At 37.4% G+C, this 288,358-nt stretch overlaps 1 protein-coding gene across 1 annotated transcript; it reads left to right on the top strand.

The window, feature by feature from the left end:
- The first annotated feature begins 168,632 nt into the window (after positions 1 to 168,632).
- Positions 168,633 to 286,891, top strand: SEMA3C (semaphorin 3C). Its single transcript, XM_054631286.2, has 18 exons — positions 168,633 to 169,030; positions 172,155 to 172,295; positions 235,075 to 235,235; positions 237,621 to 237,683; positions 239,014 to 239,133; positions 242,913 to 243,003; positions 246,796 to 246,915; positions 248,719 to 248,861; positions 250,849 to 250,963; positions 253,090 to 253,159; positions 255,910 to 256,054; positions 260,743 to 260,965; positions 271,325 to 271,413; positions 273,527 to 273,568; positions 274,839 to 274,996; positions 278,266 to 278,333; positions 281,186 to 281,316; positions 283,173 to 286,891. The coding sequence occupies exons 2-18, from the start codon at positions 172,193 to 172,195 to the stop codon at positions 283,584 to 283,586; spliced, it is 2,256 nt and encodes a 751-aa protein (XP_054487261.1). The 5' UTR covers positions 168,633 to 169,030; positions 172,155 to 172,192; the 3' UTR covers positions 283,587 to 286,891.
- Positions 286,892 to 288,358: the final 1,467 nt, after the last annotated feature.

The raw sequence follows: 288,358 nt of genomic DNA, 5'->3' as shown, positions 1-288,358 counted from the left end.
CAGTGTGCTACTTTATAAACCACATCTTCTTCCAATCTGGACTTTTTGGGGTGACTTTTTTGTTTCTCAAAATATTATTTTAGTTCTGTGAATTCTTCACTGACAATGAAATAGTATCTACTCCAGCTTATTTTAGAATTCCTTCAGTTTATAAACCCCAGAAACTGTGTGTGGTTTATTCGCATTTTATAATCAAATATCGCTGAGACAGTTTGTGCTTTCTCAAGGCAGACCTGATCTGAAATTCCTTTCTCATACTCTCCCATCTATGCTGTGAATGTCAGCCACCACATGACACAACACATGAGCATCTTATAGTCTAATATGTGAACATAAAAATATGAGAACATTTCCGTTCCACAATCCAATTTGTTTGGGTGTATCTGTGTATGCACGAGGCTGCCCCACGTCAAGGACTGAATGATGCGTATGGACGTGAGGGTGGTTTCAAAACTGCACAGACATAAGGATACTAAACATGTTCATGACCACACTGGGACTGACTCTGAAAATTCTTTCAGTATTGAGCCTAGGCATTCAGATAATTAAAGACTCATTTAGGTTGGAGAAGACCCCAGAGATCATAGAGTCCAATTTTTGACCAATCACCACCTTGTCAATCAGATAATAGCTCTGTGTCATGTTTAGTTGTTTCTTGAACATCCCCAGGGATGGTGACTCCACCATTTCCCTGGGCAGCCTGTTCCACACAAATATATACTGATGTGACTGCTTATTGTGGCAAAATGTAAGGCCAAAACAGGGAACTCAAAGAAGGGAGAGGAAAGAAAGGTCATGTCCTAATTTTCCAAAGTAGCATTTTGGCACTCATCAGGCTGTACTTGAGGGAGGATTAAGAAATTTGAATTGAGAAAGATAATAATATGGAAAAGATAACTTCTAAAATAAGAGGGGGAGTAAAAAAGTGAGGATGGGAAATGCTATAGGAATACATTTAAATAAATATTCTGAATAGGAGAATAAAGTATTTAACTCTTTCTGTAACTAAAGGAACAAATAAGAATTTGCCTAATTTCTTAACTCCAAATGTGCATGTAAAGATAGACACTGGAAAAAAGAGTGTAGGAAAGTCTTCATGAACATGGCAGCTACCACAATACTTTCTATGGTAGAATATTCTTTTTTGGCTAGGAAACAATTTTACATAAGTATGTAATTGCTGAATGTTCATCGCTACTGCCACGCCCACCCCCTTCAGGAAGCACAACTTGATGTGGAAAAGCCACTTTGGGACATCAGCTGCAGTCACCTGCAGGAAGGAGTCACACACTGGTACTATCAGTATACCTGTGATTCTGTTCCCTGGGAATTCTTTCTTTTTTCTTTATGGAACCTCCTACATGCTCCTCTCCTAAATCCTTACTAACCTGGATTTGTGGCTTTTGGAACGGGTCAGTGGAAATGCTTCCAATTAGTTGCAGCTGCATGATGTGCTGCAATGATATTTGGAGATGACAAAGTAGGACATGCAAGACACATGGTCATGATTACACCAAAAGCCTTCCCCCAGAACTGTGGAAAAATTTCTTCCATTTCTCAATTTCCTATTAAGCTGACAACATTCTTCCACTCCCAATAAATGGTGTGCTGTTAGCTGGGCCCCAGTCACCCTGTGCATTCACCCAAAGCTGACTCCTTTGACAAGTATTCCTAAATGTTATGAGAGTCCATGATTGAAGTGGAATATGTAATATAGAGGGAGCTATTATTATGGGGTTTCTATTCTACATGCAGAAGTTACGCAGTATGGAGAAAAAATAAAGCAACACCCAAAACTAATAATTCTATAATCCATCACAATGAAAGATAAATTAAGGAAACCTTGCAATTACTGTATTTCAGATCTCAAGCCAGTTTGAGTTTGTGTACATCAACAGAGTTCAAAGAGAAGCTTTCATTTACTTGCAATAATTCAAGCTGCCAGATGATAGATATTAGACCAACTAATTTTTGGACATGATACACAAGTTTGTATTTTCCCCAGGTGTTTTTTGGCTCAATTTTTTTCTGACTTTAGTGTCACACATGTCTACTTTCACGACTTTAGAAAAACAAAAAAAGGAAGATAAAGTCATTACTTTTATTGACTCTTCCACCTGTTTTTTTTTTCTTTCTCTCCCCTTGACAAAATGATGTACATCTTTATTTCTTTTCTTCAAGAGCCACAGATTATTTTCCTTGTAACCTCATAACCAGTGAACAATTGAACTCACCCTTTAAAATCAGCTTTTCAATCGTGTAATTTACTTGCCTTTCAATACTTTAATTTACTTCCCTTCATTCCAGGCAGAATCCGTACCAAGGCAGGGAACTAGAAGAGAAATTACTGACAATGGCAGACACAAAATCACAAAAGCACAGAAGGGGTGAGGTTGGAAGGGACTTTTGGGGGGTCCAACGGTTCAGCCTTTTCAAGCCAGGGCCAGGTAGACCAGGTTATCCAGGACCATGCCCAGATGACTTTTGAATAGCAGTCCTGTCTGATTATAAATATAACTGGGTTGTGGAGGACTGAAGTAAAACACTATTTTTAACAGCCAGGAAGTAGGAAAAGGTAACAAGAAACAAAATCCTAGAAAGTGGTTGCTACCTTGTTGAAGGTTTTGAGGTTTCCAAATAAATGTGTGAAAAAAACTGTCTTAAAAGTTACAGGGTTAACATTGAAGTACTTACAGACTGGAGGAGATATTTCAGAGGCAGATAGATTTGTGTTGAATTAGGGGTGGCCCTTCTTTCAGAACTCATTTACAGCTTAGCCTTCATCAAAGTCTGTACATAGATATGTTTGTATATGCAGCTATAAAGAACTCCAAATTTCCTGTTTAGTTTCAGTTTGCAAACAGTAGCAGGAAGTTTGACCACAGTCAATAATCAACTCAAGGCAGTGTTTCATATTACTTGCCATAAAAAAAGTTAACATACAGTAGCTATGACAAATGTAAATAGATATGTTCCATATTGTGAAGAGGTTGTGTGAGTGTGGATGTGAAATTACAAATGTATGTCATCTTCTCCTTCTGGGACTGCACTTGGCTAGAGCAACCACGTTTTGCATACAATATTCCATTAAGTCTTTATGTCCCTGTAAATTATCAAATAATAGATATTAGTTTTACTACTATTTTTCTACAATATTCTTCTGCAGTATATCCTTCTTGGTTTGAGGAAATTAAAAGTTAAATTTGTTTCTCAAGGGAAGAAATTCTTATTACCAGGGTATACCAGGCTATGCATGGCTCTCATGAGGATATTCAGCTGCTCTTTTGTTGAAAAGGTTATATGCCTATAATTTTTAGTGATTTGACGGAAGGAAGAAAGGGTTCCATCCCAATTGAAAATTTTATTCAATCAGATTTTAATGAATTTCTAGGAACCAAGAGCTGGAGAATATAATTTTCAGCAAACAATAACTTACATCCTTGCTAGCCATCTTTCTGAATCACAAGTACCACTTTAACAGAAGGAATTGATTCTTGCAGGCTCCCAGTGCATCTCAGAGGGAGAAAAATTTCTAACAAGTGCTGTAGACTGGACATGCCCTAGTTAGCATTCTAATTCAGAATACTTAGGCAGTCAACTGCTGAGCAGCAGCTTTCCCAGTAAGATGAAGTTCTGCCTTTATGTGGAAATTAAATAATCAAAGAAATACAAGATCTCTAGCTTGGTACAATCAAATAAATACAAGATCTCCAACTTGGTACTTGACAGGTCCTAGAAATCTGGGTCGCACCATCTGAAATCCTGTAACCACCTCAAATGACTTCAACAAAGTGCCCACGACATGCCAAGATGGTAGCTATGCCAAATATTCTACAACTTTAGATAAAAAACTCAGAACTTGTCAACTTCAGAATCATAGACTATCCTGAGATGGAAGGCAATTAAATTAATCCCACCCCAAATATCAAGAGTCTGGCTGCTTTTATTTTCCATGCTGGTATTCCAAAGAATCCTGATCACTGTACTGGTGTTTATAGTATATAAGACCAACTGAAATTGGAGACTTGGCAACTAGCTAACATTCAAGAAAAAAATATTATTTTTAGACTTTCAAAACAGTTTCAATATGACTTCTTTATTAAAACTTCTTTCATACAGGATTGATCAATTTATAGTGTTGCTGTCCTGGTTTGGGACAGATTCTGGGAGGAAAACAATTGCTATATTTGCTTAGATTAAAAAAAGCTAGTATTAAAGTTGGAAGAATTTGTTTTTATAAACATATGTTGCTTTTATAAATATTCATTCTTATTGACTGGGGAAAACTTTATTGAATTCATAAGTCTTTCTTGTCTATATACAAAGTGTTATATAGGTTTTATTGAACACTTTCATTTTGGTGGTGTTCCCTCCTTCCTAAATCCTCATGAATGCTGTAAAGGGCTGTACCTCAGCACTTAACTCTCCTAATGGTCTCTGTCTTATCAAAAGAAAAGATAAATAGAATCTTCTTATCTATGGGAAGAAAAGTACCCTAGAGTCTTATCAAATTTAGCAGTTTCCCCATCCCCGTTGTTCTGCAGCTTCTCTTCTCCTTAACAGGGATTTCATTCACTACAATTCCATCTCCAAGCTAATGAACCACTCAGAATATTTTTGCTTGCACTCACATGATCCAAGCCCATAACCAACAGCCATTTTTGCAGCTCCAACCAGCCTTCTTATATCTAGTCTAAATTTACCATTTTTTAGTTTGAAACCATTAGACATTGTCCTATCATGAAAGGCCCTGATAAAATCTTTCCCCATCTTTCTTATGGGCCCCCCTTAGGTACACTAAGATCAAAATAAGGTCTCTCTTAAAAAATAAGGTCTCTCTTTCTTCTTCAAGCTGATCAATATGAAGTCTTTCTGTCTTTCCTTATTGGAAAGATGTCCATACCAACAATCATTTTTGTGTCCCTCCTCTGGAGCCACTCTGACAGGTTCAGGCCTTTGCTGTGCTGGGACCAAGAGATGGATGGATGCAGCACTGAGCAGAGGGAAGAATCCCCTCTCTTGTCTTGCTGGCCACACTTGGGTGCAGCCCAGGACAAGACTGGCTTTCTGGTGCACATTTCTGGGCCATGTCCAGCCTCCCATCCACCAGCACCCACAAGTCCTTCTCTCACAGCTGCTCTCAATCTGTTTATCCCCCAGGCCATGCTGACCCCAGGGGTGACCCCAAGCCAGGTGCAGGACTTTGTACTTGGCCTTGTTGAAACTCATGAGGTTTCCAAGCTCCTGAAGCTTGTCCAGGTCCCTCTGGGAGGCCTCCCATCCCTTAGACATGTTGACCACACAGCTCAGCTAAGTGTTGTCTGCAACCTTGCTGTGGCTACACTTGATCCCACTGTCTGTCTCATTGATGAAGCCATTAAACAGCAGCCATCCTGGTATGGATCCTGACTCCATTTGGTAGGAACTCTGTCACCAATCTCCATCAAAACACTGAGCTGTTGACCACCTCCTGGATGTGACCATCCAGATGGAGCAGTTCATGAAGTGAGATGAAAATGATGGTCCCATACCTATGTACTGCAATGCATAAACATTAAAAGGAGCCTTCACAATTCTGCTTCTCACTGCTCACATCAGCTAAACTCTCTCTGTTTGAATGGAAATATATTTAATTCTTCCAATATGAAGTTGGAGAGCTCTACATGTTTCTTTTTGTCTAGTTCTATTTGATAAATCTAAAGAACAGATAATTTACACCACCAGCAAAATTCATATCCCTTTCTATAAAGTTACTAGTCAGGGCTGCTTTTGTATGGTTTTCTGATTTCCAAAAATCATCAGTGCTTATCACCCTACAGGCATTCTGGCTTTCCACTCCTTTTCCTTTTGTGCCTAACTTGTCAGGATGTTATAGACTGGGGAGATGGGGACAGGGCACTTTGGAAAGGTTGTGTTTAAGGTATTGCAGAGTTTTGGAAGGTGTAGACACCCTGGAAACATAAGTCAGCTGGACTGGAGGGATTTGTGTTCTGGAAACAGATCAGTGGCTAGAGAAACATCCAGTCCTTGAACTCAAGATGTTTTCTCAACATGCAGAATCAGTGTGTAAATCCAAACACAGCTGCCTGGTGAGTGACCAGAAAGAGAGAACTTTAATTTTCCCTATGATAGCATTTCACAGGGATGATATCTTCATTAGTCAAAAAGAGACATTGTTGTGACAAGCAATTTTCAAAGTTTTCTTTTTCAGGAAATTTTAAAGGAATATCATTATGGTTTGCTCCAAATAGATATTTTGGCAAATAGAAAAAAAAAATACAGTAATAGTCTATTTTCCAAAGAGTATAGTTTCCTTCCTTCCTTCCTTCCTTCCTTCCTTCCTTCCTTCCTTCCTTCCTTCCTTCCTTCCTTCCTTCCTTCCTTTGTAAAATCAAAAACTTATGTAATAACTTATTATTGACTTAATATTAAAAAAAATTGCAGATACCAAATGTAGTATTGTAAATAATTGAAATATTAGAAAGTGTGATCGTTCTTAGCAAGCTTTAGTTATTTTGCGAATTAAGGCAAACAAAGCTAAATAGGCTAAATTATATAAAGCATCATTTTATGAGAAATACTACTTTAATAAGAACTTTTCTTCTAAAAACATGGTGTCAGTTTAAGGATATCAAGACCTTGCACAGATTAACATTCCTGAAGTACAACAGTTCCTCTTTTAGTTGTCTTTTATTCTCAGAAGAGTACAAAACTTATTCTGAACCACAGAGGAATAGTCATAAATTATGAAAGAAAAAGAAAAAGCACAGACCAGAAAAAAATATATAAAGATCTATAAAACAGTTTGTTTCTTTCTATATTTATTCCAGAGAAAGTGTAAAGTCATATACAACTTTCAGGCAAAATTTGGCTGAAATTATTATAGTATGGTGTTGGGTACACTTAAGGAATGTGGCATACCTCTGACAGTAATTAATAAGTAAATAAAAATAACCAAAACCAACAAATGTAAATCAAGTCCTGTTTTTTGCTGCTTTCTAAATTATTTTCCTTCATGCAACCAGGACCCAAAAATTAGGAACAGGCTTAGCCTTGCAGGTAAAATGTATCATTGCTCCAAATGCTTCAGATGGGATAATCTACTGACAGCATCTTTAAACCCCTCCCTTTCCCTAAGCCTTAGGAACAGAACTGAGCTTCAGTCTTGCAAGATCCACGCCATAAATTTTGTCTGTGTTCCCAGTTTTCCCTGCTGCTGGTGAAAGGCCAGGCCTTGCTGCTGGGTGAGCTCATCCATCTGGGAGTGAAGGGTCAGCTCCTGGGTCAAACGCGCTCCTCCGGGTGTGACCAACAGCAACAGCTGGACCTGGGAATTAGGCTAAGAGCTTTTCCTCTGGACTGACAGTAGTAATTGGCCTTTGCTAACAGCAAAAAATATTCACACTGCAGCCCAGCACGCATTAAGGAAATCTAGAGTCCACCATGTGTTGAAGAAACTCTCCCTGCAAAGCCAAGCATTTAAGCACATAATGGGTAAATTAATTTTAAAACAATTGAACATTTAAAAGACAGGTAAAGTTTTTTGGCACTTTCAAATGTTTCATAGAAACATTAAATTTTTAGGACAGGAAGAGAATATATTCCCCTACCTGCGCCTGAAGTTTTTCCTCATAAAGTATCATTAAATTTACATCTAAACCTGTGAAGTGCTGTGCCTCCTGATAATAAATATGATGGAATTAATTGCCAGAAACCACTAGAAATTTTCAAAGCTTGGAGCAGTCACAAACCTCATTCTATTATGAGCTTCCAAATCTTTTGAACACCAGACCTTGTGTGATCCCCAGGTGACCATTTGATAGTGCAAAGAGCATTTACAAACCAAAATTACACAATGATTTGAAGATGGGCCCTGTCCTTTATATCCAGACCACAGCTGTGCCTCCTGTAACCCATGCAGATCTTATATACAATAATTGCATTATAAAAATGCAATATTTCTATATATATTGTTAGTTTTTGTCAGCACAAATAATCCCACCATTTCTGCATACAGCTCAGAAGTAAACAGGTATTTTCATAGAAGTATCACTGCATGCATTACATATCAAAAATACAAAAAATTCTGTACTTATAATTCAGAAATACAAAGTTGATCCTGCTAAATTTCATAAATTAATTATAATGTTAAAGAGATTCCATTTAAAATTCCCTGCAATCACAGTTTTAGATGGATTGCAATTTATTTCAAGATTAATTTTCATTAATTAATTCAGAATTAATTTTGACAATCTTGTATCAAAATTAAAACATCCTTTGCTTTCCTAATTAACCCAATGGTAGGGTCTCAGAAATGCTCACAAAATGGAAAAGATAGTAACTTTCATGGTAAAAATTATTATCCTTAGTGATATAGCATTAAAATATCAGCTAAACCTGAATTTAGGGTAAATATCACCCTAAAGAATTCCTTGTATCTCATTTTTCAAAAAAATGTAGCAGGTAATTTTCATGAAGCAAATAATTTTAAATAACATTTGGGATTATACTCATTGACTCACTGACCCAAGATGTCCACATCTCATTAAAATCTGAACTTGGTTCTTGCTTTCTCTAGTTGCTGTATAGAAATCAGCAGTTTCAGGGTACAATTAATTTACTTAACTCTAACTCAACAGTAGCAATTAAATATCATTCTAGAATTGCTACAGGACACCACACTCAGATTCCTGCCTTTGGTCAGACAATTTCCTGTGATACCTATATAAGAAGTTTCCAGAAACACAGCAAGTGTATGATTCAGGATCCTGGTTTATGGTGCAAAGTGAACTCCTATAAGGTGCAGCCTAAGCCAGACAGGGCAAGGATATATTTATTTATGCTTTACAATTAAGGAAGAATTTTTAAACTTCAAAGCTTTTATTAAAATTGATGGGAAGTAAGCTGTTTTCCCCACCTTTATCCATGGAATATTCCCCCGTTATCCAAATATATTCCTCTTGTTCTTACTCTTTGGGACCTTTGTATTTTACTCCATGCAAACAGATAATAATCAAAATGATGACCTCAATTTTTTTTTCCTATCTCCCTGCCTGCTCATGACTTTCTGTACAATTCAGGATCCCACCCCGAGATCCAGGCAATTTTTAGTTTTAAAAAGAAACAGGTGATATTTTCATAGCTGAGCTGTATTAGAATTCAAAATAACCATGCTACATAAACGAAAGACTTCTGATTTTTGATGTTATTTAATACACAAGAAAAAATCTTTGGATTAATATTTTTATGACTAGCTCCAGAGGTGCTGACTGTTATCAGCTGGATGTCAGGTCAGGAGCTTTAATTTCTGGCTATCTCCCAACTTTATTCTCTACTCTCAATCTGTTTCTAATGACTTGTTCTTTTTGGTTGTATGTTTTAAATTGATACATGTATTTAAAAGAACAACCATTTGGAATAGTGTAGTCAATATAGTCAATAAAACTCAAATTTATTTTCAAGTATGCATGGCAATATGAGTTTAAATTAGAAAAATAAAAATAAAAGTTTGAGGGCTCATAAATCATAATGTTTGCCACATAATGTATGGACAGGATGTTTTTCTCCTGGAAACTCTCCACCAAGGGATATTAACATAAAGTCTAATATATGTTCTTCTGCTTTTTTAAAAAAGTTGTAACAACACAATAAAACAGAAATAAGTTTACAAGAAAGACTTGAGGGGTTGGAGTGTGTCCAAAGAACAACAAAAAGTTGGTAAAGGCTCTGGAGCACAAGTTTACAGAGAGGGACTTGGGATTGTTTAGCCTGGAGCAAAGGAGGCTCAGGGGATCCCCAGTTGCTCTCATCAGATACCTGACAGGAGGTTCTAGCCACGGGAGGGGTCAGGCTTTCCTCCCAGCTAACAGGACATAGGACAAATGTAAATGGCCCCTGGTTTCACCAGGGAAGGTTTAGGTTGGATATTAGGATAAAATTTCTTCATCTCAAAGGGTACCCAGGACTGGAACAGGCTGCACAATCCAGTGCTGGACCCAGAAGTGCTGGATTAACAGTTGGCTCAATGACCTTAAATATCTTTTCCAAACTAAATGACTCTATGATTCTATGAAATTGTGGATTTTTTTTCCTTTATTTTTTTCTCTTTTTACTCCTTTATTTTGAAATACAGTTTGTTTCACTGTTTTTCAAGAAAGTGAACATAACAATTTCTCTAATTTTTCTGTAAATACCAGTCATAGATTTATTTTTTGATATCTTACCGATGTAAAGGAATAGTTTGATTTTTAGTACAAAATTGAGGCACACGTGAAATGCACATTTAATTCCAGAGTTCTAAAAGGAAATATTTAGAAAGTAACTTTCTAGTTTTTAGCAGGAAATATTTTTAATGGGTATTTAACAGTCTATCTATCCAAGAGGTGGGGTTTTTTTCATTTTATAAAATCCTTCAGTTAAATTGACATGGAAAAATGTGAACTTTTGAATAATACTGGACAGAACAAAAAATTAAATCTTTCAGATTGAAACAAGCAATTTCTTTGTCATACAAAAATATAAAGAACAGACAAGCCTACTTTTTTATTTGGCTGGGTAGCATATAGCAGGAAGGCACAAGACACAGTGCAAGAGCTGGTGAATGTGCAGTTATTGAGATACAACAATTTCAAGTAACTCCTTCTACTTCCTTCCCACACAGTAGGTTTATCTATTCTTGCCTTAACTTTACACATCAATGGTGACTCTATTTGCTATGCAATTTTTCTCCTCTTCCCTTGAATAAATTTGTGAAGAAAGCAAGGAAATACAGCAGGAGAGAGATGTTATACACCATGGATGAAATGGTGCAAACTGCTCACTGTTTGTAGGAAGGCACACTGCAGAATGAATAAGGAGAGTTCTTGATAATGCCAGGGTGTGGTGCTGGTCAGTGTTGAAACAGCAGTGTTCAAACTGCAGCCTTACACCAAGTACAGCTGATTTACTTCTTTGAACTTGGGTGTTTTGCTGTGCTGCCATCTGCTCTCAGGGAGGACAGCAGGAGGATTTTATCCTTCTTTTTAGCTTTTAAGGAACATAACACATCAGGGCTTCCTGATTTTTTTCATTTTATTGAAGTTAAAACATCAACAAAATACACTTATGGAAAATAGTGTACAGCCCTCAGAGAAAGTTTATAAACAATATTTTAGTTTACATTCTCAGCCTGCCATTTACTTTGAGGATTTCCTTTCTTTTTTTCTTGTTTTTCTTTCCTCATAATTGTCACAGAATCATAATCCCTTTCATGGGTCTATATCTATTAGAAAATGATAAATAGATCACTGTTATCTCAAGGATAAGAATGATTTTCAATAAGTCTTGAACAGTTGGACAGCTCCGCTGGAAATAAAGTTGGTCTAAATCTATGCCAGATGTATTCATCCTGATATCAACTGCACAGGACCTCAGAAAACAGTCCTTGGGAGGGGCTGCAGGGTTCACCAGGGCTGCTCTGGGGAGTGCACTGTGTTACTGTAATTGTTTGCCATGGGCTCTGCACAGAGATCATAAATCAGCCCACAAGAACATGGTGAAAGGAGATCTGTGATTCCTTGCTTGAGAGCGATAACCCTATTCCCCTAGTCCTGTCATTTCACCACCAACTGTTTTTTTTTCTTTGTCTTTATTAGGACTGGGTTTACCCAGAAATGTGTTCAAGATGCTGACATGCATAATGATGATAGAATAAATCTTGGGTTCTGTAAGAGATTCTCATTATTATTTTGCTGGTCTAGGAGAAATCACATGCAAAAACTACTTTAAAGTACTTCAGGGAAAAAGATCTTAAAATAGCTATGTGAGTATTACAAACTAAGGAGCACAAACAACTTACGCTCCTTCCAGCGAAACTAAGAAATCTACTTTTAAAAATGAGCCACTAAAAGCCTATAGTTAGGTAACTTTTAATGAAAAAAGTTTAATCTTTCAGTCTTCTGAGTACTCTGAAACTTGAAGCGACGTGCATTGACTCATCCTTCAGTGTATGCTTTGTGATAAAGCTTTGTACCAACCAGGGAGGAATAAAAGGTGATGAATGCAATTTTAATTACTTGAATAGAACTGGAGGGCTAGTAGCAGGTATTGATTTGTATTTGGCACACTTATGACATACAGGGTTTTAGAACTTATGTAGTAAAGGTTTTTTGGGTAAAACCTATCAGGAAAAATGTCCGCCTATGTGCCAACAATGTTGTGTCATAAAAACCAAGTTTTTCTTTCCCTGTAAATATTTGCTTCTCTTTTCTTTCAATTATTATAACTGGTATCTGGATTCAGTAGCATTAAATATTTTCTCCAAAGTATTAATGTGCAACTAATTCACCTTGCTAAAGGACTATATACAAGGTAAATCAAAAGACATCTTTTCTCAATTTGCAACTCAACCAACATTTGAGTTTTCTCCTAATCCTGCAGGTGAATTTAAGTTCTGTTGATAGTGTTCATTCCAGTGACTTTTGGGTTAATGTTTTACACATGCAAAAATGATGCAACCTCAAATGCATTAAATTTCATTTAAACTCACCATGGAGATCAAGCAACACTTATTTTTCAAAGTGATATGTTCAAAAAATATGGTAACTTCTTAAATCTAGGATAGATGTGCTTCACATCTTTTTTGCTTGTTTTACTGTAGCATAATCTTTATATGTATCATGAAATCTGCAATCTTTCCAATTTAACAATTCAAAACAAAATATTGCCTGACTGATCAACATTCATTCAACAATAAAAAGGAAAAGAGTAATGTGTGTGAATTGTAATTAGCCACATGTGTTAACAATAAAAGTCCTAAATAAGGTGTTATTGGCTATATGTGTTCTTTGTAGTATGAAAACCTGTCCACATCTAAAGCTGTGCAGGTTTGAGGCTGCTGTGCATGTCTGGTCCTAAGAGTAATGATTGAAATATATTTTAAAGTAAATATTTACTCTCCTACAGGATGACAAGCAACAGGAAGTGATCCTGTCCCTCAGCTCAGCACTGGTGACACACATCTGGAGTATTCCATCCAGTCCTGGGTACCCCAGTACATGAGAAACAAACATGCTGGAGAAAGTCCAATAATGGCCAAAAGATGAGGGACAGGAGCATCTCTCCTCAGAGGAAAGCCTGAGAGAACTGGGACCATACAGCCCAGAGACAAGAAGGGTCAGGGGGAGGGAGGATGCAAAGATGGAGCCAGGCTCTTTCCAGTGTTGCCCTGGGACAGGACCAGAGTCAATAGGCACAAAGGGAAAACACAGGAGGTTTGTCATTCTAGGACATGAAATAAAACAATGTGGATACTGGACTTCCCAAGGTAAAAAAGAGAGCCTTTAATTTCTGACTCCAACATTTATAGATTTTTAAAAGTGACTGGATTGGAGGATGACAGTGCTACCTTTTTAATGACATTGGACAAACTAACAACTAACTAGTCTATTAAATTTCTCTTCTTCTATAAAAGAATGCAAAACAATAAGTTATTTACATAAAGTACGTAAGAAAATTTGTTACAATATTGTAAACATCAGAAGGCTTAAAAAAACTTAAAAGAACAAAGCAACAGAGGTTCTTTCTGAGCATCAGAGAACATCACCTTTGTGCTGTGAGGGTGATAGTACTGGCACAGATTGCACAGGCAGGTTGTGCAGCCTCCATGCTTAGAGGGTTTCCAAAGTTGCTTGCTCACAGTCCTGGGCAACCTGCTTTAGGGGTCCCTGATTAGGCAGGGAGACTGAAGCAAATGAACCCCAGAGGTGCCTTTCAAGCCCAACAACTCTGTGATTTTGTGATTCTGTAGGACCCTCATTAGGTAAATATTGCCTGAAACCTGAGATGACCTGAAGATGACAGCAATGCCCACTCAGCTTTTCTGTGGGATACAGAGGTAAAAGATAAACACTTGAAAAGCAGTAATGATGACACAGTATTCCATAGTGTTCTATAGTTCTATTTGCTTGAACAATTTTCTAGCCCTGAAATTTTCTAGCCCTGAATTTTTCTTTCCAGGTGTCTGATGTATCTGACCATGGTACAGAGGAAAGGGAAATCACCAGCCCAGAAACTCCACAAGCTGAACCCCTACCAGAAACTCTCTCCTGTTGAAGAGAGACATGCCAGATTCCCAGAATTGTCTGCTTAGGCCCATTACCCAGGAGAATTATTCAACTACATTTTTGCTGCTGTACTGGTGTAATTCTCCCATGTTTCAACATAAATATTGCCATGATACAGTAATTTCTCTCCTCTAGTGTAATTATTTCTTTAAGTGCAATGTAATTATTAGGAAAAAAAATTTGGACAGAGTGTCCACCTGGGGAGTTATCCTTTAATGGTTGTAGGAACATAATTACATCACTTCATATTACAACAGAAATATGACTTAATTACATTAAGTGCCTAAAGATATGTCATATATACTTCTTTCTTTCTGATCCCATCCATTTAATGACTAAAATGAATATGTTTACTGATGAAATAGTTGCTCCAACACACCCCTGAAGGCAAGGGTAACTCAGGTTCTTTTTAATAGATCCCTTGGGATGGATTAGAGTGAAAAAAGTCTGAATTACTGCTGTTTAAATCTTATATATATATATATATGTGTATGTGTGTGTGTATACATACAAACATATATATATATATATATATATATATATATATATATATATATATGGGGTTTATTTTAGAACAATTCAGTTGCAATGGTATGTAGCCATTTTGGTAGCACAGCAATACAAAAGCATAAAAATAACACCCAAAGGAAATTTTTAAGGAAAAGAAAGAAAGGCGAAAAAGGGAGAAGAGTAGAAAGATATCACTAACTATGGATCCAGGGACAAGACTTGATTGTTGTTGCAACTTAGATATCTGTTGTTGTAGTGATAGTTGCTGTCTCAATCATTGGGGGTGCGGAAGCCCATGAAACACAGCATTCAAAGGGTTAATATAAATTTAGGTTTACATGGAGAGACCAGGAACCTCCCCTGGGTGGGAGCTTTACACTGCCTGATGCAACACTGTGCATTTGTTGCAGCACTGTGGATCATGGGCCATTCTCTGGTGGAAGGCTCCAGAAATGGGTCGGGGCATTTTGGGGGACTGATGCTTGTGGCACCTTCCAAGACACAAAAGCTGCCTCTCACATCAGCATAACTGAACCAGCTAAGCCCTGGCTCTGTTGATCCCTGTCAGAAGGGATGAACACCTTCTAGACCTGTGTGTGAAAGCTCTGTTTCCTGTGTCACTAATAGATCTCCAAGCTCTATTGTACTGAGCAGCTGTTTCATTCAATTTCTTAGTACAGGCCTCCAGTCACATTTGAGATGCCCAGGAATATCCTGACTGAATCAGCCATTGCTCCAGAAGGATTTGTTTCATCCATAGGTCCTTGCATATACATTTTGATCATATCTACCAGCTCCTTGCATATACATTTGGATAATCTTGGGTGCTTCAGATTCTATAGGTTTATTTATTGGTGACTTAATCAGACCACAGGTTCTTCACTGTAAGACTCACTTAGATAGCTGGGTAATATATAGAAACCAAAGGATCTTAGTCTTGTGCCAAATCCAAGGTCTTTATGTCAAGTATTGAGCTACTATTTTATTGGACACTCAGCACTGCACTAGGGATGCTCGCAACACAAGTTCAGGAAACATTTTTGTTCAGACAACTTCAAAGCTTCTAGAAGTAAAGGGATTATTTCAGAGTTGATTTTCTGTATTTAATAGCCTGTAAAGTGTAAGAGAGATGTAGAATGTCTATAATCCTTATACTCATCTGTTCACAACAGGCTGCTGGGGATAGCATCAATAGGCTTCTGCCATTCTTGAGAAGGGGAAAGTACAAAGCACAATTAATAAGCTTTAGTGGTATGCTACTGCATGTGGTGCTTTAGTTAGCTATGTAAGAAAGAGAAATTTTCTAATAGAAATATTTTTTCCTGGGAGCTGAGCATCTCCCTGGGTCTGTACATAGGAAAATCTCACAGTAATTTTTAGTAATCCGTTAACAACCAGCTTTCTCACATCAGCCTCTTAATTCTTTTTTACATACGTATCCCAGTGAAAAGCTTAGAAAAATTCTCAGTTTTGATAGAAAGCTGTCACTTAAAAAAAAAAACCCTACAGGTTATTCTTCGCAGTAATATTCCATTCAAACTGTTGTTTTAAATTTCAATACCCCTTGAGAACTTACATAGCATGTAGAGTGTCTTGTCTTCAGGTAGGCAGTGTGCTGGCTGAAAAAAATTCCTATTACCTGTCATTCATGTTTTCCTATTTTTTTATGATATTGAACTTAAAAACCTCAGAATTAAGAAATCAATATTCAGAAATCCAGTTATATCTATAGTTTTAAACCATAATTCAGTGATTCTCAGGCATTGTCTCCCAGTTTATTAAAAAGCCAGTAAAAAACTTGAATAGTTTTCTGTTTGAGGATTATTATCTGAAGTCTTTCAGATTAGACAAAAAGCATAATGTATCTGTGTGCATTACAATATTGTTTGAACTTGACATCACAAATACAACTACAAATTTGATTTCTTTTGAGGCCTGGTGTTTTGCTTCTCTGACAAAAGAGCAAGAAATCATTGTATCAAGAGTTCCAGAGCAACATCTGAAAGAAAAATAAATAGATTTTTTCCGACAAATCTGCCACCTTTATATTCTATGTTTTTTGCAAAACTTGCCTACTAGAGATTTTTACACAAAGGGCATATACATATATGTGATCCATATACCCCTGTGTACCACTGATCAAACACTCAGCTAAAAAATAGTATCCTAGATTATGGCTAAGAATTAATAGATTAGCAAAACATTTGTAATGAAATTTAGGAGGATCCCATGGCTCTGTCATCAACAACTGAGCAAAATGTGAATGGAGAGAGTTTTACAAGGATTGTTGAGACTTCAATTTAGTTTTATGTTTTCACAGAAGATTTAAAAAATCCACTTTCATTCATCCAAAAAGGGCACTTCCTCCTTTAAAGATACATGTAGACAGCAGGTATTTGGAACAGTTAGGTTAGCAATGCTATTTTTGCAAGGTGAAAAATGGACAGAGCTATGGAGGTAATTTTACTCATATCTAGTTGATGGCTTTGCTGCCTTCTAACAAGTGACACAACAGAGGGAACACTACAGTCCACTGTCCATATTTCAAAATTCATACAAGCTTTTCATTACTTCATTCATCTACACATGCTGGGTTTTTTTTAAAAATAAAGATCAAATCAAACATATGGTACTTCATCCAGAAAGTCTGTGTGTTCCTCTGCCACGTGCAATGGAATAAATTCATAGCACTTATTGTTCCTAAGTGTCACATGACTAATCCATCATGCACATGCCAATAAAAGCTTAATTTCAAATATTCTAATGGTTTCAGGAAACACAAATAACTTTTGGGTTTTATGGGAACATTCACTATTCACTACTGACTAGAAATGATACAGAAAATTCCGTTTATTAGAATAAATGTTTCCCAGGTTCAGGAATAACAACATAATGAAGCTAAGACTGAATGATGCCTCCTTCTTTCTTTATAATGCTCCATTCACACTTATTTTATGTTTCAGAAAAATACAGGTTTTACAGATATCATCAGGTGCCTTTGTGTATATTTTCAGAAATCTTGGAGAAATTAATAGTAACAGCATAAAAGCTCAAATAATGCAGCAAAACTCTCTTAGAATGCTTCAGAAAATTTAAATAAAAGAGAAAGTGAGTAATGTGAAGTCCACCTTATCCTGTAATTGAAATGTACAGCAAATATTTCAACTATTTTGCAGACATGGACAGGTAAAGCTTCTGCTAACTAATAATTAACATTTATCTTAGAAGGAATTTCATGACCTTTCTTCAAACTAGGCACCGAAACTTTGGGAGGAGGAGGAGGTAAATAGAAACTGAACATACCTTTAATGAAGTTTAACAAAGGAATTATTGTTGATGAGGTTTTGGACCTTTTCTTTCTTTAATTACATTGGCATAGTTCAAAGCAAATTGAACACAGAACACATTTCTGCTTGGTTTTGTGGACTTTCGAGTTAGTCTAACATAAGAAATGTTTAAATAAGTGCAGATACTCCACTGTTAAACCAACAGCAGTCACAGTGGAACTTCGACATTCTTAATTTCAATATACAACTGGAGATAATTTTCATAGCCTATTTGAGCAGAAAGTGTTTTTTTTTCTTTTTCTCATGGTAGCTTTTATTCTTCTTTCTTTTTACTGTTGTTGTATTTTGTTGGATTTTTGTTTTGACTTTGGTGATTTTATAAATCTTTGAACTCATATTAAAAGAAGATGTAACTTTAATTGGATATGGAATTTGTTTGATTGGAAGCCATAGAACAGTCCTAGAAAACAGCACTGGTTCTTACAACTAATTGCAGATTTTTTTAATTTCATTTGGGAAAACAAGTCACATGTATCTCAGGGACAGAGATTCTGAATGTATATACTTAGAAATAATATTAAGGACAATAACAAAAAAAAAAAGAAAATTAAGGCATTTAAAAATAAGCAGTCACTTTTATGGATTATGTTAGCAGACCTTTCAAATAGATGATGAAGGCAAAACTCCAGAATTCACTGAAAAAGCGAAAAAATCCAATTATTGGTTTCTTTATTTCAAGAATGTTTATAGCCTCATTTCTGTTTTTAATGAATCAAAACTGAAGATGAAAAACTTGGATATGGTACAGAACTTTTGACTTTAAAGGGAGGATTTATTGATTCAGTCTTGATCTGAAACCAATGAAAATGATTCCAATTATATGTCCTCATTTTAACTAAAGTGTTTGTATAGTTCATCATCATTTGAACACTGGTTTAGCTGTTATTTTTCTTCTTATTTTCCTCATCACATTTTTAGGTCAAAGGTTGCATTTTTTAATTTTAAAGGATTTTTCTGAAAGGCAATAGCAAACAAACATATTTCACAGACAACACAAACATATTCACAGAATACCTGATGCCAGGTGTAGAAAAAGTTCTGTAAACATTTTTTCAAGTCTCTTTTCTTTCCTAAAGCTCCTCTCACTGAACGGACAACTGAAAGCCAGTTACTCACTGAGGTGGTAACCTGGAATAAAAGACTCAGGATCTAGATCTGGCTGTGAAATATAATTATCCAAGAGCAGGGAACCTGCTGTTTGCATGTGTGCTTAGCCATTAAAAAGTTATTAGGCTCATATTGGCTGTCAGTCGATAGCACAAGGCTCTCGGTGTGCTGGGGTATTGTGTTAGCAACCAACAGAGCTTCCATTATCAATAGCCTAAAAAAAGAGAAAGGGATGGTGCAGGAAACACAGCTCCTGTGTCAGAGAGCAGGCAAGGACTGGGAACCCCCAATTTACAAACATCAACATAAAAAAGCTTCATGTCTAGTTAGGTTTTTATAGACATAGATCTAGTGAAGCTGAACTTGGGTCACATTGCCTGAAACGCACTCTTGCTCTGCAGATGCATTACCTCACCTGTCTGCTCCTCGCAGATTATTCTTTGGATTTCTCTCTAACTTCTTCAGCCAAATGAAATGTTAACAAAACCCTCTTCTTCCCAAAGAAAACAACTGCACCCAAATTTGTCAGACATGAGGAATTCTGGGTAAGGTACTAATCTTTCAAGTACTCCTGTATTTAATTAGGTTTATAAAAAATATTTCTGAGCTTATTGTAATGACTTGCACATACAAGGGCAAATGTATGCGTGAGAAGTTACAGAGTTGGGAACAGATTTATTTCAGTACATATTGTTTATTTCCCTAAAAAATTTACAGTATACTAATGGAAATAATTAGCACTTGTAAAATTAGAAATGCACATATTATATAAAGCTGAGTTCAGGATAAAGAACTGACAGAACCAACAACCAACAAAGAAAAAAACCAAACAAATAAGGAACCAAACAAAAACAATTACTGTAAATTAAGTATTCTCAAGGGAGAAAATTATCTTGCCACCTACATAATACAGGCATACTAACAATCTCTGAGAAAAAATGTCTGGGAAAAAATCTGAAATCGAAATAAAATAAAAGTATGCATTAGAAAACAGAAATTAGAAAATAATATAATAAATATTTTGCTTTCTGCACTTAGAGAAAGCCCACATTAAAGGCAGTGGAAATTTATAATGTCTCACTTCTGATTTTTCTTATACAGGCATCCCCATTCCTTTTCAGAGCAATATATTCAGTATTTTTTAGATGGCATGAAATAAAATAACTCATATGCACTTTATTGTACATGAAGTGTGCAGTTATGATCTCTGAGCAGTTGAGATCTTCCAAGTATTTTTTGTGTGTGTGGGATACTGATTGTTTCTCAACCTGCTTCAGACTCTTCCTGAAACAAGAGAGAATGAAGAGCATGACTCAGACAAAATATCAGGTATTCATTCTCTATGAATGAATCTCCAAAAATTTGTTGAAAAAGGGACACCATTATACAAACTACAATAATTAAATACAATCATTAGATGGTACCACATTTGTAAGATGAGTAATAGGTTGTTAGAGGGAAATTAGTGGCATATTTTAGAAACGAATATAAGAAAATGATGTTCTTACTATTTGGCCAGAATTAAAAATAAAATATTTTCAATAAATTGAATTGCAGAAATTTATTTCGCTATAGTATTTTCTAAAATGCCAGTTGAATGCCAATGTAGAAGTACTTTCAAACTGAATAAAACTGGGTCAAAAAGAAAGCAAAAAGACTTTACATCCAAAGTTTATTTTCCAGAAGTACAGCTCGGAGGCCAAAGCTATTCATTCATCTCTTGTTACACGTGTCACACAGTTCTTTTGTTTGTTAACTTTTTCTGCCAGACTTATCCACTTCCTCAACATACTGCTAAATATTGAATTAAGGCATAGCTGAAGCCTTGCCTATCAGGTAATTTCCCAGGGGGAAAGCCACCACAGACTTTTCTCCAGGGCACAAGGAATTGAAAGGCGTTCCGCAGCGTGAGTTACCAAGTGACCTGTAACAACACATGTGTTGTTCCCATATGTTTATGGAATACTTTGTCCAGCTGCCTCAATGTGCACATTATGCTGGGAGACAGCTGGCCAGCCTTCTGAGAGGGAAGCCAAAGCACATAGCTGCTCTCTCCTGACCCCTTACATATATACTGCTACCCTGGAAAACACACCTTGGCACTCAGCTTGTCATTAAGTGAACTCCTGGATGGATAGGCTTTTCCTCCCGTGCAGAAGGGAAAAACTGAGGGAGTTCTTGTGTTAAAGTACCACTGGCTGCATGGCAAATTGGGCAGGAACACATTTGTTGTTTACAGCAGGATGAAGTATTCCCACTGTGAATGTCAGCAAAGATTTGAGTAACTAAGATTTGCCTTGTGATACAATTTAGAAATCTGCTCTAAAACTTGTGAACTGGAACTTCTAAATTCTGTTTCTACCTCTACCACCCTTTTAAGCTTTACAATGGGCCCAGTCAGGTAATTTGAGTGACCCTCATTTGAAACAGCAAATAAAGTGTGAAAATTGATGTTACTCACCTTGTGGAATGTTGTGCACTTCAACTTTTCCTGAACTTTAAGTAAGTAATGATCACTCCAGAATATTAATTCTAAGCATGTCGTTGTTGTTGAGGGGTAAAGGGTATAGCTATCCCCCTTTTCAGAACAAAATTATTAGAGGTTTTCCTGAATTCACCATCAGTTTGCAATTGATTAAGTCAGTGTGTAATTGTTTTTATTCCATGTTGAACCAGGTCCTCTCAGCTTCTAATCCTCCATGTGCCTTCAGTGTCACTGCCTCTCACACACATGACTATTTCATTTATGCTGTCCCATTTGCTTAAACATGGCATTTTTTGACCCATTTATTGTGCCCATTGATAGCAATATTGAGTACATTTTGCATTGGCTTCACTTTATATCTTTCGATTTTTGTGATATGAAGTATCTTGCCTAAGTAATGTACAATACATACACCAAGAAACGTATTTACATGCCTCTATGAATGCTCTGGAGAGAATATAAAGGATACTGCCAGAGATTCAAATTTCAAGGGTCATAACATAGCATATTCGGTGTTACTGCCCAGTAATTTACTCCAGATAGGCAGGAAGATATTAGACAGTTATACATTGCTTACCTGCTTATAAAGCTCATATACACAGCTCATGAAATAATACTTGGATAAAATAAACAATTATACAAATTAATAAATAACAATTACAAACAAGGAATGCCTATAGCAGACTCAAAACACCACCGACTTTCCTGTGTATATATTTATTTGTGTTGCTGTTTATGATAGTTCTCTTTCAAGTTAAGTAGTCTTTGAAAACAAAATACAAAGTGGTCTTTGCAAAATATTGAAGCAGCTCAGTGAAAAATAATTAAATAAGGTGAAGCATCTCAGGATTTTTCTGAGGGTGCAACACAGTATTTAATATTCAGCCACATGCTGCAATTTCAAGTGTATGATTACCTTTCCACCCTTTCATTGTACTACTGACTTGTTTCATGGAAAGATGCACAATATTCTAATTATTGTCAAGTACAAAGTTTACTGACATCAGTGAGAGCCTCCCAACTGTTTTCTACTGCTGCTGGATCAGGCCCATCTGTGACTGGATTAATTTCCAAGTTGTAAAAAAAACCAAAAACCAACCTTTCTTTTCATAGATATTACTAGAGTTACATCTTGAGACTGGTAACAGTCTCCAGGGGATCTCCCACAGGAGCTGGAGTGTATTATCTATCCCCTGTAGGCTGCAGGTGCTGCCCACTTTAAAAAAAATCTGATCAATATCCCGTCTGTTTCTACAACATGAAAATCCAGATGCTCGTAACATTTTAAAACTCACTTGTAGCAGTCTTCCCTTTTCTTTGAAGTTTGTTTCTAAGTCTTTGTGAGGTTATATTTCTAAATTAGGTTACCAGAAGATGAAAATTAAAATGGATCAGAGTGGAGAAACAGAATAGCAGTTCTGATCTAATGAACATATGTCTCTAAAAAAACCTAAGTGCTATATTAAACATCTAGTAAATATAAATTTTTTATTTTACATTTTAACCATAATTTAATTACAACTCCTAGCTATGGATCTTTAAAACAGAAACATGTTGGAATATGGTTATTCAGTCAGGCTATACTGTAGGTAGCAGAGAAATTGATAACATATGATGGAGCATAAAATGGTAAATTATGATTTTGAAATATTTCCTTAGTCTATTGTGATGTTTTAGTAACACATGCACACATTGGCAGAAACTTGATAATTACAGTTACATAACTAAAATTCTGAAGTAAATCTCAGCTTCAATATCAGGGAGGTGAAAGAAGGGGCCAGTGGGGCATCCTGAGACATGATTTTTTATATATATTGTTTTATTGTGGGAGACTGGTTGTTATCACAGTGATCATAGACAGAATTGAAAACATTTTTACACTGGAATAGCAGATGGATCTAAATCACATAACTGCAGGTTATGCCTGGGTGGTGGCCAACATGAACTGAGCAATCGTTTCTATTATTGGTATGACAAAAAATGAGAACAAAAAGGGTCCAGAAGGCTGAAAATTTTGTTTTAGAGATTTCTACAGATAGAGAACAGGAGAGGTTGTTTGTTAGTCTCTCATAAGTTGAAAGTTACTGCAGAAGCCTCAGACTGTTGGCTATATTTTTACTAAGGAATTAACTGAAGAAATAAAACCTGTTAGCCAAGCTAAAATAGGGGTCAGGGCAGGTCCTGTCATTGGGAGCAATGAGAGGAGTGATAACAGGAGCAGAGCAACTTAAATTGGGTGTCCTATCTGGAAAGATTTGACAATCCCAAAGTGTGAGTGAGCTATTATCATCAGAAGGGGAAGGAACCAGCTGTCTCAGCAGCTGCCTCAGCAGAAGACTCCAAAATGGCATCAGCTATGCATGAGAAATAGGTATTATATACAACTCACTTGTGGCTTTGTTAGGGCTATTTTTTTTAAGCTGCTGATATGGAATACACATAATTTATTACATTTCTAAAATGTATTATATCTTTCAGGACAATGAGCTATGACTGAGGAGTGGCATTTTTTGTTTCTCACTCAGATCAATGATTTATAGGAATTATCAGTAAAGATAAAACTCAGAATAAATCCACTCCAAAAGCTTACCTTTACCTTGGACCAATTGCTGCAAGGGGAAGGGGCATAACAAGTTTCATTTGACACTATGTTTTATGTATGTATATAGTTATAGATTAGCATAATTGCTGCTCTCAAGTAGTCATTTTCTTTGCTTTTCTTATATTTTATTTTCCTTGTTTTTTAAGGGTTAAAAAAATTAAGTCTATGAAATTACATTGCTCAAAGCAATTTTCCACATACTTGACCACTCTTGTGATATTCTCCAAGCTAGTTGTTGTTGAACCAGACTCTTGTTCTTGTGGCTGACCCTGAGTGACACATTTTGGTGTAGATCCATCCATTCATATAGAGGCAATAGGCTTGTCTCTCTGCAGTCTTGACCTCTGATTTTCTTTGATTTTCTAACATTACAACTTGTTTGCTTTTCAACCCTATCTCACACTAGGCAGAAGGCCACAGAAATAAAATTACGGTCTACCTGTTGAGTGACAGTGTGGTATGGTGTGGTGTAAATAGATTCAGACACCATAGATAGTGGGTAAAGCAACACTAAAGACATAAAGACATTATGGCCCTAAGGGTCTTATGTCTTTAGTGTTGCTAGTATCTGAATTCACTGTAAAAAGTAAAATCCAGATCACAGGAAGTATTACAGCTGTCTTAAAATAGGAGATACCCTTTAAAATTACTCCTTACTGCAATACTGCATCAGAGGTATGATGAGATGAGGCAGATGATCTATGCCTGAATGTATTATTTTTCAGATGAAACACAAACCTAAAAAGTAGATTGAAAAAGGTGTTTCCTAAGACAGACTATATGCAGTAAATTGAGCTTCATTTTCTCTATGAAGATTGTTCACAAGCCTGTTATAACTTTCTCAAAAGTAAAAAGGAATGCCTTCCATTCTCATTTTAACATACTGAATAATATTGTCAGATTTTTCCAAGATATTTCTTAAAAAAACCCAAAATATCTTGAATCATTAAAAAAATCCCTCCAGAAAAACAAACTAAACCTAAACCAATCCAATAATTTTTTATTTTTGGAGAAGAAATGTATTTTATGAATGGATTCTGGTAATCTTCAGTGTAAAGGTAGTGCTTAATTGCAATGGAAGATGATTTCTGAGAAATAAACATCTTAGTTCTAGCAATTGTATTCAAAGATATTAGATGATTCAAGGCACACCTCTGCTAAGAAGTGCTATTTCTTATGAAAATCTGCCTTATATATTTTTTCCTAGTTAGTGACAACCAGGGCTCCACTACTTGCCTAGGAAAAAATTTACATAGTCCAGAACATGTTCAGCAATTTCACTTTTTTTTTTTTTACATTTTTCAGGTCATACTTTTAATCCTTGAATCCAACTCATCAACTTGGCCCCTACTCTTAGTGTTTCATTACCATATCCACCTGCCAGTCACGTTCTACCTCTGTCTTTTACCTGTCTCTTTTTTTCTGTATTGGGTGCAACTGTTCAGCATATGTTATCAGGGTCACTCACATAATTTTGCTTAATGCTCTTAAGCAAAACAAAAACCAAACAAACGAAAATGAACAAACAAGCAAACAAAGAAAACACAACAGAAAAAAAAAGATAAAGAAAAGGATGTCCTAGCATTCAATCTGGCAAATTAGGGAATTAAATTACTGCAGTGCTGCTACGCTTGGCTATTTTATAATCTCACTAGTTCCATCAATTTGGCATGTACTATGTGTGTTATCAAGAAAACATCATTTTTACGTTATAGTGTTAACTTAATTTTCCTCACATCTAACAGTTACACTTACTGCATTAAAGGAATTAAGCCAAGTATGGATTACAAAAGCTAAAACTACAGTTGCACCTAAAATTAGTACTCAGATATTAGAAGGTCCTGTCTTGATGAGTGATTGGAGAATTGCTTCCTGCAGTGTAATTTAACAAAGGGTTGCTTGAGCTCAAACTGGAAAAGTGTAATATTTCAATGGCCTGGAAGATAACATTTAATATTCATAGTGTTAAAACTCAATATGGTTCTCTAATTCAATACAGATGCTTGCAACAAGTCACTCAGTGTCTGAGTAACACAATTAACATTTTGCTTGTTTGCTAAAAATCTTAATAATTGCTTCACTTATTCATCCTGGGCTGATGAATACTGAAGTAATTCCTGGTTTAAACTTGAACTTTCAGTCATCAGTCATTTTTATTAACAACCAAGTGTATCACGAATATGCCTTTCATTTTGTGTACCAGAGTGAGAAGTTAAGCCATAGAATTCTCAGTAAGAATTTTCATTTCTTTAAATATGCATCAACTAATGAAGTGTCACATACAATACTTTTTTAGCATATGACACAATGAGTGAAAAAAACCACTTAAGTCTATCACTTAGAAAATCAGAAAGATTCAGACCCTCAGATTCCATCTGTATTGTGATCTACATGGAATAGAAGCACCAGAAATATACACTTTGCACTTTTAGTGGCACATAGTGAAAGGGGCTGATATTCTCATTTTGAGACATGATTCTGCTTCTCCTCCCCAGAGGTACAGCCATTGGATGGGACAAGCCTTAGGTGTGGTTCCAGATATTAAGATTTTTCCAAACTGGTTTCCTGGAGGAGAAAACAAGATCTAGACCCCCCTCCACCCAAGGGGGTCACCCATTGTACTAAGGCTCACATAAGGTACTTCCTTCTTCAGGTGTCTGGAAAGAGATACCTCTGAGAAAAAAAAGACCTCAGAGTAATTCTGAATTATGAAAGAAGGATCTGACTACAAAGGTTTTTTTCAGACACTCTGCATCTTAAAGAGGATAGCCCAAATCTGTTACCATGTTGGAGTGTTTTCTGCAATTTTCTAATTATAACAGAGTCAGTATTCTGCTGAAATCTCCTTACTGAGAACTTTAAACTCAAAATCAGATATTAAAAAAAAAAGAGATATGAGCATTGATTCACTCTACACAACCAGCAGACAGAACAGAGATCCACACTGAATAAATTTTATGTCCAGATTAATCCTACTGAGATGAGATATTTTTCTGAACATCTAAGATAGGCTACCTGAATTTGAGTTTTATTTTTAATTAAACATTTGTTTTCAATGCATCTTACTAATGTCCTTAGAAAATCAATGTGTAAATTTGTGTACTACATAAAATTAGGATTTTAATCTCATTTCAAAGGCCTTCCATATAAATGGAGTCCAAATATGCATGTTTTTAATGTATTATGGGAATATAGGAGAAGATACTAAGTTCCTGCCAGCAATAGTGCACGTTACAGTAGAAGAGAGAAGTGAAGATAAATTTCCTTTAACAAGCCTGTGGATACAGAAATAATAAGGAATATTACCCCATCTGAATTACCCAAACAGTTTTAAATTGCTCGATTTAAAGTTTGTGCAGAAGCCAAGTTTAACATCTTATGTACTCCTGCAAGCAGTGCAATGTGGTTTTTTTAATGATCAAAGGTGCTTGATTTCAATTTGATGACCTAAAGTATGTCATGCCCCAACATCGTTGTAGGTCAGAGATGCAACATGAGTTCACAAAGGCTTCAACTACTAAATTGCTCATGCTATTTCCTCATCGTTTAGATCTTCTTTCCAGAAATACACCAGTCTAAGACACATTAAACTCGAGATTATATGACTTTGATAAATGAAATAAGAATTCACACTACCTAGAGTGTGAATAGAGTGGTGCATTCAGACACCAACCACAAATAGAAAAAATACATATTTGTATATGTGTGTATATATATGTATTTATGTATTCCTACATATGTATGCTTATGTAACAGGAGCTTGTCTCCACCATACAACTATTCTCACATCTGATTCTTTCAGATCAGGTGCTTCTGTTTTATTATAAAGCTATGACTTGCATTTCTGTAACTGTGCAGGATAAGGAAACCAAACTTAGGATTACAGGAAGCTTTATCAAAACTGTTATTGCTTATGTTTGAATGGTAGCCTGGCATTTTTCTTTTAAAGTCAGGTATCATACAGGATTCATTGGACTTAGAGGTTTTGACAATATAGTTAATTGTTTCCCGTAAGGTGTCAGTAAAAGTACTTTTGTTATAATTGAATCTGAATGCATATTTAGCAACTTTTAGTTGATAAAGGTCTAATGGGTCATGTAATACCAGTTCTTTTCTATTGGGGCTCTCGTTGTGGCATCTATTCCCTAGCATTAGTATAACTTGATATCAAAACAATATAATTGGCAGTAGATTTGCAGTTTGCATATGAGACTACAAAAGACCGAAAATAATATTTTGTTTTCCTTTAGAGAATGTTGTTTCATACAGTGACATTGAAAACAATCTAGATAGATTTTAACATAAATTAGAATGATTTCTTTTATATTTAATCTGAAGTGTCCAGTAGAGACATGGTACTTTCCTGATCCCTGGCAATTCAGCAGCAGCAGTTGGCCTGCAGGCAATTGAAGTAGAATGTGTGTGGAGAGTTAACAAGCCACAGGGGACCTGGAACATGAGCAAAGGCATAACCAGCACAACAAGCCCATGTTTTCTTACAGCCAGCTTGCTCTTGTAAGGTCATAGGCTGTAAAGCTGTGGTTAGAGAGAGAAATTAGTCATGAAAACAGCATAACCCAGTGGGGATTCATAATACATGAATCAAGCCCAATTTTTGTTTGCTTAAAAGAAGCTGGCTTTAAAAAAAAACAAAAACAAACAAAACCCTTCTTAGTAGTATCCTAGTGGCATAAGCCCATGTTTGAGAGGGTTTCTATCAAGTGCACCATGTCAAATAATTTCAAGACATGACAGTCCAAAAGTAAGAATAAAAAGGAGGAATTCTGTGCTAGGGACACACCAATTCAGCCAGGAAAGCAACCACACTTAGTAGGAGAAACTATGCAGGCTTCCTTGGAAAGCCACAAACCTTTCTGAATGCAAATTTTTTCATGGGTGGTGTCCACTGCAAAAGGAAATGCAGAATTCTACAGAATTTAACAGTTGTCAAAGAGTGATCAGAACATAAAACCAGTAACAGTTTGGGATGTCTGTGTAAGTGTGCTGCTAATGGGGTGTGATGAGGTACCTGCCCCATGATGATTCACTGCCATTAACACCTAAAACAAACATGACTAAAACAAGAGGCTACAAGTGCTCATATTTTAAGATGAGAAATGAGGACTTGGGAAGCAAACCCAAGCAGCACAAAGCAGCAATCTGACACCAGTTCTAGTAATGTCTCAAGGATATTCCTGGGATGGAAATATGAAGATAATAAATGCAGCAATAGAGGAACTGCCACTGCCATCAATGCATATCTAGGAAACAATATCTGGAATGAATATAGCAGTGTAAAGCCTGATAAGCAGATTGTGCATTTAAAATTCAGGTATTACAAGACAGCAGAAAAAATGTCTGGAGAGTTCATTTGGTAGAATTCCAAAGCAGTAGATTTCCTTCATCTTTGCTCTCTGTAGCACTGTTGCATGTTCAAGTAACTTTTGTGTTGCACAGCTCTTAAACTGAACCACAATCACAGTTTTATTGAAAAATATATACTTCAGCCCAAAGGAAAACATCTGTAACTGTTGAAAGAACAGTTTAGTGTAATGAAAAGGTGGATTGAATGCAACACCACAAATAAATGAAGATTAGTCAGCAAAAGAAGAGAATTCAGCTGGTATCCCCACCCTGAGAACATGTCAAAGGTATGAAAGGGGACTGACATTAAATATATTAATGAACTATTTTCTAATAGAAAAATAATTAAATATTGGAATAGTTTACCTAGAAAAGTTGCTGAACTTCTATTACTGAAGTATCTAAGGCTGGACTAGAGAAATTCTCTTTGGAACAGCCTTGCTAAAGTCAGACTAGATGACATACCAAGATATCTACTAGGTGTTTTCTATTTGTATTAAATACAGACCTGGATAAACTGTAACTCTGCACAGGACATGTTAAGTCTGTGTTGAAGATACAGTATGGATACATGCCAACTAATTATTTTATTTTCTTGGGTCACAGTTAAGAGCCATGGCATTGCAATGGGCAAATCAGAAGATCTTTAGCTCAGAGGATCTTTAGCTGCTCCAGAAAAAGTAGGTGTTGGGCTGAGAATCTCTCTTTGTGATCAGCAAAGCTTCAAGTATCAGCACCAAAGAATAGATTACACCACAGAGAACAACAGTACCTGGCAACCAAGGTTTTCTTTGTCATTCTCAGTGGAGCTACTCAACACCAAGAAATAGAAATCAGGAGGGCCATGAGCACACACAACCATTTTGTAACCTAGAAATAAGAATGCCTTCTTGTATTATTATAAATCATTGACTATGAAATTACCTACAAAAAGTTTAGAAATCATAATATCCTCTAATAAAAGATGATTAAAAGACCAAAACAATAAAATCCTTTTTCTTTCCTTGGCTGCAAACTCATCTAAAAACCACAGTATAAAATGCTTTTCCTACAAGTTTCTGCTAACTCTTGTTATTTTTATACAACTAATGTTATGAAGATGATTGTGATAACTCCAAACATTTTTTAAGAATATTAAATTATTAGTATATATTCACAATATTAGGAATGTACTAATAAATTAAATTTAAAGGTTTTTCTTCTAAGGATGATACAACTGTTGTTTCCTTTATAAAGTTCGATTTCTAAAGTTTTAGATTTCTAGAAAATATCTTAAAGGAATGGGAAAAGCATAGAATTCAATGATTAAAGTTCTTCTTGACAGCATGAAACAAAGAAAAGGAGAATAAGTAATTTCAGAAAAAAATTGGACAAAACATAATGCAACTGAATAGCTGAGACTTTTTTTGTTGTTTACAAGCTTTATATAACACTATATTAAACTAATAGAAAAAGGCACTTAAAATTCTATTCTTGTTACCATAAAAACAGAAGTCCAGTGGAATGTTTCCCATTATGTACTCTGAGTTTCTCATATTATTGCAAATATTCACCATCTACCTTTACAGTAGTGCTGGAGGTTCCCCCATTGTTTTTTTTTTTCTTCTGCAAATAGGACCAATAATACCAAATTCCTTCATTAATTCTAGGAAACATTGTAACTGTAAGTCAATTACCTTGTGCTTAGCTGTATTGATTCATTATTTTACTGTCACAGAAGCTGTAGTGGTTAAATATTATTAATTTTGATCTCCCTTAAAATGAAGGCCACTTGGGTATATCTAAGTTCATGATGTAAATTGAATAACTATAGCAAATGATCTTAAATGCTTCAGATAAAGTACATTAGACTTGCAGAAATTTATTCATCAGTATTCATAATTCAGGGGAGTAGACAGTAGAAAGCTAATGAAGAGTTTCTTACCTTAATGTTGCATGGATTTACTAAAAGCCTAACAGAGATTGAATATTCCTAACTTCCAGCAATTTATTCAAGGACTTTTAGTATTCCTATTAAGCACCACATTATGACAAATATCAAAAGGATATCAATATTTTCAAGTGCTTCAACAGAGGAGATATTATGAGAAATAAAGCTATTTTGAAATGGAGTAAACAGAGCTTGAATTCAGAAGGACTGAAGAAAGGAGTTAGCAGTAGCAAACTTAGAGAAGAGGCAATGGCAATATCACAGTCTCCAATTTTCTGAAAAAGCATTCTGTAGAATAAAGGAGAGATTTCAGTAAATCTTCAGTGTATTTCTATGACTGTAATTCATTTTTCAGGGCTATACATAAGAGTGTCCCTATTTCCATTATTGACCTCTGTTTTAAAGGAAGCATAACAAAATAAACCAAACTGTGGGGTTCTGCACAAAACTGTCATATAAAAGCTAATAAAAAAGGAATTAATTTTATTTTTTTGATATTAGATTTCCACAATAATTCAAGATTAATGGGTTAATTATTTTATTTAGGTTTATTACTAGTTGTTAGTGCATTCTAGTTTCCAGTAGGGAATCATCTTGAAATAAATTTGATAGTAGGATAACTTGAGCATCCATAGTTTGGAAGTCAGCCCTTACAGGAATGCTGATATGAAGAACTTAAAACTAAATAAACTCCAAACAGTTCAGCCAGCAATTTTTATTACAAATGGCATATTTGCCAATGCAAAGATGTGTTAAGCATCCATTTATTTATCAGTGCATAACCCCACAGAAAAGACATAGCAATGAAATTACTAAGCATTAAGAGCAGGCTGTGACTGTATTGATTACTTTTGGATCAGCAGCCTGAACTCAAGTAGTGCAATAAGGCTAAGAACAAGAATATAAGATTATTAGGTTCACTGGATGAAAGATATATTATTCAAAAGAATAATCTTGTTGATTTATCATCTTTTACAGAAAAAAAAAAAGATATCATGTACTACAGACAGATTAAAATAACTTTCACAGAGGATACATCATCTCACAGAGTGACTATTCCCCTATTACAGTCCCCAAATTTATGGCTTGTACTCTACTACTGAAATTTAGACTGTTTCCACATTATTAAGATTCTTCTGTCTTGTTTTTATAGTTCTAGTTCTTTTTGCAGCTAATGCTGGGATTTTAGCATCATCTAACCCATGCCTCTCCACTTTAGAGACAAGGATGTCGTGGGACAGTGTCACATGCTTTATGTAAGTCCAGGTAGATGATGCCTGTTGCTCTTCAGGGAGGAAATCCTTGGATAGTGATCAGCTTTCTTGGGTCCCTTTTTTTCTCTGGGGCTTTATAAGATGGTAATCTACCAAGCAGATCCCTAGAGAGGCCCAAATCTGCTCTCCTGAAGTCCAGGGCAGTGAGATTGCCGTGCACCCTCCTCTCTGCCCTAAGGATGTTAAACTCCACCTTTCCTTGGTCACTGCAGCCAAAGCTGTCCTTAACCTTCCATTTTCCACCAAACCCTCCTTGCTGATAAGAACAAACTCTGGCATGACTCCTCTACTGGCTGGGGTCTCTATCAGTTGGAGAATGAAGTTATCATCAATATCTTCCAGGAACCTCCTTGATTGCTTATTCCCTGCTGTGTTTTCCCTCCAACAGATATCAGGATGTTTGAAGGTCCCCCACAAGGACCAGGCTTGTGAATGTGAGTCTGCTCCTACCTGTCTACAGAGGGACTCATCAGCTTGGTCCTCCTGGTGCAACACCTCAGCAGACCCCCACTATAATGGCACCCTGTCCCTGCCCTCTCTTTAATTCTGACCCAAAAACTGTCAGGAAACAGGAAACAGGTAAGGGTTTAGTGGAAATTATGCTGCTGCTGGCATCAGTGCGACAATGAACATGAATTTGTTAAAAAAATTCTTTGAGTGGGATCTAGAGACAGGCACAAAATGACACAACTTTCAAAACTGAGCAGTCAGATTGACTAGCCATGACAGAAATACAATACAATGGAACAAGTTGTTCAACATTTCTTTTAAAGTAAAGGTAACATTTTTCTTCACAGAAGGACACATACAGGTGTGAACTTAAAATGTAAATTAATTGAAAAAACCCTGAAAAACTAGTAACTGAAGGGGATAAGGCAGATACCAAAGCTCACTTTGATATAAAATTATATTTTTCATGGAGCATTGCAAATAATTATCACCCAACTCTCCTTCAGAGATTTAGGGCAGCTTTCACATACTGTTGTGATGGTGGAGGAAAACATTAGTTTATCATTGTAACAGAGTGATGACAGAAGTACATTCCAGCCCACTCTGAATTGCTAATAGAATTACACACTGAGTCAAAGCATGGGGAGTGATTTTTTCCTTATGTAACATTGTTGATATTAAACACAGAATCCTATAAGAAACATGCAAAGAATTGTTGATGCTGCAGTGCAAAACAAGAGATAGCAAGTATCCTATCATAAAAACAGGATTATAATTCCATTAGAGTTTTAAAAAAAGTGGATACAATAAGAGTATTTAAGAGAAAAATATATAAGAATATAAACATGTAGAGCTTAGACAAGCCATAATAAATAGATACAATATTTGCTTTTATGTATTTCATAAACAATGTGTAAAATAGGTTCAAATAGTCCAAAAAAGATTGAAAAATTGCATTAAGTCATGATGACTGTATGTTTAATATTAAGTTAAGACTAATATGCCCCTAGAAAGAGATCTTCAAATATTATCACTAAATATTATTCACCACTCCCTTAATTTTAGAACACAGACACTGGGAGAAGCACAAAGAATACAAGTGAACTGGTCAGACTGAGGAGCTTTGAACTCATTGAACGCCTCAGATGTGCCTGGGATCAGGCCCAGTGAGGGAACCATGTTCAGAGCTGCTCTGGGATGGCCAGACAGGGCTGTGGGATAAAATGGGGTCAGAGCAGGCTGGCTGGCAGCACCAGGGTGACGTGGCCAAGGCCATAGCTCAGCTGAGGCCCAAGAGCCCCAGCTGGAAACAGCCACTGTGGGATTCACATTCTCAACCTGAGAGAAGCAGTGAGAGAAGCAGAGAAGAGAATGATCAAAACAATTCTTATCTCATTTGCTGCTCCTCTGTTCGTGCACAAGTGGAATGCATTATGGAAGATTGTTTACCTGAAGGGATTTGGTAATTGGACTCTGGTGTGAGTGGTCAAGAAAACAGAACAATCTCTGCAAGCTGTGCCCTGATGGTTGGTCAGGAGAGTCACAACATTTTATTCAGCTGAGTTCTTGTTCAGTTTCAGTTTAGATGTAGTGTAATATCGTATAGAATAATATAGTATAATAAAGTAATTAATTAGCCTTCTGAATCAATGGAGTGAGATGCATCATTCTTCCCAGGTGTTGGGGTCACCTTGCTTTTCCAATAGCCACCCCTGAGTGGGGCTTGTAGCCATGTCAGAGCTTCTCTTCCATGTGCCCCTTCTCTGCTACAACATCCCAGTAGCCACAGGGCCTGGGATGGCCCTGAGGGGATCCAGGGCAGGAGGGGACCTTCTCCATTCATGTCTTTCTTCACATCGTTACTCCACAAGGGTCCATGGCTTTGCTGGAGACATTGCTAACCAAAGGCTTGGTCTTGATGTCCCAGATGTTCTCTACATAAGGCAAGGACAAAGAAAGGTATTTAGGCCTGGATGTCCAACTTCCTTTGGATCTTGCTCTCTCTCACATGGAGAAGGGCAAGGTTCTTATGCCCCTCACAGAAAGAACAACTCTGACTTTTAAAGTGGGTTGTTAAAGCACTCTGCTACAGATGAAAACTTCTGCTCTAGTCTTCATCTCAGTGCAAACTTATATTTCTGTATAGGGAACGGTCTTAGGATTAAACATTTACTTAGTTATTAGTTTAATAGTTCAAATCCATGCTGGACCACACTGGGAGAAGAGTCCTATCATTGTGGGATTGTAATTGCTCTCTCTTGTGTACACCTATTTTTCTTCCCTCCCAGTTCTTCCATTTACAAAGAAATTTTTTAACAGACACAGTATCCCCAAGGCTTTCCATATACTCTGTGATCACACACCTAGGCTATTCCCATGGACTGGAGAGATTAGTGGGAAAAACTTCCATAACTGATGCTTTTCTTCCCCATCTTCTCACAGAAAAAAAAAAAAAAAAAGACATTTTTGCTTTTATTGCCATGATCCTGGGAACCCTGTATTTGATCTTAGCTGGAACACAAAGGCTGAACATCCACAATAATCTTCCAATATGCTCTGGTTGCAACAATGCAACACTTCTGTGATTTATAGTTTTGAACTATTCTTAATCAAGACTACTCTATGTAGTAGGCCTTAAATGGGACCCTAGTGAAACCTCTGTAGAATTCAGTCTTGTGCACCATCTGTGAGTGAAGGAGAAGCAGGACATAAATGCATTACCTACCCAGTCAGGTTAGTGTTTGACCCAGAGGGAAGAGCTTGGGGATATTTTCAGTGGTCTCTGAAACGTCAGTTCCCATATTTTTGACTTAAATTTAGGCAAAATATTAATATCTTTTGCCTGAGACTCCTTTGGTAAAATGAAACCTAAGCTTCAAGAATTTTGAATTATATATAATTATAATACTGCTTTGGAAAATGTGAAAATATAAAGCCTGACATACATCTATCACATTTTGTATAACCAAGCTCACTGACTTTTGTATTAGTACAAAATGAGACAAGGCAGATGATATATGGCAAGATGTCTTTTTTATTTTTTCATTTGTATACTTTAGATATTTTCTGAGTTAATTAATCTGTGCAACAGAAACTCAGAATCCTCTTCTAGTTCAGTATTTTAGGTACCTGTGAAGAAAAGAAAATTGATAAATACAGCTTTTCTAAGCCAGCAGAAAAGATCTCATTTCTGTGAAAAAATAGATTAAAATAAATTTAAAAAATCTTTCTTCACTTTCCAACTGATGTACCATAAGCAGCTTGTATTTATCCAAAAGTAAAAATAAAAATTTATGACATTTTTTACTTTCAAGGTTATCAGCCTTCTTTAAAGTGCAATCAAGTCATAATATACATTAAGTGCTATGTTAATATTATTAAAAGAAATAAATGCAGCATAAACACACTCTGCAGTAGAATTCTACCAGTGTACATCAAAGGATATCTTAAAGTTTTAAGGCTGTAGAGTATCTAAGTTGCAAAACCAAGTTAGCACACTTTCTCCACATGTTGCATTCCTCTGATATTCTGGCTGAGTTTCTGTTTCTAAAATGCCTTCCAGATGCCATCATTGCTATTGCAGATCCAATCCAAGTTTAGAATACCTAAACTGGACAAAAAAAAAAAAAAGCTGTAGAATCAATTCTTCAGAAACTGCAGTAATCACTTGGGAGCAAGGTTTAAAACTGTTTTGTGTTTAAACTTACTGAAATATAAAATCCAAGAAGCAAAAGACCTGCTTTATAATGATTTAACCCTGCTTTATGATGATTTGATATGTGTTTATACTATTTTATGATTATATATTCCCCCTCACCGAAAAGCAGAGATTTTATAATTTGGATTTATTCAAACAATAGCAGTAAATAAAGTTTAAAAGCATATTTCCTTACAATGGAAATTAAATAAGAAATCAGAGATTAGTATTTGTTTCCCTAGATGATAAAATAAATGCAATACTGTTCAGACACAATGTTGTTTTCAGTCCTGTAAACTGCATTTACCACTGAGCTTTACCAACATGTCAGGTTGATAATGCAGCCACATATCACAGTGGTGTTGTCAGATGACTATAAGAATGATGCTGACTCTTGGAAACAGATTAATAACCCCAGATTTATTTATTCTCAGATGAACTAAAAGCAAAGAAATCAATATGTTATAATACCAACTTAGCAAAGGAACAATGGAAACACTCAATGTATATTATACTGTGAAATTATGCCACAATATTTGTATATATTTATTAAGGATATATGTTTTGTACAAAATAGTAATATTTTTTGTGAATAGGCATTGCTCAAAACTTGTCTTTTACATAATAATGCAGAATAAAATGTATTTGAAAATATGCTCTATTGTACTGATAAGGCAAATTTCTGTAGCAAAGTGCTATGTAAAAGAAGGAGAACTGTATCATACAATTTATTGTAGAGTTAAATTTTAAGGCATAGGAATGTTTGGATAAAATAGCCCCTCTATTTCATTATAGCAATATGACATAGTTATTCTTCCTATTTGTGATCATAATGGTTACATGGGATGTTACATCCTCTTTTATTGAGCAGATAGGAAATAACTGCTTTCTGTCCTCACAGTAAAAGCCTGCAGACCACACAAATTCAAGTCACACAGTATAAACAACCAGGATTTGCATGGAAATCTTAATATTTGAGCTGCTGTAAGTAAAGCAATGGATCAGATGGCGCCACTTAGTATTTTACATCAGGCCAGGCAAACAAAGGCAGATACATGGTTTCAGTGTTCTTTTTTGTCAAAGGAAGATTAGAGCTACAAGAGCAGCAGAAAAACCAGCCTGATGATACCCATTGGTTTGTTTAATCAAAAGCACTTGACATGTTTAGTATAGAAAGGGGGAGAAGCCTGCCCTTCAGCTGCAGTTTGATCCACCTAAGCATGAACAATCATCCATCTGGGACAATGCCCTCCTTGCCTCACTCATGTCTATGGTAGCACTCCATAAGGCACTCTGTGACCTGGTGACCCAGCTGTGGCCTGCCAGTACCTGAGGGGAGCCTGCAAAAACGTGGTGAGGAACATTTTACAAAAGCATGTAGTGAGAGGACAAGGGGGGATGGCTTTAAACTGAAAGAAAGTAGATTTAGATGAGATGTTAGAAGAAATCCTTTGTGGTGAGCTTGGCGAGGCGCTGGAAGAGGTTGCCCAGAAAGGTTGTGGCTGTGCTGTCCCTGGATGTGCTCAAGTCCAGGCTGGATGGAGCTCTGAGGAACCTGGTTTAGTTTAAGGTGTTCCTGCCCATGGCAGGGGGATTGGAACTAAATGGCCTTGAAGATTTCTTCCAACCCAAATCTTTCTATTATTCTGTTAAATACATGCATATATATTTAATTATTAAATATATTAAAATCCATAGATGAAATGTACACAGTTTTGACAATTTCTTCACATCTTATTTTTAACAAGACAAAGAATATAAGGAAATTTATCTAATCAACACAACTAATATTATTTTTATGTAGCTACCCATGTTTTTCTCTTCATATTGTGCATATAAATCTCTACAGCAGCACTTCTGTTGGGCAAATGCAAGGGGAGATCTCCTACAATCGAAGTGCAGCTGATTTTATTGCACACAGTAGAGGCAGTGTCCACGTAGACACGTGAGCCTGATGTGACTGAAGGACTGACACTGCCAGTTTGAAGCACAGACCTTCTTGAACAGTTTAACACATTGTCAGTGTGGATCAGTGCTTCAAAGGATTCAAGGCTCTTACACTGTCTTTGCTTTCATGAGTTCCCTGCTCTAAGCAAACAGCTTTTTCATTGAGCCCTGTAATTTTGTTTTTTAAAGGGCTTGAGTGTTCATTTTGAAAGACAATGTTTCATCACAGAAATGTGCTTAAATTTAGATGAGATAAAACATTTTCAAAAAGATAGTATTTATTTTAATATGAAAATTTGTGTTTTAAAGTTATGTCCTACAGCTCATGTTCATCCATCTAGATTCAGGGTTACAGTGTCTGCTTTTAGAATGTTTTTATTATAATAGGAACCCATTTCATACAATATTTCTAAAAGTCTTGTATGGAAGCTGTATCTTATGTTATCTATCACTTAAAAGGATAAAGTTAAATCTTTATTGTCTCAGCTAAGTATTAGCAATAGACTACACCTGTGATTCTCATATTTTGTACAATTGGTTATAAATTTTTAATAAACACTATCAAGAGAAAATATTTTCTTGGAAAAAAGATAGAAAAAAATAAAAACTGTTAAAGTTGTACAGGCATGAGAACAGTCTTTTAGCTATTTTCACTGTATCTGCTGAAAAGGTAGTGACTCCTACCAAGGTTTAAGATGAGGAAGAAGAGTTTAATCAAAAATTAAAAGATACATCCTGACTTTGTCATTTACACTTCCCTGTTAGACAGGGGAAAGGATGCAAATATAACCCTGAATAAAGCTGCAAGACAGATTTACATACTTTGGTCAGGCCCAAGTGTTTTCCAGGACAGTACAGGAGGAAGGACTTGCTGCAGCTACTGCACCCCAGCCAGAATGACATGTATCTTTTTGGTAACTTTTCTCTGTGAAACACCAAGAGAAAACCTTGCAGAGTGAATGTGAAATCTAGGTACAAATCATGCATTACCTTTTCCATCTCTAGCTCTCTCTAGACCTAGCAATGGTGTTATTTTGATGTTTAGGACTAAGGAAAATGTAGTATTTCTTTGGTTTAGCCTTGCATTTGCTGTGGGTGAGTTCTGAATAACCAGCAAACTGATTTTTTTCCTTTGGCTGGGGTCAATCTGAAATCTGGGTGTTTTAGCTAATTCCAGAATTGAAGGGACCCCTCAACACAAGCTTATGGACTAGTTTAAGGCCTAATTGTTTACAGGAGATTTTGTGATTTTTTTCTTTGACTTTTATTAGCCTTAACCTTCACAATGTATAAAAGGCAGCTGATATTTCATCAGGCACTATATGTCAGTATAATAAGTAGTATATTCAACCAGAAAAAGGTCTTTAAAAACCCAGACCCACTGCACCAAGACAAAACAAAACAAAGAACTTTTTCATAATGGATTAGGAAAATAAGCAGTCTTTAAGAAGATGATGATATTATACTAAAGTTCATAAAGGGGAACAAAAGAGTTTGCAGCAAGAAAACTTGCGTGCACTTTACTTCTCTAATGAAATGATTTTCAGGTTATAAAATGTGAAGAAAAAAACCAATAAAGCCAAACAACAAAAAAACAAAAAGCAAGGCGCGTGACTTTCATCATTCTCCTTTCTGCAGAAGCTGCTTTTTATTGTCAGATTTAATAGAAAACTTGTGTTTCACCCAGCACTAAGCTCTACTAAACAGCTTTCTATCCTTAGCTCACCCTTCAAAATCTGACCTCCTTGGACTAGGTTTCTCATACAGGCCTCTTGTCATCTTGTCATAATATGAAGCTTATATTTCCTGGCATAGAATAAGAAAATTCAAAATACTTCATTTTCCACATTAAATGAGTCATTTGTTAACACTTGAAAGCAGTATCTGGAATTCTTTTACCATTTTGAATTTGCCAGCACTTGCTAACTTTATTATCTTTTGAAGGTAAATATTACTCCTCTTTGCATTTCTTAAACTTCTAGTGGAAAACTTTGAATTGGCTTGCTTACATTTCTGTTGTTACTGGTCAGCACTGAAATGCAAAGCTTGAATTTCATGGGTGCTGAGCTCCAACAGTCTTCCAACATGTCAGCAGATGCTGAAGTCTGTCTGGTTTTGAAAAATATCTTGAAAACAGCCTACCAAATGATTGTGTCTAACTGTAGGCACCTATCTTCAAAGTGCAACCAAGGACAATTGCAATTCCACTCTTATGTTATATATAAAGAAAATAGGAGAGGCAGGGAAAATTAAGATATCAATTGCATGCCCAGGTGCATGAAAATTAGGAAAGTAAAAAGACTGAGATATAAACTGCAACCAAACAAGTGTCTCTGTGGAAGTGACTCATGTACAAAGCCTGGGTTGAGTGAATAGTGACAGTGAAGGGCTTGCTGACAACTTTCTGTGATCTAATTATTCCATGATGTTCTTATGTGCATGTTATATAATGTGGTTAGAATGGCAGGGGGAAGAGAAAGTAGATTTTATTTTTTTTTTAATTGACAATTTTTTCAGGTAATGGTGCTTCTGCCCATAAATCAACTTATTCTATTCTTATGGTGTGTCCACAATGTAATATCATGATACAAGCTACCTTTATTATGCATCTACAGTAACTGCATTCTGAAAATGGTTAAACCCTACTTGAAGCTCTCCTTTTCAATAGGGTTTGGGATCTGACCAGAGGTTGCATGTTGGGATGCTGCCACCTCACATTTTTTCTCTTCTGTTCCATACACACACACAGCCACATGAGCAGTGTCTCTTACAGAGTTACAGAGGGAAGATGTGCACTGTATCTGTTCAGAATAATGACAGAGGAGCAAGTTCAAACCAGCAAACATCAAACCTAAATTTGTGAGCTTATCTGTATGCTGAATATAGTAACAAGTAAGTATTATTTCTTGAGCCCAGTGAAAGCTACTAAGTAAGTATTAAAACTCTTGAGGTCTCTTCACTCCATTATTAATGAATCTAAAAAATGACCAAGCCTTTATTTGGTAATTGAAGCTTTCATTTTTTCTATGTGAGACAGAACAAAATAATATTAATATCTTTCCATATATTCAGTGATTTATAGAAGCTTTATTAACTGAGCTGAATAAAATTAAGGGAATCATTACAAATAGTGATGACTATTAAAGATGATAATGAAAACTAACTAATTTATGGTTATTCTCCAGAGTGACTGAATCTAATTACTTCTACTTTTTAGCTTTTAATGTAACAATAAGAGTATTTTTTCCATATCAAAACCTGAATGGTAGTTCAGGGACCCTTTATAAAAGAGTTTGGGTTAGGGTCACTGCAACACCTTCCTTTCAGCTGTGAGAGAACTGTTATTCTGGGGAAAGGGGGATCTTCTTATGGTTTTGAGAAAATACATCTCTGGAAACTGCTGGTGAGAAAAGCAAAATGTGGGAATGAATGCAGAAAAATTCTAAATGGGTGTTTGTGCTCTTCGATTCAAGGACCAATAAAACTAATATAAAGTTTTCACTTTAATTCCCACATAACACATGAAAGGCAAATGAATCATAGTGATCTCCCTTCACCTTAGAAACTTCTGTGGAAAAAAATTAAGAACACACTTGAACTTTGCCCTTCTTTAATGCTTTAAATTTCAATGCAACACAAGATAGTAATTTCAGAGTTAAATACAGATATTAAAATTTAGAGGAGAAACTTTAATATGAAGGTCCCAGTAAATCTATGCTAAATTAGCTTATCAGCTGAACTTTTTGCTGAGTATTTTTAAAGGTGTATTTAAAAAGTGAATTATATCCTGCTTGCTATAAAATCACGTGTACTGTCCTCTTGTATTTATACCTTCTGCTAATGGATGCTCTAGTATAAAACTGCTAGTGCAGTTTTATAAATGGCAATAGCTCTGAAAACAATCAGCCTGGAAGTAGTTCATGAAAAGCTGGAAGTGTGGCAACATTCTCAGCAAGCTGGAGAACAGAAAACCACAAGCAGTAAATGCATTCTTTCTACTTCACTAGATTCTACTTCCTCTCTGTTAGAGTTCTGGATTCATGACAAAGCTAATGTAAAAAGGGAAAAGTAAAAAAAAACCAATAAAACAGTTGCCATTCAAAGGACCAATAATACACACTGAAGACATTTGTCAAAATGTATAGGCACCGACAATCTAATTCTTTTTCTTTTTTAACTTCTTTTTTGTTCTGAAATATGGGATGAATCAAGGATATAACTCAGAGAAAAATAGAATTCTTGGTATTATTTGTGAGACACATACATCACTTACCGTAGTAAGGCACTGGAGCATGATTTGTTAGATATTTGGAAAAAAATGGTGGATAGTCAGATTGATAGACAAGTTTTCTCTTCTCTTCTCTTCTCTTCTCTTCTCTTCTCTTCTCTTCTCTTCTCTTCTCTTCTCTTCTCTTCTCTTCTCTTCTCTTCTTTCTCCTCTCCTCTTTCCTATTCCCTTTCCCACTCCCTTTCCTTTTTTTTTCTTTTCAATTTTATCTAAAAGGAATGCAAGCAAAATAAAGACATACTTGAGGTTATTCTTTGGACTGATCTTGTTAAGATATTAATTTTGCACTGTCCAATTTAGTAGAATTACAGGCAATGACATTACTGGGTTTAAGATCAACTTCTAGTCACATCAGCATTTTTTTTCCTTGATCATATCTTCCTTTGGCTGGAAAAGGTGTTTGAGAAATAGAGATTGAGTAAAAAAAAAAAAAAAAAAAGAAAGAAAAATAGACAGCAAAAAACACCCCTTTGTCATCTTAGAATACCATTGAAATAAAATTGATTTTATTTAATGGACCACAACTTCTTTTCTCCTTATCTCTGTTCTGCAGTTGAGGAAGAGAAAATAGTGCAGCAATGCAAAAGATCAACAATATTGAGGGAAATAGAAGCTTGCTGTCATGTGGCCAGAATAATAACTGGTTGATTTCATAAGCATTTATGATTTTACACAAACACATTTTAGAAATGTTCTTGGTCACATAATGAGGTGTTCTATAAAAATAGCCTTAGTGTGTCACAATCTTTGAGAAGAAGGATTTAGCAAGGACAGAGGGCAGGTCATAGGTGTGCTGTATAATTCTGTTCGTTTCAGACTATTCTAAAGCTCTGTATTTAAAAGAAGGTAATGCTCAATTTATTTGTGAGTTGGAACAATTTTCTTAGCCCAACAAGCCAGGAAGCAGTTTACCCTTTGCTGCAAACAAGGTGCTATAAGAAATGATTTCTCAGGCAAGAGATCAAACACTGTGCTGCCCTAAGTACGCTACAGATCATAGCTCTGGCAGACCAAGGTTACTTTAGATAAACATCCCAGCCTAAAATGAGATTTTTTTCCTGTCTTACAAGTGTTTTATTTACTGCTGGAACAGTTGTTATTGGAAAAAAGTGTGGCTGAGGCCAGATCATTAATCATTAAAGACAGCTCTTTTACAATCAAAGTTATAGCACAGTTTATTTAAGGAAAAAAAAAAAAAAGAAAGCAGCGTGTTCAAATCAAGTCCATTTCTGGGCAGGCTTATTCTATTTATACCACTTTGGCATTGCCAGAAGCATCAGGACTGGGACCAAACTCAGACCAGCTCTATTGTGCAGTTCTTTGCCATTCTCCTTAAGTGCCTTCTGTGAAAGGTAAAGGGAAAGCAAAGGGCAAAACTCAGGAGCTTTTCTGTCATGTACCCATCCACAGCTTTGTTCATGCTGCAAACACCTTCACCTGCAGCATCCTGGGTCTGCTCTCACTTTTATTGCATGCATGACACACCTGTGAGCTGTCACCAGGCTAGGAGCAAACTCCAGACGAAGTGGAAACTACAGATCTGAAGAGGCTTATCCCACCAAGGTCATATCATTGTGAAGATGAATAACCAACCTGATCAATACGCCCATAATTTACTGATCACCAGGAATATAAGAACTGGAAAGATGATACCAAGCCAGTTTGGGGAGGAAAGGAAGAGGGAATTCCTCATCTAAGCATCCAGGGTCAAGAAGGTCTTTGGTTTGGTGCTTGTCACATTTGTTCATATGCTCAGAGTAGAAAAAGAAATGTCAGAGTTTCAAGATGTGGGAAAATCCTTGTGACATATCTCTGTGGTTGTGAGACTTTTTGCCAGAGCATCAGCTTAGGACCATGTCAAGAAAAATTACAATCAGCTCTGAGAATGTTTCCTCAAATCAGTCAGAAACCTACCCAGGCTTGATCACTTCCCAGAGCTATCAAAGAACCTTTTAGAGTGTTGTCACCAATGTAAGCCAAGGAAAAAATATGGAGCATCAATCTGGTTGGTTTGGCATCATCTTATCTTGAGACAATTAAAAAAAAAGAGATTCCAAGGCTGAATTGGACTGAAGTTTTGAGCATTGGCTACATAAGAGGAGACAAGGGAAGATATAATCTCAAATTTAAGTCTAGCACTCTTACCCTCACTCAAGGGTTTTGCATAGGTTCATTGTATGGTCATATGACAGAGCCACTGACATGAGTCTTGAGGCAAAGGAACATTTCCAGCTTTTCAGGATCCTGATGAGAATGAGGTTGACATGTGAGAACTTCAAAACATGGAAAATTTGTGGCAACTTTCACAAAAAAGAGGATTTTGTGTGAAAGCAGGAGGAACAGCTGGAGCAACATGCCAAGGAACTGTACCAATTCATCCAGCTTGCTTAAATGTTTGTGCTAAGAGAATAAGAAGCTAAAAAAACTTGTCAAACGGACAAATTTTAGGAAGCAGCAATTCAGCTGTCAGCATAAGTGGAAAATTCAAGTGCACTAACCAGTTCATTTTCTAGTTGATCTGTCATGGCAGAGACCAAGGATCAAGGATAACATTAAGTAAAATTTTAAGTTATCTGGAGGTTATATGTACAGTTTTAAAATTACCCTTTGCTATCCAAGTTAAAGATGCACTTTTACTACCTCAGCAGATTAATTGCATTAAATATAAAGCCAGAAAAAAAGTTAGCTTGAGCTCATAGGTTATCATACAGGTTTCTAATGCAAGTATGATTTTGCTGACAAACATCTAATTTGCTGCTCTCTAATACTTATTTTTACATTTTTCAAATCTGTGTATTTATGAATTTGCTGAAGTATATTTCCTCATCTACTTTATAGGTCCCTTTATATTCTCAGTGCCAGATTTTGGCTATTATACCTTTAATGATGTCACAGAAATAACCGGTTTAGCATTACTGCTAGGGAGTGGAACTGGAAAAATAATTTGATTTCAAGAGAACATTTGATTAACTAACATGGATACAGCATATACAACATTGATATTGATTCATTTTTTCTTTATAAAAAACTACTAACTAAATCTCAGTCTTTCCTAGATGATAGTTCTCTTTTGCTGGATCTATATTGCTTTGTGCTGGCTGAAAACGTATTTATTTAATGCATATTTTTTGTGAAGACATATTTTTGGACTCAGTCTCTCCAAGATGGAATATAAGTCTGCCGTTCTTTTGGTCTATGTTCGTTCACCATTCCAAGTCAGTAGTTAAAAAATCTTCCAATATAGATCTCAGGGCACTGGAACATAAAAGCCTTGTAAATTCATTGAGATTTGGCTCTAAGGGAGGAAATGTAAATATAGCTAACATTTGGAAAACTTGGTGGTTAGCCTATATAAATCATGTGCAAAAGTTGAAGATCCCAAACTTTTCTGAGCATGAGGAGCAGTGGGAGCATGGAGAACCTTCAGTATCTCTGAATAAGGCTGAGCAACCAAGGTTCTACCACTCCTTAATAACCTTAGAGAAGTTTATGCTCTTATAAATCCATAACTTTAACTATTCTGAAAGACATGGACTTAAATACAGCTGTGCAATATTGCTTTCTTTGTAAGTTTGTTTATTCACCCATGAAAATAATTCACCTAAGGATTCATCTCACAGGAAGAAGTGGCACTTGCACTGTTTCAAACATACTTATGGGAATGAGCTGTAGATTTACCCACTTCTTGAAATTTCTATCTCTACTAGTTGGAAAGCATTTTGATTAAGCCTTGCTGAGTACTGAATAATGTCAGTGTACACAAAAGTTCTGCTAAGCCCTTTTCCCTTTATTTTTCTGATCCAAAAATTATAAAAATAAGTAATTAACTCTGCTGGTTTGACTCTCTTTAGATTTGATTCTAGTAAAACTTAAACAATGGTAATTAACCATATTTTGCACATGTGGTGAGCATACATAGCAGATTTACTGCTGTGAAACATTCATCTAATAAGTGAAGTAAAGCAATCACGGATACACTTTTAATAAAATAATTTTTTTAAAGAAAGACAAAGACAAATCCTAGTTTACAAATTTCCAGAGATGCTTTGGATGCCATTAGAATCAGAGATTATAAAGATAACAGTATCTCCATACATGTCAGCACAAAGGATCTATTTTAAGTCTGCAAGCTGTTACAAGAATTGTATTTATTTCTCTTGCCATAAAGACTTTGGGACTGAAATTCATAGCTTCTTCATCTAAATTTTTTTGAATATTTTCCTACAATTAACACTCCTGCAAAAACATAGCTAGCAGCAGGAAAAAAGCTCCCACAATTAATGAATGTTAAGAAATACTTAGTTAAATTCTCAGGATTTACTCAAAGGATTGAGAACAAATGTGTATTTTAAGAGAATATCAGACAAACTGTAACATCAAACACTCTGGAGATTAATATGCAATAATTCCTTGATGACCAGAGCCTTACTGTCTGTGACACAGATGGAATTAAAGGCATAGACACATCTGGATTAGTTTAATCTTTTCTCGGTTATAAGAGGGAATAAAGAAGACAACTAAGTAAGTTCATTTTTGTTGTTAATGAACATCTGGGGTTCCTGACCATTCTAACTGTAAATAATATCTGATCCAAAATAGTTCACATTCTGCATATTAAAATAATATATCCAAAGATCTAAGAGAATAACTGAGGGGCAATAGCAATAAAACACAGTGACACTAAGAAAGAATTCACTGTTAAACAAGAAATGAGCCTAGCTTCCTGACCCATTCAAGATGAATGTAGTCAAAGAGCATTTATGATAACAGTGACACTGACAAGACTGGTTAAAAATTGTTCACCCAGGGGATTTGTACTGTTTCTTAGTAGAAATCTGAGGTTTTAATAATTTTCCCTATAAATACAAAAGTTTATTTTCTTTCTTTTTCTTTTTGATCTTCAGAGAAAAGCTAAACTTTTCTACTGAAAAAAATGTCAATTAGCTGAATTGTATGAATATTTGGAAGATTAACAAATTTATGATCCTGAATGATTGGGATGATCAGTGATTTGCTGCTAGGATGTTTTTAAATGTAAAACTATTTAGAACTGGTTCTCTTCATGTTTTCTGCCATATATCTCCATACAAACAGTATCTTGGCCAAATTCTACACACCAGTGCAGAGCTCCAAGATTCCCTCTCCCTACTAAGTGTTTATCTTCTTCATTTAGGATTGTTGAAGTTTTGGTATCTTCTTTATTTCCCTGAAATATCTTCTTGAACACAGGCATAAACTTACTGCTGTTAGTTTTGAACTTGTCATGTTCTATCTTCCTTGACAACAGTTCAAAGAATATTTAAGATTTTCCAGTTTGTGGCATATGCATGCCTTGTTTGTGGCTAAGACAGCCTCCACACACATTTTGCCACCATTTGGTAGGAAATCTTCAGTGAAGGAAAATATTATGACCTAGGTACAGTGGTTTAATTTAAAAATTTGTGTTGAAAGAAAGCTTTTGGCTTGGGATCTTTGGGGTTCTTTTTTAGTTGTTTCTGAGTTGTTGGTTTTTTTTCAGGGGAGATTAGCAGAAAAAAGGGCTTATGAATGTTTTTTACTTCACAGGACATAAATAAAGGAAAAATATGGAAATAGGCACAAGCCGCAGCAAGAGAAATTCTGGCTAGATACTAGGAAAATTTCACAATGAAGCTGCTCAAACATGGGAACAGGTTGCCCAAAGCATCTGTGAAAATTTATATCCTTGTGGAAATAACAGAACTCAAACTCCATTTGGATAGAACCCTGAGTCAGCTGAGCTGACTCTAAAGCTGGCACCACTTTGAGTGGGAGAAGTTGGTTTGGACAAGATGACCCACAGAAATAAGATCCAAGATTTATTTCCTTTTGGGTATCATCCTAATTTTCTTACAGTTGCCAAGGGGAGGGAAGTTGCCAGTGCCCAGCAGTGTAGAATCTGCCCCTTTTCCACTAATGCCTTCCCCTCTGATCCCCAGGGAGAACACGAGTCCAAGCGTGATCCCAGCCATGCCCAGCCAAGGGTGTGTGCGTGGGCATTGCAGGGCAGGGAGCCCAGCCCAGCCCCACCAGCCTGGGCACCACAGCCACCAGGGCTGGAAGGACCTGTGAGCAATGGGCCACAGCAGCATGGAGCAGAAAATCCATGGGGTTTGGGGTTTTTTGGAAGTTTGTTCATGTTTTTGTTGTATCAAGCTTGGCGAAGGGGAATACCAACTGCGTGTGGCACCAATTGTGATAACGTCCATCATTTTTTCTTTCTTTGTCTTTGCCTTTATGGCCAAGCAGAGATGAGTTGTGGGGATGAGCACATTTTTGTGTGTAAATCGCTCTCTCTTTCATATACTTTTTCTATTAATATTGTTGCTGTTACTGTTCTTTGCTCATCCCATGGCTGATTGTTTTCAGGGAACTATCTCAACCAATAACCTCTGCCTTTGTCCCTGTCTCAAAAAAGGGGGTGGCAGGAGAGGAGTTTGTAGTTTAATTCTCAGCTGGTTTTAAACAAAAAAAAAATTAAGATTCAGTTCAATTTATCTTTAAGGCCAAGCTGGATGGACCTCTTAGCCGTCTTAGCAGTGAAAAATGTCCCTGACCATGGCAAAGAGGTTGGAACTATGTGATATTTAAAACCTCTTCCAACATGGGCAATTCTATGACTCTATGATCTTTAACGTGTCATTAATCAAATCCTTTTACTACAAGTGTCATTATAACAATATTTTTTAATGTGCTAAAACAATTAAAGTGCTTTCTTATGATTTTTTCTTTTAGCTCTCACGTCCTCTATAGAACACTGCAATAAGGTTTGAACATGAGCTAACTATAGCAAAGTTCAGACTAAGTAATTTTTGTTAAATGAATAACTGAACTTACAAACTATATCAATAGACATGGACCCTTTTTTTGAGGGTAAGTTTTAAAAAGAATGGGACAAGCACTTTTATATTATATTATTTTACTGTTCAGCTTTTTAAAAATTGCTGATATCATGTTCTCATACAGATGGAAAACTCACAAATATAACATGATACAATTACGACAAAAAAGTATGTCATAAACACATATGAAATAGAAATAAAAATTCTTGTACAAGTAATTTGATTATTAATTTTTGATGGAATTCAAAAATTTATATTTAAAATTTGAAATATTATTTTAGCTGAAATATCTCACTGAAGTTACTGGCAATGAATTCTTTACTGTCAGTACCTAAGGTTTAATAAAAAACTTATTTTCTTTTTTTTAATCTTTTGCAGAGTGTGAAGAAGAATAATAAATTCAATTACATAGCCTCTGAAATTTAGAGTTTCTACAAAAGGTCATGTTATTCTCCGTTATAAATTAATAAACTCTCCTACTTTCCTGTCCACCATATAGTTACATAAATGAATGTGAATAAAAGTCTCTCTAATGACTGTTATAATTCCCACAACCATGTCACCTACTTCTGGACTCAGTAATTTCACTTTTTTTGTTTCTTTATGTGGCCTTCCCCCTCTCCCTGTAAAAGGTTTTGATCTATTAAGTTATATTTCTTCTCTTTTCTGAAGCCTGTTTTTAAAAGGATTTATTTATTCCATACTCTGCTCAAACCATATGTTTATTTAACATGTGTTGTGCAATTACTCTGCAAAGACAATCCCAAATCCCTCTCTGTACCCTTGATAACTGCCTGGTATTTAGTGCTCCCTCTCCTATTGTATTTCAGTAAACCTAACATATTTGCAGCTGGTTTCCCTGTCTGTATCCTTTATGCAGATGAGAAACATCAAAAGACTTGGAGTCGTAACACCTGTTGGATTTCCTTCTGCATTTATTTGGAGATTGGAACGTTTCTGTTTGACATGTAATCTGCTTTCTGTTTCAAAATAGTTTCTTTTCCATTGACTCATATGCTCCTGAATAATTCCTTGCCCATATCTATTTTCTGGATCAGAAAGCACTGCCCACAACAAAGATACAGAAAGGACGCATATTAAAACTTCTGATAGGAGGTATGACAGGTTTACAGCCTTCAGAGCAATGTGCAAAAGAAGTCATAATAATAGTAATTACTGTGCCTGTCTCCAATTTTATCTACATTTGCACTAAGCCAAAACCAGGACAATTATCACTGTAATTATCATCTATGTTGTGATTATTGTTATTATGACAGTCAATAACAGTCCTGTCCTTCCCCATTGTACAGCTCATTAAGGCTTATGTAGACCATCAAGTTCGACTTATTTTCTTTTGATAACAAAATATTCCATTCCTTGACAGATATTTTATAAATAAATTTTATGTAAATAATTTATACATAATTTTTATATAAATCTGAGTTGCAAGACAGTATGCCTCAGTCTACAGTTTTAGATAGAAGAGGGATCATGAAATCTTAAAGATCACTTTTTCTATCAAACCCATGCTATTTAACTGTTGCATTGCCTTGAGCTTGACCTCTCTCATAAAGACAATGGATGTCACATTATATAATTGCTTCTATTCTATTTAGATTGTGATCCAGTATATGCTTTGGCAAAATGCTTGGTTGTCTTAAAATCTTTCACAGTTTGTGAAGCAATGCAAAGTACCTCTTCTGGTTGAGGCACCTTTTAGGTGTGAACTATTTCAAGAAAATGTATAAATGCTAATAAATTTTATATTATACTTTCACTTGGTTATATTAGCTCTGAAGAATACAAGAAAGCAAATAAATATAAAAGGACAGAAGCCTCCAGAGTACATTATATTGCATCTAACATCAAATAACGCCAACTTAGTAATTTGTTGTCTTAAAACAATCTTATTGAGTGCATATATGTGCACATGATTCAACAAAATTTGGGCCTAAGTATTCACAAGGCAGCAAAGAATTTCATCCACTCTAATCTGCCTCAGCTTCTCTTATCCTTGTTCACATTATATTAGGAATTAATTTCAGATGCAATGAGCTGTTTACTCTGACAAACTCAGTGCCACAGAGGCTTAATCTAAAAATACATCTGAGTTTATAGTGCCTATTAATAGGATGCAAGTGTGATATGCAATGTAAAACATTTAGATTCTTCCTAATGCAACACAGATTATAAACGACATTGCTGGTACACCTTGGATGTCCATCAGGATAAGAAAATATTTTTAAAAGTCCATGGGTATTTGACCTCAATGAGGTTGCATGGGGAATAATTCAGAACAGTACAGGCCCCAGGGGTTTTATGAGGCATGGGTTTCTATAAATTTCTATTTTTTATATAATTCCACTCTTTGTTGACTACATGAAATAAAAATTAGTTTCAGAAAAGCCAATTCTTGTTTTCAAACGCAGATCTACAGCCAGAAATAAAACATTAGACTGCTTTTTTTTGTGCTCATTTACCACAATTGATTTGTCCTGTATAAAATGGAGTCTAAAACAGATTTTAGAAATTACGAAGGATATGAAGACTTAAAACAGTTTTTCATTAAATTATTCAACTTAATTAAGCAATTACAAAGGCATTTTTCCATTAAATAACACATTTTGGAAAAATATGAAAATATTTTCATATTTTTTATTTTATGAATGACATTTATTTATAGAAATTTGATTGTTATTTTTTGTTTATTTCAAATCAGCCTAGTTAAAATACTACAAAAGATGTAGAACTGAAAGAAGATGCTTTCTATTCCAGCAAAAATGATCTTGACTAGCAGGGTTTTACACTGAAACCACTATAGTTATGTTGATCTGCATCAGCCAAGGATCTCAGTCTTATAAACAGTTTGAGTCTTGCTTTTACTAATAGTATATATGTTCAGTTTCAAAAGGGATACTCACATTTGATGTGGAACACATGTGGAAATATTTGTGATATAAAAATAGCAATAGACAGAATCACTTTAGAATGTGATATAAATGGTCAGATTCTGGAAATATGTTGGGATTCTTTGCACCTAATAAACAGACAATAGACACTCCATGCTGCCACATTGGCCATTTTGTTCTCTTAAACTGGAAAACAAGCAGCTGCTAGTTTTTCTGATGAAGCTGAAAAAGAATATATCTGGTGCTATTGAAAAAGTGTAATAAAGGAAAGAATTGCCACATATGAAACGATGGCATTGCTGGAGTGTTGTGAGATTCTGTGATTAAATAAACTGGCGTTTGAAGAATTATGTGCCAGCCTATGTAGAGTAACTGGAAATTTGGGTTCTTGATACTGATCTTATTGTTAATATCATATGTTGTTTATAAACTAATGAAAAGCTTTAGAATAAACTTAGGTTAGCATTAATTAGCTTTTTTTTTTTTTTTCCCTGTAAAAGAATATTCCTGGGGCACATTCTTCTGACAGATTGGCCTGGACTTTTGCTTTCTGGCTTTCTAGCTTTTACGGAATTTTACTATTTGTCCTTTCCTAAATCCTGCCTTCATTCTGCTTTTGATTTTAAAGGATGAATAAAATACTTCACCTTTAGTTGATAGACCTCCACTTCAATATATTAATTCTTTCTGCACTATTACACTGTGAACTGTTTTTTTTCCGGAGGGTGTCTTGCTAGCAGTTTGTGGAGAATTCTGTTCTGGATGAGATTGGGAAGATCTCTGTAGAATGACATCACAGGAATAGAGACATTGGAAAAAAGGTGGCCAGTTCCCTTCTCTGTTCAACCACAAGAACAGGACATCAAGTCCTGCTTCACATATTCCACACAATTTAGATAGCACTTGAATACTGGAGATTTTTTTTTTACAATGTGGCTATGCCTACATTAGAAAGTAAATCAACAGAGTGGTTTTACAGAGTGCAGTTAGTGCTGGTGGTGCAGTGTCCACACCACAAGTATTTCAAGGGATATTTCCCAAATCCCTCTTGTCTTTTCTCAGAACCTCAATATGATGATTAGAGCACATTATCATCTCTCAGGAATTTCTCTTCTGGATTCATTTTCTCTTTAAGGAATCCAGTTTTCATGCTTTGGGGCCATCCTCTGCTGCCAGCCACGGCATGATAATTGAGGCAGCTAGAATATTTCTTTCAAAAATACTGGTACTGATTAGAATGAGAATGTTAGATACGCCTTTCATTTTCTTTTCTGCACTAAACTATTGGAGTCTTGGTAGCATCACAATTGGCATGATGCTGTACAGTGTAGAGTAAGTCATATGGGACAATTCTGAAACATAAAAGTATTGATGCTGGACCATTAAAATGAATAATGAATACAGTTTGGAGTAGAAGTATGTGTGCAGCAATTTTTTTTCTTTTTTACTTACTAAGATGTGATGACTTTCTTGATTTGCTTGTAAAAAATAAAGAGTTCAACTTTGAATGAGTTCTTTACTTGTCTCTTCATACCATCAACATCTATTGGTCAGCACAGTAGGAACAGAAGAATAGCTGATGGAATTTTCTGTTCCAAAGGACATATGCAACTCCTTAAGAAGTATATTTAGGCCTACACTGTATTATTTAGACACAACCCATATGTAGGGTGTGGTATGGATCTGGACAAGATCACAATTTCTTGGCACCTAAAGTACTTGGTTTACATTGGCCCTATACAGTTTCCAGATTTCTTGGAAATTCTCCTGGAGTTCATACTGATCTAGATGAGGAAGAACATATGGAGATATTAATCCTTGTGCTCATGCAAGCTTCATGACTGAAAACAGCCAAATGCCTGCTTCCTCAGGGAAGAGCTGGTATATTTTGGTGCTTACTGGAAACCCAGTTCTTATTCTTTCATCACAAACCATGTTGCTGGTCCTTTACAAACCTACTGTGCAAGCACTTCTGTTCAGTGTTCATTCTGTCAGGGAACCATTAGGGAATAGCCCTGTCCATTCAGCAGCCCAGCAAGGTCATCCTCACCCAGGAGGTGCCTCCAATGAAAACCAGCAAAGTGGATAATACTGTAAGGCCTTAAAACATTTTGGGTATTGATTTTCAGAGAATTTTATTGCTCTTGTATCTTCTATTGATGTAGTTTTTAACATGCAGTAAGTACATTGAGCAAAATATCTTTATGTGATCTCTATGTGCTCTATGTTTCACACTGTTTAAGGTTTTTAGCCTCTACTCTCAGCATGATAGTGGAAATGTTCATAATACTTGGGCCATAGCATGTGCCCATCCTTTACAAATTCTGTACTGGCCTACAACTGGGGAGGAGAGGGTACAGGCACAGAAAACTCCTGACAAATTATTTAGGAATTCCTAAATTTAACTTCAACATTTTCTGTCACCAATGAGGCCCTAAACACAGCAATGAATAAGCCAGATTCTTCTCTCATTTACACTTCTAATTAGGAGTAACTCCTCTAAGACTGAAACTGATTACTTGAGTTGAGCCCTGTGGTCAACAACCAGCATGCCCTGTATAAATCCAGTATGTTTCTATCTAAATTTTTGGTCAATATTTTCACTCAGGTTTGCTCGTCATATATTATAATTGAATATTATAATTGATTATAATTCAATTATAATTATAATTGAATATTACCCTCTTGCAGTTTATGACAAAAAAACTTTAAATCCTACTCTATTTCCAGTAAATAATATTGCATTTTTGAGTGCTGCTGATTTACTGGTTCTCTGATTTTGGTCTTGAGAAAGCCACACAAAAGTGTGCAACTGATATTGCCTTGGAAATGAAAGGGAAGAGCCATCCCATTCCAGCTGAGGGGAGACTGATTTGTGTGAAGATCTGTATCTACCTTCAAAAGATAAACACTGAAAATTGCAGCATCCTCACTAATGCAGGGTCATTGTTAACAATTTGAGCAATGATTGTTGCTAAGTAAATTTAACATAGAACTCAGTGAAACAAGATTATTCATAAAGTACTTACAGTAGGTTTACTTGTGCTCAGAGTTTTCCAGAACAAACAGTGAAGTTTGTTATTACAAGACTATAAATTACCCAAATCATCTTTCCTTACGAGAAATGCGAGCTAGCTGCCATGCCTAAGACACATTTTTCAGCCAACAGCACCTTTTTTTTTCCAGGAATTATGTATTGACTAATGTGCTAAATTGCTGAAACTTTAATTGATTAGTCTTTTTTTTTTCAAATGTCACAGCCTTCCAATCAGCTGTGACTTCACATCAACAAAATCAGTTCTTGTCATTCACATACTCCTGGCAAATAAAAGGAGTTTTAGAGAGAAAACCTATCACATACATCAGCTTGTTACCCTTTTTTTTAATGCATCCTCCTTACTACATGAGTTTTTCAATTAATTTTTAAGTAAATCAACATATCCATATTAATACAGCTTTAGAAAATACATGGAGTTTGAAGGCAGAGGTTACCTACAGATCAAGACTAAAATATCTCAACTAATAATTTTGTATATAATCTATAACTGCAGTCTGAGCTATCTATTAGAAAGATCCCATTTCTTTCCCAGAAAATATCGAGTTTCAATTCTATATGGAGAATCTTCAAAGACACAGAATATGTACTGTCAATGGGAAATTGTCTTTCTTTTTCAAAAATACTATCCTTACTTTTAGTTCACAATAGACTTTTTAATAAAAAATTAACTTTTAAAAAAAAAGGAAATACAAACATAATTTTCTGGAATGCAAACAACAAACTCAACCAATACAAAAACCTCTAATTCGTTGTATAATAGAGATTTGCATGCTTAATTTCCTTCTTCTGTGACAAAATAAAAGCATACTATACTGTCACAGGCCAGAACAGAATTAAATACACTAGATTCACATTTTAACCTCTGCTCAATGCTTGAGTTCACAGTTACTGTGCAGATTGGACCTGTGACCTTTCCTTCTTTCCCTGAGCACATCCCTCTTGGGTTTCTGGCTGTTAGGTATTGCTTAGCTTAATACAGATTCACACAATTCTTTGCTAAATCTAGGTCATGGTACCAAGGATCATTTTCTGAACAGATCCATCTTAACTTCAAACCCTTCAGTCTGCTCCCTTTGGCCAGCTAGCTTCCTTCAAGTTAAATACCATGTACTTAGAACAAAACCCTGAATCAAAAATCCTTACATGGACTGTGCAAATTTTCAGACTGTAAGATATCCACCTGTCTTCCAAGCTGGAATCCAGCAAACCAGTTGCCTACAAGCTCTTCCAGGTTGTGCAGCTCTTTGACCTGGTGCATCAGCCTTTGATAAAACAATGTTTTCAGCTACATAGAAAAAGAGGTAAGGTCTAATTTGGTGCTTTATCTTCTAGGAGTGTGCTTGACAAGCATTGGTAGGCAGTGTTATAAATTTCTTCCGGATGTATCACATCTGTAAAATACATATTTCTCAAAAATCATTATAAATTAATCTGAAATCACACAGCTAACAAGACCTCATATCATCACATCACTGCCTTGGAACACCTCATGTGCTGTGTCCATAAAACTATGCTTAGTGATACTTGGAATATTCCTTTGGGAGAGCTCCCGTCTGTTTGACACCAAAGTTCCTGTTGTGGCCTTCATAAAAAACTGATTTATGTGATCACATTTTTTGAAAAGATGACCTTTCTAGAAATCCTAGACTCATATAAAAATCTGTTGATACTTCAGCTGTCTATAGCAGAGATCTTTAGAAATTTAGAAGCTCTTTAGAAATTATAGTCTTAAGACCACTTTCAACATGCAAATCTTTTTGCTTTCTAAGAGAAATTTAAGATCTTTCTCTTGAACATGAAGCAGTTCCACTACACCTAAGTTTTGGGCAGCTGCCATAGCCTGAAATTCTGATCTTATTCAGTGGCTCACAAAAGCAACTGATTTTGTAAAATGTGAAGAAAATAATTCCCATTTTAAAAGAAAAAAAAAACCACCAGAACTGTTTTAACTATGTAAAGAATTAAATAACAGGGTGTACATACAGGTTGTACTGTAACAGTCATAGAAACACAAAGGGATAGAAGACATAATTTCCAATATATACATATGAAATTGACCTATAATTGTTGCAATAAAAGGCATCTGTATAGGCTGGAAGGAGATCATGATGTTTTCTGACAGATTAATCTAGCCAGAAACAACCAGGTTCTAAACCAGGGAACAGACCAGTCTGAGAATAGCTGCAGAAATGATGTAAGATACTTTTTAGAGGCTGAATTCAATGGACATAGCAATCTTCAATATCTAAAGTTTCTTCTTAATTCTTGGAGGCTGAGAAATAAACACTTATAGAAGATGCACTGAGTTTTTCAGACAAAAGAAAACTAATGTAACTTGCCATTTTTACCTGACATTGACATATATGTACAATGAATCATAATGGAAGTAATGGCCTGTTTTATTTAAAAAAGGACTATGTAACTTGCCATAAATATTCTTTAGCCAATTTGAGCATTACAAGTTGGGATTTGGCTGGTTTGTGAGCACTTCATATTTAGACTGTCCTATTCAGACTTGCCAAAATACATGTTTACTTGCTGGAAATGTGTTTTACTCTCTGTCAAAATATAGAGCTCTTATAGAGGTAAGAAAGCACTTTCCTTTGTGTCAGAAGTCTCTTGAACATTTTTAAAACTCCTGGGCCCTATTTCCCTCTTGCAAACAATGGAGTAAAACAGGCACAGCTCCATGGCAACGGGTGGAGGGCAGCAGCTCCATCTGGAGATGTGGAAATGGATGTGATTGCAACAGCAATGCAAAACTGCTGGATTTAACTTATGTCCAAAAGAAAATGCTGCCAATAACTTCTCAAAATTGATGACTCTCCATTACCATTTCTCCTCTGTCTATTTATTCACTTCTACCCCTCTCCCTGGAAAGGCTTGAGAGAGCACAAAGTGGTCAGATAACCCAAAGGCCAACAGTTCCTGTTCTATGGACTCATAGAATGAAATACAGACAGAGAAATAAAACAAAATCCATCTCTGCAATCATCTGAAACCCATTCCATTATGGTTTTATTGTATCTAATGATTTGTTAATGATATATCTGACATGACAAAAAACACCTATCTATAATTTGAGAGTCACTGTGTGGGATTAGAGAGCAGCCTAAGGGGCAATGTCAGGCAGGACCGAGTGTCTTCAAGGTCCACATTTGAAAACCTCCAAAACTTTTGAGCTCCTAATCAAATGCAGATTATAAAAGCCACCTTAATATCTGGAAATCCATGGACTGCCAGAGATCTGAACAGGTTTCAAAACTGCAAAGACATGTATATGAGACTTTGGTACTTTCATACAGGCTCTGTTAACAAACATACAATGGCATATACAGCATTTTCTGTCTAAATGCAGTCATTGCATTGCTACACTTCTTTGGCTGTTTTTAAAGATACCTTGTACAGCTTCCACAAAATTTATTGTAGATGGTTTCTATATGAGTATATTTTAGGAATTTTGAAAGCGTAGCTTATGGTCCTTTTTGCTGATTGAGTACCTTGAATTAATTATAAGAAAGTTGATAAATGCTTGAGAATCAAAATGGAACTAGAAAAGTAGCATCTCACTTCACACTTTGGATTCTGACATATCCAAATTCATGAAGCTGAAAATATCTCAGATTCCACTGGGTGTCTCCTTCTTTCAAAGGATTTGCATCCGTAAATTACAATCTTATTAATAAAATAAATAAATTAAAGGATCTAATGGTCCTTGTTTCCCCCATTTCCATCTTTTTCTTAATCCATAAATTGATGTAGTATTCTTATTTAATCATTTTAGACTTCAAAAGGGAACTGCTCTTATTCTGTACTTAAAATGTTTAAATAAGAAATTTGGTCCTGTAGGAACAGTGTACTCAAAGAAATAATTAGTGATTTACCTCTTTCAGTACTGCACATTTTTTGAGGAGTAAAAGGGTTTTAAATTGAAAGCTGACTATATCTCTGAAGTGGCTGTTCATTAGCTGATTAAGGTAACACTTTAGATTTTATAAGATAAACCATTTGGCACGGCACAAGGTTCAATGACTTTCTTAAATCAGTGGGGAAAGTTCAGTATGTGAGAAAACACAGGTTTAAAATGCTGTCTTGAAAAATTCATCATCATTAATGCTTGAGAAAGATGGGCATCTGGAAAGATATCCCTACAGAAATTATGTGGAAATTGCTTTTATGTAAGTTTGAGCGCTTTCTTCACCTTATTTATGCTGCTCCCATTGAGAGATGGGAGTAATGGTGGTGTTCAATCCATCTAGCAGCATATTCTCCTGTAATAGGATCACTGCAGTTTCCTTTAGTGCTTCTGAGCATTCACTGTAGTTTCCTTTAGTGCTTCTGAGCATTCACTGCAGTTTCCTTTAGTGCTTCTGAGCATTCTCTACTTCCTGACTAGCACATTAAAGGAGCTAGAAATATAATTTAATCCAGGTATGGATTAAACTGTTCATCCAGTTCTTAGCTGACAATTTGGGCTCAACTGCAACTTGAAGCAAATTTGAATATATTTACCCGATAGTTAGTTAATCAGCTGAATTACAGCATATTATTTTCAAAAAATGCATAGACTAGTTCAGAACAGCGAATTCCAGGTAGTACAAGTTTCACCTCTGTATGCTATGGCTGAGATTGTAATAGGCCAAAGCAAAATAAGCATTAATAGGCATATGAAGAATATTCCACCCATTCTTGACAAATATTTTAATGATATATGACATCTTGTTAATTGTTAGGTGGCAGGGGTTTCATTAGTATGACAGCCACATGTAGGTCAGAAGGACAGAAACTGTACATGAGCAAGCAATGAATGATTGCAGCCCAGACAAACAAAACATCCTGGGTTGCACCCACAGCAGAGGGGGCAGCAGGGTGAGGGAGGTGACTCTGTCCCTCTGCTCTGCTGAGACCCCTCCTGCAGTGCTGCATCCAGCAGCTCTTGGGTCTGCAGGACCAGAAAAGCATGGACACCTTAGGCCAGGTCCAGAGGAGGGCCACAGGAATGACCAGAGGTCTGGAGAGAGGCTGAGAGAGTTGGGATTGCTTACCCTGGAGAAGAGAAGGCTGGGGAGATCTTTTTGTTGCCTTTCAATACTTATACGGGGCTTACAAGAAAAGTGAGGACAAACTCTTTAGCAGGGTCTGTTGGTTTAGCACAAGGGGTGATGCTTTTAAACTAAGAGGGTATTGATTTAGACTAAATATAAGGAAAAAGTTTGTTACAATGAGGTGGTGAAACACTGGAACAGGTTGCCCAGAGAGGTGCCAGGAACCATTCAGGGTCATTTTGGATGGGGCTCTGAGCAATCTGGTCTAGTGACAAATGGCCCTATCCAAGGGGGTTGGAACAAGATGGTCTTTTAGGTGATCTTTAGATTCTCTTCCAACATGAAGCATTCCAGGATTCTATGACAAGACTGAAAGGCAATTCTGCATGCATATACATACAAAATCAATGTGCTGCACTGCTTGCTGTGCATATTTTTATTCTGCAATGCCCATTGACAATGCTTATTTCAAACCATAATTGCTCACTGTCCACCTGCAAAGGACCATGACTCAGTGCCAGGTGACATCTCATGCAGTGTTTATACTTGCATGCTGTTCATCTTGAAAAGTTATTTTTCATCCTCAGCACCTGCATTCACAGATGTCTAGCCAGTAAATAATTTTTGCTCATCCTGCACAGGACAACTTGAAAAATATGTTATTGTAAGCAAGTTCCGGAACAAGTATCATACTTTTCTGAAAGTGGATTTTCCAGTCATCCCAGGGAATTGAGGTACAAAAAATCTACCAGCCTGGATTTCATGAGAGGACAAAGAATGTTTCTGAGGCACATACTATAATTCTACTTTCTGTTTCCCTGCAGATACCTTTACAGATAAATAAAAACACATGCTACAGCTACATGATACTCTTGGTTCACTAAATAAATCTAGTTTAGGTTTACTTATCTTATAAAATATAGGATTAGTCTAGGAAATACAGGGTCTTTCCACATAGTGTATGGACATCTAAAATGTAAAGAATGCTTTACACCATGCATTTACAAGTAGCCTCTTGGGATAGAAGATTGGTCTACACACCAATGGCACGCTGATGATTTTAATTCACCTTATATTGTTGATTCCATATCCTCTTTAAAACAGGTTCCAACCACTGAGCTGAAAAATGGATCAAAAGAACTCAGGAAAATAAAAGAAAACCCTAAATGTTTGGTTTTTTGTTTTTTTTGGTTTTTTTGTTTGTTTGTTTGTTTAAATGATTCTTTGCTCCAGGAAAGGGGAAAAAAGATAAAAAAATTTTCAAAGAAAAACAGTAAAAATGAAAGTAGACCATATCCTTTTATTCACAAAATTAGTGGGACTGTGATTGCCTTTTTTTCTGTTTCCCAAGCAGCCCATTGCAGACAGTATGGAAAAGTCGAATTGAAAGAAGACATTTCACAGACATTTTGCAGACACTATGAAAATGCAATGAATCCTTCCTGACAATGTTGTATTGCATACTTGGACAGCTATTGACAGTTAGATTCAGATCCTTGTCCTGAATCCAGCAGAGTAATACTCCATTTGCATACCAGAAATTATTGGGTGTCAATAGCAATAAGCATGTCCTTCTTTAATGCATACATTAAATTAACTGCTTTCATATTTTAAGCCAGGATCTGAACTAGGGCTGATTTCTTTGCTCAGTGTTTAGGATATTCATGTGTAAAGTAGCATCTTGCCTTTTTCTGAGATAGCCTTTCATATGAAGGCTGAAGGTTTTTTCCTGTATAGTGGAAGATAAATGAATAAAACTTCCCTTAAACTAAGGAAAGAGTATTCATCTCCAATATTATAGTTAAAGGACATAGTGCTTCAATACAACAATACTGGATCTCTTATTGAGGAATAGGTGACAACTAACCCTTTGCTCCTCTTGAACAAAAAAAAAAGTAAAAAATAGTCCAAATGTGGATTTTTAAATTTTTTACTTCATGTATGGTTTAACCATATGCCTGGCATGTAAACTACTGAAAATAAAGTGATCCCTGTCCTGCTATAAAGTCAAAACCCCAGCATGCTGCTACTCAGAAAACTGCTCTGTAAAATCTGCATTATGAGGCTCTGTATTTATTGCCTCAGGAACTGCAGATAAAGTTTTTTTAGTTATTTCCTAAGTGTCAGTCCTGGAAGCCATGAGAGCTGCTTTGATTTCTTTCTGACTTGTACAATAGCAAAAGTATTAAAGACCTTGTCAAACCAAGTCTACTGGGAGCACCTTTCTCTCTTCAGTTTCTGCCTCTACTTTAAAGCAGGAAAGTATAAAACCAAGGGCAGAATATGGTGCTGCAGCTGAAAATTTGCTCAAATCTTCAGACTGTAAAACAAAAGATGACTCATTTTTCCCGTAGATATTCACTCTTCCATGTTTCAATGATGACCAAAAACTCACTTTTGTCACTTATATGTTCAGATCTAAATTATTATGAACAGGTATATTAGGTTTTATAATAAATGTATATTAGGTTTTATAAGAAATATTTTCTGATGCTTTACTATGAAGATTCACACTTCAAATACTACCTGAAAAAATTTATCTGTAAGCCTAGTGACTGGGAGAAGTAGAATGCCATCAAAAATATTTTTAATATTTCATAGGTCATAAATGCATCACACATTTGCATCATTTGTGTATACTGTGATTTCATATGGATCTTTCTCCCTAATCTTCAAAGGTCTTCTAAGGGTCAACAGATGGTCAAAAGCATAATCTTAATCACCAGTAGTGTTAAATAGAACTTAGAGTCTGCACAAGAACCCAGACACAAACCATGATGAGCATCTCATATAGAGAATAACGTGAAGGCACCAAGGGGTCTGATGTGGTCTGGAACAATTAAACAGATCTGAGGAATGTTGTGTGTCAAAGGAATAAATAAATCCCTTGCTCAAGAAGAAAGGGATCTGATTGTTTACCCACATCAAATGCAATGGAGTTCTCAATTTTTGCCCCTTTTTCATTGCACAAATGCATAATTTTCTGGAAAAAAAGTACCCCAAAAAACCAGAGAAACAATTTAATATTATATTCTTTATTGGGATTAATCCTGAAAAGGCATATTAGATCAAGTAAATTTGTACAGGTACAGCACAAATATTAAATGTCCTCCCTTCCATATCTCACAACAAAAAAATTCAAGCTCAGAACAAGAACACAAAAACCAGCTAAGAAAAACAGACAGGACAAGTGTACAAGGGGAATATTGAAGTGAATGAGTAAAAATTGCCAGTAAGGGAGGGATTTTGTATCTGACCAGATCCAGAAGGATTAGGAGACTGAACAAGATGGCTGGATTGGAGAAGCTCAAGGTATTGAATCTGAGGTGGAAAAAACTCCCAACCTGTAAACATGGGTAAAATTTGCTTTTACAGGTATATCTTACATAAATACCATACTTGCAATGAGTAGTCAGAAACAGTCAGGCTTGAGGTTTAGTCTGAGTGAAATGATCTGGCATAGGTGGCTAATCTGAAATTAGTTATCACCACTTCTCTTAGAGGTGATGCCTTGCTGCTTTCAGGTCAAGTGAACAGTGATTTCCCTTTTCCTTGTCAGTAGACCTTGCTCTGGTAGAATGTTGATTCACAAAAATGCCTAAGAAGCCTCATGTCATCCTACTTCTTTCTTTATATATTTTAGATCAATTGAATAGAATGTATTATTTACCCACAATACATCAAAATATGCACTGAAGTTGGAAAGCAGTTTGAGCTCTTTGGAGAGAATGTGAATTCACTAATGTTTTAATAAAAGCACCTGCTAAAGCACTCTAAGAAAAATGTGTTTTCATTCTTTCTCCTCTCTGTACTGTCCAGTTTCCCAAAGTTATTACATTTGTTATCTACATTATCAACAGTTGTTAAAACAGACACATAGGAATGGAATTTATCATGCTCCCAATTCCCTACAAGAATTAAACAATGCGTAATACTTTGCTTTTTTCCAGGGTCTTTGTCATTCTGATATCAACGTTAAACCATCTGAATTAATAGATATGCAAGCTAAAATGAATTTCTATGATAAACACATCATCTATCAGAGTTTAAAATTTGTGTTAGGAACCCTTACATGTTCACGACAAACAATTCTTTCATGTGTGTTGGAAGACAAAAGTGTAATTGTTTTATTTAAGGGATCTTGTGCTTTGTCAAGGGCGTCAGTGAAGAATACTAGACACAGAAGATATTGGTATGATATTATTTATGAAGATATTATTTATTATGTCTTCCATCTATTTTTATACAAGTATTAACTCAGTAATCATAAACAATCTTATAATTCTGTTCTCATTTATTCCAGCTCTGTGAAAATCTGTTTCCATGGAATTTAGTAAAACGAATTAATTATATTGACATAAAGTCCTAGAAACATGGCAAACCATCTCACTGTTTCCTGAGATCTGATACACTTAGACATCCCCACTACTCCAATTCCATAGCAAACAAAACTTAGTTGATTTCTTTGGCATTTTTTATCATCCTTGACATTGTGACTCCATAAAAGGAAGAAATGTATCCTGTATGGACTTTTAAAAAAGAAAAAAACACTGGAATTTTATAATCTTAGTTTCTTGAAAGCTAAGATTCTCAGCCACTGGGTTACTACTTTTTAGTACTAAAGTATATTTATTAAGGTAATGTATTTCCTATTATCGTTTTTCATCTTACCAGGACCAAGTAAACCTTTAACCATACAGAAATTTTAGTTAGCTAAAGAGGTTTACTTTAGTATATGCCTCTTTCAATGTTTAACCATTTTGAACTAAATATATTACCTTGAATTTTAATGAGCTATATGTCCTATTATGTCTTTCTCCAGAAAGGAGTCACTTAGAACTGCAGGATGCAATTTTAGTGAAACTTTAATAAATTAACCATGGTTGCATTTTGTGTTGTTATCCACTAAAGAAAAGTTAATATGAACTTTATAAAATAAACTTTCCTTGTCTTTGTGCAGTTTTGGGGTTTACACAAACCTTTATTTGCTGGACTTAGTGAACATTTGTGGTATAATCTTATGCATTGATTGTTTATGCTTATAGGCTTTCCAAATTGCAAAGTAAAACCCATTAACTTGAGCTAGAGCTAGTAATGAGCATAATTTAGATTAAACACACCTTATTTCAGACCTCAGGTGAAAGATAAATATGCACAGTCAGCTCCTGTTGCACAGCTGATGAGTGGTAACTCATTAAGATTAAATTACTGTTGACTGTGTGGCAAAACCTGAGGGAATTCTTTCAAGCAGTACCTGGCACTAACCCTTTTATATCTCTTTAATTTCATAAATAGTTTGACAGAAACTAAAAGGGTTACTCAACCTTGAGCATACGGAAAATTATAAAAAAAAATCAGGAGTGGAAATGTAGTAGGACTATTTTTTTTTACAAAGGGAATATATTTAGAAATTCACAAAATAGATCTGATTTTTTCCCCCTTCCAGACAGTTCTCCATGAAACATGCACTTGTTACAATATGTAACATCATGCCATGGAGCTCAATGATCTACTGCCTATTTAGAAACAACAGAACAGACCATTAATATTTTGAGTGGTAATCTTTGAAGAAATTACCTTATAAAGCCAAATCTTTATAACTTCAGAATAAAGTCTCTTGCAATCCACTTTAAATATCCTGTGGAATCTGTAACATGACTGGTACATTTAGCTGTCCCTGACCCAGAACTCAGCTTGACACTTGTAAGACTGACAGATTTTTCTGGTGATTTTAAAGGCTCTCATTCGTGGTACAGCATGAGGGGTTTTGGGGGGGCTGATTGTTCAAGAACTCCATGTTGTACCTGTACAAATTTACTTGATCTAATATGCCTTTTCTTTGCAGGATAAATCTCAATTGTTAAAAGGACAAAAGAATATCATATTAAGTTGTTTCTCTATGTTTTTTGTGGGTTTTTTTTTCCAGAAAATTATACAGTTCTGCAATGAAAAAGGGGCAAAAATTGAGAATTCCATTTGAATTTGGTGTGGGTAAACATCAGAACCCTCTCTTCTTGAACAAGGGATTCATTTATTCCTTTGTGCTTTTTTTTTTTTTTTCACCCTTGGCCTCATTCCTATCTTGGTCCTCCCGTAACATTCCCACAAGTTTTAGGGCTCAATTTATCTCCAGTTTAGACACTTGTGTACAGCATATTTCAGTCATGTATGTTTGGGGTTTTTCTCTTTCCTTTTTTAAGAGGGGTACTGGCAACAAGTGGCTTCTAAACTTCATTCAGTCAGATCCCATTCTGCCCTTACATTCTTTGTGCCTTTCCTGGCACAATTCATGCCAGACAGAAACTGTAGGGACAGAAAAACTCAGCAGGTCCTGCTGGGAATGTGAGATGGGTAAGAAGATACTGGTATGTCTGCCAGATTTATGGCTGGGGTTCACTTCAGGGAAATTATTGTATCTCAGCCAGGATAGTGCATCAAGACTTCTAACATGCTGTGGCTGCATAAATATTCCCCATGAAGCCAAATCCCAGTGTCTTCCAGTGGGTAAATCCTGTCACCTCATCACATGCAATGTCAGGAACAAAGATTATTGTAATAAAGTTTCATCTCAAGACTGAAAGTTCTCAGCATAAAACAAAAAAATTTCAGCAAAAATTTTATAAAATCAAAGTTGCATTATTGGACTGAGAAATTTTGGACATATCATAAATATATTCCTTGTTACCAAAAATGAGATCTAACCTATTTCTTACTTCCTTAATAATAAGGAATATTTTACTCTGGAGAAAGCACAAGCCAAAATTTGTCTAGGATGCTTTTCTTGAGTAAACATCCATTTGATGTTTACTCAAAGTCTTCTCTAACCAAGATATATTCATATGATAGAACACTTTAGATAAAATAAATAAGATCAATAAAGACATGGTTTGTTTTCCCAATTATTTCAAAATTAGTGATGTTTATTTTGTACTTTAGTGTAGAGCTATTTGCTGTAAATTCACATTAAGAACAAAATCCTTTCAATTATAAAAAATAGTCTAACTGAATGTAAAATACACTGGTTTTCAGTGTAGGTGTTTCAGAGAGAAGTTGATATATATTTTTGTGTAGAGTTTTTTTCCTACAGAACTCAAAAATTTAATATTTTGGTGACTACTCTGCAAAGTTATATTAGCAATGCAGACAGAGACACATCAAATATATGATTTCCTGACTATAGGCGTTTAGAGTCTAGGTTATGGACTTATAATGTGCTCATTTACTTCTGAACTTATTACTATAAGCTACTTTTCTAGTCAGGAGCACAGTGGGCTGTTTGTGCAAATAATCTGAATACTACCATTGCTTGCTTCACTGAAACTACATAAAGTTATTTATTATAGAGAGAGATTGTAGGGAAACTAAGACTCAAAAAGGACATTTACATTTTTTTAAGTTGCAAATGTCTGTATTTTATACATAAACTTCTGTAGTCTAGAGGGAAATGATTTTATACTGTGTTTCTAATGTACCAGTGTTAGTGTGAAATCTATTAGAGATATTATATCTTAGAAAGGAATTAAATCTGAATTTTAAAAGCAAATTAATGTAGCAGTTTATTTCAAATGAATTTGTTTTTGAAAACTTGATTGAAACGCTGCATGGTCTAAATGCATGCATGTATGAGAGAATAAATATATATATATAAAGATGAAAATGTGAAAGTATGAAGGAAACAGTCAGCCTATATATATGCAGATGTGAAGGAATTGTATCTCTATAAATATGAACCAGTCTATATATATAGAGTACATCTCTTCTTCATAACCACTGACCTTTGGCAAGTCTGTTTATATTGCCCGTTTGGTTTAGTCTGTATGAGCTGTGCAGCAACTGTTTTAAAATATAACTAAATTTCCAGAATATAACTAAAATATACAACTAAATCCAGAATAATTACATTCCAAGTGTTTTTTGAAAACAAGTATGATTTACAGAGCTCTGATGATTCTTTTGGAAAAAATGTATCTGTTAAATTTCAATGAATACTTGTTTAAAATCAGACATTGGATTTTCATATACATAACTGCCAAGCTCCATATTAGACATTTTCAGGCTGTAACTGATTATTTTATTTTTTACAGATGGAGGGTACTGCTTATTTTCCCATGACCAATATTTGTTTAAATGATATAGACAGTTCAAGCAGGACAATAACTACTACATTAAATGTTGATCATTTACAGAAATTATTTTTTTCACAAGTATAGTAGAAATTCTAGTTAATATATTCAGCATCTCTAATTAGTTCTACCACAGGTGGTATAAATACACTGAAAATAGGTTGTTAGACCTGTCCTGGTTTCTGTCCAATGCTGCTCTGCACTAAGCTACACTCTGGGCAGATATAAAAAATCAGACAGTTAAAATTTACAAATATCTAAAATTGGACAGAAAGGTACATTTGATATCATAAGTATTGAAATTCAACCGATAACACAGAGGGATCAAATGTGGGTTTGTTGTTCTTTACCATTCTAATAACTTCCTTAATAAAACAGACAATGATTACTTGAAATGAAACTTCTGTTGTCACTTTATCAAAAGAAAATACCAGATTAATTCCATTTTCTTTAGCTTCCTGTAAAATTTCTTACAGCTGCTGCTCTCACATAATGGGAAACACTTTTCTAACCTTGATGTCCTTTTCCAGTCTTTCTATACATTTTATTTCTCTAAGTGTATGAAGAGATAGAAAAATGATATAGGAAAAAACCCAACAGCACATGTAAAATTGCACATTGTTGAATAGGATATTTGTGTTATTGCATTTGAACTAATGTATTAAGTAGATTTCTGAGAGAGAGAATGGTTTTCTGCCTGCTTGTATTACCTGATTAGTGAAATGCACTTCAATACAATTTATAAAGAGTAATACATGGAATTTATGTTAATTAATTATGTTAATTCAATAATTGTGTTGGCAAACAAATTGTTACTGATTCCTATGCTTTAATTTTTCCATTGAAATTTCTTCATCAAGTAATTCTTTGATTATATTTTTTCTCCATTAAGCCTGATATTCTTCAAAATAAAGACAAACATAATGTAAAAGATAAAGAGATTTCACCTTATAATTGCTTATAATCAATAATTTATTAATAAAGTATTTCAGATATAATTCAAAACAAGTGTAAGGGAAAGAAATAAAAAATCTGGTAAGATGATTAAGTAAGGTTTAAAGCTGTAATCAACTAGGAAGGCAGTAAGGTAAGTAAACTAGGCAAAGTCACTCAAAGATTTAGGTGTGGAAAAAGTTTGCAATTTCACTAAAGCAAACATGCACAAAACATCTGGAGTTAACACCACAAGGAGGGTGGACAGATTGGAGAGGAGGGCTCCAGGCATAACTCCATGAATCATCTCAAGGAGGATATTAGGAGTGAAGAAGGAATGTTACACATGAGAGATCAGGAAGCGCATCGGAACGATTCATTACAGAGGAATAAAAACCAGTGACAAGTGTTACTTTAATGGTAAATGAGAGCCAGAAAACAAACAGAACACTTCAAAGACAGGATTGGTCAATTTTGAAATAGTTTTGGTAAGATCTACTAATAACTTTTTGGTCTCTACATCCAATGAGAACGCTGCTCTATGATGTGGGAGTTAAAGCAAGCTGGTTGATAGAAATGAGGATGGAAAAGTGATATTAAATAATAATAAAAAAAAAAAAATCCAACAACTTAAAAGACTGTGGCTAATGGCCCCAACAAAGAAGGAGAGCACCCACACAGCTACTTAATCTCTTCACCTCCTGTAGTGGATTGACCTTGGATGGATGCCAGGCACCCAACAAAACCTCTCTAACTCCCCTCCACAAGTGGACAGAGGGGAGAAAATATAACCGAGAGTTCATGGGTTGAGATAAGGACCAGGAGAGATCACTTTCCAAATACCACCATGGGCAAAACAGACTCAAGGTGGGGATATTAAATGAATTTATTACTAACAAAACCAGAGCAGGATAATGAGAAGTAAAATAAATCTTAAAAGCACCGTCTTCCCACCCCTCCCTCCTTTCCAAGATCTGCCTCTTCTCCAGCAGCAGCACTGGGGAACAGGGAATGGGTGTTCCAGTCAGCTCATCATGAGTTGTTTCTGCTCAAGGAGGGGAGTCCCTCCCTTGTTCCAGCCTGGGGTCCCTCCCACTGGAGACAGTATGTCCCAACACCAAAATTGTGCCTTTTATACATTTTATATATGGAGGGTGTATATAGATACACACCAATGAGACAAAACAAAAAAAAAAGCACTATTGTTTTCTATTGCTTTAAATTTTGGTTTCCAATAAATTGAATTCGACACACACTGGAAAGAAAAATTCCAACAGCTCTTGCACAATATCTTCAGCAAAGTCTTGCCTGCAAGAAAAATTTAACTATTACTATTCTTCAGATCCTTTTATAGTTTTGGCCTACAGAAGTTTTCTTACACCTAAAATGTCCAGGGGTGAATAGGTCAATCCTCCAAACTCAATGGGCACATTCAACATCTAAGGAGAAAAAGTCTATTAAAAATTCTTGAAGAAATTGGAGTATTCATAGAGGTGAGTTGTTAGACAAGAGGGAATTCTATTACATGCTCTCAAGTTCTGCAAACATTAGAGGACAATCTAATGGCTCCTCTTTTACGAGGAGGTTGCTGAGGTAACCTGCTCAAGATAGATTTAATGTTTACTTTTGGTAGACATCAAGCCATGAGGCCTGTAAAAAGAATTATGATGTTTTAGCCATTTTAGTATCAACACAGTTGGTGTATCTATTACCTTGGCTTCTTTGATGGAAGCTTGAGGGCTTCTGTTACGAACTTCCTCATATTTCAAACACTGGCTGAGCACACACCAACTGTGGATTTTCCCCATCTGTGTATTTTCATTTGCAAGAGAAAGAGAACTCTGTTTTCTGGTTCACATACTGAAGAAACAAGATTTAACTAATGGAAAATGCTGCTAAATGGAAACATGGAGGAAGTAGGGTTGTTTTGGGAAATGTGTAGATTTAATTATAATCTCCCTCAGAAACTCTGAGTAGAACTATGAAATTATCAGGTCGCCCTTTTTTGTGTCATATCAACATTTCTAACATGATCTCACAAATGCTTTGAAGTGTGTAGGTCTCTGTAGAGCGCTTGGTTTCAAGAAAGGGCTTTGCTAAAGGATTCAAAACTAGTCATATAAAATAATTGTGTTTTTAGTTCAAGATAACTTATGCTAGAAGAAATACTTGTTTCCAAATATGAATTTAGAAATATAGTTTTACAACTCAATTATTATATTTAACCATTTATTTCATGGGGGAAGATTCAAGAAGAAAGCACTTGCTTGAAAGAAATTCCCTTGAGTCACTCAGATGCCTCCTGCTGAAATACTTCACCTACATTTAAGGAGAGAATTTGGCATGAAAATGTGAAAAGTGAGAACTGTATGGAAAATTACCATCTTTTAGACAGTCAATGCCCCAGATGTCATCAGATATCAAGCCAAGTAAGCAGGGAGAATCTGAGGTCCTCAACAGGACCTATCAGTAGGACTTGCATACAATAAAGTAGGAGCGTAGTTTGGAAGCTCACATAATAATACATAGTTAAAAAAAAGTTTCTTTTTGGTCTGTTAAAATACATTCTTTTTCCTTGCTAATAAGAAAAAATAAGTTAAAAATGTATATTACTATTTAAATCCTCAAGTTTATTATACATGCATTTATCTTTCTAAATCCACCCTCCTTTTTACTGGTATTTTAGGAAACTTACTAAATGGAAGAGATAATTATCTTTGCTTCATTCTGTTTGAGTTTCAAGAAAACACTGCACAAAATTAATTTACTTGATAGAAACAAAAGTCTAAACTCAGAGGATGTAATGCAGGATGTCAACAAGTCAGGGAAGTTGTTTTGTTCTTGCCATCAATCATCTGGTCAACCTCTATATGACCAAAACACAACGTTTTATTTACCTGCTTTCTCACTCCCTACTATATAATGTCTTTAATTACAGCTTTCCATTTCATTGTAAAAAAGGCATATAAACTCTTTTTAGAGATTGGATATATGATATTGTAATGTCCTTTTCAGTATCCTTGAAAATCAAAATCCTCCTTGGCTAATATCGTTATGCTGCTTTTGTTTGAATCTTTCTGTTCTTTCCCTTTCCCCTTATGCAACCAACATATACAGCAAGGGGGCAATCAATCTTAGGTACTTAACTAGGTGACCTAAGGCCTGTTCATTTTCTAATCATTGTCTCTGGTCCAGTAAAACAGTTAAAACCATCATTAACTGCATAAAATAATTAGGATAAAATTTTCAAAATAGAATAGAATAGAACTTGGGATATCATGTTCTACAGTCTTCTTGTTCACTTCATGAATGAAGTGAATGAATAAAAATTGAGTTTTAAATTAAGAGTAATAACAGTCATTGACGTTTCTGTTTAGAGTTACTTCACATTGAATCCATGAAATTTTATACTTTGAAATGTCTTTAGTGGATTAAACACCAACCAGAATAAATTAATATTGTGCTGCAGTAAGAGTACAATTTTTTGCATGCTTTCCATCAGCTAGCTCTTTTGACTTCACAAAATAATAAATAAAAAAAATAGTGAAGGCAAAGAAATGAAGCCAAGGACTGGTATTATTGTGGAGTGAATTCTGTCACTTTTGGTAATACAAAGTAACATTTTTCTTAAATAACTAAATTAAAATTGTGCACAGCTACACAGCTGTCCCTCCACATAAGAAAAGACTGATGACTCTTCACTGCTGGTTTCAGTCACCAGTCTGATCCTTGAGACATGGTTGGGATCACACAATGGAGGGAGAGTTTCCCTCTGTGACTAACATTTATAATCTGGCCCAGTCCCACTGTGACTAAGCAAATGCAGTTTCTGTGTGTTAATGAGGCCTAAAATGCCCTGGGATCAGTGTTCAGGAAGATTTTGCAGGAAGCAAGCAAACAGCTAATCCCAAATCATTCTCAGTGAATTGCTCAAAAGGAGCTCAGTGACTCAGTCCCTCACCCTTTCTGTTCAAATGCTTATGGCTGATTTGGATCACTTCCTCCTCCTTTGACTTATGCTATTGCTGCTGTTTACTTGCTGGTGTCGCCACAGGTCTCTCTCCTGCCATTTTTCCTTGGCATAAAGCAGTACTTTGAGTGTGGAACAAAAAGACATTGTCACTTTCATTTTGGGGCTTTGTTGGTTTGAGTGGAACCTCCCAACTCTGTCACAGGAATGGCCCTTCTTTCTGGCCACTGCCAGATGCATCTGTGAACATCAGGAGAATAAATTGCGTAGGAGGAAAATCAGGAAAGAAGTCAGAAAACCAGTCTGATACTATAGAAGTGGTAGGAATATTTTAATGAAAATAAAATAGAACTTATTGGTCCTGATTGAGTCAGCACAGACACATGCAAAATGCATATTTTATTCTCATTTAAATCTTTGAAGTAAAGCTTAAATAATATTCAAATAATCCTTCTTCCCTGTAGGGGTTCTCTGAATGGATAAAAACTTTCTACTACATGAGACAAAGTACTGAAAACTGAAATAACACCTCACAGCATCCTGCATCAAGACTAGCTAAACAAACTGCATTCCTGTTATAAATATTAATGATGGAAAATAGAAGTTGCTTTTCCCTCAGTCTCTTGTAACAGATGCAGTAATTTTAAGTGTGGCTTGTTAAAGGAAATATTTCCTAGTTGTTCTTTTATTTACAGGAGTTTCTCAGCCATTATAAATAATAAACAAAAAAAGGCAAACAGGCTGAAAATTGATCTGCACTTGCAGGTTATGAGTGCAGCTTTTATGAATTTTATTTTTCACATACTTTGAAAACTGCTATTAGGGCAAACAGCTGTCAGAGCTGAAAATGCTGCATTTTGCAATTATACTTCTATACATGAAGATAATAAAGCTGTTTTGTCAAGAACTGATGAAAAAAGAATCAGTTGTGTAATCTTTCAAATAAAATCTTTTCAAACAAAACCTGCTGAAACAAAATTTAATGTGTTTCAATTCAATCTCTATGCCTTGTCTTGAATTCATCATCAGTAGTCTGAGTGAATTCAGGTATGGACAAGTAAACTGAGTCACAAGTGGCATGCCTGATTCACAGAGATAAAGGGATTTTATGGAGCTAGAAAATACTTTCCAGACCTAGTGCTGGTGGTATTAATATTGTTTGCCTTAACAGGTCAGATTTGGAGTGCCAATCTCATGGTCAGTGCTTTTGTGATCCTTGTTAGTAATTAAAGTGTAATTTTTTCCTTTTTAGTGTTCTCCAGTTGCTTCACTCCACATGAATTCTTATGATATTTAGATTTGTTCAGATTATTTCTTCACATAACCCACTAATTTGTTTGCAGAAATACTCAGGATAATTAGAAGAAAAATGGACCTATCGAGATTTGGTTGTACAACCTTAAGGTGCAGTGCCCTTAAAACAGATACTAGTATATTCTTCATCTGCATGATTTGTTTGCATTTGCAAGGGAAAAGGTTAAATATTTTTCCTCTATGAATAGATAAGTAGTCTGCAAGCATTTAATAATCCTTCTGGCTAACTGGCTCAGATAACTGAAGTCCATTAAAGCTGTTGCCAACAGTTCCATGCACAGTCAACTTTTGTTGATCGGAGCAGATGAATCATTAATAAACTAAGGAATCCAGAAAAAAAATGAAAGTACAACCAGCTGGTATCAGATTCCTGGCTGATCTGCAGTGTCTGCAGGGTCTGTGGGCTTTTTTTGCTGGTATAATTCACTTGCAGTGTAAGATGTTGCAAGAAGGAGGAGAATCACCAGTACCTTGGTGTCTCTGACCCAGTGTGATGAAAGTCTGCACAATGTACAGCAAGTTATACTGGATACTCACACCACTTTATATAAATCAAATGATGTGGTTAACCTTTCAAAAGTCCAGTTTTATATAACAGCACAGGTAATATATGCTTCTTACCACCTTAAAACGTACAAGTATCGTCTGCAATGTGTAACATATGTCCTCAAAGATCTGAAGTTTCCTGATTTTTAGGGTGTATCACATTATATTTCTTCCATGCAAACTCCAGCTGCTGCTAAAGCAACCCTTTATAGCATGTCCTGGAGACTTGGCCAGAGTCTGTTTCTACTTGGAGCTGAAATAAACAAGGTTTCCTTTCTCTGAACAAAATGATCTTTTCTAAGTGTTTTTCTGCCAAATTCTGAGTCTTGGTCCCAGTCCAGTGTGATGGAGATCAAGGGAGGAAGGTTTCCTCTGTCAATAGAGGTTCCTGCTGTTTTGTCAACTCACCAAAGAAAGGTAGAATTGGTACAAAATCAAAGTCTATAACAATCATGTCTGTGAAAAATACTGTGTTTCCTGCTACTTACTGTGTACTCTGGTCTGTGGCAGCAGGGATAGATGTTTGTCCTTAGGAGATGGAACCAAACTACTATAATAGTGCTTGTCCCTTCTATTTTTAATTTCTGCTTAGATTCATATCTTGTTCCAAAGCTTATTCAGGAGGATATTACATGTCATTTTCTCCAAAAATACCAAAATATTAATGCTGTATTCACTTTTGATCACCATCATTTCATAAGTACTACCTGGTTTTTAGATTAAGCTTGCCACTGTCCTTCTCTCTCTTCTGCAGTAAAGTTGCTTGTTAGCAAATCCACCAAGAAATGAGTAAGCAACAGTCTTGAGTTAAGGTCCCTGCCTGAACTATGGGAGATAGAAGAAGGAAAGGGAAATCTAGCCTATTTACAGTGTGCTTTTGTCACTAACACACTGGCCCAAGTTCCATTATTCTTGCTACAAATTTATTATATGATAAAATAAAGTAGAAAATTACAAATGTCCTGGCTTTACAGTGATAGAACTGTGCTTCCCCAGATAATACTATTTCATCTTCATGCTCATTATTGCCCAAGCTATTCCATTCTGTTCTAGTTTCTGGAAGTAGATTTTATTTCTATTCAAGGTGAAGCTTTAAAGAAAAGTAAGATAATGTCCACAGCCATGATCCAAGAACAATAGCCACTGTTTGAAAAATAATTTTAGGCACAGCAAAAGACATTTGCTTGAATCTGACTATTTTGTTTGAAAAATAATCCTGAATCTTGAATTAAAAAGAATCCTGGATAATAAAGAAGGCTATGGCTATTTAAGGAATATATTTTTCACATTTACCCGACTCTTGAGTCCAAATGATGTCAGTGATAAAAAAACCACTAACTATCAGCATTTTATGATCCCAGTCTGCCCCATTTTCCTTTCATAGTACATGTTCTGCTGGTTTAAAGTAAATGTAAAGTTGTTATTTATGAAAATGAGCAAAGGAAAATCTAGGTTAAATATCAAGAGGCATTTTAGCAGTTAGAAGACCATGCCCTTCCCTGCCTTACAGAGTACTTTTTAGCACAGCAGGCCTATAAATAATCCAATATGTAAAGGAAAAGAGAAAAATCATTTCTGGGGATATTCCTTATGCTAGGGATGTGTATTTGGGCAAGTGCTGCCCACTCAACACACTATCATTTATGGCTGAAAGATATCAAGCATCTGGATGTGTTTTGAAGATTATGGTTTCTATCCCCTGTTCCATATGCACACTGTTCCTCAGTGCCACACAGCAGATATTGCTGGATGATACCAAATCTGAAATTTAAACCATTCTTCTTAAAAATTTAAGGAAAATCCATGTGTCAGTCTTTGCACTTCATAAAAATCTCCAGCTCTCAGAACTTGGTAGTGCAACATCCAGCTTCACTTCAGAGCTCTTGGTGAAGATGGTAAGACCCTAAGGGGGAAAACTAAGTTCCATAAACTGAGATCTGAAATAGTTTCATTTCTGATCTGAGAATGTCCAGGGCAAGGAGTTGGAAAATCCACATTGTTGAGTGTGACATTCCTGATTGAGGGCTTCAGGAATCTGTTCTTCTACATTCAGGATTATCACTTGGCACTGCTCTCCAAAGGAAGACTCTCCCTTTAGAAGTATGGCTTACAAGAAATGTGCCATTTTCTAAATGCTATGTGTTACATATGCCACTGACACCATCTAAAATGAGAGATTAATACCATCCACAAGCTAAAGGACTTCAGATACAAAGAACTGACTCACCTTGAAATTAAACCACATTGAGCACAACACCTACAATAACTCCAGTTCCAGAACAGAAAAAAAAAAAGTGTGTGGAATGACAAAAAAAAATAACTTAAGATCTCATTTATGTTCTCCTGGAATCATCATTATAGGACTTTTAGTAAAAGATGTTGTGTAGTTTATGAGAAAATCCACAAATTCTCTATGTTTATTTCAAGGATTTTGTTCAACCAGAGCATTGCACAGTCAGAGGTATATTTCTATATGAGATCTTTTCAGTAATTTTTTATGAAGTCCATGTCTTTTTCCTTGGAAATACCCAAACTGCCCAAAATGTATTGATTCAAATAGAACAATTTTATATTATATTTACAGTGTACTTTAGCAAAACTTTATAATTTTGGTGCTTCTGTTTCTAAAGCAATTTCATTACATAAGAAGATCCTTATTTGAGAATGGATCGGAACTTTGAAATACCCTGATTGTCAAAATAAAAGCAAGTAATGGAAATTCTTACAAACAAAGTGTACCTCAGCAGCCAAAAACTGCAGCTGAATATTTGTTAGAACAAATTCTTCTCATGCAAAAGGACAGCAAGCCCATATGATATCGATCATATTCCTGTTTCTTTCAAGAAAAAGAGGAAACAAACAGAACAGTCTTTGATTGTTCACATAGTTATGAAATGTTTCGTAATAGAATATTTTAAAATTATCTAGATTTAAAATAAATGGCTTTAATGGTCTGATAATGAGCCTAGAAATTGTAAATAACAAATGACAACATATGGCAGGTAGAAGTGGACTGAAATGGAGAGATTAACTTCTGTACAAGCAAGGAAAAGAGTTATTTGGAGAGACCCTTCCATGGGTCAATTTTTGGTTCCTGATTTACCTGGCCTCCGACAGGGGTTAAAACCACAAGTGTTGTGCATGACCAGCCCCATCAGGAAACAATCTCCTGTTGAAAGAGATGTTTCTGTCCCCACCCTGGGGCCATCAGAGCACATCAGAGCACTGAGTTGTGCTGAATACTTGTGCTGAATCACCACATAACTGCAAAAGGATCTAGCAAGTTCTAGGAAACCCAATGCTCTGTTAACATTATTAGAGTGGTATGTCACTAGATTTTTTCTTACCAATATAGGCTTGGAACAGATTTCAGTGTTTAGAGAGTCTGACATATAACAAGAGAAAGAGAAAAAGTGCCATGTTACCAAGGATGCCAAGAGAAGAAAGAAGAATGTAAAGTGAGAGCAGAAAGTAAGGTACAAAGCTAAGTTTATAGTATGGTTGCCTGCCTACTGCATGCTGTTATTTTTATTCTTAAGTACTTTGACAGTACATAAACATTTATATGTACTTTGACTTACTTCAGCAAGGAAACTGTGAACTGAAGTGTCACAACTGCAGGCCTGGCATTGTGCTTCCTGCCATGGCAAACAAAACTGTGGGGAGAGAATTTCTAAGGTCATTGGAACACCAGAAACAACCCTAAGCCATGAAAAAGTCTAATTTCGTGTTCTTGCACTGATAATAAAAATCCAAAATATTTTGTTAACTTTCTTTTCTCATTTTAAGGAGCACCTGTGATTTGCCAGTGCAATAATAAGTCCTAAAGAAGCCAAATGTTTTAAATAACTATCCAGTCTGGTGTCATTTCTTGGATGTGACTATGGGAAGGGGTTAACTGATTGAGAAGCAATCAAAAAATAATTTCTGAAAATTTTCCTTTGGAAGCAATATGGATTCAAATGTAAATTATCCTGACCACAGACAGTCCTGATTTACCAGAGTAATCACAGTGCTTATTTTTTCAACATATCCTAGAGATGGAAAGAGTTATTTCACTCCAAGGGAGTTCAGTGGAATTTAACTTCAGGTCAGTAAATCAGCCGAAAGAACTATAACGAAACAGAATTCCCTGTCCCTACTTTTAAACATTCCCTTTATTTTTGCAAAGTACTTAATGCATGGAAATGGTTAACTTGGAGGCCCATATTTGACTGTTTAATGCCTTTTTTCTAGGATTCCTCTATGTCACTGATTTCATACACTCAGGAATAGTCTGCTGTGGCTTTATGCAGGAGTCAAAAGGAGTAGAAGAGAAAATTCTGAGACTCAAATAATTGTCTCAAAATTTGAATATTGGAAACATGTCATTCTGGGATACTATTTTCCCTTTTACAGAAATTCATGGGGAAAAATTAAAAGAGAGATTCGGACTGTACATTTAAGGAATAAAAATAGACGCAATAATTTATTTCCCTAGTAATGTGTAATTTCAGCTAGGGTGGTTATATTTGCAAATTTTTATTTGTTTTGGGCTTAGTGTCTGCTTTTGCCAGCAATGGTTCTTCACCTTCCCCCTTTTCTTTCCCACTGAACTGTCCATTACACAGTTTGTCCAACCAAGTTCTACTTCAAATACTCATTTTGGTGATATTCTGATAAAAAATGGCTCTGGATTTGTTTTCTAAAAAATTCCATTTTTTAATTTGATTTGTCATGGGGATAGGTTAGAAAAATACCCATTAAGATGAAGGGTATTTATACTCCCTGAACTGGAATGGATGCAGCTCAGATTTGTCCAGATTGCTATAATCAGAACATAGTCCAAATTCCATTGCTATCTCCAGCACTTTTGGCAGAACAAAGACCAAATCAGAGACAAAAAAACAGGAAACACATCAAACACATAAATGTTTTTCTTTTTCTGAATGTGTTCGTTTAACCACAGATACCTAATCATTGCAGCATAACTGGCTAAATGTAATATTTACATAACAGAAATGACACGAGTCACATTTTTTGGGATGCATTTATGCAGGAAAATGCATGGCCCCTCTATGAGCAATTCCAAGTTGCTATTGCTGAAAGTACCATCCACTGAGCATATTTTCTTTGGGCAAAACAGCAAAACGTATTGCATAAAATAATTCTGAATAAAAAATTTTAGATGTTACAAATTTTATAGCAAGTCTTGAGATGAGTGTGTTAGTCCACCAGACCTAATAATTTCCTAATGTACTTTTTGTCTCACACTTACCTGCAGGAAACAGCCATACCCTTCTTTTGAAAAGCATTTCACAATGCTTGTTTCTTCCAAACATGAATTAAAAACGCCACAAATTTTCTTGCTCTTTAAAGCCAAAACTTCCCTTGAGGATTTTACAACACTAACAGAAAAACTATAAATTGTGGTTGAGCACCTTCAATAACTTCTCCTTTTTCCTTTCTTGATTTTTCCAGTGGCATATCAAACCTTGGTGGAAGCTGCCTGGATGTTGATGGCAGCTTTGCAAAGGGCAAGGGAAATTTTTGTTCTGCAGTGGGGACTGAAGCAGACCACAGATTTCCAGTAAGTCTCCTAAACAGAATACAGATTTTTTAGCTTTTTGGTCACTACTACTAACTTGAAACTGATTCTAACAAATAACCCATATTCAATTAATAAATATCTGAAACAGTCAGTCCTCAGTTTCAATATTTTTTCCATATATAATCTGAAATATTGAGAACACGTTTAGAATTTAATACAGTTATTGTGATTCTGTGCCAACTATTATCTCATGCATATAACTTGAATGTAAAGTTATGGAATAACCCAAGCCAAGAGAAAGGTAGATTTCTTTACCCACAAAATCTCTACAAATTATAACTTTGTGTCATGCTATAAATAGATATATTTTTGGTTTTATACTTAATATAAAATAAGTGTAATAATATTTATATTAAAGCAGTACAAAAATGCAGGAAACACTGCCATCATGTGAGTACACACATACAAACAAAGCATTTAGCATGAGATTGATCAATAACCTTTTTCTGCCTCCAATATTAAAGAAAAAAATCTACTAAGCAGCTCAGAGTGCTTTGATAATATGCACAATGCACTTGCATTTTGGGAGGTAAATAAGAAAAATGCAGATTGAAATATAGTAAAATTGAAATTAAGTAAAACAGGTTTTTTGGTTGTTTTTTTTGTTTTTTTTTTTTTTTTTTTGTTTGTTTTGTTGTTTTTTTTTTTTTTAATAAGAGAAACCTGGGCCCATTTCAGGTCCATGGTAATTTTCATTTTGACTTGACTTTACTGGAGCCAAGATTTTATCCAATACCTTTAAAAGGAAACTGAAGAATGTAGCCTGGCTTTCAGCACTATGGATTGTCATCCAAGGAAGGTGGCAGCAGCAGCAGCAGCACCATTTTGTTGAGGACTATTCTAAGGAATGCCAACAATCTAGACATGCACAAAATGTCACAGCTGTTGCATCTGTCTTTATCCAAATATATTTTCACAATGCAGAATGCACACTGCATTGTGCAAATTGCCATCAAAATAGCAGTTGGAAAAAGCACTGCAACTCATTTATAACGCATTTCATTAAGTACAGATCTCACTAACATTTATTTTTGTTTCTGTATCAAACTAGGATAAAAAACTGCAGATTAGAAAGCTGGAGAAAAGAACATTCACTTGCTGGAATGTTTTCTTTGTACAGCAAATGCAGTAGAGATTGTAAAAAACAAATTTATTTGCTCCACTCTTTTTAATGCATTTAATTACTTTAAACTTTTTATGTACTTGCTTTAAATTGTAAATCAGGTCCTTCAATGTGAAAATCAACAGCTTTTCTGAAAACACATCCTTAAAAGTTTGAACAGAAGGGTCAAAAGCCATACTGATGTCCCAAAAGACAGTTTAACCTGAACTGGTGAGGTTTTTTCCTAATTATACAACAGTGACTGAAATGCTGCTTTTACTATGTATCATGTTTTTTCCTTTGTCAGCTGGAAATCACTTTCATGTTCCATACAATTCTGTCACTGGTCCTAAAGTTGCAGATTGTCCAAACTTTGCTTCTGAAAAGAAATTACTTCCCTTGTTTGAATATGAATAGCAGCTATGCAGTATTTTCAGTTATGAAGAATCCTAACTTTTTCTTAGTGCAGAGCTTTTTCTTCACTTCACCTCTTACAAAGTCACTTTTCACAACATTTACAATTCAACACAGGAGGTTGGGTGGCCTGATAAAAGGGATTTGTCGCCATTGAATATTGGAGAAAGGATAACAACCAGTAGTATTGGAAATTGGAACGTGTGATTTAATTCTCTCTCTTTTTATTTTTCCATTTTATTCAAGGATTATTGTCATGAGAAACCTCCTGATTACTGTGTTTTCTTATGAAAAATAAGTGATAGTAGGCATCTCTAACCTTCCTGTCACAGTTCGAGGTTGGAGATCCTGTTTCTATTTCCAGAGTATTCATTTGCCAAGGATAATCTCTCCTAGTCCAAACCTGCTTTGGTACAAGAAATTTTTCTTTTCTCTTATGTACAGAGCTGGTCTACATCTTTTTTATTCTGTTTCAGCATTGAGGTTACAAAAAATGTATTCAATTTTTTGGGGAAAAAGCTATACTCTTTAGGAGAGCATGTGATTCAGCTCAAATTCATGCTGAAGGCCATAATCATTGCAGCATTTTTATTTCTCTTTTATTTTCTTTAAAGAAAATATCTTAATTTTCATTGCAAAATGTCATTCAAAGATCTCAGCATGCCAAGGAAGCATATAATCTCATTAAACCTTGCAGATGAAACTGCCATTTCAAATATTTCTTTAGGACTGAAGTGGAGGAGGACAATGTGTCCCTGGGTGCCTGTGGGGCAGAGAAGGCCTGAAACACATTGTTACAATGGTGCAGATGGCCATCCAATGGCCATACCACTTCCACAAGGAAAATTCTTCTGAAACTCATTCTGAAGGAGCTCAGTGAGCCTCTGAGAGAGACTGATGCAAAACAGGGTGAGACTGGGTCTGGGACATGAGGAAGTCTGCAGATCCCGCAAAGAGAAGAAATAGAGATTTAGAACAAAACATGGGGTCCAGGGAGAAAAATACATTACCAAGCAGAAAACAGGGTTATAGCATGACCTGCCAAAGATTTAATGCAACACAGAATTTCTTCAACACCTTTCTTAATTTACTGAAAGTTGAGGTTCAGGTGATTGATCACATTTCCCTGTGGTTTCTTGTTTGAACTTTGGCTGTCACATCAGGTAGTCAGAAGTTTCCCACAGCCTGCATCACATGTGAGCCCAAAGCTCTCTCAGGTGCCTCAAGAGCAGCAGGTGTCAGTGTGTGGGCACCTGAGCAAGGTCTTCAAGGTCAGGTGCAGGTCCACCCCCAGACATATGAAGATGTCCTTGTTACATGTGAGCTGGATGGGCTCTGTCTGCCCACCATGGAGGCCAGACCTGACTGAACTGACAAAGGGTTTGGCTCTCCTGCCTGGGCCTGGGCAGTGACATTTTGCTCATTCTCACCACCCACCCCAGCTGCACAGGAAGGGTGCACAGGAGCCCTACACAGCCCTGGCCTCGGCAGCAGCAACACAAGATCAGGCACAGCAAGCCTGGCTTGGAGCATCTCTGCTGGCAGTAAACATCTGTGTGCTGGCAACTGAGTCATCCCATGGAGATCCCCACTGTCTCTAATCAGAGCAGAGATGCCTAATTTGCATGCAAATGTCTATACGTTGGCATTTAAATGTAGGCATTTTTCTTTGCATAGTGAGCCCTGACCTTGGTGTTTCCTCTTCATTATTTCTTTGCACTGCAATTGGAGCCACCACTGAGCTTGTTGTTAGCCAAAGTGCAGCCACGTCCCACCTCTCTTTATTCTCCTAAATGACTGTGTCCCTCTTGCATTGTGCTACCATCATTTCAGCTCCTCTTTAGAGGTAAAAACAACGAATTCCCCTCTTGCTGAAAACTGGATCTGACAGCAGCTCTGACACCGTGTGCACAGGTGCCTGCTCGGTGTAGGAAGACAATGCATCACGTCAGAGTGGTCATAACATCACAACAGGAAAAGCCAGCCCGATGCTGATCCTGTGTGTTTGTTCTTTTGCACTGAGTACAGTGCCACACTCCTTCAAAAACAATCAGTACCTTAATGTGAGCATCAGTGGGCAAATGAATGCACAGAAATTTTGAAGAACTTTACCTCCCATTTGATTCATTCTGCTCTGAACTCCTTACAGTTAGATTTGGAAATGTAAGCTACAAAACAATCTTCAAAATCCTCAGATCTTCAGAAGCTGCACACTGTCATTGTTGTTTGATTTTTTTATATAATATTCATTAACATTTTCCATATAGAGCTTTTTCTACCTTTTGATATAAGGAAAACTGACTTGTGTTTTTTATAATAGAATCATAATATTTGTGTGAAGAGGTAAATTGCTACGAAGAACTGACACTAATTATTTTTAAATAGACTAAGTTAAAAGATTTTTAAATGTTTCTGTTTTGGTGAAGGGAGGACTGAAGCGACCACTGATTCTTTTTTTTTTTTTTTTTCTTTTTTTTCCCTAGTTATCTCTTCTATTCATTACTCTTTGTTCAAAAAAAAAAAACAAAACCATCAAGGAGAATAAGCAATACCATGTGGCTTGGCTTGTCCTTTGCTGATGTCAAGCCAAATACTGAACTGTAGCAGCCTAAATAAATAATTTGAAAACACACAATCAGTTCTGAAGAACAAAACTCTTTGATACACCGTCAATTGTTTGAGGGTTCCATTTACAGTAAGAGTGAAGATGCAGGAGTCTAGACTGGAACAGGGCATTGCATTCTGCTGAACACGCCCTGTGGCACAGTGTTTGCTTGTTCCAGGTTATCCTCTCAGATAGGACTTCTCCCAAAAGACACATATCAGAGGGTTCTGGCTCTGTCTAGCAGAGGAAAAGAGTGCAGCAGTATGGACATGAACTATGCAAATTTGGTGCCTGAGGGACAAATGACACCTGGGCTATTTAATGTTTAAATACAGATGAAGTTTAATGGGAAATCAAAGAGGATAGCTAAGCAGCAAATAATAAAACTTTTACAAATAAACCCTCACATAATCAGTATTTGGGTCAACTGCAAGAATTATTTGAGGGAAACTCATGCTCAGACTGAATGATGCATTTATCAGACAAAATGTTCTTCTTTGTAATTTAGCCAATATGAAGTGTGGTTCTTAGCTTCATCAGGAATTAGACTTGTTTATCTGAAGATAAAAATTTGTGAATGTTCCAAAGAACTTAGTGAGGGAGAATTATACTGCAGAAATATTAAACACTATATACTTCCATCATTATGACCAAAACATGTTGTGTACAGTGGTAAAATTTACATTCAAAAAGTGATTCTAGGGTTTAAAATTTATTTCCCCTATAAAACACAATATAAATTCAGAAATTTTAATTACAGTAAGTTCTAGATAATTTGAGCATGATTTATTGAGCCATCTTCATAGATGCAGAATGCTTCAAGGGCTAAAGGAAATAAGAAATGTGTTTAAAACCCAAAACTCTTCAGTGTATTTAAAATATTCATGGGTGGCAGATGCACTTTGGGCTGTAATGATCCTAACAGCTGGTTACAACAGCTTCCTACAAAATAGAGCCTTTTTTTTTTTTAGATGAGTTTTCTTTCTCTTTCAGTTAAATACAAAGTTTTCCAGATTGCCGCCTAAACTTTAGATAAGTTGAGTAGATGCCAGTGGATTTTAAAAACAAACAAAAAAGGTATACATTTGATTCCTGCCTACTTCTTGACTGTTTATCATGATAGCTGTGGTTAATTTTCATTGAAAGACAACCATTTTTAAAGGAAAAGTCAATGTTATAAATTTTTTTTGAGTAGTTGCATATTGAACCAGAACATTTTTTGCCCTTTTCCCAAAACCATGGTAGTGAGTGAAAAGAGTAAAATTATCAGCTGCCATAATATCTCTTTTAAAAGGCACTCTTAGTAAGATAAGTAAATAAATCAAGGAAATAAATGTCTTGGGATATTGTGAAGTTTAAAAGAATAGCCATTCCAGGAGGTATTAGACAGACTCATCCAGGAGCCAGGGCTCTGGGGACTATAAAACATATAAAAATTTCCTTTGAGGAAGTGACCAAGCCAAGAGCTGTCAGAGGAAGTGCCAGCCTGTGCTTTCACTGTCCTTTTATGCTTTCCATGAACACTGATAGCAGCACTGTTAAACATAAGATACTGGAGGAGGTGGACTTTTCCCTGAACAGAATAAAGTTGATTTATACCAGTGAAGATGCTCATCATTTGCTCTTTTCCCACCATCTGTTATAGGTTAAAATGCATGTACAGATTCATTTTGAGCAGTGGGGAAATATATACAAAATATGGTACAGCAGACTCATAATTCCATTTGTATTACTATGTCTCTGATTTTATACATATAGGAATTTTGTAAATGAAAATTTAAAATTAAATATTAAATTTGCATGAAAAAACCCCTTATTTAGGAAAAAAAAAATAATGAGTTAGAAACAGAAACAACTAAATAGGTCAAATATTTGTTTAAGATAGGGATAATGTTGAAATTTACATCTACCTGACCACCACTGGAAACTCCATAACACAGGAAAAACAAAAGATTGAAAGAAAAGTTGCAAAAATAAATAGACTTGAATACCATTAATAATTTAATTTTTTAATTCCTCAAAATGAGGAAGCCAGCAATAGATTCTATGTAGCCAATCACATAAGTAAAGCAACTGGGAATCACAGTGGAGGAATTAGTTAAAACAGAACATTTCATAGTGAGAGATTTTGCAGAGCATCTGCCTAAAATTTAACTGACCACAGAGTATGGGGTATATAAACAAAATCAAGAAGAAAATTCCAGACACAGAGCTTAGCAATTACCCAAGATTTCTATGGCCACCCTAAAGGATTAAATAGTTGAAATGTTAATAGTAATGTGCAATCCCTTGTAAAAATTTGCTGTGATATATGATGACAGGAAGTGGCAAAAACTTCCAGAAAGCCTTCAGGCAATTCTGAAGGATACAGTCCTCCAAGTCTGATACTTTGTCTCAGCAAATTACTAGAAACTGCAATAAAGAAAATAATCTATTGGTACCTTTATATATAGCCTGTTTAAAAAGTGTCAGTAGTGCTTTTACAAAAAGATTTAATGTCTCTAAAACCCTACAGAATACTTTAAAATAACCAACAAAACAATGGGAACAAAGGTATGCTGCTGATAGAGTTTTGCTTGGATTTCCAAAGGCTCTTGGCAAAGCCTCTCAGCATTTGCATCTAAGGAGCAAAGCACAAAAAGAATGTCCTTGCTTACTAAATCATGTGCTAAAAGGATGGTAAACACAAGGCTGAAATATATGGCCAGACCTTGCAAGAGAGGGACACTGGCACAGTTCTGCAGGGAGCTGTACTGAGATTGGCAGGATTATCCTACAAATAACTGACCTGGGGGGGATCAGTAAGGTAAGAAAGTTTGCAAAGGCTGTTAAAATAATCACATAAATAGAGATGGGCAGTGGCTGTAAAGCCTTGCAAAAGGACTTTATGAGACTGAGCTGTAAAGTAATAAAACAGGAGAGGGAATTCAAATTGGATAAACATAAAACAATGCACTCGAAAAAGAAATCCAACATAACATGTAAGAGGATGGGCTCTGAGTTGATCATTGCAACACCAGTTTTAAGAAGTTGGAGTTATGGTAGAGTCATCAAAATGGAAGTTCAAAGCTCAGTCAAAAATGAGTCAAAATAACAAGCAATTAAGAATTACTGGGAAGGAAATAGAGAACACAACAGAAAACACTGTGTACGTTTATCTTGAAAACTGTGTATCTAATCTACATATCTGCAAAATTATATCAATAAAAGTGGAAAAAGTGCACAGAAGGGATACAAAGGTGTTCACTGGACTGAAATGGTGACTAAGATCCTGTTTGTCTCAAAAAATGATGACTTGGATGTACAGCAGAAGCCTACACAATCATGAGTGTATAGGCATCATAATCAAGAAGATTAGGGACATATGGTTCATTTTCTTCCAGGATAAAAATAAGACAATACAGGTGAAGTAAGGACAGCTCAATTGTAAAACAAAAAAGGCAACATTTAATGCAAAAAAGAGTGGATGTGTACAACACCTTTCTGAAAGATGGTGTGCATGCCAAAAATTTACAAAATTACTTGGAAAGTTCATGGGGAAGAAAAAATCACAGGGAATAACTAAACTTCATGTATCTTAGCAAAGTCACTGCGCTGAAAATTGCTAGGAGCTGGGAGAGAGTGTGCAGAAGTTTCCTTGTTCTTACTGTTATCTTGGTTGGTTTCAGTTTGTGTCCCTTGTTGCAGACCAAATACTGGTTAGGTGAATAATTCTTCTAATCTGATACCATAATTCTCATGTTTCTTTGTTCACCCATATTTGCAAAAGGGAATAATATGGACCAAAATCATGAAGACAATGAGATACTTTCATCAGCAATGGATATTCATATGGCAGCACTGAAAGATGTTCTTTTGGTAGGAGCTGCCTCATCTCCCACAGAATGGTCTGCAGATGAATGAACAGAAATTTATGACTTCTGCAGTTTCCTGACATGTTTTTTAACCATGTCTTCTTAGAAGCAAATTCTCCAACTGTCACTGTTGGTATCACAAATTTCACTGCAAGTCTGTTTAAAGTGTGTTTTGCATGCACTAATCAATGTAAAACAAAGGGTATCTTTCCTGCTTCTTGTATATAGAACTTCATTGGCTTAATTGTATTCTAATCCCATTAGCCAACATTATCATTTTTGCTCTCTCATAAACAATTTCACAGAGGAGAACATAAAAAGAAAATTAATTGACTCAAACCTCAAAATGTTCCATTGGCTTGGTTGGTTCTCTTAATTTTTCTTTTCCTTCACTTTAGGCAGTTCAGGCACACAAAATGCAGCATAGCAAACAATGGATCAGACACAAAACACAGCCAGTGCTATGAGAAATTCAGAAAGGTCAGGCATCTAAGGTCTTGAAAACTCCACTATTTAATAGTATAATTTAAATGTCTTTTGTTTCCATAGTTCTATTTTACAGGGTCATTTGCTTTTTGTCCCTAATAGTGAGGAGATGTAGTAAAAAAAAAAGCAGATTCAAAGGCAGGTAAATACATTTCTTATTTTTTCCACTATATATTTTAATAAAAGAACAGAAACATTAATTCTATTCTGGTCATCACTCATTCAGAATGCTACCATACTTGTTTTTCAAAATGAGATGTTTATGTGCATGTACACATATAGGTGTCTGTTTCAAAAACTATATATGAGGCCACTTTCACCATTTTTAATACCTCTGCAGAACTAAATGGCAAATGTAGGAAAAGGTAGAATCAATAATTTATTGTTAAGAAGGCATTACATTTGTTCTTTTCCATCACTTTTCTGGATGCAAAGAACTACAAGAGACAGTCTTACCAATGCCTTTTTAGTGGCCAGAAATGTGTTTTTCTTGGCTATTTTGATGTAAATAAAGCTATACCTAGAACCAAAGTTAACTCTAAATCCGATCAGAATTAACTATTTATTTATTCATTTTTAATTGTGGCAATTGTACTTCTTGTGTAAGAATTTGTGGCTGTTTGACTCTTTTCTGGAACTGTTTGACTCTTTTTTTCAGTGCCTTCCCTGACCAAATGTTAAATGTCAGGAAGCAGCTATGAAAGCTGTGGACATAGATCTGTGTCTCTGCAGTGTGAACCATCATGTCACATGAATGAGGACAGAAATATCAGCAATCTAGGCATCTGTTTACATCTTGTTACTTTCCTTGCCTCATCCATGAGTTACAAACCAGACTGTGGTATCAACTCACTGAACAGCATTTTTAAACAGCACTGTCTAACTTATCCTACTTCCATGAGTGCAGCAAAAAAGTCTGGAGTCATGTTTCTTTTTCTTAATTTCATGATCCTTATGGGTTGCTTCCAACTTGGGATATCCTATGATTCTATGCCTCTACAGCAATATTTTTCTTTTGAAAAAATAATTTGAGACTGTATAGGTTTCAAAAATACATAGAAAACACATAGAAGTTTGACATGGAACTCACAGGGGAAGATTCTGCAGTCTGTAGCATGCAAGAGATGATATTGCAACTGCAAACACAGCACAAATAAAGCAGTCTCACTCTCCTGTTCTTCCTGCAATCACCTCTAGGCTCTGAGCTGCAGCTGAAATGTAGCAGGAGTTGAGAATACATCTTTTATGATGGTAACAAATGATTATCTGATTTATGCTGTATCAGGTCCTCTTAGCAGGGCTGCCTTTAAAAAAAAATCAGAATTAGATATAGCTGCCAGCAAGGTAGTCAACGTGTACAATTGTAAAGATCTACATGAATAGAACATTTCCAACAGTGTGCAAAGTACACATAAGTTCTACACATGATAACCTTTTCTCCATTCTGCATTCACACATATCTGAATGCAACAGGTTGAGGAAAATAATTACTAAACTCCATTAAAAATTCTTTATAAATGGTAGGACAGTTATTCTACGAATTAACTCTTCTGTAGCAAATGAGTAGGGAGACAGACTAGCTAGTTGATGGAGACCAGAGAGAGAGAGCACAGAAAGCAGATGCATGCCAGAAAGGAAACCACCCTTTCTAAAGTAGGGAAATTGCCTTCAGGACACTCAGCTTTTGACTGAAGCAGGTGTACTTTGAAAATACTGAAATGCTCTGCTTTTTTCTTTTTAAATGTCTCACTGCTGCATTTTCCTTATTTTAATGATAATGCTGCACACAAATTGCACCAAATTGCACCATTTATATCCACCTCTGCTGTCACTAGTATGTGCCTCATGCATAGCCTGTGTCAGTTCTCTGACTATTGATTGGCATAGGTTACCCTGAAAAACCTCACAAGCAGCTGAAAGCACAGTCTGTGGCTCCTTCCCTGATTTTGAACTCTGTTACTAGCCACTTTTCCAACTTGCAGCTATGTAAATCTCAAGCATACACCAGTAATTTCTTTTGAAACTGTGTTCTCTGTGAAGTGGATTAGGCTAATTCAGCAAACAGGGAGCAGTGAGTCTATAGTATAGAAACAGGAAGGTTTCTGGACCAAACTACCCATGCCTTGTGCTTTTCTGTGATTGGAGCTTGTCTTTCACTCTTGCTCAGCATGTTGGTTTTTCTCCCTCCTTCAGCTCCCTCTCCCTGAAGCATTCACCTTTTCAAGAGTGACTCTTTTTCCTGATCCACTTATCTTAATTCTCTAGACATAATGTGTGTCGTGCAGAATCATGGATAATTTCATTTTACAAAGTGTTTATAATTGCATCTTTCCTTCTTTTGTATCATTTTTCTGTTTATACCTTAAAACATCAATGATTTTGTAAAGGGGTTTTGGGTTGGTTTTTGGTTTGGTTTTTTTTTTGTGTGTGTGTGCAATGATTATGTTTACTTTTTATTCACACTTGTGGTCATTATAGAATATGAGATAAAGAAATAAATTATGTCTGTAATACTTACTTGTATGCCCTCAGACAGCTTTGCTTTCTGTCTTCTCCAGCGCCTTTACCAATCCCAGCTTTAATACAAGCAGGCTTCCCTGAAGTGCCATAAAGAGACTGGCTTTTTAAAGCTGGATAGATAAAACACATAAATCATAAATGCTTCTGAGACTTCTCTGCAGACATTCACCCAAGGAGCATAGAGTTTTGCATGGGGAAGTAATTGGAATGGAGAGCTGGCCAGGTCAAGTCGAGAGATCCCTTCCCAGCCTCTGATGACATCATCACATTAATATAAGGGACCTTGGAGAGATCCTGGCTTGAGTCTAAAGTCTGGGGGTCTTGTAAGGTTTTGGGGGAGAAGAGAATGATGAAGTCATCAGAAAAGCTCTCATTTCAAAATTTTAGCTGGAAATCTGTTTCGAATCCTGCTATGCATGATGTTAGATCCCTTAAAACACAACAGCAACAAAAAAATTCACTGGAGAAATTTTCCAGCCTTATTGGCAGGACAAGACATACCTACAGCTTGTCAGCTTTGAGCAAATTGGTTACCCTAGATTTCAGAAACAGAGGAATGGCAAACCTGTTCACAGCCCTGACTCTCTCCTGACACCATCTGAACCCTTTCCCATCCCAGAGAAAGAGGAGAGATTTGCCTCTGTTGCTGAATGAGTTTCTAAGCATCCTTCTCTGTCTCCATCAGCAGCACGGTGTGTGCTGTGCCCCTGCAGCTGGCCAGGAGCTCTGCTCTGGCAACAGCACATTCATGTCCTGCAGCATCCTGAGAGAGGAGACTGATCCTAGCCTAGGGAGAAATGTAGAGTATAGGAACACACTTATATTTCCATATGTCTGCTGACAGCAAGACTTTTTGTTTCATTCTTGTGTGAAATCATCGCATTCATAAGCATGAAAATGAAATGCCAATATGTTTATAATTTTTAACTCTCTTCATGCTATTAGGCAATGTCTAGACACAGAAAAAAACACAGCACAGACCCTCTCTCTTACAGTGGCTAGTTCTGAAAGTTCAGTAATAGCTTTAACAAAATACAAAACCTAATGGCTTTTTTGAGGGCAGCACTATTAAATTTCCACTAGCTGATGGCAAGTGAAGTTGTGCTACTGCAGCTTCTAAAGGCATTAATTTCTGAATCAATTTTAGTGATTTTCAGTCAGCAAGTTTAAAATTAGACACATAAATATATTGTTACAAATGCCATGTGTTTAGATCTGTAGGAGTGTTAAAAAAGAAGAGCAGCTGAGTGAAGCAATTACAAAGGATCTTCTAAATTGAGAGAGGGGGAAGAGATGGGATAATAAAAAGGCATTTGAAATTTAATATTAGAGGGGAAATATATCTATGTCTATATATGTGCATGTATGTATAGATATAGATATGGATAGACATAGATGATATAGATATAGACAGATATAGATGGCTCACATATTAATAATGCACACATAACAGTGCTGGAAAAACAGAGCCTGAACTGAAAATGAGTCTCTGATAAATAACTACTCTCTTTTGCTGCTATGAGCTTGAGAAATTTGGCATTCAAAGATGATGTTGAATGAGGAAGCAAATCCAGTGTATACATCAACACATATTGGCTTAGAAGTTACTAATATTTGACTAGAGATGAGTCCACTGAAAAAAAATCTTGATTTTTTTTGAGGAAAACTCTTTGAGGAACTCTTTGAGGAAAAGGAAAATCTTTAACAGAACAAGAGCATTATGAAATTAGTCAGACTTTTTTTAATAGAAGGGTGCTTCCATCTGCAACTGCAACATTTGTATCTATGTTATAGATCTCATGGTTTTAGATTTAACCCAAAGTAATGCAACAGTTATAAAAAAAAAAACAAAACCAAAAAGGGAAATAGAGGAGGCGTTTTTTGCTTTTCCTTCTGCAAAATTCAGTATCTGATTAAACATCTGATGTATATACATGAGTGAAAGTATGTCAGAGAATGAACAAATGCTACATCCAAAATTTAAAATGCTTGCTCTTTTTTTCCCAAAAGCATCAAGATTTTTGAAAAAGTCTTGGATCAGGGGCTCCTTAAGGCCATCTGCTTTCCTGTAGCAGAGCCCAGAGGCTGCTGTAGTCCTACCAGCCCTGTTCTCTGAGGGATCATGCATCAGCTGGGAGATGAAAAACAGGCTCATGTACACTCTCATTTGTCCCAATATAAAGAATGAGGAACTGGCTGCCTAGAATATCTTCATAGAGAAAAGAACATGGAGAATTTTTGTTTGTAGATCTGACCATGGTAAATAAATACTCTGGAAGAAGACGGGAGCAGAAGACAACATATGACACTGAGGTTTAGACAAGACAGACTGCACAGTGTTCATTGGAATATCACAAGATAGCCATAAATATTTACTTTCAAAAATCATTAAACAATAAATAACAAACTAATTAATAAATAATAGAATGATGAAGCATTCATAGCCTACACCTTATTCAATACATCTCTTGCTTTGCATTTGCTGATATTTGCAAAGATTTAGGATAAAACTGGTAAAATGTAAAATCATCTACAAATGGTTTTGAAAACACATTTGATTCACATACCATTGACCACTGGAAAGTTTTTTAGAAAGAGAAAATCTCATAGACTAGGGATGGCAGTGGTGTTCATCATTTCTTCAAACTAAAGATGATTCTGAAACATTTACTTCTACTCATTATTGTTCCCCAGAAATGTCCCTTTGAGCAATTAGATTTCTTTAGCCTTCCCTGAGCACAATATTATATGTAGCCATGTATAATGCAGCACTGTTTGCCTAACCTCTCCTGGTCTGCTTCTGTTGCATTTTCATTGGAAAGCTTCCAAAAATCTCTGCTAAAAACTGCACAACGAGATCAAGAGAACACTTGAGCTTTGTTGGACTACTGGTTGGGAGGCATGCATGAATTGCATTCCCCGTATAAAAACATGTTAAATATGAAACTCAATAAAACAGAATTCATGATGACAGTACACAGTCACTCACCTGAAATCTCAAAGGTTACAAAATCACAGGAGCAGAGAAGCTGCCAATGCCCCAAGTACAAAAGAAAGCACAGAGTGTTGTCAATGAGTAATTCTTGGTTCACATTTTTCTGAAGAACATTAAAGATAGATAGAAAGATAGAAAGATAGAAAGATAGAAAGATAGATAGAAAGATAGAAAGATAGAAAGATAGAAAGATAGAAATTGTGCATGGACAAACATCAAATAAATAAAAGTTAATGTTTTAGAAAAATAGGGAAATTTAAAATTGATTACTTAAATGTATGCTATAGATCCAGATGGATCATTCAATCAAATGCCAGAGAACAAGACATTAAAATAAAAGTTGGGCTAGAATTATTGAATGTAATAAATTTCATCTCTCATCAAGCTCAATCTGTTATTAAAAATAAAAGATGATGGGTTATTAATCATTAATGTAATGTTCAGCCACTCTGAAAATATCCAAATTTACCATTCCGTGGACAGTCACTGCAGTTCTTAGGCATTCTTGACAAATTACAAAGTATCCACCAGAAAAGAATTCTCCTGATCTAATTCAGATGTCTTAAAGTTAAGCATCTATTCTAGTCTTGTTCAGGATCAAAGGTCCCTCAGTACTCTGAAACAGACTTCCTAAAAAGGCTGACAAGCATCTAAGATTATCCATATAAATAATTATCTGGAGCTACTCTTGGAGATGGCATGGTTAATTTAGCTGGGACAGCTAACTTAAATACATCCAGAATAAAGGAATGAATGAAACCCAGCTGAATATTTGACCTCCCTGTCTCTACTGAGTCAGTGAATGCAGGGTGTCCTCATCTTTCATCAGAGTGCAATAAATAGGGTACTTCAGAGGCCAGTGCTGCAAGTTTGCCATTATCTATTGTAATCTCTAGCTCACAGAATCAGTTCCTGTTTTCTCATATAATCACAATTGAAATATAAATACAGGATTGATTCCTCACCAGGGGTATAGTTTCCTAATATGATGAGGCAAGCAAACAAACCCATCATATTCTTGAGAGCTTAGAAAAGGAACAAACAAGCTATAGAGTTTTTTACATTTGCCTTTGAAACAATGGAAAAAAGTTGGAAATCTGTCCAAAAGACCAATATAGTAGTCTAGACAGGAAATATTTAGGGCATGAACCAATATTTTGGCCCTTGATAAAGTAAAAATCTGAATTGTTGCTTTACTAAGCTTATTTAATGTGAATGATTTGGCAACTGTACCAGTAAGAGTAGCAATATTTAGCCTAATGTGAAATCGCAGATTCTTAAAGATGAAACATGAATTAAGTGTGAAGAAATGAGTTTGAGAAACTGTCTTTGACATTGCTGGAGCCAGGATTTCCCCTGTGAGTGGAAGCAATACCACATTCTTACAGAAGCATTATACATCTGCTTACACTCATTTTACGCAGGTGTGAACTGATTAGGGTTGGATTCATAAGCATTTTCTAGGAAAAAATGTACACTCAGCATTGCAGAATTGCTTTGTAAATTTGGATTCATCTTGTTAAGAAATAAATTGTTGTTTCATTACTCTAAAATAAATCTCTTTGAAGCAGTTTTCTGACTGAGCTTCTTAGAAGTTTGAGATGCTTTTAAGAGCTAGAAGTTGAAACAAAACATTTGTTCTTCACAAAACAGAATGTCTTAACATATTTTAAATTAATCTTCCATTCTTCTGCTTTGTTAGAAATCTCAAACCACCTGGGTTTTTTCCAGAAGAAAAAGTTTATAGAGTTTGAAATTGACTGTGAATCTCCTAAACAATTTTTTTCCCAAGAGTTATACCAGTCATAAAGTATCAGAAATATCTGGCTTATAATAAAGACCTAAAATTTCCTCAACTTTTTTTTCTTTATTTTTATTTTATGAACTGAATGAAGTTGCAGATAGAAATGTATAGATGTTTTTTTCTATCCATGGAACTGGAACAGAATGTGCAGAAAGTACCAAAAGAAACTTTTGAAAGTAGTTTAACTTAATACCATGAGCACTATTATATATTACTTATTTAGCATTTAATGTTTCTTACTTACATAGGATCAAAATACATTTTCTTAGGAAAGGTCACAGTGAAAGCAGTTTCTAAACAGAGGTTTTGTAGTTAAAGATTAATTGGATATTGGCCAGAAAGTTCTAAGAAAACACTCCTGTGCACGTGCATACATCTGTGCAAATAACAGCCTTGCAACAGCTCCTGAAAGGCCTTGCTTGACTAAAGGCCCAGAAATTGGGTCTGGTTTCCAAGGTGGCAGATGTGTAACAGTGGCACAGATGAGCTGTCCCTGGGCTGAGGGACAGGATACCCCTGGAGACTGCTGAGGCAGCAGCCCCCGTCACATCAGAGAGGAGAGGAGGACTCCCAGCATCTCCCTCCCTTAAGCCCAATACTTTCTATTAATAGTGGAATATTTCTCTTAAAACCATGGCAGATAAGAGCAGCTCCATATTCATTGACACTCGATCTCACAGTAAAAGGGCAGCAATTCGATCTCGCTGTGGCGCGAGCGTGTGGTCGAGTTTCAGCTGTGGCATGTGAGGTGTGCCAGAAGCCACCATATGGTGCTGGGGCTGCTTCTGTGGAGCTGCAGGAGAGCAGATGATACTTGAGCTGATCCTGAGTCTGCCAGGACAACATTACCCTATCAAAATATTTTGAACAAATTTGAGGCAACGCTATAAACTTGTACCAGTTCTGCACTTGGTGGTGTGGGGCTTCAGCTCCTTCAGTTGATTACTGGAAGCTGCAAAACCATCTTAATATTCTTTGAGGGGCTATTTAGCTATTTGGAAAAGCAATCTCTCTGATGCTGAGTTTCATGTGTAAAAACACAGAATATGATATTTTCATTGTAGAACTGGAAAATGAGAGAATACTCTTGATTTAGCTAAGCTACATTTTCAAAAAAAGAAAAAAATCAAATGAGGACTTCCCACTAGTTATATATCCAAAGTTAGAAATTCACATTTGAAACCTAGACTTCATTTCTTAAATGGCATGACCTTCAAAACTGCATCAGATCTCCCAGAGCTTTGGGAGGAATTTAGATTTGTTCTTGGGTTTATCTCCTTGTAGAGAGTCTAGGGAAAAAAACTAAATTTTCTTTGCCTGCTGTTTCTTCTTTTTGCTTTTATGCCTAAATAAGGACCACAAAATGATAATGTGGAAGCATGGAACTACACCTGCAGCCCATGGATACAATCTCCTCCCCTGGGATTTCCAGACCAAAGAGAAATTTTGATTTCTTTTGTCTGACCCCTCAAACCCATTGATCTTTGTTTAATTTCAAAACATTTCAATCAGTGCTCAATGGAGAATGAGAAATCATGTTGGATTTCAGATCTGGCATTCCTGAGAAGCTCAGGGACAGATCACACCCAAGTAGAACAGGAAATTAGGGTAGGTGAAGTATCTTTAGAACACATCTCTTTTAAAACAGCCCAAGTCATTAAAGGTTGTTTTATATTGTTTTCTAAACATACCCACTAATTTCCTTCACTCAGTTCTTTTGGTGTTTGGCTGTTTTATAAGAAAGCCCTTTTTAAGAGATGGAAACATCCATATAATCAATTTCTGAAAGGGACATAGCTGCCAAACCTGTTAGCTGCTGCTCATTTGTTTCCACCTCTTCCTCATCTCCATCTTGTTTATTTAAATACTTAAATGAGCTTGATTTTAGGATCTACATATTTCCATGTGTGGCAGCAAGACAGAATTACTTCTCAGGTCATGCACTAAGGAGTCTGAACCAGTGAGTATGGTAGTTAATGTCTCTGAAATCTAATCCCACTTTTGTTCTGTCAAGTCTTGCATGGCTGACAGCAACTCAGCAGTGACGAAAGGTCAACGTCGAAGTCAAAGGCTTAAAAATTCCAAGTCTCATTTTTCTGGAAGCCATGGAAGTCTTCTTTCTTTCCCAATATTTAAAAATCAGAAGGCCTACGAAAGAAACCTGCTTTACAAAAGATCCATATTTGTTCCCCTGTAAAAATACAATTCTGGATTAAGACTGAAATAAATAAAAGGGCTCAAGAGATAAGTTAAAACTGACAGCCAAAAATTTTGTCACATTGTGGGCAGACACGCTGCCTTCTAGGATAATGCTCAATGGAATTCAGTCAGTGTTCAGCTGTCTATCCATAGTTTGAGGTAAAGTCCTTGGCTGCGGGTAATGTACACATTGTACTGCACTTCTGGTGGCCTCTGTGCTTATTTTGCTCTAGAGAAATAAATGTGCTGTATCTTGCCTGTTCTGTACTGCATTGACAGGAAATTACAGCACTCAGTTGTTGGATCCATTTTGTCAGTGAGTGTCTTTTGAGGTGGAGTGGAAGCTTCTTTCATTCCCCTCTTTTTTGCCCTTTTGCTTGAGGAAAATTCGTAAGGTCAGAAAAATCTGAAAAAGAATATCCTAGGACAGCTATGTGCAAGAAACAGATGTAAGACACCCATACCTATGCACAGAATTCCCCTCCCTAAAAAACCTAGGGCAATATTAGCTGTTTCAGGAGCAAACCCAAATCTAGACAATGTCCTAGTTTGCACCAGCAGGTATTCAGGGAATTTTGGTAGGGTTTGGACTTCGTTCTTTAATGCTGATGATTTGAATAAACTCTATTTATCTCTATTTATTGGAGATCCACAGAGTTGAGAAGACAGAAAAAGGGATGCACATGTGTGAGAGTCTGTCCGAATTTTCCCTCATCTGCCTCACGATACCATTGGGGGACCACTGAAGAGAAGATCCCCCCTGTCTAGAATCTCTGGCTCTGAAGGAGAAAGTCACATGCCAAAGGCCCTGAGACCTGAAAGCACAGTGTTAAGCTATTTGTTTTCACAGGTGCTGTTTGCTGTATGCTAAGAAGGGGGCACCGTGCCCTGTTTGCAGCAATAGCTTTTGGAAGCTGTCCCACCTCTCGGCCTGGCTGGACTTCTCCTGAGTTTTGGGTGGTCTCCCACAGAAGCCCCTCACCTGTTTTACAGCAATCGTGACAGACAGACTGAGATGGAAGAAGCCTCTCCATCAAGGACTGAGACATGAAACCCCCATGTGAAAAGGTCCCTCTCCTCCTTCCAAGGACTGGGGCTGAAACCCCCAGCTTGGGGGAGGTTTGTGGGGGGAGGCAAGCTGACCAAAACGAGATGTTTGCCTGCAGGTTGTGACCACTGGAGCAAGAAAACAATGGCTCTCATTTACTGCTGAGAACATGGACTACTTGTTACATCCATTCCCTATTGTATCTGTTTCCCCCCCTCACAATTTTCAATAATAAAAACCTCTGAGTTAGCTAGAGATTTTGAGATCTCCCCAGCGTAACAGGAGGATCCTTAACTGGACTGGACCAAAGGACTTTGTCTCTATGTTGGTAGCTATATCCCCCTCTCTCTCTCTTCTCTCTCTTTGTCTATCTTTTTCTCTCCCTTAATCCCTCTATTCTATTTTGCTGTGGTCATTCAATAAAGGTGCAATTGTTTTGATTATTACTGCAAACCCCCTTGTACCGTGTCGGTTCTTTTGCACCCTGAGATCACCTCCTACGAACCATCACAACATCCCTCCACTAGAACAGATTGTGATGACATGTTCCCTCTGCTGATTACCCTGGAAGCTGTGTACACACCCAAGGACAGGCACTGCACAGTGGTTGTTCCTGTAAGGTCCTTCATAACAGGTTTATTTTCTCTGCAGTATATGGAAGTTGGTTTGATTCCCGAGATCTCTTACAAAAGGCTTTGTCTGTGCGTTCAGGCTTTTGGCAGAACTACTATACTATAACTAACTGGAAATAAACAAATAGATGGCCTTGTATTTTCCTGCTACCCACAGAATAATTATTGCACAGAATACTCAGACAAAATACATCCTTTGCCATTTTATTTTCATTTCTATTTCTTTCACACCATATTTTTGAACCGTGATGAAGACAAATAATAGAATTTTGCAAAGTGTAACAGCTGCACAGGAATCATGACAATGTCACGGTGCATTTCAGTCACTTGTTCAGAAAAAATATTAATGTTTTTTCCCTCCTCTTGTGGATGCTTAATTTGGAAGTTATTTAATTTAATTATTATAAATGATCCTGTTAAATAAAGAACATCACCATGGTCCAAACAAATCATGACGGTATTATAGCTTCTTAATTAGAACAAATCACCGGTCTCAATTCAAAATGAATGTGAGTATCAAGAATCACAAAAGCTTTTATTCCTCACTCATCTTTACATTTTGGAACACATCTGGTCTAGTTTAAATGCATTTTCAGTGCTAAAAAGGGTGGAATCTTGTCAGTAAGGTCTTCAAGTTCCCAGCCTGTCTTTTGCTATCAGGCTCTGAGCAAGTCATGATCCTGTAATGAACTTCATGTGAGAAAGGTGCTGCAGAGATGCTGCTGAAGGAATCATCTGCAAGGGGCAGATATGCACAGGGGGGCACCAAGATATTGCCAAAACAAGAACATGCCAAGATATTGCCAAAACAAGAACATGCTGTGTCCACTCCTCTCCTGTGCAATGAGACCCTGCAGCTCCTGACCCCCGTGCAAGGTCAAGAGTTGGACTCCATGATCCTGATGGGTCCCTCCAACTCAGCATATTCCATGATTCTGCCACTTACTCCATGATTCTCTTCCATAGCTTGCTAGATTGGGCCTCAGGTGCTACAAGGCCATGTACAAAGCAATTTGCTTTCAACCAGTTTAGTGGAGAGCCTTATGGATTGCCAGGAGTACACCTGAAGAAGATAGGATTTTAATTTCTTTTTAACAGAGGACTGAGGCATGAGACTAAATTAAGCCTCAGGAAGACTCTTTTAACAGGTAAGAGTTTAAGGTGGTGAAGAGATGCAACACAATTGCATCAACAGGGATTTCCAGGCATCTGACAGGCGTGGATAATGAAGTGTTTTCTGGAAAGGGCAAGACTAATGTGGAGTGAAGAAAAGGTAAAACAACATGACATAGAGTGAGATGTGTTTTCTAAGGAGAATTAGACAATTACTCTACAAGTAAATACATTTATACCTCCTATGAAAAGGAAAAAATGTAAAAAAAAAACTGAGGTAAAAGAGGCAGAGGTGTTCTACCTGAGAATGAATAGCAGCACAGGGTACATTTTCAGGAGAAGCAAAACCTAGCAAAAAAAGAATAAACCAAAGTCATGTAGTGGAACCTGATTAAATGCAAAATAAAGACAAAAGAAATCAAAATCAAACCTGCCACTTTTTTGGATGGGAAACTATCTGACACAAGGCTTGTGTGTAGGAACAGAAAGGCTTGAAAGTTTGAGGATAGAGAGATCAGTAGATAAATATGTTCCTACACAGACAGAGAGACAAGTAGGCAGATGGAAGGCCTCTGTTCTTTTATTTTCAATCACTAGCAATACTACTTGAATGGAGAGCTTGTGGAGTCACTTTTTTCATGGGAAACTATATGCATGTGAAATGGAACAGATTAATTTAAATAAAAAGACATGCAAGATGTTTATTTAACTAAAATAGATGAAATGTGTCATTTTATTCCTTCTGCTGGTACTGAAACATATGGACTTTCCTGAATAAAATCTCCCTTGGGGTAATCAAGGTCAGCTATAAGTCCTCATATAAATACACAAATGTTTACCACAAATCATTTCCCTCAAATATTTCAAACTAAATGATTCTTCCACTAGAAACACCCATTCATCTATCCCTGGTTTGATCTTAAACTTCAGTAGTGAAGACTTTATGGATGAAAGCAAGGTTTGATTAGTTAAATAGGAAGGAGGTACTATATCTATATCATATTCTGAGTAACCAGAGAAAAAATATTCTGTAAAATATAAACAACAGGCAGGAAATATGCAGGACCACACACATGAATAAAATTAACAGGATAATCCTTAATACTCTCCATGATATACTGTTGTTCTAGGCCACACAGCTTGATCACTTGACCTTTATAGGTGGCTCTGGTCATCCAAAATAGCCAGCACTAACTACCTAGAGAGCTCAGTGCAAGCAAGGAGGGAGGGTGAAAACGAAGCTACACAAAGAATGCTGGTCCTGAATTGCTGCATTACTCATTTGGGGTTTGCATGTGCTCTTGCAGCCAAACTTAAATTGAGAGTCAAAGTAAAAAGCTCTATCCACTTCAGCATGGAGATTGCTTTGTGTCTTTCAGTGTTTCATTACTTTAACAAACAGGTGAAAATTGGGAAGACATCAGATATTGAGAAAAAGGAAAAAAAAACCAAAAACAAATCCAAAATTAAGAAAGGGTCTTATATTTTCCTGTATATGAAATTCCAGTGAAAAATAGACTTTAAAAATGTATTACAATTAACAAAAGTGCTATGTATCTACTGCATCTATAATTGTTATACTGATAATCAAAGTTTCTCTTTCCCAGAGGATAAGGAGGCTTTTTGGAAGATTTGACAAGTACAGGACATTCAGTAGACCTCATTTGACTAAGCAAAGATTATTCATATATTTACAGCTCTATTTACATTTCATAGCTCTACAGTGTCTATAAATTCCAAATACTCAGTGACAAAGCAAAAAATTGTATGCACTACCTTCTTTATCCAAACAATTTATATCAGTACTTTTTAGTCAATTGAGGATAATATATATCAGATTTTATGACACTTTTTTTCCTTGTAGACTGACATACTCTGGAGGTTATAATTTGATCCTGAATTGGTAAATGTAAGCCCTATTAAAATATTTAAATAATTCTTTTCTTACTGGAATGCCTGAATCTTATTTTAAACAGTTTCCTTTCTGATATATTCCAGAAAAAAAAAATATCTCCTTTTAAATTACAGGCTCAGTCTCTACCATGAATAGGTTCATTTACCTTGAACACTCAGCAAGCTCATGGCTGAGGAAGGAACCAATCACTTTCTGTGCTTTGCTTCTCCACATGGAGGCTGGAAAGGCCACACTGATCATTTGCTAACTCTTAGTTAAAAATGGATGAGCCTTTGGCCAGAGCTTTCAGGTCCAAGGTGCTTGTAGCATGAGGGGCAGCTGAGTAGGCAGTTGTACTTGGATGATGGAGTGTGTGCAGCCAAGCCTCCTCCATCCCCCCAAAGTCAGGCTCTGGAAACCTTTTGTAGCAGCTGATCCTAATCTGAAACACTCTCATATTCAGTGGCATTGCATGGGAATGTAATATTCAAAGATACTGAGCCCTACATTCACCTTTACAGCCTCTGCATGCTGCAGCACAGACATTATCCTGGCAAACACCTGAAGAACAGGCAGAAAACTGTAGGATAGGCATGCCTGAAGGCAGTACATCATACCCATTGGAGAAGGTAGACCAGGCTGCACTAAATAAGGAGAGATGGCAGAAAAGTCCATGCACTGGTCTGGAAACTGCAGGAGTTTCTTTGCCCTTTGTTGACCCTCCACACTGCTCTTTTTCCTGGTAAGTAATGATACCTTCTTTAACAAATGCCACAGACAATTGCCAAAACATCAAGCAGATCAATAGACTGTAACTCTCTGTATCTTGCACAGATATGCTCTCAACCATTTGCAATACATTTCTTGAATTGCGTCACAGATAATAATCAGCTGTTAACCAGTCATAAACAACATGTGAAAATAATATAAAGCATGGGGGATTTTTAATAATAAACATAATATAAAACAGAGCAAGGTCAAAATGCAACTGTACAGATATGTTGTTTTTCCCATTCAGTGTACAGAGGTTTTTCTGAAGTTGTCCCAATGCCAACCATCCTAAAATGAGCCACTACCAGCAGCACTGTTTAAGCACCAGTGGTTTAGAGGGTTGCTTTGATCCCATCAGTCTCTGTTATTTTGCTGTCCTAAAATTATCCCTCATCCTGAGCTTTGTTTGAAGTAATTGGTTGAGGCTTATTGATTCCTTGGTAGAAACACTTTAACTTAGACACTGCTAATCCCAGCATATCAGTTGTCAGACCCACTGAGATAAAACTCACACATTGTAGTGAACTGTGGGTTGAGTGCAGGCTTTGCTGTGGAGCAGTGGTTCAGAGTCAGTGCTGCCATGTTTGTGGTGAGCCACAAAGCTGAGCTCTGTTACTCTTCCCTTCTTTTCAGTGTGTGGTTCCACATGCAGGACACATTGGGCTTGGTCTGTGTGAGGAAGACTGGCAATGTGGAAAGAAGGAACAAACCCATCTTTACCCATGGTTTAGGATGCATTCTGAAAGCATTCCTAGGCTTAACAGAGTCTAATCCAAAGGGGTACAGATATTATCAAGTAAAAAAGAAGGAGCATTTAAGAAGCAGTTAGAATCCTTAAATCCAGTGCTTTACAATCCCTGCCCTCAGTCATTTAGGTCGAGTTATGGGGACTTTTGACCCATAAAAGGGTGAGGTTCCCAGAGTAGGGGCACAGCACAGAGTCCCTGCTGCCTTTGCAGCCCTGGAGCTCAGATTGCCTCTGAGGCAGCAGTGGAGTCTCACACACAGACAGTCCCAGCCTGTCCTCAGACTTCCTGGAAGTACAGCTCTACTTCATGGCAAGATTCATCACTTCTCCGTCACTCAAGTGTTAAATAAATTATTGGTCTAACAAACCAAGGTTATTGGAAGAGAATCCCAGAATCATTGAGGTTGGAAAAGACCTGTAAGATCAATAAGTCCAACATTTAATCCAGCACTGACAAGTCCACCACCAGACCATGTTTCTAAGCACCACATCTAGAGGGTTTTTGAACACTTCAGAAGGGTGAATCCACCACTTCCCTGAGTTCCAGGGCCTGACCACCCTTCCAGTGAAGACATTTTTCCTGATAGCTGATCTAAATCACCTTGGAGCAACTTGAGGCCTTTTCCTCTTTTCTCATGATGAGATATGAGAGGTCAGGAAGTAAAACAGGGATTTATGCAGCTCCCTCCAGCAAAGCCTGTGCCAAAGTCAGGCTCTGTATTCAGTTCCTATGTGTGTACAGCTCCCAGCTGTATCCATCAAGAGTCAAATCACAAGTGCTGCCCAAATGATGGCCTTTTGACTGGGAAAGTAGATAACTGGGAAAGATGCATGTTGTGCCTGAGCTGCTCCCAAAAGTCAGAATTGCATCTGTCCTCTGGAGGCTGCACAGAATAGAGGGGTGCAGCTTAGGAGTGATGCCAGCGTGCCCCAGGACCAAATGCTCCCAAGCATCACTGGCAGCACTGCAGGGGAAGCTGTGCAGTTTGGAACAGCAGCCCATGAAGGCATGCCCAGAGGCTGACAGTATTTGGAACCACAGCTCTTAGGGACAGCCCACAGTTTTGGGCCTGAAGTGTGGAAGAAAAAGTTTCTTTAAAAAAAAGTTTCCTTGAAGCGAAATCTCATTCCGGTTCTGGAAAGCTGTGAATTCTCTAGGGAAGTTACAACTGTTTTGAGGAAGCAGGCAGGAAAAAAAAAAAAGACACTAACAATAAAAAATTATGAAGTAAGAAAAAAGCAGATTATCAGTAGTGAAGAAATCCTTATGAAAGGTCATTTATTAGCAAGAGAGGAAAGAACTGAGATCAGAATCATGGTCTTAACAAGATCCAGTCCAGGGTGGTACTTTTTAATGGAAAACTTCTGACAGATCACAAGGGGAAACAGCCTGAAAACTCAGCTTTCCAAAGGCCCTCATGTGATTTTGATTTTAGAGTATGAAAAGTGCTGAACCCAAATGGCAGGACATCTGCTCTGTAAAATCTATGTAAGTGTTTTCAATCTCCACTCATCTCTCATTTGCCATGAATTTCTTCATAGTTTGTAACATTTCTTCTAATTTCTTCACCTCTATTCTCATATATTCATGTAAATGCAAAGTTCTAAAAAACGTTTCTTTTACTAGTGGTGTTAATTATTTACTAGATAATTGCAAATTTTCCACCATCTCATATCCAGGTCAGCAGTGTTATGAAAAAATGTCTACTGTTACCTTACACACAACATACTTCACATTTCTGTGACAAAATTTGCTATGTCCTTAAATAACATCCAGCATAACAATATCTGCTGACTTCTGACCAGGCAGTTAAATTTTCATTTTTTATTGCAGATCCAAAAGTGATGAAATGAAGGAGGCTTTCACATTAATCTCAGCATCCAACTTGTGTCTGAGCCCAGTCATATGCATCTGCACTCGTTATATGCTGCTGGTTTTGATGCTGTGGATGAAATATGCATATGCCAAAATTTGTAACAAAATTGTAAAGCATGCTGCCCGTATGTCCCAGATGCATGTAGAAGTTACTGAATGCATTTTTTTATCAGCAACTTTCTGGTGGGCTCAGCAGTTTTTATTCCATTGCATGGTTGTAGTTGTGACTTTAATGAAAGAAACCCAGTATTAACCTTCACCTTTAGTATCTTCTGATGAGTTAACACTGAGTAATTGCAGCAGTCCCTGGGCAGATGTGAGACTTCTACCAACAGGTGGTTTTGCTCTGCAGACCCCTGGCACTGGTAGAGACCCTCTCTTCTATTCCTGTCCTCTTTCTCCCTGCCACTTACAGACCCTGCTTTAGTTACTTTGGGACCAGATACCTACAGAACTGACAATTAAAAAAGGTGTCACTTAACAAGACAAGCAACCAGTGTGTGTCTGTGAAGCCAACAGATATTATTTGACTATTTGCAGTGGTATAAATCAGTGACATGCCACTGGGTGAGTGGAGAAAGTGGGAATGTAGGAAGCAGCAGAAGAATCCAACCCAGTGCATCAGTGGCTGTGTTTGTGTAACAGCCAATGACTGCCAGCTATTAGGGACTGTAAATTTTCTGAGACAATCTAATTAAGGCCAAGCCTGAATAAAGTCCATGAAAAAACAAAACAAAACAAAAAAACTCCATTCACTGCCTTTCAACCCTCCCCCAACTCCCCCAAACTGGGGGAGGGGAAAGGAATGAAAAAGAACTGAGTGCTGTGACTGATTCTGAGCAATATCTTTCCAGAAGAGCAAAAGCAGCTTTTAGAGCAGACATTGTGATTTTTTTGGGGAAAAAATTGCAAGAGCATGTCTGCCTTGTAGTGAAATACACATAACACCTTGATAGGAAGGAACAAGCCAGGACTTGCTTTGTATCTCAGGGAATTGCTGTAAAAGAAATGAAAAATGGCACTTCTGACACAGGGTGCTTGCAAACACCCATCAGAAATTGCACAGTAGCAATGATGGGATGGTGTAGCTCAGACAAATTTTTTTTTGTGCAGTTTCAGTTCATGTTTTTTATATGTTGTCAACTTACTTTTCCTATGTATAATAATATATTTTTGCTGCCTAAAAATTTCAAACAGAAAAGTAAAGAAAACACAAGGCTGTATTTATCAGATTTCTTGCATCAACCACAATCAAAGTGTTTGGCCCAATTTATTCTAAACCATCAACATATAAGAAAGCATCTGTTTACCAGCTGGCTTGGTAGCTGCCCAAACTAATCAGAATGACCTCAGCTGGAACAGGCTGACCTCCATCAAGTTGAAGAATCAATTTCTCCTGTGCATACATATTCTGCAGTGGTTTTGAACTATAGCCTAGAAACTGATCTTCTGCCTTCTGCACCATATCAGTTCCATACATTGTTTAGGAATGTTGCTACTTTTCTTACTTTTTAAACCTACATTTTTAGGCATAAAATAAATGGTCAATTTTCTTATTAGGAAAGTAATGTTCCTATAATATGTTCTTCTGTGAAGGGGAAAAAATAGCATCTAACTTTATCCTTTGGTTACTATTGCCACAGTATAGAGATCTTTTAACTATAGTAGTAAATGTGATATTAGGCAAGGGAGAGAGAAGCTTTCACAGCATCTGCCTTGGGATTTATAACAGAAGTGTTTTATTCTGTCAAACTGTTCTTTCAGTAGGAGTAGAGGTTCACATTCCAGGTGTGTGTTATTTCCTCCTTGACACAGAAAAGAATGGAAATAAAAACAGGACAGTGCTCACCTTTGTACCAACATATAAATCCTTACTTACACAGTGATAATAAATGGGAAAACAGTGACTAGTAAATTTAGAGTTTTAAATATGTCTAAGACTCCAACACCAGCTCCTATTCAGGCACCTTTTGCATAGTGGCTGCTTCTAAATGTTGATCCAATTACTCACAGTTGTGAAAACTTTTAGTCTTAAGGACAAGTTAGCACAGGGTTCTTTATCCTGAAAACATTGACCAACTATATTATTAGATTCTGGGGACTGATTCAGTTATGAGTAACCTCATAGCTCCCCTCTCTCTCACCACTGCACATTTGATTGAGTGTTTTGCAATGGTAAATGACCTCAAAAGTTACAGTCACAATTTCCATCCATATATACGAAACATACAGGGAGTTAGAAAATTTCAGATTTGCCTTTCAGTTCCTTTAAACACTCATTTCAGTAGAAAGAAATTGCAAACCTGATTACAAAAAAAAAAAAAAAAAAAACAACCTGCAATAGAATATTTTCAACCCAGTTTTGACAGGAAACTCCTAATATACAAAATGAAAAAGAGGGAAGAGGTCCAGATTGTGCTTGTTTCAGTAACCACCATCATGTGCTTATATTGCTGAAATAAGTAAGGCCATCATATACAAGCCACTTGGGTTTGGTTTTGTTCTGTTTTTTTTTAATTTTCATTTTGAGTTTTGCAGTTTTGGTGTTTTTTTCATGGAAGAATTGAAAGAAAGGGGGGGGGGGAAAGAAAGAGGAAGGAAGACGAGAGAATGAAGAGAAAATCAAGGGAAGGAGAAAGAGAAAAATAAGGAAAGGGAAGGCAAAATACATTTCAAGGAATATGTCTTGTTTCAAGCAATGCCTACTTTTATTAACTGGAAACACACTACAACAGTTAAAAGGATCCTGCAACAATGGAGATTCAAAAAAGATAACCAGCTCAAAATGCTGAAAATGAAAACCAGAAGAAAGTTCAATATTAAAACCTTTGTTGGCTTTAGCTGGACATGAAGTGATCTCTTACATTTGTTCTTGCAGCTAATCCTGACTCCCTAAAGATTCCTTAGGCTTTGCTGGATAGAGGTTCAGCCACTCAGTGACTTAATGCTGAATCCTGCTCTATGTAGTCATGGTTAGAAAATCTCCACTGGTGGAAATTGCTTCTAAACAAGGGCAACTCCTTTTTTATTTATTGTTTAAATCTAATCATATGGTTTCCTGCCTTGCACATCTGGTCTTAGATAGATCTGGAAATGTTAGCTTTTTGCATTGTTAACCCCACCCTGTAATGTTGTAAGGACTTGATCCAAATCCCAGTCAGCATCTTTTCTACTGACTGCAGTGGAACTGGATCAGTCCCCCACTGAATTGCTGCCTCCAGTGAATTGGAGGTTAAGAAAAAATTTTAGGAAAAAAAATCTGTTTTCTTGTGCTGGTAAGAAACCAGGCATCCTTAATCAAAAAACTAGCATTTCTTTTGTGTCACAGAAGTCTTCATTTGTCCCTTGGTGTTCATTAACTTATCTGTGTCTCCTGAGGCTCTCAGTTGCTGCTAAAATATGATTAACTTAGGATATAAACAACAGACTTGATGCTTTTATTATGTGTCATTCTGTGTTTGACTTGTTTGTCTCATACACAGATTTATCTTATCGATGTATTCCCCTTTAAAAGACTCCTGAACTCCACCATAGTTGAGTTTAGAGAAAGAAAAAAAAATAATCATGTTTCCTGATGCTCCCAGCTGTATAACATGACCATAATAATACATTATTAGTTCAGGATACATTTAGATTGAAAACCTAAGTCAGTTATGTTCACTCAGAAGAAGAGGGAGAGCTGTAGTGAGTGCCACAGTCATTTGCTCCCCTATCATGACACCACCTTTTAAAATTAGGGAGTAGTCTGCTTTTAGGAACAAGCTGATCAGTGTGAGCAGCATCCCACTGGATAAGGACCCAGGTTTGGTTGGTTTCTGGGTAGTTTCTGCTCCTAGGGCAAATATTCAATGTTGAGGAAAGGAACAGGGAGAGAAAGTGCTACATCCCTCTAGAATTTTTCCCATGAAAGAATGGATACATGCAATGTGCCTGAATGAATGAATATCAGCATAGAGTTAAAGCCAACAAGCATGAGGTTAGCACTGCCCCCAAGTCACCTGAAAAGAAAAAAAAAAAAAACAGAAAAAAATGAAAAAAAAACAAAGTCTATTTTTTTTTGGTGCAATAATTTGATCCTGTTCTAAAGTAAAATTCTATGTATTTACATTGAAGAGACCACATATGTCCCATTTGTAAACCATTCAGCATGGTAGTATCTGGTACTATGGAACAAAAATTATTTTCATGTTTACCTGGGCTAGGGTTCAGAAAAACAAAAACTTTGTCCTTGAGGCTCTTTCTATCAGTTCCAAAAGCTCTGTGGCCACACGCCACAAAGAACTGACACAATATAAACCCATTCTGCTGGTTCAGATTAGTTCAAAACATTTTGAAGCATTAACCAGGGAGCAGTCTGCTGGACCAGGGAGCATCTGTTCTCAGACAGCCAGCAGTACAAAGTGCTAGCTAATGCAGATCTAGCTGGTTTGGTTTGCACATCTTCTGAGTTACATTCCAGTGTGGAGTGCACTGGAATTGCCCCACAGTGCAATCAGGGATTGTGGGGTTGCAGGGGTGAACAGGCTGCTCACCATCATGGCACAGCTATCTTTGAACAGTTTTGCTTCTCCAGCACCACCAGCAAGTTATTTCCTTTTTTTACTTGCCAGTAAACATTCCATGCTGACAAAGTGTATCAGAAGTGTCACAGGCTGTTCACAAAGGCCTTTGACCAAAGAGATACAGTGAGGCAAATAAAAGCCAATTCTGAGTTATGTGACTTCATGAATTTGCTTATTTTCACCTTTAAGACTGTCTATACTTGACCTTGATAAATGAACTGTACATATTTTAAATAATTAATACAATTTTTGATCCCAGTCCATACTATAAAATATTTAGTTACCATCATTTGCCACACACTCATTTACCCTCCTGTTATCTCTGGCTGGAACTAAGAGTTACGATTTTCTTCTACATAAAGAAGATTAGAAATATGGAATATTTTCCAAAACTCACTCAAATCATTGAACATCTTCCTACTGACATCAGTGAGCCTATAGACTCTGGGAACAAGAGAGCAGAGCAGAGGACACACCATCTTCCACACACAGACTTCAAATAGAAAATGCAAGCTCAACCAGCTGTCTGTGAGGGTGAAATGAGTTTAGTTGCATGAGATTTATTTGTTTGTTTCCCTGAAATTTTCTTTTTTCTAAAAAAATTTAGCTTGAATCTTCTTCTCAGGTGCCAAGAAAGAACACTCAGCTGTTTTTATAATGGTACTCAAGACTTCACAGAAACTACTGACTCACATTCATACCAGTAAAATGTTTTTAAATATTGCACCAGGGACTAAGAAGGAAAAATGTGTTGTAGTTCTGGTGATTCAAGCAAAGATTTCATAGCTACACATCATTAACACTATAAAATGATCTCTTTCATTTCTTTTTTCATTTATATTTCTCTCATATCTCCTTTGTCAGATCTCTGGAGATTTTTCTTTCTATTCCCTGTACTCTTAAAGCTGGAAAAGAATAATTATGCAATCACTTATTCACCTGAATGCAAGTTTTAGCTCTTAAAGAAGTGAAAAAGCTAAGTGAGTTTTTTTTTTTTTTCTCATGCTTATCTCAGTCTATTCTATGGCAAATTTCTCACACATATTTCAAAAAAAATAATCCTTTGTTAAAATGATGACTATGTGAAGGAAAACTAAGCAATTTTGAAGAAACACAGTAAGATTCTAAGAAATGCATAAATATGTTGATTATTATATGGTTTGTTTAGGATGCCAAAATTTTATTTCAGTTTTCAGGTCTTGGTATTTTAGTGGATTTCCTTTATTCTTACTATTCATACATATATTTCTATCATAAAGTAGTGCTTTATAAGGGAAAGCAATACAGAAAATATTACAGCAGCGTTCAAATACAGAGTGATATACAGAAGACACTGTTTCTAAAATAACAATAGTCATCATTTGTTAATTCAGGAAGACCTTTGTTCTCATGTGATGCTACTATTTTGGGACAAGCTGATACTGCTCTGGGATCCACCATGTGGTGCCCCGTGGCTTCTGCCCTACTGACTGGATTTGCTTGGGCATCCATGGAACACACTACATGTGTCCACAGCAGAAATTACAAGTTATATTTGCAGGCAACGTGAGGTTCTTCAAAATGTTTCATCTAGGAAAAAAAAAAAAGCCAAAGCGCCATGTAAGCAATTGCCCTTAATCTCTATCAAGATTAAAAAAATAGTTTTGCATGTTATTTTTCATGTTTATGTCACACAGATTCCTATTTCCTTGACTGTTTTCATATTCTGTTACAGTTTTCCCTCTACCATTTCCTTTGTGTTCTTCTACAAGGAAATTCATGCAAACTGAATAATTCCAATTGATTCCTTTAGGCTCACAGCTCTACTGGTGATGTCTTAACCTGTCTTCTGTTGAATGCCTAAGACAATTTGTATTACACCACTGCCTTTGCAAAGCAAATATTTTTGCTACTGGTATGTTAGCTACTATTTTATTCTCTTTGAATTAAGAGAATAAAATTCTCATTTTCATTGAGCATTTAAGCATTGATCTTAAGGCAGCAATCCCCTCTGTTTGTGGAAGGTGCACTGAACAGGAGTTACAGGATAGTCCTTTAACAAATTCATCCAGTATGGATGTATCTGGTCAAGAGTAATTTCCAAAAGCCTGAGATATAATCACTTTTAAACTTTGGGAACTGAGCACTTCCTTCTAAAAGACTATTGGAGCTCTTGCTCACCTAGTTGGAATTTGCCTCTTGTCCATTTTAGGTAAGTAGAAATCCACTTAACAATCTCTGTTTATTGTTTCATGCTGGCTTTGGAGGCTGAATCAATGCAAATCCCTTTCTTTCCCACCTCAAGATGCTTTTTCCAATTTTCATATCACACCCTTCCAGCTGATCCAACCAATGCAACTGTTTGTATGGCTGTGCTGCAAATTGGATTACTCAAATGATCCAGTTTAAAAACAACTTTAGCCTGAATTGTATTAAGCTTTTTTGTTACTGAAGCCAAACTCTTCTGAATAGAAGTCTTTTGTGAGCAATGGCTTGACCTTTATGCTTTCCATGTGAAGTCCAGCATGTGTCTGAAAGACTTTTCTGGTTAAAGAAATACATTAACAACTTACATTTTCAATACTCCAGACTTTAATTTCTTCAGATTCTTGGACGGAAGAACAAATACTTTGTGGAAGAATAATTTAGTTCACATTGCTCTTAATAACCACATCAGAGTCAGCAGAATCATGATAAATAAATATCCATCCACATCCCTTCTTGAAAGGGTTGCTCACTTTCTGCAAGCCCTCCATAAATCATAATCAGAAAAAGGCCCATTAGTGAGTAGATTGCAAAACAAATATGCAGGGTAGGATGCCTTTAAATGCATGCCAGAGTGATCATGTCCTCTGGGGGGCAAGCAGTGCTGAGGCTTCAGTAACAGCACAGGGGCAGTGGGGCTGGTAACCAGCCTGGCTGAGGCTGCACAGGCCAGCCTAGGACACCAGAAACATCACAATCATGGAGATGCTTTTGACCTGGCTTTTGAAAAGATTAAAGCTGAAAAATCAGTGCTAGGATTCTTTAAGCCCTTCTCCTGTGGCTGACAAATGGAGAGCAAAGGGTCGTGATCGCTGTGTTCCTCGAGTCTGCAATCTGCTGCCTGGCTCCTGCCTTATGACTGATTCTGTGCATGTTACATGCAGCACCTGCTGCTCTCTGCAGTGCTTTGGGGAAAGCCAGGAAAACTGAACACACATTTTTTCCTCGTGACTTCATATTAACTAAAAGCCTGTGACATACAAAATTTGATGTTGTTACAAGCTCTGCTTCTGAGTAATAACCTCTCCCTCTCTCAAGGGGAGATAAAAGTTTGAGCTCAAAACCAGGGCTTCAACTACATCCTAATCTGATTTTTTTGTCACTGACCTATGCAAAAAATGATGCTCGTTTGCAACGTATCAGAATTGTCACATTAATGCATGGGCTATTTTATTTTTTTTATAACAGCAATTATAAGTTGCCCAACACTTATGTTAGGATCTAGAAATAGTGTCTGGAAATACTCCTTGGAAGAGCAAACATTTTGACAATCCTTAAGTGTCTTGCAGATAATAAGTATATTAAATTTTTATTTTGTTTATACTGACAAAAATTGATAGTAACAGGAAATAGATAATGTAATAAACTATCCCTTTGTTACATAGACAAGAAAGAATATTATAATTTTATTATCTGGCCTTTCAGAGACAAGACTAATACCGTTTGCAATCAGAAACATGTCTCATCAGCATCTTTATGGTCAGATTAGAAAGGCTGTGATGCCCAATTTGCAAGACCACAAATGAGCATGGATAAGGGTTCTAGTGCAAAAGAACAGCTACAGCAGTAAAGCCTGAGGAAAAAAGAAAAAACAAAAAACCCATACTTTGGATTTACCAAGGTTGTGTGGACTTTCATTTTTTTCCTGTTTTCTCACACATACATAAAAACCAGTTTTCATTAGCAGTGGTTAAACCAACAATCATGAGGATAAACTGCTACGATCTCATGGATGAAGAGACAAAAGATTTCATTCCACTTCTGTCCCTTGCATGGCTGATCCTGTTGATTTCTGCAGCACCTTATGTAGAGTTTTGTATACATATTCCCAAACCTTGGAGTTAGGAGTTACAAATGAGCGGATGAATATGATGGGGAAGAAAGACAGATTTAATCATCACATCTCTACAAGTTCAACATGAGAACTGGATGTAAGATCATGCAATAAATCCACTAAGTTGGGAACTAGGAAAAAATGGATTTGCCTTTTTGACAAAGATGCCACTGACCCAGCTGTGGGCTGAGTCCATGAGAAGTTTTGCTGTCATGGCTGGCTCGGGGACACAGTGACAGCTAGCCCTGTCTATCTAACAGCAGCAGCCCTTCCCCAGCCCTCCTTTGGGGCAGGAGCTGGAGCTCTTCCCCTCCAGGGTCTCAGAGATGTTGTAGCTGCTGGGGGTTTGCAGGTTGGCCACTTCTGCTGCAGCAGGTACCCTGCACTCAGCACCACTGAAATGAGCCTCTGCCCCAGGGTCTGCACTGGAACACTGTCTCCTCTTCCAGCAGAATCAGTAAAAAGTCTTGGAATTAACAGCATGGTCCACCTCATAAAATGCAGTCCTTGACACCAAGAGATTACAACCAAATGCATAAACATGCAAGAAAGGGCACAACAAATATTCAGGCATAACTATGCAGCTCCTCAGGGTAACAATTCAGTGGCCAGGATGTCCTGCCTATCAGCTTTTCCCTCTCTAATTCTGCACAGCATTTCTAATTGTACTCCACTACATCTCTGTGTGCACCACAGTCACCATTAAAAAGTCAGCATTTCTCAGCAATGCCACCCAAGAGTATCTGATGCATCATATTCCTTTCATAATTGCTGAATGGCTGTACTAAAGTTGTTGTGGTTTTTTCTTTATGGCAGCTACTATAATTTCTGTTCTACCCTTGATGTGTTTTAAAAGGCCTAGCAAAGACAGATATTTTACATGTTTAGCATATTTCTAATTTACCAAACTAATATTAAATTTCATTCATATGAGACATAAATGAATTATTGTATCCAAGAGACTAATAAAATCTCTTCATTTGTTTTCTAAATTACAGCAATTGCTCCAAAATAAGTTTTAATGGAAACAGATGACACTAGATTAAAACACATTTCTATGCATGCAGATACCCAGCACCTTCCTTTGGAGTGCTGCTCCTCACTGAACTGGCCATGATGCAGATTCTCTGTGCCCTCCACAAAAATGCTTGTCTCTTGCAGAATTCAGTGTGCAGTTTTATGCCCAGGCAGTTTCACTGAAAACAGAGTTCTTCTAACACAGAGTTAATGATTTGGAGTGAATTATGAGACTGAAAACTACATTCAAAGATTATGTCCTCTGAAAGATACTGTCATCTGTTTCCATTAAAACTTATTTTGGAGCAAATTCTGGTGGGGAATTAAAGTACAAGGACAGTTTTCAATAAATTCTGTATTTTAACAATAAATTTGGACTTCAAAATATTTAGCGAAACAAAGTCTGGTTAGAAAAATTTTTCTTTCTAGACTCCCCTGTCTTCATCTGGTTTTACAGTTCATAGAATAAATAACCAACCTTTTTTCAAAAAGTTTTAAATATATGGGCTTTGGGTTTAGTTTGTAAAAATGAGTTACTTTAAGGAAACAGAAGCTGAAATCTGCAAGACTTTCTTTGTTCACCTCTGTGTATTATGAAAGACTGAGCCCTTAATGTGGTGTGAACACCGGGAGAAGAAAGAAGCCCCATGAAAGGTCTGCAAAATCTACATAGAAATCCCTCCACGTGCATGAAAAGGCCTCACAAATTGATGCAGATGCCTCAGCACTAAATGATTAACTGCAGAATCACATTCAAAAATAAATTACAGGCAATAGATACAGGCCCAAAAAGGCCTGCTCCACAGGGAAATAATTTTCTCTGTTCATTGTCACTTCATATTAGCCATCCATCACTTGGTCACCAGCTTCAGCTATTCACTTGCTGCCAAGTCTATTTTCAAGTTTCCACATTCCTTCTGTGTCATTGCATCTTTCCTTTCTCCAGGAACGCTCTGGCACTGCCTCTGCTACCTCTCCTGCTCCAGGGTTAAATATAAAATGTGTTTGGGGTCTAGAGGGAGTGTGGTGCTTTCTTGGGGCTTTTTCAAGCCATATTTTTTGTCTTTCGTGCTTGCACAGCTGCCCTATTACTTCACTCAAGGAAAGCTGGTGTCTCAAACAAGAGTGTGAAGTATCTGTGCATCCCCTGTGACCTTTGGGGGGGATGACACTAACTATTGTCACCTTCTGAGGTGCTAATTAATCCCTTCATATTGACTCAAAGTAGGATACAAGTGCTCTTTCTTTCTTTTCTTTTTTTTTCTTTTTTTTTTTTTTTTTTTTCCATGAGAAGGGAATATTTTCTGTCTCATGGTTTCCGAGAATTTCTGGCCAAAATGCTATTCCAGCTTACTGTCATGTATCTGGAATTTTTCCACCATGTTGAAACAAAATGTAACTTTTTCCTCTGCTCTCTTCAGGAAGCTCCTTTGAAAAACCCTGTGCAATACTATTGCACTGGTTGGGGCACCATTAAATGGTTGGGACAGCATTTTCTATGAGAGCAATTTCTGTTGTGCTACCTGCAGTAGAAGCACAAAATAAAGGAAATATCAAGATATTTCCTATATCAAGATATCAATATTTTTAAAGGAAATGTCAAGAACTGAAGTTACATCTACCGCCTTGGCCATACCCATTTCACAAAGTTTTTCAAGATTTTTCTTCTTGTGAAATTGGAGAATAAACAGCACCCTTCCTTTTCACTGAGTGCTTCCATGACTATTTCTGTGCTCTTTCTTCTGCTTTCTCACTATTTGGTATCCTCAGAAAATAAGTGTAGCCCTGCTCAAAAATACTCCTTTTTCCATGCAGGGAAAAAAATTAATTTTAAGCTTTTCCTTGTTTTCCAAGATATTCTTACACAGATCTTCAAACACATTTTTTCCCTCTCTTCTACAGCAGTTGGGTGGAGATGTTTTTCTAATTTTTTTTTTAATCACATTGCAATTTATTTCTGAGCCCACTTTCTGCTGCCTTTTTAAAATATATATATTTGTCAATTGTGTTGTTACATTTTGTTATTATTGCATTTGGGGGAAAAGGAACAAGATTCAAGTACATCCTTCAGTGAAATTTTAGCAATGATGGTGTTTTCATTAGTGTTTTCACTGACAGCAGTTACATAAAATTTTGACTGTAAGATGCAGTCCTGGCTGAGTGTTTCTCAGCAGCATCAGTAAAAATGCACAACTGTCCCACAGGATTTTGTTTCAATCCCTTTGGTATTACTACTAACACTGTGGATTGATGAAATTGGTGCCTCAGGTTTTAGCTTTTATATTTTTCGGATTCTGCACTGCTTTAGTGTCTACACTGCTTTAGTCTGAGCTTCATATTAGGGGATGGTGAGCTCTCTTCACAGAGTAGGGAGACAAAACAATTCCTGCTCTAGCTGGGGACCAGGGACAAATGATCCAAATCTCTGGCCCAAGAGCATAAACAGCAGTGAACTGAAGAGAGAAAATCAAGAAGAATGGGACTTCATAATGTAAGGCTATAATTGGACAATTAGCTCCAATATGCAAATGGACCAGAACTTATAAAAGTGAGAGACCCTGTGACTGGTTGTCCATTCTGTGACCATTTTGGGTTCACCTGGGGTGTGGCCCTGGCTGGGCTCTTGTGCTGTATCCATTGAGGCCTTCTAATAAATCCCTACTTTTTCTTTAGCCCCATCTAGTCTCAGTTCTAGGTCAGCCCATTCAAGACCTCAAAATGTCCCAGAGAAGGGCTTGGCTGCAGCAAAAGCAGCCAAGGTGGAGCTTTCTGTGCACCTGGCTAAGCTCAGTGCTTGTCTTTGCCTCTTCCCTTCCTGCCGGAGCTGAAGGGCCACAACCAAACCTCCTGCGATCACACAGCCATGGACAGACACCATCCCAGGTCAGCTGCAGGGCTCAGGACAAAGGTGCTGAAAGGAAAACAGCTTGCTGTGAATTTACCCCAAATTTTCCTTACACCTGGGATATTCACAGACAGCCTCTTCACCCAGAAACCGGGGAATGATAAAGCCTTGCTTTTCCCACCCCGACCTGTCTGAGTTCTCTCTGCTCTGCTTTCTGCTTGCCTGAAGAAAAAAATTCTCTGCCTGAGAAATAGACAGCTATTAGAACATGGATCCATAAAAACAAGCAAATAAAGAAAAAGGACACTACTTCCTGTAACTGTGCTGTTGATTTTTTTTCCTGTGCCTACAAACAATTTGCCTTAATTTCCCTGTTACCAGCTCTCATACTTACCCTTTTGCTCTACAACTTGTCTCAATTTAGGCCGCAGCTGTCTCTAGTGTGTGGGCTAAACTCTAAACTAATAGATTTTAGTAAAAAACTCACTCTGTTTTCACCAGTAAATAATCAAAAGCAACCAAACAAGAAATCATGGCTTGGGCTCATTCTCTCAGTTGTCCTTGCTACCATTGTCTGGTTCTTGGCTTCGCTTTTCTGTCCTGTTTGTCTTTCTTGATTCCCCACTTGTTTCCAGACTTTTTTTTTTGTCTTCTTCACTCATCACCTTTTCCCACTACCTGTCACTACTGTTATGTTCCAAGCATTGCAACCATTTATTTCAATTTCTAACCCTAATAAAACCCATCAATTCAAATCAATCTGGATGCTTTTAAACAATTGCATCCCCATAGTGACAGATAACATTAAAACATTAATTAAGTCATTAAGCTATGCTAGAAATACTATCCAAGGAAATTAAACTGTTATGGTATCTACCTCCCTAAATATCAAAGCTGCAATTCATTTTTTTTTCTGTGTGCTTTTTGGTTAAGTTGTTGGTCATGTTGATGGTTTTTTGTTTTTTTTTTTATGAAGAGATTATTAAATATAAAGTACTCATTTGTTTGTCATGCTCTGCTACTTGAGTCATTGTACAAAGGCACTTCAGCTGTTTGATACCTTCCATCCATCATTTGGACAGTGAGAAATAACCCCTCAAGCCCTAAAGTGGTTGCTCCACGCAACTGGAATTCACAATGCAGGGAATGCTCATTGCATCAACTGGCCCTGATCTGGTTTACAATATGTCAACACTTTGTGCTGTGTTTATCAAGTGCATGTCAGAAGCAATTGAGGTTCAACAAAAGGGAAGAGGAATATGCAGGTTTTTACAGCTGATTTATTAAACCATACGATCCAGGAGGAAAAAAATATTAAAAAAAATTTAAAATCAGTCCAAACAGCTGAGTTTTACATGAGCTGACTTGACCCTAACTGGCCTTAGAGGGGAGGAAAAAAATTTTTATCTGTATCCCCTTCTCCCTAACTGCACTAAGTGCAACCATGCTCCTCAATCACACTGAGGTAAATGTGAGGCTTAGTGTAGAGTTTTAGTAATCCTCTGTAGTTTGAATAAAAGTAATTTTTGTTCTGACAGCCAAATTAAGAAATTTCTGATTCAAGCAGCAAGTTCTCAAGGTCCATTCTTTCAAATGTAAAAAAACACAAACATCAGGATAGGCTGAATTTGAAATCTGTGGCCTAAATAATTTCAGACCTGATCTTACAGCACTTATTTTAATGCCCAAATATAAAGTCAATTATGAGAAAAGCCATGATGAGTGTAAGCTTGAAAGAAATGGAGGAGTGACACAAAATTAATTTCAGAATTTAATGTCTAGCTTTAATTTTTGTCATAATTTTCTTTCTAAATTTCTTTGTGTATGTAACCTGAATGCCTCTATTATCCTGCTTTGATATCTATTTCTCTGTACAGATGAAGGAGCCACATAAAGTGATTTAAATGTGTCCTTTCCTTATTTTTGCCATGCTGTTTTGAAATTCATGATGCAACCCAGGAATTCATGTTGACATTTCACAATTATTCTTTATTGTTTTCTAACAAACTGTGAAAACAATTTTTTCTCTGTATTTCTGGTACAAATTCTGGAAATTATGTATGCAAATATGATTTTGCAAGACAATTTGTATTAGAACTATTTTTGAGGCATTATGGAGAAAAATAACAGGGCAGAGGAGAGTATTTTTTTGAAACATGGACCACTGAAACAGCACAGAGAAGGAAGAGTAAGGCAACAGTGAAAGCAGATAGCATGCAGTCTGCAGGCCAAAATCATGATTTGTTAGCCTATAACTCAGGAAGAACACAAAGAAAGGAACTCTGGTTTATGACTAGCCACCAAGAGGTAACTGAGTATGTGCTTATGCAATAAATTCTGTATTAATTCTCTGTAGGTAGAAGACTTTTTTCCTCCTTTATTTTCCCCTCCAGCAGGAAAATTGGATAAGAACAAGCATATTAATATTGGTGATCCCATTACTTCTTCTGTGTGTATATAAAGCTGCTGTTCTGATCTTCACAGTTGTATTTATTGTTTAATAGAAGAGGATCCATATGCAGAGAAATAACACTTTCTCATATGTACATCACTGGCAAACCTCATCCACCTAAAGCTGTTTCCAATGTAAATAAGTAAAATATTATATTAGAGATGCATTTGGGTTTAGTTTCTTTAAAAAGCACCTGAAGATTAAGCTTCAAACCATGGTGTTTGTTTTCTATGTGATAGTTTATTACAAACAATGTTTTGAAATACTTTTGCTATGCAAAAAAAACACCCTGGAGATGAGAGGTCCTATAGGATCTGCCACAGCAGAAAAGATAATGAAATTAATCTCACCTGCAGGCTAAGGAGTGGAAAGTTAAAACACAACATTTTTTTTGAAAAGTGGGTTAAGATATCAAAATTAGATTGTAACAGTATACAAGTGTATCATATGAATTAGTTCCACTACCTGGGAAAATGTCCAAAGGCTTCTTATCAGGGAAGCAAATACTTTCCTGAACCAACCCACACTTCAGGGAAAATGTTACTCAAACAGAGATTATCTGCCTGAACACCATCCCCAGAGCTCCTTGAATCCTCTCTGAAAAAAGGTTTTTTCCTGTGGCATTTGTTCATCTCTGAAAAATCAATATTGCAACCAGATCATATACTAAAAAGAGTAAAAATAATGGCTTTTACCTAATTCTATTCCAGCCAAAACCACATAATCTATTTTCTGATGAAATCAGAGCAATTTAGGCAGCTGGGGAGCAAGAACCAATAATCACCTTAACCACACCTCCCTGAAATGAAGCATTAGAAAAGCACCAAAAGAAGCTCCAGGAAAAATATCTTTTTTATCTGCAAAAAGAAATAAATAATAAAATAACAATGAAATAATTAAATTTTCACTGGAGACAGAGCAAAAATGTCAATTCCTTAATGTTAACAATATACTATTTGAATGCTTACATTTGATATAGCAATGACAATAGCCATTCTATGTTTAAGATCATTCAAGACATTTTTCTTGTATCCAAACTTTTTGAAACCATCCATTACATCAGAATGACATCTTCAGTTCCATTTCTTAGAAAAATCTTTCAATTTTTCCTCACTGTAAAAAACAGAAAAATATAATAATAAAGCTTAAAAAAACAATGGAAGCATTTCAGATGGGTATTTTGGGCTTTATGTTGTCTGGTTGGGACTTTTTTGTTGTTGCTGTTGCTTTTAGCATGCATTTATTGATTAATGGGCCAATTTTGTGATTTTAGAGGAGGAAGATGTTTTCCATCAGCGTGGAATTGGGTCAGTCTGAATCTCCCTGCAGGATTATGGTCCAGGGTTTGTCTGTGGAGAGAAGGCACAGCAGAGAGAGGCAGAGGGAAACTCCTACTCCTCATTAACCCCCTACTCAGGCACTTCCTGAATCTGGGGTAAAGCTGTCATATTTTGGAGTAATTTACTACACTCAGATGACCATTACAAGGAAACCTATTAACAGATCTCTTTTCCAGGACTATGAGATGGAGCCTTCTTGAATCCCTTGCCCTCACTCACAATCCAGTTTTCTGGGCATGATAATAAGCTAATAGAATTAATTTAGATTATGATCATTTGTCTAAATAAAAGTTTTTTTCTGGCCAGTAAGCAACCAAAAGAATTAACAATCACATTTTTCATTATTTTTGCTTTTCACTACAGTTACATTTTATATGAAATCTGTTGATAATTCATGTTTAGGGATCTGGGAGACATACTGAATGGTGTTAACAAAAATTATTTTTAAATAAGAATTTTCATTCTTTCAGGCAAATTCAGTGTGATCATAGAAAAACAAACAAACCAATGCAGCAGGCAACCAAAATACTGCTGCTGAAGCTGTTTTATTTGTTTTTAATTTGGGCTCTGTTGCCTTGAGAATTTTTTTTACAATATTCTTGACTACATTTTTAATATTGTAAAAGAATAATATTAAATATTTGGATTTCAAATGCCTATATAATATTGTGCCGTTTTTTTCCCAGAAGGAAGCACAAATCCATGGGCCAGGAGTATTACAGCAGAATCATTCAGGTGCCACAGAACCAAAATATGTGAGTCACTCCAAATACTCTCCCAGCATTGCCCCTAAATATTAATGGGTCCTGCCTGAGGAATCAGAGCCAGCCAGACACGATGCCCTCCTCATTTTAGGAAATACCCCAGTGCTGAAATTCAGCTTGAGCAGCTCCTGGCCCCTGCTTGCATGGGCTTGAGTCAGAACAGAGATCAAACTGCTGCCATGCCATGGCTGCCTCACATCCTTCTACTCACAGAGCAAATTTAAGCACCTTTTTCCAGGTCACAGGCAGAAATACAGACTTGTGCTTGAAGAGTGTGTCAGTCAACCTGCTGCAAAATCAAGCAAGAGGGGTTTGACCTTAGTTCATTTAGGTGTTCTGTGTTGAATTTTATCAGGCTGTTCTCCCTGTCCAGTGCTCATTTCAAGAGCATATTTTGCTTTCTACAGGGTGTATTACATTCTAGCTATTACAGCTGTTCAATATTTTCTTACAGGTCACTATAATGGAAGAAAATATTTTCACTAAAAATACATCTTTGCCTTTCAAAAACATTTTAAGCAAGCAAAACAATGTGGTAGTTGAAGGATAAAAATACTTTTCATTTATATTTCAATTTCCTTCCTTCCTTCCTTCCTTCCTTCCTTCCTTCCTTCCTTCCTTCCTTCCTTCCTTCCTTCCTTCCTTCCTTCCTTCCTTCCCTTTAATAAGAATTTATTTTTATTTTGTTAAAACCTAACTATGATTACAGTCCTGTAATTTTTGCTTTCCCTAATCAATTAACCTTTGAAGTCCCAATGGAGAGACTATTAGTGGTCCTTTCCCTACTGAACTCCCTACTTGCTTCTGCCTCCTGTGCACCTGTGATGCCATAAATTAGTCCCAGATGGCCTGCTAGGACATAATCACTGCCATTTGTCATGAAGTTGATAACTGTATCACTTTCTCTTGCTCTGCAGAATCTGCTTCTTGACAGGTCAAAGCTTCTACCTCTGTGAGTTTGATTAGAAAAAGAAAGAGAAAGGTTCAAAGGCCAAGCCCTGCCAGGACTCCAAGCTCTTGAAGAGGAGTAACAAATCTCATATTAAGATGCCCAGAATCTAATGTGTGCAGGGTGTGGAAACGTTGATGTCATAACAGTGAATCCTGTGAGATTTCCAATCTACCTCTGTTCTCTAGTTCCCAGAGCAAGGTAAAACACAAAAATGAATATTTTTTAAATCCCATAGCCATAATGAGGAGTCTGTTGCTACATTCCCCCTTCTGGCAGGTTTGATTTTTTTTTCTCTTTTCCCTGAAATACTGGCCTAGGATCATGTCAAGAGAAAAGGATTTCCTTGTTTTTGTAATAACCTATTAACTATAGCATTTCCCCAAGAAGTCAATAAGATAGGTGGTGTGTTCTCTTTTTTCTTCTCTTACTAACACACAGGAACCTCTCTTAGCTCTTCCAGGAGGCCTTATTTAATTTTCAGGGAAGGGCCACAAGCAGCCACCCAGCCCTTATGGTGCTGATGGGTGCTGCCATGTGGGAAACAGCTCAAGACAAAAATTGCTGAAGAGGCAGCCTGGTAGCACAGCTGGTGATGGGCTTGTGACCCTGGCAGATCCAGCCCTTGGCACCCTTTTCTTTCCCTGGCTGATCCCTCTGCTGTTAATGGCCTGGGGAGCAGGAAAGGAAGGAAATGAAACCTGAGAGTAGATCCTAAAAAAGTCTTAGTGTGAAACAAGCTTTGTCTGTCTGTCCTGAGACACTGTGGGTTCTGTGCAGACTTTCACACAAGCTTCCTGGCTACAGCAATTCTTTGTTCTTAGACCTACTTGTTTCTTTTCCATAGCAAACCTAATTTTTATATCAGCCTAAATGTAAGATCAATTTTAAAACTAGATAAATTCTTTAGTCTTGTAGTTTGCTTTTAGAACTTCCTTAGTAAAAGAAACATTTTGTAAACAGCAATTATCTAAGGGTGTTCTGCCCACTTCAATAATTTTCATTGAAGAAGTAGCAAATGATCAGGTTTTCAAAGTATGCTTTAATAACAATCAGATGAAGCTTGGAACCCAAAACCAGAGACAAGTTTTTCAGGAATGTGACAGTTGACTTTTGGATGCTCACCTTGGAATATTTCCTGGGGAAAAATGTCTGAAAATCATAAAACCTTAAAATCTGAGCCTTTATTCCCTGATTTTCAGACTTTAATCTTAAATCATGCTTCTGGTATCACTTTTGCCTCTCAATCTTGAATCTCAAACATTTTAGAAAAAAAGAGTAAGTTTCATCTTATGAGATCGGTCAAATATGCTGCACGCAAATAAACCAGTACTTGACCTAGAACTGGCACAAAACTGACATAAAAAGATTTTGGGGCTTGATGATATCACACTTTGTCCTTTCAAAGTTTATAATAATGTAAAACAATAGATAGCAGCTGGTGCTTGTTTATAGGGCAGCCTGTCCTTGGGTGGTTCTGTGTGTTGTGTAGCTGAAGAACAGTCACTTCATTATTCACCTACAGTAACCTCTACTGAAATATTTTTGGGCTTTTTTCAGATAAATTTGCATTGATTATAAATGTTTTACTTTGCTACAGTTATACTTTGTACAAATAAACCATTTCCCTAAACTAAAGGAAGGAAGCCAGATTCCTACACACTGCATGTGTCCAAACCACCAAAATCATTATGTTTCCTATTTCCATGTTCTACTGAGTATCTGAATGCTCAATTAAAAAAAAAAAAAAAAAGAAAGGAAAAACAACAAAAAAACCCAAAAAACCCAAAACAAAACAAAATAAAAAAACCAAAAAAAACCCAAAACAAAATAAAAACCCAAAAAGTCCCAAAATAAACACAAAACCCCCCAAAAAACCTAACAAACACTACCCCAAACAAACAAACAAACAAAAAACTCTGTCAGCTCCACTGCTATACACACTGTAACGTGGTAAATAGAGACCTTCCTGAGAAAATAGAAGATATCCATGGAAGTATTCTCAGACAAATTTGTGACTATTGTGAATAGTCACAAATAATGTGACTTTTTTGAAGTTTGACTTACATAATAAAGAGGATTTTCATCTTAGCCCTTTCCCTTTCCTTCTTCTCTCCATCTTTTACTATACAAAGGTATTAGAAAATAATGAAAATGTTAGATTGTCAATAGAACTGAAAGAATTTTAATCATATTTTACAGCAATTAACATCAGCTTAACCAAATTCACACAATTTTAAAATAGTCTTATTGCAATTGACATGGAATTATTAAGATTAGAAAAGACATTTAAGATCATTTAGTCCAACAGTTAATCCAGCACTACCAAGTCACCACTTAATCCTATGTCCTTAAGTGCCACATCTTCACATCTTTTAAATATCTCCAGGGCAGGGGACTTGACCACTTTCCTGGGCAAGTTCCTATGCTTGACAAACCTTTTGGTGAAGAATTTTTTCCTAATATCCAATCTAACCCTCCCCTGGTGCAACTTAAAGCTATTTCCTCTTGTTGATTTCTTGTTACTTGGGAGACAGAGCCCTACCTTACTATAACTTCCGTTCAGGTATTTGTAGAGAGCCACATTTTGTTGGTAATAAATAAAAATTCTGTTGCAGCACAGTGACACAGTATCAGCCCAGTGTTGTACTCCTCTTTAATTCTACCTTCGTTTTGTAGAAAAATTGTAGAAAATGCAGAAAAATTCTTGCCTGTTAATTATGGTAGGTTTTTTTCCTTAGGAGTTTACTGGCTTGTTCTGAGAGCTGCAGCTTCAAACAAAATAGAGATGATTTATTTTGGTGAGATTCAAAGTAGGTGAATTTAGTTGTCATATTTTTGGTCAACATAAACCAAAGCAGAACAGAGAGAAATCTGAGTGTATTTAATCACAGAGTGCTGTCGTGCTGCTGAGGAAAGTCATAAACAGTTGACTCCAAGCTGGGAACACCAGGCCAAACATTTGGATCTGGAACAGGACTCTACGTTCCACCAATGTGCTGCAACAGGGAGAGCGTTAACACAGGGAGTTCAGTACATGTAAAAATGTTTCAAAAATGAAAGAGGTCAGGACAGGGGGGTTGGAATGGGCCTGGAGGATGTTGTGCATCCAGAAGAGAAAAAAATATTATGTTTCCTAATGCAGGACAAAACTAAATGAAATTATTTGCTATATTATCCGTTAAGAAAAGAAGAAGGTCAAAGAATTCCCGAGGAACTTTTTTTTTTTTCTCAGTCATACTCAAAATAAGTAATTTTGAGTGACAGACAACTGAATCCACTACAATTAGCATATTTCTTCCTTGCTGGCAACAAGATCAAACTGAGGACTGTACAAGCACTGTATGCCCATCATGTTACTAAAACTTTTGCTAAGCACAGGAAGGAAACGATACTGCTTTGATGTCACTTTTGGCTTCCAGTCTCAGGATTTGGACAAAAAAGACTGAAATAATATTTTAACCTGCTTATAGGGATTCAAACCCATCTCTCCCAGCAGAGTGCCCTAATCACTCTGTGGTTTAGGGAAGGAAGCACACTCCACATGCCTACTGCTGAAATTGCTCCAGGATTCACTGGTGGAGGGAGAGGAACTAGGAGAGGCAGATGGAAAACAGATTGTATTCCTGCGGTAAGGCATTAACCTTGGAGAAACACAGTCCCTCTGCTAATGTTTGTGCTATCAGGGTGTGGGTGGAATGCATGTCTCCTTCCAGGCTGCAGTCCCAACAGCTGGGCTCCCAGCCCAGGTCAGCTCAGTACCATAACTAGGAGAGTTTTGTGCGGAGTTAAACTACCGAGTTCCGCACCTTAAACACTGAGTCTCGCTTTCTCTCAAACCCTCTGGCTTTGGCAAGGTTTTGACCTTTCACTTTCAGCAGGTAAGATGAAGTCTGTTCTAAACATCACCTTCTCCATATGAGCTGTCAGAGGATTTGTGCTGAGCAGACAGACAAGCCTGGATCTGGGTCTTCTGGGGATGAAGTGCAAGTGCAGCTGCAGTCCTGCACTAAATAATTTCTGCTTAAGAGCAAGTTCTGGGTCATCATCCTGATATCTCCAACTCTCCCCATGCTGTGACTGGAGGGTCAGTGAGTTTAAGTCAGGATTTTGGCTTGTTTGGGGGCCAGGCTGACACCCTTCAGGGCACCATGCTACCTTCCCCAGAGATGCCTGTATCTGCACCCTAAGCCTTGTGCTTTAATCCATCACTTATGCAGCACTTATGCATAATTCCTGATTAAACATTTCCTGTGCCATGAATTTAATTTTTCTTAGCCTTAAGATCTTCATTAATTCATTTGTACTGCTAAATTTCACCTTCTTTCTAGCTCTAAAACATGACTTTCCTTCTCTTTTGCCGCTTCTGCAGCTATTCTGGTCTTTGGCCAATTCTTAGTCATATATGTTCAAATTAATGCAGGTGGCTTTAAATCTATTTAAATTAGTAAATGAATGAAATGTAAATCAAAATCAACAGACACTTCCCCTTAGCATACCGTGTGTTTTCTGTTATCAGACTGTTTAAATTATAGAATGTCTGGTCTATGTCTTCTTCTATTTCTTCAGCAGCACTTAGTAGAAGTAAACAGGGGCATTCAGCAAAATCTAATCCAAACAGAGCACTCCTTGATTTACTCCAAAATACATATTAGAATAAAGACAAGTCTATATTTTCTTAAATCTCTGTTTTGACTAGTAAGCAATGACTCTACAGGCCAAATTCCCCTTCCTTCAATTAGAGTTGCATATTGTTTTTTCATTCAAACGACCACACACAAATTGCTCTGGTCTAGTGCCCAGATAGTACACAGATTTCTTCTAGCAATTCATTTAAGAAATCTGATTTCTGTATTTTATATCTTGCTTGTTATTTGAGAAATTAGCTGTGCCTTTTTTCTATGCAAAATGGGTTTTTTTCCAAGGGCATAATGTTGTTCTAAACTTCTACATTAAAAAAAAATTAAAATTTCTTTTGCTTTTGTTCCCCCTAAGTGCTATTTAATATAATCCAATCCTTTCAACAATTTAGATTAGGTTTTTTGATTGTTTGATTATTTTTCACCAATCTCTGTCCTCTTCTGAGACCAAACCTCTGGATAGATGAAAATCATTACTTATCAGCTTTAGCAGAAACAAAATCCATAAAATTAATGTCAAATCAGGTATATTTTGTGATAATTTCAAATGTGCTCAGTCAGAAAACTGCCTGTTAAATACCTGACAGTACATGCAAAATCTCATTTATTTTAACTTCAGCCAATCTGTTCTGTTTGAATTGAAAAGTCAAATAGTTTTACTTTGGAAAAATGGCACCACTTCATAGGAAATATGCAAGTCAATGTACACTAGTGTAAGACTTGAGTTTCTTTGTTAACATCTGCATATGCTCTAGGACACAACACTTTTAATCCCCAGCACTATTTCTGTTTTACCCCTACTTATGTGCATGATGCTGACTGACACCTCATGACTTTTAGCCATACCATTTCCATTCCCTTCTTAATTTGATTACTCCATAGTTAACCATAGCTAGTTCAGCAGACAACACAGAATCTCCATTCTACTTTAGTGCACATGGTAATTTATCCATCCAAATAAATGACAGAAATAATCCTCACAATTTAGAAGTATGTGTTAGTATTACATGTCTTCCTGCTATAATTTGATTTACATTTTGTTTGTTCAGAGAAATCCTGTATCTCTCACATATAACTCTAAAAACTGGGGATGTTGCCGAGGGTTTGCAGAGTAAACAATTCTTTATCTACACATTGTTTTTCCCTGCTGTACCCACCCTGTAATTTAGCTATATCCCAAAGATGCTGCAATCATTTAAAGAATATGTGTCTCGGCTTTCATTCAAAAACTTTTTGAGCTTGAAAACCATACATCTGTAAATCTGAGTCAGAAGCATTTCAACCTATTTTACTGAGGCCAAAGGGAAGACAGAAGAGTGACAATTATCTAATGTTACCTTTCTTGACCCCAGCAGTTTGTGGGAGTTTTCCCACTGAGTTCATGGAGTCGAAATTTTGACCTGGGTTAGTTCCAATCTTTGAGGAGCAGAGGGTGAGCAGCACCTGCAATCTCTTTTATATGATTATTAGGACATGGGGAAAACAAGTATTCCTTCCCAAAATAAAAGCCCATCTCTGGATCTTTTTTGAGGCACCCTTGTGACTCAGATGAAAAAAGAAATCTGAATTACTCCAATGAGAATGAAAGGAACTGGATTCTGAAAAGGTGATGTAAGTCTAGTGTGTTTACTTCATTTCATCTCATGCAAAACTCAACCACAGTGAGAAAGGTCTGTCAGCATCCCACAAATTATGACTGCCCAAAACAAAATGAGGCAGAGTACTTTTTCTCCAAGATTTTCTGTATCTTTCTTCCTGAAAAAATTGCCATGATGTAGGCAACACAATGATGTAATTGTGCCAGTAAAGCCCATTGAAATTCATGGCTGTGGTTTCAGTTCATGCCCACAGGGTATGAGCACATACTGCTATGAGCAAGAAAAAATTTTAGAGGATCAATTGCAAAATAAAATTCCACTGAATTTCTAAAAATACTCCTCCCTTGCCCTTTTTCTCTTTCTGTACAAGGCAAATGTAATGGCTTTCTTATCTTTCCCTTCTGCTCCACAGGTACCAGCTGCCTTTATATTCCACTGAATTAAATAATTAAATAATTCCCAGAACAGTCATTCTGAACCTTTTTTTCTGCCAGTAATGAAATCTTCTCTCATAAAAAAACCACCTCTGGCTGTACACCTTGCTCTGATTTGTAGCATGATTTCCATGTATTCAAAGGCAACATTTTGCACAAGTATTAGCACTTGACTTTATGTTTGTAAATTAGGTAGGTGTTAAGTCTGCAAATATTTCTCCTGGTGTAAGTATTTTATTACTTCTCTCTTTTCGTCTCTCCAAGAAAACTCCAATAAAAATTATTTTATATCATTGCTGTATTCCAGCTACTGGAATTGTTTTCACCTTGTTTTACTGTGATATTGACGTTCACCCAAATACTCACATAGCGGCAATGTAGTAAGTAAATTTATTTTAAAAAGTGAGAAATCTGATTTCATTCCAACCTGAGGGAATTCAGAACCATCCTTATATTTTCTGAAAAGTGTTCTAACAGACATGCTGTTAAGAATATTTGAGCTTTGGTGCTAATAGAAAATGAAGAGGTATGTAGAAATTTTAAGAAGAAAACTTCTGACTCATTGAAGCTGGGGCTCTACACAGCCAGTGATGCAGAACATAGGGATCCAGAAGAATCACAGCATCCTGGCAATTGCCCTGCAGGAAAATAAATATGTGGACCCTTACCTGGTCATCAAATTATTTCTATTCTTTTCTCATAGCTTTTTAAGGTAAAATGCACTTAACATGTAAGACCTGATGTTTGAGCTAAAAAGGGAAGGGGAAATTTTAAAAAAATTCTGTTCTTAGTTTATCATGTTGGGTAGCTGAGGATGATGCCTTCAGAGATTCCTTTGTCTTATCCACATTGATTATTCCTAATTTCCTTGCTGGTTTACAACCTAGGTGCCTAGTTTCAGGAATTGTAGCTATTAGTTTTATTATTTGAGTAGTTACTCTAGACCATGATCTCAATATTTAGTACAGAAATTATTTCAAAAGCAGATCTTCCAACATTGTGTGATATTTTATATCTACAGCTCTGGTAAATAGCAAGTGATTTCTATTGCCTGGCATTACTTTTAAAATAAAACAGCCTTTTCATCTTGCAGGGGATGAAGACAGATTGCCCCTCTCTAGTTCTTTTAAATGATGCATATGCCTCATTTTAATAATATGTTTATATCTCAGTGACTTTTAATGAAGAGTGGCATTGAAACCTTTGTGGACTGAGTTTTTCCAGGCCAGAGGTTGAAGATGGACAATAAGGATTTGCTGTTTTGAAGCTGTTGTAAATGGGACAGTCTCTAGATTTGCCAAGCCTCATATATTGAATAAAAATGTTACATGTACTTGTTCATGTGATATGTGCCAGGTACCAGAGGCATTAGGTCAGATATAAACACAGGAGTCAAACAGCAAGGCTTTGTCCAGAAATAAATTCAACTGTCTGGCCCTCTTTTGGACAGAACACATTCCCTTAATAAAATACTCAGTAGATTTTGCAATTAGTCCACAAGAAAATGAACAGCAAGAGAATTAAGCCTTCTGCAAAAAGTTATGCTTCTGATGCAAATTGCAGTTTAACTAGCAATTCATGCAGACATGCACCACACATAATAATTAATTTAAAAATTAATGGAATTTCTGAAAAACTTCTTTGGAAAAAGACATTATCACTGAGAGTTAAGTTCAAAGGAGTCTAATAGAACTGACTATGCATGAGGACCAAATTTTGGCAGTAATTATATTTACTTGCCAATTTCTACAAATATTCTCCAGTTTAATTACAGCAGGAATAATGTTAATAACAGTAATAATGACAACATCACCCACAGAACAACAACAACATTAATTATAATAACAATTACAATATTCATTTTCATAATGATAGTAATAATATAATTACTGTCTCAAATTCATAAAATAAATCTCAGCTGCCTAAAATGACAACCTAATTTCTATAAAAGTATCTGACCTTTTATAATTTCTACCTTTGGTCTGCATTATCCAGTGCAGGAAGAAAATATTGTCAAATAATGAAAAAAAAGTTATTTTTTAAGAATTTCCAAGCTGGATTGAGGAACAGTCCTAGACAGTTTAAGAAAGCTTATTCTTACTATATTTGCAGTTCAGCTTTTAAATGAAAGTGATCTAAATAAACATCAACATAAGCCACCAAAACCTTTGATTTTGTGACATCTCAGGTTGAGAATCACAGTGAAATCATAAATGTGTTAGCATTGGAATGTTATTATCAAAAGTTTACTGGTGCTGACAAAAAAAAAAAGAACATTGGGGACCATCCAAACCAGTATAGTTATAATGCTTGAACTAAAAAAGTCATCATTCTGAAGCCAAAATATGACAATCAAAACAATATGTTTTAGTTCTAATGCACTCTGGCAAATACTGAACACATAAGAATTTAGCATCATCAATTTAGCACTATCAAGTTCAAGCACCAAACAGTTCAAATCAGTGGAATATACTATCTGTATGTAATTCTGAAGTCAACTATGCTGATGAACAATGTTCAGTTTTTAATAATGTGGGTGGATCTGTTTAAAAGTTAAGTCAAATAATCAAAAATTTATATTATATGTCAGCTTATTTCAAAAAGGCAGTTTGTTCTGCTATATACAAGAACAAATTTGAAGAATATGTACCACAATAACAATCATTTACTGGATCCTTTCTCTTTTATTATTTTTGACTACTTTATTCTAACTAGAATATTTGTTTAGAACAGCTGTTCTTGTCTTCCATCTCAGTCTGAAAGCAGAAGTTTAAATAATTCAACCAGTCCATTCTTTGTGAGGCTCCAAAAGTGGAGTTCACTGCAACTTTTCAAGATTTGAAACATTTGCATCTCTCTAAGCTTTAAAACCTAAACAACAGTTACAAATAAACTGTGAGAAACAGACCAAGGGCACCAAATCCAATCTACCATTTCCACTTAGAACCAAACCATATAATCTCTTTAAAAATTTCACCCATCATGATCCCAAAAATGCTTCGAGTACTATTTTTCCTATGTGCTGGACGCACAAAAAATATTTACATGAATAGAAACACATTGCTTTTTAAAAATTCATTTGCAGTTTACAGACATTCATTTTTGCATCAAGATTATCCTTGTATTAGAGTAACTTTTACTTACTTAGAGTAATCCAGTTGGTTTTGATTTACACATGTATAAAAATAAATATGCATAAATTTGTGTGTGAACGTGTATCCTCACACAGATACCCATGCACACGTGTGTGCACATCCACACCCACCATTCACACACACCCATCCCTGCAGGTGTTCAAGGCCAGGCTGGATGGGGCTCTGAGCCACCTGGTCTGGGGATTGGTGTCTCTGTCCATGGAATGGGGTTGGAACAAGATAATCCTCAAGGTCCCTTCCAACCCAAACCATTCTGTGAGTCTATGATATACAAGCGTGCACATATATACACATGTCTATTTATACACACATATATATTTTAAACTATTTTTACATATAAAGTGACTATATAGAATGACTTAGGTTGGAAAAGACCTCTAAGATCATTGAGTCCAAGATATTGTTTTATACAACAGTATTGGCACTTTGTGCACAAGCATGTGTATATGGTTTATCTTGATGGTCTTAGAGGTTTTTCCCAACATAAGTGTTTCTGTGACTCTGTAATGTATAAATACTCTGCTGTTGATCAGGAAAATGTGTTTTCTGTGAAGGAGAAAACAAAAGACGTGCATAGATTTGCTTTCTTCCATTAGCACACATTACATACAAACAAATCTTTTCACAAATACAAACTCTGGCTTGAGCTCTGAATCTCACTGAAGTTTTTAGGATGGAGATGTAACATTGTTTTCTAAGGACACTTTAAAAAAAAAAAAACAAATACATTAATTTTCCAATTTATTTAAATTCCCCTTTGTAGTGTTTATCATTGTTAGATACCTGTACTCTGACCTAGAAAAATGTACCTTCTAGAGGTACAGTTTGAATGAAACAGAGAAGCTCCAGCAACAAACTTGAAATTTCAAATTCAAACACCCCAGGTTACAAAAACACTTCCAACAATATTGGCAAGAGTTTAGCTCTCCCTTACACTGTCAAAGACATGGTGTGCATGTCCATTCCCTGGCACCTTTAAAAGGGGTCTATAGCCAACTTGGTCCATATTCCAGCCATGTGAACCAACCACCTTCCTATGCCTTGAACTTTTACAGCTCAACAGTTGCAGGGAGTATTTGAGAGTATTTTACCTTCATCTCGTCTCACTTGGAGGGTCCAACCCTGTTATTTTCCCACTTCTAAACCAAAAAAACCCCACAACATGTATTGTTTGTATTGGTACTCCAGAGTTGTTTCTCAAGCTGGCAATGAAACTCTGCTCCAAAGGTGTCTGCATGGTTTACAATAATCCAGTAGGGATGTGAATGACAGAATTCTGCCAATAAGAATTCTCACTGTGAAGCTGCAGTGTCCTTACACAGGAAGGCTGGAAGAGAGCTGCTGTTTCACTAAAACATCCCATAAAATCTTGAAAACATTGAACCCTTGAAGTCTGTTCCAGTGAGGAGGTTCTCCAGCCTGAGGTCATGACTGAGAGTTTCAAATAAGTTTTCCATATCATACTGGTATGGATGAAAACATTGTTACTCTTTTTACATTGCAGAAAATATTTATTACTTCACATCCTGGCACTCATTTGGAGAAATTTGTCTTTCTAATGGTTCTGTTGTTTCCTTTGCTCTGAGCATAACACAGGACTGCATTGGTCTCCTCCTTCACTGCCAAGTCCATAGGCAGCTCCTACAATATTGCACAGAGCAGTGTACAAAGTATTTGTACTGTAAAATGACCCTTTTCTTCCTGAAACAATTGATTTTGTTTTACTCCTCTTTACCTTCTTAATCCCTGGTACATAAATACACATTTGAGGTCTGGAAATACCATATCTGTCTCAAACTCTAATTGCTCAGACAGAATTTGGAAGATCTTTCAGCTGGCATTCAGTCTATAGGTTTCCCAAATGCTTTCACATTCAGCTCAGCATGAATACACTTCTTCTTTAGCATATTTTCATATGTCTTTCATTAGTTTTATTGGAAGACAAAAATCTAAGAATTTGGAATTGAGACTCAGCAAAAAAAAAAAAAAAAGAAAAAAAAAGTGGAGCCTGTATTACATTGGTTTTATATCCAAAATTCTCTGTATTTGAATCTAAACTGAAAATTATGATCTACCACAGCTTTTAGTTATAATAGTAAAATTAGTTTATCCACTCAAAAGAACTCCTATACATAAGGGTAAAAAGAAAAGTTAGGTTTGGTCTCTTGAACTGTTTGTGTAAATCAGATATTTTTTAATTATACTCAGATCAAGGAAACTGAAGATCTAGAACTCAGACTTCCACCTTATATTATTTATTCCAGCACTAAAACATTTTTAAAAAACTCTTGTAGTCCAGGAGATTATGGAGAGTCAAGTCACAAATGGTATTCCTAATCTTTAACGGTTTCAGAGATTTAAGAAGCCCCAGAAGGAAAATATTTTATAGTAGACTCTTCAAGATGAGAATGACACATGGCTTAGTTCAGATTCAATACCACAGTCCTGGGATACTGCTCATCACACTCCAGGGTTTTCAGGAGACAACCTCACATTCCTATTCTTTGTTTTTGTACCAAGCAAAAATATTTCAGACTACTCTGATGTAGGATATTCAAGGTATGGACTAAAATTTGGAACTGAATTTGAAATATATGGAAATCATTGATGTAAAGGAGTCCCCAAATAGTCACTGGAAATCTCTCAGCATAATTAACAGATTAATGTGAATTTAATAATTTAAATTGACATTCATCTTCTTACTAGGCCAATCTAAACCAAAATGAAATATTTAAAAAATAAATATTTTAAAAAATCCCATTTTCCTTATTTTCACGTATTTTTCATTGGTAAAAAAAAAATCAGTATGTTTACCTTTTCTAAATCTTGGAAATTACATGATATAGTCCTCTCTTGGGAAATTGCTAAGAAGTTTTTGCAGGCACAAAAGGCCCAGTGAGTTCTTAAAGTACTAAAAGCCATCCTAGCTTTGAGATAAAAATCCTAGCTTTTCTGAAAAATTAAAACACTTTGAAGTTTTTACTCCTATTAATCATACAGAAAACAACCTGTACCTACTACAAGGAAACACTGTTAATATTTTTTTTCTTTCAAAGAAGGAAAACACATCCAGAAATTAAATCCTTTCCATTTTGGTGTTGCACTTCCCTTCTTGCATTCTCCCTTTTATTAAAATTAATGAAGGTTTGCATTCTTGTGAATTCTAATAACATTTGTTGAGATGTGTATTGTGTCAGTCCTGAACTGACTCCCTGTCTGCACCCCAGCTCTTTCAGAGTGGTGAAGCATCTTGGAGAAAAAAAATAAGAGTCCATTTACCAACTTATTCCCCTTCCTTGCCTATTTCCAAACCAAACCCACAAAAATTTGTAAGAGCTTGGAATTTTTTTAAATTTCATTTGAAACATGTGTAATTTTGCTTGCTTTTTTCCTCTGAAAGACCCATAAGAAAACAATTGGAAAAAGAGCCTGAAGAGAGATATAGTATTTTTTTAGGCTCAGCTGTAAGCAGCAAAGAGCTAAAGATCTCCCAGGTGTGTTGGAAGGCAAGGTCAGGGACAAGGACAGTGACATCCATCTCACATATCTGTGCAGGTATGTAGTAGTTTTCTACACTTGGTAGAGTCACTCTTTCTGTACAGCCAATACCAATAAACAAGGTGGGTGCAGCCCAGATTAGCTTTCTCCTTTATGAAGAGATTAAGTGTTTCCTAAGTTTCTACTCTTCCAAGACCATAAACAGACCTTGGTTAACTATCTCAGGTGTCAGTTAGGAGGCCACAGCTGTTAAGATAAATCCCATTCAGGCTATCTTCATTTCTTTGAACATATGTATTGGTTTCTGTGTCCCTACAGTGAGGCTGAACTTATTAATGACAGCTTCAAAATCCCCACATTGCTCTGCAATGTGTAATATGTATAAACAATTTCCAGTAAAGCTGTATAGTTTAAATCAGCTTCAGTTTGGCTATTCTGTCTTTAAAGGATGGAACTGATTCACAATGATATATTTTCATTGACCTTAGTGAGGTGAGGATGCCACCCACAGCTCTCCTGAGTGATTTTTTAATATATTCCAATTGAGCAACATCTTGCAAGTGTAATAAAGAAAACTTATCAGTAAGTTGCAGCCAACTGTGAGCAAGCGACAAAGTCAAACATTCCAGTTTTTAGGGGGGTTAAATCTAAAGACACCAATGTTTTTATTTCTTCTCTCCCTCAATAAGGGCTTTCCTTTCAGATGAATTATGCAATTGTTGCTTTTTTTCTGTCAACTGACGAGTCAATCCTCTCCCTCCTTTAAAATTAAGTCTGAAACAGGATTACTTTTGTTTGTTTAAAGCAGGGTGGGGATATGGGTGGGGTGGGGGTGTGGGTGTGGCGGAGTTTGGGCTGAAATAAATATTTCCCTTGGATCTCTGTTGCATTTACCAGGTTGTCTCAGACTGATTTTTTCTCCTGAGTGTTGAGCTACATTTCCTACCTTCCAGAAAAGTGTCACAAATGCTAGATCATGAGTATTCTGTCACTCAGTATTATGAATGTCTTCTCTGACACATTTTGTCTTGAAAAAATTATGAAATATTTAGAAAGAGAAACCATTCTGAGGGAATACAGTAATTCTTAAGCTAACAACCAATTCCCCTTGGTTTTGCATTCTGTTCATAATAAAACAGTTTAAAAATGAGAGTCAGGGGAAGAATCAGCTCAAGCTAGCAAAAAGCATAAAGGATAAGGGATTATTCTGAAAGGCTGAAAATCCCTGTTCAAATATCTGTAGGATACTGGAAATACCTGGGAGTCATGAATGAATGGCTTGTATAAAAGACAAAGCATGAAATGCACTGCCTTCAGCACCCCATTTCCAAAGCTGGCCCTGGTTTTATCCAGAAGAAAAATATTTGATAAACTCAGGGTCTGAATAGCTTTGGGACTAATGGCATTACATTTTTCAAGAAATAAAGTATTTACAGATGCACAGATGCATGTTCACACTTCTACATACTGTTTCCAGCTTTTGTTTGACATTCAGTTGCTGAAATGTGCTACTTAGGCAGATGCTTGACATCCAAAGCTTCCCTTGAGACCTCTATTTCATAGTACATCAGATTTTGGCTGGGCCAAGTGAGATTTCTGAGATCCAGTACTTGTGAAGTTTAGCGTTCTCTTTCTAAATACAGGTAGCCAGAATGGAGTGACCTGAATTAAAAGTCTTTTCTACAACCCCATCTTAAATATATTACTGCTGTACTTAACTGTTCTGGAAGCTTCTGCCAGGCAGTGTTCTTTGGTTCCCCATGCCAAGTGATGCAGTGTGGCTTGTGAACAGGCTAATACTTTCCCAAAGCACACAGGTGAAACCACACTGCACAGCACTTGAGGCACACTCATCTTCCTGGCTCCACACGTTCTGCCTGCTCTCCCAACACACATTTACACTACCTGTGGGTTTTCCAGTGAAGGGTGAGTGAAATGACATTAGAGCTGTGCTGCTGAAAATGTGCAGGGTTGGAGGCTTGGTGGGGTAGTATGAAATGACAATGTGGCATAAAGGGAGCTGAATCTGGTGCAGCTTCATCTCTGTGGTTTACTGGAGCAGCCCTGGAGCATGTTCTCTTCATAAGAAAGCAGAAAAATTGACAGCCTTTCAGACTTTCCTAACTTTTTTGTTCCAAATAATAAATTTGATGAAATTACTTTGGATTTGTCTGGTACTGTGGGTCAAGTTAGCTCATTCTTAACTTTATTTAGGATAATAGATGGATGACACACAATCTTGGAGTTTTTCAAAACAACTATATGATTTCAAAAATCTTATACAAATTCACATTCTTCACTATATATTACCCCTACACATCTTTGAAGATGATATTATCTGACTGTTATTTGGCACTCTTAGGTGCTCCTGGTATCATTACAGTACAATTGGTACTTTCTGACATCTATTTCTTACAGGATTATAAGCCTCAGAAGGAGGTGAGCTTGGTTATAGCATCAGGTACCACAGTGTAGTCCACAGCCCTGCACAGCTGTTGACATCTGTACTAAGTACCTAAACTGCTGCACATACCCAGGAGAGGCATCCTGAACAATCTAAAGGACCTTGAATAAATTTGTCCATTTCAAATTATTACCAGTTAAAGACAAAATCAATGTCAAATGAAATGAAACACAGACAATTCTTGCACTGAGTGAATAAGTAGATATAGTCCTTAACTTCTCTTATAGCTATTTTAGAATAGCTAAACCACTACTGCTTGAAGTTAAAATAGCAAGGAAATTAAAGTGTGCAAAAAGGCTTCCCTTCATTTCCATTTTTGCCTCCACCCTGCCCCCATCTTGTGCAAGAGTGGAATAAAGATGTAGACCCAGATTGGAAGAATATCCATCCACACCCTGTGGAGATTTTGATCTGGCCCGACCCCACCCTTTCCCAATCTCTTGAACTAGGAAGATGCAGGAGTTTGCCATTGCAGCTCAGTGATAACTGCAGAGGCTGAGCAGGTCTGGTGCAGAGCTGTGCTAGCACAGCTCTCTGACAGATTGGAGCTGGCTCCCATCCACCTACCCTGGAGTACAGACAAAACAAGTTCACATCTATCTGCACGTGTTCATAAAAGCCAACGCACAGCTGCACAGCCCAAAAGAGGAAGGGAGTGGCTCAGGCTGGAGGCTCACCCTGCTTCCTACACATTCACTGCCTAAAAAAGGAAAGGCAGCTCAATATTCCGGAGGAGAAAAAAAAATAAAAAGCTCTGGCTTGACTTGTTTGATGACACAACAGACAGAAAGTTGTGCAAGAAGTTTGCCTTTCAGAGGGGCATGGAGCTGCACTTCCCTGGGCAGAGAGCCAGGGCTAAATACCCCGAGGCTAATCCTTCAGGGTATGATTCCTACATCAGTCTTTGAGCCTCCATTAGGTCAGCCAGCTGTGAAAAGAAGGAGAAAATGCTTGGTGAGAAGGGGAAAGAAAAGCAAAGCATTGTGCACATGTATTTGTCTCCATATTTCTCCCAAATGAACACTACAATTTTATTTCTTTCAGGTAGGAAGGAAAATCTGTTAACAATTTAGTTTCATGTGTCTTGTCTTTGTGAATTCTATTTCATTCCCTGTAATGGTAGAATTTGCAATAAACAGATTTTATATGTAATTTTAATGAATTTCAGGTCACCTTCTTGGTCTCAGCTTTAAATTTGCCAGCCAATTTAAACTAAACTCAAAGAAAAACAATATTATTGCTATTACTAAAAGAAACACAAACAAAATTGCATCTGTGGAACAAATATATACAAATTTATTCCTTCTTGGCTTGTTTAAAAGCTATTTGAGCTTTAAAAAGTGTTAATGGAGTGAAGTTTTTATTAAGATCAGCTGCAGAAGGACAGAAAAAGACTGAAAGAGTCTAATGTTCATGAGAATGAGACTACAATTCTGTGAAAGACTGGATCAGTGGACAAGGGAAGAGCAAATTATGTGCTCTACTTAAACTTTTGTAAGGCCTTTGATAAGGTCCCCCACAGCATTCTTACGTCCAAATGGGCAAGATATGGGCTTGATTAATGGAATATCAGATTGATAAGGAATTGGGTGCAGGAACAAATTCAAAGAGCTGCAGTCAATGGCTCCATGTCCAAATGGAGATCAGTAACCAGTTGTGTTCCTTAGGGGTCAATACTGTGTCCAAAATTGTTCAGTATGTTAATCAGTGATCTACAGAGTGGGACCAAGCGCACCCTCACCAAGTTTGCAGATGACACCAAGCTGAGTGTGCAGTGGATACTCTGTCATGTGAAACCTCAACAGGCTCAAAAAGGGGGCCCGTGCAAAATTCATGAACTTCAACAAAGCCATGTACAAGGTGCTGCACCTGGTTCAGGGCAATGCCCCATGACAACTTTGCTGGGAGATGGATTTGAGGGTATTGATGGGTGAAAAAGTTGGACATGAGTCAGCAGTGGGCACTTGCAGCCCAGAGAGCTAACCACATCCTGGTCTGCATTACAAAAAGATGCCCAGCAGGTCACAGGAGGTGATTCCTCCTGTCTATTCTGTTCTTCTGAGGTCCCACCTGAAATAGTGTTCAGTTTTGGGGTCCCCAGTACAAGCAACACATTAATCTCTTAGAGCAGATCCAGATGAGAGCCAAAAAAATATCAGAGGACTGAAGCACCTCTGTGTTGAAGATAGGTTGAGAGATTTGGGGTTGTTCAGACTGGAGAAGGCTCTGGGGACACCTTAGAGCAGCCTTTAATATTATGAGGGCTCATAAGAAAGATGAAGAAAGACTTTTAACCAAGGTCTCTAGAGGCAGAATGAGGCAAAAAGGTATTTAAACTAAAGAGGGTATATTGAGGCTGGGCATAAAGAAGAAATGTTTTACTGTGAGGGTGGTGAGAAACAGGAATAGTTGGCCAGAGAAGCTAAGGGCATGTGTTAAGAACCCATCCCTGAAGTGTTTAAGGGCAGGTTGGGTGGGGTTTTGAGCAGCCTGATCTAGTGAAAGGTGTCCCTGCCCACGGCAGGGGAGTTGGAGCAAGATTACCTGTAAGGTCTCTACAACCCAAACCAGCCTATGATTCTGGTAAAAATGCAGCTCATTAACTTAAAAAGGCAGCTTTGTTCATCAGTGAAGATTTTGCTCAAGGAGCAGGCAATTAAAGTCAGTGCAATATCTGAGTACAAAAAATTTACTGCAAGAATTGGTCATTTTTGTCTCTATGTCCTTGAATCAATTAAAAAGGTTGTTGTAGGTTCAAAAGTTAGTCACTTGATTTCTTCACAAGATGATAAATTTGTTTAATATTGTGACTTGATGTCAAATAACAAGGGTTATATATTCTCATCAAGTTGAAGAGGTTTGAAGTCGTAATAATTTACAAATAACCTTTCCAAATTTTCTAGAAATTATATCAAGATTTATCACTTATAGTTCCAAGCAAAATGGAATTCCTTCCACTGCTGGAGATAATTTATTATCCACCGAGGTCTGCAAATACTGAGGAAAAATCTTTAAAAAAAATGTGCTTGTACTTTTTGAGGTTTAAAACCTCAAGAATTACCAGAAGTAGGGTAAAAAGCAAAAATAACCAATGGAATTTAAAATGTTTGACTTTCTTTACCCATACTATCTAAGATTTTTCTCTCCTAGTTTGTGTGAATGATTATTTTTAATTTCTTTATTTTATTTTTGTCTTTAAATAAAAAAGATTTTGGACTCTTTTTTATAAGTGTCTTGTCTTACTGATCTCACCAGCTTTGCAAGAATGCATCATTGGATCCATATATACACTACTCATTGTATAAAGGAACATTTATAAAAGAGAAATCAACGCTATTTCTCTTTTGCCACTCCTGGAAAAATAAGCTTAAATATCCACCAAAAGCATAGCATATACCTGAAAGACTTCTTTGTCAGAACACTGACTGTTTCTAAAGGCAAGTTCTTAAGAAAAAGAAATTTGCAACTTAACATTGTTCAGAAGGGTAAAAACAGATGTAGAAAAAAAAAGTAAAAAGTAATTTTGAAAGACACAGATTACACAAAGAGTTGTCTGTTATTTCTTGCTGTGTCTGTGATTGTTGAGGCAGTTTTTGCTTCTTGTTTTTGGTCAAGATTTCAATCAGCTATTTTTTTATCTTATATATCATACACCAGTTATAATAAGCTCCAGATCTCTGACTTGGCAATAGTTTTCTAAACAAAACAACATAAACAAAGACAATACCATTGCAAGATACTCAATAAGTCTGGTGTGATTTAGATCCAGCTACTCTACTGCTGTATGGAAAGCACCCACGATGTTTTCTACTCTGAATTCTTTGTAATCAGAAAACCTTGCCTGAACACTTCTGTAACATGTACTTTTACACTTACTTGAACATGCACTTTTACATTAGCTGTTCTCTGCAACAAATTCTAACAACAATTCTGCATGATGATGGTCAAAGGCTTTGACTGAGGCCACCTTGTATTTAGCTTTAATTATACAGAAAATTAGCATATTGTTGATTAATCCCTGTTAAGCTAATACGGAGAACAGAAGAGTTTTGTAGAGTGTTTACACTACTGCTAAAGGTAAAAAACCAGCCAGGATTGAAATGAATCATCAGGTCAAAAAGAAAAGACCTGGCCTTTTGTTTTTATGCTCAACCACAAGGGTTTTTTTTTTCTGCCAGTATGCATTACAGCTTACAGACATCTCAGTGCTGTTTTTTTTTACTCTTGTAGCTCTCTCTTCTTGAGTAATAACACACAAAGAAAACCAGATTGGTTTATGGATTAATCTTATGAGACACTGAGCTTGCTACAGAAGATGTTGGGAAGAGGACACAGCTTTTCTAGTGTTTATCAATGTGAGCTGAGGGAGGACATTAGATATTAAAATACCTGTGAAAAAATGAGGGTTCTGGGCACGTCAGTAAAGATATGGAGAATAGTTAGTATTTGATCCTAAAATTGTATTATGAAAGGTCATGTAACAAAAAATCAGTTGTAGTATAAGGCTTGTTTTCCCTTGCCTTGTTTTAGTTTCCTTTTCTATAGCGCATCGGTGCCACTAGGAAGCTCAAAGCAACCTAGCAACAGTCAGTACACAATGTATGTGTGGCAGAAGCAACACATTCCAGTTGTTATGATTTCTGGGATGAGGCCATGAGAAAGAAAATATGCCCAGATCACTGCTGAGTGAGTATGAAGTGGCTATTCACATCTTGGAATGTCAAAAGAGCCAGAATAACCTCTGCAGTCTTGTCAGCTGCTTTATAAGGTAAAAAATTCCACATCAGCACCTCTTCTGTGCCCTTAATCACCCTACCATTATCTCCTACTAAAGAAGCAGCACAGTAATTCAAGCAAACTTTTATACTTTAGCATATATTTGCATATGATGAATTAGAAATTGTAAAGATTAAGGATTAGCTTTGACTGAAGCTATGGAAGCTATGAAGCTGCAGATACTGTGAAGCACAGCATTCCTCCGCAGGAGAAGAAGCCCTTGGACAGGCTTTGGAAGTGCAGTGATATTTGGAGTTTCTGAGCACATCCCTAACTAGCAGAACTGTAAAGAGGAGAGAGGAGAAAGTCCCTGCCTCTCTTTCAAAGAAGATTTTCTGTTTGGCAACCTGCTCAGAGGCAGATACAGCAGTGTGAAGTAGCTGGAGGGGGATGTGAGCAGAGAGGCAGGAAGACTCAACCTTTTGGTCACCTACACAATACATGACCACGAGGTGTAGGTGCAATTCCCCAGATGTCTGAGAACTTCTTCACTTGGTCCTCTGAAAAATGTCCAGATGACCTCTTCTGCTTACACCTTGATGAGGTTAAGGTGACTTAACAAGTTAGCTTTTGGTCTTGCTCTGCTGGAAGTGTCATATGGGGAATCATTCTCACCACCCCACCTTAATATTTACCTGGAAAGGGTGAGGCAAAAAGGCAATTAGAGTCAAAGAGAGAAAGAAGATATTTCATTGCATTGCCCCAGACTTGTTAGCAGGATTAGTAGTCAGTAATAACCCAAGAAAAGCACATGGAAGAAAAATACAGACATATGAAGAATAAATTAAAGAATAGCATCCCAAGAGATATTAGATTCAAATACCCTGTGCAATAGAATATAAATATACAGAGATTAAATACTTACAGTAGTAAGGATCAAACACCAAGGTTTATAACACACTTTTGGCAGAGGAATGTGAAAACAAATCAATGCCTGGTGGCCTACAGATGCCTAGGATGATCCTATCTTCCAATGAAATCAGGATAAGTCAGAAACCTCTGAAAATCCCATTAAGTGCTTTGGTAGTAACTCTGTGTGTATACATAGCATCTTAAAATCTCTCAGCTAAATCATCAATCAAAAACCACAAGAGAGCAGACTAAAAATTATTACAGTTCTCACCACAGTTTCTATTTCATCCAGGAAAAATAAAAAATCAGAAATATGAAAAATAAAACTCATTTTATGAGTTTGTCATGATACAAAGAATTTCATATCTGTGTTTTAGAAAAAAAAAGTACTAGTATACAAAATGGATATACAAAAGCATTGCAGTACTTTAAATATTTTTATGAGTCTGTTTAAGGTTCATTAAACTTAGCTTACATGACAAAGTTCAACAGAAACTTATTTTGACCCTAATTATGATTAGAAAAAGAGCATGGCCTTTTTTCTTTTATGAGTGGCAAATATCAGTGTAGATGTCACTGGTCTTTCCTATCTGTGTCATGGCCAGCCTCCCCACACAGTTACTGGATACACTGTTTGATGCTGGGCTCAGTCATTCACCCTTCAAAATTCCCAGCCCCAAATAAAAGCACACCACTTGCATCATAGGATCAGTGACTCATGCCATAAAATCAGCTTCCTCTTTATTTGGACATTGAACAACTGGCTTGACCCAAGATGTAACAACTGTTGCAAAAGAAAAAAAAAAAAACCCAGCCATTTCCCTTAAGCAAAAAGGGAGCTGGTAATAACAGACGTCAGCTTAAGTGGGTTAACAGGGTCACAGAACCATTTACATTTTGTTTGGTGTGTGAGTTTTTGAAGTTCTGTGTAGCTTTTAAAGAAATGCAATTATTGTAGTAGCAAAGGAGGACGCATAATCCCATCAACATTTACACAAACAATGGGTCTGTTAGCTAAGAGAGTTCAAAAATCTCACCCCTTTATGTTGGAAACTGAATTCCTGACTACAAATAAATTTGCTGTCAAAAGCACAGGAAGCAAGCAATTTAGAATATGTTGCAGATGTAACAATCAATACTCATTTTAACCTGACTAGACACCAATGCTTCAGTATTCAAACTGATTTTGAATTGCTGTTTGAATTACTGATTTTGAATTACTTATTTTGAAATTCAATTTTATTTTAACTTGTGAAGGTTGTCATTGATGCCAAATCAAATATCCCAGCTATTTCTCCCATTCCTCTCCCCAGACTTAGGTAATGCCCTGCATGTTTTGTCTCTGCTCTTCAGCGTATCCATAAATATTCAGGAGACAAATTTCTCTTTTCCTGTTACCATTATGATTTTCCTTTGCTCTACACCTGCACAATCCCATTACCTTCACACACATCCTCAGACACAGCTGTGCAATGTTACTGAGGATAATGACCATGACATGCCAACTTATATAAAAAAGCATCTTGTTTATGAAAAGGCAGGAATGTAAATCACACTCCTTTGGAAAGCAAAAAGAAACCCAAAAAATCCCTGAAATCATCATCTCAAAGAGATAAGAACATAAAAATCTAAGAAAATAAAAATTATAGGGCTGGACCACCACTTCCATGAAGACAGGCTGAGAGAGTTGAGCTCGTTCAGCCTGGAGAAGGCTCCAGGGAGACCTTGGAGCATCTTCCAGTATCTAAAGGGGGCCACAAGAGAGCTGGAGAGGGCATGTGGTGACAGGACAAGGGGGAATGAATGGCTTCAAACTGCAAGAGAGCAGGTTCAGATTAGACCTAAGGAAGAAATTCTTCACTGTGAGAGTGGGAAGACACTTGAACAGGTTGCCCAGAGAAGTTGTAGATGCCCCATAGGCCAGGTTGGACAGGACTTTAAACAGACTGTTCTAGGGGCAGCTGTCCCTGCTCATTGCAGAGGTTTGGAACTAAATCTTTAAGGTCCTGTGTAACCCAACCATTTTATGAATACATGATTCTAGGAATGTCAAGTATTATATAGTTTATTCATATCAAGCCAATGCATGCAAACTATGCTCAGAAGCATACAATGCTGCAGAAGGATAGTATCAAGAGATAAAGTTTTGTCCTCTATAAAAAGGAAATAAGCACAGGTTACAGGTTTGGCAGAGTTAATAACCTATTTCTGGAATAGAAATGGGACTCGGTGAAAATTAAATCCTTAGCAAAATAAAACAGGAACTACTAATAACCTTTAAGTTATTGCTGTAATTTTTCATAGTGAATCAACCACAACCTCCAAGCAGAAATGGGCTTTTAGCAATTGAAAGACACCTTGCTGCCAAACATTTCAAAGAATTCACAAGGTTGAGCATAGAGGCGTATGATAAAACATCTTGAAATATTTTTACATCTCTACCAGACAGATAGGAAGTGAGTGTGTAGATCTATAATTTTTCCACCCAAGGGCTGCCTGGTACAGAGAGCTGTCTTTGTCAACAGAAAAATTCCAACTTGAAAGTTCAAACCTGTATCAGTGCTTGCTGCCAGCACTCAAAAGTGAGAAATTCAAGAGTCAGAGACAGCAGTGGAGTAAGGGGGTATTGTAAAACTACTCCTTTTTGTTCACCCCAGCATTCCCAGCACTGGAGCCCAGACTGCCATGGAAACCTGTGCTGAGGCAGGCAGGGGAAAGCTGCTGGTCTGCTCTCACAGCCAGGGGACAGATCCCCTTCCCCTGCACCATCAGAAATCCACATACATCCCTCTGTGATACAATTCTTAGGCCTGTACCTGGGCTTGCTGAGAAATTTTGGCCTGCAAGATCTCAGATGCTATTTTCATAGTCACAAGGTTGCAGAGGTGGCTTGTACAAAAGGATACATTTTTTTTTTATGACTGTGGCCATCTCCTAATATTTTATTATATCATGGCAGTGTTTTATCCAGAAGATATATTTTAAATATTCAGGTGTTATGTGAAATATCTGTTTCCACAGTCCCAACAAATCTCAAAGGCTTCAAAAATCACACCCAGACTTCATTAGGAGTAAACTGACATCATCCCACTGAACTTGCTAACTGTACTATCCACAGTCAAGATACTCAGAGCTGCCAATATGGGACATACAACCCATAATCTGCAAATCTTATACATCCTCTCATGAGCATAGAAAAAATCAGCCACTACATGGCAGTGGAAGTGATTTAATCATTTTCCCCATACAATTATGGGAAAGTTCAATAAATGACCTTCATTTTGATGTGAGGATTCCTACTTCTTTATAATAGATCTTTGTTCTGACATTCCCTTACCAAAAGCTCATACAGTTTATGAGCTGTATGAAAAAAAAGTCCTTATTCTTTCATACTCAAAATACACAATGTCTATTGTCACAGTCTATGATTCTAAGTCATTCAGTGGAACCTCTTTATCTGTCTGTATATTAGACATATGAGAAAAAAAAATCCCTGTATGTTTTGATCCCTTACACAAAGTCAGTGCATTACACTTAAAAGTTATCTAGGAGATCTCAGTTCTGTAGTTGTGCTTTCATTCTCAGGATTTCTTTTGTGTTGGAATACAGCCACATACATGGCATGGAACATAAATTTTTCTAACTTAGCACACTATTTTTCTGGGAGGAGGTTTGAAAAATATTGTATCCATACCAGACCAGAGGGAAAATGTTAGCACCACTATACACAGTACTTTCAATTGGAATTTGGAATTTGCCCAGGACCATAGGGCTAATTTCTCTGTTCTTGCTAATCACCAATTTGGCTAAGTGCTAAGCCCTGCAATTTTGCAAGTCTTCAGATGTTGCAGAAGTGTTTTCACTTCTCAAGATCAGACCTTAAATAAATTATATGGTACTTAATAATAGCACATGATCAACTTTATGTCTCATCCAGCTTTGTGGATCATCATCAAACTACCAGAAGAGAGTATCATCAATTTAATTACTAAGTTTGAAGAAGGCTTACTTATTAATCCTCATTTTCAGAGCTCCCATATGTCTGCTTGCTCTGTGAGTTAATATCCCCAGGCATGTCATGCTAGCTTCTATAACTAAATCAGTCCTCTTAAAACAAAATCAAATGGTAGAAAAGTGATCCCTTTCCAAATGAAAAACTTTCTGGTCACACAAGTGAAGACACAATATCTTATCCCCACTTTAGGACTGTTATTTTTCTCTAAATTCCAGATAAATAGGAAATCCATATTCTTTCATGGCAGCAGCATCATGGCAGCATCACTGCAGGGATGTACTTCTAGGACAAATCATTTTCATCACATGTGAAATCAGCCACACTGCTCTGAAAGTCCATCTGTCCAGTAATGTCTCCAGAAATGTCCACCTGCGGTAATATCAGGAAAAAGAGAATCAGACCAAGCTGCTATGATATTTCACCCATAATATTCTGTTTGCCTCAATTTACTTTCAGATTTATTTATAAGTGCTCCTTCAATCTATCTGTTAATCCATATAAATGTTTTCCAAACAAAGAATCTTTTGGCAAAGAACTACACAGTCATAAAACCTGTTGCCTGAAGAATTGCTGCTTTCTGTTTGTTTTGAAATTCTCTACTCTGAGATGGTACTAGACAGGGACCATCTGATGAAGCTTGTACTGGAGAAAACATGGATAGATCCCTATCTGACTTCTCTATGGTGCTAATTATTTTGCTGATCTTTATCATAGTCATAAACTTTCTTGTCTGTAGGTTGAGGAGGTCCAACCTGCTCAGCTGTTGCTTTTGTGAAAGCTGCTTTACATCTTCATTCAACCTTATTGCCTTACTCCTTTTTCTTTTTTTTGGGGGGACACCAAGGTAAACATTATGAAACAAGGAATCATGCACTAGCTTAATCATGATATTTTTAGTTTATTTATTTTCCTAAAAACTCCTCATTTTTATTTACCCTCTTGACCACTGACAGACTGTGAGCTCTTCTTTCCACAGAACTTTTATATCAGTGAGGTTAAAAGAATTATAGAAGTAGTTCAGTGTATTTTCAACCTGTGAGACTACTAGAAATCACAATATGCTAAGCCATCCTAATAATAACTGTATAACTTTATAACAGAGATTTCATTGCTGAATTTATCTGTCGTGCTTCAGAGATGGGAGAGAGACATTCAGCTGACACAGGAGTTATCACCTACAGCAGCTCAGGTATTGGAGTACTCATATCTGGCTCTATTCAGGTGTGGCCCTATGAAGAGGATAAGGTAGCATTAGACTTCCCTATAAATACTGTCTGGTAAAAGACACTTTGCTATGACGCATTTGTACAGTTATATGGAATCCCCATTTACAACTGCCCTGGCTGTATTTTCTAAGAAAAGTACCAAGAACTGGCTTCAACCTCTTTGCCTCAAGACATCTGAGGAAAACAACAGTGCTCTCAGCAGTTTGAAATTCTGGAATGTTCATTGTCTGTTGGAGCAAAAGATCAGCCAAAAACTGGGAGAGAGGCTTAGGAACTCAATCTAAAAGCTTCCACATTAACAAGACAGGGGATGTCTTGATGTGACTAATTTCATGGGTGTTGCAGGACTGTGCTGGTAGCTCCTATGTGCTACAAATACTGTTTTGTTTTTTAGCTGAAAAACTTTTTACAGAAACTTTTGATACCTGAATTAAGAACTCCATTGAGCCAAACTGTAGCCACATTGCCAGAATCTCCCATTCTATGCTCATGTATCTTTTTCCTAGACAATGAAGGCATACATTTATGTCATTTCTCAGAGATGTTTTCCTTTCTTATATGAATTAGAATTGAGGAGAAAGAGTAGACACTTGCTGTAAGGGAGAATGGAGATGATCCTGCACTATCTGAATATTTTACTACCCTGCTTTTAGTTTCTTATAGATATAGCTCCTCCAAAGCTCCAAAAAGAGCCTTTGGCAGGAATTACTGTTCCCATGCACAGGGTGCGCAATGTTATCACTCCTCATTAGATTCTATTGATTCACTTTGGTTTAAAAGGAACTGAGGATGGATACTGATCACTTTAAAAGAGATCAGTGACATTCTACTTTCATAGCTAATAGTGTAACTATTATAGTCAATAGTGTAAAGACTTTTATTCAGGGGCTGAGAATATAGTCCTGAGAAAATGAAATATGAACAGGCAAAAATGTAGACTTTTTTCCAAAGGAGGAAGAACTTCTGAGTACTGTAAAAATAAAATAGCTGCATAGAGCAATTTACATTGGCTTATTAAAGTCAGCATTTAAATTGAGGGTGAATGCTTTTAAAGTACCGTAAGAAAGAGCAGGAATGCCGGTTGGATAACTAATTTTAGCTGGAAAACCAGAATAAGGTGTAGTTTGAAGAGAAGATCAAAGAGAGAGACTTACAGAAATTGTATGGTGTACTGGCTACCAGCACAGGATGTTGCCATCAAGGCACCCAATGTCAAAGACACAGTGCAATTACTTAAAAACACAAATGGATCCAGCATGTTCCTTCTTGGCATTCAGAGCTGTCTCTAACCCTGTAACTCAGGCTGGAAGTGAACTCCTATTAGCAGGAAAAGTAGAGAGAGAAAATCCATAGCAAGCTTTGCAAATCTGAATGTCTTTATCTTCATTAGTGAAACTTGTCAGCCTAGTAAATTTATTCCAGTGCATAAATGATTGAGCAAACCTTACAGTAAACAAAGTGGGAAGAGAAGCACACAATATTGCAGAAAAAGTGGTTGACTGCTTAAGAGAGATAGCTTTGTTCCCCTGTCACATAAAATGTCAGTGGAAAGGTCTCTTGCATCAAGGAATAATTGTTTTTTCCACAATAACTTTTAGATCAGTATGATCAGAGAACAAAAGGCCTGGAGGATTCACCCTGCCAAGCTACTCTAATGGCACAGAGTAGGACACAGGCCTTGGGATTTTTATTTAATCACTATGTGCAGAGCCCTAACACCAGGACTACAATTTTAATCTCACAACATATTGAAACAAAACCAGATTTTGATTCTTTATAAGGTTTATGATTGAATTGACTGCACTTACAGATATTACTGATAAATAAACATCAGAGAATGAGTCATACAATCTTCAAGCAATGATACTATACTGATCAGCATATACATAATAATAAGAATACAGGCTGCAGCTTTACTTACTTTTTTTCTGAAATTACAATAAGCCTTGGGATCCTGGTCCAGCAGTCATTCAAGCTGGCACATGTAGCACCAGCAAATTTTGTCTGTGATAGTTTGTACCAAAAGACATTTGCCTGGTTAGATTGCTGTCAGCATTATCATCCATTTGCTGTTTATCCCAGATCTGTTTGCAAACACTGCTGAAAAAGTCAGCCAGGTTTAAAACAACATGTATTCTTGTAATGAAATAAAATAAATCATCATGGTAAGTATTTTTTTCATGTCTAATTGGCATGCCCTCAAGGGCTTTAAGATCTTGCTAGTGCAGTTAAATAACTAAAGGTTTGGTCTTTAACAACTCTTTTTCTGCTCTGGGAAACAGTTAAGTGTTGTGACCCCTCCACTGATTTCAGGAAGATTGCTGGAGTTATTAATCACAAGTCAAATTTTTATTATGGCATCTGTCATTAGATAATGACAGTATCTGCAGGAAGGACCAAATTTTCTGCAATGGTTGTAAATCATTTTAATACAAACTTGAAGAAAATTCAAGTGGCCCTTGGTAAACTGGAGCATCCTTAGGATGCCAGTGCTGTAGGTGATGCAGTTACTCATGAGTATTTTGGCCAAAGGGAGGCATGCAATTTCTGAAGTTTCAGGTACACATATTATCCTGCCATATTTCCCTGTTTCAGGTTCCACATACCCTCCTTTTCATTTCCTAATTTTCTCTGCCTTGGAAGAGTTCTTGTACAGTAGGACATATGAGCATTTGTTTTTTTCCAAAGGCTCAAAAAATGCCACGTTCACTTCCAAACCTATGTCTCTTCTCAGACAGCAGTGCAGTGCAGTGCTGCCAAATCCAAACTTGTGGGCTAGTTTCCTTGTTTAACAAAGGTAACCTGAAACTCTGTAAATCTTGTATAAAGCTAACATCTGCATTTATTCAGCTGAAAATTATATGCACAAGGTTAGCTCCTAGCTGGTGTAAACAAGGACAGCTTCTCTGAAGCTGCTGAGGATTGCATCCACTTACACAATCTAAACATATGGTATAGATTCATCAGTTCACCTCCCTAACACAAAGTTGGCCAGATTGCCAGTGAGGTATTCATTCATGGAGTACTCATACATAGTCTTGTGCTATGAACAGCAGCCCTCAATTTTAAATTCAAAGACATATTTAAAAATTACTCTCAGAAAATTTAACTATCTGCTGCAGCTGCTTTTTTGTGTAGATTGTGCAACTCTGTTGGCTCTTTCTCTCCTGCTTCATGCCCACTGAGTCTTGGATTCCGAAATCCCCCACTGCTGTTTGTATATGAAAGAGAAAATCTTGTTTTCCCTTGCCCCACACACTGTCTGTCCTAAGCTTTGCCTCACAGACAGTGGCCATGACCAGAACTGATCAAAGTTTGACACCTAGATCCTGGCTTAAAGGCAAGGAAGAGCAAACAGGACTAGAAAATAGGACAGACAAAGGGGATTAAATGGCAGACTTGATCAAATAGCAGGATCAATGCAGCAGGCTCCCTACATAAAAGGGAGTTGCAAAAACAGGGGCAGATAATTCTTCCTGGAGCACAGTGGAAGGACAAGGGGACATCAAGAAAAGGATGGACACAAAACTGCAATAAGGAAAACTCCAGCTGAGACAAGAGGAAAAATCTTTGCTACAAGGGTGCCTATGAGCACCTCTCTGAGCAGGCTGCCAGGGGACTGAACACCAGACCTTGGAGATTTTCAAGAGCTGATGGGATAAGGTGTAAATGATCCTACTTTGAGGCTGGATTGAACTCTGGAGTTAGTCTCATGTTTAAAAGGGATGGAATGAGATTAAATCCTTGCAAACCTAAATCACGCTGCAACTCTGCACTTTGGTTAAATTCACTTTTTATGTGACAAAAGTTGTCAACAAGATAATTCCAATGACTGCAGGTGAGTAGTATTGTACTAACATGAATAAAATTTACAAAGCAACCCAAGAACTCCTTTATCACAGATTATATTATGCATTATATATTATCAGATAGTATGATACAATTATATAATATATAGTATAATTTTTTAATTTAAGCAATCCCCAGCAGATACAAATATTTACATGATGCCCTGATAAAACCTAAAACTTAGGCAAACATGAAGAAAGAAAAAACACTTTCAGCTGTTTCCTATAGAGTACAAGTTTACTAATGTAGAACAACAGCTTTGATAGCTTTGGAGATTTTGTTTCACCCTCAGAGACAAATTTCTAAAGAAAATGTTTACCTTAAAGAAAAGGGGCATGAAACAGTATTGAAAGAATTGAACATTTTAGTGTCTGGGATTCTCTGTATATTTTAAATACCAAAGGATTTGAAATTCTTTTGATTACAGATTAAAAAATGAAAGTTTTATTGGTCATTTGATCTCGATGTGCTTCTTAGATCTGCAAATGCTAATAAAACATACTTTAATTCTAATTCTCTGGAGCTTGTGATGATAACTAGATATTGTGTTCGTGATTTTTTTCAGAAAGTGAACTTTAACTCTGAATTCCTTTTGATGCTGTTATTTACAGTTTATTTTTTACTAATAACAGCTAAGATGATATAGCCTCTAAAGGGAATCTAAGTGATAAAAAAAACCCCCAAACCCAAATTTGTTTGATTCCCTCATACTAAAACATCCCATATAAAAATGGCTTTTGTTTAGACTGTGTGCAGGTGGGGGGAGCTGCTCACTGAAAGCAGATGATCTGTATACAAATTCTCTGTTTCTGTGCCATAAGAATTACTAACTCCATTTATGGAAATCACATGTATCTCATGTATTACAATTGTATAAAAGGAACATAAAAACGCCCTTAAAAGTTAAATCACTCTCTTTTGATTGCGACTTACATCACCCTGCACCTGTGTAAACCACCAAACAAGGTGTGAAGTAGTCAGCAGAGATTTCAAAATACCTCCTCATTAACAAAGATGCTTTAAAAGATTGTTGTCCAAAAGTAGTTTCTATGATAAGAATATAAAATCAGCATCTTTAAATATTTACAAAGTGACATGTATTTTAAAACCACCTAGGAAATCAACATCCTCCCTAAGATGCAAATAGCCTGACAAACTATTCAGAATGAAAAATGTATTCAACAACTTGAGCATAATTTTCTTTTCAAGCACCTTTTTTGAATAGACTTGATTTTTGACAATGGCTTCATTATTCAAAAATATTTTAACCAGTCATCACCCAAAGATGAAGATAAGCATGAATGAGGCTGTTTGACATGGCTCACAAATATCTATTTGCACTTTAAAAGATTTGGGGATTTTTGAATATCAGAATTGTTCTTTGAATGCTTGCAGATAGAGCTTGAAATATGATAGAAAATACTCTTGATAAATATTCTTTTTTTTTCCTGCAGTGACCCCTTTCAAGTTTAGCCAGGTTGCTAACTTCATGCCTTCTCTGGATTTGAAAAGATGTCTCACACAAATACAGCAAATGTGGGACACTGTCTCTGACAAAGTAGATTTGTATGACATCAAAAACACAGATATGCTCTGGTGGATGTTGCTGATGGCTTCTTAAAAGCTTTTCAGTTTTCCTTGAGTCATAAAGGATTACCTTTCAAAAAACACCTAAAATAAATATGGCATTAGGTGTAAAAGGCATTGAGAGACAGATCCTTTCTGTAAAGATTCTCACTCAGATAAAGAAGCTGGAGAAAATATGTGGTAAACATGTAGTGAGGGAGTTTCCTTATCTCCTTTTCTGTGGGAGGTAAAGCCAAGGCACATAGGGAGGGAGGTGAAGTTGTGACACACAGGAATTAACCATCAGGATCACAGAAGAAACTTAAGAGTGGTACATTTGTATCAGGTTTTTGCAGGGGTGTGAGTTGGGGAAAAGCTTGTTTATTTGTTTGTTTGCTTGCTTTTAGTCTAAAACCACAACAGCGAATAGAAGATATAGAAGATAGTTCTTTATAGTCTCTTTTTTTTTTTCTTCACCAGACCTAAACTGAATAAAACTAGTTCCATCAGCCAGGTAGAAACAGGAGAATGAGACACCTGGGTACAAGTCTGAAGCCTGCAGAAGGCTGCAGCTTGTGTTTAGATCAATGACACAGAAGAGACTGAAGGAAAGTGTATCTGCTGGCCTATGGAAGCCTCTCTTAGAGTGATGAAAAATATTTTCTTCTAAGAAAGTAGTAACAGCTCTTTCATACATGAAAGTTTCATACTTGGAAACTGCCTGTTTCCAAGACAATTTTAATAAAATGCCTAAAAGGACATTTCACAAAGCAGTTGTGGGTTTAAAGGTAGTAGGAAAAAACCTTGAAATGTGTACTGGAAAAAACACTGCAACCTGCAGCTATTTTAATTTCTCTATCAGAAACGTTGTGCATCCGTTCCCAGGATGCACAATGTTTCTGATAGAGAAATTAAAACTACAGAATACATTTTATTACAATTATTACCATTAAAAGATAATGTAAACCTGCTAGCAGTATAAAGGAGATTATCTGGCAGAAGTCTCCCTGCTCCCAAGCAGGTACAAACAATAGTGGACACTCATCTCCAGCTGAGTGAGTTCCATTTGCCATTTATTGCTTTTGACCTTCAGGTATGTAGGTAACAATGAGAATTACAGCAGCATCAACAAAGATCAGAAAAAAAATACAGGAAGAATTTTGGAGGAGCAGCTGCTGGTATGTATGACAAATAAAAATCATACAGTTTTGTTCAGGCATGTATGTAAATCCACACAAGCAGCTCCACTAGTCATTCCACAGTGGAGAAATGACAACACTCCCAAAATCAGCCAGTCATGGAGCTGTATGATTTCAACCTGTTCCAAATAAAGACACCAGCTCGAATGCTGGAATTTATCTGGGCTCTAGTCCATCATTCCAAGTATTTGTTATCTGATGAATTTTACAAAATTCCTGTCATTTTCCCTAAAGCAGAAGGGAGAAAAAAGTTAAAAAATCTGAGGTTGCAGATGCAGAATTTAATTGATATGACTTTCATCTCTAACAGCAGGGATTCCATTATTTACACTGAGATATTACTGCCTTCAGGAGTGTATTGAGTTCTTAAAAAAATATGCAGGCGTTAACACAAATTATTTGTAAGTTCATACCTTAGTGAATTTACTGGCTTGATCAGAATAATATTTTTCAAGCCAGCTGCAGTTCTGGCTTTTCAACTCTTAAAGTAATGTCCATACAGTGATGAAGTGGATTGAAATTCAAAGCACATAAATCTTTCCCTTACAGGATTCTTCTGATAGTAATTAATTGGTCTTCATAAAACTGCACAGATGACAAAATGACCAAATTCAGTTCTACATTTCAACTACCAGTTTCTGCAAATAACAGATTACTCCTGGATCTCTGCACATTTCTGGTATAAACCAATGGAAAAAAAAAAAGAACTGACAAGCTGGAGAATACCCAAAACATATCTGAAAGCAATTTGTATTCTGCTTGTCACATTGTTTTTCCTTATAGCTGTCAGTAAAAGGGATTTAAAGGTAGTGATCATGTGATATAGTACATTATTCCAGGAAACAGGACAATGAAACACATCCTTTGTGATGCTAAATAATATTAAATCAGAAAATTCTGTTCTGAGAGACTCAGAATTGAAAGGGTGCATTGGTGATTGTGTGGATGAGGATGACACAAGAAAATCCTTGTCTAGAGACGCTTTCAATACCTGACAGAAGAGGCACAGGGGGAGATGTTGACAATCCCTGCACAGGATACCCAGTGTGTGCAGTCCTGAGTCCATCTCTGTTCGAGAGCACAAATGCAGCTTGCATGATAACACTCTTTCAGGGCTCTGAAAACTCCACTTAGTGTGTATTTTTTGTTTGTTTCTTGTTACAGAATGAAGATTTTCTATTTTTCTGGGAAACAATCCAACACTCATCAACATTAGCAGAAGCCATTACATTATATTTTAGGATCTAACTTCTACTCTGAATTTTTTGGTGGGGAGTGGAGAAAAGACAATTCTTTTCCATCCCAAAGGTTTCTCAGGTCCATATTTGATAGGGCACATCTCTGTATTCCTCCCATTCTCACAACTTACATCACTTATAAAAAATGTTAGAGGCTCAGGATTAAGTACTTTTCCTTTTTTTTTTACTAACAGCAGGAACTTAAGGATTTGTGTCCTTAGTCTTACACATGTTCTAACTCTTCAACTTCCATTTTCCTGGAGGGCATGAACAAATGCTTATTGCTAACCCTGCCTTGGCACACTTCCTGAATTGTGTCCATAGGTAGAAACACAAACTTTTGGCTTTCTTGTCTTAGGTGGTAATTTCCAGACTCTAAAAGCAGTACTTTGCCTCTTCTTTGGTCTCCTCTTGCATCTTCAGACTATCTAGGAAAAGAACACAGGACAGTGAACTATCCCTGTCCCAGTAACTTCTTTAAAGTATTCCTAATTAAAGAAGTATTCATATTTATTTTACTTTATTGGTTCACGAGTGTGGATAATTACTTTTTCCTAAAACGTATGTGTGTATATTGAGATGCATTTTCTAGTCTAAGTGCATGAATAATGCCCTCTTATGGCAAAATTTAGAGATTTCCAAAAATTTATTTAGTCTAAGATCATTTACAGGCTAAATTGATGTCCAGAAAACAAACAAACAAACAAACAAACAAACAAACCAAACAACAACAAAAAAAAACCAAAACAACACTTACCCTGGAAAGAAAAAAACTATATAACAAAACTTATGCTGTGCATGATATTACAGTCATAATGTGTTACACTAACTTTTCCATCTTTATGCTTCCTCTCGTTCTCTAATATTTGAGAGGAAAAACCTGTCTTAAAAGCAGTTTTTAAATAATTAGGATAAGGAACCCATTTTTGGAATATTTTAATGAGTGATCTTTGGCAACTGCTAAATTAAATTGAAAGTACATAAAGAGCAAGCATGTATTATATACATATTTATTGCTATTGGCAACAAAGGATTTAACTGATTTCTGGAAGTGTTTGTAATATAAGTAAATTGCAAGGAATGAATCGGCAAGAGTGCATTGCAGTATTACTGAAAATGTTTATCTCAAATTTCACAATACTTTGGAAATACATTAAGATAAATTTGAAGTAGTACAAGTGTTTTAAATTTTAGCAATGGCAAAATGCCATATAATAAAGTTTTTAATAAATCTTTTGTATCAATACAGTGCTTGTCTTTTGACTTTTTTTTACTCCTAATTGACTTTGAATAATGGTTAATAAATAAATTGAATTTAATTTAAAAAGGTGTTATTTTGGAGAAGATATTGTGTACTGGCTGCCATCCAGACTATATATTTTAATTTTTTTTTAGTCTTTTTGGCTTAAAACAAACTACTGCTAATAGATTCAAATAAAGATTCAATTAACAGATGTTCTGGAGACATTCCTACAAAAAATATAAATATTTAGTGGAATGTTTATGTGCTCAAGAAAAAAAAAAATGTAAGCATAGGCATAGGCTCACTTTAAATTGTAGTTCTCTCAATAAAAAGCCAAGAACCAATTTAAAGCAATGGAAACTTTTCAGTATGATAGCAAATTCTGAGTCTTGGTTCATAATGTGAGATGTGATACTGTATTTTGGGTGCATCAAGTGTTTCTATCAATCATGTGCTAACTTTGAGTAGGCAACTAATAAAACAATAGCAATAAAGTGTATTTCCAATCCATAACAGCCAATAAATACATAGGTCAGAGTCTTTGACTGCTTCTAAGTACTTTTTTAACTAATAAAATTTGATTCTAAGCGGATGATTTAATGTTATTTTAAATTAACCCATATCCTGGTTGTCCTGAGGCCCAAAAGCCATGCAAAGAACTCAGCAGACTCCCTTAAACCCCACTGAACACACATTGCCTTCATCAGCTTCTACCATCCAGCCAAGAGTTTGCTCAGGCTTTTTATGCAACACATTCTAATGAAAAGTGTTCATACCATGGGGTAGCTTCAAGAAAGGTTTTGGTGACTGAAGTATCACAAATTAATATACTGCAAAAAGCGTTTTTTAGAGTCTCTGAAAACATCTATTGCACTGACAGTGAAAAAAGGAAAACAGAGCTCCTATCCCCATGGAATCAGGTGCATTTGGAGGCATCTGTGACAAAGGTTTCTACCTTAGCACAGGCCATACCTCCTGAGACTTCACACAGTCAAGAACACAGCACAGAACACAATCAAAAGCACAGCTTCAATTTTATCTTCTTTAGGAGCTTAGTAGTGCAGTGGTATCTGTGTAACAAAGGACAAAAATGTCAGCATTGCACCTAAAACACCAGCACAACCCCAGCTGTACCACGCTGATTCCAGAGCCAAACCTTGCCTCACAGCAGACAACATGACAGCCTGTTTGAGAAATGGGGATCAGACTGCTGGAAGCAAGAATGCATTCCTTAGTGCTGTGGTAAAGAATTACAGCTTGAATTCTATAGCATCTCAATGTTTTCCACTTTGGGGAAGTTAAAGTGTATATTGGATTTACATTAGAATAGCCAATGCTTCTTCGGTTTCCTCAAGAAAATGGAAGAATGGTCATACTGGGTTACTTGAGAGAGCTGGTTTAAAATCCCAGCTCCACTGAGAGCTAGGGCATAAGGCAAAAGGATCAGGCTTGATTTGTAGGAGAGGAGATCCCTCTGAGGCCAAACCCATCCCTCAGTATTCTTTGGTCCCATAGGCACAGACCCCTGACATCTCCAGGGGACAGTAGGCATTATTCAGATTGCTTCAGTCAATGCTCTGCTTGGCATGTATGCTTCACATTACAAACTTTTAAAGTAGTTTTGCTCTTCTTTCACCTGGAGACACAAGTTCTTTTATGTCTTCTGCATGGCAAAAACTTCCTTAGGGAGAGTAAATGGGACAGTGTCCAAGAGGGCATGCTTAGGGAAGGACTAGGCATACCCAGAATAGTCCTTCTGCTCCTCTTCTAAAGGAACAGCCTGCAGAATGCAAACAATATGTAGTCAGCAATTAGATGGTGAATAACATCAGTAAAGCTTAGTCTGTGCTTACAGAGAAAAAAACAAATCGATGACTGTAAGGTATGCAGTCATTATTCTTGATTTGAAGATGAAGGATGGTGGGAAACAGGACTGTGCTGGTATATTATCTGGGACCAGACTGGTTTTCTATAATCAGGCTTGTAGGAGTGTAAAAAATCATAAGCCTCCTTTTATTTTTTTATTTATTAAAAAAAAAAGCAGTAATTCATACAAGGCTCTACAAACACTGAAGTAGCTGAATCAATGACAAAAAGATACCTTAACAAAACTTCCTTCCAACAGAGTGAGAGGACTCCCTTGAGTGCTGTGAGCCCTGTAGATGCAGCAATAGATCAAGTAGCAGGCTGTAGAGTGGCATGTGCTGGAAATGGCCATGACACTCAGGGCTATGTCACTGCCCCTTCTATCCTGCAGTAATCCCTTGCCTTCCCTCCCCTCCTATTTCTCTGTATCTGTTTGGATAAAAAGCTCCATAGCTGCTGCTGCTTTATTTCCCTGTGTGTTTATAGAACTCCTTGCACCATATGACCTTCATTCCAAGTACTTCCAATGCACATATTACAAACTGTTGCCTCCTCTACGCATTTGTGCTTTTTTCTGTTTGCAGCTTGCTTGGCCTGAAACCATCCTTGGTGCATCAACAATTCTTTCCTTTCTTTCAGTCAAGTCTTCATTATACATATTCTTACTCATCAACTTGCAAAATAATGATTACTTGTTTGATTTCTTAAAAACTCAAACGCAGCTTTGTGCAAGAGCAGTGACTTTGGTTCTATTACTGACCTCACTTAGTCATAGTGGCTAAAAAGTGGAAAATCTGACTACAACACAGTCTTTCTCCTACAAACAGCAATAATGTGGTTGCCATACTAAAAAGAGGAAGCATGAAAGCCTGGTAGCATACCAGGAACATGCTCACATCTTTTGTACAGGCACAGAAGGACTTATTTGATTATGACCTTGCCCAAATCACAGTCTCTTCAAAGGCAGAGTTACTATGAAGTATTGGCTCACTGACTTCCAGGGAAGCCACTCAGAGAAGGGTTTATTAAATGAGACAACTGGACTTCTATCAAGCTGAGAGCACAATGCTTTCCTCTGTTCCCATCCAGGTAGTAGTACTTCATTACGTGGTAACACCAACCCTCATCCTAAGCACCTAATTTTTCTTAAGCTCTGAAAAGACAAATTATCTCCTTTAAATGGACTTTCAGAGAACCTTAAGCATTAAGAAGCAAACTGATCAATTCAGTTTGACAGGCCATAGTTAGCTATATGCCAGCAGTTTTATAAGGCTGTGACCTTGGTGAAGAAGTTTCACTCTTCATGACCAGTCTGACACTGACCCACCTGAACAAGGCCAATGACAAGGTGGGGCACACTGTGTCCAAGGACCTTATGCCACCTCTGATCTGCCACACAGTGCTATCACCAGGAGCTGTATCCTTATTACCTCTTGAATCCTTGAACTATTGGTTGTGAAAAAGAATGTAAATTGCTGCTTGTATGAGCACACCATCAAAACAAACACCTAATAGATTTCCCACAACAAAGTGCTGATATATTTCACACTTTCCCTAGTTCTTGTAACTGTAAGAAAGAGAATAAACAAGGATGAATTAATTGGGTTACCTAATGACCCTGCATTTCTTTAAGGTGATTTGACACTCATAAATGAGGGCAGAGAAAATAGATGTTAATAGCATCTTCTCTCATCACTTGGAACCTGACATTTACTGTATACAGCATTCCTTTGATTTTTAAGGAAGGAATTAATTCCATTTGATGGTCACTTTATTATGCCTTTACTACATTTTTCTTTATAATAGCTGGCACTTGATCTTGTCTTGATCTGTGCTTGTGCTCAAAGCAGAATTGAATTATTAAGCCTATTGATCTTCATATTGGCTAGTTGTTGCCAATCCAGTGAAATGATCTGATTCTATTCCACTGTTCTGCCTTTAACCATCCAACTGCTTCTCAGAATGTTCCTATCTTTCTCCTCTTTATACTTCTTAGCTTCCTGCCTTCTTTTAAACCTGCGTTCCTTCCTGTCCTGATGCCTCCTACAATATGTTCACTTCTTCAGGAGCTTAAAATTTAAGAGAGGGGAAACAAAACAAACCAAACCAAATCAAAACAAAACAAAAAGGCCAGCCCCCAAGCCCATATATTAAGTAAAAACCCAAATCCACTCTTGCCTTTCTTATTACTGGCTACAGTTCATGTTTAGGTCTAAAGCTAGGCCTGGGTCCATCAAGATGACTTGTTTGGGTAAGAAGCAAACACCATGCACAGATACAACAAAATCAGCTCTATTTGTTTTGGCCAGGGGGATTTGCTTGCTCAGATCACGTTGCAAGAGTCAGAACTGCTCCAACTCCGAAGCCGAGCGAGGGCCTGACTCTGTCCTCACGTGTGTGATGTGACCCAGAATAACTGCCCTTGGTTATAAATCTCACATGCAAGAAATCAGAACCAGAAGCAAACTGTACAACAGATCATACTCTTTGAGTAATACAGGAATGATTAAAAATCAGTTGCAAAGCACAGCCCAACTTACTTGTCCTCATCCCCATGTTAGGCTGTAAAATACACAGCCTGGAAATCAAGTGTCTTGCATACTTTTCATTGAACTCACAGGGCTGATTCATGCCAGTTAATGCTGAAACCCCACCTCATAATTGGGAGAAGTAATTTCCATTCCATGAGTTTTGCTTGAAGCTAATGCATGCTATTACAAAACACCTAAAGTAAAACTTTAACCATTTTTCTTAGCCCAGCTGTGAAGTTCAAACTGCTTTTTAAAGTTAATTATCATGCTCTGACCTGCACATATGCACATGTTAAATACAAATAAATCAATATGGCAAGCTTGTTCTTGTTTCAATTTGCTTTTTAAAATTAGCATTCTCTGGCTTTGCCTATCAGATATGAGTGTGATGGTATCTCACAGATTAAAGTTTTGCATTTGTTTCTTTGTAGTTCATTTGCTATTTTATAAGCCCAAAGTCCATGAGGGAGTGTTGGAAAGCCCCATAATTTTCCTCAGTGTTCCATTTTACCTCGTTATCTCCAATGTAGCTAGCACATGTGAAGAAGAAGTGCAGCTAGCCAGATGGCCCTGCAGTGTCCATACATACACAAAACCCCTGACAAACACAAGTGACTTTAACTAATGCCGATGTTGATTCATGCTTGAGCATATTTTTTTTGTTCTCTTTTTTTCTTTATTTTGAGGAGTTTGTGTTTGTGCTCTTACCTAGAAAATCAGTACTATAAAGGAAAAAAAGCAGACTTTTTCTGTTAAAGGAAAAATATTTGGGGAGGATAGAATCATCATAAATTCTAGTGTTGGTATTTCACGGTAACATTCTTTTTTTCCTCTGACTGGTATCACCACCTATTACACATCTCCCCAAAATCTCCTAGAAGAGAAAGATTTTCGTATTTGTTCTGTGGTTTTCAGTGCATTTTCCTTTGAATCACCCTGTGTAGATCACAGCAAGAGGCAGAACACTGGGTTGACTGATTCACTTCTGTTGCTTGGCACGACAATCTCTAATTGCACTTAGTTATGGGGATTTTCCAAAGCACAAAAGTGACTTCTCCTTTTGCCAGGGTGCTGCTGTCAGACTGAGGCATTTGAACATCACCACAATTCAAGGATGAGCAGCATCATGTTCACAACCACACTGCCTGCCCATGGAGAGAACTGAGGGCTTAGTTTAAACCACTCTCTGGGACAGCAAGTGTTCACACATTTCTGTGTAGTTTATTTGTGTTAAGGAGGAGAACTGGAAGAGCACCAATGTTTTAAAGACTCATGATCTCAAAGAGTTTGGTTCATCTAAAAGCATCAGTGAATTAATCTTCAAGGCATGATCTGAAGTGGATCAAGCTTTCAAAAATTCTGGATCCATTAATTTTCTGGCATCAGCTGCAAATCTGATTTTTCATTTCAGAGGAGAGACCATCCCATACTCTTGTATCGTCTGGGATGTCAGTAAGTGTCATACAATATTGAAATTTCTTGCTTGAAGGAAGCATTAACTTTGCTAGCCTGGCACTGAAGTCTGGGGATACACTGTGTTTCAATTACCTGTGACCCTCACTCCTGCAAAAGAGCCTTTACACAAATAACCAACAGAGACACAGGCCACAAAGATATCCACATGTATAGACAAAATTTGTTTAGTTAGGGTGCTGTGTTCAGGCTACTCCCCAATCTCTGGCTATAATACCACCACTATTAATGACTGCTTTGGTTTGTATGGCCAGAGTGTGTAACAGTTGGAAACAAACTCTGACTTGGGCATGTGCACATTCATTGTGGGTACTTGTTTACTGGTTAACATATTTCGGGCAGTGGGAGATGTCTCCAAGTGCACCACGAGATGCGCTCCCTCAAAGTCCTGCTGTGACAGTACGCTGCTGAGTGACCCACACTGCCTCGACTGGATCAGAGACCATCTCTCTCTGCAAAAGTGAAAATCTTGATCCAAAAGTTTGCACCCAGGAGGTCAGAGCAGCACAGAATATGCTGGCAAGACAGTTTAGGAAAACCTAAGCCAAGTCCCAAGTGATGTTGCTCGGAAAATCTTCGGCTTTAACAGAGTTGACACCTTGGATAACATTTTCAGCGCTGGCCCGTTGTCATAGGGGCACAAATCTCACCAAACGGGAAAGACTGTTCAGCATATTTTGGGGAAAAAACTGAGCTTGAGCAAATCGAGCTTCCAATCTCGCAAAAAAAAAAAAAGCTTCTGAAAGCTGAGGTAAAACACCTGGATCAATCAGAGGGCTGAATCTAACCACTGTTCTGACGCTTCTCTTACTCTTCTTCGCTTTTAAAGTTTTAAATATAGGAAATAGTTCGAGGGGAGTGTAAGAGCCCCATGCGAGGGGTCTGTCTGTTACCCTGTTCCCCGTCACGGCCGCCCGCTCTCATTCCCTCTGCACAGTGACCCCTATCGGCCCCCGGCCTCTCCCGCACCCATCCGCCCGCGCCGGGGCCCGGCTCCCCTCCCGGCCCGGGGCCGCTCTGCCCCGGCCCCGCCACCTCCCCCCGGCCCTGCCCCGGCCCCAGCAGCGCTCCAGCAGCCCCGGCACGGCCCGCCCGGCGGGGCACAAACTTTCCCGGCGAGTTTCGCTCCCGCTCCGGGCGCGATGTGCCGGGGGCTGCGGCGGCCGAGCCCCGCGGGGCCGAGCGCGGGCGCTGCGCCCCTCAGGCCGCCCTGCGCGCCCCTTGTGCCCCTCAGCCCGCCATGCGCGCCTCTCTGCGCTCCCTGCGCGCCCCTTGCGCCCCTCTGCGCTCCCCTCTGCGCTCTCTGCGCGCCCCTTGTGCCCCTCAGCCCGCCATGCGCGCCCCTCTGCGCTCCCCTCAGGCCGCCCTGCGCGCCTCTCTGCGCTCCCTGCGCGCTGCCCGCGGCGCTGCCTGGGGTGGGCGGACGGGCCGGGCGGCTGCCGGCGGCGCGCAGGGCGGGGTGTGGCCTCGCCATTATTTATGAGCTCCAGCCCCTATTTGCTCAGCTAATGATGCACCGGCGGCCGCCGAGCCTCGCCTCGCCGGAGCGGCGGCCAGGGCAGGGCAGCGCCTGTAACTGGAAACCAGCGCCGGCACCGCGCGGCCGCTCCATTCACTCCTAGGTGCGTGGCTGCGCGCAGAGGAGAAGCGCTCCTTGAGCCTCAGGAGTCACTGCCAGGATTATTGCACAGAGGAGCCGGGAATATCTTTACAACCACCACGAGGAGAGACTTTTCTCTTTTTTCCCTTTTTTTTTTTTTATTTTATTTATTTTTTTTCTCTGCCGTGAGCCAGGTTTGGAATTAAAATGTTCTGGTAGCAGGAGTGAAGTCTATAAACTGATAGAAACCAGATAGAAGTCAGTATTACTGCTGCTTCCAATAGCCGGGTAAGCATAACTTAAAGTTCTCTTTCTTTTCTGTAATAGATGTGAAATGTCTCTGATGGTTGGAATTTGCTGCTGTTCACAGACAGTTAAACCAATGTTTTCCAGATTGGCATAGTCCGTGTTTGGCAGGGTTTTTGGTCTTTTTTTTTTCCTTCTTCATTTCTTTTCTTTCCTCTGCCAAATGATTTTCCTTACAGGATTTAGGGGTAGGACCCGGGCTGTAGCAGATGACACCTGCACAGCACTTCCTAGCAAAGCGATACTTTCCAGAAGCCTTGCAACATGCTGCCAGCGACCTCCGTGGCAGGGAAACTTCACTACTTCACTTTCGTAGCGGTTTGTCTGTTTGTTTACAGTTAAGACTAGAATGTAAGAACAGAAATGCAATTAGACACTGCTTTTTGTCTGTCCTGTAGGATTCTTTTAAAGTACTTGCAAGGCTTTAGGTCTGCGTGTTGTCAGCAGAGATCATGTGCACTGGACGTGCTGAATATAGTATCATGACTTACTGAGATAAATTCAGAGCTGGGATATAAGCCCAAAGCAAGAGTCAAACCTGCAATGAGCTGTCAGTTACCAGCTCTGTAAATCTCTGGAATTAAACCTATTTCCATTAGGTAACTCACATGTCAGACACCCTGAGGTACCTTTTTGTCACTATATGCATTTATTATTTATGTGCCTAACAGCTGGGTAGGAGCCATGCTGCTCAGCACTTGAATCTTATATTTGCCTGTCACTTCTGTGTTAACGGTGAAGATCTGCAATTTGAGCAATGAATGTAGCAATGTTTCACTCCTCTAACTGATTACACTAGAATTGGCAGGAGGCACGAGAGTGGGAGGGAAAGAGAGCTGAAAGGGTTTTTATTCTATTATTGTTTCCTACAGTATTATTTAAAGGAAGAAGGAAAGCCGCACACTTGTTCCTCTTTGACTTTTTATCTGTATTGCAAAGAAAGCATAGTGTTACTACTGTAAAATACTTATCCCATTGCATCTGTTAAATCACATGTTCTGTATGATTGGCTATTTATTTTGGCATGACGAAGAAATTTTATTGGGATTTAATGCCATTTCTCTCTTAGAAGAGGAGTAAGTTAAAGGATATCCCATGGGCAAGTCATAGGGTTTTAAATTTAAAGCCCACAAAGCAACATTAGTACTAGAGTTCGTGCAGCCTGTTTAAAAATTATTCTTGGCAAAACCTCTGCAACTATCATTTTATTAGTTAACAGACCCTTAGAGATAATTTGGAACTGGGCCAGAATGGATATGTTTTTCCTACAGACCCGATCTGTAGCTGGCAAATTTCTGACAAGGTTGTTTTTGTCAATTAGCAGAGTTGTAGAATTGCTTGATCTCCGTGCATTTCTCAGTACTCAGAGCAGATAATGAAGGAGAGTTTAGAGTGTGGGCTGCAGAGCTCTGCGCTTTCATGCACGCTGTCCTTCCCACCCCCAGCTTGGTGTGAAGTCCTCAAGCAAAGAGAAGCCTTTCCAAGCGATTTACAGTGAGTGGATGGGGAATGACAGGGGTGGTAACGAGATACGGGGCTTTTACCGCTAAACCAGTGGTGTGGATCCAGCCCAAGCTAGTGCTGACCTAAAGTCATCCCTGCCTGACAGCTCATTCCTGCCGTGCTGGGGTGGTCACAGCCGGTCCTTTAAGGACAGGTGTGAACCTCAGAGGGACAGGATGAACGAGGCTGTAGAAATATTGGCTGTAGAAATAGTGGCTTCCACTGGAGGGACTGGAGTGCTGGAGCAGAGCTGAGGTGAAGAATGGCAAGCTGACTGTAGGCAAGAAGGTAACAAGTCTCTTAATAAAAATAAATGTACAGCCTTTAAGGATATCTTCTAGCTTTAGGGGCTGTGACTTTCAAAGTGCTTCCTGTTGCCATAAAATCAAATATATCACCTGAGTGATTAACTAATAAGTGGTGTCTAGTAGAAGAGTTATTTACATCAAAAAGATATATATATATATATATATATATATATATATATATATAAAGTAGTGAAGTAAAATGGGCCTAAAATGATGGTGTTATGTATTCTCACTTTTGCAGCTGAGCTGACAAAGTTGTTACAATAGGCGAAATGAAATTTGCACTTCACAGTTCTTGGAGAGATGCAGTTTAGTAGCAATGTGATACAGATATGCACTGTTCAGCTTCTAATAGTGGCTGGGCTTTTTGGATTTGGTCTAAAGTCCTTTAGAAAAGCCACTTTCCTCCAGTAATTCCAGTGATCTCAAATACTTCCTGAACTAAGAAAAGATACAGAGTTCTGGAGTGTTTTCTGAGTCTCTGAGATGCTCAGGCTTCTCAGCAGATAACTCCTATAAATGAAGGTTCAGCAAATGTGCAGGAGAAGTAGCAGGTATATCAAGTGTGGTATCATTGTCCAGCTCTAGGATTCTTAGTGCCCTGTAAAAGTCAATGAGAGCAGGTGTGTATCCTGGAAGGAGCTAGCCCAAAAAGCAAACGTTGACTAACAGTTTCAAGAGTGTTAAAATACTTTTGGTTTCACAGTTTTGAAATTAATGACATGCACAGCCAGAGTTTCTTTAAATAAAAACTTGAGGGTGATTAGAGAGCTCAGCTTACTAAAACTTAAAGCTCATTTCCAAGTACCTTTGATTTCAGATGTTTAAAGAAAAGAAAAAAAAAAACAAACAACCAATAACCCAAACCTACCACCCTCCCCTTAACATGAGAGAGAGATGTCTAAAAATATCAGCCAGATTTTTATTCGTGAAACTTTATCTCCTGTCCTTGCTTTGCTCTGCCTTGACATTTAGTATAATTATATTTCCAGCAGGTGGAATTGTCTTCATTTTAAATAAACTCGGTCTAGTGCTGTAGTCTGTCCTAGCCAAAAGTTGGGCTCTCTTGGTTCTTACTAACAGGCAGAGAGTTCCTCTTGTGCCAGCACAGAAGACTTGCTGGGGAAAACCACTTTCAGATGCACAAAGGAAAAACAGGAGTGCTGTACCTCCTTCACATCAGTAATTATGGCTTCAGCTGGAAGAGGCCTCCAACACAATCTTTCCTTACTTTTGTTTTTGCTCCACAAGATTTGAGAGTATGAGAAGAGTAATGTGATATATCTCTCTTTCAGGTTTCATTTCTTGGATATTAAGTTGCAAACCTGAAGAGATGGCATTTCTTGCAGTGAACGTGTTGATTGGGATATTTATTTACTTTAGCAGTGTAAAAGGATCTTCCCAGCCTCAAGCAAGGGTGTTCCTAACATTCAATGGTAAGAAATAAGATAAACATTCTTAAGCAAATATTATGATTGAACATTTTCTTCTTCTCCTTAAATTCAATAACTGAGTATAAACTGGCATTTTGATCTGTGTCCACAATTACAATTTTTGGTTTTTGCTGAGGCACCTGTCAGCCTAAATTTGATTCTCTTAACAGAGTCTACCTATTGCTGTAGATGCATGTTTAATATATAATTAATAATTAGTAGACTTTTCTCTTGATTTTGGATTATTATGACTTACTAACAACTAAAGGCTTGTTTCTTATCTGTAATTTTGTTTGGAAAAAATATAACACATTACATGTAGTGGAGATGATTAATGATTTGAGTTGCTTCCCTTTTCAGTCAACTGAAACACTTTATATTCTGAAAATGAGGCTGCCTGAAGTTTTACCAAAATAGTTAGTTACAGAGTCCTTTGGAAAAATTCCATTCCTTGTGCACTTTGTGCTCTGTGTAGGATGTACATAGCCTGTAGCAATCACTGATGCCTTCATACTGTAACCCAGCAATGAAAATTATCATTTTCAAAAGAAAGTTTCTTTTACTTCTGAAGTGCTGAGCAGTACCTCATTGCTGCAATTGCACCAGTATTGCTTTTAATAGTAAAGTAACTTATTCTTCTAGTCTTAAATGTTGATTTTAGCCACCACTTCAGAATCTGTGTGTTCCTCAGCTTACAGTTCCTGTTAAATCTGAGCTGAAACTTTCTGTCACTAATTATAGAGGCATTGAGTTTCTCCAGCCCTCTGCCTTTTCTGTGATTGTCTTTGAGGCATGAGGGCTTGCTACTTCCTGCACCAATACTGCTTGCATTAGGATGGCTTCTGTGGTTCATTAGTGCAGGGATGCCCTGCCACTGCCTTGGGAATACTCTGTGTGCTCCGAACCATCTCTAAGAATTGCTTTAAAAATAGTCAGAGCTAGCAAGTATCTCAAACTTCTACTGCTACAACGATCAGTAACTATGTAAACATGAGACTGAGAGACGTCCAGAAGGAGACTGTCAAGTTAGACTTTCTGCAAATACCAACAGGAGTTTGAATAATTAAATTATAGAACAAGGGGCCCTAAACTGATGAATGCAGTACTTAATAGGTGTAAAATAGCACGGCTCCAGTAAAAGCAATAGTAGGAATTGAGTTCCAAGAGGGAATTCAAATGAAGAAGTAGGGATAGGAGTTTATTTTCCTTGTTTAGAGTCTGCGCTGGTTTTGGTGGAGGTGGTACTGTTTTGGCACAACTCAACACAGAAGCAAGTTTGGCTGTGGTTGTGTGTTACATTGTAGGTTTGCCACAGTTATGCACAACAGGCTGATTTAGATTGCCACGTCATCTCCTTGGTGGCCTTGAAAGTAATCTAAGCTTCCCTTGATCTCTGGTATGAGCATGAAGTAGGAAGTGTTCATGTTTTGTGGTATTCAACCTTGTGAATGGGAAAGAATTCTACTGAGAGGCAAATGGTTTTAAGAGAAACTCAAGAGCTTTTGTCTCATCACAGGTATCCTGCAAGGCTGAAACAGTGAAGCATCCATAGGGCAAAAGACCCCAAACCTAAGAATTAAAAAAAAAAAAAAAAAAACAAACCTGAATTAAAACCTTAGTTTCTGTGCTCCTGAAAGGAGGTTGTCCCTTCTCCCTTTAGAAGGGGCCATGACAGCTTCATGCTGCAGTGACCCCTTTGTCTGGTCAGGTTCTTGGGCCCCAAGAGCTCTGTCCCCTGTGCCAGCCCTGGGGACACAGCCTTGCCTCACTAGTTCCTGCTGTGACCCTCCTTGGCTGCCTTGCTTAGAGAGCCTTGCAATGCTATCTGATTTTCTTAAAACTGACTTTTTTCTCTCCCTCATACTTAACAGCCAACCTTTGAAGAAGAAATTACATATTTAGGTCCTAAATTTTTATTGGGTCTTTTGAAGTCATAAAAGTAAAAAATGAATTATGTGTTTTTACAGTATGAGAAGTATGTCCGAAATAAAAAGCTAAGCTTTTTGTGTAATATATAAACATAACTTTTATTTTTAAACCTGATTTCCAGATGGTAAGAAACAACTTTCATTATGTGAAAAGAGTTTGCAGGTTATTGTGTATACCAAGGTAATGGAACCACCTGTAGTATGAACTTCTGTTCTATAAATCTTTGTTTGCTTACATGAGTAGAGATGTAATAGAAAAAGGTGCAACTTTGTATTGTTCTCTAGCTATTGTTCTCTAGTGCCATAACACATTTTTTCTTCATAAGCTGCTTCATAACTTCTTGTTTTTAAATCATGTAGAAATACCAAGTTATTTGGCAGTCTCCTTGCCCTGAGAAGCTGTCAGTTTTTATGGAGAATTGTCACTCTTTTAAAGTGCATCATTTGAAAATAAAACCATAATTAGGACTCCTTATGTTTTAAATGACATTAGACAATGAAGACAAGTCATTCAAGCTTAGGATACTTATGTGATATTTTTCAGGTTCTGAATTGGATTTGGCTCAGTGTCTACAATTACATTGCATAAGTTTTGGGGGTAGAGTGTATACAGGAGGAGAAAATGAGTGATGCTTTTCAAAGCTAACCTGCTCCTTCAGGATCAAGTCAATTGAGCTTATTCACATTGCAGCATTTCTCATGGGAAAATCCAGCAAGTATCTTGACCTATTCTGTTTTTCATCAGGAAAGATAAAAATGCGAATCATTTGAATCATGGGCTGCTTTTCTCTTTGCCATCTACTTCATTAAGAATCAAATGTAATTAAAAAGTGCGCCTTGGTAATACCTCAAGAGCCTGATAATAGGGATTTTGCAATTAACTTCAATGGATGAAGGACTGCAACCCTAACTTCTATTTCTGAAATCAATCCCCTTGTCTAATTAAAATGTAGCTCATGCCTTAGCTGAGGTTGTTAACTGTGGGTATGACGTGAGTGTGGAACTTACTGCTGTCTGCACCCCGAGTGCCTTGGAAATTGCAGTGCTGTACAGAACCCCGAGGCCTGATTCCTGTTGCTTGCACCTTGTATAGCCATTTACTCAGCTGAAAGGAAAGGTCAGGCTGGAGCTGAGCTGCTGCTTTGCTCAGGTGAACGTGGTAAAACAGGGGACTGGGCCTGTGGAGAATCAGGAAAAGGGGCTCTGGGTGTGCCTGGGGCGATTTTGTGTGACCCAATTGTCCTGTTCAAGGGTGATGGCTCAAACCACTGGTACTTGTACAAGGTCTGCACTTGAAGAGCTGATGCAGTTGAAGAAAAAAAGATGGCCCGAGGCTTTTTCTATGCTGAAATTGCAAAGATGTGAAGCCTGTGGTGCAGCAGGTGCAGCAGTGTTGGGAATCATCTGCTGTGTTCCTGTTGAGCCTGCAGGAGTGAGGGAACCTGGGATGGAGGAAGCAAAGGACTCAACATGTCTCCCTGCACTATTAGTACACTATTCCCCCTCCTCCTGCCTCTTCTGGCTCCTTGTCCCTGGAGCAGATATTTTTTTAATCTACTTAAATCACCTATCTTGATTTAAAGCACCATAGTTTATTTTCTCTTCATAGCAAAAGACTTACCTTATCTGTTTATGAACAATCAAGTGTGGTGCCTGCTGTTTCTCAAGCTCCATGCATTCCTTCTTGTCACTGCATGCTCCTGAACAGATAATTGGGAGCTGTATCCTTCAGTCTTCACAGGGGAAAAGCCTTTCAGAAATCAGTGGGAGTATGACCAGAATAAGGAAGGAGGTACTAGACTCCAGGTTAGTGTCAGGCTTTGTTTCATTCCAACTCCAAGAGATGTTGGAATGAAACAAACCTTTTGGATTTTGTTGCAGCCCTAAAATGCTGAGCCATACCATTTTACCATCAAATTCTGAACTGATTGAAGCAGATAGAGTATTTTTTTATAAATATTAAAGCAGATAGTGTATTTTTTAAAATACACTCAAACAAACCTTCTTTGGGGATTAAATGTATATGGTGATACACAACAAAGTGGTAATTTCACAATTTACTGAGAACATGTAATGCATTCCTGCCTTAAATGTCTGGTCTAGCAGATATTTCCCATGCAGATTCTCCTATTGTCTGCAGTGAAAATTCCATATGAGAAGTGGATCAAGGCTAATTTGCAGACAGTTTTGTTCTTCTCTTTGTTATAAAATTACTAGAACACGTAAAGGAATTTTAAGAAAGTATCAGTCGGATTCATTAATGACAATTAAAGTGCATAAAATGTCACCAGAGCAACAGCAGCACTTATTCAACTGTCAACATATTTTAAAAGATTTAATGCAACCCCTGTGGTTACCCTCAAGGAAAAATAAAGGAACTGAGAACCATTTTCCTTGAGCTCTTGAGCAACAGCAGTACAACTTGTTTTTAAACTATCCCTCATTGTAATGTTAATGTTACCACAGTTAATAAAAAGTTCATTTATTATTTGAGGGACTTTGTGCTGATGACAGTCTAGTAGGCAAAGGTTTACACTCATATAGTTGATTGGATCTTTTTTGGTGTCCATGGAATGAAAGCTATTTATGAAATGAAGTAGAAGTAAAGCCTTAAAAGAGGGAAAAAAAAGAAAGAGAGAAGAGATCCAGGGTTTAATTTTGTTTACATGCAGAATTTACCTTGAATGTTCATATAGTTTCTTGATTTTCAGCAAATTGTGGGTAATATTTTCTCAAAATTAACTGATTTGGTGCTCTCACAGCTTCATGGATCTTAAATAATGTTAATTTATAAAGTGTTGAGCACCAACAATGTGAAAATTTTCCCAATTTAATTGTCTCTCACTGGATATCTAAAAAAACTTTATTTGAATACATCCATCTAAAAGTAAGATACTTTTTTTATCTTTAGTAGTGAAGATTGGTTTTTTACAGTTTGTTATAGAATCATAAAATGTTAAGGGGTTGGAATGGATCTTAATGGATCTGGTCCCAGCATCCCCTGACATGAGCAGAGATTCCTCCCATTAGACCAGGTTGCTTAAGGCTTTATCCAAGCTGCCCTTGAACACTGCCAGGGTTGGTATATCCACAATCTCCCTGGCAACCTGTTTCAGTGTTTAACCACTCAAGAGTACAGAAATTCTTCCTGATATCTAATCTAAATTGGCCCCTCTTTCAGTTTATGCCCATTTCTCCTTGTCCCATCAGTCCTGCCCAAGAGCCCTTCTCTGGCTTCTCTGTAGCCCCTTCAGATACTGGAAGGTCTCTGGTTGCTGTGAGGTCTCCAAACCTCCTCTTCTCCAGGCAGAGCAGCCCCAACTTTCTCAGCCTGTCCTTGTGTGGGAGGTGCTCCAGTCCCCTTATCAACTTTGTGGCCTTCTCTGGATTTGCTCCAACAGTTTCAAGTTCTTATTTTGGGGACACCAGAGCTGTGGTCAGTATTCCAGACGGGGTCTCGAATTGATAGCTTTGGTTGTTACAAATTACAGTCTTTGGGGGTAATTTTTACACTTCTACCTTCTCTGTATTTTTTTTTCTGTGCATTTTGTGTTTCTTTTTTCTCTGTTATATAAACAGAGGCTTATTTCTATAAATCTTGTATTGAAATTGAATTGCTTGAATACGCTATGAGTTAAATGTACAAAAAAAAATCAAACATATTAAAGGAAGCATTATTTAAAAACCTCTGTATTCTTTCTAGAGTTCCATGGTTATAGGTTCTACATGCCAAATGACATTGAATCTGCTTATTTTCATTTTCTTGTTCAGTGCCAGTGTCTTTGGGTTGGCTTCATTGTCATTATTGTTGACATGAGTGTACAGGAGAGGATAATGTATTGTTTCTGTATTTAGTTAAATTGTGCCATGTGATTTGACTTCAGTTATGAAAATGGTCTTGCAATAAAGCTGAAGTCACAGGTGGTGTTTGGTCCAGTTCTGTCTTTGTGCTCTAAAATAACTGTAAGAAGTACCCTCATGGGAAAGCACAAAGAACTGTGTCTTCAAGGTGGTTAATTATCAGGTAACAGAGGTGTCAGATGATTAACCAAAGGTAGTTAATTACCAGGCAACAAATTACCAGCCTACAAACTTGATCCTACTCTTGGGTGAAGAGCTCATCTGAATTTGACAAAATTTGTGAAGACTTGTTTTTTTTCTTGCACATTAATAAGTAGATCTGTTACCTAAGAGATGACTTACTTCCTTTAATCTCTTTTTGTTCCTGAACTCAGTCAATTTGACCTGTATCTGAACCAGCTGTGGTTTTGTTTGGTTTTTTTTTTTAATTTTGGAATGGAGAAATCAAACTTTATCTTAGAACATTTTGACAGATTCTTCACATCTTGGCGCTCTCTGCTTGTCATAGAAGAAAGCAGCTTTTCTTGGCCAATTCCACTGTTCTGTCATTACAATTCTTTCTTGCATTGCCTGTCCAAGGCAAATGCTGAAGTCCCTACGTAGGCAGTTATATTGCCATTATTCTACAACACATCTTCTTTTTCTGTATAAAAAAATGTGATGAGAGAGAAATGGCATAGACATTTCTAATACCCCATTTTTTTCCAGAGTGTTTGGGTACCAGTAACAAGAGCTCCTCTGTGAGCTCACAGAGCTCCTACTGGATGAGCTCACAGTGCACTTTGATATGTGGAGCTGCACAAGCCTTTGTGTGTATCAGATGTAATTAGTGACGTGACTCACAATAATTACTCATTTTATTGAAGTGCGTTGACTGAGGTCCTGCCATGAATAAATACATAGACCAAGAACTTGTGCTGTTATTTGAACTGGCTGTTCCCTCAACATGTGTGTTTTGTTCTTTTTGGTGCTGACTTTTCTGAGTTCTCAGTAACACTTCTTAATAAAAAGACTAGGCAGTTTCTCAGGGGAAGGTCTTTGTCTTAGGGACACGGTTTACTGGTTCACAGTGCAGCTCCTCAGCTCATCTTAGCTCATCTTACAATCAGACATCCCTGGCTCAGCAGGCCCCAGGTTAAAAGAAGGCTGTATGTTTTCCCCTGTTCAGTTGATTACATAGGTGGGGTCTCAGGGATACAACTGAGTAAAAGTTCACTCACAACTGAGTGAATCAGGGTGATGTTGTATCTCTCTTACTGGGAATCAAGATAAATGTGTATTTCCAGGAATGAAGAGAATGATTGTGATTAACAGAGGATTTACCTTTTTCAGTGCAAACTTGGTACAATTGCATTTGCATTGTTACTTCATCTGCCACTGACACAGCTTCTTCCAGGAAACAGAAATCCTGGTAGTGATTTACTGGAGCTAAGGCTCAGGTGTAACAATGGAAGGAAGATAGGGAGTGATTGCTCTGCCTCTCCCATGAAACCACTCTGGAGCTGGGAGCATCATCTCCTTAGAGAGTTTGGGTCTTTGTCTTATCTTTGTGAATGTAAGGCTAACTATTCCTCCTTGAGGAGAAGTTTCTTGATTCTTTTGTGGGTAAGGTTGGTGGAGGTTTTATTTCCTGCTCCTTTGTACAGTATTTGGGATAGTTCCACCTACTACTCTCACCCAACAAATTAGTTATACAAAAGTGAGTGCTACAAAGGCTCCTCAATTACCACAACTAATACCCCAGATTATGTGAAGATTTTTTTTTTTCAGAAACACAGTACGTATAGCTTTAATTTATAATCTTAGAAGGCTTTTATTGCAAGGCAGCATTTTGAAGATGTGTCTTGCTGCCATCTTACATCTTACCTACAAGAGATTAGGCCATGGTATTTTATCATTATCATGAAAGAAAGAGAAAAAAATCTGTAACTCTCCATCATATGACCTTGATAGAAAAAAGTCTCTGGAAAGCATTTCACCAGTACACAGCTCCAGTGAGTGCTGTCAGGGAGTTGCAAGAAATGCAGGATTTATTGGGAGCTCTGTGTGTTGTTGGGAGAAGTGAATCTCAGATCTGGTGTGTGAAGGCCTTCAAATCACCCTGAGCTTAGAGACTGGTCTGTGAGCAACTTTCAGGGCTGAGCTCTTAATTTGTGATTTAGCCACCATCTCCCAAGTGCTGTATGAAATTTTTAGTGACATTGATAATGTTGAGGAAGGAAGAATGGTTTTGGTTTTGTTTGGGTTTTTACAATTTTTATTCGGAGGCTGTAAGTAAACACTTCATATGAAATGCATCCTATTTTTGTGAGAATGTTTTATTTCCAGTAAAAATTTCAAATGCAAATATGGTTTTGTGAGATGCAGTTTTTAGAGATAGAATGGAGTGAATATCCAGACTTCTGAACTGTTCTGCCTAATCTTACACACTGCTCTGGAATAAATTATTACCTCACCAAAATTATCTTTTAGAATGTGGATGAGGAGACATCACAATCAGCTGGGACTGCCAAGTTTCTTCATGGAAAAAATATGTGTATTGGCAGTTGCTTCTATTTTTTTTTAAAAAAGAACACGAATCCAAATTCTTTTAATTACAGGCACTGCTTTCAGCCATTAAGAAGGCCAGAATGGCATTCCAAAATTTTAAAAAAAAGGAATTAAGAATTACATGGTAAATATGAGATGTACTAAAATTCACTTTCAACTATTGTCTCAATTGTTGTCTCCTTTTAGAATTGCCTTTGCAATTTCACAGTTCCAATATTGCTTTGAAATGGAACTGAAAAACACAAGGTCTTGTAAATCCCTCCCTGACAGTAATAGGCTTTCTCAGTTACATGTTCTCCTTATCATTTTTTGTTGTTTCTGTTGCTTAACAATTCTTTTCTGTTGTTTAGTCACATTTCTCTTTGCCATTCTTAATGAAAATTTTCAAAAGCTTTGAGTTGTGCAGAGTAAATCAATTTACTTCAGCTCAGAATCAATTAAATTGGACAAACATTTGTCTTCTTTTAACATCTGTGTAAATCAGGCTAGACCTCTCAGTCTCCCAGCTCAAAGGAGCTGCAGAGTTAGATTTACAGGCATAAGAGAAATATGCAAGGCAAATGTCTATTCCCTTGTTTAGCTAAATTGGCTGAAAATGATGAGCCTCATTTTCTTTCCTTTTCATGATGCAAAGTTTTGAACAGGAGAAGTACCATGGTAGATATGCACACTACAATTGATAGTGCAACAGGAAACAGAGAGGGGAAGACAGTAACAGTAGATGTACTCATTAATATTGAAATAATGAAATATTTCCATTATTTTTAATGAAAAAAGGCATATGTATTTAGAACAGTGTTATAGGTACATCAGTTTGAAGCTTTGATTTTCTGTTTGTTGATCCCAAGCATTTTACTTCATTTGAACCTAACCCTGATACAGAAACTCCTTGAGAATAACTACTGCTCTCAGGAGAGTGGATTTTCCTTATCCTCTGAGATATCCTCTGAGCCATAGCCAGCCAGGGAATTAAACACTCTTCTCCTTGGGTCCAGCACTGTCACACACCTCTTTGGCCTTTCTGGTGATTACAGTGGCACAGGGTACACATCATGAGCTGTGCTTTCCATAGCTCTCAGGAGCTCCTCCTTGTCTGGAGCAGCCAGCCTGCGTGCCTCTCATTGCAGTTGTCTGAGACAGTCTCTGTGTGAGTATGTTGAGTGCTCTTGCAAGGCAAATATCAAATTAAAACACAAAAATGTGAGCACTTGAATTTTCAGAATGGCGCTTTCTGGGGTTTTTTAATATCAGCCAATTAAGATGTTATTTTCAAGGAGAGGCTTGGCATTTTTTCAAAAATTTACTTCTTGAGGCCTGAAAAGGCTTTAGTTGGCATGGAGAAGTGATCCTAGGCTTAGACTTTGTGATGGCTTCAGCATGAACACAGCTGGAATTTTTTAAGCTGATTTGACTAAAAACCCACTTCCTGCCACTGTTGAAAATAATGCACCATATATATATATATTTTACCTAAAGCAGACAAACCTACAGCAAAGACAAAAGAGTTTAAAGCCCCCATAAGGTGTTTTATTGTGGTTTGCATTAAGGAACTAAAACAGTGCACACACAACTTTTAAATATGAAAATGAATATGCCTGTAAAGCCATTACCTCTTCTTTAATAACTTACCATCTTTGTAGCTTTGGTAAATCCCTTTAAAATGAGAAGAGTGTCAGCCATTCATTTCTCCAGCAGTAACACTGTTTTGCTTATGGATACTTGCAAATTTTAGACTTTTTAGACAAAATTTGGAAAAGTAAAGAAGGTAAAGAATTTGTCAGTATTTTTATTCCATGTTTTTTCAAGCTCCCTCTCTACTATTTCCTGATATCAGGTAAATATGTTCTTAATTTCACAGTAATAGCTGAAAGGCTAAGCTGCATAAAATTGCAAAAATAATTTGAAGCTTTCAGGTGCAGTCAGGTATACCACTGTGCAGGAGCAGCGCCCAGAAAGTGGAGCTAGGAGAAGACTTAGGAACTTGGCTGGCATAGTTTGGCCCACTAGCCAGGTCCAACAAACCACAGACCTTTTTTTAATCTGGTCACACTCTTTCCTTTGAGACATGGGAGAATCTGCTTGCACAGTGTGTGCTTCTATAGCTGATGAATTCATCCTCCCCAGCACCCAGAGGGTGAGCAGTGGGTTCATGAAGCACCAGCCTGGTGCTTGCTTATTGAAGAGAAAGAACATGAGTCTTGCTGCATTTTTGGGTATATATCCCCCTGGACTAGTTAGAGCAGGCTCTGGGGAAGAAGGGCAAGCACAGGAATTCAGCATCTCCCCAGCAGCTGGGGAGAGCAGAGCGACCACCCTGATGCAGGAGCTCAGAGGAGGGTTTTATAGAGCTAGGCTGTGCCAGCTGAATCAATACAGGGCCAGGGTTCATACCTACTGTGGTAATTTACAGAGATGTGTTGGGTGGGGGAGACAATCTCATAGAATTAATTATGAAAACCCTACCAGCCAATCTTTCTTGAGTTGGATTTTTTTTTTTTCAGATACAGGAATCTGCCTGAAATGATGACTTAATTTCCATTTTCTATTAAAAAAAATAAAAAGGTATATTTTATTCCAGATTCTCAGTGTCATTGCCAAAGAACTTTCCTTCATAAAAACATTCCAGTTATATGCAGCATTGCCATCCAGTGATGAGACCCCTCACCATTATTATTATTGTTGCTGTTACTATATTTGTGCTTCTATCCAGTGCATTTTATGGGTACTGGGATTTTGGTATTGGTATTAGTATTGGTGCTGGGGTCAAGCATTGAATGCTGGTTATGAAGCAGCCTGTCCTTCTCCTTGTATGCTCACTTCCTCTCTTACCTTGTTCTTAAGAGGTGGAAGAATTCTGCCTGGATTTTTCCAAGAGGCAAGCAGCTGAGTTTATTCTATTCACTCTGTGTGGTGACTGTGACAGACCTTTGCTTTAAGGTTATTTTCTTTTGCACAGGGGACAGTGGCATGGGAAGGGCTTTATGGCTTGCTTATGGCTATTGAAAGCTTCCCTAGCCAGCTGGAGATCACTTTCACATTGGGTTGGATGTGAGAGAAAACATGCAACGTCTAAGACCAGCTAAACTTGAGATTGTGTGTAACATCAATAAACCCCAGCACTCTGAATAAACAAGGTGGCCACTCACTGTTTACTGTTCCCTTTGCTTATTTTTCCAGCACTGTGTCTGTGACAGCCCCAACCTGTTTGCTGAGCAGCTTAAAGTGGGTTTTGCTCAAAATAGGTCTCATTCTTAGCTGATAGGTTTAAGTTCTGTGTGGATATGTAGGAGACTGTGGGACAATTTTTCACTAAAAGGCCCTTTAAAGAAAGCAAATATTTATCAGTGGAGAGTGAGAGGGTGACATAGGAAGCACCAGGAGGTGAAAGGGGCTTGTAGAGATTACTCACAGGCACACAATACTGCACCCCAGCTCATGTAGTATGAGAACATTGAGCCTTAATGTCTGCTCTAGAGGTAGTTTCCAGTTCCTTTGAGGCTACTTCAAATCTGATACCAGATCTTGTGTTGAAGAAAGTGCACATATGTTCTCTTAAGGTTCATTTAGGAGGCAAAATACTATTTTTCACATAAGAATGGAGCATAGTTTTGGGCTGTTGTGTCATTTATGTGTTAAAGTTTGCTGAAGTCATGCCAGTTTATTTGTTTTCATTTGTGGAGATGAAAGATTGGGGAAAGAGGTTGTTCAGTTTTGGACCCTCCCAGTATAAAAGATTCTGGTGAAATAGGGGCCACAAGGCTGCTGTGGGTGCTGGAACATGTGGTGAGCAGAGATTCTTCTGGTGGCTGTCTGATGGGGGGAGCCAGATCCTCTCAGCAGTACACAGTGACATCTGTTTGGATAATAGGACTTTTTTTCTTTTTTTTATTTTTTCTTTCTTTTTTGTTTGTTTTGTTTTATATTGTTTTTACTGTAAGCATACATTGACACAGGTTATACAAGGAGGCAACAGGCTGGGCACTGCTCCAGGTATTTGAAACTCAGCTAGGTGAGGTCCTGTGCAAACCCACCTCACCTCAGCAGGCATTCCTGTTTTGAGTAGGATTTTGGCTGACACAATCTTCAGATGTCTTTTCCAACCTGCATGTTTGGTGCTTCTGTGATTTTATCAGAGATCAGCAGGTGTGAGGGTTAAGACATTGGTATCTATTTTGGCAGAGTTTCCAGTACAGCTTATCTATTAAAGTAGTTCTGAAGAAGAAAGTTTGCTTCTCTCAAAAAGGTCAGAAATTTGACCCAAATGACCTGGCATCCTGTGTGCCTTTGTCCACAATGAAAGCTGTAAACACTCAGCATCAGGAATTTTTATTTAGGATTTTTTCCCCTGCAAATTATTGTGCCTGAAGTGCGTGTTTTCAAGACTGAAACAGTTTTCATGTTGTGTAAATTGTTTCCTTTCAGTAAAAAATAGAATAGATTTCCCTGGTGTGGAGGGGAAAATCATGGGTCGGGCTGATTTGGTTGAATGGTAAAATATAACAATTCCTCTTCTAAGGAATGGCAGAAATCCTAGATATGCAGCATTACATGGAATTATATGAGGACAATGTCATATGGTTCTATGTGTATTTTCTGTACATAATCTCCTTTTTTTTCCTCTTGTTTAAGAAAAAGAGATTGCCTTCTTTTTAAACTTTCATAATACAATGATTAAATCAGTACGTTACAGTGGAGTATGAAGTATGTAGCTAAATTTACAGGTTTAAATAAATTCTATAATACTTTTATTTATTTATTTATTTATTAAATTCTATTGAACTCTTTATTACCAAATCAGAATAAAGGTTAAATTATATAAGTAACATTTCTGACCATATTTCATGGTATAATTTTGTCCTCAGGACACATTCTAGATCTTGTTCTGGTTCTAGTTTATTCTCCAAGTTTGTATCTGTGTGTGTGTAATAGAACAGATAAAGCAGATTCCTACAGTACACGCTGTGTTTGGTGAGGTATACCTGTCTACTTCTGGGCAAATTTTATGTTATCTGATGTATTGCAGGTGTAGAGCAAAAAATGCGTGCTAAAATATGATAAAATGCAAGTCCAAGTTAAAAAATTCTGAATTCCTTGGCCACATCCTGTTTTGAATGCGTAGCATCCTAAATTTGTCCAAGCTATTGTATTTTCTTACATTTGAGTGGCTGAATTTGCATCCTCAAGCTCTGCTCTTTAGTGGTGTGTGTGCACACACGTACACAACCAACACAGAAAAAAATTAGTAACATGATACATACTTCTGAGCTTAAGCTTTTTCTGTCTGCAGTTTACACTGTAATATTTTGAATATTTGACAAATTCATTAGAATTGTATTGATTATTAGTCTGTACAGACTTAGGGAAGATGTCTTTAACCTCTTTGCAAGCCTCTACTGGTGTCTGACTGGCATTATTTACCAAGTCCCTCTGTTGTTGCTGTCTGCCATAGAATCATGGAATCTTGTGGCTTGGAAGGGGCCTCCAGCCAACATCATGCTCAGAGCATGTCTGATGAGATCAGGCTGCTTGGACACAAGTCCACTTAAGTTTTTAATAACTAGAGTGGTAGAAATCCCACTCTTTAACATCGATGTTCCAGTAGCATTCCAGCAGGTCATTTTACACATAAGTAAGAAGAGTAATTCCCCGCCCTGAAGGTGTTCCAGGCCAGATTGGATGAGGCTTTGAACAACCTGGTTTAGTGGAAGGTGTCCCTGCCTATGGCAAGGGAGTTGAAATTAGGTGATCTTTAAGGTCCTTTGCAACCCAAACCAGTCCATGATTGATTCTAGGATTTCCTCTTTTCATTTGCTTTTTAAAACTGAAGAAACTCAGTTCTCTCATCTCTCCATGGGAGCCATGTGATCCAGAAAGTTGTATCTTCTCTTTGGCTTATTTTTAGTCTTGGAAAGTTACCCTGTCATTCTAATGGTGAGCTGCTCACTTCAGTATCTGCTCACCATCTCTTCACCCCTTTCCAAGTTTATCTCAGCATATAAAATGAGCAGAGTCTGATTCTGTGTCTGTTACAATAATTCATGATTCAGCCACTTTAAGAATCACATATCTCTCTTTGTATATACTTACTGGCTATTAAGTTGTTTTGGTGTCCATCTGGGGAAGAAAAAAGGAGGATTTTGTTTGCCCTGGTGTTGTTACAGTCAGCAATTGAGGTTTTCTTCCCAGAGAATGTGAACAAATAGGAGTGTTTTGAGCGCCCATGGCAGTTGTTTAATGTTTCTTGAAGCTGAGTTTGATGATATTAATGAGGGAATCACCTGCCAGCCGTTCGTAGAGGAACTTCTCTATAATTTTCTGAGGATGCCCTTTGATTCCTTCCCATAAATCAATTCCTATATACAGTTTAAAAAGAAAAGCCTGTTTATTAGTTCCCTATTAATTTACATTTTGGGCATTAATTCTTGTCGCTGGGGGAAGCCAAAGCATTGTGTCAGTTGGCAATACCAAAATCTCTTGTATATGAAGAATAAAATAGTATAGATCTCAGTTCCCTTCTTTAGATTCTCAACAAATTCATTCTCTGTGTGGTAAAGGATAGGTGGATTTCATCTGAAAAGAGATATTCATTTCCATTTGATCTGCCTTAATCCTGAGGATATGGGTTTGGATCCCAGAGCTATTGAAAATATTAACTTGATGCTTCCATCAGCTTTCAAAAGCTCTGTGATTGAAGGTCTCAGCAGCTGTTATCTACTCTAATAAATGGCAATGATAAAAAAAGACTGGATAAGCTGAGGATTGTTTTTTTTAAAGAGCAAATAAAAGTATTTTCTTTCAAAATTAAGTTAGGAAAAAAAATCTTTTGGTTATTTCTTTATTGATAGAAAGTACCAACAAGACTGTTCTTTTCTACAAGTACTGCTTAGGATTTGGGGGTCACAGTTCATTGCAAAATATTCTGCCTCTGTTTGCCCAGCTGCCACACCTCCTCTGCCCTGTCTCCTCCTGTATGTGAAGAAAGAGGCTGAAAGCAAGGTAAAGGGAATAACAGGTTTAGTGCTGCTCTGCTTGTAGGCCATAATCAATGTAAATGATGTTAACAGGATTAAGACTTTTTGCTTCCATGTGCATAGTCCACCCTAGAGGAATGGTACCCTGGTATTCAAGCACAGGCAACATAAAACAATCCTCTGGTGTGGTTTTGGCTATATAGTGCCATGTATTGGTGACCCAAAATAAGGAATAAGTCATGCAAGCTTTTTTATTTCAATTTTTTCCTTTCTGGTGGGTGGGAGAGGTGGTGCTGGTGGTGTTTTTTGTTTTTGTTTTTTTTTTTTTACTGTCAAGTCAAGGTTGAAACAACTGGGAACTGCTCCTCCAGTATAACCTGGGTAGTCAAGGCAGAATGGGCCCTCAGACAGAAGCAAGCCAAAATGCCAAAACCAAAGGCAACTCTTATGGAGAAAAAGGATACAGGAAGGATGTTTCTTTATCTTTCATTCCAACTTCAATTTTATGGATGTTACACACAAATTAAAGTAAGATTATATTACAGAACTGTGTGTTACAAACCCTTATGGCACAAAACTTAAAGAAAAAAAATTCATATTCATGTCAGATGCATTTTAATTTCAAAATGGTCCACAAAGTTTATGCCCAGCATATCATTTGTATTGCAGCAGTCTTTCTCTGTTTTACATGTTTCCATTTGGTTTTGGCAAAACAAAAGGAAACAGTTAAAAAGACATTTCTCTGTGGAGACAAAAAAAAACCCCTTCTGAAGTCCAGTGATGTTACCGAATTTTGGATCATAATCATATTTTCCAGTGGTTGCAGTATTTCAATTAGAAATCTGCATTTAATCACTTTCCATCCTAAAAGAGGGTGTGCAGTTATGAACACAGCAATATCTGACAGTGTTCAATGATGTCTTTTGTTGTAAGAGAGTATTCAATTTCCTAATGAATATTAGAATGAAAACAGGAGGTTAAAATCAGTTTCTATGTTTTTATATTTTTCTTTTGTATGTCCAAACTGCAGCATGAAGCATTCATCCAGCTCAGAGGTTTCAGGGCCAGGGATGTGGTTTTGCATTAACAAGGTGGCATTTACATGTCTTGGGACAGGCCTTGCTACTCCTCTTGGCAGTGATGAGAAGGACACACATTTGCTACTGTCCCTTCCTCACTGGTCATACCAGTAATTGCCACTTTGTATTATTTATAGAGACCGAGTTGGTTTACAGTTTTGTTTTTTCCTGCTTTTCTCTTTAGCCACTATCCAACACAACTGCACCCAAGCTTTTTTTGAGGTTTGTCTGGTGGAAGCAGAATTAAAGATTTTTGTGTACTTTGCTGTCTTATGACAACTGGCATCAACTGAAATGAGGCATGTCAAGTGACTACCACAAAAAGAAGTCAGTAATTTACAAGTTCAGACAAAGGTTGAAGAAACAAACCTTCTCTGTAGTTGTTCTGTCTTGTACAGTCTGCTAATATTTTCACATTTGAGAATATTTAATTTTCCTAATTGAGAGAATGTTACACTACAGTCTAGAAGAAAAGGCAAAATCAAAAGCAGAATACTCTCATTTTCAGCAGAGCAGTGCTAATGCTTATGTTAGTCAGTGAGAAAAACATGGGGGTGGATGAGAAACAATAATTCATTACTGTCTCTCCTGCAGTCAATTAAATATGTCTCAAACGTAGCTGATTAAAGCTGCCTTTTTTCCATAATAATAAGAAGAAGATTAATTGGAATCAGGATGAGACTAGGGCCATTTCTCCCAGCATATCAAACCTTTAGTGGAAGGGAAAAAGTAAAACCCAAATGCCAGCCTTGCTAGGTTGAGTTGGATCATACAGTCAATATCCATAGCTTGCAGTAGGTGCAAAGTTATTCTTTCTAGTCTGATGTTGATGCCTGTTCATAGCTTGACCTGCTGAATCTTAACCAGTGCACTACATGTCAGAAGTTTCCTCACATGACAAAAGCATGGATCAGAAAGCTGCTGATGTGATGTCTTCACACACAGGTGTAAAATAAAGGTCACATGTGAAGCATAGATGGCTTTGTGTAACAAGGGACCCTCCCCATCCTCAATTTGTCTGCTTTTAAAATAGTATATAGAAGGATTTTGGAAAACCAATCTCTATAGTGTCCTTTTCATTCTATAAAACCTGTTTTTATTTCCAAGCTCCTTAAGATACTACATACTATTTTGCTAGGCTAAAATATGCATCGCTCTTACAATTTTTCACACTTGCTGTCTCCTCTGATTTGATTCACGTTTTCTGCCTTCTGTATCTAGTTCCCTGTCCAAGTTAAAATGTAAAACAAAGTATAAGAGATGCTTGGGCCCCTGAACACATTGCTGAAAGGTTCGTTTTTCTGCACACAAGTGTTCAGAGTATTTCTCACAGAAGAATTGCATAAATTATGGAGATTCCAGTCACAGAACAGTGAATTGTATTGTCAGTTTGCTTAGGAAAAACTAATGAGGTTGTAAAGAAATACTGTCTGCTTTATAAGAGTAAAATTTGACAGCTGGAAAAACAAGGGCAATAGGCTGGTTTCCATTTTCCATTGATTTTAGCCCCCAACATTCAGGAGACTTCCTTTTCTGCAAAACCACATTCACACTGCCTACACATGAACACACAATGCTCTTTTGCTTCAAGCCAGAGGCAGATTAAACTTCATTAGTAGAGTAAGGCTTGAGGAAAGTTCAAACTGTAACAGATAGTAATTTGACAAATAAAGAATTAGGGTTTGTTTTACTAAGCCAAAAATAAAGGCCAGAGCAAGGTTCCCATGGCTCTTTTGTGCGTTTAACCACTGGGTAGGAATCCCATCCCTTTTCATAGTCTGGTTTACATACTGTATAAACCTAGCAGACACATACCATGGCTGTTTCAGTGCATTTAAGCACTCACTGGGAGCACACATAACTCTCATTAAATTAAAAAAAAAAAAAAAAGACCATAAAGTATTTCCCTTAGAGCAAGAAATAAGAACAGTAACTAAAATATGTATTCAGAGTATTCTTAGGTAGATGCACTAGTAGCTCAGCTTAAAATCAACAAGAATGAATGCATTCTATGTCTGAATGAATTTCATTAGCTTTCTGTAGCAACATTGATTTCTCAGCCAAGCATCCTCATATTTACATATTTACACATTCCCAGGCCTTGTTGTTCTAGGAGGAAAGGATGGAGGTGCAGGTGAGTGACAGATAGGCTGATTTGCTGTGATGTGAGAATTTAAGTTCTTCTCACTCAGCAGCAAACTGTGTAGTGGCTAATGTGCAGTGGCACAATCCCATACAAAGGTCTCTGACATCATTATCTGAAAACCTTTGACAAATATATTTGAGATGAACTTCAACAGATAATTTACCTGCTAAATTTTGTACACTGGAATACAGAATGTGCTAGATAGTGACTGCATGCAAACAATATTACAAGGTGAGAGCTAATACAGAATGATGTGCTGAAATGCCTGGCAAAACGTTATGAGACTGTCTCCTGGGCTGGAATGCAAAGGCACTGTGTGTCTGTGCTTGTTCTGGAGAGTTGGGCACCTCAGACTGGGAGCTGAAGTAACCATGTCAAATAAACAAATGCTCCAGAAATCAACAGGCTTCTTTTAAAATTACCTGGAAGTATCTAGGAGAGAATCTTTGAGGACAGGAATAGGACACAAACCTTGGTGTTTAGTTGTCTTACTCAGGTCTGCAGGGAGGTACAACTATTAGCCTGGAATCTGCACAGAGGATCATTGCCTGAAGAGAAATACTTGCATAGTTTACATACAGAGAACTGAGCAGACACTACTTTATTTTCTGCATATAATAAAGAAAGAGAGGAAAAAAAGTTTTAATTTCCATACTAATTTGGAAGCAGAGTTGGAAGTTCCAATTCCAGCCCAGGTTTCTTAAGCAATCTTGTAGGTAGGAGACATAAGCAAAGTTAATTAAATTTCTCTTTTCACCCCTCTCTTTAGCCTCTGCCATGATACACAAAAAATACAGAATGAGCTGAATTTGACTGAGAAGCTTAAGACTCAGTTTAGATCTGAGCCATAAGTGCAATGGCTTGTTTTCATAATTACTACTTTATTTTATAGTAACTGTTAGGTCTGTAAAATAGAGAAATTGTCCTTTAGGGGCATCTTCTGGATGGTGGAAGACTGGAGCTGTGGCCAACCACTGTTCTGTTCTTCACATCCACAAAATGATTCCTCCAGCCTGCTGAAGACACATTAACCACTTGCCCCCAAAATCTTCTCTTTGATTGTCTTCTGCACAGACTAGGTCTCAGAGATCCGTTGTTCTCCATCTCCAAAGCTGAATGTTGGGAAACATATACTTTTGAAAGGTTGGTAACACTTTGTCCTGGCTTTAAAGTGGCTCACAGATGCCTTAACCAAGTTAATTTCGTGTGTGTTGCCAGAAGTGCATGGAGGTTTTAAGTTCTTGCTATTGTGAGTGAACAAATCTGTCAGTTGTGTTGCTGGTGATCCCCAAAAGCTGCACACAGACATACAGAGATGCCTGTGTCCTGGAATGGGTTTCAGCCCCAGTGAATGACTCCTTTAAAACTTTATAAGGTTAATTAAATTGTCTTTTGGTACTTCGTAAGAACGATTTACTTTACAACTTGAAGAAAACTACTGCACTGAAAGTTACTATAAAATGATGAAAACTGTGAATTAAGTTTTCTAAATTACTTTTATGAAAGTTAAGGGGAAAAAGCAATAAAATGAGTCATAGTGAAAATGGTACATTTCTTCAAAATAAAGCCTACATTGTAGTCAATATATGTATCAGAACAATCTTGGTGATACTCATTTAAAACCCATGAAATGCAGGGCAGTATGTACTTAGAACCCTATGCTGAAGTGTGTAATGAATAGAAATTGCCTTGTGTTGCAATTAGAATTTGTGCTGACAGTGAAAAATACAGTTTGAAACCACACATTTGGACTGACTCCCTTTTCTCTCTTCGTCATTCAAGGAGACTTCTCAGCTGTGTATGTGGGGGCAGCTGCATTTACCTTTAATGAAATTACAGCAGCAGAGAATTTGGCTTTGTTTCATTAACTTCACTTGGTTCTTGGAGCTTTTATGTCTCATTCCCTCAAGCAACAGGATAGATATCTAATCAAGATATTTGTGAATTCAGAATACTTTGTATTTTCTGCCTCAGGTAAGGAAGGTATCTAAATCTCTCTCTTTTCCTAGTGTACACATGTACACACAATATTCTGTCCCTTTATCTACATGTGTAAACATACACACAGGCAAAAAATGTCACTCTGGGACCCCGGACTTAAGAAATAGAACAAATAAATATTTATATCCAGTTATAATGGAAAGATGTGTAGGAAGTGTGAAAACCAGAAAGATTTGAAATCTTAACCCTCTGATCCACCTCATTTTATTGAAAAAGTGTTTGCTCCAGCACATTTTTGTAGTGCTTTCTCTTGTTCAGTAATGAATGCCTTAAGCACAGAAACTTTTTTCTGAGCTTTTATTTCAGGAGGAAGAATTATTTTCTAACTGTGAGCCTTTGTTTTCTATTTTGTAACAGTGAATTATACTTTTGTGCACTGTAGTAATCCTATCCAGTTTGAGCACAGAGTACTCACACAGAAACTGTGGCTGTCTTGCTTTACGATATTTTTTTTTACCTTGATGGCCATGCTTGGTTTGTTTATTTGCTTGTTCGTGGTTTCTAATGTTCCTTTATAATTCAGTCTCTTTAGTCTCTTGAACACTTAGACTGATCTGAACTTGTGCCAGTTGTCCTTCACATTTAATACTGAAAAAACTTGGAAAGAAAGTTAATTATTTCATGGATAAGCTCAGGGTGGTAAAGGGCTGTTCTGTGATGAGATGTTTCCAGGTAGTGTTCAAAGTGATGCTAAATTCAAGTCAGAGCATTTTTAATTTATTTCTTGCAGGTGCACATGCTTCCATTGTTCTAATGGTAATTTAATGTGTGCAAATCCAGACTGCCTCCCTTGAAGTTGGTGAATATGCATCACCTTCCTAATTGTGTATTAAGGGATTAGATTGGAAATGGCAGAAGTTCAGTGAGCCAAGTCCATAGGCTCACTCACATGACAGCAGTGAAACAGAACGAGTGAAGTAGTGGAGCCAAGACTTTGGACAGCTCTATTTACATGCTTATGTGGGTGCTGTTGCCTGAAACTTGTCATTTTGTTGTTGACTCACCAGCTGCACACATGCAAAGGGCTGCACTCTCAACTTTTTAATTTATTCAGGCACAAGTCTATTCTTGTCTTCTAAAGGACACGTGTGCAGTAGAATGGCAGCATGAATTAGAGAGTGTGTTTTTCCACAGGTTTTCAGACTAATTCATCCTAGATTTTGCCAGTCAGCTTGTCTGGAGATGGAAATCCCAGGTTTTACCTGTGAAAGGAAATGATACCTGAAGGTCACTCAGACAATTTCCTAATTGCTACCTGAGATAGGATTGCCCTGTCAGGTGCTAAGAGCCCATGTGGAGTTGGATTGCTGGTAAGAGCAGGTGGGGATGCTTCATTAGGCTCCTTATCTCAGGAATTTGTCTTCCCACTTCCCCCTGCAGCACTTAAGTGTCAGAGCAGTCTGCTGCTTACAGAGAGAGATCCAGACTTAATGCAGTAGTACTGGAATAGAAGCTTCATTGAAGAAACTAGACCTGTTAGTCTAACTATGTGACTGATATTGTCAGTATTTTGCTGGTGTTGAAATATTGCAGTGTAAGCAGATTTCACTATTTGTCCATAGGAAGTCTGGCTGCCAATGCTGAACTCTTTCTTTGTACTTTCTTCAGGTGAATAGGTGCATCTCTTCTGCTGAAGGCTTCATTTGAAAGCAGGATTTTGACTTGCATATAAACTTGTGCTCTGAACAATCTCATACTTAACCAAGAAATATGTTTAGGTCTGGAGTTTTGTGTGAGCCTCAGGCTTGGTGCAGCATTGTTTACTCAGCCAATTGTCACCGGTGCCAGCAGTCCTTATTACACAACTTTGCAGTCTGCTGCCTCCTCAGCCCTCTCTCAGCATCAAGGCATACTCTGCAGAAAGCAGCCTCAGCATGCCCTGAAAGGAGATGGAAATGTCGTTCAGCAGTGGAGGCTTTACTGCTGTTGTGCAATATGCACGTAAAATCATCTCCTTATGCCTGTTGTTTACTGTGTAACAGAAATTGAGGAATTTTCAGTTTAAGAAGAAAAAGTTTAACTGATCCAATTTCTTGGGATGGAGTATAAAAGGGATGTAGAGAAACAAGTGCTTAGGGGGCATGAGTGGGCTTTTAGTGGGCATGAGTGTTAAAGAACAGTGAAAAGCAAGAAAGACTCACATGATGCTCTGGAAAAGCTTGTAATTTCTAAGATATTATTTTTATTACAATTTTGTTTGTACAAAATAGCACCCAGGTAAATATAACAAACAAAATAAGTTAGACTTGTATGGGTTGGGTGATTTGTTGTTGTTGTGGTTTTTGGTTTTTGGTTTTTTTTTTCAGGTGCATAAGATACCTGAAGGCAGTTTTAACTTGCATAGGCTTCAAAGGGTTGTACTATATGATTTATGCAAAATAAGAAGAATTTCTTGTTTGTTGTCTTGCTTTCTTTATGGATAAATGTCTGTGTGCCAGGCAGCAGACAGATCTAAAGTGCAGAACTATTTAGGTATGCAAGAGGGAATGATGTTCAATTAATGGTGTTTAAATAATTTGATGCTACTGTTCTTTAATTAGAGTAAATTAATGTAATGAATGTAGGCAGTACCTTTTCTAGCCCATTAGCTTTATCACTTCCTTGAAGGTATGAAAAAATTTGAAAGCAGCATCAGAAAAAAATATTAAATAAAATTCTAAATGCTTATATTTTCACTGGGATCATTAGAATTTTTCCTTGGATTTTAAAGCATTTTTTCATTGCCTACTGTGAAGAGGTTTTTCATACAAGCCAAAAACCTGGATGAGAATGTTGTGCGATATTAACCATTTCAGGAGGCTCTGTGAAGGAGAGCCACTGAGTAAACTACAGCAATAGCATCAAAATCTATAAGTCTGGTAGGAAAATGAGACTCTACTATCACTTTTCCACATGTATTAGGCATCAGAACTGAAAATCAGACAAAGCAGTTCTTCTAATCTTCAGCTGTATTTTATGTCATTTTCTCTCCTGCTCGTCTCTGTTACTACTTACACAGTTAAGTGCAGAGTTTTGCTGTAGTAATGCTACAGAAGCTCTAGTGATCCTTCTTCCTGAGCCTGGTGTGACCCTGTGCTTTTCGCACTTTATGTCTCACCCAGTCTGAGCAAGGAATTGGATTTTCCTGGGCTGGTGAGTGTGTGGGTAAATCTGTCCATCCCTGTCCAGCCTCCCCATCTCCAGGAGATGTGATCTCCATGAGAGCAGCACGGCTTCCCCCCGGCTGCCAGGGCCAGACACCATTCCCAGCTCTGCTCTGCAGGGCTGCTGCCCATGCCAGGGTTGATCTCTCTTGACTTTTTGCCCAGATGACAGAGCTGCCCCGCGAGCCTGGCCAGGGTCGTGGCCGTCCCCCATGCAGGGAGCAGAGCTGCCTTCCCCAGCAGAGATGCCACTGCCAGCGGGCAGCTGTGGCTCAGCAGGGTATTTTTGGAAGTCTCTGAACTTTACAGTTAAAGATGTGCCAGAAGTATTTAGGAAAAGTTCAGGAGACGTGGAGCACTTGCTTACTAACCCTCTGGCCTGACAGTGTTAATAAAACTTAGTTTGACAGTCCTTGACTCGCTTTAAGAGGATAAAGCTTTCAACTGCAGGTTAGTTTGTTTCAGTTTCCTCATGGGCTGCAACGTGCTCCCTAGAAACTCTCAGCATTTTTTTAAAATTATTAGAATATGTTTTCAGGTTTCTAATAAATAAAAGCTTTTATGAATAGAGTTATTCCAGGAATTGATCATGGAATAATGTGATCTGAGCAAGCTTTGGCACTGGTGCTGCAGTGGCAGGCACTGATCAGCAGCAGAAGGGAGATGGAGGTTGGAGAAGAAGAGTGGGGAATGATGGCAGGAGGAAAACAGAAATGGACTCTGCTTCAGAATGAGCAGACCAGTCAAGAAAGTACTCACCTGAATTAAAGTGGGAGAGAACTATTTTATTTTATTTTATTTTATTTTATTTTATTTTATTTTATTTTATTTTATTTTATTTTATTTTATTTTATTTTATTTTATTTTATTTTATTTTATTTTATTTCTGTCCCCTAGAAAAGAAATAATGAAAAGCTTTGTTAGCTTTGTTTCTTCTGTCATGGAGTCTAATTTAGTTAACCTCAGTAGACCATTTACCAGCTTCCATGGAAGGAAGAACTGTTAAATCATGTTAAAAAGAAATAAAAATTTCCTGTTGCATCAAGAGCTCCACCTTTTCTTTCTGTAATGCTCCTAAGTATTTCCCACGAGGGACTCATTGGCTTGTCAGGGGATTTAGCATTCATGTAACAGTCCAGAAACATAATTGTCTCATGATTTGTTATTACACAGTATTTTGAAGAGATTGGTGGCGAGGGCAGGGTTTTGAGGAACAGCACAGTGCCTGCTGTCTTCTCACAACAGGGTTTTGCCTCCCCTCTGTGACCACCCAGCCTCCTCCTATGCACTTTCAGGGTTACCTGTGAGGGGCTTTGGGTGTGCTGCTCTTCTACTGTGCCTCTTCCTGCTCTGCACTTCTTTTATGAGTGCCTCAGCTGGAATATATTTGAAGTACTGGACTTTTCCACTTAATGTAATTTGTAAGTCCAAACCAAAAAGTTTCAATAAATATGACTTTTTATACTGCTAAACATAGAAGTTTAGTACACTAAGAACTGATCTAATTCACGTGTGGAAGAATTTTGTGTGGGGAAAAGATGGAATCTCATTTGAAAAATAATTTCCATTATATTCTACCCTTGTAGCTGTTTTGGGGTAGACACAGCACAGACTTTTGGTGTGAGCTAAATCAGCTTTCTTTGTGTTCTAATATAAACCCCATTAAGCATTTCACAGGAAGACTCTTCTAGATTGCACGGCTGTCCAGCTGTCTGGCCAGGCTCTGTACAACAGGTGTTTGGTTATGATCTCACTTCCATATGTACCAATAGTGTCTGGTGCTGCCTTTCAATACTTTGTTTTACCTCAGAACCTAATAGTTTCAACTTGATTTCACTATTGATTGTAAATCCAATGATCATGAATGCCTATCCATAATAAACACAGTGGAAGACCCAATTCTGAAGCTCATTTGGATTTAAAAAGAAGAGGCAGTTACTAAGACTGAATTATTATTCTTATTTTAAGAATTAAAATCAATAATTTAAAAAATTGCAAAGACTAACACCTCCTTTTTTCCATCCTTTTCCTTCTAGCCATCAGCATGTTTTACCCAGCACGTCTAACAAACAGCCATATGCTCTCTGGTCTCAAGGGAGCTAGTTCCAGCTTGAAAATCAATATGTCACTACCAGGCTGTGGTAATAGATGCTTACAGCAGCAGGTTTATATAAGCTAATGGTACTCTGTGCAACAGCAGCTCATTTAGATGAAAGGGTTGCCTAGTCTCATTCAAATGTTTGGGGCAGCAAAAGATGAATGTCTGTAAAAGCTGATCAAAATGGTAATTTGTTCACTGATGAGCAGCCTGTCTGTAGTTGCTACACTGGAGATCCTACCAAGGAATACAGTGTAGTGCACTAGCCTGTGAGATTATTTCTGCACGATGGTTTCATATTTGTAAGGACTGTCACTACCCTATCGCTGGAATGAAACAAAATAGTTTAAACTGTTTGGGATTTTTTTCATGCATGAACATCAACCCCTCTGGATTTGGATAAACTGAAAAAAATCTGCTGAAAACCAAAATTTTAAATATATTTGTGAAATTCAGATAGATTTTTACAAAACACCTAAAAACCATCAAGGCCTGGATTTAATGTGTATTTTGAAAAGAGAAAAGCCTAAAATTAGGGGTTTTATAAAAGAACCCTACCTTCATTTTTTGGTGGTTTGTTATGGAGAACAATGGTGACAGGTCACATGGATCAAAGTTTGTTGTAGCAACTGTTTTTCCTGTTGTGTGCCATTGCAAAGCCATTCACAGTGCTGTTGGTGATGTCCACCTTCCTTCCACAGAAGGGCTATTTGCACCACAGCTGGCACGTGCTGCCTAGTGCCTTTGAGAGCAGTTAAAATACATCACTGCCTTTTTCAGGGCAATTGCAGGCAGTCTTCAGTGCCAAATACAGAGGAAACTGCAGGCATGTACATTGTTGTAGATGTGTACAAGCTCCCTTTTCATGTGCTGTAAGGTAATGCTCAGTCTCATTTCTTTCACTTGCTTGGGATGGCCACAGCATGGTTTTTCACCTAAAGCATCTGAGTTATCAAAGACAGGAGCAGGGTTTTGGCTGGGAAATACGAGATCATCAAGTCACTTAAGACTTCTGCCCTCTTATTTTGAATGGTGACCAGCAAGATATTCAGAATTCCAGACTTTATCTTTTAGTGCATTGCCCATTTCATGAAACCTACTTCTCATTTCCATCAATACCTTTTCAAGATAAGTTGCCTCTCTAGATTTGCTTCCATCTAATGCAGGAAGTCTTGAGGCAGTCCTTTCCGCTCCTTTTCTGTTATTTAGAATAAAATGATTTGTCTGAATAATTCACATCCACGACATTGCTTGAGTTCAGCTCTAGAACTGAGTGAAATTTTGTGCAGGGGAAAGGAAAGTAACTCCTGATTGTGTTTGTTTAATTTTTACCTGCATGGTTTGTGGGGGCTTATTTAAAAAGAGTTGCAGCACATAAGGCTGTATATATCTTAATCTCATGTTCAGACATGGTGTTCTGAATAAGTAGTTAAAATAGAAGTTAAGAAGAGCTATTTAGCAACCCTTTGTAACTTGTGAGAGCAAAAGCTTTTCTTGTTGAGCCTTTAAAATCTAACTAAGCTGTCTTTTTGTGATCTAGAGTTAACTCTTTCTATTTATTTATTTCAAACTCTTCCAAACTCTTCCAGCAGCTTGTTTTACATATATTTATAAGCGAAGTTTCATCGAAAGGACATGTGGCCTCTTGTTTGCAAATTTACACTGTGCATCAAAGGACATTGTAAATACACTGAAAATTTCCTCTAGCAAGAAACAAAACCACCAGATTATTTGTGCACTATGCATGTTTATAGCCTACTTCAAAGATTTTAGTTACCTTAGCTCTGAGCCGTGGAATCTCTCTTGCAATGCGTGAGGAGGTCAAGAACTCCTACAGACATACAGACATCAGCCTGGCAGACTAAACCCAATAAAACAATTCAGTAATTCAGTGTACACATTAGCATGTTTCCTTTTGTCTGAACAGTGGTCTGAAGCCCTCGAAAATACAGAGAAAACCTCACTTTTGGCATCTTTTTAAAAATCTGATTCACTGTCTCTTAAAGTCAGTTGAAAGATTCCCATGACCTAAACAGAACTGTGGAGTCTCTTTCCTCAGAGGGAGCCCATCTGCATTCTCTGATAGGATCCCAGGTTGGATAAAAAGTGAAAAACTGACAAACTGCATTATCAAATATCAGAAAGCATAAGAGCTTGTGAAATGTGAAGCCTTTCCACTTATCAGGTCAGCTATTCACAGAGCTCCCCCTTCGCATGAGCCTGGAAATAGAACTCATGGGTGAGCATGGGTGAGAATCAGACTCATTACAGAAGTCTTCAAAAAACCCAGCCATGTGAGGAGAACATTACTGAAGGATCAAGTCAATCACTAAAAGACTAGAAAATAGCCAGGCTAAATTTAACTCAGCTGCTTTGTGACCATGTATTGTGAAATTACCATTCTAGTTTTTTGTAGGCCTTTATCTTTGGAATTTATGAAGGTCTGAGAAAGTGCAAAGTGGAAGAGAAACACTTCAGTGTTTCTGAGGAAGTTGGCTCTTCTCCTTGCCTGTTCCACATTTTTCATTGACAATTCTAGAACAGTCAATTAATTAGTGTTTTTAGATGGTCACAAAGTGCTTTTAGCAGGGCTGAGATTTCTGTTTGATTGTGTAGTTGTCAAACAATTAAACTTTCCATTTTCCATCTATAAGTTACTAGACATGCTATAGTAGTAATTTAGTTAAGATTTCTAAAGATGCTCAGATGCTAATTAGAGAAGCCCCATCAGAATTAAGAATATTCTTTTCAAGAGACATCAGATGATTCCTAGAACTGAGGAATGAAGATGGAAAAAAAAGAAAGAAATTGCTTCTAGGTTATTCAATGCACTGAAGGAGCACTGGGGTACTAAGGAAAAATGTGCTGATATAATTATAGAAACATGTTACAGTTCCTGGTATTATAATTCACAATAACACAGGGGTCAAATTAGATTTTATTCAGGCAGTTTGCATCTCCTGAGTGCTGAAATTTGCAGCATTAGTTTTGTTTCAAAGTAAAGCTGAATGAATTAATAAAAAACTTAACAGTGTTTTGAAAGCTTTGTGAGTGCTTCCTTCCTCTTCTGCTGAATTTCTACAATCATACTCATGTCCATAAAAATCATAAACCATATACAATTTTTGAGCTTGTTCAATCCTTACCCACTGAAGTGGCAGTGGCACTGAGATGACCCTTGTTGGTGAAATCCAGAGGAGAAATCACATTTCATCCATAGTGCAGCCTCCCTCCTGGTGTTACACATTATATTTGGTGGGTTTTCCCTCCATATTCTGCCTGACCTCATATTGAAAGTTAAGGTAAAAGGTGCAAGATAATTTAATCTAAGCCTGATTCTGAATTGTGCAAGTAATACGCTTTTTGTTTTTTGTTTTTTGGTTTTTTTTATCGCAGGTCTTGAAATGAGTAAGAAATTTAGGTGAAAAGTACAATATATGTATATATTCTGTAGCTGACTGGAAAGGGAGTAAATCAACATATTGTGGTTACAAGTTTAAAGTTTAGTGTGGAGGAAGAGAGAAGCACTGTTCATAATGCAAGAAGAGCAAGTTAAGGATATTTATCCAAGCTAGATGATTTCAAATGTGTGGCTGATTATCCTAGACAAATTTAAGGGAAGTGTAAGTTCCTCAGTTCCAAGGCTATGGTTGCAATGACAAATGCAACTTTTTAGGAGCTTTCCTGGGTACTGATGCCACGGGGCATGAAACAGCCCAGGTCTCCACGAAAAATTACCTTTGTCTTCAAAACAGGGAATCTGCATCCTAACCATTTACTAGTAATCACACATCCTGGAAATTTCCATCCTTAACCTGGCCTCAGTATTTGGTTGGGAAAGTGCTACCAAGCAAAGGCAGGTCCCTGTTGTCACTGTTCAACACTACAGACCTGTGTCTTCAGTGTTACTCACATAATAGGGACTTAGATCTCTGACTTGCTAAGTGCAGCATTAGTGATTCTTTTCAAGAGCCCTTCAAGGATGATAATGTCCAAGTGGGTCAGAACATGGTGGATCAGCAAATATGAGGCTGCTCTTTGCAAAAGAGGTAAACAGAGGTAAATACTTAAAAAAAATACTTACAAGTCAATAATATGGGAACTAAAAAGCTTTCAAATTGACTAAAATGCTGTAGAATTCAGTTTAAATGCATTGGAAGGATAGAGATGTGGACTGAATTAAACAAAGTAGATTTATAAGGACTAAAGTGGATTTTAGTCTGATCCAAATTCCTTCTTTGATAGAGTATTTGCTTTTATGGATGTGAGAAGGTGCATCTGTTACAACTTGACTTGACATTTCAAATTCATTAAAGTAAACTACGGAATTAAGGTGTAGATTAATATAATGTATTCTTAGTGGGTGGAAAATAATTTAAGAATACTGTTTTGCTGTAAAACTGGAAAGACTTCTCTAGTGTGCTTACAAAGTGTCTGTCTGGAATCTATTTCTATTACACATTTTTAAGCAGTAGTTTGGATGATGGAATAGAATTTCCACATTTGAACATGAGAGTAAGCTGAGAGGAATTTCAAGATGTTGGAGGATAAGGTCAGAGCTGAAAATAATTTCACTTAATTGAAAAGTGGTCTGAAATCAATAAATTTAAATTCAACAAGGAGAACTGCAAAGTCTGTTTATGCAGTTAAGGAGAGAAAATTAAATGGTCAAATAACAAATGGAAGAAAATTGTGCAGCAACATCAGAGAACTGGAGTTAGACTGGATTTAGTCTACTTTGCAGATTAAGAAATGAGCAGCATAAGTGTTGCAGATAAATTTGTGGAAATGTCCATGTCAGGAGCAGGAGACAATTACTTCACACTGATGAGTACAGTTTTGGTCACTGCATTTAGCAAAGATGCAGACAAAGTGAAGGGAGTCTGGAGGACAGCAGCAGGGCTGATAAGAGGTATAAAAGATATGACCTGCAAGGAAAGCTTGAAATAACTGGGTTTGTTTAGTCTGGAAAGAAGAAGACTCATGGTGTGGGAGAAGGGAACTTGATAAGAGTCTTCTAAACCTTTACATCCACAGGGGTTATCAGTTGTTCCCCAGATCCATGGAGGACAAGACAGGCAGCTACTGGCTAAATTTGTAGTTGGGATTCTAAAGAGAAACTTCACTGGGCAGACTTAAACAGAAGTTGTATTGGAAGAATGGGAGTGATGGTTTGCAGAGAATTACACATTTGTCACAAAAAAAACCCCATTGTGAACTTGTCTACATGTATTGATCCTTCTTCAGTTTAGCAGGATGGTATGATAACATTGTGATCCTTACCAACTCTGCTTCTCCATTTTGATTTGGTTCATTTCTTTAGCTTTCATGTCTATGGTATAATTAAAAAAACATGCAATTCTTGCCTTTTCTAAAACATAAATTAGTCAAGTAATTTGCAGTAATCCACAACCCTTAACTTTTTTTAAATGAAAACTTATTTCTCCAGTAGTTTTTTAGAAGGAAAAGATGTCGGTGTTAGATGGTAATGAATTATATATTTTCCATATATCAGCATTTAATAACTTAATATTTGACATTACTGGTTTATTTCACACATTTCTGTGTATTTCATATATTCTGTATATTTCCCTATTAGGGTTATCTCATTTTCATGGTCTTTCCATCACAGAAATTATAGACTGCTTATTAAAAAATGAAATGTCTAGGAGTCAGCATCCACCCAAACTTACAAATAAACCCTTTCCTCCAAAATGGTAGTAGTGGTCATGAATTTTGGCTCCATTACAGATTTCATTTCTCAAAACAAAAGTGAGCAAATCTAAATGTACTGTCTGGGATCCATAAAATCATACAATATTTTGCCACCAGCTTCAGTGGAAATAAGACCTATTTTTAATAGGCTGAAGGTTGCTTCAAAATCCACTTTTCAGTTGCCTTTGCAAAATTGCATGTTTCCTGATTCAACTCTGGGATGACTGCCATCTCTGAGTGATGCCATCATTTGGGTTGTGGTACATAGTGTTACAAGCCTGGCATTTCCCACATTTTTCATTCATGTTTCCTCTTTCATAATTCTTCAAGCCTTTTTTTTTTTTTTTCTTCTGTATCCTACTTTGCTAAGTTGAGTCTCCTTTTTGAAAATGTCTATTAATATTTCTGGAATCCTTGTAGGGATACCCCATGTTCCTACCCTATCTTTGACTGAGTAAGAAATCTAAACAGAATGGCATGGTATGCTCAAAGAAAATACAGCCCAAGGCATTGGAATGAGCCATATATCCAGAAAGGAAAAATGTAAATCAAAATGTATGACTGGATTGTTACTGCCAATAGGTTTTGACATGGCAATTCTCTTGGTTTTGTGGGTTTTTTTACCTTGCTTTTGTGCATTAGAGTGTTCTTTGTGATCTCAAGCATGTGCTCACCTTTAGTTGCTGTTTGCTGCTTCTGGAGCGCCTTTGGTCATCAATATTAAATGAACTTTAGTATTGAACTACCACAGATGCATTTTTTAAAGTGTGCCAGTCCTCCTTCAGCACTGGAAACGAGGTAAAGTGACCTGGGAGCTCTCTGGGCACATTCAGCAAAGGCAGCAGACAGCAGCACCCTGAGGGAAAAGGAAGAAGCAGAGGTTGGTGAGGATGGAGCCACAGGGCTTTGGGAGTGAAGAAAAATGAAGTGACAAAGTGCAGGAGGGGAAGAGAGTACAGCATATAAAGCAAGAAATAGAAATTTTGCACCCTGGCTTCTTCTGAAGTTCATTAGTTCCTGTGGATTCTGCAGTCCTTCCTAAAATGAGTAACATTATCAGATTTTGGATCCTAGAAGTATGTATTAGTATTCTGCATATGAGCAAACAAGCAGCCTCATTTTGCTACATAGTCAATATGGTCTTCTGTAAAAAGTTTACCATGAATTAAGCAGATGGATCTCATTTTCATTCAGAAAGTGCAAAGAAAAATAGCTTATTTTTGTGTTGTTTATCCCTGTTCACCCTTAACTGGGATTAATACAATAGCTGGAGTGGCATTTTGGTACTATTTCAAAGCATTTCACTTTCACCAAAGAAAGTCAGCATAGTTATAAATACTTTTATTATACAACAGTTTGTGAAACTATACTACAAATTTGCATCAAACATATGAATGTGCACCAAAAACTTAATTATTTGGTTCAGTGAAGTTGTCTTGAAAGGCCATAGAAATGTGGCTGGTATTTACCAACTGGTTTCATTTGACTTCTTTGCACATGCAAATAGTGCCCAAGTGACTTCTCCTGTTAAGCTCTGAGCTAGCCTAGCCTAGATCTGCCTAGATTCAAAGAGGAATGCTACAATACTACAAGAGACATTAAGCCAACCTAACTCACATATATACAGAATATATTTGTGTGAAAGTGTTACTGCACCCTTATGCTAAACTGAAAAATTACAACTTTTTAGGGCAAGATTGGTTTGAATTAGTGATACTCACACAGGATGCCGAGGAGTGAATAAACAACTGATGAAGCTGATTTTGAAAGAATGAGCCTATGTGAGCCCCCATTCCTCATTGAGCAGCAGTAGAAAGGAAGGACAGGAAGGGTTTGAGAGCTTCAGGCTGAGGTCAGAACTTGATCTTTTGACAGTTTGTAGTTAGGGTTTGTTTGCTTTTTATTTGAGGTTCAACATGAATGTTTTGCTTGGACTGAGCTGTCCCTGCTGCCACACCTGAGGTAAGCACAGCAGAACTGGAAGCTAGATGTGTGTATCGTGTTGGATTGATGTGATTCTCTGTGTTGATAAAGAAAAAGAAAGGGCACAGGGAACTAATAGTAATTATGTAGCTTTAGCTACTAGAGGTGTAAGGTAATTGCTGCATGTGGTTAAAACATTAGTGAGTTATAAGCAGTGCTGCATCTGCACAAAGGGGAGGTATCCCCAGTGTAAGCTCTAACTGCATTTTTTTGATCAATCACATTTGTGAAGGTCAGCCTTACCTCACACGTATAACAAACCTACTTGCCTGTTAGCATTTCTTATCAACTATTCCCACAAGGAAAGATGAATATTTGATATGTTGAATATATGCAGTAACTGTTTTCTGGTGAGATTCCAGATGTAAAATAATATTTTCAGGATTAAATATTAGGAACCTTGTAGGAATGCATTTATTAAACTGTTTGAAACAGAAGCCCTAGTTCTGATAACATTGTGATGGTCCAGGATGCATCCCTGGAAGTGAGAATTGAATGCACTGCTGAAAAGGACTGAAATGTAGGGAAGCTCTGAAGCCTCACAATTATGGATGTGGGTGCCAGACTGAAGTTACCCATTATGAGTAAATGGGAGAGTCTGTAATCCAAAAACTTCTATATTGAGAGTGTTCAAGCTCTATAAATCACCATCATTTTTTTTTGGTATCTCAGTCCTCTGCTGTGCTCCAGAAAAACTCGAATTTTTCACATCAGTAGATAGAGATTTCTAGATTATGTCAGAAATTATTTTTGTACCAGAAATGCAGCAGGTTAGAGGCCTTATACTTCCAGGTGGGTTGATGCTTTTAAAAACAGCATAAACATCATAATATAGTGATATACTGCATACTATACTCTTAGGGATAGGATGAGTGATGATTTCTGTCTTCCTGACTTTAAGCTTTTAAGCACAGAGGTATTTACAAAACTATATCAACATGGAATTTAAGGTATGGACATCATGTTTTGGAAAGGAAAATTACTTGGCAGTAATGCAGAGAGCATAAGGAGGTGGTAGAGCAGGCATGTAAGGACATAACATAGATCATGTGGTTGTGCAAGTATTTGAAACTGATCTACTGGAAGTCAGCAATGGCCCTTAGGATTCATGATTGTTTTCATTACAGCAGGGTTGAATCAAATATGTCTTCAACATTTGTGGGCATAACTGTTCTGTTCTCTAGCTATAAGGTGAAATCTTTCTAAAATGTACCTGTGACTGCAGGTGTGCTTTTTGCTCTGCCACACCAGCTCCTTTGCTGTCTAAATTATTTGATACAGCTTTATAAGTATTCATTTTTCATACCATTTAACAAAAACTTGTTCCTTTAAATAAGAGTGCCTCATTTGACTTGGAATTGGAATTGTAGGTAACTATGAGGTTACCACCTGCTGAGACAATAAAATCTTTGATGGCACAGTGTCTCAGTAGACTGGGGAGGTGGGGAGAAATGTTTGCTGCACTTCAGAGACTATGGTTTTGTTCACAGCCTGCTGGTTTGGATTAGAGTCAGGGATGAGTTTCCAAGTCAGCATGAACAGCACCCTGCCAGAAAGTTGTTCTTGGAGCTGCTGCTTCTTTGTAAAATACAGGGGAAACAAAAAAAAAAAAAAAAAAAAAAAAAAAAAAAAAAAAAAAAAAAAAAAAAAAAAGGAAGGAACGGAAAGGAGGGATGGCTACTGGCAGCTTTTCTCTCCTACATTTAAGGATCTTGTAGAGACAACAACCAACACCCAACACTGTCTGGACTTTGATGCATTGAGTCTTGGGTGGGCAGTGCATTTTCTCACTTCTGATTGATTTTGTTGTTAGTACAGCAGTGTTAGAAAAGAGAGTTTTCACTGAGACTAGCTGTACAAGCAGTATGTTTTTATGTTTTTAGTATGTGAATGAAGCAGTAGTTCTAGCTTTTATATAAAATATAGTGGAAAGATTATTTTATGTTTTATGATTTTATAATTACTTCAAAAGGAAAAAAAAAAAACCAAAACAACTGGTTTGGAAATCATAAAATGTGCTTTCCTGCAAGCAGATGAACATTTTTCCATTTTCTATAAAGAAGGGTGTACAAAACCATTACACTTACACTTAAAGGGATTTAGTCAGCCTACACAATGAAAGTATGTGAAGAATTTCAGCACAGTGGTTGTGTGTAAGATATTTAGGCTCGTTCTACTGACTCAAAAACTTGCATAGTAGCAACAGTAATAGTATTTAGCTAATAATATTGCTAATGATGTTTAGTAATAATATTTTAATAATGTTTTTAAGAAGAAAGCATCAAAAGCTTTGCAAAGCACATGATCCAATAGGTAAACTGAAGGATAGAGAAGTTGTCTTGATTGTCCAAGTCCAAGTCATCTACATCACTACTTTAGACACTCCTTTAGGCATAAGCAGGATACAGCACCCTCACTGCTTTTTTGAAAATGTTACATACCCTGATCAAGGTTTTAATACTTAACCAAGCAAAATTACATTTCTGCCAATTTTGCCTAGATCTGTTTTGGCAGAAGGCTGACCAGCAGCTGGGGTGCCTCCTGCAGATGGAAGTTCACCTTCCTTCTGCCTAACAAGCTTTGAGCAAGTACCTTGTCTTCTGTCTGTGATTTCCCATCAGCAGGGATTGTCACAGGTACATTATGAGAATAAAGACACCTTAAAATTTCACTTGTTTTATGATAACCATGTGCATGTAAGGCACAACAAGAACATCATTTATTATTGTGTATGCCTGGACTTAGATTCATTTCAACAGGGATTCAGTAGTGCACAGTCTGGGTCAGTGCAGTCCACAGAGAATGCATAATCAAGACTTCATTTCCATTATTTACTTTCATCCTAAGGATGATGCACTTTTGCTATATATAAACATCTAAAGGGAATTCAGTTCTAAATTTCAGTTTGCTGATCTCTTATAAAGTGAGTTCTTGTATACTCCTGCACAACTTATTTAAAACAACATGGCATATATTGGAAGAGAGGGAACAGTTTACTGTTTATTTACTTAGTATTTCATATAGTCCTACCATATTTTTAGAGAAAGAATTCTAGAAAATTACCAGTTGTAAAGCAACCATTTTGATACTGTCCCTATATCCTTTAAAAAACTCATTAAAAAACTCTCCCCTAAGAAATGAAAAAGCAGGGAAAGATGATATGACTCATCCAGCTCTTTTACTGTTGTGCTTTTTATGAGTTCTGCATCCTCAGTTTGCAACCTTACATGGAATTACTGTGTTTGCTAATTGTAAACTAAGTACATAATTAAAACAAAGTTCCTTTTCTGCGTTTGGCATGGCTTCTTATCTTTTTAATTTTTTAAATTTTGGCAGAGACTACAGAACCATGCATTTTTGTGAAACACAGTGTACTGTATCCCCATATTTTGAAATTACAATTTTTTATCTAAAAATACTAGAGGGTGGGGCACTCAGAAGCAATTATGGCCTGACAGGACAAATCTAACTGAAAGTATGTGGATTGCTAAACCTTTTAGATGGAAAATTCCTTTCATACTTTTCACATTACAGCAGTGAAATCTATGTAATTATTCCAATCAGCAGATATGCAATGTGAATCACAAAGAAAACAAGATCAGAGTAATATAAAGCTATAAACATATTCAAAGGAGAACTTTAGCATCTTTTTGCTTACAGCAAACATTTCATTTTCTTGGAAGCAGCAGAAAGAAAAGCAGTGGGGCTTGTTGATGTCAGCAGGTATGCTCTTTGAAGACTTTGGAGGTGCAAAGCAATGAAAAAAATTAATTCCAATTCAATAGTAAGAGAGGGAAAGGTGAAGTTCCAGAAAACAAAACCTTTTCCTTTCTCACCTAGGTGACAAAGCTACCTATAACAGAAACCCTGGTGTCCCTGCTTGGAGCTCTGTGATAAGCCTCTGCATCACTGGGGAGCCTTGCAGGAGGATAAACTTAGTGCACAGCCATGGTTTGTTTATAAAAAACAAGTTATCCTGGCAGAGAGTGTTAGCAGCCTTAGAACAGAGGCTGTCAGATCTTTTGGTATCTTGTTAGCTTTTATCTTCTGTCTGGGTGTTGCAGTGCCTTCTGCTGTGTCCTGGTGTGCACAACACTCACTTCAGGCATTGTCATGGCTAGGGAAAGGCTTTTGCTATTGGAACATTGGATTTCTTGACTTGGTTAACTAACCTGGTAATGAAGCCTTTCATGCCATCTGCACCATGTCAGCAAAGTAATCTTCAGCTTAGACAGCAGCTGGGCATGGCTTTTCCGGACAGATGGCATCCTGTCATCTCTTTAGCAGCTGTTTGGACGTGGCTGTGTGTCAACGCCACCATGATATAATCATTTTATCCTGTGAAGCAAGCCCAATGTGACCCTTAAGGCACTTGGCATCGTGCTGTTGGTGGCATATTTTGCAAGAATATTTTGAAGAAAGGGTACGGAAACAAGAAATCCGAGCACGTGTCACATATGTCCTTGCTTTGCACACTTTTATGGGAAGCAACAAATGTGTTCCAGCACTTTAACAGTAAGTCTTTTGCTGGTTGCAAACCTAAATTTTGGATTTAGAAAGCTATATAGAGTTACTATGAAACCATGCCAATTTCACAGTAATGTTACATTGTTCTGGCTTTATTCCACTGATAAAGAAGAGAGTCTTTTACATTTAGCATTTAATTGAAGTTCTAGATGGTATCAACCAGCAAATTTTAAAATCAGTGAGAGAATATTTATGCAACTGGTGGAAAGCTGTTTTAAGAACATACTTTCTCTTCCTTGGTGTATGTGGTCGTGGCAATTCTGAGTCAAGGAGGGGATACAAGACTTAACAGAATCAATGCTCTAAAGAAAAATAGCAACAGGATAAATTTTCATGTTGGAATTCAAATGCTTAACCTGGTGGCTATAAGGAGATTCTTTACATTTTTAGACTCCTGTATTGTAAATTATGAGCTTTAGCTGTGTGCTTTACATCTGAAAGCTCAGTTCTCTTCACTGTTTAATGTGCTCTCAATGATCAAATGTCCTCTTTTTTTTTTTTCCTTTTTCTTTTCCTTTTTTTTTTTTTTCCTTTTTTGTTTCCACATATGCATCTACCACTTAATCACGTTACATGCTTTCACTCTGCCTGTGGTTGAAGTCCCAAGTGCAGCACTAACAGCTGTGACACAGTAGTTCCTCCTATGGCTGGGCGGCTCTCCCTGCAGAAGCCTGGGTTGGCAGCCTGGGTGAGTCGTGTGTCTGTGTATACACATACATAGAGCTGCATCCAAGCCACTTTGGCCACTGTATCAGAGTTCAGAGAATCTCCAGCATGAGTGGTAATTTTGTCCAGATGTAAGTTCTTTTGGTCAGACTGAGTCATATGAAGGACCTCACCACAGGAATCTCATTTCTGATGCTTCCTTCTTTGACCTTTTCTGTGCAATTAATTAGTAAGTATTGTGACTTATCAGTGAGGACTGGCAGGTGACAACTTGGTTTTCTATTTCTGCAGACCAGTTATATGTGATTTTACTTCCAGGAAATACAGCTTCGTTCAGCTACATGGAAGTGGCAGAAAAAAAATTCATGTAGTCATTAAATCATTCAATGTTCCTCAGTGTTGATGAAGTATTAAAGAAGCTCAGCATATGAATGTATCACATTTTCAATGTAGTCAAGTGCACAACAATAGATTTCCTAGCTTCTTTGTGCAGTTTTCTCTTTGTTTGTTTGTCTTTTTTGCTTACACTGAGAAATAATATTCCCAAGGTTATTGTGGGCTCTCTGTGCTCAGTGGCTGGGGAGGTTTAACTTGCTATTTTCAGTCTAATTCTTTACAAAGGAGAAGTGAATAATAACAAATATGTTACTTCTCTGTCATCGTTATTTCCAATGATGGTTTAAAAAGGTTTTCAAGGACATGATATTTTTCAAGACTGATGAGTATGCTTTGTTTTTCTGAACTACAGCTTTAAAAGAGCAAAAAACCCCTTTTCTAAACATTCAGGTTTCTGACTTTGTGAGGATTCAGCTTTTGTTTTGAACACACCTTGACACATCACTGCATCTAGGTTTTGCAGCTGCTCTGGTTTGGCCAGGGATCCTGCCAGCTGTTGAGGCTGTGAAGTTAATGGGAGCTGGATTGGTACCCAGGCACACCCAGCTGCAGTTTGGCTGGTGGTTCAGTGACTGACCATCAGCACAGCCAGGTTATTGTTGGATTCTTTGTGCTGTTGGAGGGGCTGTCCCTTAGGTGAAATGTTAAACAGAAAACAAGTTACTAAATTTTGAAGACTCAGACATAAAATGTGATCCCATATATAGCTGTGTAAAGTCTTAGCCTCTGACTTTTGTGTTTGACCTACCGTCTTTTTTGATTTCAGTATCACTTTTATTCTTATCCTCAAGCTTGAGTGTTGTTTGCTGTGTGGTGTGAAAGAGCTGTTCCCTTTAACCTGGAGCTGGTTGTTGAGAGGTGTGTTCTCTATACTATTTTCACTCTTCTCTGGGCTGTGCTTTAAGGGGTAGGTAAAGTGGTTTGGGATCCTTGGGGCAGTGTTACTGAATGTTTAATCTTTTTCTACCTGCTGATACCTACTATTTTTTAAATTGCTTTGTAAGCATGACCTAAATATGTAAATCTAATACTCAAAATGGTGTTTTAGAAGGTTGAGAGCACAAACCTGTTAATTTGGAGACATGGTTTATTATGGTCCAGTTTCTGACCTTCCACCAGATTTCCTCATGGAATGATATTAAAAATAAATTAATAGTATGCAAATAAATAGTTCACGTCCTGGTCTCCTCCTAAGTAAGAGATACAAAGTTTTATGTCAAAGCAGCTGCCCTAGTCACAGAAAGGTCCTTCTGTCTGGTCAAGTGGGCCACTCCTGCTCAAGATGAAAACCTCCAAAAAGTAATCAATTCCATTGCTTTTTCCCTGGATGTGTGTAGCAAGCAGGAGTAGAGCTCTTGCTGGACAAGGGGTATGAGGCTGTGTGCTTCCCTTGAGGGAGAAGGAAATAATTTTTTGAGAAAAGAAGTTTGTTTACCAAATGCAATAATACATGTATTTTTTATTTTTATATGCTATGTTCTATCACCTTTTTTATTTTCACTATGAACACTTGCTTTTATTATTCTAAACATATTACCTAATTGCTATGTGTACATTTTGCAATTTGAATGCTTGTATTGTCTCATAGCTAGATTTGCTGTTAGGCAATTATTGGTATCCAGTCAGACTGGATGAATAGAATTGTTGTACTTAGCTGAATACTTTATATGGCTTAAGAAATTAATTAAAACTGCTATTATTTAGCCTGCAGGTATAGTTTATACAATTTAATCCTAGTTGTAACAGATACAAATATATTATGAGTCCATAAACACTGGTGTATTACAAACTAGGATTTATTATTTCCCTGTGTAGTGTTAGGCAACAAATGAAGCTTCTGTGAAACATTTTTGCTGGGAAACTTTTATCACATGTGACTTGTTTTTGCAGTTCAGTCAGTTACAGGGATGAGAGGAGTCTCAGTAAATTCAAGATATAATTTGCCAGTGATAAACAGAAGTTTGAAGGCCAACTCTCATGCTGTCTGTGCTCAGTCCTTTCTGACTCATTTCTTCTTCATGGACTTAATTTAATTAAGTGTGTCAGTTCACTGTCTTTATGACCTATTGAAAACAAAGTCTTCCACTGAGTTGCATTTTTTTCAGTAAAGTTTTTCTATTGTCACTAATACTATACCTGATAAGGCAGATGCTTTACACAGATGATCCATCCATGTGGTCATCCCCACATCAATTCCTTGGATGTCACACTTTTCCGGAGCAGTGCGTGCCAGGACACACTGGCTGGCTGCTGCACTGGGAAAATGGGCTCTCAGGGCAGAGATCAGGCAAGGAGGAGCTCAGGAGTGCATTCTGGAAATGCTGCCTTGCAGAAGTCCTTGGCTGCAGCCCCAGCCGGCGTGTCCTGCCCGCCCTCTGCGAGTGCCCTGCCGTGGGGGATGCGCCCGTTCACACGACCCCGCCTGTGGAGCCTGCAGTGTCCAGCAACAGAAACTTGGGAGGTCTCTAATGGGCTTGGACCAAGCCCTGTGTCAGACTCAGTGTTGATAATTGACTCTCTCTGTCTGTGTCTGACATCATGCTTAACTTCATGTCAAAGAGAGAATCTGAAAAAGTAACTCACAAAATTACTGGGCTTCAGGAAGTATCAAACCACTTCCAAATAAACTGGAGGTGCTGCCACATTTCCCATGAGACTTCAGCTCTTCTTCTAGTAGAACAATAGGAATCAACGTTCAGTAAGATTTCAAGGAAGAAATTAAGTTTTCTTGCAATCTTAGTAACTGGCCTTATTTTAGAGGACTAGTGAAATTTTTATTGTTTTATTTTATACAGAGTGATCTTCTGGTGTTATAAGACAGAAATAGTTTGCTAATTTTCATGATTGCTTTATAATCTTCGTATTGCCAGTGACTTTGTTTTCTTAAATCTTCAACTCCTGAGCTCCTTTAGCAGAAATTGTCTTGAACCAGATTTAGTTATATTCCTGTTGTGTGTAGGCCAATGTTTGGCAAAAATGTTTGTATTTGTCTCACTATTCAGATTGCTTCAAACGCTTCACTGCCAACTGTCTTTGTTTGTTTGTTAAAAAAATGTCTCTGAACTTTCAAATTGTGTAATATTCCTCAAGGCAGTGATATTTATAAGAGCAATGAAAATGTGCACCTTCCTTTGATGACATGGAAGAGGATGGCAGGGTTAAGTGAGACCAGCAGATCCTGCTGCTTCCTTCTGATCACATGGCAGCAAACACACATTCCTTTTCACACTCTGAATTTGCTTTGAAGCACATCTCTGCAATTGGATGTGTCAGTGGCTGTTTCAAAAATTCTTCTACTTTTTCGACCAAAGCCCTTACATTTGGGACATTGGCTCACCCAGATACGTGTACATGGCCAAAATACATATTTTTTTGGGAACTTTAGAACTTTTTCCTCTCCGGTTGTGCATCTGGGTTTTCTTTTTTCTTCCTATTCTCTCTGGTTTGTTTTTTTTTTTGTTTTCAGGGTGATGATGAGTTTATTCATTGTAATAGCATTCTAATGCAGTGACATAAATCCCTTGCTAGTAGGAAACAGAAATAACAAATAGCTTCATATACCTTCAGTGCAAAGCACAGGAAGTATAGAGTAACAAATGTCAAATAGGACAAGTTGGAAGAGTTGTCAGTGCACTTGAATGTTGGTGAAAAGGTGTGGCAGTAAAAAGCCTTTGCTGTTTCATATGCCCTGCTTGGAGGCTGTTGTGTGCTGAAAAGTCCATTGCTAGATTGCATGTTTATTTATCTCCAGAATATCTCTGTTTGGGAATCTTCTTTTCCTTTAAGTTTACAGGAGAAAAGATACTTCTTTTTGCCTACATAAAACTTTCTGTTGTTCCTCAGAAATTATCATTAGTAACAGTTAACTAAGAGAAATACATAGCATTAAAACCCAAGGGAGGCATGTTTAGGAGGTAGGAGAGGCAGATGGGCTGAATGATCTCCTAACTCAATTTTCTGTAACGTGGGAGGCTAGGAGTGAAGTTTATTAGCATGGGCTTTATAATAAAAACTTCCTTCTGACAAGTTTTCCAGGGATGAACAACCAACCCATCCTCCCAGGCCAGTAAAATGTGAACCTCATGGGACTCAGTCTCATTAAATGTCTTGGTCACTGCACAGCATAATTTGAACCCGTAAAGAAAAAAACAAATTCAGATTGTATTTGCAGCCATTGTTATTTTTAGTTAAGCCACAAACCATTAATGGCTGTTTAAAGTAGGGGGTTCTGCATTTTTCTGCTCAAGCATGTGCTGCTTACTTCCTACCCATGCAAATACACAGCCAGGACACTTGGTCCCTCCAAGGCCACCACAAAGTCTTCATGATAGTCAAAAGAGCACTAAAGCTCCAAGAAGTGATCCTGCCTCTGCCTCATACAACCTCCTTAGGGGTGACTGTTCCCAAATTATTTGTTCCTCTGTGTAATGAAAGGCCAAGGTGCCACCTTTGATCTAGCAGGATGTGAAAGTCAACCTTGGCAGTAAGTGCCCTGCCCTGTTATGGTCTTGGATGACTTTTGGTGAGTTGCTATCCCTCTTCACATTTCTGATTTCTCTTTGAGTTGTTTACAAAGGTGCAGCTGTTTCTGACGTGCTTGTGCTCAGCTCTATGTTTCTACTGTGCAGAGTTGCAATTTTGCTTTCGATCTGAAGTAAATTGATGCTGACAAATAAATTATCAGATAGATACATTAGCATCTTTGGTTTATGATAAGTGTCTTGCCACAATCCCTCTTTGTATCCCTAACCTAGAGGTATTCTTGAGGTTGGCTGCTTTTAAACATGTCCAGGCATGGACATGTATTGAGATAGATAGAAGAAAACTGTGTGCAAACCAATTTTCAGTATTGACAATCTTATTTCTAGAATGGTATTTTCTTCTCCTTTTGCTCTTTTTCTGGTTTGGTGTTTCTTTGTTGGCTTTTTTTGGGGTTTTTTCCCATAACTCTCTTATTTCTTGTTGATTATTTCCTCTGCTGGGATAGCAGTACATTATTGTGGCAGCCCAGTGTTTCTGTACAACCAGATAAGATTTAGCTTCCTGTCTTCCAGTAAGACACTGCTGTGTATTTTAAAACATTGAAATAACTATTTTCATTTGTAATAAATAACCCAATATTTTAATTTCCTTGCTTTCTCTTCTCCCTCGAAAGTGATTGTCTTTCTTCACTTTCTTTTTTACCTGAAATTAAAAATTGGTCCAACAGAGCATTTTAAGATGCTTAGTTTGCATTCCTGAGAAGTCCTAGTGGAAATTCTTGTATGTTTTCAGTTGAACTCAAAGTGCTTAATATTTTCCTAGAGGAGACCATATTGCAACTGTATCCGATTAAAACTTGCCCCTATTTTGTTCTTGTAACTTTTTAAATTTTTCAGAAGTTCCTGCTTTATTTCAATCTTCTAGCCTTGCCCTATGAAAAAATGCCACCAATCTTGGTGAATCCATTGATTGCCAAAGATGTGAGTGCAAGGGGAAGATCTAGAGAGGAGGGATCGTCCCTCAAAGTGATTATCTCTTTGAAAGAGTATAAAAAGAAGTTGGAAGTTTTATTAACTGAAGTTACAGTTTGTTACCTTTATATTGACAATGATTCCTGTAAGAGACATGGATGACCCTGCAGCATTTTCAAATACTTGCAAGAAAGCATACATAACCACTGACCTATGGGCCTGGTGTTTTGAAAAATGCCCACGATGATTTGTTCAAGGAGTTACAGTTTCCACCTGAGATTTCATGGGGAATTGTCGCCATTAGGTATGACCTGAAGCTGATCAAGCAAACTGATGTCTGTAAAGTGGAGTTATCTCTTTGGGTTCTGCTTCACCTCAATAAATCATCGCAGTTTCAGATGGAGCTTTAGAGAATCTAAGCTACTCCTCTTCTCTCTTTAACCCTCTGGTTTTTCCTCTCAGTGGGAATAAACAGATCTTCTATAAACTGATCTCCTAAATTCAGTGCCTCAGATGCCTGCAGCAGAGCTGACTCTGCCCAGCCTGCCCAGTCAGCTAATCTACAAACTCACACCTCTTTGGAGTTCAGCTTTATTAATGCAAAAGAGAGAGAAGTGCAAGCCACGCCCCTGCCTTCAGATAACCTGGAATTCTTAACACAGAGCTCCTGAGCCACTCTCAATTGCTTGTGTTTCCCTGAGTCAGAAAAGGTGATGGAGCCATTTGTTTTTGGAAGAATACCCTTGTTTTCCTCCTCCTAGAATGTTTGCACGTCTGTTGTTACTTAGTGGCAATCCTGACTTTGGGCCTGTGGTTTGTGCTGCCATATAATATATTTTTGACTTTCTACTGACCTTCCTTGCTTAATATTCAAAGCCAGTTGTTACATATCACTTTGCTGTGTTTTCCTTGCCTGCTGATTTGCTCCAGAAGATGATGCTTAGATTGTTTGCAATCTTAATGGCCAGAGAGGGTTTGGCATTGGTTTGGGTTGTTACTATGGTTGAGTGACTCAATGGCAATGATAACATTCTTACCCTGGACTTCCCAGCAAATGAAGCAGACGGGAGGCAACCAAAGTTTCCAATAAGAACAATGCTCAGACAGTTCAAAATGCAAACTGGGTACATAAAATCTTTCTGCCAGAAGCATTTTTTAAAAAAACTAATTAAAAGGGAAGGGGTGTTTATAATACTTTCCAAAGTAATTCAGCCACTATAAAACTTTTTTTTTTAATTGATATTGCAGTGAACTGAAGTTATGTAATATTCCATCCCTGTCCTTCTGCACAGGAATGCAGAAGCTGCTGTCTGTGGCCCCATCTTGAGAACTTTATAGTCCAAATTAACAAGACAGACCAAGGCAGAAGGAGAAGTAGACAGATGTAATGATGCACATGCATCTGGCCAGTAGCAGAGCTCAAGTTAATCTAAGAGGCATTTGTTACAAGAGATATCTTGTTCCAGTAAGAAGAACCTGGTTGATACCAGCTACAAGCTGAATCAATTGACTTTTATAAACTACTCAGTATAATTTCAGAGGCAAGACATAGGAAAAATGTGTTGATTTAATGAATTCACAAACTGAGACAAAAGAAGAGCATCATCATCTGTGTCACGGAATGGAATCAGAAATAACATGGCCCTTATCACAGTAGGATATGCTGAATAATCACCCATAATAATTAAGTTCTCTTTACCTTGACATAGAGGTAAAGAGCCTTTTGCCCAACCTGGAAATGAAACTCAAGATGATTTTAGTAAGGAGGTAATATAAAAGGGGGTCTTTAATTGAAGGCTTTCAGGAGCAGTTATGGAAAGATGTCCACAAAAGCCCACCCCTGCCCAGGGGTGAGTACATTTTTTGTATGTTTTAGGAAATTAGCATAGTGGATAAAAAGCACCAATTAGGAGGACAAGTGGTGATACAATTTCCCCCCCAGGTCAAGCCCCTTCTCTGGAGCTCCCCTTCAGCACTAATTGTACTTTGTCCATGAGAATGTATCTGGGAGAGTTGGACTCAGCCTTGGTTCCCAGGAAGAGCCAAGATAGCACAGAGCCTTGTACCTCCCAGGGCTTGGAGCTCTGGAATTTGTTTTGTCTTTCTGCTTAAGAAAACGCCGTGGAAAAGTACTGGAAAAGTGGTCACTAATACAATAGACTGCAGAGCTACAAATACATGTGTGAAGAACACAGAGAACATATAAAAGAAAAAAGGCAAAACCTAAACAGCATCAATGTAGCAAAAGAGATGAGATTCTGGGAATATTTCAATATTTTATCTATTCCAGACTGGTAATGCATATTTTTTTATGTCCTCATATCTAATCATCAGCAGTTACTTTATGCCTTTTATATTCTTAGTTTTTCTTCAGGACGGAGGCAAGCTTGTTTAACTACTTGCTCATTTCTGATTAGAAGTTTTCCCCAAGGCCATTGATATAGTTTTCTTTGTTCAATTAAATCTAGCTAAGTACTAATATTTCCTGAGTAACAGTATCATTGCAGCAGAGAAAACAGTTCAAACAAATTGCACTCTATCCTCACTTGCTAGGCAGACATCCACACACTAAGGTTATTAATTAATGTAATTGATAGGTCTTATTTTAATTACAGTAATACAATAGTTATAAATAGCTCTGCAAGATATTTAAAATGCCCTACATGAACAACTAAAGGGATTTTTGGTATCAGCTACTTGAAGCAGAATTTTTGCAGTGTACGAATAATTTGGGGGCCAAGACATAGAACAAAAACTGTCCTTTTAGCAGCAGCATTTTATAATTTTGAAAAAGAAATGTTTTCACTTGTACCTGGGCTCTCTACTATCTCACTTGGTATGCATAATTTCATACTAGCTGAAAGGGTAGTCCTTTACCTTATTAGAGAGAAGGAGAAAAGGAAGCAGAACTGAAGGAGAAAACCAGTATTAATTACGTGATTTGGACAGTGATCATTATCTGTGAGCAACATCTAAATACGTGCAGCCTGACAAAACCTGCAAACATTTATTTGCATGATTTTTTTTTTTGGCATCTATGAAAAGTCACATTCTGATTGCTTCTTTGAATAGTGTTTCCAGGACAAATAATGCAGGTTTGCTTTGGCTTAGTGTGCACAGGGCAGGGGGGTACTAGACAGTACCTAGTGTTATCAGGAAATTAATGCAAATGTATTCAAATTGCAGATATTTTATTGCCTGCCCTTCCTTCCTCTCCTCATATGTCACTTACTTTCTAAGATGATAAATCCAAGAAGTTAATTTGTCATACTCCTATCTGTGTGATTTTTGTCCTGCTTGGAGGTTTTTGATAAAATTATATTTGAGTTCACTACAGTTAAAGAGAATTATATCTTTTTTTTATTTCAGTGGCCCAAAGTCAGTCATTGAAACAAAGAAACCCTTTGGTTAACTGTTTTCAGATTTTTTGTTTTTACTGTCTGTTACACTTGTCCCTTGAGGTACCAGGTGAGGCAAAGTTGTATTTTAATCATATTGAGGAAGTTCAAATTTATCATATTCAGGAAATTCTTATCTAGTCTGAGTTAATCATTCAGACTTCTTTTGTAGTCATTAGAGAAAAACAAAACAAAACAGGAACCTACAGAAGAATGTTGAAATCAATAAGAAAGGAGAAAATTATGTTGGTTTGGATGACTTAGGTTCTTGTGCTACTGTTCTTTCTCTCTCATTCACCAGAATGTTTCTCCCCAGAGTAGTCATTGATTGTTAAGGTTTCCCTTTTCTCATGCCCAGGGCTCAAGTACACTGCCCTCATCATCTTGTCACATTGATGCCTCAGGTTTTAGGTTTTATTTTTTTCAGATTCTGCACTGCTTTAGTGTGTAGTTCTGAGCTTCATATTAGGGTATGGTAAGGAGACAAAACAATTCCTGCTCTAGCTGGGGACCAAGGACAAATGATCCAAATCTCAGGCCCAGGAGCATACTGAAGAAAGAAAAACAAGAAGGATGGGACTTCATGGGCTGGACCTGTAATTGGACAATTAACTCCAATATGCTAATGGACCAAAACTTTTAAAAGTGTGAGACCCTGTGACTGGTGGTGCATTTTTGTGACCATTTTGGGTTCATCTTGGGTGCAGCCCTGGCTGGGCTTTTGTGCTGCCCAAGGTGGATCTGTTGAGGCCTCCTAATAAATCCCTACTTTATTCTTTAGCTCCATCTAGTCTCTGTTCTAGGTCAGCCTTCACAAGGCATCAGTGTTTTAAGCCTGAAGAAGTTGATGCATTTTCTGGCGGTGCAGGATTTGTGACCATTTCATTTGGTACAAGGAGCACCGAAGGATTGACTTCTCTGTGTGTACTTTATCTCAGAAGCTGTAAATCATTAATCATTTGCTCTGCGTTGTTCTATTTCTAGACAAGCATGCACTGATTTGTCATGGTAAAGGGGCAGGCCATTGATAGGCAGTGCCAAGTCTGGGACAGCCCACTTGGCCTCTTGTGAGTAGACCCAGGAATTATACCTCTGAGCAGTCTCATATCTGCATGATCTCTTTCTTGTAGCACATGGGAAACAGAATGAAATACTAAAGGGACAGCATAGTTCCCCAGATTCCAGCATGTTTCCTTTGTTGTGAAATGTCTTGAGAATTCTTTTGAAGGACCATTTTGGAACATAAAATAAAAATTTGGCATTGCTGTACAGAATTTAACTGTAGAAGAGATGAAAGTAGTTGTGACATGAGCAAAGCTAGAGTAAAGGAAGTGCAGTATGGCAAGGAAGTACAATCATGAATTTAATACATCAGTTATGCAACTAAGCTGGCATCTAGGTGGGAATGAAGAGCCTAAATTCAGAATATTAATTCAGGAAAATTCAGCTAAGCTCATATTCAGATATTTTCACAGATCTGAAGTGTACTATGTGGAAAACCCTGCATTTTTCTTAGCTTCTCTTTGCATCTGGTTGGTTGCGTAAGGTGTATTGGCATGCAGAACAAAATCATTTCTCTGCCTAAGTTCTTTGGTGAGCCTGATATGCACTGTCAGGCCTTACCATCATGCACCAAATTGTCTGTGGCAGCTGTAAAAAAAAGACAGAAGGATTTCTGAAATATCCTCAAAAATAGTTGGATATTTGTGCTTTCGTCAGTTCTGCGTTAGGGTTCCTGTACCAGGAGAGTCTGACTGGTGTTGCCAAACTGAAGATGACTTTTCTGAAGATGGTTGTCCATGCTCTAGGTTAGTTTATAATATCAGGACTAGAACCCAAGCATCTGAACTTCTAGATAATTTCTCAACCTGAGCTAATATTTTAACATTTTTTTAAATTTTACCTGCAGCCAACTGGTAAATGAGATAAATTTGGAGACTTAATTTCTAACAGTTGTTTGGAAAGTTGAGAATTGATTCTTAATGCTTTAATACTGTATTTTATGCCAGTGGTTTTCTGCTTGTTTTATTGGTGTTGAGACTTGGACATTCAGAGTGATGCAGTGAAAAATCAGGTTAACAGACACTGGTCAGTGACAATAAAATGCAGTGTTTTGTAAAGTGTTTTAATTCTCAGGCTAATGATACTCACATAGCAAGAGTAGATTTGATAACTTTAGTAGCGCAAATGGAAAAGATCAGTATAATCAGATTGTAGTATCTTCAGTGATAATACTTAGGCATTACAATAGATTGCCATCAAAAATACATAAAAATAAGTTTAAATTATTTATTCTACACTAAATATGCATCTGATGTAAGAGACCCCTTCTTGTAGAAACTTTCAGTGCCAGTAAACCACCCAGTAACCCAGCATGGAATAGCAAATAGAGCAAGAGAAGCAGCTATGAGAGATCATTTAACAAAGCTAGAAGTTATTAGAATAAATGTTAGTTTTTATAACTGATAAACAGTTTGTAAAAATATAAATATGAAAATATACTGTGGAATGCTATGAAGGTGAAGCTATTTAAGGGAACTAGTCAAAATATGTCTTGTATAATAGTGAAAGCCCTATTTAATAAGCACCAGCTAAAGGACTTAAACCTGTTGAAAATATTTTTCATTCAATGTGAGTTCAAAAGGTCACTATTTGGCATTCCTCCTCACAGCCAAATCTACTGAAGTTAGTATGCCTTTAGTAAACAAATTCTGATTAAAAGCTATTCAGAACTGTCTCTATTTGCTTTGTCACAATCACATTGTAGATATTTTCTTTCTACAGCAGTCAAATTCATGACATCTATTTAATGGAGCTAAAATGGATTGTGCATTAGGCAGCATTGCTTTATACAAAAGAGAAGCACTAAAGCTTGTGTACCTCTAAAATAGAGTGATTTAAATGTATTATGCAATAAGCCTAAATGGTTAGCAGGAGCTTGAATTAGAATACTACCTTGAACATTAAAATGCCTTTAACTTGTTTTTTTTTTTTTAACAAACATACATTAACTGAACTTGATAGTAATTCTGAAAGACAGGTAAGTGTTGTTACAAACATATAGCAGATGGTTAAACTGACATAAATGGAGGGTGAGAGATTTGTTCAAGGTCAGAGAGCAAGTGCCCAGGAGTTCTGACATATAGTTAGTTCCCTGTTCTGATCATGAAACAAATCTCCTTTGTTCTACATATTTGCACATTACACTTTAAATGAATAGCCGTATTCTTTTGCTTGTGCTTCCAAAATACAAGTACAGGGCATACTGAAGAGACACAATCTATGATTTTTGCCTTTAAATTAATGCAATTTTTGTTTAAGGATTAAGGGCACAGAGTTATATGCTGAGGGCACTTGCATCAGTGAGTAGTTTGCTGTAGAGATAAGTGGATGGCTGGGGCTGATTTCTATCCTGTTGCCACTTCCTGTCCTGTACCTGCAGTGTGCCAATTTTAACCTCTCAGGAATCTAAATACCTTCAGCTTTGGTTTGCTGATTGAATCCTTCCTTCCAAGGACCTCCAGTTTCTATCCTGGACCTATAGGAGGCTGACATAGTATTTTATAGAGTATGTTACTCATCTTCACTCCTCTGCATTTTTACCTGGAAGCAAAGATTTGTCTTCTTTTTTCCTCTTTGTTGTTGTTCAGCATATCTAAATACATTAATTGCTCAGTTCTGTTAGAGCCTCCCATTATCTGAAAGAGATAGTGTTGTAATCATGAGATGTTTCATAACTGAAGGTTGAATATAAACAAGTAGGTTTTATCTTTTTTTTTTCCTATCTGTGTGAATGCAAGCAAGAGAATTCTTATACTTTTTCCCTACTTTTAGCCAAATTCTAAATGGTGATCCTGATGAATAAATATGGCAAGTCTAGTTTAAACATGGAGTGAGTGACTGCAGAAGGTTTATTTATTTTAATGGCTTTCCATTCAGATTAAATATAAACAGAAAAGTATAAAAATTATCTCTTAAATCCAAACCAGAGTTTTGGCTGAGCTTATTAAGTCTGAAGCATCTGGACTTGAAACAAACAAACAAACAAAAAGTCTCTCTTTTTGCATATGAAATACATTTGAGATAACTTCCTCCAGCTATTTAATTTTCATTTCAAAGGCTTTTTTGTACATTACAAAGTGCAATCCAAAAAACAACCCGGTCAAATAAGTACCAAACAGTTACCTTCACTTTACATATGTAAGCCAGGGAGTTTATGTGGAATGTCTTAAGTCAAAAAGCAAAATACCACAGAACAGGATTTAGAGCTGAGAGGACTCTTATCCACCAGGCTGTGCTCAGCCCACTGAACATGACTTTTATTGTGCACCCAAATACTGGTGATCACTTGAAGATTGATGGTAGCATGCAGCTCTGGAATGTGCTCCTAAATTCACTCTTTGTGTCAGTCTTCATGGTGCGAAAAAGAGTGAAAAACGTTTGTGTTCTGTGTGTTTAAACAGCAATTGTGCTGCTGCCCACTGAGCATGGCTGCCTGCAGGCTTGGAGCACTCCTGCTCGCAGGAGCCGGCAGTGGGGACAGCCTCATCCTATAAATGACACCTGGCAGTGACAGAGACAAATCCATACAGAAAAAAAACTAGGTTTAAATAAAATAATTTTCACTGCACACATGCTTGGAAATATTTATTTTTTATTTAAAGTTGACATTTAAACAAACTCACCCCGCGTCTTAATTAATTTAATACTGAAAAAACATTGTATTTAATATGAAACTCATAACAGTCCATGATGTTCAGCAACATAAGCAGAAAAAAGTGATGATGAAATTAATAATTTCCAGTTGTGTCCAACCACTGAAGTCCTCTGGGGGATGTGGCCAAACCCCATATTCAGTGAAGCAGGTTGGGTCATAACAGTAATTTGAAAAAAAAAAAAAAAAAAGAACAACTTAGTATGCAATCTGATGAAGCCACATGGCTGTTCCTCCAATGGGATTGAATGCATTTAATATACCAGAAAAATCTATTTCAAGAGAAAAAAAGAACCAACTGCTCAGACATTTGAAGATAGGCTTGACCTTTGCTTTTCTCCCAAACCAAACTTTCCTTGGCTTCAGAAAGCATGCCAAACACCCACGTCCAGAAAGCTGCTTGCTTCCTGTCAATGGAAAAGGTTGGGTGGCCTTGCAGCTGCAAAATAAAATTAAATCCAAGAGCTCAAATTAGGCTACAAGGGGTAGTACACTGGGTACTCTACTAAAGCATACAGAACAACAAATAAATAGAGGAAAAGGAATTAAGAATACTGTGGAAAAGTATTCTATTATTCTAAAATTTCTGTAAATAGAAATAACAATGGAAGATTGGATAAATGCAGTTGTGACATGACTGTGGAATCGAGTGTGGCTGTTGCTTTCGGTGAAATTTGCTATCTCCAATATAATGACCCTTCTGGCATCGTGTTGAACTAGGGGTTCATGGAAGGTTCACTGAGCAGGGGATGCCATTTTTTGACCTCCAGCTGCTTTGTTTTCTCACATAGTCGAGTGAGAATAAGTGTTTCTTTTATCCTTCCCAGATGTAAAGCAGAGCTTGCTAACTATCTTGACTTGGTATACAGAGATGATTATCTGATATATAGACAAGAGTATGCAGACACCAGGTATATGCATCCCATTGACATATACTGAGGAAACAAGAAAACACACCAAAAAAGAAGCATTGCTTTACCTATATGTGTATGATACCCACCATACCATAACCTTCTTTGCTTGATTTTTCTATGGGCAACTTGGCTATTTTTATGAATATCCCACTAAATTCAAATTTTTTTAATGTATAAAATACAAATTCAATTTTTTTAATATATAAAAATCCTATCCTTTAGTTCAGCAGTCTGAACTGAAACAAATTTATTACTGTAATTCTTTTGAATGAGAAATACCGCCTTCCAAAGTTTCTTCAGCTCATAACTGGGTAAATTTTACATTATTTTAATGAAGAATGAATGAAAACTAAGCAGTGGGATTTAGCTTGATCTTTTTATGCCTGATGTTTGCCTGATAGCTAATCCTAATTTGATTAAATTGATAATAATAATAATGAAACTGTAACCAAGCCTGCATATACTAAATTGCCCTATTTTGTACAGAGTAGTGGTGAGAAGTGACTGGTGAAGATAGGAACAATATGTTTTAAGGAGATCTGTGGATAAAGTAGCGTGGCTAAAGTTGCAGTACAGTTGGTAACATCAATAAAGGCAAGGATTATTGCAGCAAGGGCAATAATGCCAATTGTAGACATAGAGAGATTTGCTGAATCTCTGGGGAAGTTGCTCTTTGAGGGAGAGAAAGGAATATAATGGAAAGGGTTCCTCTGCCTTGCCAGAGTGAAGTGGGTTCTTACTTTATTAGAGAAGCCATAATGAATTTTTCAGTGGATGAGCTGTGTTTTCTCAATGAGTTTTTATTAGCTCTGGTAACAAATGATTCAGCAGCTTAGTAAAAATTTGCTCATAGAGAAAAGGACTGCATGTGAGCTGATGTTGAGAGCTTTTTCAGTTAGAAAAGAAGTTGGGAGACTGCTATCATCCTTTAATTATTTCAGGTATTGATTATTCTGAAACATAGATCTTCATTTTGGTGTCACAGTTGTTGGTACATTGGCAAGGATGTATTAACATCTCAAAACTGCACACTGCTACTCCCCAGTAGCTGTCAGTTTTGCAAAAGCCAAATTCTGTCTTCACTGTCTACAGATTACCTCGATACCTCTGCAAAGTACTCACTTAGATTGAACAGAAAGATAAATTTGCAAAGACAGACAATTCTAGCAGTAAAACAACTTACCCTTGACCCAACCTTACTTACACTCTCCCTGTTCCTCTCTTTTCCTTCCCAACATTGAAAGATGTCTCAGCTGACATCATCTGACCCATCTGTTTGTGGGGAGTAAATAGTCAGGTACTTAAAGCTAAGCCTTAAAAGGTTTGCTTTTATCACAAAAGAAATAGCCTGAATGAGATGCAAAACTAAAGAGAAGTCTGCTCAGACCTTGTTCTCCCGGTGGCAAATGGGATGAAGATGTATGATTTGGAAAAACAGTTCCCAGATCTCATGTTGTTGCCCAGTTCTCACTTGGACGCTATCACAAGCTTCAAGCTTAATTAATTTTTTGAGCAGACGATTACAATAATTCACATTCTTCCATTTCTCATCTCTCTCTGTAAATTTGTATCAAAGAGTTTCAGTGTCTGGATAGAGTCAGGGGTTTAGCTTTCCAGTTAGTCTGGTCATTGTTTGGAACATTTCTCTGTATGCCTGAGCATCACAGGAAGAAGTGCAGCCATTCTTCCAGTGGTGTGATTGGTGGCCCACTAGAAAAAAAGGGAAGAGAGAAAACACAAGAGTTTACAGTGAAGAGATATAGTTCTCCCAGAAGAAGTAAAACTATGTGGAATCTGTCTGACTTCTCAGGGGTGCGGCTTTTTTTTCCTCACTCTGTCTCAAAAATAATGTCATACTTGGCAACCAAAAGCTTCTCACTCCTGCATCTGGAAAACAAAAACATCCCTAGTACCAATGGCAAAGCCACTGTGTGCACCCAGGCTGAGCTCCTGCAGCCTTTGGGCAGTGTGGCAAGGGCCCCCTCTCTCCATGGGTTTTGGAAAGCAACCAAAGGGTAAATTCTGTGTAACTGCAGACTTTGAAGTATGCAGCTCTTGGAGAGCAGCTTTCATGCTGCAGAGCTGTTGTACACAAGCTTGTTACACACAAGGCTTGGAGGAGACTGGCTCCCATCTGACATGGATAACTCAGCTGCAGTGATCTTAAACCCAGTTGGCCTGTCTTTATGGCTCTCCATGCTTGCCAAAGTTGTCCCTTTTGTTTTGGGACCAAAAATGAGAACAAAGCCTGGACAGGATAATAATGAGCAGAAAAGAACAAGGTAATATTTGAAAAATAGGATATGTTCTGGAAAGTTCTGTAGAATGGCAGTATTTGTAGCATCTTCTGAAATAAAGCATGCAAATTGCATTTATATAAAATCATAACTGCACACTGCTTCCTAAAAAAAGGAAGCCTGCTTTTCAGTGTTTTTTTTTGAAATGCTTATACAGACTTCAGAGGAGTTCTTAGAGGTTTACAGTGAGGTAAATGGAGAAGTAACCTGAAGTTATTATGCCCAGAAGTGTCTACAGCCTAGTGAGACTAGATGGCTGGAGGGTGTGGGTGGTCTTGCATAGTGTTCAATGAAGGAATCTCAGTACTGGAATATTTGGCAAGACTTAGGATAGCTGTGTAACTGCAGTTTGGAAAACATTGACACATTTTTCCTCTTTGTTTTGGAGTGGGTTTTCTGTTGTGGAATGTGGTATGATTTCACATGACAACATCTGTGAAAATGAAATCATATCTCTTCTTCATAATTTAAAGCTTCAATAAAGAGGCATAGAACATTGTGGAGTGTCTTGGGTTGACAAGTGTGCCACAAAGCCGCGTTAATACATTTTGCCACACACGAGTGAGTGGCTTTCTCTTCTCATGTGTTTGCTTTTGCTTAGAAAGCACATTCCTTCTGCACAAAACTGGCAGCTGCCCACACCTCAGAGGATCTGCCCCTCCTTCTTCCTTCAAAGTACTAAATAAAAGATGAAAAATTCTATAACAGATTTCGGTGATTTTAATAAAACAGCACTCTGTCATGAATTATTTCCCTTTTGGTACAACTTGTTAAAAGGCAGTTAATACTTGATTGCAATTTTTTTAAAGCCTGTGAGTTACCAGGATTTCAGGAGCTTTTTCTGTCTTGCAAATTGGGGAAAAAAAAAAGAGACTCATCTACTGACATATGTGAACGCTCTGCTTAAGGTCAACTGTTAACTGGTATGTCTTTTCCTATCAACACATGGTCCCCCTCACAAAGAGCTATTGAGTGTTTTACTACTCCTAATGTATATGTTGAGCTGCTCAAGGTGACAAATTGTTCTTCAGACAAGCTAGAGCCACCTCTGGACCTGATTCTCTGAAGACTTCACCTTGGTGTTCTGATTTCCCTTTGTAAAAGACTTCACTATCTCAGTCCAGTAATGTTTAAATTTTACTCTAAGTCATGTAGCAAGTACACCCACAAGTATTCAAGCTGTATATTTAAACCAGATCATATTTAGATATCATTGACATTTCCTTGTTATTTACTCTCATTCCAAATGCAGCAATTAAGTTTCCTTCTAGCAGATTGTACATTTTAGCTCTGGGCAAAAAGAGGGTTCTGTTTCAGCCTGTAGTATCTGAATTCCATTCTTCTCTCTTGTTCAAATGATCTTGTTAATTAGTTAGCATGTGATTTTATGAGCACTTGTAAATCTATTTTCTCTGCTTTCACTTGCTTTTTTTTTTAAATAAAAATACAATTAAACCCCTTTCAAATGGATTCAGAAGCTAGCAAGTGTGCACATCTCTGATTTCTAGTTCTTATGAAGCTATTACCTCCTATGTAAAAAGCCAGATTTCATTGTAACAGCATTAAAGAAAAGAGTAAAAATTGTCATGCATGAAGAAGAAATAGAGATAAAGAAAAGGTCAGAGGTCCATCTGAGCTTTTTTGGGCCCTGTGTGGTTAGGGCACACAAGGGACTGACCAGTAGCACATGTGGCTGCTTATGGCTCTTTGGTGAGATGACCGTGTCCCCATTCACAATGGGATTGAGAATGGCTGAGGGATGGCTTTTAGTTTGAACACTGCACGAGCGGTGGCAAAGTGCTGCAGCAGCTCCCTTATCTCAGCCCCTTAAGCAGAAGGAATCAATACATATATCTTCAAAGAAAAGGAATATTGACAGTGCAAAGGTGACTCATTCTGGAGTTTTGAAAAGAAATATTCTGGTTTTACTTGTTCTCTTTCCGTACATGAAATTGAAAAAGTAGTCACTGGTGTTCTCAGACTTGCAGTATCATAGCAGACTATTTCCACAAGTACTGTGTAAACTATAAAAATGAAGCATTTATTTCCTCCATGTCTTTACACTAAAAAAAATAGAATACTTCTAAAGTATTATTATTAAAAAATAGAATACTTCTAAAGCCAAGAAAACAATAATTAAAATTGATTCCTATGAAATCTGATATTAACTGAATCTTTTCCAGTCATTTCTACTAAAATGTACAAAACAGAGAGATTTGTAAATACAAAGTAGAAAGAAAAATATTTAAAATATTTAAAGCAGGCCTTTTCTTCTGGCTGAAGTTTTTTGGTTTAGGGTTTTTTTAATGATTTTTGGTAACTTTGCAAATACCTCAGATACCACTCACATTCTTAAAGTACATAACCATTCCATTCAATGTTAGCAACATTATGCATAGTATCTATATGTCCAAATTACTTTTCACCTTTTTAAACATGACCTGGCAGAAGGGGGCCATTTCCATCTGACACTATAAGCAAAAACATTGTTCTACTTAAATACTTATTTCTATTAAAAAAAAAAAAAAAAAAGAAAAGAAAAAATGAAAAAAAGAAAATTGGTTTCATTCCAGTTCCTAGAAGGTGAGATTTTACATTGCAGCCTCACATTTGGCATGGGCTGGCATATTTGTTGGCACAAACTCAAGACTTAATGAGGCTTAAGAGAGTTTTACAGCCTCCGTAATCAGAGGCTAACATTGAGCTTGCTGCTAGATGTACACAAGGTGTGTGATTTGTGCACCCCACCCCCCAGGAGAATGTAAAATGTAAAATAAAACAGCATTGTATTGCTGACTTCCACATCACTAGGGCTACATAAAATCTTTGCCAATTTGGGCAGCAGAGGTTCCCTGGGGAGATGCAGCCCATCTTCCTGGAAAGCTGAGCTTGGCCCCATCTCTGTGGTGCTGTGTGTGAATGGATTGCTGTGCTTTACTCCCTGCTTGTTTCTGAAGCACAGACACCAAATCTCTGCTTTTGCTCTCAACTTCCCCATAAACAGCCTTCTGAGACTGAATCCTTATGCCAGCAGGGAAGAGGAGGAAAGCATATTATTTCTTGCACTCTCCCGCAGGGGATCCTAAATTAAAAGCTTGACAGACCATCCTGGGCTTGCTGAAAGACGCCTTGCTAGGCTGGAAGTGCAGGGATGGTAGAGTGCAGGCATGACTGCATGCAGTACCTCACGTGTCATGGTTTATCCACAGTTTATCAGTGGATTAATTCAGTGCTTTGAATTTAGGCTAGGGATGCTTGCATGCCAGGGCTGTAGTTTACCAAACCCTGCAACATAAAGATAACTCTTGATTATGTTGAAGTCATTCTTGGTTGTGTAGAGCATTCAGTAATAAGTGATTATGTGAGTCTTCACAAAGGAAGTTATATTTTGGGAATGTCCTACTAAAAGTTGCAATAATTTCAGTAACAAATGCATCAAGCATCCTTATAAGATGTCAACCAAGGAAGTCACTTAGGGTCTTGCCTCTACATATTAGAGATTATTATATTCCTTAGTCTTGGAGAGTCAGGCTGTTTTCAACATTGTGCTTCCAGTGAATTTGAATTAAGGAATGATGAAAGTTTGAGGCTGAGTGATTAAATAAGACATTCAGAGGATCTAGCTCATTTATCCTTATGCAGGCTGGGCAATTTGGTTATAATAGGCTGTGTAAGATAACTACACCTCCCTGGATACCCTGTTTCTAATAGCTGAAATTGTTTTGTTTTGGTGAGAATATTTAGGTTTGTTACAAAGGTTTTTGTGATGTCAGCAATAGATATTACGCAAATATTTTTTCTTCTATGAGAACATGACTTTTTTTTTTTTTCTAATTCTTGTGGTGGATTAGAAAGATAATTAAAGAGTAGGACTTAAACTGTCTAATTGTCAGTAAACTGTGTACAGAAAAAACTCCCAGTCATTGGGATCTCCAAAATTGGCAGTTCAATAATAAACATGATCTGGAAAGAGAATTCACTGCAGCTTTTGTTTCTTCGTTAAAGCAACCTGTCCTCTAAGATCAGATTTCTTACAGTAGGGATCAAGTTGGTATTTGGTTTTGTCCATGAAGAAAGGCAAAATTCACAACTGCTGAAGAAAATCGACAAGCAAAGATTATTTTTGTATCATTAAGGACAAAAGTTACTTGTCTATTGTTTTGTCAAATAAAATTTTTAATATTTAGAGAGCTGTCTGTAGCATCATTCTCTATATAGGTTTTACTGCTTTCAATGTTTGGTTAAATTCTCAAAGCATTGAATAGAATTGCTCTGAATGTCAGTAAATGTCTACTTCATTTTTTGCCAAAAACTTTTGTTTAAGAGCGATGAAAGGGAATGTGAAAGACCATACAGCATCCTTGCAGCCACTGCTTTCTCCAAGCAACAACAACTAAATATTAAATCTTTAAAAAATCTAATTTTCTTGGATGATTGTGTGGTAAATTTTGTTAAATGGAAATAAAATTTGATTCATTATAAATTCCCTCCCTACTTGCTTGAGTAGCCCACAGAGCATAAGAAGCTGTAAACTTCAGCATTAAAAGAAATAAAACTATAAATCAGTGTGAGAGTATTTGTTTCACAGCTTTCCTTCCTCTTATGAATAGTGTTAAGTTTCCATAGTCCAGTAACCTGGCATAAGGTGTTCTTTGCATCAGCAACTTGATGGAGGCAGATTATTTTTCAGGATCCTTGGAAAGAATAAGACCGTTTCAAAGAGGTTAAAATTCCAAGAAAATAATGGACTTTGGTGAATGGAACTTGTGGAAATCTGTTGCTGTCTTTGTCTCTTGTTTGAAAGCAATCATGGTAATGATGATCTGTTACATCAGCCCTGGTGTTCTCATTGTCAACACTGTCAGTCAGTGGGGCAGCCAGGAGGGACATTCTGTTGTGCAATCACTGTGCTCACATTTACCCTGTGCTGGGTGGGAAACCCTCCCAGTTTATCCGTGCTTTCCTGGTGTATCAAATGTGCAGTTAGGAGAAGGTTCAGTTTCACCTCACAGCTGCCAGGTGTTATAATGCCCCTGGAAAAGGGATGGGTGCCTGAGCCTGGTTGTGAGATTTCAGAGGCCAAAGGTACTGGTGTTGATGGCACTGTGCTGGGGAGTCTCCCAGGGGCCTGGGACAATCCTAGCTAAAAGCTTACTGGGAGGAGTTTTTCAAAGTGAAGAAAAACTGTTGATTTCTCAAGCACTAAAAAAAGCCTTCTGGAAGTACTGTGAACAATTTTCATATATACTTAACAAGTTCTTTTCAGTTTTTTAGGCACAGATTGTAAATCTTGATTGTATGTTTATCTTTTGTCAAGGCACAAGATAAATACTACTAGTTTTGGGGTTTTTTTATATTACCATAAATAAGTGCATGTAGGAAACTCAGCTCCTGAAAGCTGTCTCACATCTAAATTAATCAGAACACAAGTACCTTTTAGTAACTGGAGATATTTTTCATCTTCCTATGAAACTAGTTAACAATGATAAAAAATTAATTGGAGTTATGTATCTTATTTATCAATGCAAATTATATTCTGATAAGTGTTATTTCAATCATTAGTTCTCTATTAGAGATGGTATGAATCCTAGGACTTCAACTTTTGCCTGCTATTAAAAATGGCTCTCCAAGTAATTAAAAAAAATTGCTTTCAGCTAAATATGTGTTTTGCAGAAGGTGCATACTTTTGGCACACTTCTTTTGGTGAATTTTTTTAATAGAGCACATATACAGAAATTTTTCTGGTTTGAGAGTTTTGTAAAATATCAATAGCTTCAGACAACTAATTTTGTATGACATTTACTGTTTTCCATAGGGAATGAGTGAGCAAAAAACTTAGCTTTTAAAAAACCTTTAGCAACAGTGACAAGCCATAGTGTCCCAGACAAAGTTTGCAACTGAGAACTGTGGGCTCAGATCTTACATTTATGAATATACATTATAGCAGAGCTCGTTTTCATAAGTACTGTGTATTTTGAATATAAATACACAGTACACAGGGAACACAATTCAATCCCAATATTCATGAAGAAAGAAAGCATAATTATATGTTAAATATTTTAACAAAGACAAATTGATTATTAAGGTTTTATTTTTCCACTCTCAGCTCTTGAGAAATCTCCCTTCTGTAATTACTGAAAAGTAAAACAATCTGACTGGGGGCCAAAATATATTGGCCAAGCAAAGATGGGAAGGCTGAACTTTCTTGAAGGCAGCAAGTAGAACTTATATTGCAGTTGCTTATGCTCTTTCTGTAACAGGCCTCATCCTGCACTGCTGAGATCAAAGGATGTTTTCACTTCACTTTATTGAAAAAAGTTTTATGTAGAAAAATAGAGCTCCTTCTACAGTTCTGTTAGTTTGGTCCAAACCTGTAAACAAACAACTGAATGAACAGACACATTTAGGCTTGACTGAATGATTTTTTTCTTTTAAGTAAGCCATACATGATGATGAAGAACAAAGTAAAACTTGACCTTGAAAATGATAAAAACCTTTTCTTAGTGAAGCCCCCTGTTAGGAAAAGGAGGTAAAATGTTCTTATGTAGTTCTCATTGATCTTGTGGGTTTTCTGCAGTCATAAACTTCAGAATGTATTGAACATATTGATTAATTTAATAAATTATGTTCCTTAAAAGCCAAAGCTGTAAATAATAATATCCATTAAAATAAGAATTAATTAGATGAATGAATAACAGCACTGCCTGATTTTTATGAGCTATGTCTATCTACTTAATGTAGAAAATAATTGTATTCAAACTGGAAAAGAAGCTTTGTTTTACCTCAGCTATTGTATTATTACCTAGTGTTCAATGAGGCTTTTTTCTTCCCTCTCTGGCCCCATTTGTGCTCAAAGATGTCTTTATTTAGAAAGACTTGCAGCTGAGAAGCAAGAAACGTGAGTGAACTGCTTTACTATTGCTACTGTTTTTACTATTTCAGAGCTCCAAGAAACCAAGACCTCTGAGTATCACAGGATATCCCACAGCCCCCTGGATTACAGGATATTATTGATGGATGAAGATCAGGATCGGATCTATGTGGGGAGTAAAGATCATATTCTGTCTCTGAATATTAACAATATAAGCCAAGACCCCCTCAGTGTAAGTTCAAGTTTTATTCTGAGAATCTGAGGTTGCTTTACTCCATGCCTTTCCTTTTAAGACAAAAAAATATAGTATTTGATTATTTTACACAGAAGTCCATGCCCACACCTTATTGAATTTTTAGTCCTTGTTTTATGCATTACATGTTTTATCTGCATTACAATGCAGCTGAAGCTATACACTGTTCCCCAAACACTGTTTAAAACTGACCTATTCACTCATTTTGAAGCAATATTCTGCTTGGCCTGGCCTCACAAGGAAAATCTGTGTGGTTTGACACTTTCCACCTCACTCCAAGATGGTTCAGAGATACACTTTTAGAAGAATCCTCAAGGAAGAATAAGATACACACTATCATTCTCAGGCCATATGGAAAAAAAAACAAGGACAGAGTTGTCCTTAATCTGATACTCCATTTTTTGTGTTTTGTGCTCTGACTCTAATCACTGAACTATTTTCCAATCTCCTGTTATGTCTGTGTCAGCCTTTGCCCTTCAGTTGGGTAGCTGAGACACTTTATTTGGTTTTTTGGGCACCGTGACACCCCCTGTTTTCTGGCTTCTCACTTACTGAGATGGTGTTTTCCAAGGACTTTGTGTTCCCTCACCAAACAGTAGTGGGCAACCTCTGTGTGAAAATAATAATGTTATCAAATGCTTACAGATTCCTTTCTTGTCTCCAAAGCCAGCTGAAATTCAGCCTCTCTGCTTTTGACATGGGTGACCTGCAGTAGTTCTTGTGTGCCCAGAAGCCTGGCTGTTGAGCTATTGCCTGTCTACAGACCTTGTCTTGCCTGTTTTTGTACTGTCACAGCTACTACCCTGCCTGAAGGTGTACCGTAAAAGCCTTGTTCCACCAAATCCATCCAGTCCTTTAATCTGTGGGCTTTATTACTGTACCTCAGAAGGGCTGAGGGGCAGCGATACCCGGCTTGCAGCTGGGAAGATAAATGCCTTTCTTAAGAGACAAGGCTTTTAATGTGTCAGGAGAGAGAGAGGGGCCCTGCCAGAGAGTGATTGAGCACAGTTAAATTAGGCTTTGCTCTGAATCACCCTCTGGACATGCCTGTCCACCTGAATTGATTGTTCAGGGAGCCCAGGGAGGCTCATTCTAACTTACACATTTAAATTACATACTTCTAGTTCTATGGTGTGAATGCATCCTTCCCTCCTCCTAATGGTACCCAAATCTCCTTCGGAAATGGGGCTGCCTTCTAGGGTCTGAAATACCTTCTGTGACCCTTTTGCTAATTTCCATCTCACAGTGAGCCAGCCACCCTGGTCTGGCAGGGGCTGTGCCCCAGCATGGCACTCCCCTCCTGTCCTTGGCAGGTTGGGTTTAATCCTGTGCTGAGTTTGATTAGATAGGAGGGCCTCTGTTACATGAAATATCTTCTACAGTATAAAGCTGTGAGGCATTTCAACAGCTTATATAGGCCTGGAGAATAAAGAATACAAAAAATCAACAGAAAGGAAAAACACACAAAGCTTTCTGGCAGTGAATGTGATCACCCAGTATTAGGCTCAGAATGAATCTCTGCAATTCTACACAGGCTCTGCATTTGTTTATTTAACAACTGATTCACTTTGCAGATCTTATAGATCTGTAGAAATCCCATATACATATACATTCAAATCCACAATTCTACATATATATATATATAGATATATATAGATATGTGTACATATATACACAGAGATCTTTTAATGATGTTGTTTATGTTACCTTGAGGCTAAATGTTATCAGGCTCTGTCACGTACTAGATTTCTGGGGATAAATTTGTAATGGATGTCTTTCCTATTTCAAAATCAAAATAAATAATGGAAGAAGTTCAAAATATTTACACTTTGAGATAAACAGATAATCCTTCAGACATTGAAGTATTTCTTGAAAATCCTTCTGAAAGAAATCAATGTGAAATCTTGAGATTCCAGGTAGGTTTTGTCATAATCTAACCAAAACTTTGATGATAAAATGAAAAATTGTTACAAGAACTCTTCTTTCAATATTTTAGTCTTCTGGTTTCTAGTGTGAATAATTTCTACAAGTTCAGTAAAAGTAAAAAAGTAAAGATGGGCAGTAATTTAGGCAATAGTGGTGGAAAAGGTCTCTTATTTAGAAGAAACAAATCTAAATTGATTAATTTGCCTTAAAAATTTTTAATAAACTTAATATGTATCAGCCAAAGACCTGGCCCTTGATTTTGTTTAGTGCATGCTAAGACAAAGATAGTTTTATTTATCAACAAAAATCCTTTTTTCTTAATAATCAAAGCAGAAATTATATCTAAATATTAATCTACTAATGTATGTTAGGCAGTGAAATTTATTTTTTAAATTATGTAATAAATACATTGCTTGAACAATACTTCTTTCTTTACAGATTTTCTGGCCAGCATCAGCAAACAAGGTTGAAGAGTGCAAAATGGCTGGCAAGGATCCTACAGTAAGTTGTAATCCATGCACTCATACACACAAATTAGGTACTTGGCAATAAAGTAAGAGCACCTTGAGTGCAGCCAAAGCAAAATGAAAGAAGTGTTTGGTTTTCTTTGAAATGCTTTGCAAGCCAATCTATAAAGTGAAATACTGGAAAATCAGGTAATATAAACAGAATGCAGCTCCAGACTCTGACAGATGGGACAAGATACGCAGTGTCCATTTCCTCCCTTTTTTGGTTGTTACTAATCAAACTAGGTAATAGTACTTTTCCAGGTGTGTTCTGGGGTGGTGCTGCACTGCCTGTTGAGCTGCTCTTCACAGTGTGGAAGTTCTTTGGCTGGCTGCACTCCCCAGGAGCACACATTGAGGGTGGGTGGTACCCACTGCCTGCAGTCTGAAAACCCCAGATGTGCACCAGTTTTCAGATGATATTGTATGGTGCTGACTCCTGCTGAACCAAAAATGCGAATGCCTTTAAAAGTAAATAAACCAGTGCAGTCTGCTAAACAAGGATTAACTCTATTGATTTTCATGAAGATGACTGATGGCACAGTTTCCAACCCTGTGCTCATAAAACATATGCAGTTCACAGTGTCTTCGTTGAGGTTTGGATGGTTGAATATGAAAGCAGTTCTGGGATCTGGGTAAGAAAATGTATTCATTAAAAAAATCTGTTTTCAACCTAAAGAGCATTAACACTTGATCACAGTACAAAATGAAAGAGTAAGAAAAAAAAGGGAAGGGAAAAAAAATGTAAATCCAATACTGTGAACTGTGTGGCCCTTAACATTCTGGTTTAATTTTCATGCTGATTTGAAGATGTCACTGTAGGTCTTCCATACAAAGCAACAATTGACTGCAAACCTCAGTTTAAAGTTTTGGAAATAAATTGTTTACACAAATAGCAAAATCTGACGTTTGGACTTGCTTTCTTTTTAATTATCTCCATTTATGTTGAACAAATCAGGGAGAAAAAGAGACTGTTTCAGAGGTGTCCTTAAGGAAATGTACTAAGGTTACGCCTTGGTTTCCTGTAGAGGTCCTGCTTCTTCTCATGCAGGAGAAATATGTGAATGGAAATTGGATTGCTGTGTGGAAGTAGGAGAGCTCTGTGGACTCCTCTGTAACTCATTTGTGGTGCTCAGTCAGAAAGAGCCCAGTTCCCAGAGCAGGCAAAATGATGTGAAAAGAAACAGCTGTCCACATCCAGAGACCAACAAACTCAGTAGCTGTTTTCATGATGCTATTAAAATTCTATGTCATGTTCTCTAGTGTTCCCAACATCTCCTAACACTTGTCCCTGTGGAGTGAATGTTCTCTGTGTTTTCCTGCAGCATGGATGTGGGAACTTTGTACGGGTGATCCAGTCCTACAACCGCACCCACCTGTACGTCTGCGGCAGCGGCGCCTTCAGCCCCGTCTGCGTCTACGTCAACAGGGGACGCAGGTCTGAGGTAACTCTCCTTTCTTTCTGGCCACTCACTTTGTGGTCCACCCTGCTGGTGTGAAGCAAAATCTCAAGGTTTTGAAAATGCAAGAATCAGTAGTCCCAGTAGGGTCCTTCACCGGTGTTAAATAGCGAAGGAGCAAAGGTCCATAGTTTTGTGACCTGATACCAGCTAGAAGCAAAGCCATGATGAAAATCCATGCCTCAAATATGATGGTTGTCCAAAATATTATATATTTGTCCAAGATATGGACAACATTTGTCATATATATATGCGCAATACATGATGGTTGCCCACAGCCGTACCAAATGCTGGGATACATTTGATAGTACTTTTTATTTGACATTGTCTGGTGAATTCATTCCTACCATTTGGTGGAAAAATGCCCAAGAAATACTTGAAAGGAAATAGCCAGTTAGATGAAAAGTAAAATACAAACTTTAATTTTTATAACTTCCATGTGTTACTGGTTCGTTGAAGAAGCTCTTAATTTGGCTGGCTATTCAGGTTAGGTTTGCTGGAATTCAGCTTAACACCATCTAGATGCAATTCCAGTACAGGAACTTTATTTACTGCACAAGTTTTGCCCCACTAGGTGGTGCCCAGATGAAGTTGGTAAGTTTCTCTTTGCTGTAAGATCTTACTTTTTCTAGATAGGTTTCCAATTTTTCTATATTCAGTTTCACTGAGAGTATTTTCAGTACAAGTACCAGATGTTTCAGAAGTATATGGTCCAAGTTTCCTGATTTGAAAGTGAAATGTTTGTTTATCTGCAAATGTAATAGGTAATAAATTAAGCAACCAGAAAGAAAGAGAATGGCACTTAAGCAGGAGGCAGCACCTCAGTAGCTTTTGGGGCAGATTCATGTCTGCAGGCACAGGGGTGTGCAGTATATTTTCCAGAACAATGTGGAAGCAGATGTGTTGGGAAGGAAGATCAGAGTGTGCTACCTGGAGCTTTGCCATGTCAGGGCAGCTTTAAAAGCTGGGCTGGCTTCTCGGGAAGACTCTGAGAAATTCATCACTGATTTAATTGGGAGTGGGATGGGAATTCTGGCTGAGCCCCAAGATTGCTGCAGAGGTTGCCAGGGAGGAGATTAGTCAATGTTCCTCCAGGTCAGTTTGCATGATATGATCTGAGTGACTTTTGGTAGATCCCTACCTGGCTCCAGCATCTTTAACAGAGCATGCACTCACAATCACTGCACTTTCAGTCCTACTAAATTATCTAAAAGTAAAGATTATAGCCTGAATTTAAAAGCAGAAGCAAGCAGAACTAAGTAAGTAAATCCATCCTTCTGGTTTAAAAATTCTTCATTGACTTATTTTGATGTATTATGAAACAGGGATCACCTTTCCCCAGCATTATTCTATTTCTTGAAAAATCATTTAAAACATGAACGGTGATCTCATTTGTCTTTAATTAATGTAATTCTCTTTATCATCTTAAGTACTGGTATTGCAGGCCAGAGAAGTTTGAATCTCATTATTTTAGACTGTTTGTAAATGAGGTTGGGACAGAGGGAAGGGCAGGAAATGACATCTCCAGATGATGCAAGATGTTAAATTTCTTAAATGCAAAGTAAAGATACATGACTTGGAAAAGCAGAAGCAGCTTCACTTAGCCTGTCTGTAGAGCTGCATGCCTATGATCAATTGATTAAATAAACTGCTGTTTCAGACGTCTGCAGTCTGTGAGACACTTGAAATGCTCAAAGCCATTACTGTGCAGGCCAACAATAGCATAACAGTTTAAACCCAAGAATTTCCTTCTGAACTCATTGCATATATCAGTGCATGACTAATTGATAGAGCAGTATGAGGAACTATGTAATGCTGATGGGACCAGTGCAAATTCATTTTTTCCTCTGCTTGTATCATTTCACCTTCTATATGGTACAGTTTTCAATGCACAAAAGGTTGTTTTTGTACGTGCAAAATGAATATTTTAGAAAGCACATCTGTTTTTCTCTAGAAGCTACAAAGTCTAACAGAGCCATATCTAACAATCATAAAAACTGGGCCTGTTTTGCTCTTCTGTCGCCAGGATCCCACATAAGCTCACAAAAAATAGGCATTTATTGATGAGGCAAAATTTTGCCCTTTTTGCTGAAACAGAAGTTATAAAACAATTAATTTTCTTCTTTGGCACACTTAATACTTTGGCCTTTGGTAATTACTCCCTTAGTCACCCAAATATATTCTAATGTCAAAGTAAATGCAAACAGAAGGAAGTGTAATCCCTAAGTGAAATAATTATAGACTAAATGGTAGTTTAATATATATGAAAATCAAGTGTAATCCTGGAGCCAGTTTAGTAGAGGAGTTAATGGGCATTTTAAATTGGTAAATAGTGGTTTAATATAGTAAACATGGATTAGAATCAAGCTGCATATAATCTAGAAGCGAAAAAAAAACAACAAAGAAACCACCCAAGATCACATTAGAAACTTCATACTTATATTTTAACAATGTTTAGAGAGCTTATTACTGAAACAATAGATAAGATCTCTGAGATTAAATTAGGCAAAACAGAAGAGGGGGGAAAGAGAGGGAGCAATCATATGAAAACTTCCTGCTGCAGCTGTGCACTTGAACTTGGTGTAATCTTCAATTTTCTGGTGCCAAATGGCTGCTGAGGGACTTGTGTGGCATCCCCACTCCCCTGTGATTTACATTAACTGTTAAAGGCAACATCAGGAGTTGCTGGCCTTTCTCAAATAACTAATTGTTGGCACCTACCTCACAGAAGCCTTTCTTTGGAATTTTTGTCAGCTACATTTTTCTTTTGAAATGTTTAAGTTTGGTTGTTATTGTTGTTGGGGTTTTTTTCTTGCAATTGTGTCTTTTGGCCTTTTATTGAAGATTGGAAGTTTGTTGTAGGAGCTGAAGAACAAGCTGTTTGGTATACAGTGTGGGGGAGTCAGTGTGTGTTATATCTGCCATTACTGACTGCAGTTTTTAAGGAATGAGCTTGGGCCTGAGTAATTTCTTGCTGAGCACACTGTGCTGGTATTGCTGGGAACCAAGGAGTGAGGAGTTGCACCAAAACGGGCAGATTTTCTAAAGATATTCAGATTGTGTGTATTTTAAGATGTAGTCCAAATTGCTTCTACTTTTCTAAATGTTCAGAAAGTACATGACATATAAAGAAATCCCTGTACCATGATTTCTTAAAAAAATAATCAGGAGATTTCAGGTAAGAGGTATAGATAAATCATCTGTCACTGTGGATTTGGAGCTCTACACATAATCCAAGAGATGGTATTGAGGAAAATAAGTGTCATTTGGGGGATGTTTGGAGGTCTGATAACTCAGTAAAGACCAAATGATTTATGCTACAATCTAATGAAAGTTGTCATAAGAGATTTTTATTTTACATGTATTATTGTTCTAGTAGCTTTATTACAATGTCCTAGACAGTTATAAGTACACCAGTATATTCAGAAAATAAATGATAAATAATTTCAAAACCACAGAAGCAATCTCCATGGATATTATTGCAGAGATCAGCCAACCTATCCTTAACAGAGACAGAAGGAACATTTTTTGGATTCAGTGTCTTGAATTTATAGCAAGAGTCTTGATAATAACCATGTGTCAGTGTTATCTAACAGGATGATGGAATTCTGAATAGAAGAGTTAAACTATCAATAATACAGTGAAAGTGCCCAGTAGAGCACTGTTAATAGAGCATTGCTAATGCTGTGAACAGCCAGGCATAAAAACCAGCTCAGATCTAATGGTTTCTGACATGAGAAGTGACACACAAATCTGCTTTGCAGGAACAAATCTTCAAGATTGACTCCAAGTGTGAATCAGGAAAGGGACGCTGCTCTTTCAACCCTAACGTGAACACAGTGTCTGTTATGATCAGTAAGTAAAGATACCCCAGGCTGCTGGGGTCTAAACCCATATGGTCCTGTGGAGGGTGGCTTGATGGAATGCCCCAAGGGAGCTGGACACAGAATTCAACCTCCCAGGAGCAGCCTTTAGTCTGGCTGATGGGCACAAGGGGTGGGTCCATCCCTGTTTCAAGGCTTGTGTGAAGCTTAAGGTGGGTGGACAAATGAAATGCAGGAATAAGTTATTGAAAGGGGGAGAGAGACACAGGGAACAAAAGGTTCTCCCTTTTCCAGATTACACATTTTTTCCCAGGAATAGTTTCAGCTTTGCATTACCCTGTCTAGCATTTATATTTGAATGGTTTCTGACCTTGTTCATCCTAGACAGCACTTGTGTCTTATTTAATTATTTTTAAAATCCCAGAGTAGCCAGGGAAAGAAAGCCTGAAGACTTCAGATGCTTTAAATTTCATTTTTGTTGTCATCGTTGCTGTAGAGCTGACCAACTATTGTAAAGCTCTTCATTCTTCAATTGGCTTTATACCCAACCAATTTTGCCATTTTCTTCCATCTGAAAGGCCAGAAAGTGAAAAAATAAAGGATTTCTGATGTGCTTGTTGCACACCTATGAGAAAACTCAAAGAGGGAATACGCTTTGTGCAGCCTAAGTCCTCTGTAAAAGATACTTTTCGTTTTTTCAAACAGGAAGAGCTGGAAATATATACTCAGTGTAACCTGACCTTTCACACTTGCTGTGTGTTCACACACTTGTAGTGCCAAAGCCCTGATTTTTCATGTGTCTGCTCCTTGCTGTATTTATGGCTATGAAGGGAAGAGCAGTTGCACAGATTTTTGAGACTTTCTTAGTAAATAAAACTTATTGCACACATGTACTGTGTATTTCACCCAAGGTTTACCAGGGAACAATGTGCCATGTTTCTGCCATTCAGCTTCCTCTGAAATCAATTACATCAATTACATATTGTGTGAGATATTTCCTTTAAAGTCTTGTACATCTTAAGGAAACTGTAATACAGTCTGTCCTACATGGCCTGTTCAAAATATAAATTGGTTTTTGTTTTGTTTGTTTTTTTTTTTTTTGATTCCTGCATATCTATTTAGTACAAAGGATAAGTATATCTATTCACAGAGATATGAACTGAACCCCTATAGAGAACAGGTGAATGCTACCTAGACATCACTCTGAACCTTGGCTGCACTTACACCTTTATCTCAACAGTGATCTAAGGACAGTGTTTACAGACACTCACTATGTAAAGAAAATGTTTGTTCCAAGTCAGTGATAGATGAGTCCTCTGCTACTCATTGCCATTCTGGTATTATTAAGTGAAGTGACTGTTTCCTTTCCTTGTTCTTCTGGATTTTATATAGCAACATTAAAGAACATAGTTTCTGAATTGTTTGAATAGTAAGCTGATCTTTTTCTACAGTAGGTCTATGGCAGCTTTGTTCATCTTAATAGACTTTTTGTTATCTTCCTTGATCTCTGTTATGTGACTGAGACCTTCCCTACAGTTTGACTTATCTTTCATGGCATAGTTCATCTACAAAGTTTAAATTATTCCACCAAGGTCAAATTCCTTTTAAAAAGAGTCCCCAGATTGAGTTTTATACTTTGTGTTGCAAAGTCCAGTCACTTCAAAACCTTAAGCTCTAGTGAATTTGGCCTCAGTATCCATGCCACAAGCATGAACATTTTCTGTCTCAGCCCATGTTGTAATGAAGGGACTGAGCCAATTTACTGTAGTCACCTTTGAGCTTTCTGCAGTAGGAATTCCCTCCCATTGCTTCAGAACATAGTAAATACCACCAGACCAACTAACTCTTCCACAAAAAAATAACCCTTTCTAAATATAGATGCAATTTCTTGACCATTTTGGGCATCACCTGCCTAGAATACAGCAGGAAAGCTGATTCACCCTTCAGAAGAAAGTGGTGCTATAAAAATGAATTTGAACTTTGTACAGTTTGCCGCTGTACAGAGATGCGTTGGCATCAAAGCAATGAAAAAAGTGCTTTGAAGCAGCTTGGCAATACAAGTGTGCAGGATGCATATCTTTCTCCCCACCCAGACTATGAGATATTTATAAAAGCAGACATACCTCATCAATTCACTAATTCCCCCCAGTAACAAAGTGAAGTAGAGTGAATTCATTGTGCTGTGCAGACCAAATACTGTGTGGAATTTAAGGATTTCACCAGAAGGAAGTGGAACTGATGGATCTCCCCTGATACGTGATTAGCAAGCAGACATTAGGAATGCTTAAGACATAAGTAATACTGTTGATATATAATAGGATTAAAATTACATAGTGTAGTCCTGTTCTAAAGTGTGTATGTATGTGTATATGCACAGGACTCTACATAACATTTAGTGAGAACCATAAACCTGATCTCTTTCAGCCAATTTTTTTTATAATAAGAATAAAGTTCTGATGGATTGAGGCAAGGAGGCAAACATACAAAATCACTTATAAATTTGTCCAGATCTAACATCATTCTGTCAATACCTCCTCCAGAAGTAAATGCTTCAGCAACATGCAGCAAATGCATTGCTTAAATCCCCTGTGTAGGAGTCTTGTCATCATGGGGAGAGGTGAGAGCAGAAGAGTGGCTGCTGGATGCCCTGCCAGGGTTCAGTTCAGGCTCCAGTTAGCAGCAGAAAAGCAAAGTCTCCAGGGTTTTGATCCTCTCATGAGTTTCTCAAAAGTCTTCCATGCTGATTATGAACACACACACACACACACACACACACACACACACACACGCACACGCACACAGCATGAAAATAGCCTCAAGTATTTCTGAGCCTGTGACTCTTGCCAGCTTGACCACACTCTCTGGGTAGTCCAGGAGTACAGACAAAAACATCAATCAAGGAACCCAGCTGTACTGGAATGTATTCAGCCACCACTCCCACTCTGAGAGTTAGAGTTTATTTTAGCTACTGTTTTCTACTCTGGGGTTTCATTGTCATTAGTCAGTGGAAATTGCTTGGTTATTCACAGAGTAGAAAATGATAGTATATGTAATTATAATTATATATACATATGTTTATGCACACACACAGACTGAAACAGACACAGATAGAGATCCTGGCTGATGGGCTGAGTTTTAAGCCCTGCACAGGGAGCAGAAGCTCATAGTTAATGTAGGACTTGCATGTCTCATTCTGCTCAAGCATAATGACCCTATACTTAGAACCAAGTACACAACAGGGGACAACTGTTGCTCCATATTACTCTGAGTAAAGTTCAGTGATATGATTGTCTGGCTTCTGCCATGCTGAAGTCAGCTTGAGGCTGCCTGGGGCAGCTATAACAATGCTGCTGGTAAAAATTGGCACTGATCCACTGACTGTAATAGATGTTGTGCCAGTTTACAGCAGCAATAAATTCAACCCAGTCACTTCAACTACTTTTGTAACAAAAAAAAAATAAAAATTCTTTGAAGTGCATACTTAATATATTGAATGTGGTACTTTTTGATAACACTAGCCTTATTCTCCAGTGGTCCTTAGCAGTGCAAATAGGGCAACTAAACCTCCTATCAAGAATGGTTTCTCATGTGTGCAGCTCTGCTGTGGCATTTAATGGTACAGTTCCATAAAGCCTCTAAGAAAAATCTGATTACTCTCATGCATTCTAGTTTGAGTCTTTGTAAATCAGAGAAAACCTCATACCCATGACCCACTATCTGTATAGACTCCCGTGTAAATAAAGAGCTGATGAATTTAAAATAAACTTTTTTTTTTTTTTCCCAAAAGCCATAACACTTCTCCCTCCATTTCAATTCTTTACAGATGAAGAGCTTTTTTCAGGAATGTATATTGATTTCATGGGGACAGATGCAGCCATTTTTCGCAGTCTGACCAGGAGGAATGCAGTGAGGACTGACCAGCACAACTCCAAGTGGCTGAGTGGTGAGATGCCTCTAATTTACTAGAGTGTTAATGGGTGTCACAGAGATTCTGCTTTCCTTTGCTTAAAACAAAGACCTTATCTTTTAAAGAGCTTGACTCTGAACTTAATTTAGGAAGCTGAACCATGCAGAAATGTGTGTAAATGCAAACTGTAGACAATACACAGATGTAGAGGGTTCCCTGCATGAACCAAGCTCCTAGGCCACCCTACCTGAGGGCCTTTTTTTGCATTAAAGCTGAACCAAGCTCTTTGAGGGCAAGTGTATGAAAACCTTTCCAATGGCAACTGAGGGCAGTCTGATTTCTAGAAAAGTGCCTTCCTCTAATGAATCAGATATTGCCTTAAATCAGTGTTTGATTCTAAGCCACCAGCTTCAGTTAATTCAAGGTGATCCATCTCTGAACAGAAGATTCATCACCACTTGCATTCAAAATGTGTGCAGAAGAGTGTCCCACTATCAGAGAAGTCAATGTGGATCATTGCCACTTATTTCAGTGGTAAGGAATTGGATATCTAAACAGAGTAGGAAAACTCATTTCTGAGCGGAATCAAATAACTCTTTGATTCACTGACATCACTGTGAAAATTCTCCTTATCTTTACTGGTAAGAAGACTCCTTCCAATTAAATCAATTTAAATTAAAATGGTAGTCACACCTCTGAGAAGAGGTAGCTATGAAAGGTTATAGAGCAACAGCAGTTACATTTTTTAAAAGCCTTCAGGTATGTTGAAGTAAAGTTACTGTGGTTTTGTCTTGATTTTTTTTGGTGACTTATTACTCCTGTCTGGCTGTGACTACAATGAAATCACAAGATTTCATTCACAAATTAATTTCACTATGAAAGGGAAACTATGTCTGCTCTCTATTTTTTTTTTCTGTTTGTTACACATTCTTACACTTACCTGTGCATCCTAACATGTGCATCCTAAAATGAATTAGAGAAAAAGAAAACTTAAAAATGCCTAATTTCTGGAAAATCTACCTGTTCAAAACAGGTACTTGAAAGTACAATTTATCTCCATGTTCTTTTAGAGCCAAAGTCATGACATTTGTTATATTAATTGAGAATAGACTTATGTGAACAGAAAAATGCTGCAGTTCAAAATGAGTTTCAGACATTCAACCTTTGTATCAGATTGTTTCAAACTTTGTACTGCACTTCAACTGAACAAGCAATCTTGCATGATCATTGAAAAGACAAAGCCTTCATGCAGGGAGAAGGGCCACTTCTTCCTTCAGTCAGAGGAGACATTCTTAGGGCTCCTGCACTGTCCATTGTATGTTTGCTGTTAAGGTTATAAATTATTTGGTTCTCTCCCTAATTCTCCTTTCTAGTGTTTTGCACATACATTGATTATGTTTACTAGCCTCTAAGTCAAGTGCTGCTCAAGCATTTGCCTACCCTCCTTTCCTTTTCTGGGGTGCACAAATTGTTTTCCCCTCCTATTTGTGAACCTTATTTGTTATATTCCTAAGCTCTTCCAGCTTACTTTTATATTTTGTCTCAATGAGACTTTCCTTAGGTGCACCAGATAACACATTGGTTCTTCCTTCTTCCTCAAAGTCTTTGGGTCTCTGCAGTAATCCAATACCATTGCTTCTGGACCGCTCCTCTAAAAATTTGCTGTAAAATAAAAGTTTGAGGAGGCAAGCACATACAGCTGCCAACTTGGAGCCATTTACCTGTTGATATTTGGTATATTCAGCACTTCCTAGAAGCAGTCAGTAAATGTCAAATCATTCGTTGCTTATACTGATACATCCTTTGGTTTCATCCTTTCGGTAAACTTTTTCATTTCAGAGCCTATTTTTGTGGATGCTCATGTTATCCCAGATGGCACTGACCCCAATGATGCCAAAATCTACTTCTTCTTCAAAGAAAGACTCACAGACAACAGCGGCAGCACAAAGCAAATTCATTCCATGATTGCAAGAGTGTGCCCAGTAAGAACTGTTTTGTTTACCAGGTTGCTGGGATAAGCTGCTAGTGTGACATGATAATCTAAAAGACTAAATGTTTGAAATGATCTTGATTTGACAAAATTTCCTGCTTCTGTGTCACCATTCATAATTAAGAAGAGCTGTTACTGAGCTTACAGCTAGGGTCTGAACAGGTTATACATATCTAACCATAAGTGTAAGAATATGGAAATGTAGAGGTTCAGGGATTTGTGTATTTCTCTGACTGAGTCAGAATAGTTACCAGTGTTGAGTTTTCAAACTTGCTGTCCTTAGCACAAATAAAACACACTGTTTTCTTAATAAAAATGAACTTTGGGCACTGAAGGCTTTCACACATACACACTCAAAATAATTAAAGCACATCAGAAATATCAAGCTTTTAAATTGGTGGATTTAACTTTCAAATGCTGTTTTCATTTTTCGACATCTGTTCTTTCAGCTTGCTTGCATTGATGCATGAGCCTAACGTTAAAAATGTGCACAGGAAATTTAAATTCAGGAGTTGTGGCTATTCCTGGGCAATAATTAATTTTTTTCACGGCACTCCTCATTGTCTCTATTTCAGTTTTTTTGTATCTCTAATCAACTGTAGATGAAAAATGATTGAAGCAGCTATTAAGATCTCTGGTGAAATCAATTTTTTTTTAATGAGAGAAAAATTATAAATGCACAATTGCTGCTAGCCTATTCATTCCTTCTTTTGGAATGCTTCAGGAAGTTCATTGTGAATGTTTATACATTCCCTGTCTTTAATTTGGCTTTTCTTTAGAATTTGATGTTTTGTGATTTTGTGGTACCTGGGTGTGAAGGTGTTTGTCCTTCTCTGGCAATATGCTGAGGAATGTGATCTCTTTTATAATCTCCATTCTCTGTACTTTAGTTAAAGTGCCTAAAGGCCTTTTTGGGTGTTTTGCAAGAAGACATTTCACACAATTACTGCTGTATTAGGTTTTCTACTGTTATGATGAAGCCCAAATGATTTTTGAAAGGCCTAAGCCTTTTTAGACTTACACTGAAGCCAGTGGCAGAATCCCAAGGCAAATTAAAAGAAATCTGAGCCAGTCATATTTGTATACTTGTACACATACCATCATATTCATGTATTAACACCTTTAAGACTGCAAAATATATTACCCACTGAAAAGACTCTTAATGAGTCACCCAAAATGTTGGATTACCAACTCCAGCAGCATCAGTGAAACATGCACAGCACTTTATTGAAATCCCATTTCAGCAGCTTCCACATTTTGGTTTTTCTCTTTCCTTGGGTGACATCATGTTACACAGTTTGGAGAACACTGCTCTTATGTAAGGCATTCACCAGCACAGCTGGTCAGGATCTGTCACCTCAGGGCTGCATCACCTGGTTTGGCAGTTACAGTTCCCACCCTGAACCATGGAAAATTGGAAAGATCCATGAGCGAGCTGTGACCAAGCCATCTCTGGACCAAGCTAGCAGGGCTTGCAACAGTGCATAACTAGCTTGAGCCACACTAGCCATCATTTCTGAATACTGTTTAGAGCATCCTCATGTGCTAGTGTGGCTTACTAGGTCAGGTACAGCTATGCTGCTGTCAGGACTACAAGAAACATCCCTGCATAGAACCACGAGACCTTTTAGAGAGAGCATGGACTTTGTCCTGGGTGTCAGTGAGTGATGCAGAGCTCCACTTCCAGTCAACAGCATGCACAAAACTTTTTTGATTTTTTGATGCACAAAAATCTACTGCCCAACCCTCCAATCCTGCTAGCCCAGCAGAGAAGATCCACTCAGAAAACTAGTTCTTGGTTTGTTCTGCATATAGAATGCTTAGATGAGGGGATTTTGCTTAGTCCTATCTATTTTTAATATTAAATTTACCAGATAATTATCTAGATAATGAATTAACCTGAGAAAAATGTGGGAAAGCCCAGTAAAATGTTAGCTGTGTTGTATTTCCTATTTTCTGAAAATAATGTTCCTTTCCAGAATGACACAGGTGGTCAGCGCAGTCTCGTGAACAAGTGGACAACATTCTTGAAAGCAAGACTTGTGTGCTCAGTAATGGACGAAGATGGAACAGAAACATACTTTGATGAATTAGGTATCACAAAAAACATTGCTTAAAATTTCATCTAAATGCTGTGCCTTGTGCATGTTTAATGACTGATTTTCATTCAGTTTCTTTCACTGTTAACAGTGAAATCATAGCACTAGAAGCCAATGACAAAATTCCCCTTGCAGTTTTATGACAGCAAAAACCAGAAATTCTTCGTAAGTCTGTCTGTGTAATTATAAGGTAATTGAGGTAATTAATCTTAACTATGTAAAACAATGATGAATGTAAAGAATTAATTCTTGGAAGGAAACATCTAAGTGACTCTCTTACTGGTTTGCTACTAGCTTGGATTACAATAGAGGGTTTTTAACATCCCTTTGAAACTGTTTCTTATAGCACTGTGTAACACACAGCTTTTCCATAATGCATTTTTTCTATTTTTTGATCACAGGGTAGAGTCCTCAGTTTGGTAATTCAAGATAATGCTAATAAATCCTGTCAGTGGCACCAGCAATAGCACTATCCATAAAAAATATTTTTCAGGAATCATTTAGTCATATAAATCTTTGTTTCAACATGTGAAATACTGTAAATATTTAATGCATACAGCAATCACAAGAGGTTTCTTTTCATTAAGGAATTAATAGATGCATAGCTTGATACCTACATGCCAAACAACATTACGAGAAAGTTTCAAATTCTATGTTTTTCGTGGCTGAAATGCACAAAATCATGGTTCTAAATTCATGTATTGAAGATTTGGTTTGTGCTTTACTATAAATATAAATATAAGCAGCTAATGTGCCCTGCACTGGGTCTGCATCTGGCTCTGATTTTCTCACCGTTGTATCCTCTCTCTTTTCTTGATTATTATTCCTGATTCCCACCATAGCAAATGGGGTTTGGAGTTTTTTTGAGTTTATATATTTATAGCTGCTTGGTGTACTTGCTTTAGTTCAAGGTTTCAGTGGAACCTGACTGGGCCTAGGAGCAGATCCTAACTTGCTCTAGCTCGGAATGTGCAAGGTGCTCCTTGAAGGGCTGATTTTCTGAGGTCTGCAGTGCCTCAGCGCTGCCACAGCAGCTCATCTTTCAGAACTGTGATTTACCAACCCCCTCCTCTTCAACAAAGCAGTAGGATAACTGCTTTCAGGTTCTTGTATGACAATATGTAGGGCCATAGTGAATAGGAGACAATGCTCTCAGCATGGGCTCCCAGCACAATTCCCTAGCAAAGAGGAAGAATACAGTCACAGCTGGAAATTCAGAAAACAGGGAGAGAGCAAACACATGCTTCTGTGTTCATGTATAATTCAGGAGAGTATAACACTTCCAGTTCTGCATGGTGAAGTCTTTTGCTTTTGACACATTGAAAAGAATATTTAAAAAAATTCAGCGGGTTAAATGAAAGAGCCACATGAATTAATGGAAAGCTAAAGAACATATTCTGTGATAAAAAGCTCACACAGTTCAGTCTTTTTTGAGTTGTAAATTAAGTTTAAGAGGTAGCATGATTATAGTGATTAAAAACATTTGTAAGGAGAAACTGTCAGAGATTAAAGTAGTTTTCACTGAAGTGTAAAAAAAAAATCAGCAGATCAGAGGTAATAGTGGGTAAATTCATTTCAGTGAGTAGGTACAGCTTTGCACAGAGCAGTCAATAAATCCCTACACAACAGGAGGCGGGAGTTTTACATCTCTCACAGTCTTTACTGCAGAGCTGTCTGACATTCATATCATGTTGAAAATGCTCTAGTGAGGGCCCTCCAGTGCTTTCTGGACAATAAAACACCTAATTTCCCTGTTTTTGATTACATCCATCTACGGGAATTCTTTGTCTTTAACCTACTGCAACTTTAATGTTTTCCTACTGCTTAACAACCTGCTGAAACAAGATACAGCTGAGAAAAATGTGTGTCATAGATCCTGAATGTATTTGAAAATCTTTGCCTTCTGTCTTCATAAGGCTAGAGGGCATGGAGTTAATTTCCAAATTTGTTTTTGAATGTTTAAATGCTAGATTTATGCATATATGATCTCTTCATGTGGTTGTCTCCTTTTTCCCATTCAAGTCTGAGATAAAACTACTGTTGAGTTTAGATGGAATAAAATCAACAATTAAACTGGAAAATAAAGTTTTTCTTACTATTTTTTCTTTCTCTTTCTTTCAGAGGATGTGTTTCTCCTAGAGACAGATAACCCCAGAACAACGCTCGTGTATGGAATTTTTACAACATCAAGGTAAACTTGGAGATTTGAATAAAATTACCTAAACTGCCTGATTTTCTATATGAAAACCGAAACTGGTATTTTGTGGATGGGGCTGTGCTGGGCAATTTTGTGTGTCTCCTGTGGCTGTGGTTTGCATGCAGGGGTCTCAGCATCATTGCTGTTGGTGTCTATGTCAGAGCTGTGCTTCTTGGAGCAATCTGCTTCCTGACATGCTGTCAGCTGCCACTGGGAAAGCATTTCCATGGAGGGCCACTTGTCACTGCTCAGCAATGGAAAGCTAAATGACTTCAATGCAGTGAACTCATGTGGCATCTGAGAGCACTTAACACCTCCTGAAGAACATCCAGCACCCTGAAGGATCAAACCAGGATATCTTACATGAATTCATACAAATAATTTCCAGTCTCTCAGCTGGCTGATGATCACAGAGATGGCAAATAAACATACTGGCTTCAGTTAGCTACAAAAGGACAAGCTTGCGTGGCATTTGGACACCTCCTTGCAGCTCCCTGTTTCCAGTCAGTTGTATTCACTTACTGTCTGGTTTAGAAAGCATTTACTGAGCTCCCAAGGGTGGTGGAAGCACTAGATATGGCTTACTATGCTGAAACTCTCCACAAAGATAGACTGACAGGTGGACCAACAGATTCTTCCACCTCTACCTTTATTTTTCTTATTTTTCCTCTTGCCCTGAGGAAGGGCAAGAATTTTTCCTCTTTGTTAACACTGCATAGTGTTAACAAAGAGTAAAATTGGTTACTATTTCCTGATTTCTGATGTGTTACCCTTTATTATTTAGATGTTATGTCTTACGTTCAAAGAAGTCTCCTGGGTTTTTTTTTTTAATTTTAAATTATTTTATCAAATTAGAAAATTATGTAATTTATTATTAATAATTCCTTTAATGGCAATTTTTAGTAAAAAAATCCTTTCAGATTTTTTTTTCTCCAAGAGTTTTTTCATTGGGATATAGGGGTATACTTACTCAAATATGTAAATAAGATAGGAGGATATGATTCTATGATATTTAATTGGGAAAAAAAAAACATCACATGAGCTGTAAACTTAGGTGCTATCTATAATTCCTACATCACAAAAAGATAAAAGGGTGAGCTTATGTTTAGTTTTAGTATTAAAACCACAATATTTTAGTATTATTATTTATTATGTTTAGGTTTAGTATTAAAACCACACTTATCATTCGGTTGGGGGTGAAACATCACTGAACTGGAAATACTTTTCCTAATACTGGTATTTGTCAGTGGAAATAAGATTTGAATCACAGGAACATATAAGCTGACAAAAAAGAGAAACTTTCACTTTTTCCAGGCTCTCAAGCTATTTTCTCTCTCTACTGAATTTTTTACACTTGCATTGGTCTATTCTTGCTTTATTTTTGTTCAACTGTAGGTTGAATATGTTATCTAGTTAAATACAGAAACCATACGGATTTTTACTCCCTAATAGTTCCTGTATCTTCATCTCTGTAGACTTCCAACTCATAACAGTAGCAAGAGAGAAACATCACAGGAAGTAATAACTACTAGTATTTTTATCTGAATCATACAGAAGGAAATAGATTAATACTGAGCTAAATTATTTTAGTGTCATAATATGCTGTAAATCTAGCATAAAACATCTGGAAAGACTAAATGCATTTCTCAAAATCTATTAATACCTAGTAAAATTTCCACAAATACCATAATCCATCTAAAAGGTTCATTCTGCTAATCCATATATAGCTGAGAGCAATGGGTATTTCACTTCTATTGTTTAGACACTATGTGTAATGTTTTCAGGCTTTTTTCTGGAGTGTTTTTTCTTCTTCAATTGAAAACAGTTACTTGGATTATCTTCATCCTACAGCTAACATTAGACAGATTTTAGACTTGTCTGGAGTTTCCATTTTTTTTAAATAAATACCACAATTCTTGCATGCAGCAAGAGGAAAAATTAGAGAGTTTCATCACTGTAGTCAGCCTTAGTATCAATCTGGAAATTTTTCCCCTAGTGCCCTTCATCATCACAGGGTGATGAAGACTATTCAGGGCTTGTGCTACCCGGACCCATGGCTGAATCTAGAGCAGTGGGAAGAACATGCCCACTTTTTTCTTAGCTGAATCCCTGGGTTCCCCTCAGGAAGCTTCAAACTTGGGTCTTCATAAGACCAGTTTTATGGGTGGATTTGAGGACTGTATAGGAGTAGTTCCTTTACAGCCACATCTTGTCCCCATTTTTTTGCAAAACAAGCTGGAAACAGATTATAATAATCCAAACAATTGTAATTGCTCTGGATGTTTTGATTAATATTTTAGCCATGTATTTTAAGAGGCTCATGGAGATCTTGTGGTTAATATAGTGGTAGGAGTTCTGGAAACCTGTGCTGAGCTTGGCAGTACAAAGTTTATAAAACTCCTGCCTCACTGAAGTCAGCAATATTTTTGCCATTGATTTAAGTGGAGCCAGATTATATTTCTTCCATATTTAGCATTAGGAAATCTTCCTTTTGCACCAGTAGGGTAGTGCCTGCCTCTCTCTTTTTTCAGTTCACTGTTAAGAAAGGTGCTAAGTCTTAAGAAGTAGTGGTGCATATTGGGCAGCTAGATTAGTTGATTTAAAATGTTTTAAATCCATATTAAAGCAATAAATTGTATACAGTATTATGTTAGAGGTATGTTTCATCATTGGACCATGAAAAATTCTGGAAAAGCTGTAAAAAAGTTGGTAGATTGCAATGCTAACTTTCTCTTGTCTTCCAGCTCAATATTTAAAGGCTCAGCTGTGTGTGTGTATCATCTGTCTGACATCCAGACTGTGTTCAATGGACCATTTGCACATAAGGAGGGCCCAAACCACCAGCTGATTCCATATCAGGGCAGAATTCCATACCCACGACCTGGCACTGTAAGTACAAAGATGTTTATTCCGTCTTGCCAATTGCTTGTCTTAATTTAACGCATAAATAAATATTATTTATTCTGGGACAAAAGTCTGTATGTGACTGTGACAGTTACAATTCAGGACTATTTTATTTGCTTTTCAGTTGCCTGCAAATCCATCTGCAAATCATGTCCCATCTAGAAGTCTTCTAGAAAGAATTAAAAGTCATGTAAACTGTTAGTTGTTCTTTCTCTTTCTGCTTAATTAGGTGATAGTTCCCTTGTTTGCATGCACATTTCCATTTTGTGGGTACATTTGTGCAAAATGTAGCTAAATAAAGAAGCATGCAAAGAAAGCATTTTTAGTGTGTTCCACAGCCTGGATCCAAATGTCTGTAAGTCTGTCTTCAGTCTGTATGAATTTTCTTTGGTTCTCTAGAATCTTGCACCTCTACTCAGATGCTTAGGAGATGTAGTAAGACTTTTAGAGAACAAGGTTTCTGGGACTTGACTAAGTCATACCATACCAGGTTCTGAATCTTAGATGAGAGACCTAGAAATAAAAGCATTTTCTTGCTATGCAGTTCACCATCATCTTCCTTGTGAGAATGCTTTTTGTGTGCCTTGCTTTCAGGACTTCCTTTCATTGTATCAGGGGTATTTATAATCTTCCAATAAATTCTGTACACAATTAGAGCTAGCTTTGTTTCTAAGTTGTGTAAAAGTATCTCATGAAATATTTAAACAAAACTATTGTTTCTTCTTACTTTTCAATTCATGACGTATACAAGTTGCTGTTAATGCACTTTTTCCTTTATTTACTTACCTTTTTTAAATATTCTTAATTTATGTGTAACAGAAATGTAACATCTCATACTTCAAGCTTTAATGAAGAATGTATGAACTTTCTCTAGAATCATCTCTGAATCCATATTTGCTAAATGAAGTATGGTTGTGTGGGTGCGTGTTGACTCCTATGAAGTCTTACAGTTTCTCAAGTATCAGAACAAAAAAATATGCAGAGAAGCATAAATTATTTCTCAACAATACAGTTATATTTTTTTAGATTAACACTTTGGTGTTTTTCCATTAATCACAGGAAATTAAATTTTATTTTAATTTTTCCAGTCCCTGTGGGAACCTTTAACCATATCACTATTTCAGTCTGATTTGTCTTTATGCTGCAAAATCTTGTTCTTTTTCTTTCTCTCTCATACATAGAATAGCTCAGATACATAGAATAGCTCTCCCTGTTCACACAATCCCTGCTCACACAATTCTTCATGACATTTTAGTGCAGTTGCTGCTGGCTGTAAGAGTTAGAACTTTACATTCCCAGATCTCTAGAATTAGCTAATCAATACCTGACATTCCACTAAGGTCTAATGCTAGCATTAGTCTTTCCTTGCAATTAATTCATACAGTTCTAATCTCAAGAGTGTACTGAAGCTTTAGAAAAAATACCCATTTAAACAGGAAGTTTCACACTCTTGTGAATCTCTAGTCATATTTCAGTTTCTTGCTGCTTCAGAGTGTTTTGTTTGTATGTCTTTCCTCAACCACTGCCATGTTTTTTTTGGTTCATCTCATGGAGGCTTCTGAGGCATTCCAGATTGGCCTAAAGAAATTGGGCAGCACAACAGAAAGGAGAAAAAATATCAGATTTGGATTTAACATGGTGACAGAAATTATGTACACTTTCCAGATGTGCCGAGGAGCTCTGAATTGGAAGATAAATTCTTAGATCATAGCTCATAGAGATTCCTTTAGATGACCATTGCTTATTTTTGGATCACTGGCTTTTGTGTTTCCTCATGATTCAGCCACAACAGAGTATCCCTAAGTCATATTTTCTAAGATGAAATTTCTTTGGCTTTGCTTTTATTTCACTGCCAAAAAAATTCTACTTTTCAATGTGTGCCACAAACTTTATTTTTCACATATATCAAAGCATTTGTGAAAGTTGGGACATGGCGATTTTTCGCTGCTCAGAATTTGTGCTCAAAGAGTTAAAATGATTAGCCAAGTTTGCAGTCTGTGGGGCTTGATCTTCTTTTCTCTGGAATGTACTTTTTTTGTAACTTCTGGGATGCTGGGCTAGACAGGGGTGCCTTTTTATATGACATGGAAAATCCTACTTTGCAGTTGCCTAAAGAGATATTCATACTAAACCTCTGGGTAGAAGTGAAAGTTCATCGTGTTGCAGTACACTGGATAAACAATGGAAAGGCTTCAGCGTAGCTTCAGTAGGATTAAATGAAGCAATACGTTCTTTTGGCCATGATCAACTCAGCAGTGTTTGGCTGGCCTTCACTAAATACCAGTGGTTTCTTATTTCTCCACAAGCAAAACTTACTTATGGAAAAAGAAATACATAATTGGCAGCTTGCTACTAAACTCAGTGATGTTTGAGGGTAGTTTCCATTTTTCAGAGTTTACAGAAATAGTTTTTGTACCTACAGCATATTGGAGAATATGCTGTAAATTAAAGAATTCAGATAATCAAGTGTGACAAGTTGTGTAGAGTTGTGACAAGTTCTTGAATGAGCTGTGTGGGATGCCCATTCAATCCCTCCAGGAAAGGGAGAGCTTATGGGTTTCTTCAGTATCATCTTTTGCTTGTCACTGGTTTAGCAAAAGAATTAATTGATTAAACATGTTTGTTAAAGCTTTGCTCGGAACAATGATATAATGTAAGTTTTTAGGGTCATGCTGGTGTGAATCATAGCACAGACATTTTTGCAATAAGTCACAGACAAAAGTCTTATGACTCCAACTCAATAATGGAAGGGATGAAAGTATCAGAGAAAGACTTCTAATTGAGCTATGTGAGACAGAAAAGTTTAAGTTGAACTGTTTGTGAAACAGAATCCCTCTTGAAAGGAACTGAGGTCTGGCAGAGCACTACCAAGTAGAATAATCTTGCTAATGATGAATGCAGTTCTTTTTTAAGCATTTATTGCTAATCTTAACAGATAGTTCCATACATTTTCTGGAATGTGGATGAATATGCCAGAGAGGATAGAGCAAGCAAGATAATAAGAATTGAACTTCGTGAGCAATCCTAGAGCATTAACATAGAGCATCATTTCTAATGAGAGCCAAAACAAAACCCTTAGGATAAATATGAGCTGAGAAAAATAAATCAGCAAGGATGTCAGATGAGAGAAACAACCCATGTCTGAGCTGAGTTCTGGTTCTTCTTCCTGGAGGGTACTGATGCCAGAGCAATTTCTTTTGAAGAGCTCCTACCAGAGCTATTCTACTTTGTATAAATAATTAACTCCTAATTGAGCCAGAAGATGACTCTAAAGCCTGTGATTAGGCTGAAGTTCCCTCTGTACTTGTTTCCTGGTATGCCCAATGAGTTGTTTATTGGGTGCACAATATGGAACAGCTTTTAGCAGTGAGGGTAGAGCAGGCACTCCTGCCTGTGGTTACGGGGATGCCCCGGGAGGTGAAAACCCAAATTCTAGCTTTGCCGCTCATCAGGTAGGCTGGACACATGACTCACATATCCCCAGAGAGATTCCATGTCTCTCAGAATATGATTCATTTTATGTAATTTTAGCCATCTAAAAGCAGGGTGTTCAGTCTGAATTACTGACTACAGAGGAAACCTAAGAATAAATGCCTGACTTTAAGAGAGTAGGAGTCAGGTGAGGTAAATCTCTCCCTAAGCTACTGGCTATTTTTTGTCTGTGGTTTTGACCAGAAATTCCATCTTAGATGTAAGAATGGCCCTCATCAAAATAAACAAATTTCCATCAAGTGCTTTTTATTGAACAAATCATTTTCCAATTGGAAAAACACTGTGTTGAAACACTTCTGAATATCTCCAGTACTCTGAAGAGAGTTTCACAGTTCAGAAATACAGTAAGAGGAAAAAATGAAAGCTCAGGAGCAGCAATAAGTAAGGTACTGGTAGCTGAGAAAAAAATTAACATAACTACCTGGAGAACTTTGTACCAATTACTGACATAGCTCTGTTTTCTTCACAGTTTCCTTTTAGTTTCAAACTCAGTAAAGAGTTGAGTTTTCTAAGAGGCCCAGAATGCCTCAGGGATGATTATTTGGATGGTTCTTCATTATATTTAAAGAAGCATCCAAAGTATTCATGGACTTCAGTTACTTCTGAGGCATAGGGGAATGTATAGACAACCTTTTAGATATAAATAAGTTGTTATGGGACTCCCTCCTCAACTCCATATTATTTCTCTTTCAAATGAAGATGAGTTGCAGGCCCTTTCATCATCTTATAATCAACAAAACGACAAGAGGAATGTTGCCCAAATTGCAATTAAGTATGAGATTTTGTTTTCTGCCTTTGAACTTATTCTGTAAAAAAAGAGATACATAAGTTTGGTATCTTCCCATACCAATCTCTTGGATTTTTTTTTCAACCAGCAGTTTAGAAGCATAAAACATGTAGAAATGGGTTCAGAAGTACAGATCTTTGCCATCAAGCTGGATTTTGAAAGTGCAAAAATACAGTTTGGTTTGTTTTATCAGAAGTGATGAGAGTTCAAAGTGTAGCTATTCAACACTTCATTCCCCTTACTGGAATATAGTAAGTTTTGGCCCAAGTCTGAAGTGCTTTTTTTGGGGGGGAATTTCCTTTGTCATCTGTCCATATTTGTAAGCGATCTGGAGATGAAAACTCTCTGAAAGATGATAAGTACTGTTCATCATTGCTGTGCCTGTTTCTTGCAGTGTCCGGGAGGAGCCTTCACGCCCAATGTGCGGACAACCAAAGAGTTTCCAGACGATGTTGTGACCTTCATTAGGAACCACCCTCTGATGTTTAATCCCATTTACCCAATACACAAGAGGCCATTAATCATCAGGATAGGAGCTGACTACAAGTATACAAAGATTGCTGTGGATCGAGTGAATGCTGCTGATGGGAGATACCACGTCTTGTTTCTTGGAACAGGTAAGACAAATTTGGCAGCATTCATTTTCCTCTGTTGCAGTTTTGCAATCAACTCTGCTTTTTACAATTCATAGCTTTCAGAAATATTTGTTTAAATGTTTGCAATCGACAGAAATGTTATAGAAATCCATGAATCCTCTTTACTTTCTGTGTATTTTTCTTTTTACTATGGGTGTCATTATGTGCAAGAGGTACAATGTACTGATCTTAATTATGAGACAAAAAACAACACTGGTATATATTTTATTGGATCTAAATTATAATACTTCTCTTGAGTGTGGTTGTCTGCAATATGATTCAACATTAGATTTTAGAAAAAAAATACCAAAATCTAGCATTATAATTTTTTTATATGCTCATCATCATTATTTGATATATGCTGTAAGCTGCTTCTGAAGAAAAACACAATCTGATCAAGATGTTACAAAGGCTGAAACAACTCCTCCAGAAAACAGTAGTAATATGTAAATACTAAGCAGAGAAAAAGAAACAAATGGTTGGAGTCCTAGCAGTAGTGGACACAGAGAACTTGATCCAAATATTCTAAAAAAATTTCTGTCTAATATAACCTATATTTTGCTTTTACTTGCATCAAATTTGAATCTGGTGTTATGTGTCTGAAGTCTGCAGGGAACAAGTTAAGTGGTTCTTGTACTGATAAATTTAGATTTTTTAAGATATTCTGATATGAATCACACCCTTTAGATTGAAGCAGACAATTAGAGTGGTACTCTGACTAGACCCTAGGACTCACTCACATCTGAAACTCCCACTGGTTTAACAGGGCATTAGAGGTCAATAGGAACAAAGGCTAATCTTTTTTACTTTTTTTTACTTTCAAGTAGAACAAAGGACAAGAACTCTAGGAGAACAAATATATGTCTGAACATCAGAAAATTATTACAGAGATGGCTTGCATTGCTTTTATGGTTCACATATTATTGGGGCCCTGATTGTTTTCTGCTTGTAGAATAACTGTGTCTGCCAACAAACTCACATGGGGCTGGGAATAACCATATTGTTCTATTAGATTTAGGAAGCTGGTGCTAAAAAAATCTCTTAAGAATGTCAGGCTTCTATGGGGAAAGGATTAAAAGTAACTCTCTTCACTCTTCTTAGAAAAACCTCTCCAACTATCAAAGTCAGCAGCGTGCCTATGTGCCAAAGGAGGCCAACTGCACATTGTGCTCTGTGTGCAGAAGTGTATCCAGCAAACAAGTTGATGGAAAGGACTTTTTTCCTGTATTTGGCTCCTGTTTTAAGTACTGTGCCCAGCTGTGGGCTCACCAGTACAAAGTAAACATTGACCTAATGGAGCAAGATCAGTTCAGGGACTGTATGATGTGATGCATGAGAAAAAGATGAGAAAATGGGTTTATTCAGGGAAAGCTAAGGAGAGACCTTAATGCTGTTGACAGCTATCAAATGGGTGGGTACAACTGCCTAGTGGGGAAAAAACCAGATGAGGACTCTTCTCAAGGTGCTCAGTGCCAAGGTGAGGGATTTCACACAAGTTGCAGTGTGGGACAGTGCTAATAAAGGAAAAAGGTTTTGCCATCACCATGATCAAACAGTGGAAAAAGGATCCAGAGAGGTTATGAATTCTCCATCTTCAGAGACTCAAAAGGTTCAAAATCCAACAAACACAGCATTGAGCAGCCTGCTCTTATAGCACTTGCTTTGAGTATGGGACTGCACCAGATGTCTTCTACAGGCTACAGGTTTCTGCAGTTCAGTGAAAGGAAAACAAAAACAATTCATGTTTGGTTATGGATGGAGAAAATGAGAAGGGCTAAAGCCCAGCAAGAACTCAATCTGGTTACTGCTGTAAAAGGCAATAAAAATGTTTCTATAAATAAATTAGCAGCAAAAAGAGAGTTAGGGAGAATTTCCATCCTTTACTGGAAACAATGAAAAGGCTGAAGTACTTAATGCCTTCTTTGCCTCAGTCTTTAGTAGCAAGACCAGTTCTGCAGGCTCCCAGCCCTTGAGTTGGAAGACAGGAATAAGAAGCAGAGTGAAGCTTCTATAATCCAAGGAGAAGTGGTCAGTGACCTGCTACACCTCTTAGATACACACTGGTCCTTGGGGTTGGATGGGATACACCCAAGGATACTGAGGGAGCTGGCAGAGTGCTCTCCAAGCCACTTTCCATCATTAGCAGCAGTCCTGCAAACTGGGGAGGACCCAGCTGATTGGAAGTTATGTGATACCCATCTACAAGGAGGGCCCCAAGGAGGATGTGGGGAACTACAGACCTGTCATGCTGACCTCATGGCTGGGGAAGCTTATGGAGCAGATCATCTTGAGTGCCATCACATGGTGTGTGCAGGACTACCAGGGGGTCAGACCCAGCCAGCATGGGTTTGTGAAAGGCAGGTCCTGCCTGAGCTCTTTCTGTCACTGACTGACCCACCCAGGGGGTGAGGGAAAGGCTCTGGGTGTTGTCTGCCTGGACTTTAGTGAAGCCTTTGACACCATTTCCCACAGCATTGTCCTGGAGAAACCGGCTGATCATGGCCTGGATGGGAGCACTGTTCACTGGGATAAAACTGGCTGGAGAGCTGGGCCCAGAGAGTGGGGGGGAATGGGGTTACATCCAGCTGTGGCTGGTTCCAAATGGTGTTCCTTCAGGTCTTCCCCAACCTAAACAATTCTATGATTCCATGTTTTTCCACCAAACCTTTACCAAGTCTCCATCTGATGCAGAGTGAATGCTTAGTATCTGATAAGACATAGTCAGGGCCTTATTCAGAGAATTTAGTAAGTTTTTGATCTGGATATTTTTGTTTTCCTGGTTGGAAATTGATTAATGAGTTTTAAGGTATTCTTGACTCTCTCCTATCTGCAGCTGTTGGAAAATACTAAATTAACCTAAATAGGACAGATTTTTCTACAAGGTGGGTTCTTCCTCTCCTTTCCCTCTCCTCACCACTAACATAAACCCACATTTTCTCTTTAGTTTAGTTAATGCAGATACAATTTTGACTTTGTTAGCTGTTAGGATATTTTTTCTTCTTTCCTGCAGAATTCTTCTACTATAGAAATATCAGAAGTGTTGATAGAGAGCATCCTGCTCTTGTTACACAACTGCACAAGAAAACTTGGTAAAAGAGAAGTTTTACTTTACTATAAGTTTTCTTCCTTGACTGGTAGGCTAGTACAGATCTTTCAAATCAACATTTTATTTTTTTTCCACTGTATTGTGGTGCCATTGTTTTAAAATGTTCTGTAAGCACCCAATGTTATTTGGAGGCAAATTCTACTAAAGCTTAGTGGAAACAATTGAGACATAAGTTCCCAGACCATATGGATTGTTAATGTAGCAATGATAGTTAAACCTGGAAAACTATTGAAAAGCTGAAATGTCCTTGAAATCACAATTTGGTAGTAAGCATTTTAATAACTCTGCAAGAGGTAAACATAGGTAATTTCATTTTATCCTTTGATGACCATCTGACTGGTTTTAGGTGATCAGTAGGCCTCATACACACACCTGAGCTGTGAAAAACTAAACATAGCTCAGGTTGTTCTTACATTAATCTCCTCTGTGTACCAGCACAGGACCCATCATGGACCACATACAGAAAGTGCAGCTCTTGATACTTTATTTTCAGTGCTTTATCTTCTTCATTACACTGGGGACAAGGATCATTTTCTGCTTTCTAGTGAGATGGAGGGCAGGCATTATTCTTCCTGAGCAGGGCACAGGACATTAATGCCTTCCAAGGTCTTCCTCCAAAGAAATCGTTGCAATGCAAGTTGCTGCATTTCTCAGCCCTTTAAAAATAAAAGTGATCAAGTTTCAGGCACTGAGAGGAGAAACTTGTTTTCTTTATTCTCTGCTTTCTGTTAGACTCAGGAGGATTTGATAGAGATATTAAGTGTCAAAAGGAATGCAGAGGGGATTTGCTTCGGTGTCAGTTCATCCCAGCAAATGCAAAAACCACATTGTATAGGAGAATTTCATGTGATAATTTCCTTGTGAGCCTGGAGCCCCACAGCCAGAGGCAATGGGACTTGACACCTGGTGACAATTACACTCAGCTCAAATGATGAGTTACTGCTGCTGAACTGAGATATTTCCAGCCATGTCTGTCACTGTCAGTGACCTGTCTCATGCTTGAAATCAGAGTGTTTTATGTCTTGCCAGATGCAAAGCACACAAAATGTTTAGCTTTTCCTCTCTTCCTCCTCTGTAGCCTTAGTAATAAATCAGTTCCTGAATGCAAGTGAGGAATAACAGAAGTACAGAGCTCCGACAGCCCCAGTGGTTTCCATCATGTAGCCATGGCACAGGAGGGCATAGGCAGCTCTGTAATTTTTTCACCTTGGTGTGAACTAAATGTAGTGTTCCCTTTGCTCCCCCAGGCAGAAGTGCTGTGCTCACAGGGGCTGCTCCATACCCAGAGTTAATGCATTGGTTTTTATCCCTTGCTTACCTGCATAGCAAACAAAATAAATCCCAGGAACAGACATTGTTCATGTGGCATTCCATGCTTTTCAAATTATTACAATCTCCCATTTTTCCTCTGCTTTTAAACACGAAGACTCCCAAAGCACTTCACAAAGCTTGCTAGATTTGTTTGGTCCCTACTAAGGGATCTCTTCACCCCTGACTGGCATGAGCTGACTTGGAGTAAGGAGCAAGTCTGGACTGGTAGAGAGCCGTGCTGCAAGAGAAGTGTTGTCTACCTACCTTGTCTTCCCAAACAGAAACCCAAGAGATAATTTACTTGGAAAGAATATAATCACTCATTTACATATTTGACTAGAGTAATTCTGATGGTATTTTTTCCCTATGCAATGAGAAATAACATATTCAATTCAAGAATTTGGGATTAGAATTCTGTTTCAATTATTCCATTTCTGTGATGGGACAGGACTCAGCCTTGAGTTTTTTGGATTCACCCTAGAGTTGTAGTGTAATTTGTTTACTCATTTCAGTTATATCTAAAGAACCTGAGCTTTCAATATTTTGTGTTCATCCTTTGGTAGATTGTTTTCTATCTGAGTTTTAAGACAGCAGTAAAACACCATGAGAACATTTTTGTGAGATTAATATTCATTTATTAAGCATGCCACCTACTGCTTGCAGCACGAAAGCCTTTGGTCAAAGTACACACAGATTGCACAACCAAAAGATTATTCACAGGGTTTTTTATTGCTCCTGGTGTTACAAAAATATTTAAATGTCTGGGTCAAACTTGGGTACATTAAACAGCTATGGACACCAATGGGATTTTTTTCAGCTTCATTCTATCAAGATATGATATGTTTTTCTGGAAAGAGATCTAAGTTACTGTCATAAAAAGACACTACAGACTTCAGTGTGGCTTACTGAGATGAATAATGTCAGCCACATGCATCTGATGTGGCATGAGGCTGATCGATGTTTCTCATTATCTTTTCTTCTCTGATGAAACATTTGTTTTCAAAGTCTAGATGCATTAAGTGCTTCCAGAGCATAAGTTTGTAATACTCATTTTCATAGTGTTGTATGATGGCTTTCTTTTTGGAAAACTAACCCTTGCTGACAACAGTAGCCTCCAGTAATGCCATAGCCAAATGATCTACAGATTCTAACCAAGAGATAAATCTGGTCAAAAGAGCAAGCTTGCCTCCCATAGTTTTCCTGGCTGCAGCTTTGTGACTGTAAGCTTGAGGAGATGATGTTACACAACAGTGGCATAACAGGCATCAGACACGATTTCCTTCTTCCTCATGGTCTTAGTGCCTGAGTCATTCATAACCTCTTGTTGACCTGTTCATCCAAAGCTTTTTCACATACTTTGAAGGTGATATGTAAGTTGAGAGGATGTACCTCTACCTGCTTCATTTCCCCTGTTCAGGTTTTATTCAAGCAAGCTCACACTGTGTCCCAAAAGATTGACTGAGCTAGGGCTATACAAAAACTTCACCCTCAAGTGTGAGCATTTGTATCTGTCTTTTTGTTCTTTGATGCAGCTTGAATTTTATGAAGTTTCACAGAGATATTATGAGCTGGAAAAAAAATTGCCCCCATTTGACAGATGAGTGAACTGAGCACAGAGAGATTAGTGGCTGTGGTGGGAGCTCTGAATTACAGCAGACACAGAGCGTGAGAACGTGGCTGTCAGCCCTGACTGCTAACCTGCCACCCTCTCAGGTGCTCTGCTGAGCCTCAACATTTTCTCAAACAGACAGATTTCTAACATTCTATGAACTTTTTGCTTTCTTTTTTCTTTGTAAGGTTATTTGTATACATCAGGTTCAACTCAGATAAGAGACCAGAAATAATTAGCTGCCATTAAACTGACAGGTAAAAACATGGAGAAGAAGTTTTTAGAGGGTCTCCAGCAGCATCAGACACATAGGGGTGGGAATTACTGAAGTAAGCCTCTCAAAACTCATATGAGAGTAGTAGTTGGTGCCTATTGCAGTCATTTTTTTATGATGTGGAAAATTTGGGATTTTTATTTGTAGTTCAATTTGTCTATGTGATGTGGCTCAGGGGTAAATGGGTCCCAGCTCTCTTTGAGGCTCACATTACTGACAGCTGCAGTGTTCACTTAGAACTGGGGAAATAAAAACTAGTCAAAATTCAGAAAATTAATTTTATACTGAGACCTTCTGATTCAGCCAAAAACCTCTCTATTTTTCATGTCTTTTCATTAAGCTTTGCTTTTTCCATTGCCCATGGTCAGGCAGACCAGGAATTAATGTAATCAGGCACAGTCTAACTGGTATTGATGAAGCTTAGCTGATTAATATCAGTCCAGAATCATGTCTTGCATTTCAAGAAATATTATTATAATTAGGATGATGATGATTTCCCTCTTATGCTTCCATTGCATTTATTGGAATGCCTTCCTTCTTCATTTATTTCCCACTCTGAATACATTCTACACCTTTTTTTAAGCCTGCACTTTCCTCCCTTGCTGTTCCCAGTTTCTCAGTCCTCTCAGAGGGAATGTGATCTCAGTGTCACTGTCTTTGATGTCAATCTGGGACACCTGCATTTGTGAAGCAGGTTTAAATGGAAAAGCATTTTAAGTCACTCTTGTCCTCTTGCTGTCAGCTTGAGGGAGATTCCCTTGTGTTTGTCCATCTCCCCTTGACACACAGACTGCTGAGCTGATGCAAGGCTGCAGACAGCTCCCAGTGTAGAAAGTGGAGGGCAAAAATCTGCCTCTTCATTTCTAGTGGCAGATTGATATTCTGGAGACATAGTAGCTTTTTCATGACTGTGTAAAATCATAGCAATGGAGAACTGTTTTCAAGTGGATTTCTGGAAGGAACAAGTAAATGGCAAAGGAAACCATGTTGCTCAATTTTATCAATTTTAGAGGACTGCCTTCTAATCTCATACAATGACCAAACTTGAAAAAATTTCACCTGCACTTGTTTGATGCTCTCTTATGCCTGATTTACAGCATAAAATATCATCTATGGTGAAATACACTCAGAAACAGCTCAGGCACTGCTTTTCATAGATGTCCTGCAGTGCACAGTGCTTCATCCTTTCCTCTGACTCAGGGAATTTAGTTCACTTTTTTTCTATTAGCAGAAATAATCAAACAAGATTTTCAACAAAACTCAAATACACCATAAGCTTTCTATGTGGACACATGTGACTTGATTTGTCAGATACAAGTTTGTGTTTATAGTGGAGACAGCAGTGCTGCTGAAAAAGAAATAAAAAGTGGGGTTTGGGGGCAAATATTTGCTTTTAATTTATTAAGGAAAAGGCTGGACTACAGTAGCAAGACTGTTTTTAGAAAAAATGGGAGAGCTATAGACTATAAGCTGTGTATTTTTGGAAGTGTTTATATATAGGTGTATAGAGAAAGATATATATGTACAGACTAATAGAATCCCTTGCTCTAAGAAATTTTATTTAATCAATAGCTTTCTGTTCCCTACTTGAATATTTATTTTAAACATTGTATTAAGTCTCCTTTAAAACAATGGAACATTCCTTTCTACAAGTATTTGTCCATCATGGTACAATACTGAGTCAAAGCAAATGGTAAAACCCTGAGTCAAAGGGAATGAATGGTAAGGTAAACAGTCCTTCAGTCTGTGTGTTCTTCTGGGGTGTGACAAAAAGGCAGATAGGAGCCTGCTTTACAAATAGGAGAGGTTATTAGGACACAGGGACTTGGCGTCAGACATTATCGGTATTTTCTGTGCCCATGCCCAGGATAAAATCTCCCTTCAAGTTCTGATTTCAGTCTGGGGCAGTGTTTGAGGACTCAAGACAATGTAGGAATTTTAAATGTGTGGCATGTGCTAATGGATCATTGACATAAACCGGTTCTTCAGGGGCTCAGCAGCCTTACATTCCTTTGCAGGTAAGGTCACTGTCAACATGCTTAGTGCCCTGTGTGTCAGGGTCACAGGTACTTGACACTTTGCAGGCAGCTTCAAAAAAACACCACAAATGGCTGCAATTCCTTCCTGCACTTCTGATTATTTTGTAAGCTAGAGTCTAAGTTAGAGAGAGAGAATTGATAAAAGAATGCAAAGAAGACTGGACTGAAGCCATGTACATGTGTGAGTGGGTTATTCCCTTGAGTAGGAGAGGAAATACACACAAGCCCTTTCTCCTTTCCTCTGAGGGAGGCATCTGCAGCAGTTTAACACTTCTCTGGGTCCTGGTAAATCTCTCTCAGGTTCTCATAACTTAGCTAATACTGGCACCCAGGCTAGACCACAGCTGTGCTATCACAAGATTTGGTTTCAGTGAAGTTTCTTCAGAAGGAACTGTTTTATCATGCCGTTGTATAATGAGAATAAATATCTCTGTGGAAAATTCTCATGAAAAATTCATGTCTAACATGCCCTGAGCACGTTACCTTGATAGCTACACATTTTTAAGTCTTGTCAGCTTTCAGTTTTTCTTTTCCTTCTTTTTTTTTAAAAGACAAAATACGGCAATGTGCTCTCTGTGTGGAGGCAAGTGATTAAATATCAATATTCTGGCCTTAAGCCTTTTTTTGTAGTAATAATAATAGCAACAACAACAACAAGTAGTAGTAGTAGTAGTAGTAGTAGTAGTAGTAATAGTAGTAGTAGTAGTAGTAGTAGTGGTGGTGGTGTCTGGCTTCCTTGAGTGAAATAAGGAGATGTAAATTATTCACAGTAATCATCTTACCCCGCAGCTCTAGCTATAGAATTTAGTCACTGAGCTTAAAACAAAAATAAAATTGAACTTTTTCAGTTTACAATGTCTTCATTATAATTTGCCAAACAGGAAACTAAAATTTCCTAATAAATGTAGATGCTTGCCTGTTTTGTGCGGTGCTAATGTTCTATCAACTGCACAACTCTACATTGCTCTTAAAAATTTGAAGGCTGAACAGAACCTGTACCATGTGTTCTCATTCCTCAGAATCAGTATTGAGCAGATAGATTTATTCTACTCAGTCTAGTTTCTAGGTGTTTCAGGTAAGAGGAATTCTATGTGCTTTTTCCAAGTTAAAATGCTTGTTCTTGTGATTATCCCACAGTCTGCCTTTTCTGCCACATCAGAAATACTTCAGTGGCTGTCTCAGCCTGTAAGAGCCTTCACAGATGGACCCCTTCATCACACATATTCTTTCCACAAAAGAAATTTGGAAAACTAATCACAAATTCCCCTTTGGTCTCACTCATCACATCTACCCTGCAAAAACACTGTCATTGCCACATATTTCTGCTTACTTCTTTGTTCTGAGTGGATTTGTGAGGCTTGGAGCTGGATTTTGAGAGGGAAACCATGATACAATAGCTGAAATGTCTTTGCCTTGCTTTTTCTTTTTATCTTACAGAGCAAAATATTAACTCCTACCAATATATAATGTACTTGATTATTGGTTTAATTTCATTTAAAAAAGCTTTCATCTTAGTGTGTTTAGGTCTAGATAGAGTTAATCTTTGAAATGTTTACCTTTCATATCATCAGTTATCCTAGCATTTTATTATCAGGTATGAATATATCACATCCTGCAGTAGCTCCCTTTTACCTGTTTATATTGTGTTTTACTTTAAGATTATTAGGATAAATTCTGCTTTTGTGTGTCTGTACAGCAACAGAATATACTGATTTTGATTGATCTCTTTGTATAGAATGGTAACAGTAATGGTAATAACTTCAACCTTATCATGACTTATGTTCATATATGGGAATAATACTGCAATAGTATTCCTGTATAACGAATCATCTCATCATTCTTACTGACTCCAAACTGTAGAAATTACTAAGCATTTCTTACCTTTCTCTGTGTCAAAGTGCTTGCTTCAATGGTTTCCTTTTATAATTAATGAAAAAAATTATAATTTTTTTATTTCTCCCTCTCTGTGTTACATGGTCTCACTTGTTCTCACCTGTTGCAGATCAAGGAACCGTACAAAAAGTTGTTGTCCTACCCACCAACTTCTCTGCAAGTGGAGAACTCATTTTGGAAGAGATGGAGGTTTTTCAGGTTTGGCTTTCTCCTTCTTTTGTTTTTCCAGTGTGTATGTTCACACAAACACTTTGTTCTAACAGACTTTGGCAAGGGCAACCATGATTTGGTAAAAGATCAAGTAAATGTGCGTGCTGTCAGTTTGATAACCACATAAAGATTACAAAATGTTGACTGTTACGAAGGCTAGAGCTAGCTGAAGCCCTTTTCTTCTCCTATATTTCAGTTGCCTAATTTTTATGTTGATATACTGGCTAGAAGGATTTTGATAATCAGTTTTTTAGGAGGTCATGTTCTAAAGGCTTCCAGAAGGAGACTTTTATCCTTGGCATCACTATAGAGGCTATTGCTGTGTATGGTTGGAATTTCAGATTTCTGTACTTTGATTATCTGAAGATCTTCCTAGTTCTCAGTTGCAAAATGAAATCAAATTAGTGTTGTTTTTGCTTAACTCCTGTTCTTCAAAGTCACATGCCTCTGGATCCAAGAAAGCTACAAGTTTAAAAGAACATAAGCTGAAAAGAAACACAAAAATTACAGGGAAATAAAGGAATAGCCTCTGTCAATCACTCTGGAATGTAACAGTTGTAATACCCTAAAGAAAATGTTCACCCTCATGTTGAAAAATCCCTCTCAAATATTTGGATGGGCTATTCATTAAACAGTAGTCTCAGGGCAAGTGGTATTATGTGTCTATAAGCTTAGTTAAGGATTTTGTCATGGCCTTTTCTCTATTTCATTAACAGAATACAAAAAAGAAAATTTAAGTTTCTTTATTGAGACAGCATTAATAGTTTCCTTAAGAAAAGGAAAACACAGAAAGGCATCTGTGTTAACACTCTTAGAGGCATAGCTAGTCTTTCTAGGCTTTTGTTGAAGACTTCCTGCTAAAAAAGATATATGTGAGTGATATTATTTAAAATTCACACTCTTCACCAAGAAAGTGCAGATTCCATTTACTGAAACATAAATTAATACAGCACAAGGATAGGTGGGCTGAGAGGCATCTTAGCCTAAACCTAGTTTCTGGGTCTCTGTCCACAGACCTTTTCATCCTGAACCCTAAAAACCATGGTATCATAACTTCTGCTGTTACAATCTGTGTGGCATCATGGTGTTTGGATGAATCTCTCCAAGAGAGCAGGGATGAAATCATGGGCCCTGTGCTAGTTAATATCAAGGGTAGCAAAGAAGAGATCCTCTTCTAGAGTAAACAAGGAACGGAGAATGTGGCATCAGATCCAGTGTTGCATTTGACCTGCAGACTCCAAACAGTTCATGAAGCAGCTCTTAACTTCTCCAAACCTTTACCAAATTCACATGACTCACAGCCAGATTTTCTGGTCCTGACCTCCCTGCTGTGTTGTGGTCATCTGCAATTAATCCTAACCCACTGTTATGGCTTTCCTTTGTGACTGAGCAAATGCTGAACTGTAAAAAAACGCTGAACATTTTTATTACCATCGATTTTATCACTTGTTTGGATGAGCATAATGACTTAAGGCAAGGAAAGTAACAACTCCTTTTCCAGCTCTTTAATATTTGATTTGGACAAAGACATTAATAGACTGCTCTGATGACACACAGTAGTGTACAGTACTGTCTCTGGGAAAGAAACATTCAAGAACACTCATGCCATTTTAAAATAATCTGGTCATTGACAATCTCAATTTACATGCTGCATGGTAACCAAACTGTATGCACTGTAAATAATTTGTAAGAAAATGACTGTATTCTTATCTGGATCATGTGGTAAATATTAATGAGCTATTTTATGATTTTTTCCTTATCATCATCATTAAACAAAAAACATTTCCTATTACAAAGTTAAAGTAATGGCTCTTCTATTTCTGAGATAGCACAGATGCAGGTTAATTATAAGTATACAAAAACCTTTTAGATACATGTAATAATAATGTGGTTGAGTTTCAGCAATATATTTTGTGAGACATTAATTGTTTACGTCTCATTAGTTTAGTTCTGAAAATAGCAGTACTTAGTAGGAGTGAGTGCTCTCTTTTCCGGGTATAAACATGCATCATTTTCTTAGATATGACTTAGGTTTTAGCAACTTTTAAATGTTAATTTTGGGACAAAGTTCTTGACAATGATTTGTTACTCTGTCTTTCAGAGTAATTCTCCTATAACATCAATGAAGATTTCATCTAAAAAGGTAAGGCAAAATGGAATGCCTGCTTAGTGCTTATTAATTGAGAAGCAAATTGACTTAGATGTTAGAATATCAGTTCTTGTGGAGCACACTAAATATAGGAAAGTTTTCCATAATGAGTACAGAAAACTTGACTGACGTTTGCACGAGCCGTTTATATGCCCTTGCACTAAGATAAAACAATTTCTATTCATTATGTATATCATTTCTAATTAACTGGAAGTGTCAGATTTCTTGTTTTGATTTATAATTAAGGAATCAAAAAAAATATTTAGAGAGGAAATTCACCCACCCTGTTTTTTTCTCTGAAGTCCCAAATGGAAATTTTTCCTTGGAAGTCTATCTGATCAGTGTAAAAAGGCGGTGTTTGGGGCTGTTGGATCCGTGGTGCAATTGCGCGTGTTTGTTTAGTAGTAATAAACAATGGCAATAAGAATGATGAAAACAGCTGAGAGGATTTCTGATTAAATGCTTAACACAAAAGCTGAAAATGCGTATTCTGTGATTTTGCAAGCAAGATGTTGCTCAATACTTTACAAAGCTACTACTAAGTAAATATTATTCACTAAGTCGATTTCAGTATGCTTTTCTTTTTCTTTGACAAGAAGATCAAAGGAATTTCAAGGGGTTTTTGTTCAATATTAATTTATATTTTTTAGAATGATTAATTGTTTATTGAGTAAAACAGTCGTTTTGGCCCAGGTTTTGGTAATGATCTACACCCTTTGAACTTCTCTTGCAAAAGCTCTGATTTATTGTGAAAGTTCTCTTAGCTTATTTTTCCAGGTATATAATGCTATCAGAATCTGGCCATAAGCCTCAACGTAATCTCTAGGTTTTACATCTTGGAAATGTATGCAATGGAGGATCCAACTAGGAACTCTGCATAATATTTATTAAAGTGACTGTGTGCAGAGAAAATACTTAGTTCAAAGGCTTGAGCCAATAATCCTCACTGAATAAGAACCAAGTTCTCAAATCTGAGCAATATTAAGTTAGCCTGTCTGCCCCAGAACAGAACAATGACACTCAATGTCCAAAAAACCATTAACATTCCCCAGTGTTTCTAGGTGTTTTCTAGCAGGAAGGTGGAAATAATATAGGCCTGTTCACCTGGGAGATTTCTGTTGATTTTGACTTTAGATGTATTTTGGCTCCACTCTTGGCCTTGAGTTAATTCCAAAATTAATTGAAAGGTTTTTTGGGTGTGTTAGCCAGGTCTTGGGTGAAACTCCTCCACATCTGAACTAAATCCTCCCATTTCCTCCTGCAGCAACAGTTGTATGTGAGCTCAGATGAAGGGGTCACCCAGGTTTCCTTGCATCGCTGCCACATCTACGGGACCGCCTGTGCTGACTGCTGCCTAGCCCGAGATCCCTACTGCGCCTGGGATGGCAACTCCTGCTCCAGGTTTTATCCCACTGGAAAAAGGTGAGCAGTGTTAAGCAGCCCAGTGAAGTTTGCAAGGGAAGATGGCTTTCATTCTGAGGGTTTTGATGTGATGGAGAAGTGGGATGTCATTCCTTTCATCAGCATGTACAAACAATACCCCCATAGCTGTTGTGCTTGTAGATATTCATCACCTATGTATGCTGCAGGAGTGTATGGTAAAGAGCTTGGCTTTTCATATTTAAAATAATGGATGGAAAAAGAAAGAAAAGGAAAGAAATGGTTCTTAATCATAAATATTAATCTTTCTGTCTCACGTACACAAAATCAGTGAGACATTTTTTCCCTTCATTTAAATTCAATTACTTATTATGGATGTAATTATGATAGCCCTAAATACAGCAAAAGATCTCTCTGGCTGTCTGAGGAATAAACTCATTTATATTTTTTTGTTCCTCATTTGCTCCTAAGTGAGAAGAATTATTTTCAGGAAAATTTTAGGCAAATGTGATTTCCATGTAATGCCTGTGGATTTGGGCTTTTTGACATGAGGTTTATTAAAGCAGACAGGGAAAGCAATTTCTGTTTAATTTGCAACAGAACTAATAGTCCATCTCATAATCTTATGCAAAACAGGAGTCTCTTTCCTCCTCCCAGGGGAAATATTTAATAGCAGAAGGCTGTAGTGAGCTCTTGTCTTAATAAGATTTCACTTCTTATACAAACAAAGCTACAGAATACACAATGAAGTGTTACTGCAGAGGGGACAAATCTTTCAGATGTATGCTCTCTACAACTACCTGGAAGGAGGTGGGAGCCTGCAGGGGTTGGATTCTTCTCCCAGGTGACAAGCAAAAGGACAAGAGGAAACAGCCTCAAGTTGTGCCAGAAGAGGTTTAGGTAGCATATTCTAGAATCATAGAATCATGAAATATGCTGAGATGGAAACTGGGACCATTGAGTGCACCTCCTGGCCCTGCAGAGGACACTCCAGGAATCACACCATGTGCCTGAGAGCATTACCCCAACACTTCAAGGCTTGGTGCTGTGACCACTTCCCTGGGGAGCCTGTTCCAGTGCCCAGCCACCTTCTGGATGAAGAACTTTTCTTGATATCCAACCTAAAGGCTGTGACTGTGCTCAGTGTCTGCACCTGAGCTGCAGGTGCAGAAGGCCACTTACAGTCACTGGATTTTGTTCCTGTTCCTTCATAGAGGGAGACAGTTTACAGAAAGAGGCAAAGCTTGGATCTGCTGATAATAATGTCATCCCCTGGACAATTTTTTTTGTTATTGCAAAGTTTTCTTGACTCATTCCTTACCTGAGATTGCCAGGTAAAGCCCAAACTGGCCACGTAGCAATTGGTAGAGTACGTGGGGCTGTTAACTGCTTTCATTGAGAACATTCAGCCACCAGTCTGCCAACTCATTGTTTTCTTCCATGGAACAAAGGTCAGAATATGGGGAGGAATGAAAAGAAAAATCCCCAAGTCTCAGCCCACCTAACTCCTACAGTAACAGAGCTGCCAAAAGGTACAAGGAGCAGTCAGGTACACCCAGCCTGTGCAGTTTCCTGTTTGCCATCCCCATTATATACACCCACCAGGGTTATTTCCACTGGGGCTTGCTTTCATGCTGATATTTTGTTTGCAATTTTCTCCTTATGTCAAACCAAAATAAACACCTCTAACTGTATGGAAAAAAGTCTGGTTTTCATATGTGAAGGAAATGAGTTGTCTCTTTATCTAACAAGGCAAATTATGAAGGAGAAAACATTGGTAACTAGATCCAAATCCCATTGTCTAGACAGTAGTTTCTGCTGTATGAATTTGCTTATTTGCTTCTTTTGACACTTCTGTCTCCTGTGAATTACTGCAATTCCTCATGCAACTTCAATTTACCCCAAAACACCTTATGGGTATTACCTTTATTTTATAACTGCCACTTTTTTTTTTAATCAATATCTAAGTGCTAAGTTCTCATTCACAGAACTGCTTAATGCAAGCAATGTGCCATCTCTGACAGTTTGGAGCAGCTCATGGTAGCACAAGAACTCTGACATTCACTCAGAAATTCTTCATAACCTCCCATGACTCATGTAAATAGTTCACAAGGGTTAAGACCCCAAGGCATAAAATGAAATCATTTTGATGGTAAACATAAAAACTTTACTTGGAATTTCAGTAATTACTCCTCTGAAACATCACTGTTCAAATATTTCCCTTTCAAACAATGCATGGGATCAGATGACAGGGGATTATGAGCACTCTCTGTGTTTGTGCACTACCTGGTATAATGTAGTCATAGATGTGTCATCCTTCCCTCTGTAGTACTGGAGCTCCAGGGGCTTTTTATGGTTTCTGATCCTCAAGTCCTCAGTGCATGGTTCAGAATACAGTTATTTAATATCCCATTGCAACAACCAATATATTTTTTTTCTTGAACTTGATAAATACTGTCCTACCTTACACAATATTTAGCCATAAAAGTAACATATCTTAATAATAATAAAAAAAAAAATAGTGCACCAGCTTTTCATGCACTGAATTCTATGAGCTATGACTTGCTAGCTGAGAAGGACTGAAATGCCAGTATTCCCAGTAAGCTCCCCAGAAAGTTTGCTACAGAATTGTGATTTTACATCTGTCATCCATAATATATATTAAATTCCCTACTTAGAAGTATCCTAGTACTTGGTGAGTTTTATTATATTTTGGAAATAGTCACATCTCTTCAAGTAGAAGACAGAATAGAATCTTAGCTCTCCACCACTCTGGATGAATGCTTCAGTCACTCTGCTACGAAGGTGGCTACAGGCACCAAAAATAAAGTGCTTGGAGCTTCTGGTGAGCTTCACTTACCAGGTGAAATTGAGGTTGGGAACGTGCCCTTTGTCATAGTTTTGTGCTGGTGTGTCAGATATGAGCAGTGTGCATCTCATTGTTAGCTGCTTGCCTTTATGAAGAGTTTCCTCTGGAGGTTCTGGCTTTGAATGCTGGGTATTGTGAGTGAACAGAGGTCTCTTTCATTTATCACCTCTGATCCTTCCATCCCTAAGCCTCCACTGCACAACTGCTTTACCTACAAAAACTGAACCTGTTTTATAAGCTTCAACAGATGCTGCTTCACCTAAACAGTATCTTCACACCAACAAGCCTGCCAAGAGTAAACCACACTCACAGTAGGTCATGAATTATCCCTAATATTTGATCTAGTAAAAGAAACAAAACACAGCAAATCCACAAATAAAAAAATGGTTATTTTCAGTGTAGCTATCTTGGAATAATATTTTGTTTTTACAAAATATTGCAGGAGGAGCCGTAGACAAGATGTGAGACATGGAAACCCTCTGACTCAGTGCCGAGGTTTCAACCTGAAAGGTACTGTAATTTAGAGATCCTCGTGCTATATAAAGAACACATGGTTTTCCTTTATATGATTCATTGTAACTGACATTATCAGTATGGTTTACTGGTAAAGCATAATTATTTTCCAAGTCTGAGTTTTGTTTTGATTTCATTTTAGCACCTTTCCTTGCAATTATATGAAACTTGCACATATATGATAAAATGTTGAGACATTAAATACATAGTTCAGCATACTTGAATTGAGAAGCTGTTGACTAGAAAAAGGTAAAGTTAATTTGAGGACTTTTCTACCTTGGTTTCTTTCAGTCTTTATTAATGCCTTTTCATTCATTTGAGCTTTGGACCTCCAATTTTTTTCTGAATATTTGATTCCATACTGAGTTTTGGAGCACACCTTTGAGCAAACAGCAGGATCTAGGCTGGCCTGTCTTTTGATTTATGGTTATTCTCTTCTTATATGGGGAAAAAAAACTATTCCAAATTTCTTTGTGGAATTTCTTTCTTTCTTATTTCCAGCTGTGCAACTGTTTAGTCAGCCTGGCCAGGGGAGCCAAGGCTTTGCTCTCCCAGCAAGCACTTTCTCTAGTTTAATGGACACCAGTCAAATATGCCCAAAGTCATGGGAGTAAACACATATATGAAGGCAATTCAATCCTCTTGAACCCCATGCATGTCTGAGCTAGGCAGTGGCAATGTATGCCAGCAGACCAAGGGCACACAGACAATTATGCTCCTTTCACCTCTATTATGAACCTGAATTTTGAAGTACGTTCTCATCTGTACCACCTGGTGACCAAGTAATAGAGCTGATTGTAAATGTTTTTACTGATGTTTTTCTAATCAAAGAACAATGCTTTAAGAGTGACATGTGAAAGGTTCTGTTAATAATAATTCTACTGAAATGGTCTCCACTGGTTGTTGGAAGAATCTCCTGGATCAGAGAAAACCACAGCAGCCAGTTGGGTGTAGATGCCTCTGCTTAAATGAGTCAGTATTAGGTAATTTATATGAAGCTGAAGAGTTTGAGCAGGTAATTCCAAGAGATGGCCCCAGTGTTAGAGAACACACCTGAACTCTGAGAGATCCACGTTGAAGCAACTTGAGCTGAGTTGCAGGCATGCTGAGTTCCCCTGCAGGCATGTGCTGAGACCTCTCACCCATTGTCTGTCCCAAGGGTGGGTGTCTCCTCCTTCCATGTGGAAAATGTGAGAATGTCAACTGTCTGCATTCTGGCCTGAGGGGGGATAATTGTTTCAACCTTGACAGTCTTGTGAAGCAAGTTTCTTGTTTTCCAGCCACTTTGGCAATGTGGATGTATTTATAGGTTTATGTATTTTAGCATCTTTGTAAAGGAAGTTTCGGTAGCTGCAGTGGGATATAGGGTAGGTAGATGGCAGTTGTTTCCCTGGAAAAAAAAAAAAAAAAGATGAAAAGAAAGAGCAATTTAGACACTTGCAAAATATAATTTACAGCCATTTATAGCAAAATGACTGTGTTTGGGGAAAAAAGTAAAATTTACTTAAAGAACAAAAGAACAGAGAGCCAAGCAAAGCCAAGGAATCTTCCATGCTCATAGAGAAGCATCATGCTGAATCCAAGTCTTAAAACATGGTAGACCTCTAAGCACATATAAACTTAACATTTTTGGCACACTGATATTTTTAAATAAATCATCAAGAACTAAGCAATCTTGTATGTTTTTGTTTCACGTCTGTTTAATATTGTTATGTTTGTGTTAGCCCTTATAGCCTTTACAGAAATGCACTTTGAATGTGAAGTATTTCCACATTATTCTCCTTTTAGTTAGAATTGGTTTTGGTACAGCTTCCTAAATGTGCTGAAGGACTAGAACCAGGAAAATCTCCTTCCTTCAGATGAACGTATTTCAATTTCACATATCAGTTGATGAAAGAAACTGAAAAGAATTATAGATAAAGTAGAGTCTGAGAAAAGCCAGTCTTAGGACTGTGCAAGAACAGAATCAGATTTTAGACATGCAGACTTCTAGGTATTTGCAGTTCTCATATTATTTCAATAATTTCCATTGCTCCTTTCTCAAAAAAAAAGTATTTCATATATGAGACAAACTTTTCAATCTGGAGGTGCTCTGTTTTGAGGACCAAAGCAATAAGCATCCAGAAGTTCCTACTGGTGGCTGCCAATTATTCATCTATGGAGACTATAAAGGGACACAAGTCCAAGTGCTGACATATGCTCAGCACTTGCCCAGGTGTTGCTGGAGTGCTATAAATCTGTCTTTCTCTCTGTTGCTGGCCTGTCTACATATTCATCACATTTCAGGTTGAGAGCCAAGTCCCTTCCATGTGTTGGAAGAGAAGCAGAGGAGCAGGAGCCCAGCCTGCCCTCTCTCTCCTCCCTGGGATGCTGGATGCAGCTGGAGTAGCTGGAGCCTTCTTTAGGGCATGATGCTTTATTTTGATCATACAGCCTTATTCCCCCAACTCATAAAAGGTGTAGAAATACATTAAATGCTTCATTCTCTTTTGGAGTAGTAGAGAATGAGATCATTTCACAGAAAAATATCCCTGAGCTCAGTTATCCCATCACCAAAGTTTATCAGCCTATAGGTGTCCTAATTTCTCAGAACAGACCACGTCACTCTGAAAACATTGGGATTTGAAACTGAATTTGCTTCTTCACATTCCGTTTAATTTATTTGAAAATTTTTCCTAAAAAATATTTAATTTTGGCCAATATCAGAATCAGGCATAGTTCATTTAATCTATATTGCAAAGAGTTACATGTTTTCATGTTTTCTTAATCAAATCATCATTCACAGTATCCTGACCTGTTTTCTTTTTCTTTCTTTTTTTTTTTTTTTTTTTTTCTTTCTTTCTTTCTAGCATACAGAAACGCAGCAGAAATAGTGCAGTATGGAGTAAAAAACAACACCACCTTTCTGGAATGCACACCTAAATCTCCTCAGGCTTCTATTAAATGGCTGCTACAGAAAGACAATGACAGGAGGAAAGAGGTGAGTTATGTGAACAGGAGCTCTGGGAGGATCCTCAGTCAGCAAGAGATTCCCTCCCCAGACAAAGGGAGGGAACAGTTTGTGTTTTTATCAGGCAGTCTGGCTACAGTGAAGCTGGAGAATTTGTGTGGAAGAAGGACAGTGACCATCACTTACTCATATGAATAAGAGCAGACCCCGTACAGCTGAGACTTCATCCTCAGCCCCACAGATTTCTGTCAGATCAGAACAGCTACAGAAAATTAAAGAATCTTTGCTTCACACCTTACTGATTGCAAACTGAAGGTTTGCAGCACTCAGAACTTCTTATTGATCTAAGGAAATAGGCATAAAAGGAAGAACTTGTATAAAGTTCAGGAAGAAGTCAGCATGCAGTAGCTCCTCTGTGCTATTGAAGAGATAAAAGGCAAAATTGGGAGAAATGTGAAAGGTTTCTTTAGCAAGAAACTAGTCCAGGCTAAGAACACGTATTGACAAAAGCATTTCCTCACCATGGTGCAATCACATTTTCCATTACTGCACTCTCTAAGGCTCTCGAGTTTCAGCACTGTAAGATACAGTATGATTGTGTATGGGGAATGTTCCTTCCTTAAGTAATATAAAAGGGGAAAAAATGCATTGCAAATCCAAGGCACTTACTATATGAATAAAAAGAAACATCTTTCAAAAGGAACTTTTAAGTAATGTGGTGTCTGTTGATAGGTTATAAATACTGTAAAGTATAATTCTCCTATCAGGCCATTTTACAAAAACAGAGGGGAATTATAAATGTCTCACTGAGTTTCCTAACTATTCACAGCCATGTCCTGGCAATAGGTGCAATTCCTTAGCCCATTGCTTCAGTAGAACATCTCCCTTTTTTTGTTCTTAGGTTCAGTAAATATATTAGAATCTATGCAGTTTCATGGTACAACAGACTGAATAAAGCAATCAAAGTGCTGATTAGTTTTCAAGCTCTCAGATGTCTGGAAATCTTCCACAATGTCTACAAAAGTTTACAATAGCAGAATACCATAATAAGTAAATTAGTTCCCAAGAGAACCAAGTATAATGCAAAATACAGTAGCAAAATAGAAAAACCATTCAGAAAAATACCAGCAGTGGTTTCCTTTCATAATGGATTGAACTTGCAATTTTTACTTCATACTGATATGCAAAGGGACATCTGCACATTCACTTATAATTGGATGATAACAAGCTCTGGTAACTTGCTTCTTTCAGATGATGTGACCATCTCCTGGGACAGTGCAGAGTCTGAGGCCAGAAAGGAAACAGGAGAGTACCTGTGCTCTTGGTTAACATTGAGCCAAGTCCCACTTGAGACCACTGTGGTGATAATTTTTATATAAGGCTACAGACTCTGCAGAGCAGATAGAGTTCTTCAGCAGGAACCTGCTCAAAGTCAAAATATTTAATGAGAAGCCTCCTTGAATTCAATGCCAAATTAGCCTCTCTGGTCCTGCACCTTTTTTCCACTGAGTCTCAGCAGCAGTCTCTTGATGCTGAAAGAGACAATCTCAGGAGTGCAACAGGGCAAATAAAAGTTCATTTCTTCAACTCTACTATTCAAACATTATGAAAACTTCTATTTCATGTGGTTTCCAGATTTTCATCTTTGTCTACATCCTGACCAGATTTATTCTAACATAAGAAATAAAATTATTTAAGTCATTTTCTTTAGCAACACTTGCCTTCTTTGAAATGCTCTCTTCTAAAGGTGGTCTCTTGAAGATAATTATATAAAAATACAGTAACTTCAAGAAAGTCATGTTTGAAGTGAAGCTTACCAGAAGCTCCAGTACTCTGTTGTTCCATAACCTTCCCTTAAAGGCTCCTTCTGCCTTTTTGCTCTCCAGGTGAAGCTGAATGAGAGGATCATAGCTACTGAGCACGGGCTCCTGATCCGCTCCGTGCAGGACAGCGACCGAGGGCTCTACCACTGCATCGCGACAGAGAACAACTTCAAGCAGACCTTGGCAAAGATCAATTTCAAGGTGCTGGATTCAGAGATGGTGGCTGTCATGACTGACAAGTGGTCCCCTTGGACCTGGGCCAGCTCGGTGCGAGCGCTGCAGTTCCACCCCAAGGACTTTGTGGGGGCTTTCAGCCACTCTGAGATGCAGATGATCAACCAGTACTGCAAAGACAGCAGGCAGGCAGGGCAGCACAGGGAGGAATCCCAGAAGATGAGAGGGGACTACAGCAAACTAAAGGCCCTTATCAATAGTAGAAAAAGTAGAAATAGAAGAAATCAATTACCTGGATCTTAATTTTATTTTATAGTAATAGATATTTTTGTCCTCAGTGTAGGGGGCTTATATTTGTCTATTGTGAACAAATTCGTGCAAATCTGATAAAAAATTAAATGAAAATCCAGCTAGACACACAAAAGATCTGTCTCCCAATTAAATGCAGTGTAACATAAGAAAATAACTCAGAGCATTTTGTTTCCTAGGTACTTAGTGATTCAAGCCTGGGCTTTGTCCTAGAAGCAGCACTGGGTATTCATCTTAAACCAGATTCATCTTTAACATCTCAGTATTTAATTACAGCTGAATAGAATTTTTTACAAAATCAGTGCGTTGTCTTGCAACTCTGGACCTGGACCAGCTAGACTGGTGGTGAAAGAATCTGGGTTAAGATGCATACTTAGAGTAGGATGGTACTAAGATTTCCTTGCACTGTGTTTAAGAACATGAGTTTCTTCTTGTTTACTGCTCAATATTGGGTTTACAGCTTTCACTCATCGATCAAATCATGTGAATGCATGCAGCTAGGAAGCAAGTAAAATGTACTAGAAATGTTTCATTTGCTCAGAGGTCAAATGAAGGAACAAACAGAAGAAAAACAAAGAATTTATACTTTATCAGAGTAAGCACTGATTATTGTGCATAGTATGAGTTGTAATAAATTAATGAGTTCTGGAATGTAACTTAAAATACCTCTGCTCATATTGATTTTTATTGAAATAGGGAGTCCTGTAACACTACATAGCTTTATAAGTGGCACAAAGGTAACATGAGAATGTTCATTATACATACAATTTTGAAAAACACCTAAGTGACTTAGGTATTTTAGCTACTTTTTAAAGGATTACACTCCAGTTTCTTTTCAAAGGACAGAATGTAGATATACCATATAGTGCTTGTTCAGAAATGAAAAATATAGATTATCTTTATTCTGTTCCATGATTAAATTGGAGCTAGTCTTCAATGTGGAAACAAGTCATAAGTGTCTTTGAAATTTTTAAAACATTATTTTTTCAACTGTTTTCTCAAAGTTGCAAATACTTTAACGAAAATTTTCTAATTAAATGATTCCCATTTTCCAGTTTTTGTATCCTTATTCTTTTCCATGTTATTTTCCCAATTTGCTTCTATTTTCAGTTCTCTGGTAAAAAGCAGATCAGGAAAAGAAAAAAAGAAGAAAAAGGAATGAGGGAAAAATAAAGCTGAAAAATGGGTTTAGGTCAAAAACCAAAAACTATAACTTGAGAGGCATATTCAAACAGAAATCTTTTGTTTTAGAAGCAGCTGTCAGGTCTAATGAAGCAAGTTTTATTGAAAATTGGGTGAGTGTACACCAAGTCATCCTAGGAAAAGCAATCAGGTTTTTTTTTTGAGCAATGCAAATGCCATAAACAGGGACAGATCATCAATGCTTTTACTATGTAAGAGTGTTCTGGAAGCCACTGAGTCTGTTAAAAACAGTAACAGGGATTAAAAATGTATGAGTACCCTAGAAAAATCTCAATTATTTATGGCATTATACAAAAATATAAACTGATGTTCAGCTCAAATCTGAGTTGTTAAGTTATAATTCTAATTCTATTAGAATACACTTGGAGTAATTCTACAGGGCATGGGGAAACACTTCTGGGTTTGTGTCTGTGTGAATTCAGATTAATGAAATGGAGGTTACACTGGTATTTATCTGCCATTAGCTGGATTGTCACTTTATCACCACCTCGTGAAGGACAGCTGGGAAATGAGCCCTGATCACACCATTTAAACAGTCTCTAAATCCCTTTTATGCTGGTGGGATCTCTTTGAATTTAATTTGTGTGCCTACTGCTAGCATGCAGTGCCAGCCTGCTCACATATTGCCATCTAGTTAAGTGCTCTCCTTACTCAAGGTCTCAATGTGTATTTCTGCAATGTTTAGACATTAATAACTAAAGTCTTTCTTATGGAAACCATCAGGAAACTTTCTCTGACCTCTGACCTTCGTGAGATTGAATTTGGCCCCAAGAGCTAGCAAAGTAGGTTCTGGAGAAATCCATCTTTTTTTTCTTCTTTTTTTTCCTTTTTTTTTGTTGTTTTTGTTTGTCTGTTTGTTTGTTTTTCTTTTATTTTCCTTTATTTTCCTTTATTTTTTTCTTTTTTTTTTTCCCTGAATATGACTGACTTCTGAGGTGTGTAAGTGACAAACCAAAAATCAAGTGCCCTGGTCTAGAACTACCTCCTGGAATGACTAGTGCATATTCTCTGTATGCTGCCATGCTCTTCCTATCTCCCCAGCAGATTCACTGCAGAGTTAGTGTGATACTAATGTCTGTTGTGAGGATCAGAATTGCTTCCAGATGGAATACAGTGATTAATAGGTGTTTCAGGGTACAAATTGCCCTTCAAGTGGTTAGGTACAGTGATATTTTAATAGGCCCCCGTTAGGCCTCAGAAATTACAGTTACACTGTTTTCTAATAGAATATTGGCAATAAGGGATTCCATTAAAACAATCAGCATAGCTCAGAGTTTCATGTGATTATAAAATAATATTTTTAAAGCTGCTTCATATACCATTATTATGGTATGACTGTTTAAGGGATTATACTTAAACTAACATTTTTCCTGCTGCATGAGAACTCCAGTATATAAATATAATTAGCTTCTGTCAGTGCATAACTGGTCCAAGCTTCCATGCTTTAGGAGCCTTCCTGCATGTATAGAGAAGTCAGGAACCAGATGCTCAGCTGCTATAAACTAATGTAACTTCCCTGTTGTCCTTAGAGCTACTGGGGTTGATACCAGCTGAGTGTTTGGCCTTAAATGTACAGAACAGACAAACTGCAATTTTTGTTTAAAGTAGCCCCTCTACTGTAGGTAACACCAAAATTTAAGACTGTAATATTATTTGTGCTATTTAATACTTCCTATTTGGAGGATTTCTAAATAATGTATATAATTTTATTCCTTAAAAAAATGCAAAAGCAAAATGACTTCTAGGCATAACTTCACCAAATGTAAAGATATGTTCTCTGCCAAGAACTTCACTGTGTACTGGTATTTTTTTTTTTTGCCTTTTTATTTTGTGTAGTTTGTAAAGTTTGCTGAAATCTTGACCTAACAATGTGTTCTTTGCAATTGTTGTTACTGTAGATATGCGTGTTTTATTAAGAGAATCTTGGTTTTAAAATTGTAGGTATGTGTATAAGTTCCTAGCATGATGAAACTGTCATGACAGTGAATATGCATCATATAGTGTGTAAGAAAGAACAAAATGTAGTTTAACATAGCGCTATTTAATTGAATATCTAAAATGCCCAACAAAATAAAGTGTGTTGCAACATTTAAAAATTTGTTGGCTCCCCCTTATGGATGTGCACTAAAAAAAAAAGAACTTTTTTTTTTTATTATTATTAAGATAAGAACCTGAAAAGCAATTCCCTAGATTTTCCAAATAAGTTCAAGAAAATATTTGGAGCATCAGGTATTGTAGCTGGTCAGTTCCCAGCCCTGCTCTGGACTGAAGCCCCAGTCACAGAGATAACAAGGAACTCATGAGAAGTCAGAGATTAATTTTTTCAGAGATTATCCCATATAAGCACCTTGCATAAAAGCAAGTTACTTTTCTTTCATTCATTGTTTAAAAAGAGAATAAGATTTTTTTTTCTTTTATTAAATTGCAGGGAAAAAAAAAAAAAAAAGTCACACATTCTGTGAAATCCTGATTCTTTCAGCTGAGACTCCTGGCATTCTCCAGGCACCTCTGCAGGGAACACAGGCTGCTGGGGCTGCACCACAGGGACTCACAGCTCTCTCCCAGTTTCCTGGCTTGTACTTGGAGTGAAATTACCTGCCTGACACCTACAGTATGCTCCTTTTTCCTGCAGTTATCATCTGAGCAGTGTTATTGCTGCTCTTCTTACTGGCTGTTTACCCAGATGGGTTTTACAAGGAAGCATAGGTCCTCATCAGTTCCTTGGGATAATAATTGAAAATGAAATGTCACAAATACTGACCTTCACAACAAGGTTCTGGATTGTTAAACCCAGATTTTGATTTCCCAGATAGATAGGTTGCTGCAAGGCTTTATGAGGTGTGAGTGGCTAAGATGACCTCACTCCAGGATTTCTGTACTGGCTGGTTCCTAGATGTGCTGATCTTGGATAGTTACCTGCTCAGCACTCAGACCAGTCTGGGTCAGAATCTGAGTTTTCAAGCACTCCCACATGCTGTAGGAAATGTTGGGATAAGGCTCCAAAACAGATGGACATTTACAGAGTATTGAACTCTGAGAAAACTTTACCAGGTCTGATCCTCTGTCCATCCTGCTCAGTTGTCTTTTGCTGATCTTCTTCCCCGACTCTTTTTGCCCTCTCCTGAAGGGTTCAGCACTTAAGGTTTTGATTCCTTGGCTCCAAGCCCTGGCAAGACAAGACCTGGATTTCAGATGTGCGAACTCTAGGTGTCTAACACTCCTCCCTTGACTTTAAAATGTCTGTTAGATCACTTTTCTTCCTCCACTGGGAGCTCCTGCTTTTTCTAAGGTCTGTCTCCCTTCTGGTGGCAATAAGGTTTCCCTTTGAGTAAGTGCAGGATGCAGAACTCAGGCACTTTCTCACAAGACTGAGGCAATATTCACTTCAGCTACACTTCCTCTTTTTATAGATGAGTTAGGACATGCCCCTATTATGGAGTTGATGGTAAACACCCACCCAGGCAGCCACAGAAGCCCAGAGGTGACCAGTGAAAAATGTTGCACTAGAGGAGCTGCCAGCACTGGTGTGGCTCCCAATGCTACCAGATTATTGTTGCCTCTGG

Source organism: Agelaius phoeniceus, chromosome 5 (assembly GCF_051311805.1).
Source record: "Agelaius phoeniceus isolate bAgePho1 chromosome 5, bAgePho1.hap1, whole genome shotgun sequence".
NCBI classification, from domain to species: domain Eukaryota; kingdom Metazoa; phylum Chordata; class Aves; order Passeriformes; family Icteridae; genus Agelaius; species Agelaius phoeniceus.
Note: the sequence above shows the minus strand (reverse complement) of the source record. Positions and strands in the feature narration are given on the sequence as shown.

Bases quoted from the DNA above. Each gene is read 5' to 3' on its own strand.
- SEMA3C (XM_054631286.2), top strand. From the start codon at position 172,193: ATGGCATTTCTTGCAGTGAACGTGTTGATTGGGATATTTATTTACTTT. The intron at 235,236-237,620 runs GTAAGTTCAAGT...CTTTCTTTACAG, and splicing joins TAAGCCAAGACCCCCTCAGT to ATTTTCTGGCCAGCATCAGC. The intron at 243,004-246,795 runs GTAAGTAAAGAT...AATTCTTTACAG, and splicing joins CACAGTGTCTGTTATGATCA to ATGAAGAGCTTTTTTCAGGA.